The 253,455-nt window shown below is 35.0% G+C and overlaps 12 protein-coding genes across 13 annotated transcripts; 6 read left to right on the top strand and 6 right to left on the bottom strand.

Moving 5' to 3' along the window:
* Positions 1 to 432: 432 nt before the first annotated feature.
* Positions 433 to 25,698, bottom strand: LOC123307524 (exportin-2). The gene is made up of 19 exons (XM_044889868.1): positions 25,481 to 25,698; positions 25,276 to 25,421; positions 25,026 to 25,218; positions 24,811 to 24,956; positions 24,503 to 24,703; positions 24,273 to 24,440; positions 20,540 to 20,669; positions 20,317 to 20,480; positions 20,066 to 20,255; positions 15,010 to 15,205; positions 14,642 to 14,745; positions 12,304 to 12,460; positions 12,153 to 12,244; positions 11,889 to 12,094; positions 7,849 to 7,946; positions 5,697 to 5,864; positions 5,478 to 5,640; positions 4,987 to 5,131; positions 433 to 775 (listed from the first exon to the last, which is right to left on the bottom strand). The coding sequence occupies exons 1-19, from the start codon at positions 25,563 to 25,565 to the stop codon at positions 621 to 623; spliced, it is 2,907 nt and encodes a 968-aa protein (XP_044745803.1). The 5' UTR covers positions 25,566 to 25,698; the 3' UTR covers positions 433 to 620.
* Positions 25,699 to 25,948: 250 nt separating this feature from the next.
* On the top strand, positions 25,949 to 27,089 carry LOC123307525 (PSME3-interacting protein). The gene is made up of 3 exons (XM_044889869.1): positions 25,949 to 26,171; positions 26,228 to 26,326; positions 26,391 to 27,089. The coding sequence occupies exons 1-3, from the start codon at positions 26,075 to 26,077 to the stop codon at positions 26,915 to 26,917; spliced, it is 723 nt and encodes a 240-aa protein (XP_044745804.1). The 5' UTR covers positions 25,949 to 26,074; the 3' UTR covers positions 26,918 to 27,089.
* Positions 27,090 to 47,231: 20,142 nt separating this feature from the next.
* Positions 47,232 to 65,648, bottom strand: LOC123307615 (vesicular inhibitory amino acid transporter). The gene is made up of 3 exons (XM_044889998.1): positions 64,982 to 65,648; positions 55,478 to 55,844; positions 47,232 to 48,608 (listed from the first exon to the last, which is right to left on the bottom strand). The coding sequence occupies exons 1-3, from the start codon at positions 65,405 to 65,407 to the stop codon at positions 47,791 to 47,793; spliced, it is 1,611 nt and encodes a 536-aa protein (XP_044745933.1). The 5' UTR covers positions 65,408 to 65,648; the 3' UTR covers positions 47,232 to 47,790.
* Positions 65,649 to 69,397: 3,749 nt separating this feature from the next.
* Positions 69,398 to 70,211, bottom strand: LOC123308009 (peroxiredoxin 1-like). The gene has a single exon (XM_044890528.1). The coding sequence runs from the start codon at positions 70,113 to 70,115 to the stop codon at positions 69,528 to 69,530; it is 588 nt and encodes a 195-aa protein (XP_044746463.1). The 5' UTR covers positions 70,116 to 70,211; the 3' UTR covers positions 69,398 to 69,527.
* Positions 70,212 to 76,319: 6,108 nt separating this feature from the next.
* LOC123306362 (probable glucosamine 6-phosphate N-acetyltransferase) lies at positions 76,320 to 81,346 on the top strand. Its single transcript, XM_044888329.1, has 4 exons — positions 76,320 to 76,560; positions 76,843 to 77,059; positions 77,114 to 77,303; positions 80,948 to 81,346. The coding sequence occupies exons 1-4, from the start codon at positions 76,543 to 76,545 to the stop codon at positions 81,123 to 81,125; spliced, it is 603 nt and encodes a 200-aa protein (XP_044744264.1). The 5' UTR covers positions 76,320 to 76,542; the 3' UTR covers positions 81,126 to 81,346.
* A 38-nt stretch (positions 81,347 to 81,384) lies between these two features.
* LOC123306360 (anillin) lies at positions 81,385 to 122,716 on the bottom strand. The gene is made up of 17 exons (XM_044888327.1): positions 122,498 to 122,716; positions 122,069 to 122,444; positions 121,250 to 121,416; positions 115,710 to 115,769; positions 112,800 to 113,621; positions 104,666 to 104,888; positions 104,445 to 104,610; positions 99,692 to 99,779; positions 99,512 to 99,640; positions 95,721 to 95,903; positions 95,450 to 95,560; positions 95,002 to 95,122; positions 94,752 to 94,919; positions 89,773 to 90,173; positions 87,016 to 87,210; positions 86,631 to 86,803; positions 81,385 to 81,789 (listed from the first exon to the last, which is right to left on the bottom strand). Exons 1-17 carry the CDS (start codon positions 122,513 to 122,515, stop codon positions 81,690 to 81,692), a joined length of 3,501 nt encoding a protein of 1,166 aa, XP_044744262.1. The 5' UTR covers positions 122,516 to 122,716; the 3' UTR covers positions 81,385 to 81,689.
* A 9,123-nt stretch (positions 122,717 to 131,839) lies between these two features.
* Positions 131,840 to 149,332, bottom strand: LOC123306361 (activin receptor type-1). Its single transcript, XM_044888328.1, has 7 exons — positions 149,158 to 149,332; positions 148,857 to 149,099; positions 147,981 to 148,596; positions 143,758 to 143,980; positions 141,231 to 141,418; positions 140,871 to 141,096; positions 131,840 to 132,061 (listed from the first exon to the last, which is right to left on the bottom strand). Exons 1-7 carry the CDS (start codon positions 149,222 to 149,224, stop codon positions 131,912 to 131,914), a joined length of 1,713 nt encoding a protein of 570 aa, XP_044744263.1. The 5' UTR covers positions 149,225 to 149,332; the 3' UTR covers positions 131,840 to 131,911.
* A 275-nt stretch (positions 149,333 to 149,607) lies between these two features.
* Positions 149,608 to 153,197, top strand: LOC123308335. Of its 2 annotated transcripts, XR_006537092.1 has the most exons (10): positions 149,608 to 149,750; positions 149,821 to 149,905; positions 149,992 to 150,353; positions 150,412 to 150,513; positions 150,568 to 150,891; positions 150,952 to 151,513; positions 151,570 to 151,710; positions 151,773 to 152,304; positions 152,361 to 152,596; positions 152,653 to 153,197. XR_006537092.1 is itself a non-coding variant. In XM_044890950.1 (9 exons), exons 2-9 carry the CDS (start codon positions 149,883 to 149,885, stop codon positions 152,526 to 152,528), a joined length of 2,214 nt encoding a protein of 737 aa, XP_044746885.1. In that variant the 5' UTR covers positions 149,608 to 149,750; positions 149,821 to 149,882; the 3' UTR covers positions 152,529 to 153,197. The 2 variants fall into 2 exon arrangements, 1 of the variants encoding a protein (XP_044746885.1); XM_044890950.1 differs by having other exon boundaries at positions 152,361 to 153,197.
* A 4,615-nt stretch (positions 153,198 to 157,812) lies between these two features.
* On the bottom strand, positions 157,813 to 193,734 carry LOC123308008 (probable aminopeptidase NPEPL1). Its single transcript, XM_044890527.1, has 8 exons — positions 193,533 to 193,734; positions 185,548 to 185,894; positions 181,885 to 182,017; positions 175,631 to 175,986; positions 172,152 to 172,297; positions 171,931 to 172,087; positions 164,683 to 164,970; positions 157,813 to 158,105 (listed from the first exon to the last, which is right to left on the bottom strand). Exons 2-8 carry the CDS (start codon positions 185,884 to 185,886, stop codon positions 157,965 to 157,967), a joined length of 1,560 nt encoding a protein of 519 aa, XP_044746462.1. The 5' UTR covers positions 185,887 to 185,894; positions 193,533 to 193,734; the 3' UTR covers positions 157,813 to 157,964.
* Positions 193,735 to 194,858: 1,124 nt separating this feature from the next.
* On the top strand, positions 194,859 to 227,436 carry LOC123306791 (ornithine decarboxylase 1-like). The gene is made up of 8 exons (XM_044888938.1): positions 194,859 to 195,099; positions 207,290 to 207,467; positions 208,949 to 209,191; positions 210,645 to 210,891; positions 215,401 to 215,677; positions 220,038 to 220,274; positions 222,622 to 222,848; positions 226,637 to 227,436. Exons 3-8 carry the CDS (start codon positions 209,008 to 209,010, stop codon positions 226,809 to 226,811), a joined length of 1,347 nt encoding a protein of 448 aa, XP_044744873.1. The 5' UTR covers positions 194,859 to 195,099; positions 207,290 to 207,467; positions 208,949 to 209,007; the 3' UTR covers positions 226,812 to 227,436.
* Positions 196,563 to 197,692, top strand: LOC123306792 (thyroid transcription factor 1-associated protein 26 homolog). The gene is made up of 2 exons (XM_044888939.1): positions 196,563 to 196,727; positions 196,813 to 197,692. Exon 2 carries the CDS (start codon positions 196,841 to 196,843, stop codon positions 197,567 to 197,569), a length of 729 nt encoding a protein of 242 aa, XP_044744874.1. The 5' UTR covers positions 196,563 to 196,727; positions 196,813 to 196,840; the 3' UTR covers positions 197,570 to 197,692.
* A 7,099-nt stretch (positions 227,437 to 234,535) lies between the features above and the next one.
* Positions 234,536 to 253,227, top strand: LOC123308346 (collagen alpha-1(XXV) chain-like). The gene is made up of 7 exons (XM_044890961.1): positions 234,536 to 234,934; positions 236,933 to 237,011; positions 237,856 to 237,963; positions 243,399 to 243,557; positions 247,463 to 247,606; positions 251,339 to 251,455; positions 253,098 to 253,227. The coding sequence occupies exons 1-7, from the start codon at positions 234,608 to 234,610 to the stop codon at positions 253,136 to 253,138; spliced, it is 975 nt and encodes a 324-aa protein (XP_044746896.1). The 5' UTR covers positions 234,536 to 234,607; the 3' UTR covers positions 253,139 to 253,227.
* Positions 253,228 to 253,455: the final 228 nt, after the last annotated feature.

Raw genomic sequence — 253,455 nt, 5'->3', positions numbered from 1 at the left:
GCTTCTAGATGTCTGCCATCATTTTTATGTTGTCGAATTCTGTCTTTCAAGTATTGTCTTGTTCGGCCCATGTACACTTTGCCACAATCTTGGCAGTGAATTTTATACACCAAGGTGGATTGCATAGTTGGAGGGTCTTGTCTTTTATGTCGGTAATTAAATTACCCAATATATTTAAAGAGTTTGGCTGCCCAACATCATTCTAAAACATCCTTGATAACAACAAAAAAATGTTTACCAACATAAAAGACAAAACCCCTCCTCTGAAGAAGAGCTAGAAAATGTCATCCGTTTTCTTCTAGCTCTTATAGTTCTCCTCAGTAGACAACGAACGTTACCAAACCCGTACATTAACGTTATAAAATAAATAATATTTTACTTACCAGATGAAAAATCACAAATATTTGAGTAAGGACAAGAAAACGATCAAGCTAAAGACTCAACTTTTATTAAAAATATATCACTGGGAAATGAGAATCCATTTCAAAGAAAAAAAATTGGAGAACAATTTACGAATCTCACGGTTGTTAAAGTGAAACCCATTTCAGTTAACAGTATCATTAATTCTAATCATTAATATAAAACTTAATCTAGGTATACTGTTAAGCAATTCGAGAAAATTATACAATCTGCAAATTGAACTTCGATAAATAAGTTTGTAAAATGGTTTGACTTTGCTGGTTTATTTTTCCAATCATTTCTGGGATGCATCCAGGTTGCGAATTTCCGCAATTCACTAAACTTTGAACGAGAAATTGTCTAGGCTCGCTTATACCTGGAAAAAAATGTATACAATAATCATAAAAGAGTATCGACGTTGTCAGGTGAGTAATAAATGAGAAATTAATTCAGGTACAACATAACATCCGCTGATATAAAATCAACAAACGCTACCATCTACGCTCTTAGACCCGTTTGCACCAAACATACTTAGTGTTAAGTGTCCCTTAAAATGAACTCTTAACTCAAATTACGTTGCACCAAATGTTAAGTGACATTTAAATGGCTAAAGCTAACCTTAAATTTAAGCGCTCCTGTAATGACCACTTAGGTATTTAAGGGCGGGATTCTAACCTAAAATAATTTGTTGAACTGGCTGCAGAATTTCCCATTTTTCATGGATTTTTAAAATTGAATGCATTCATTATTGAATATCAAGCCTTTTCTTTTGCCTTTATTGTAATGCCATCAGTCTTTTTTAATTTTCAATTTGGTGTCACAAATCATACTATAGTTAGCAACAAACTCTTTTCTTCTGTTGAGAAGTTGAGTGCCCTTTGTAAATTACTACCACTTGCTTGGCAATCATTCATCGTATTCGTACTAACAAGGACAATAAGGACATTTTCTTCACGTTCCTCTTCAACATTAATTAAACAAATTCACACAAGCCTTACAAAGAAAGTGTTGTACTTATATAAACTTAGCTACCCTTAATTTGACAATCCTTATCATAATCAATAATAATGCTAATTCAACAACACTGACCGACAGGACAATAAAGTTAGATTAATGAAATGACAACGATCATCGGCAACCGGCCAACCAATGAAATTGCTTTATTGGACTAGGATGAAGTTGCACCAAAATAAAAAACTGAAATATCTCTAGATATAAAAACTTAAGAGACCCTTAATTAAGATTCTACATATCCGCTACTGACGTCGAATGAAGAGCTGTCAATTGGGAATTCAAATGAAGATTGCAGCGACATGGTGATGACAGTTCGAAGTAAAAAGTTATTGCAGTCATTGTCATTATTGAAGGGGATTTTGAGATTTTCCTCAAATAATCTTTTATTATCAGATTATAATTGTTTTTTCTCAATTTTGAATCCATCTCAATGGTAAAGCAATACCACAAGCTGAAACAGTCAAGTATCTGGGATTCCACTTAGATACCAGACTTACTTGGAAAGAGCAGATTAAAAAGAAGAGAAAACAAGTAGATTTTAAAATCAAGGAAATCTATTGGCTAATAGGAAGAAAGTCATTGGAAAATGAAATTCTTTTGTACAAAACAATTATATTATAATTCCGATTTGGGCGTATGGACTTGAAATTTGGGGATGCGCAAGCAAGTCAAATATAGCCATCACTCAAAGATGCCAGTCCAACATATTGCGAATGATAGCCAATGCACCATGGTATGTCACCAACCAAACACTCCATGATGATCTAAAAATATCCTTTGTCCAGGATGTCATAAAAACAAGAAGTAGAAACCACCACTCTAGATTGGAAGCACACACAAATATCCTTCTACAACCCTTAACACGAGACAACGAAGCGAGAAGACTGCAAAGGAAATGGACAACTGACCTAATGGAATATTAAGAGATTCTCCCAATGGGGAGAACCTCTTCATGTTATGTCCTCTATGTCTGTAGAATTGTGAAAAAATTAGCTCATAGAATTTGTTTTCTGATTGCTGATCAATAAATGCTTGAAAAAAAAAAAAGATTGGCTGTTGAAACTGTGAAAGTGAGTTGATTATTATCAATTCTAGGTCGATAAATGTCATGAAGTATTAGTATTTATGAAAAAAATTCCGTTCTGAATCAGCTGATAAAAGAGAGCAATATTTTTTTAATCCGAACGTCTTGGCCCTTTACACGATCAAAATATAAGGGAATTGAATATACAGGGTGACAATTTGAAAACTTGCCCATTATGTCACAAGGATGATTTCAGAAAGAATGCCGGAACAGGTCAATTCCTATTTGTAGAGGGACATATTTTGAGCAGAATTGTAAGCCGAAATCTCCTCAACTCTAGGTGAAGGAGATATCACTCCTAAATTCCCAATAGGTAATAGGGGTTGAGATATACCTCAATTGAAAGATCACTTGACCCTCTACATGAGTACTCTGGTTCTCAATTTTTTATTGAGCCCTTGAAGTAGGGGCTGACAATTTGAAAACCTGCAAAGCCAATTATGTCTCGACAAGGATGTTTTCAGAGAAAATGCCGGAACAGGTCAATTTATCTATTCGTAGGGGGACATGTTTCTAGCAGAATTGTAAGCTAAAATCTCCTCAATCTTAGGTGCATCTAAGTAATCTAAATTCTCAATAGGGACCCATTGTCTTCCAATTGAGGTTTAGCTCACCCTCTATTCCCTATGAAGAATTTAGGGGTGATAGCCCCTACACCTAGGTTTGAGGAGATTCGGGCTTACAATTTTGCTCAAAATATGTCCCCCTCCCTTTAAAAATTGATCTGTTTATTCATATAGAGGAACAAGTGCTCTTTCAATTGAGGTAAATCTCACCCGCTATTCCGTATTAAGAATTTATAGATGATAGCCCCTACACCTAGGGTTGAGGAGATTTCGGCTTACAATTCTGCTGAAAATATGTCCACCCCTCCGAATAAAAATTGACCTGTTCCGACATTTTCTCTGAAAACATCCTTGTCGCGACATAATTGGCCTGGCAAGTCTTTAAATTGTCACCCTGTATGGGGAGCCACAACTATATCTTCTCCATGCTATACAATGGCTAAAATTGCAACATTGATGCTAAGAAAACTTGTCCAACTTCAACTGGAAATCAGAAATGATTTTCTAAATGAATTTTGAGTGAATGTTTCCGAGATTCATATGTACAGGGTGGGCAAAATTCGTTGTCTACTGAGGGGATCTCGAGAACTACAGCAGCTAGAAGAAAACGGATGACACATTCTCGAGCTCTTTTTTCATGACTATTCCAAATCTGAAAACAAAATCGGCTTATCATTTTTAGATTTCGAGTTATAAACAAAAATTGAGATTTTGACTACTCCGAAAAGTTCTCATAATTTTTTTGTCTTTGAAGTTACAGATCTAAAACTTGAACCTTCTTAGGCACTTTCATACGTAGAATCTACTGAAAGAAGGTTTTTTTTCCAATTCAAAATTAACAAATTCAATAAAAATTTGCATTTAAAAATATGAAAGCTTAACTAATGTTCTAAGTAAAAAAGTGCCTGTAGAGTTTCAGATTTGTAACTTTGTAACAAAAACAAAAAAGTTATGAGAACGAAATTGTCAAACTCAAAAACGAAGTATCGTAGGATGCTGCGCGGTTTTCACCATTCTTTGTTTCTCCGAAAAAGAGCTCGGAAATATGCCATCCGTTTTCTACTAACTACTATAGTTGTCGAGATCCTCTCAGTAGACAACGAATTTTGCCCACTCTGTACGTCAACTTACTAGGTGGAAAAAGTCCTCTCCGGGGAAAACAGATTTGTTCTTAGGTTAGTTAATTCACCTTAACCAATTTGAAATGTACTTTACCGTACTATAAGGACGAGATACATATGCATGTCCTTAAACAGTGACTAAACGTTCATTTCATCGTGGAAAATAGCAAAAAAATAGTAAAATCTGACATCTTCACATGAAAGTCTCAGTTGAAGATTTGCTCGAAGGATGCAAATTATGACAACTCGACTAAGCTTTCCTCATTGTCACGAGATGGATGAAGATATTTTCAACAGATTGATATATTTTTTATGAAATCTCTCTTGAAACTAAAATATTCTTCGTTCCTCGATGTAAACGAACAAAAGTGCATTAACTTTCTATTTACAAAAATTTACACCAGGGGGCGTATCACTCCCAATTCATTCCATTTTCGTCGAGGTATGAGTTGTGTTGCTCTGACGAGGTCAAAGGAGATCGAAACACGGTCAGCTTCTTTTCTTTCTCGACGAAATAATATTGATGTTAATACTTTGACTGATGGTAGTTTGTTGGATTGTAAAATTTGTTGATTTTATGTCAGCAGGTGTTATGTGTCAGAATTGATTTCGGATATAATAATCTTTTCCAACAAAAATTTGCGGGATAAAATTGATATAAGATATAAGAGAGTTAAACATTTGATTTCTCCTGAATGGATATTTGGTGGACAAGAATCCTCAAGTGTCACAAAATTCCTGAACTTCCTTGCTTTCTATGGAGCAGTATATTATATCAAACAAGGAAAATTCTTCAACTTACCCTGGAGAGGATCTGCTTTGGCATTGGATGCAAAACTCAATTTAGCACTCGTAGTCTGGAATGAAGGGGTATCTTCGATTTCAATAAAATGATCATCGGGCAAGGTACTTTCATCGGTGGGCATTTCGAAGAATGATATCAGAGCCTGTAACAAATTTTTAGTACTATAAATATAAGAATACCACATCCTCTACGAGGAGTGGGGTAGGGTAATTTTTTCAAATGATTTGCTAATGGATATGTTTTTTTAATCAACCATTTTTCATCAAAGGGACCAAATGGTTAAACTTATTGAATTCGAATTTTTACTTTGAGTTAAATTAAAAAATGCAAAAAGAGATTAACTTTGTTTTTCAGGAGGACACTTTATACGGTTGGTCCCAGTCAATTTCTATCAACCAGTTGGGTCAGAATCCTTGAAATTATTTAATTATAATGCAGCAATTTATTACAGTGCACGTCTTTCAGAGGAAAATATTTTTCTCTCTCACCTGTAAAAGAGGGGCCCAATATTTCTTATAATGGCCATTCAGCATATCTTCACTCTCACATAGCAATTTAGTAACTCCACAAGCGACTATTTTCCTTTCTGTGGCACCTGACACTTTCTGCAATTCGGTTATGAACAGCTTCTCCAGCACCATCCCGAACATCCTTGAAAATAAGACATTTTAAATCTTTCATCCTTGCCAGACATAAAAAATACTTACAGCCGCTGTATCTCATCGATGGTCGTTATTAGCTGCTTTGGCGAGTACTGGATAGCGTACAAAGAGAAAAAGACGATGATGTTTATCACGAACTTGGTAGTTTTACTGCTCGACAGCCTTTGGAACAGCAAGAAAAAGATTTGTTTCTGGTAAGGTGCAAGCGCCTCCCTGAAAATTTAATACATTCTGAGCCTAAAACATGTCATCACAAAGGGTGTTTGAATATCGACGGAAGATATATTGAGACCTGATTATTCTGCAAGAATCAGTAGAGACCTTTTAGTTATAACAGCTAATGTGTAAACCTATAGAATGTGAGTTCCAGTTATAAATTATACGCTGCAGAAACTATCCAAATTTATTTTCCAAATATAGGTTTTCAAATTTTGAATGCATAGCTTCTTTTCAAATGCAAAAAGTGGCAACAGCGCCCCTAAATTGAGTTATCGTCATTGATGAAGTGGATTCAGGGTAAGTATGAAATGACGTCATAACGACAGATAGTCTTGCCAACTGTAGCCACCTTGGAATTCGCACAAACCCGAGCAATTTCTTACAGTTTGTGTTGTCAACACTATGCTACGTTGCCTGAGCAGTAGCGATTTATTTCAATCGTTCTGTTTTGGTTTGAGTAAGATAAATTTATGATAGCTTTCTTATTGAATTATTTCACTTCATAACCCACTATAAGTTTTAAATGTCTACTGAAGTTCCATTACTTATTTCTTAATGGTGACGAAAAACTTTTTCAGACCATATGAGGAAAACTTACAACACGAGTTGCTGATATCGATAACTTTGACCAAATAGCTATATGATTTCTCCTTCGATGGTTTTTATTTTATAAATTTGTATTTGTTTCAGACGACGATGTGGAATACTTTCTCAGGGTGATTCGAAAGGGAAATGAAGAATTGTGAATCTTCATTTTCTTCAACGAAACTTGGATTTTAAAAAATTGTTCCTACTCTTGGTCGATACAAGCAGGACTAAAGTGTGAAGAAACTAGAGACTTTTTCAGTTGATAAATATAGAATAATTAATTTATTGACTTTTGCTCGCAATTGTAGGAACTTTATGTAAAAATTCTGTTGTGTTGCACAACAAGTTGTGTTCGTCAAGGACTGTAGATTTTCATTTAGTCATGATATAATTAGAGGTACTTTGTTCTTGATATTGATGATGCTTAGCTTCTTCTATTCTACGTATAGAAAAGACATTGAGGTGAAAGTGGCAGTATAATTTCAAATGATAATAATTGTAGTTGTAGTTTATCAGAACCTAAGTGAAAACTAAGAAATTTGGTATTTGCAATTCTTTTTGTTGTTTCTCAGTTTGCATGCATGTAATTTCTATTTGAAAATCTCTGTTCTCTATATGCAATATGCATAATATATTTCCGCACAGAAAAGTGTTTAGTTTTCATTCTTTGTATATCTTCTCATTCCCTTATGATGAGGCTAAGAAAAATTCTCAGTTTATCAAAGGAATTTTAATGGAATGAATGTAAGCTGTGATAACGCAACTCGTTCAAGTTCATCCTCCTAAAAGTTGTAGAGCAGTTCATATCGAAATTTTGTCAGTCCATTTGTCAATAAAAGTCTTTCAACCTCAACTTTGACTTAGAATTTAAAAATAGATTAAGTTAGCTACTCAACTCATTCAGAAAAGAATGTAACTGTAATCAATAAAAGTTTATTGATTGGTTTATCACCATTTATACAGAACATTTATTTCATTAGAGTCTGAATGATTCACAATTAATTTTCCATTTCAAATGAAGATTCGCTATAACTAATGTCAGCAATAAAAGATAGGGTTATTTTGACAGTTTGGAAACGATGTTTTACTTCGGACTGCTGACGTCATTTCATACTTGAGATGGACCTGACATGAACTGGCCTGAGAGAGAGGATAGATGAGACAACTGTCAAAAAATGAGGTTATGTTCTGTTTATCGAGTAATAAGTGTTGTTGTAGACATCATCTTTGATCACCTAACCAACCTAATCTAACCTAATCAATATGTTCTCTATTATCTCTTTTAAAGAACTAATTTCTACTGAAATAATTTCACCAATCTAATTCTGTCAGACTAATTTATAAACATCATATGTATCGGAAATAAAATAAAGATCGAATAAAAACTCACATTGGAAAATGAAGAATCAAATTTTGAAGCAGATGGAAGCCTTCGTGGTCGTTCGTTTTCGATGCAATCAATTTTTGAAACACGCCCAAGAATCCAGCCTGTAATTTAAAATTCATGAGAAACATCGACACTGTGGTGCAACTACTACGAGATTTCAAGGTTCATTATTTCCAAATTATCACCGATCTAATCTATTCTTAACCCAAACTAATTGATATTCGGTAAATCATTTGGAAATACGCATACAGTAGGTCCTAGGGTAGGTGGGGAACACAGAGGTGCTTCGAAATAACCTATATTTTAGGAGTGTATCGTTCTTCATGATCAATATACTGGGCTATTAATTTTCCCTGTTTCTACAAATAATCTCATGAGCCTCGCTATACAAAGGTGAGGCTTTTTTTCTGACAGAAGGCAGAACTCATCAAAATTAGTCGTTTCACCAAGAATTGAATTCAATTTCAATGAATTTCAAGTACGGTACTGTGGAAGGTGACTCCGGCATCGTAAAAACGAAACAAAACATAAACATATGGCTGGACAATGAATGGTTCAGTACCAAGTTCATCGGATTAGATGCATCAGATCACTTTGGAGAGAGTCATAATTGTTGTATCGTGCAATTTAGGGTGACAAAAAATGTAGAAAATCGGGGCAGTTTCTTGAAAGTGCATATGTTAGTTATGTTGAAAAAGTGCTATGATGTTTCCCCATTTCATCCCATTTTTACGACGATTGTTGGAATGTTCGAACAAAAAGATTGTGATGCACATTGTGAAAGAATTCGTTAATTATTTGGACGAATTTTATTGATGAGATTTTGTAGTATTATTCTATTTTTTACACTTGTGTCCTAAGTCTCTTCTGTCAGTTGGTATCAAAATGAGCCATTTCATAAAATCGTGTAAGTTACTAAAAAATAATGAGAACAATTCGGCAATCCATTTTCATTACTACGTAAATATCGAATGAGCCAATATCCTAAACGCAACCACATGGTCGAATCAGGAGATAAGTTTTTTCCCACTGCTTTGAGATAATTCAATTAACAAACGGTCTAGGGTCGTATTAGAATCTATTTCAGTAATAATTTTCATTTTTTTTTCAACTTTGTCATTTTAAGAGTTTTCTATAGGTGATTTTAGGTGAAACGCTTCATTTTGACCAGTTCTACGTTCTGTTGAAAAACAGCTTCAAATACCCTGTATATTTTTTTAATATTTTTAGATCGTGATGATTGATATGGATTTGTTCAGCTAAAATACACCACTCAAAAATTTAAGTGGAAAATTCGCATACCTGCAATTTTTCACAGGGTGATAAACTGCGAAGGCATATTAGAAGTTTGTTGAAAAGTTATCATGATTTTGCCCTGAAAATCAGCATGAAACGGCCTACTACATTCTTATTTTAAACGACACACCCAGTATATCTTGCATCGTTACATAGTTGATCTGATGACAACAGTATGTCATACCTTGAGTAAAAACTCAACGGTTTAAGTGTTATTAAGATTCCTCCGAAAAAAGTTGTGGATACGGCAGGTCACACTTTTTTGAATGGGCAGTTTAAAAAAAAACTTAACCATTTCCATTTTTCCATTATGTATATTATGAAACTGTTTCCTTTTTAGGCTTAAATTGTACAGGTTATTTATGAGGAAATCATCAATTCATTTAAAAATTAAAACCTATATTTTTTATAGTTTCAGTCAATTCTACGTGAAAAAACAAGGTTCATATAACTAAAATGAAAACTTTCAAAGTTATCAAGGAAAAAATGGAATATGGAAAAGAATCCATTTTTTTCGATAAATTTCATGAATTGTTGATGGATTCTCAATAACCCCAGTGTACAGTAATTCTGAAAATTCGATTCAACTGCAAACAGTTATCTCTCGAATATCCAATATACAGGGTGGCCATTTGAAAACGAAACAGACGAGATTACAGACGAAATAAATTTTTTCGATAGAAATGCTCGGACAGGTCGATTTCTGTTTCGAGGGGGACAACTTAAGATGTAGGTTACGGACGCATAGCGCTTCAACCCTTGCTACTACAACCCTCATCCCCAATTTTTGAATAGGGAAGATGGGGTGAGTGATACCTCATTTGAAAGGTATTTTTATACTGATTTCAGCACAGTAATTGTTTTTTCATTGTATGTATTAGTTCTCGAAATATTCTCAACTAAGTATTTGAAAATGAAGTGGTGTTTTCATGGCACTTGTAGTGTTTTTTTGTGAAAAATCGACATTTTGAGCTTCTAAACATACTTCCTATTAACATGTTCATCTAAATGTCGTTGATTGAGGAATTCTGCGGTTCTATTCGCACATTGATTGTTTGCAAAAAAAAGTGAAATTATTTCCACCCGCTCTGCAATTGAATAAACCATGTCGAACAATGTATTAGAACACATACAAGTCTCGATTCAAAACTAAGAATAATTCACATGTCAAAGAACCAGTAAGCCAACTTAATGATCTGTTCGTAATAAATAAAAAATTATCGATTCCTATTTTTTTGAAAAAGATATGAATTCAATAATCAACAAAATGAAAACATTATTGAAGCCAACTGAGAAAACACTTCATAATTAAGTCGGAAATCGTTTCACGAATTGGGACTGGAATATTTCTGTGGCATCATTAATGATTTGATTTTCTTACCTGGTAATCTGATTAGAGATATGTACGTATTTGGACTTTTTGGAGATTTCTATCGATCAAGTGTTACCGCATGTTATTGAAAATACTGCAAATTATATCGAAGATAATTTAGATTGAGTTTCAGCAAGATTGAGCTCCTTCGCAATACGCTTTGTTTGTTCGACATCTTGATTAAAGATTTCTATCTCAGTGGATTGGAGGAAGGAAGCCACAGTCATGGTTGTTTTGAAGCTCAAAATGTCGATTTTTCACAAAAAAACACTACAAGTGCCATGAAACCCCACTTCATTTTCAAATACTTAGTTAAGAATATTTCGAGAACTACTGCATAAAATGGAAAAACAATTACTGTGCTGAAATCAGTATAAAAATACCTTTCAAATGAAGTATCACTCACCCATCTTCCCTATTCAAAAATTGGGGGTGAGGGTTGTAGTAGCAAGGGTTGAAGCGCTATGCGTCCGTAACCTACATCTTAAGTTGTCCCCCTCGAAACAGAAATCGACCTGTCCGAGCATTTCTATCGAAAAAATTTATTTCGTCTGTAATCTCGTCTGTTTCGTTTTCAAATGGCCACCCTGTATTTTGGAGCAATGTATTTCGTAGGGTAAACCAACACTTACTCTGGTAAAATCAGAATAGTTTTCATCGAAACAAAACTGTATAGAAATGAAATTTTTAGTCCAAAGGAACAAATAAAAACCAGTCAATCGCAAGGCGACGAGAAAATGAGCGGCATATATGTGAATCTGATTAATAAGTGTTGAAATTAATTTCGAACATATGAATTCAACTTCTCACATCTTTATTATAGATATCAGCAGGGTTTTAGTTTTAAACGAATTTATGGGGCGGAAATCACATCAAAAACGCAAAATTTAGCAAAATATATTTTGTATGCCATGTCACGGTTGGGTTTGAGTTTTGTAATGTTTCATTTTTATCACAAAAATGCACACTCATTTTAGAAAAATGAATTGCCCTCCTTTTTTTCCTAACTTGCTAGTGTCCACCTCCACTGTAGTTACGAATCTCTGCTGGTGTGAAAACCCAGGGGGAACAAAAAGCACTCGGAGGTGAACCGCCGTATTTCTGTGCCGTCTTGCTCAAGCCCTAACCCTGATGAGTTCCGACATCATCGAACGAAAGGAATTTTACAACCAAACTGTACACTTCATCCAGAAAGAAAGTTTGAAATGAATCAGCAGAGTCCAGAAGGTTTATAGAATCATAATTCTTTCTGCGGGTATTTTGGAAATAACGAACCATGAAAAACGAATTAATATTCTTGCAATTCTAATAATGGACGATAAATCATTATGGCTTTTATCGAATGAGTAAACTACGTGAATTATCAATACTTTACCAATTTGTCCTGTGCCACAACCGCCGGCGCCAACACTATGGAAAATGCACTGAGTAACCTTACTAAAGGACTTATGTTCGCAGGTCTCTCCCACAAGACCGGTACCAGTAAACAAGGAAGCAGTGACATGTACGCTTCCGAAACGTTACCCGGCGCCGAGTATTCCATCAACAGCGAAAGAATTTGAAAGACATACGGAAGAAATTCTGAAAAGAAAACAAAAAATTCTCATCTATGATATGATTAAATGACTCATTATATCACCTTGTATATCTTGCTGAAATATCCCTTGAAATATTGGAAAGAGGATATCTTCAAACGACTGAACTGCTGAGTTGTTTGTTTTACATACAATTCTGTAAAAGAAAGAAGACATGCATATACGTTTTAGTATAACGGGTATCTCTTCACTCACTTGATTGACAGAGATAGAGTCTCGAACAGGTAATGATTAAAATGAGGTCTGGATGGATTCTTCGCCACTTGCTCAACTTTTCCTGTTATTTTCGGCAGCGCTGCTGCCAGGAAAGGAATCACCTTATCCTGTAGGGTGGAGAAAGTTCTCATAATGGCTGAGGAAAGCGATTAATTAATGCAATTCTCGAAAAATATCGTTATACACTGCGCAAAAAAATTAACGTACATTCTGAAAATCTCAATTTTAATGAAAGTTAACTCTACATTGACTTTATAACTTATTTTTTATGTTCTCTCGGGAAGGTTTTGAACGAAACGAGACACATTAAATGGAAGAAAAATTCAGGATTTCACCGAATCTTATGTGAAAGAAGAAAAATAAACAATTTTCAAAATACTGAAATACTGATAAGTGATTAAATTCTTGGTATTTCCACCCCTTGCGTTTATTACAGCTCGGCAACGACGGTTCATACTCAAAATGAGTGATTTTAAAATGTTCTGATCTAATCCTTCCCAGATTTCTCCGAGTTGGATTCCTAAGTCATTAAGAGTAGCTGGATGATTTTCTGAACTTCTCAGCCTTCTATTGAGGTTGTCCCAAACCTGCTCAATCGGATTGAGATCTGGACTTCTTGCTGGCATTCCATTCCAGAGACTTTAACCTCTTCAAGGTACTCCCGAACGATGCGCGCACGATGGGGTCTGGCATTATCGTCCATAAAAATGAAATTTTCACCAATGTATGGGGCAAATGGCACTACATGATCTTCAAGAATGTTCCTTATATACTTATCAGCATTCATAGCTCCATTATCAACGACCACTAGGTCTGTGCGAGCAGTCAAAGATATTCCACCCCATACCATAATCGATCCTCCCCCGAAACCAGTAGTATTCAGGAAATTGCACTGAGCATATCTTTCATGTGGACGTCTGTATACAAGGGAACGTCGATCACAATGGTAGAGGCAGAATCTAGACTCATCTGTAAAGAGAACTCTTTCCCAATCGGCCTCTTCCCAATGGATATGCTCTCTCGCAAAATCCAAACGCGCCCTTCGATGGGCTGGGATAAGAGCTGGGCCTCTTGCCGCGACTCGAGGCCTTAAATCATATTCTCTGAGGCGATTTCTCATTGTCTGAGTGCTAATTTGCACCTCATGAGTTTGCTCAAGCTGAATTTGAAGGAGGCGAGCGGTTGCAAACCGTTGTCTCAACGAAGAAACTCTCAAGTAACGTTCTTGAATGGCAGTTGTTACCCGTGGTCTAGCCTGTCCTGGTCTTCGGACATTCATACCCGTCTCCCTGAATCGCTGCAACATTCTGGACACACTTGTATGGGAAACTCCAAACCTTTCTGCAATTCTTGTGTATGTCCACCCTTCTTCTCGAAAAACTACCGCTTGGGCACATTCCTCTTGGGTCAAATTGCGTGTTTCGCGTTGCATAGCGATCGAGTGTAGAAAATCAAACGAAAGAAAAACTATTGATCACTAGAATTAATCGAGAACAACTGATTTTAGAATGGAGCCAATACATTCAAAATCTGATATCATCTTTTTTTATTCCTGCTGGGAAAAAACATCTGTATTGAAGAAAACCGTTGAAAGTGGATAACATATGCATGCATAATTCTGATAAAAATAATTATCATTAAGAACACCTTCAGTTGTAGAATAAATTTGAGATTTCCATAATGTGCGTTAATTTTTTTGCGCAGTGTATTTCAATCTCGTGCGTTCAAAAACAGAAAAGGAATTATGCGTAAAGGTTAGATATTAATTCATCAGAAGAAATCATTTCACCGAAAATTGCCACCATAAAATATTCAAGATCCAATTAAGTATTAAAAATTGAGCTCCCTTCGACCATGTTCTTGTCCACGCTACGCGTAGAGTTAAACACTATGGTGCTTCAGACAACGTTACTTACAGTTGATCGATGCAACCCCCTCTCAACAAGATGTCAGAGTTTATTCTCATACTTATTTAAAGACCACATAAATACTCAACTTTCTCATTTCTCTTTTTTGTGAAAAATTCCGTCTAATAAATCATCCTACCGATTTACACATAAATTCACAGGGGGGCTATTATTCATCAGGATAAATCATGATGAAATCTTCAAAGTTTCAATTTCCTTTCTGATGTTTCTTTGTTTACAATATTTTTGAATCAAATAAAAATGCTACCAATAGGTTAAGTTTCTCTGATTATCTGATCATTCTCATTATAACATCATTTGACACCAATCTAATTGACTTTATCAACAATAATCCCTCTGTGAATAAGTCACCCCGTATGTACTGAATTCTGAAAACGAAAATATCTCACCTCTCATCACATATTCATTTTCTTCAGACACGGGTCTATCTAAAATACCGAATAAGTTGGTCAATAATTCTCCAGCAAGCGGTTCTAATTGAGCACTTGTAACCCTAAAAAAAATTATTTCATTTTGAATAGAACTCTATCGCAGATTTTTTTACCGTGTTGTATCATCATAAACAAATATATCTCATCAAAAACAAAAATTAGGGTAGCTTTCAACTCATTCTGTGTATAAAAACATTCGAAAAAAAATATACATATTAAAAATTTTAAAAAATTTCAGAACATAACTCCAGGATGATAGTTTTTCTGCGTTCAATAAATGTGTCAAAAAATTCGCTCTTGATATAAAAAACACGTGAAAAACTCACACTATAGTATTTGAATTCTTCAAAGCCAGAATCTTCTCCATTGTACATGCGGCATACGTATGAACCACTGCACTCTCACTAACCATATGTTTGATTAAACTTGGCAGAGTTGAAACCACCATTTCACTCGGTAAAATCGATCTAAAGGTCATTATATACTTTATTGCATCTGCTCGTATAACCGGTAAATCGTCCACTGAAAGAATATAAAAAAAGTTGTTTCAAGCAGAAAATACTTATACAAATTAATCTCTATACTCCTACTCCAAAAGAAGCGCAACAAAATACATATAAAAAAAACAACAAAAAATTAAAGTATCTAAAAAATGATACAACAAAAAATAAAATATCTTAAAAAAAAATACAAAAAAATAAAAATACCTAACAAATGATGCAATAAAATAAAATACAGAATGATTCACCGCGATGGCCTAGTTAAACTAAACATAACTTTGCGCTGAAAAAGTTCCTCCTTGAAATATTCTCAGACCTCTTCAACTTCCGGTTATACCGGAAATAACCTACTTTGTACTTTTCTTAGATCGAAAGGCATACCCAGTATATCTGGTATAGCTGATTTGATGGCAATATCAACAGTATACCACATCTTGGTAAAAACTCGAAGATTTCTGGGATTATTATGGAGAAATTTGTGAAAATGGAGGTCACATTTTTTCGAATATTTCTGCAGGGAAGATTTCTTCAAAATTTTTTTACCATTTTCAATTTTGCGATTCTGTTGCATTATAATGCTGTTTGCACCAGAAATGTACAGGGTGTTCATGAGAAAATCATCAAGATTTTCCAATAACAACCTATTCTTTTTATTGTTTCTGTCGATTCGTAAAAAAAGAAAGGATCATATATTTTTGGAAGTCCATGCCAAATGAATATAGAAAATAATATACATAATGTTCCACTCAAAAAACACATGTTTGCTTCATAACTACAACACAAAGAATGTAAGGAAAAAACTAGCCACTTAACTGCGTTTTACGATAAAAATTCTATCAGAAGTAGTTTGACTTTATCTAAAGTTTGAAAATAACTGCGAAACGAGAGGTGCTTGAACGGTGATACTTTTCAATTCGACTCCTTATCTTAGAAACCAAAAAGGCCATCGAAATTCTTGATGTGCCATTTTTAATTTCATAAAAAGTAGCACGCTGTCGGGAAAACCGCAATCTTCTACCTTCAAAAATAAGGGAGATACCCCACAAATTGGTCAAAAAAATGGGACTCACCGTACGTTTTCGGTGCAAAGAGCGGTGTTATAATACTGTAGTATTATAACACCGTATATTGGCAAAATTGAAAACGATATTTTTGGGAAAAAAATACTGATCAAAATTTCAAAGAGATAAGACTTGTTTTCGCCATGTTTCTCATAAAAATCCCTCATAAATCGTTGAGTTTTTATTCAAGTTACTTATGGCATATTGTTGAAATTTTCCTAAAACCTGCCATCTTACGATGCAACACTGGGTTTGCCGTTTAAATATATACTCCATTCACTTTTGTTTCAGCACTCGGTTGGCCATTCTCAAGTTTTTGTAACTTGAACGGAGTAAGGTTGGCACTAATATCAATTAATATTACAAAAATGCCGAAAGTGATTGAAAAAAGAGACAGGGTTTCAGGAAGTGTATTCAGAATGAAGAACCGCTCTTTCAAATAGTAGGTAACCCCATGGGCGCCCACAGGGGGGGGGCAGGGGGGGGCCATGGCTCCCCCTGAGATTCAGATCGCCTTATTTTTCTTCAGCACAACACCTTCAATATTATCCTTTGTTTCGTGCAACTCGTTGGTCAGCTAGATATAAACCTTCGCAAGTTTTCGTTGAAAACTTTGAAACTATATCCAAAAAGAAATTTCAATGAATTCTTCAACAACAAAAAAAGCTGCTCAGTTATGAGCTGCAATAAACTCTTTCACTTTTGTGGTTCGTTTAACGGTAGCAAATAAATATTCATTCAGATATATTGGAACCAATAGCAAATACACTACAAGATGTTTTTATCAATTTTGCAGATGTTCATCGTCACATAAATTTTATTATAGATATATGTGGAAAGTGTCGTTCCGATGATGCATGCTTCACAGAAATTTTTTCCAAAGCATCATCTATTGCTCAGAGTCTCAATATAGAGATTGGAAAACCACGAATTTGCGGTAGACAAATGTACATATGCTTGTTCGTAGAGTGGTTCCTAACGGTTGTGAACAGAGCAAGTGCAAATGGATTTTCGTCCCCCTAAAATGGAATTGCGCTTGCTCTGTACAGTTCACAACCGTTGTGAACCACTCTACGAACAAACCTCATATCTGATTAGGAAGCATCTTCAGCTGAAGATTACTTCAAAAAATCTATATTCATCCAATATTTAGATCATCTGATTTCAGCCCTTGAAACGAGATTCTCAGAAGAACATGAAATGCTTTTTTTTTTGTTCAATATTTTGCCCAAGAATTCAAAATTACTAGATATTGAATCTTTCGCATCTAAGGTCGGCCATATTTATAACATTGAAGATTTTATGGAGCTCGATGCAGCAGTTCGATCTTGACGATCATTTAATTGATTCCATCTTTTTGGAAATTTTTCGATAGTCACCGTTAGAGTAATTTTTCTGTCAATAAAACTAACCGTAGATGATGGAAATGTGATACATATTCTGAAAGAGCAACTCCTCTAGTTGAAAATCTGATGATTTTATGGAGCTCGATGCAGCCGTTCGCTCTTGACAATCATTTAATTGATTCCATCCAAATTTTTCGATAGTCACCGTTAGAGAAATTTTTCTCACAGTAAAACTAACCGTAGATGATATTTTGCCCCTCCTGAGAAAAATTTCTGCGGGCGCCCATGGGTAACCCTGATATTCTAATATCTACAAAATATATCAGACGGTAGTGAACATATTCAATGTAAGTGAATTTATACAGGGTGTCACGGAAAATGTGGGAAATCTCTCGGATTCAGATAGAACATAAAAAATGAAGATGACAAGTTCCCATAATTTTTTTTCCTAGGGGCCTTCCTTCGAAGATACGACTCCCTAAATGACGCAACTGGAAATCCATATTTTTTTGTTATTGTTGTATAACACAAAATGAAACTTTTTCGTTCCTTCGATAACTTTCGTATCACACTTTTTTGCAGACAAAAAACTAGACTTCGTGTTATTTTGAATAGAAATCAAAAAAAATACTTACTTCTTTCATTATTTTTTTTTTCGAAAACGGTTCATTTTATCGACACTGAACAAGAGTACATTTTCTTTATCTTAATGTTCAAGGTATCCAAATTTTTTTTTTAGCACCTTATCATACAGGGTGTTAAAAATGTAAGCATTTAAATGTACAACCCAGTCCGCCCCTGGTAAACGGAACAAGCTAATTGAAATTTGAGTGCGGTGATATAAGAGGTCCTTACTACTATTAATCATATTAAATTTTCATCAAATTATATCGAGTAGTTTGAAAATTATTCCACTAAAATAGATTTCCAGTGGCGTCATTTAGGAGGTCGTATCTTCGTAGGGAGGGCTGCTAGGAAAAAAAATTATGGGAACTTGTCATCTTCATTTTTTATGTTCTATCTTAATCCGAGGGATTTCCCAAGCTACTACATATACATACAGGGTGTCCGCGCCATGGGGCAGCGATCGATTACTCTAATTCTTTCAAATTTACAAAAAAGAGTTTCGAATGAAACTTTCCTTTTTTTGAGTAGAGCATGCCCTAAAATTATTTAGAACTATACAAACTGTTTCGTTTCTTCTGCACAGCTATCAACTTTGTTATTTTAAATGGAACATCCTATATATTTTTACATTTTTGAATTCCTTGTTAAATTTGAATATGAGTTTGATAACACAACTATTATATGTCTGAATTCTCAACGGTTTTCGAGAAATTTGACTTTTTATTAATATTTTGACAGTTTGAGGTACTTACCTAAAGGGCTATAACTCCGTCCCTATTCTATATATGTAATTGATTCAGATTTGGACTGTGTCTATTCAATAAATGAAACACTAAAAATTTTTATTGTAAATAACCATATTACATATATAAAGGGTACACGAAAACGTATATCCATTATCAAAACAGAAATTCATCAGTCTTCATTTATTTAAATGGCAACTTTTCTGTTCATTATTTGAAAGAACTAAAAGCGAACAAAAAATGTTTAAATAATGAACAGAAAAAAATATGGGTTGCCATTTAAAAAAATTAAATTAAATTAATATTTTGACAAACTGTCAAAATATTAATAAAAAGTCGAATTTCTTGAAAACCGTTGAGAATTCAGACATTGTTGTGTTATCAAACTCATATTCAAATTAACTAGGAATTCAAAAATGTTAAAATATATAGGGTGTTCCATTTAAAATAACGAAATTGAAAGCTGTGCAGAAGAAACGAAACCCTTTGTATAGTTCTAAATGATTTTAGGAGATGCTCTACTTAAAAGGAAGAAAGTTTTATTTGAAACACTTTTCTGTAAAGTTATTAGAATATAATATATTAGAATCGACCGCTGTCCCATGGCGTGGACACCCTGTATAATGTGTCAATAATTCAATCTTCTTCCATAGCAAAAATAAATATATTCAAAAACTGATCTCTTGTGTTTCCACGCAAATAACTGGATTTAGTATGCCTTCAATCAGTTTGTATAAACGTCAATTATTTTCGTCACATATTTTCGACATTTGCCGAAGTGATTCGACATTGTGATAAAATAATTACTAAGAACGGACAATATAGCGTTGATTTAAAACCAAAAAAGGTTTTCACAAGCGTCATAACCCCACATTTTCACTGACTAGAATGTGTCAAAATTCCATGGCCAACCGAGTGCCAAAATAAAAGTGAATGGAATATATGGTTTCCGGTAAAACCAAAAGTTGCAGAGATCTGAAAATATTTTAGGGCGAAAGTTCATTGTCGAATATGTCAACACGCAATTTTTCAGCACAGAATTATGATCAGGTGACTTTTGGTAAAAAAAAAAACAATTCACAGAAAGAAAAAACCAATAACTCACCATCTGGTTGTTGTAATTCCGGCACAATGTGCTGTTGGAAAAATTGCGGTATCGATACCAGCTGACTCGTTTGTGTGACTCCCTGTTTTTGTGTGGCGCCCCTGCTGACCAGCGAAGTGACCAAATAAAGAGCAGCATCCTTGCTCCTCCAATTCTCCTTGCGGTTCTCGTTATACTTTCCTATCATAACCTACACGGACATATTTCAACGTTACTCACGATGTAACTTTTTTTTCAACGCTTCGTCTTACCTGCAAGTATTGCCCGAAAATGTCCATGATTTGCTTTTCGAAATTTTGACTCAACGTGTTCACCAAATCGCAGGCGGCCCTTCTTCTGGTGTCAATGTCGGACCCTTCGATATCTCTCCTTATGTATTCTTCTGGGTTGTCTTCAAAGAGCTCCTCGTCTGATGCTGAAATGGTGTGATGGTTAGATGTGGTGGTACGATGGAATGAGGTCTATAATATCTACCTCTAAACTGAATGTTGGGGATTATGACTTTCTCACAAATACTGCTAAGAACGTTATGATCTTCGAACAAATTTTTATAATGGGGTCTCTCGGCTACTGTCGATAGGAACTGGAGAGCATTTGACACCAGCTGGAAAGTGGAAAAAAAAGCCAATTATGTATTTGGTAATGATCATCAGTGTTTACATAGTGTAGTTCACTGGGAAAGCTTTAAATATTATAAAGCTTGAACGAACGCAACAACGTCATCTAAGACAGATGATGCACATCAGATGGTTCCAAAAAGTTTCGAATGCAAAAGTCTTGCAATGCGCGAGTTGTATAACAATTGAGACTCAAGTAACGAGGGCCCGACTCAGATGGCCCGGCCACATTATGAGGATCCAAGACACAAGACTCCCCAAAATAGCTCTGTATAGCGAATTAACAGAGGGAGCTCTGAAACCAGGAGGCCAGTATAAGCGGTTTAAGGATACACTACATCAATCCCTAAAATCAAATGATGCCAATCATAACTGGGAACAACTAGCGTCAGACAGGTCACAGTGGATGTCTTTGGTACACAGTTATAATGGAGACTCGAGAAGAATACAGCGGCGGCAAGATCTGGTTGGTGACTATCCATGCCTGGAGTGTGGAAGGATCTGTAGGTCACGGTTGGGTCTCTTCAGTCACAGGAGGGCACACAGTCGCAAGTAGTCTGTTCGCACCGTTTTTTTTTTTCTTTTTGTAGATTTATTCACGGTAACGGGATGCAGCAATGAATGAATGAAATATTGGGTAAGAACCATCGAGAGTTTCACGACTCACTAGCATTTAGAACGTGCGCGCGCAGGAAATCTAATACGTTGTAAGTCTCCGGGGTTCAGTGTAATTAATATACACTAATCAAGATAGGGATCACTGATTTTTCTTCAATTTGTTTCAGGATGTTTATTTTGATCATATACCACAGTATGTCTAATTTATTGTCTTGTTTTGTTAAGAAATGAAAGAAGGGAGAGTTTCATTTCAGTGCGGGGAGGTAGAACTCATCAAAATAAGTCGTTTCACAAAAAATTTTCTATATAAAATATCCAAGATGGCTAAGATACAACCCCTAAAAGTTCGACAAAATTTCATTGAATTTCAAGTACGGGACTGTGGAAGGTGACTCCGGCATCGCAAAAACAAAACATAAACATATGGCTGGACAATGAATGGTTCAGTACCAAGTTCATCGGATTAGAGGCATCAGGTCACTTTTGAGAGAATCATAATTGTTGTATCGTGCAATTTAGGGTGGAAAAAAAGAAGAAAATCGATTCAGTTTCTTGAAAGTGCTTATGTTAGTTATGTTGAAAAAGTGCTATGATGTTTCCCCATTTTATCTCATTTTTACGACGATTGTTGGAATGTTCGAACAAGAAGATTGTGATGGCCATTGTGAAAAAATTAGTCTCAAACAATGAGTCTCGACAGTTGGTGATTATTTTAGGCCGATTTTGCATTGAGATGTAAATTATATATCGATGTTGAAAATTGAGCAAAGCCCCCCTGCGACCTTGCTCTTGTCTACGCTCCTGACTAGCTCCGGATGGTCACGTATAGTACCACGATAGGGAATACTCCTTCTGACGAAAATGATGTATTTTTTATGAAATATCTTTGTGACGTCACATTTTTAAATAACTATTTCAACCGTTTCCCAAAAAAAATTATTTTAAGCACTTAGAAATGAAAAATAAAAATGGGTATTTAAAGCTTAAAGAATTTTGTGAGAATTGCACAAGCTGGCAATATCGACTGAAATATGCCTTGATAATAAAGGGCAACAAATACATTATCTTGATGAGATAGACAAAGATGGCTGTCTATGAAGTCAGCGACGAACGAGGTCGTAAAATTTTATGGGATTTTTATGGCCTGATGCAGTTGAGGCTCGCCTGTAAGTACGCGCCTGTAGATCAACAGCAGTTATTTTATAAATAAGCTGATCGGACATTGTTCTTTTCATTGTCTTGTATGCGCTGTTGCCAAATCGTAAACTCCGCACAAAGCAATTTAAATTTTAAAACCCCATATTTGAAAGATGATTTTGAATAGTTTCAGCGGTAAATTTGAAAAAAATTATGAATGAAACTCATAATTATTCAGTTAAAACTTACATATGCAGTGATAACCCAAATTGAGGAGAATTCCCCATTCTGCGGTGCGCTAATTGACCGAAGCAGCAACCCCACTCTCAGTATTTTCTGAAGCGAAAAACTACTCATTCTCTTTGTTCAAGTTGATGAATTGACTTCTCATTAACCTCGATTATTGCAGTACCTACTTCAATATCAGTTCATCTCATTCAAGTAACTCTCTTTAAAATCTTCTCAGTCAGTTCTGTTGCTAACTTGTTCAACGCAAAAGATAATGTCGTTTTCATGATTTCATTAAGAAATGTGACCACGAGCGAGATTATGAAAAATCTACAAAAAATGTTGATGATTCTCTCATTTTACAGTTTTTCTCGAGTCACCTCAATCATGAATAAATATTTTATTATATTTTACAACTCAACTAGATTTTCCAACATGGAAATGGACCCTCCACGATAGATATACACAGTTTAAAATTCTTGCTGACTTGTGCCATTTGAAATTCCAGAAAATATCTCTCAACTCTTCTTTCAAATGGCGGAAATTGGAAAAATCAACAGATTGAAAATCAGTATACATGCGCTAGTGTTTCAGAACGTTGAGGATCGCAACACGTTGCATTTCTGAACTATCTCTCAAGTGTGTTTCGATAACAGTTTTCAACTTCCACAAGAGACTATCGACGGTAAAAAGATATAGCTATTTCAAGTTTTCATAATGAGCTATGACATACATCTCTGGGAACCCGACACCGAAGTTTTTCCGAGTATTAAATATACCATTTTAACCTTCCATGGATTCTACGTAAAAAAGTGCCTGTAGAAGTTCAAGTTTCAATTCTGTAACTTCAAAGACAAAAAAGTTATGAGAACTTTTCAAAATCGTCAAAATCTCATTTTTTGCTAATAACTCAAAGAAAAAACGATGAATCGTAGGAGGCTACGGTTTTCACCATTTTTTTGTTTCTCTGAAAAAGAGCTAAGAAAGTGTTATTGGTTTTGCTTTAGCCATTCTAGCTTCCGAGATCCCCTTACAGGACATCGAATTTGGGACACCCTGTACAAGTTGGACTCACCCTGAATATGTTATTGCGAAATTGTCCAAATAATCAATCTCAAAAACAAATTAATATATCGGAAAACAGTTTCTCCACTTATGGAGTTTTCAGGAAAATCAAGATCCAGAATCCATTATTGTGTATCTAGCCCAGAAGTACTAGCCAAAATGGATGGGGCACCCTGTATATTTATCTATGAACACCCTATATATTTTTGAAATTATTCATTTTTTTTTTAATTCGAAGATAACAAGTTCAACGATAGCTGTGATTCGAGAAACTACACTATATGCTATAATTTCTAACCTAAAAGAGGGAAAATACACCAAACCTAACCTAAAAGAGGAAAAATACACCTAACCTAACCTAAAAGAGGGAAAATACAGTTTCAACTATTCTGTTTCTTGGAAAAAAAACTCGGAAACATGTCATCTGTTCTGCACTAATTCTTCTAGTTTCTAAGATCCCCCCATCAGACATTGAATAAGTAGACAAGAAATCTGCATAGTCTATTTAAAGCCAATTCAAGGTAATCAAGGATAGAACTCACCAAATCGTACTTAGGCTCCAAACCAGTAGATATCAACAAATTCCAGACATCGGTAACAAACATCGGTAAATAAGGTTTGAATTCCTCATCATACTTTTGAGCATACAAAGCAATATTATCACAGACTTGGGACTTCAGCTGCTCCATCACACCAGCTTCTTCAGGATTCTTGAATAAATTTTCAAGAATTAACCAAATAAGGTCGAAATGCAGTCGAAGTTTAAACTTACATGACTTTCTAACCCTTGAACATTAGTTGTGAGTAATGTATGGAAATTTGTCATCCACGTTTCCATACTATCCTCGAAAAATTCAGGAAGATCTTGATAATTCAACGAGAAGAATACTTTACAGATCAAACCCAAGGAACTATAAATTATTCTGAGGGCATTAAGATCATTTGCATGTGTTTCTGCCAATTTTATGGTAGCCTAAAAAATACATTGGTAATCCTGAAGTTTAATTGAAAAATTCTTCAAAGTGGTCATAATGAAATAATCAAAATAAATAATTGCATTTAAAAGATGAGGCTACTGACCACCAATAAATTTGTGAGAGGTTGAGCTATTTTCTCCAAAACATATTTTATTTCTGTCCATAGCTCATTAGAAGCAAATTCATATCTATATTTTTTAAACAATGAATGTGCAGTTCTCAGTATACCATTGATGATGTTGAAGTCCCCTAGAAATAAGAAAAACAACCAACAACCATGAAAATCTTCATTTTCCATTTATTTCAATTTAATCTAACCTGTTGCAAAGTTTTCAACCATCTGGGTTATTAACTCTGGCCATTTGAGTGGGAAATCTGTACTTCCGATAACACTTATGGCTTCACTCAACTGTTTTTGAATTGCTTCAGGAGAGTTCAACATAAGTCCAACAACTAGGTTTTTAACAGCTAATCGATCGCTTTCATGAATTCGATCTGGTTGATCCTCATCCTGAAATTCCAAGTATAAGAAAGCAACTTCATACTGATGGTCGTAAATTCAACATACACATTTCCAATTCCGTTTCACATAGTTTTTGAATGCTATTGCACCAGCAATACGAATAGTCATTTCTATTTCATTTTTGTGGACAAGATCCAGGAGGAGAACTGCATAGTTTTGATTTATTTCTACTCCTTCCAAAAACTTCTCAGCTACATGAAAATTAAGATCAGTTATGAATAATGAAAAAATAATGGAAAAAATTATTTACCGGGCCTTCTAACATTAACATCGGGGCTGAGAGTTTGTTGTAAGTACTGTCGTAGTGTAAGTAAGTTTTCTTCATTTATTTCCATTTCTGATGATTGTTCTGCTCAGCCAGATAATAATGAAATCAGACGACACGACGAGAAATGGGAGATTTTCCAGTTTCTAGATTTTTTTATGGCGGTTATTTTTGTAACTCGCAAAAATACCATTAGGTTAATGCACAGAATTGAAATCATAATTAAAATTTTATTCTATGCTTGTTTTTTGATTTCAGTTTGAAAGCTACTTTTTATTTGTTTCTACTTCCTTATTATTTTTACGAGCTGTGTAATTAAAATCACACTCAGTCACTTTTGCTTTAGTTCGGCATTAAATTCAATAAATAAATATTTTCAAGAGAAGATAAAAGATAAGCAAGCGATTTAAAAAACAAGAATAGAATTTTTATGGCTTATAACCATTTAAACGTCAGTCGCCAAATATTAAAGCGAGGTTATGGAATAATTTGCACATCAAAACATTGGATATTGGAAAATTGTAATTTATTGAAAGTATTAGTTTTAAAGTTTCTCTTTATCTATAAAATATTTCCAAAATGAGTTCAGGTTTCGTAACAGAGTCAGAAATAGAAGAAGCTAGGAGAAAACGCCAAGAAGAATGGGAGAAAGTGAGGAAACCAACGGATCCACTAGGTAAATTTGTCATTTTCCAGAAGAAAATTCTTCTAAAATTTACATTATCGTTATAGAAATGCCGGAGGAACCTTATGACTCGAGAAGTTTATTCGACAGACTTCAGGAACAGAAGCAAAAAAAAGAATTGGAATATGAAGAAGCGCATAAACTTAGTAAGAATTTATGAAGAATCATATGAAGTAGAGGAAATTTTAACATCATGTTTATATTTTTCAGAAAATATGATTAAAGGCTTAGACGACGATGAAATCGAATTCCTAGATCTTGTTGATAGAACTAAAATAGCAGCAGATAGAAAAAAAGAATTAGAAGAAGAAAAAGAGCTTAGTGATTTTAGAAATCGAGTTGCAGTACTACAAGAAAAAACTTTGGATGAGAAAATTAGTGAAGAAAAAATTATTGGCAAAGCTAAAGCTCATCAAAAGACTATTGTATCTCAACAACAAAAATTACTGAAAGGTGCAATAGTAACAAAAAAAAGAAAGCTATCTGATAATGATCAGAATAATGATATATCAAGTAATGAAGACAGAGAAAAAGAAAAATTAAATAATGGCGAACCTATATCTAAAATCAAAATCATAGCACCTCCAAGTGGTTTGCAATGCATTGGGGTCTTGCCAGGAATGGGTTCATATTCTGAATCCTCTGATAGTTCAGGTTCGGACTCAGAAATTGAACCATTACCGCCACAGATTGACTTAGTTGGAAGGCAGATCAAAAAAGATGAGCCAGAATCATGATCAATATGATTGGTAAATTTGAACTGGCACAATTGACTTCCGAAATATGTGTATTAAATATTTCTGATTAGCTACGACTCCATAGGAATTTTTCTATAAGAGTTTTTAATTGACAAACAAATTTATTCAAATGTAAATATAAGTGAATTCAATTGAAAAATATGTATATAAACTCAAGTGTTTTTTTTTAGACCAACCAGATTAATCCGTTGTAGTGTTGGTTAAAAAAAATTTTTTCTTTTTTAAATCTTACAAAATATATTGTAGGGCTAAATACTTGAATATAGAGAGTGGATTATAAAATAAATGGTGTATTTGTTTGAAATTCTGCACAAAAGGGCAACGATAATTATAAAAATATTTTTAAGGATGTAGGAAATTAACATCAACTTGCTTATTTTAAATGGAACACCCTGTATTTTAATACATTGTTGAATGCGGAGGCAGGTTGTCTCTGGTCGAATGTATCCTCAAAATCATCATCATGTAAGCTTTTGACCATAGAGATGACACTTATTTTTTGACCTGAATCATAGATATCCATGATTTGTCGTCAGTAAATTTACTAATTTCGTGAACACCGAGTGGGAGAGGCTAGGCTAGAGGGTAAAATCTTTCTTTAAGTTCTTTATACCTGTACCCATTGTCTATGCTACGCCACTGAAGTCTGTTCTGTCAATTATTTGCTTGACCTTGCCACCTTCTACGTCATGACCTTTGCAATCAGCGCCACCTGCCTATTTTCTACAGGGTCCTGCAACAATTGGCGAATCCAAAAATCTAAACGCCGCCTAGCGGCCAAATCACTAACCACAGATTACAGAGTAATCTGTGTCACTAACCTAGAAAGTGAGTAATAACTTGAGTTTAACTTCTTTGGATTAGATATTTTCATTACATATTCGGTTACCAGTGAACTATATTCACAAAATTTTTTGGATGCCTGACTAGAAAAATAGGTATTAAAAAATTTAGTGAGTATTTATATCAGTGTCATTCAGTTGAGAAACTATTTACCAATTTTCGCTATAATTTTAGGTTAGTAGACACTTTGTTCTAGATGAATTTTCTAGTGTTGGATGATTAAGAAAGGCAATGCGAATTTTCATTTCCATGATTTTGATAGTGCCGAGAAACCTGGTCAAAAGAAAGTATATGAGATTAAATTTCTGACATAACTGAAGTTGTACATGCATTACTGGACTTGCAATCTTCAAGAGATGATATGTTGGGAACATTTCAAATGAAAAGTGGTGATTTGACATGGAATTTTGCAAGCAGTTGAATGTGATCAATAAATAATTAAACCGTTCGACAAGAATTTCAAATTTCGTTAATGAAATTACAACTGTAGAATTAAATTTCAGGTGGTCTTGTTGAGTTGGTTGTAAATGCTGGAAAATAATTTCTGTGTTGGCATTTTGAACTGCATAATATGTTTTCATCCAAATAAATTATCTCAAATATTTACATTAATTTATTTCCACAAATTACATAATTCATGTGAGTGTGATGATAGAATGAAATTTTCTGGATATAAGTTCTTGTAAAATCTTCATCAAACGACACCAACATGTTCAGGAAAGTTTTGGAATAACCCGAGCACAATGAATAATCCCATAATTATTCACTACTTTCACAAATATCTCTATAATAGAATAAAATCTACGATAACATTGTTTTCACAATAGAGTTTTCACGATGATTACTCATTTTCCGCCATGTTTGTTGACAAGTCGCAGCGCCCTCATCGGTAGTTGGATTCGCCAATGCGTGAGGCTTTCATAACTGCCAAACCAGAGGTTTTAAAAATTTAGTTGAAAAGCATTCCCTTTGTACTCTCAATTCTGCATTTCAGGAAATATACAGGGTGTTCCCAAATAAAATTATTTAACAAATGAGTGATTTTTTATATGGAACACCTCTTATATTTTTGCATATTTTCAATGTTCTCCAATACGTCTACCATGACGCAAAATATTATGGATATTTTTCGAACGGTACGGATCTTATTCAGAAAAAACTGCAAAATTTCGACGAAACAGTAGTTCGGTAAAATCCATTTACCGATTTCCAAAAGCGATAGAAACATGAATTTGATCAGGATTTCTTTTAACTTAAAAATTTGCCTAGTCATCGTTCCTAAATGATCAACCTCTCTTATACAGGGTGTCCGTTATCAATGTCCAAATGAAGAATTTCAAATTGTTTTTTCTCGATTTTTTCAAATGTAACACCCAGTATTTTTTCCATGATTATGTACACAGTTTAAAACTTTAAATTTTTTCAGAAGTAACCTTAGGATTATTTTCACTCCTGTGTCCAGCAGACACGAAGAATGACATTTCAACCAAAAATTTCAGGAATAATGAACATAATAACTAACGGATATTTTAAATGAGCCACACAATGAAACAAAACTGAATGACCAATTTTTGAAAAACTTTAAAACCCTTCCAACATCATAATCCTTGAAGTTCAACATGAAAATGTTAATGTTTGTCCGAATAAGTAACACATACATAGGTATTATTGGTAACTTCTGTATTCTAACGATTACCGAGTTTTATCGGCATCCAAAAAAAATTATGATTCATGAAATGGATTAACACAAAGTTTCTTTGTCTTTTTCAACGCCCGTTTGTTTTTATATCCAATATTTAAATAGAATTTTCCGCTCTGATTTCATTTTTCGTGCCTGCTGGACGCAGAAGTGAAAATAACCCTTTGGTTACTTCTGAAAAAAGGTTTTAAACTGTGTACATCATCATGGAAAAAATATAGGGTGTTACATTTGAAAAAATCGAGAAAAGAAAATTTGAAATTCTTCATATTTGGACATTGATAACGGACACCCTGTATAAAAGAGATCGATCATTTAGGAACGATGACACTAGGCAAATTCTTAAGTTAAAAGAAATCCTGATCAAATTCATGTTTCTATCGTTTCTGGAAATCGGTAAAGGGCTTTTACCGAACGTACTACTGTTTCGTCGAAATTTTGCTGTTTTTTCTAATAAGATCCATACCGTTGAAAAAATATCCCTAATATTTTGCATCATGGTAGAGGCATAGAAGAGCATTGAAAATATGCAAAAATATAAGGGTGTTCTATTTTAAGAATCACTCATTTGTTGAATAATTTTATTTGGGAACACCCTGTATATCAGAAAATAATTTCCTGAGATGCAGAATTGAAAGTACAAAGGGAATGCTTCTCAACTAAATTCCTAAAACCTCTTGTTTGGCAGCTACGGAAGCCTAACACACTATTGGAGGACCCTGTATATTTTCGAATTTTGTAATTTTTTTTCAATTCACAGATGACAAATTCAATTCGAAATCACAAAAAGAAAAGAATATCTACAGAAGACCTCTAGACTTTGTCCAAAAAAATGCCTGGAGAATTTTATTTAAATATTGCAATATTTAAATAAAATTTTTCGCTCTGATTTAATTTGTCGTGCCTGCTGGACGCAGAGGAGAAAATAGCCCTTTGGTTACTTCTGAAAAAAGGTTTTAAACTGTGTACATCATCATGGAAAAAAAAATAGGGTGTTAATTACATTTGAAAATATCGAGAAAAGACAATTTGAAATTCTTTATATTTGGACATTGATCACGGACACCCTGTATAAAAGAGATTGATCATTTAGGAACGATGACTAGGCAAATTCTTAAGTTAAAAGAAATCCTGATCAAATTCATGTTTCTATATCTTTTGGAAATCGGTAAAGGGCTTTTACCGAAATACTATTTCGTTGAAATCAAAGATTATAGAGATAGAGATATAATCTTTGGTTGAAATTGCAGTTTTTTCTGAATAAGATTCGTACCGTTGGAAAAATATCCATAATATTTTGCATCATGGTAGAGGCATAGAAGAGCATTGAAAATATGCAAAAATATAAGGGTGTTCTATTTTAAGAATCACTCATTTGTTGAATAATTTTATTTGGGAACACCCTGTATATCAGAAAATAATTTCCTGAGATGCAGAATTGAAAGTACAAAGGGAATGCTTCTCAACTAAATTCCTAAAACCTCTTGTTTGGCAGCTACGGAAGCCTAACTCACTATTGCAGGACCCTGTATATCTTCTTGGGTAGCATACATCATGCATATGGATGAATGTTGCAATCTCCACTTTTGGGGCATGATATAAGAATTGTTCTTATATCATGTCTTGGGGTAAAGAAGGATAATTGAGTTGGATCCCGTGTGCCCTGCCAGATGGCGCTAATTTTTATTGGTACATGACAGCGTTTGTTGTCTTCGAAGAGTAACCAACAAGAGGATGCACTCTGTCATTTTGGCCGGTTGGGTTTCAATGACCTTGAGGTTTTTCTAGATATTGGTGGGGGTCAACCAGAAAAAGACAAGTATAAACTTTGCTCTCTCTCTTTTAGAATTTTGAATTTGGCGGTATATCCGAAATCATCGCCATTCCTTTTATGAACGAACAAACGAATAAGACAAGCTTTTGATAAACTTCAATTTTATAAGTTTTACCAAAGTTTAACTAGTGACTAGTGATATTTTAAATCGTTTTTTTCAAGACGATCTATAAAAATTGATCCTGTTTGCATCCCTTTTTTGTTATATTTAGTTTAGTAGTCGTATTGCTCGTTGGAATACATCACATTTTGCATGATTGCATGATTCTTATTTGTTATTTTATTTAATTTATTTGTTGGTTTTATTTATTTGCTTCATATTGAACTGCATGTCATTATGGGTGACCATAGCAAGAAAAAGAAGTGTTCTGTTAAAAATTGTGCTTCGTTAGGTGAGAGACTTTTCAGATTTCCCAATCCAAAAGAACCACATCGGGTTTTGCAATGGCAATTGGCCTGTAGCGATGAAAATATTATGAAAAAAGAACCAGCCTTGTTGTATGCTACTAATAGAATATGTAGTGACCACTTCGAACCTCATTTTATGACTAGTCACAACTTGAGTAAAGCTGCTGCTCCTACACTAAATTTGTTTAAGAAACCAAAAACAGTGGATGTTGAAACGCAGACAGAGTTTTTAGGACAAACTAGGGATGTTGGAGTACAAGCAGTATGTATTATTAAAGAAACTGTACGAAGAGAAGAAACTAGAAAGTCTGAAAATACCCAGACACAAACATGCCAGGAAATATCATCTAGGACCCCAAGAAAAGAAAAATTAAGACATTTGTTGAAAGTAATTAAAGCAAAAGTAGGTATTTTCTTTTTTAATCACTGTAATTGTTCCAGACGAAGACAAACATGATTAGACGATTGAAAATGGACAATATAAACCTAGAGAAATCTTTTGAAAAATCAAGCTCTAGAGTCAGTTCGAAGGAAGTTTTTAAGAATTCTTGTGAAGTACATCTTCCAAAAGTTTTGGGCAATTTAGCAAAAATTGTCTGCGACTTGAAAGATAGAAAAGCACAAGGCAGAAGATATTCCAATGAGCTTAAGCAACATGCTCTTTCAATATATTATTCGAGCCCTAAAACATACAGGAAGATGGTACAAAATTATTGTTTCCCTTCAGTCTCAACGCTGAGAAGAATGACAGAAAATATTCAAAGAAAACCAGGATTGAGTGATTTTGTCTTCAGAAGCCTGAAATGGAGGTTGAAGAATAAAGCCAACGAAGATAGGATTTGTGTGCTTTCGATGGATGAAGTCTCTCTGAAAGCACATTTGCAATATGATCCGAAAAATGATGAGATTGTTGGATTTCATGATTTGGGTTAGTAGTTTGGCAAATATTATAAATTAATGTTTAAAAGAAATCGTTTCATTGCATTTCTTTCAGGTAATGGAAAGGAATTTGTACCGGCCAAAAATGCCCTAGTTTTGATGGCCAGAGGAGTGAAGGACAAGTGGAAACAGCCCTTAGGATATTTTTTCGTGAATTCAGTCTGTAGTGCTTCAGACTTGAAAACAATTGTCTTCAATTGTATAGAAAAAATGGTTGAAGCAGGGCTTGATGTTAGAGCTCTTATTTCTGATATGGGCTCTAACTTTGTTATGTTTTCTAAACAGTTGGGTATAAGCACTAATAATTCTCAGTTTCAGGTCAATGGTAAAACTTTATTATATATTTTTGATGCCCCACACTTGATGAAGTGTATGAGAAATTTATTAATGAATCATGAAGTGCACTTCGAAGGTCACACAGCAAACTGGAAGCATATCGAGGAACTTTATAATATTGAAAGAAATAAAAATTTGAAAATGGCTACTAAGTTGACTGAAGCACATATATATCCCACTTCATTTCAGAAAATGAAAGTGAAGTATGCTACTCAGATATTCAGTGCAACAGTAGTTTCTGGTAAGAAATTGTATCAAAATTGCACATTATATTATGAATTAAATCAATTGATTTTAATGAAGTATACTCATGTTTTAAAGCTTTGTCGACATATATTGCTTGTGGGGAAATGTCCGCTTCAGCTGCAGGCACAGCACATTTTTTGGAGCAGCTCGATCACCTGTTCGATCTGTTGAATTCATCAACGACAAAAACGACCAATCAATATAGGAGACCATATTCAGGATCGGAGGACCAGGAAAAATTTTTGATGTCAATGTTGGATGCTTTGAAAGGAATGAAAGTCTTTTCAAATACAAATACAGGTAAAAAAGATGTAACTGGAACTTTTAAATGCATAAATTGTTTCCAGATTACTATCAGTAGTATCATGAGATTGTGGCATTTTCTCAAAAATGATGGACTCCAAGAGATCAGGACTAGAAGATTGAATCAGGATTGTATTGAAAACTTCTTTGGTAAGATAAGGCAGCAAGGAGGTAATTCAGTGAATCCAACACCCATACAATTTATGCATGCTTTTAAAAAATTGTCTTGTATGGATTTGTTGGATTGTGTGGATACCTTCAATTGTGCTGCAGATGTAGATAAACTTTTAATGGCCACTGTAGATTTACCTGCAACTGTAGAAGAAAATCTAACAATGCAAATAAGGGAACCTTTCAAGGTAGAGTGAAAAAGTATTTTGGGCTATGGAACTAGTTTTTTCTTTTTATGGTTTGGTTATCAGAATTACTTTTTATTTTCAGCTTTTATTTTTTATCATAACAAAAAATCAATTTTGATCTATGAATAAGGGGTACTTATCGTGTATGCATTGAATTTTAATTTTTTCATAACGTGTACCTCTAATTAGATCAAAAATTTTTTTTGTTGCTTCGTTTTGAGCATGCCTGGTGAGTAACTTGTTGGTTATGAATGCACATGCTGAAAATCTACATCATTATTTCTTTAGATCACCAATGCGGATTTTAGAAGGAGTGATTTGCCTTCTAAAAATGTGGAGCAATATATTAGCGGATATCTGATAAGAAAATGTCTCAAAAAACATACTTGCACGGAATGCCAAACTTACGCATCTAAAGTTGAAGATATGGACTCTAATAAGCTTTTCTGCCACTTTAAGGGTATAGTTTAAATTTTTCCTTTTCCTTTTGTTATGGAAGGTATACTTGCAGCTTCTACTGATAAATATGGAAAGAAAACTGGAAATTTTGGAAAGTTGCTGATTCCAGATGAATCATTTGTAAAATATGTTTCATCAATGGAGGAATTACTGATTACAAATGTGAAATCAGTGGCAACCAGAACACCTAGACAGACTCTTTTTGAAAAATTGAGAGCTATTCCCTTTTATCACCCTTGCCCTCAATTTCCTTATGTGTATTTGATACATTTATTCATAAGAATGAGAATATTTTATATTGTGAAATATGCAAATCAAAATTTCAAATCGGATGAATATAATAAGAGGAAAAGCAACAAATTGAGAAAGCTACAAATATTGCAACATGAATAGTGAGTTGCTCTCAATTTTTCAAAAATCGAGGATTGTGGATAATATGTTTCTTAGGGATTCTATCCCACTGTAAGCATATCATTATGTGATCAGAAGTTTATTCCACTCAATATACTCTTTTCATAGTCGCAATGAAGCTATACAACTTGAAGGATTACAAAAAAATATTGGAAGCTATCAAGGAGGAAGTATAATGATTAAATGGATTCAACTTCGCAGGTGTTCCTACTGCTCTCTATTTTTCATGGATTATGAATATGCTCAGGGATCCTATCCCATTGTAAGAATCTTGCATTATGTGAACAGAAGTTTATTCCACTCAATATACTCTTTTTCATGGTTTCGAGGAAGCTGTACCATTTGAAGGACACACTGCAAAAAAATACTGGAAGGCTATCAGGCAAGAAGTACAATGATTCATCTTCACAGGATGTTTTTGCAATATATTTAAATTATATTGAATAAATGATTTGAAAAGATATGTGTTATTGATTTAGTGCTGCGAAAAAATATTTGGTACATAAAACTGAATCTTCCAATGTGTGTCATCTCTATCTTATATGAGCATGTAATGTATAATCTCTACATCTTCATGGGGATTCCTATCTTGCAGATCTTTTGAGAATTGATCGATTAATGAATTCATTTTATATGTGCAAATAAAGCCACTCTTCATAAAAAAGTATATTATGGTTCATGTCTTCTAAATCTACTCTTTCAATTTGTGTTGGGTTGGAAATACAGTAATTAAAAATAGATCGTAGATCGTATCAACACCCAACTCGCAAATATTCAGAGGAAAACTATCTTTATGGAATCTTTAATTAATATCCTTCGTATATACATACTCAATTCCATTCAAAAATATTAATATGTAGTAGTGGTGAAAAAACGAACCTTTCAATAATGAAAATTTTACATGTAGATGGAACTTATTCCATATGGATAGATAAATAAAACTTATCTCTTGAAAAAGAAGTACATATATTCTTCATTTCCCCTAAAAGTATTATTTCAATTTATTTATTGGCAATACTCATAATTCGATATTCGAACTATTTTGAAAGAAGTCGCATTATTTTCATAAACGGAAATTGATTCGTTTCCGACAGGATACGAAAACGAAAGCCGATGTCTGCCGATATTCGTTCGGTTCGCAACTCGCAATTTGATTGGACGCCCAGATTCTCCATTTGACTGCGGATGATTCTGTTCGCAGTATTCCTGGCGCGTATCGTGTCCCCACTCCAAGGCTAAAATTCCATGCGTCAGATTTCCCCTTGTAAATTGACAGAGTGAAACCTCTTGTTGGTTACTCTTTGGTCTTCGAAGAGTAACCACTTACTCTTTGATAAAATGATGTTACATCAATTCGATCCATTTTCGTCAAGGTGTTAGTTGTCTTAGCAGTGTTGCTCTGATGAGGTCGGATAAGAGCGAAACCATTCTCAGGCCTCAATCCGAAGGATGATTCATTTGATTTTTCCGATTTTTCATATTGAAAAACTTCCTCAGTCTACACTCAATGGATGCACGATACTTCCCGTACTTGTGATTTTGGAAAATCAGTTCGGACACCACTGCTTTTCCATCATATCCACACGATACTTGAATAATGAATAATAGGCAACAATCATTTCGGTATGGAATAATGCATTGAATCGAAATAATATACAATTGATGAGTTGTACTACGTCCTAATTAATTCAGCTTCATTCATTACCGAATATGGAGCAATAATGAGTAAGGGAAATTAGTTCATTGTCATGGTAATTTCCACGTGTACAATTAATGAACCGCCAAAGGACTCTGATACTTAGTGTAACAGTTTTAATGGAAAAAATTACTCAACATTGCGTGATGAATTTACTTATAAGAATTGTCTCTTGGCGTGTAATTTTATCCACCAAACATTTTTCTCAAATTGCACACTTGTTTTTCTCAATTTGATTAGGGGCGATAAACTATTTAAACTGTACTAAAATATCGAGTTACAATTTATACATGGTGTCCCAACAAAAATTTTATCAGAACAAGATTTCGAAAAAGTTGGTCAACTTCTAGTTTGAGGGGGAAGAATTTCCAATTTCCATTATGAGTTTGTTCCGGAAAAAACACCCCTATGAAGGTGGGATTAACCCCCAACATTATTAGAAAGGGGATGAAGAGATAAGTGTTAGTTTGAGAGTTATTTTTAAGTTCTGTACACGCATACCCAGTCACAATAATTTTCAAAATCGGTTCACTTTTCACGAAATAATGTAATAATTGAACTTACCGTCAAAAGATATGATGTTAAAATGACAGTTGAACCGCCAAAACTCAAGAACCTAAGTGTTATGTAGAATCTAAAAATAATTTTCAAGTTTCGTATTAGGGAGAAAGAATTCGTATGACGACAATATTGTTCCGAAAAAAACACCTGAGGGTGATAACAACTTCCAATTATTTATTCTTTTAATAAGCAAGAGAGTGCGGACGTGTTTTCGTTAAATAGCTTTTTTTCTTCTCTTAATATCCTACTTAAAATTTTCAAATCCAGTGATTTTTTCTAAGCAATTTGATATCGAACATATCAGAAGAGAAGCACAAATACGAGGATGTATTGATATCTAGTTATCCTAGACCAGTTCCATGCATAAAAAAAATATTGCGTTACCACAGCAACGAACAATAACTCATTTGAAGTGTCAGTGTGAAGTTTGAGGTCAAAAAAGTAAACCAGAGTTACGCAATAAATTAAAAGAAAGAAGATGTCCACCGAAATTGTGAAAATCGAAAAATTGGTGTATCGAGCAATCATCAAGTATCTGTATTGAAAAGGGTGAATAAATAAGCAGATTTAAGAAGATATACTTAATACCCTTGGTGAGCAATGTCCTTCGTATGCGACCGTGAAAAATTGGACTGCAAGCTTCAAAAGAGGTAAATTTTCCATTGAAGATGATGACCGATCGGGAAGGCCAGTTTCTGTGTCAGTCCCCGAAAATATCGATGCAGTTCATGACATGATTTTATCAGACCATCGAATTGGGCTGAAACGGATATCTGAAGCACTGAATATTTCATACGAATGCGTTCATCATATAGTTCACGTCAATTTAGACATGAGAAAAATTGCTGCAAAATGGATCCCCAAATGTTTAAATGTTGACCAAAAGCGTGCAAGGGTAGAAGCATCATCGCATTCGATCTGTGCTCGATTTGAATACGATATAGAATTCTTAATCCGAATTGTTACAATGGATGAGACTTTGGTACATTTCTACGATCCAGAAACAAAGCAACAATCGATGGAATGGCGACACTCTGGTTCTCCAAGACCTAAGAAGTTTCGTGTCTGAAAATCTGCTGGAAAAGTTCTTGCTTCAGTTTTTTTGGGATTGCCATGGAGTAATCATGATTGATTTTTTGGTAAGGGTAGAACAATAACCGGAGATTACTATTCGACATTACTGACCACTCTACGGGAAAAAATTAAAGAGAAAAGACGCGGAAAGCTATCTAAAGGTGTTTTGTTTTTGCAGGACAACGCCCCTGCTCACAAATCTCATGTTGCCATGCAAAAATTCGTGATTTAGGGTTTGAATTACTACTTGAATTACACCCCCCTAATTTACCAGATTTTACTCCATCCGACTATCATCACTTTCCTCAACTCAAAAAAAAGTTTAAAAGGTCGTAAATTTTCTTCCAACGAGGAGGTAATGAATGCTGTGGTGGTCTGGTTTGCAGAGCAAGAAGAAAATTTTTTTTTGAAACGTCTAGAGACGTTGCAGGTTCGCTGTAATAAATGTATCCTATTAAGAGGAGATATGTTGAGAAATAAAATATTTTGACATTGAAATTTTGTTTGGTTTTATAGTAGGCTGAGAATTTTTCAATATATCCTCGTACAAAACATTCAAATATACCAGATCTGTGTAAGTCATAGGAAACATCAAGAAAAAATGTAAATCAAGGACAACAAAAGTTTTGTTCCTGGCTAGATTTGCAGGGGGTGGTCCAACGAATCACCGTTCTTCAAAATTATTTATCGCAAAACTCCTCATCCCCATTCAAAATCAAGGGGTTGTGCTCACCTTCGTTAGGGGGTTGAAGTAACTGGGATGAAAAGAGCCGAAAAGACGTTTAGTAAGAGATCCCGCTGCAGAATTACTACGTTCATTACGTACAGAGACAATCACACATTTTCACATACGTTTATGGATAGGAGAATACACTGATAACACCGCAGCCTGTCAAAAGTGGCCGCAAGTAATTTTAATTAAATTAATGTTAATCAATATTCCAAGAGAAATTTCGTTCACTTCGTTTTGAAATAAAATATCATCCACATCATAGCAATAATGCATTAAAGAATACTAAAATCCATAGCTGCCGTTGCACACTCGGCCGCAACTACCTCGCAGCCAGGTGTAAGCAGGTAACATTTCGATGTATTTCTTCGTTCATGACGTACACGGATGTTTTTGATATCAAATTAAAGCTAATTTTTTTTCGAATAGGATGATGTATGGCTGCCTGTGAAAAAATGGCCGCAAGTTAGGTCTGCCATCTGTTAAAATAGCGAGATATCTGAAATAAAGTGAAAGAGATGGCGCGCAACGCCACTTGTTAGATGAGGATGGTAGATCCCAGCCGAATTAACATTTACAAAATTATAATTACGTAATGAATATTATGAAAAAAAATTAAAGTATTAAGAGATTTATTTTATAATAAAAAATAATTTATTCATCAAGTACAAATGTAATTAAATCTGTGTCCGGTATCTTTGGAATGAACTTTGATGAGACTTATCATCTTTTTAAAAAATTCTTCTTATGTTTCGATATTAATTTATTTGGACCTTATTCTTATTAATCTATTATATGCATTGCGCCTGAACTCTCAATATTCGTATAGTGCCCGACGAAGGGTGATTACATAAATAATATCAACAGCGTTGTGTACAACGAGCTCCAACACGTGGTGATAATATAAGAATAATTCAGCTGCACTGTTGAGAACCCAAAGATTCCTTTCACACCACGGGTTTTTACCGTCGGGTTTTTACCGGAAAACAACCGAATGAAAAATTATTCATCGGGTTTTATCCGTGCGGTGGGCACATCAAGCTCTCGAATCTCGTGGCGATAAGCGCCGCCGAAAGTGCAATCTGGTTGTTTTCCAGTGCGAAACTAAACCGGAACATGTGTGAAAGATCCCATAATATCAATAGATATAATTCGGAAAATCGGGTAAGAACCCGATGGTGCGAAATGAGTCTAACTCTCTCTTACTTTATTTCGGATATCTCGCTATTTAGGCAGACCTAACTTGCGGCTATTTTTTCACAGGCAGCCATACATCATCCTATTCGAAAAAAAATTAGCTTTAATTTGATATCAAAAACATCCGTGTACGTCATGAACGAAGAAATACATCGAAATGTTACCTGCTTACACCTGGCTGCGAGGTAGTTGCGGCCGAGTGTGCAACGGCAGCTATGGATTTTAGTATTCTTTACATGCATTGCTATGATGTGGATGATATTTTGTTTCAAAACGCAGTGAACGAAATTCCTCTTAGAATATTGATTAACATTAATTTAGTTAAAATTACTTGCGGCCACTTTTGACAGGCTGCGGTGTAATCAGTGTATTCTCCTATACATAAACGTATGTGAAAATGTGTGTTTGTCTCTGTACGTAATGAACGTAGTAATTCTGCAGTGGGATTCTAGACTAGTTGTCCTCCCTCGAATCAACAATTGACTGGTCCGAGCGATTTTCAGCATATTCATTTTAAAGTCGAAAAATCGAGGTGTTAAGTTTTCATTGAACCACACTGTATAGTATATTTCGCGTATGTTTTATACAGGCTGAGTCAACCAGTGCTCGATCGGTGGATAACTCTTGAAAAAAGAAATTTTGAGCTAGGAGAAAGGTTCGCATCATTTATCAAAATGTAAAAAAAACAAAATTTACTACATTGATATGTATTGTCGGAATTATTACACGTTTTCTACATGTTTCTGTATTTTATCTTCACAATGGTATGAGTCATTTTTTACTAGTTCGCTGATTTTTTTACAAACGAAGTATAACCAACATTTTCATGGGATCTTTACAAATGACATATTGTACATACTTTGACAAGTGTTAGTTTGTTAGAATTTAGAAATATACAAGGTGTTTCGGTGCTGTTATTTCCAACAATAAACAAAATCAAGACAGTAATTATTAATCACAACTTTATAATTGACTCATATTGTCTAAAAACCAATTAATAACCTTCAAGGGGAACGGACTTTTGCAAAATTCATGTAAGCTTTTCACATCTTTTTTCAACGATTTTTCTTTGTAAACACATCAAATCACCTTATATATTTATGTATGGCGGCACATATGAAACCGTCCATCCGGAATAAAGAGGCAAAAACTACTTCTAAAGCGGACTAGATATGTTTTATATGTGTCGCCCTGTATATGCTTCTCCTTTGAAACAAAAATCGACTTAGATAGGTCTACGACAGCTTTCAATGTGTTTCAAATCGGTGAGAAATATGTTCTGATTAATAATTTTAGAAAATAAATACAAAAGAGATTAGCCTTAATTTTTTTTTCAAATTTGTCGCCCCTTATTATTATATACATAAGTACATCAATTCGAGTTCATCAAGAAGATTGATGAATTATTATTCTCAACTAACATCCTTATATCTAAGATCATGTTAAGCTACACATCGATTTTTCAACAATTTAACAACGAAATTCTAATATTGATTTCAATAAATATGTCACAACAGGTAGGTATATATAGTAAACATTTTAAAATTGGTTATACAACATAAAAACAGAACGATCGGCTAATAAAGCCTTTGGAAGACATTCGATTATACTTTCGCTTATAGGTATGTATAGATAAATCTCAAAGCATATTGTCATCAATACATATTTACATCATTTGGAAGACATCGTTTCTTTGGTTCAAATTATACTGAGCAACTCTTAAATCAAGCAAATTCATGTATCTATAGTGATTCGTTAATAAAGATGGAATGATTACATTCTAATGTGAATAGTGACAATGAGCATGGGCGCCCGCAGGGGGGGGCCAGGGGGGGCCACGGCCCCCCCCTGAGATTATGATAGACACCGTTAGAGAAATTTTTCTTTCAGTAAAACTAATCGTAGATGATATTTTGCCCCCCCTGAGAAAAATTTCTGCGGGCGCCCATGACAATGAGTAAAAATTTCTAAATTCTGGAAGTAAGTCGAAAACATTTTTCATTTTGAAAATGCTTGCTATATACGAAGTATTTATATTATGTGTAAATAACAGAGTTTTTGTCCCTCGTTCATGTTTTAATTTTCATTTCACCTCCAATGGATTTCAAATGTTTTCGACGTACTTTTTCCAAACCAAAAAATTTTTATATCGTGAATCAATAAAAATTGATATTCAATAGAATATGGTTTAGAATTCTTCGATTCGTTAAATGGTGGGTGAGAATTGATTGATATTCCGGAAAATACCGGTTTTTTATTGTCGATTTGTCGAATATACCATTGAATCAATGAAAAATACTGATTTTTTACTCTCAAACAGGTAGGTATTCTAACCTAGATTTGCATCTATTGATAACAAGGCATTAATTATAATTGGAAGACTCGATTTGATGAATCTTTATCAACATGTATCACTGTTTAATAATATTCTATCAGCAAATATGAATAGGAAAGCAAGAAATTACAATGAATTGACTCATTTTCATTGTCCATAATAAAAAAAAAATCGGAAGTATAGATCTAATTAAAAATAAATGGAAAAAAACATCACATCAGAAGGAGTGACACAGGAATATTTGCTTGTCAGAGGATTATTTTACCTAATTTGGAGTTTATGGAAGTTGGGACTAAATGGTCCATTATGGTCCTTCGACTAGATTTTCATTCTGTTTCGAATTTTCAGTCCGGTACGCGAATGAGGAATAGAGAGATGCTCCTATTGTCCGCCTCATCATGTAGTTTTTCATTTGAAATTTTGATAATTTTGTAACTGGTAGATCTCCGCCAGTAAATAGTAGATTTTGATTATGGGGTACCAATCCTACCACCCAAGAAGATATAGCAAAGAAGGTGATGGTCATCGGAAATAGGAAGTACTCGGGTAACTTCGGTATTGCAGCACTCATCCACTTCATACACTAGTGCTCATTGATGAAGCTTTCATAAAATTAAGGAGTTGCCGTTTAATTAACTTAAATAATTTGCTTCTCATCTACTAACCCGTACTCTTCAGCTCTTCCAATGACATAGTCACAGTCATACGTCATACGATAAACAACGTTTTCGCACAAAAATTTACCCATTGTCTATGCTACGCCACTGCTAACGTGGTCAGTCAGTAAGCTTGACCTTGTCAGCTTTTATGTCTTCACCCTTCCAATCAACTTTAAACCGAATTGCAACTCCTTTTTATATCTTCTTGTTACCACCTGCAGATCGACAAAGACATTGTTTTAGGTTATGTCATTGTGAATCAACTGACGTGCTCACCTAACATATGTTAGGTAAGTAACTTTGCGTATGCAAAGATGCACAAAAAGGACTTTCATGGTTGGGAAGTGAGAATTCAACACCTGCATCGACATTAACACCGTAGGCTTTTCCTGCATTAGAGTGTGTTTACATTACTCTACACGTAAAATAGCTTATCAATAGGCCTTGTAAATTTTCCATTATTGGAACAAACCAATTTATCTGGTTTGCGCAACTGGTTTGAGCGTGTAAACATGCCTTAAGGATCGCATTTATCCTTAAATACACCAAAAAGAGAACGCTCTACGACAGTCCATTGTAAGCGAAGCTGTAATTGATATCGTGTGAATATAGTGGTAGGTAATACCTAATAATGGACTGTCATCAGGAAGTTCCTCACTATGAGATTGTTGCAATAGCTTGGCTTAGTGTAATAATGACTATGCAATTGCCTTCGAGTAAACAGGGGCAATTGATGATCCATTCTGTGAAGCCAATGTGAACCCTATTTGCGCTAAACCACTAATGGTTAAGCTGTTCGGTATGGCTATAATCAATTGGTAGTGTCTACACACCCTGTCTTCAGGCAGTTTCAGTTTCCAAAATTCAGTTAGATTGGTGTAATAACAAGGAAGTTGTTTTTAAGTACAACAGGGCCTATTGAACATCCTCAACAAAAAGCCAAACCATATTTATTACCTATTTAAACAACATCAGTGATGGTTTGGCTTTTCGGTATGGCTGAACATGGCCCTGTATACTCACAAAAGCAATTGCCCTGTCGTTACACTAATTCATACCATAAAATAAAGACATATACCGCATTTACTTATTTACGCAACACCAGTAATGGTTGTATGGCTCATAAATGATTGGTCCTGCATAGACTCTTATTTCTTCAGGCAGTTTCTCACTTTTAGTTAGATTAGTGTGAGCAGGTCTTGGCATAGTGTGGCATTTTTTTTTGGAGTGTGTATATTCAAACCGTATTCAATTGATGAAGCATTAGGAAAACTCAAACCATTACCCGATTTGCCAATACCAGTAATTGATAAGCCTTTTGGTATAGCTCAAAAATAATTGGTGTAGTGCATCCTGTCTTCAGGATGAGTTTATTCTCACTTTTAGAATTGAAATTGGGGCTTAGTGAAATGACAAGACAAGACAATTACCTTTGAGAATATAGGATATAGGGCAAATCGATGATCCATAATAAAAATTCGATCCATTTATCTATTTAGACAACATCAGTGATGGTTTGACTTTTCGATATGGTTCAATAATTGGTCCTGTATATATCATATCATCATATTATCCTGATTCTCCATAGGTACCGAAGTACCCCTCAGAAGCTCTGTAAGCTTGTGCGAGTTCGGAGAATCAGTTGTGTTCTGTGTAGGCTTTGTTACTACCTACTCACAAAAGCAATTGCCTATCATATAAAGCCAAAACATCAATCGATTTGCTAAAAACACCAGTATTGGTTGAGTGGTTAAACTTTTTGGTATGCCTCATTAATGTTTGCTCCTGTATTATTATCATATTATCCTGATTCCCCGTAGGTACCGAAGGACCCCTCAGAAGCTCTGTGAGCTTGCAGGAGTTCGGAGAACCAGTCGTGTTATGTGCATTGATTTCAAATAAGTCTTGAGTTCAATGGTCATAAATTATTTTAAAATCATTGTTGCCAGAATTCAACTTTCAGAAGGGAAATCTCTAGAATTGAGCTTAATGAACTCCAGCTTTCTTCTTCATTTTCGATTTTCCGGAAAATGTGAGTAAATCTCGAAAAATTCGAACGACACAACTCGGTACAGGGTGGGCAAAATTCGATGGGATCGAATAACAGCTCTGAAACCGTGAGAGCTAGGGAAAAACGGATAGCACGTTTCCGACCTAGATTTTCAAAAGATTATTATGGCCAAAACCATATACCTTTATCTTCTTTTGTTTTCAAGTTATAAGTGAAAACTCATTTTTCGGCTCTTCGTACTACTAGTTGAAAAGGTTTCTGAACATATTCAGTTGAATCCAGGTTTATAGAATTTCCTGAAAGTGATTCATTCCATATTGGAAAATTTTTCATCCTTTCGAATATCCGGAATGAAAGTGATCTTCAAAGTCTCTCATATTAGTAATAATAATGAGGTTTATTCTTTGAAATCTACAAGATTGTACAATTTTAATACCTGAATAAAAAACCTAGGAAATCCTCTGAAGGCAAACCCTCTGTGTCATTTAATAACCTGACACAATTCAGGAGCATAAAGTTCATTATCATATTATCAATGAAATGACCTGCCAACTAGACCGAACTAGTTATGGCTGTATTCGGGTTCGGCTTTCTGACAGTCCGAGACTTGTTCTAGGACTGCGCAAAACTGTTGCGCCCTAGTATTAAATCATCTGCGCAGTTCTAGAACCATTCTCGGACTGTCCGAAAGCCGAACCCGAATGCAGCTTATATATGCTGAATGTGAAAAAATATAGGACTGGAATATGTAAAAATAACAGGGGATTTATATTTAAAAAAATGAAAGTAATCACTATATCCCTGAAGTGGCGGACTGAAAAAAATCTTTGACTACGCCACTGCATTTTAGATGAAAAAGTGTCTGTAGAATATAACATTTGTTCTTGGAAATCACTGATACTTTACGAAAAAGAGGCACCAATAGGAAGGGCAGAAAAATGAGTTTTCACTCATTCATTCACAAATAACTTCCAAACAAAAGAGATAGAGGGATGCGGTTTTGGCCATTAACAATCTTTTGAAAATCGAGGTCGGAAACGTGCCATCCATTTTTCCCTAGCTCTTACCCTCACAGAGCAGCCATTCAATGCCATCGGATTTTGCCCACCCTGTACAGGTTGGGCAAATTTCGATGTTTTAGCACTACAGCTTTTAAACCAGAGGAGATAGACAAAATCTGATACCCCATTCTCGTTCTCTTTTTCTGAGAAACTTACAATAGTATTATAGTAGTGATTTTTGGCCACTTTCTTTTGTTTTCGAGTTATAAGCAAAAATTGGAAAAATAGCAATATCGAAATAAATTTATATCTTCGCTAATACTGATGATAGAGCTCTGAAATTGAAACATTATACAGACACTTTTTTACGTAGAATCCAGTGGCGTGCTCGCCTTTTTAGCAGGATTTTTAATTACGAAGCTATGTCCCAAAGTTATGTTTTTTTAAATGGGAACACTAGTTTTCTATGCAATTTTTACTGATTTCAAAAATATAAAACATCATATGGTTTGTATCAATATAAATAATGGAAAATGGTCAAAAACACTTTTTCCCAATATTTCTATGGTTTCAACTTTTGACGAGCACAGAAAAATAGAGTTTCCTATAACAAAAGCAGTCTCCTTCCGGCAATGTCATTCTTTCTATGCTTTTAACCAATTTTCACGAAATTTAAATCAAGATATATTTCATATATTTTCATAATAATGAAAGGACTTATAGAAAGAGACACTGGTAATCATACGATGCTATATTTTTCTATGCTCATCAAAAGTTGAAACCATAGAAATATTGAGATAAAAGGTTTTTGACCATTTTCTATTATTTATATTGATACAAACCATATGATGTTATATATTTTTGAAATCAGTAAAAGTTGAGCTTTCAAAAAATTGCACAGAAAACTAGCGTTCCCATTTAAAAAACATAACTTTGGGTCATAGCTTCGTAATTGAAAATCCTGCTGAAAAGGCGAGCACGCCACTGGATTCTACGTAAAAAAGTGCCTGTATAATGTTTCAATTTCAGAGCTCTATCATCAGTATTAGCGGAGATATCAATTTATTTCGATATCGCCATTTTTCCACTTTTTGCTTATAACTCGAAAACAAAAGAAAGTGGCCAAAAATGACTACTACTATTGTTAGTTTCTCAGAAAAAGAGAACGAGAATGGGGTATCAGATTTTGTGTATCTCCTCTGGTTTAAAAACTGTAGTGCTAAAACATCGAAATTTGCCCACCCTGTACATGTATAGCAAAATCTATTTCAGCCATAAAACCCCATTTTTTCTAAAAGTACTGGGCTGGCCGATGCCAATTTGTAGAATATCTTGAGAACCATATGGAATTTTTAATCTCCACTGCTAAAAGCATCACAAACCTAGCACAATTCAGCTCAAAAAAAAAAAAAATTTATCAAAAGGTGCCTGGTCAGCTTGACTCACATTCAATTCAAATTTAGGCAGGTTTTTTTTTAGTAGCATGGCTCATCAACTAGCATTCAGTGGTCCATAATGGATAAACGTATTCCTCTGGCGACCCAATTATATCGATCAATCGAAGCCCTCTTACGTTAATTTTCGAAAGTATACTCACAATTGGAAAATCCTGTCAAAAAATAAATACATATCCCTAAAGCCGTAAAAACGCCTCCTCCCAACATACAAAATAATGTTTCATATTCGCTGATAAAACCTCCATAATTGCTTCGATATTTGTATAACACGATCTTTCTTCTCTAACCTACAATCTAAAATGGAAGACCAATGGAAAACGCTTTCCTCAAAGCGCTACCCGAATCATAGATACCTATGACGCCGAAGAGAACACCCAGGGCTATGATAAAATAATCGAATACCATCGTTCTCGTGTCCATGAAACTCCTCTTGAGCTTGAGGTGAAAGTAACAGGGCCAAATGAAACTCAACATGGTCCCCGTGAAGCTCCCTATGAAACCCATGAGGATGGAAAAATGGGGTATGAAACAGGCCATCATTATCGTGAACGTCACGACGCCTACTCTCCAAGCAAGACCCCATACCTTGAGCTCGCCGTCCGTATCCCAAATGGTCGGGAAACGAGTTTTGGGCTTTCCCCGAAAAAAGGCCCGTTCTAAAAGCTCGCAGGCCGCGTAATACGGTAAAGGGTAGCTGAGGATGGCCTTGACCACGAGACAAATATTGACCAAACCTTTGAAACCGGCCGATGGTAGGTTGTTGGTGATGACCTGTTGCGTGTCGTTCTGGAAGGTGAGGAAGCAGACGTAGCCGAATAGGGCCTTGAAGACGGCAGCCCACACGTGGGACCAATCCAGCATCCATTGGAATTTGGACGGGTCGATCATGTTGCCCTCTAGGGTGGGTAAGAATATTTGCGATGTGTAGGAGAAGACGATCACTCCCAAACTGATGGGAAAATTCTCCATGTCCAGCGTCCATTTGACCTTGCCCCAGCCCCAGTCGCCGATGTAGAGCAGGCAGTATCCGATGATTATTGCATTGATGAAGATGTGCGACATGGTACACCAGAAGGATAGTAGGCTGACGCTGGTTAGGGATTTCAGGAAACCTGAAAAGTATTTCACGTATATTATTACCTTGTCCTTGATTGAAGTCTTCGATTTATTACATCCCAGCAAACACTAGAATCCAGCCACGGAAACTGTACAGGGTGGGCATAATTTGTTGTCTACTGAGGGGATCTCGAGAGCTATAAGAGCTAGAATAAGACGGATGAAATATGTCCGAGCTCCTATTCAGAGAAACAAAGAATGGTGAAAACCGTAGCCTCCTACGATTATTCGTTTTTGAGTTATTAGCAAAAAATTAGATTTTGACGATTTCGAAAAATTCTCATAACTTTTTGTCTTTGAAATAACAGATCTGAAACTTGAACCTTTTTAGGTACTTTTTAACGTAGAATCTACTGATAAAAGGTATTTTTCCAACTCAAAAATAACAAATTCAATAAAAGTTTGCATTAAAAAAAAAGTTCTCTTGATGATTCGAAAAGAGAATTTTTTTTGAGCTCGTTAGAAGATTCTACGTAAAAAAGTAAGTAAAGAAGGTTCAAAGTTTCAGATCTGTAACTTCAAAGACAAAAAAGTTATGGGTGGGCATAATTTGTTGTCTACTGAGGGGATCTCGAGAGCTATAAGAGCTAGAATAAGACGGATGAAATATGTCCGAGCTCCTTTTCAGAGAAACAAAGAATGGTGAAAACCGTAGCCTCCTACGATTATTCGTTTTTGAGTTATTAGCAAAAAATTAGATTTTGACGATTTCGAAAAATTCTCATAACTTTTTGTCTTTGAAATAACAGATCTGAAACTTGAACCTTCTTAGGTACTTTTAAACGTAGAATCTACTGATAAAAGGTATTTTTCCAACTCAAAAATAACAAATTCAATAAAAGTTTGCATTAAAAAAAAAGTTCTCTTGATGATTCGAAAAGAGAATTTTTATGAGCTCGTTAGAGGATTCTACGTAAAAAAGTAAGTAAAGAAGGTTCAAAGTTTCAGATCTGTAACTTCAAAGACAAAAAAGTTATGAGAACTTTCCGATATCGTCAAAATCTCATAATCGAATAATCGTAGGAGGCTACAGCTTTCACCATTCTTTGTTTCTCTGAAAAAACAGCAACCCTGTAGAGCGTTGGTGCACTTGTAATGCAGCGACGGTACATGGGCGCCCGCAGAAATTTTTCTCAGGGGGGGCAAAATATCATCCACGGTTAGTTTTACTGAAAGAAAAATTTCTCTAACGGTGAGTATCGAAAAATTTTCAAAAAGATGGAATCAATAAAATGATCGTCAAGACCGAACGGCTGCATCGAGCTCCATAAAATCTTCAATGTTAGAAATATGGCCGACCTTTTATGCGCAAGATGCAATATCTAGTAATTTTGAATTCTTGGGCAAAATATTGAGCAAAGAAAAAAGCATTTCATTTTTTTTTTGAGAATCCCGTTTCAAGGGCTGAAATCAGATGATCTAAATATTGGATGAATATAGATTTTTTCGAAGTAATTTTCAGCTGAAGATGCTTCATAATTAGGTATACATTTGTCTATCGATATTCATGGTTTTCCAATCTCTATATTTGAGACTCTGAGCAACAGATGATGCTTTGGAAAAAATTTCTATATATATATATATATATATATATATATATATATATATATAAATTTATGTGACGTTGAACATCTACAAAATTGATAAAAACATCTTGTAGTGTATTTGCTATTGGTTCCAATATATTTGAATATTTACTTGCTACCGTTAAACAAACCACAAAAGTGAAAGAGTGTATTGCAGCCCATAATTGAGCAGCTCTTTTTGTTGTTGAAGAATTCATTGAAATTTCTTTTTGAATATAGTTTCAAAGTTTTCAGCGAAAACTCGCAAAGATTTATATCTAGCTGACCAATGAATTTCACAAAACAAAGGATAATGTTGAAGGTGTTGTGCTGAAAAAAAATAAGGCGATCAGAATCTCAGGGGAGGCCATGGCCCCCCTGGCCCCCCCCTGCGGGCGCCCATGCGACGGTACCTATTTCATACTCGAATTTTCAAATTGTTTCAATATAAGTTTGAGCTTTGGAAATTTCAAAATATTTTCAATCTTGATTCTATTATTTTCGTTTACTCGGCATAGTACGATAAATATTGATGTAATCAAACAAAACTTTAATTCATCAAATATTATATGTAGGTATCTATGTAAACAATTTATATCAGATATGTAATAATAAACTATTAAAAATTCAAAAAAAAACCTAATTCTTAAAATAAAGTGGACGCTATCTAATTCATATTTTAACGTTTTGTAAAATAAAAGTATTCTTCATAATATCTCGTATAATGCGCCGTTTTCGAGTACCTAATTTAATTGAGAGGATAGTTTTAATGTCTGAAACTGGTACTTTTTTCAGAATTCAATTCTTGTCTGCATGCCGTCAAAACTTTCATAATACCTAATTTAATGTTCAAAAATTAAAAAGTATCTGTGAAATTTGAAAAATTGGGTACTTTGGCTGAATACAACTCTGTTTATAAGATCCACAGATAGTTATTTTAAAGATAATTTTGTTTCTCCAGAGCTGGCACAGCTCATTATGAAAACTTAAAATGGCTATATGTTTTTATCAGGGCCGAATCGGAAAAAAGTAGTAAAGAAAAAAAATGTTTCTTTTGAACTCAAGAATCCAATGTTGAAATATACAGGTCAATACAGAAACTGAGCAGTAGCTTTCAAATCTATATCTATATCAAATACTGCATTTTTCAGAGAAAACAAAGAATGGTGAAAACCGTAGCCTCCTCCGATTCTTCGTTTTTGAGTTATTAGCAAAAAATTAGATTTTGACGAATAACTTTTTTGTATTTGAAATTACAGATCTGGAACTTAAACCTTCTCAGGCACTTTTATAAGTAGAATTTACGCAATAAAGATTTTTTCCAATTCAAAAATAACAAATTCATTGAAAGTTTGCTTTCAAAAACCAAAGGTACGCCTAATGATTCGAAATGAAAACATATTTTGAGCTGGTCAGTGGATTCTACGTAAAAAAGTGCCTGCAAAAGGCTCAAAGTTTCAGATCTGTAACATAAAAAAATTATGAGAACCTTTCGAAATCGTCAAAATGTCAGTTTTTGCTAATAACTCAAAAACGAAGAATCGTAGAGGAGGCTACGGTTTTCACCATTGTTTGTTTTTCTGAAAAAGAGCTCGGAAATGTGTCATCCGTTTTTTTTAGCTCTTGTAATTCTCGAGATCTCCTCAGTAGACAACGAATTTTGCCCACCCTGTACAGTTGTTACATGTTGTGTTTGGTGGGATACTAATTGATTTATTACTATCCTTAACCGTTCAGAGTATACCACGGTGGGTGGCCTATTAGACGTTTACAAAGAACGGATCATGGATCATTGTTTTGAAAATTTGGGAACTAGAGTTTACAATTCTGATCTATCTGACTAAAATATTCTCAATATTGCGACGTTGCGCTTATAGGAAAAAAAAATTACGAACTTCGGTATTTCAAATGGGACACCCTATTTATTATGACTTTTTTCCTTTCTCTATGCCAATCTGAGAATTTTTGTCTAGTACTTCTCAATACCTATTTTTGATATTTAATACAGAAAATTGCCAAAAAAATGGACCCAATAAAATAGTCCACATAGAAAAGACATTTTAAATTTTAGGAAGCTGAAATTTTGAAAATAGGTCACTGAGATTTTGAGGATAAATTTCGTGTAGAAAAAACTTGGTATGTAATATACATTGTGTTAAAAATTCTTCGTCTTGTTACTCGATGCAAAAACAGAAAAAAATTCGGAACACCTTACTTTTCATCTGATATTTTCAGGAGAAATTAAAATACGCATCTTATGATGTATTGTTCCAATATGGAAAGCTCATGGTTTCGGAAATAAAGTCAAATTTCTATGAAAGTGAGGGTTTGTCTCATTCGTATAAAATAGGGAGTTACCTACTCGAGCGGGTCAGATTAATATAAGGGGAGATACCTTGGACCTGTAGAGTACCTCTACCAAAAATCAGATGACCTATATTTAGACCTGTATAATTGTCTAGGATAACCTATCAGAATAGTAAAAAAAAGCGATCATTGTACATACTCGAGCGTGTCAGATTGAGATAATTGTGGTTAATTACAAGTTGAAAAGTATACATTCTCTTAATCTAACAATTAAAGCGTGACGAAAATGTGTGGGAGGGCGCCAAACTTGCAAAAAAAAAGTCACGTGTACATTCCCAAGTGCGGTGCCTGTTTTTCTTATTTTGAAGCTAATGATTCAAGCATAACGGAAAAAATATAATCAGACAGTTTCAGCAAGTCGAAACAATAAAAATTGGCCACAAAGGTCACAAAAATCGGCTTTTGTGAATTATCTTCTCTCCTGGGCTTCAAATTGTTTTTGCATTCATCATAAAAGTTGTAGAGCATAACATTTTCTACCAATTTTGTCCGAAGCAATTTTTTCTACATTCGAAAGTTTCTGAGATATATGGCGATGAATGTACGTTAGACTGGGTTTCTACATTGACCTTGGCCTTTCGCACGTGTGGCTAAGCTTCTCGCTCTTATCGAACTTTAACTCGAAAATGGTTGAGAGTATGCAAAATTGCTTGAGACAAAAGTTGTGTAGAATTTTATTATCTACAACTTTTATAATGAATATAGAAACGATTAGAGGTACAGGAAGGGAGGTATCTGAAAAATGGCTTGTTGTCTTCTTCAAACTGTCAGATTAAGAACATCCCCGCTGATAAGTGTCAGATTAATGGGTCAATACGTCTGCAACACCGAGATTAACCATCTGTATGAAAATCTGAAACGCTCGAGTATGTAAAGTAACGATTTTTTTCCATTTTCAATTAACCGCTGTGTTCTTGCGTCACGTCCGAATTGTCAGTTTCTTGAAAAGTAGCTTCCTTTAGGTCCAACTAACATATCTTCTAAAAATCTGACACGCTCGAAAATTTTTTTTTAGCATTTTCAATTCTCGTACGTCCAGCCCCACCACGTGAACTGTCAGATTAACATGAAATTATTATCAGAGGCACGTAGGATATACAGGGTGTCCGGGGAGTAACTGAACATACTCATACCAGAGATAGAGTTGGACTAGCTGATTACGGATTGACTATAAAAAATTAATTTCTGGATTTCCCTAGAAAGCTACAGGGTGATTTTCTAACTTCATGGAAATACTTAGACCATCATAAAATCCAAAGGTATTGACGGATTTTATTGAAACTTAGGAGGTTATTGACACATGCTAAGGTGAAGTTAGAAAGATATCAATTATTTCATTATTCCAGGGCCGAGCTCATTTATCTTCATTTAAAGTGTTCAGGGTTAAAAAAACACTTTGTATTTCGAATTACAAAAAAATGATTCGATTTTTAGAAAGAAGCTAAATAATGCATCAATTTTTGGTATCGCTCAAAGTTGTCACATCAACAATTATTTTTTTATGAATTTATTAATTTGGATAAAGTTCGAAAATTGCAATTTATTTACCTGAACAGGACTTAGTCATCTTGTGTAGGTCGAAAATAAATAATAAATTTTCTTAAAAAAGTCACTGAAGGTGAAGAAGACTAATAATTTGTTGATATACTGGGTGGCCACCCCTGACACGGATTTCACTTTGAGGGAGTAAATGAAGGTATTAAAAAAAAAATTGGTGATGTGTATAGGGTATACAGAAGCATATTTCAAAATTATTCTTATGTATACCGGGTGTTCGACAACAATGAAATAGACCAAAGTTACACTTCTTCCAGTCAAGAGAACATCTGATAAACAGAATAATCAACTGTTGCGATATTTTAATAAATAATGGCGATATGATTCGGAAGGCTGTATCCAATTTGAAAATTCGGCAAGAGAAATGTATACAAGTTAATGGTTTTCATTTCGAACCACTTTTGAAATAATGTTGACTCAGCAATTTATTCGTTTCTATTTTCATTTTTATCAGGTACTCTTTAGTGTATTTTAGTTTTTTTCATTTGATATTGTTTCGTTATTGAAGTGCTTATTGAAGCTCTGAACTTTTTTATAAATTTTCTACTAATACTTCTTCTTCTTTATATTCAAACATGAGATTTTCAGTTCTCTCCATGGTGAAAAATTCAATTTTTCGTACTTTATCCAAATTCAAAAATTCATAAAAAAATAATTGTTGATGTGACAACTTTGAGTGATACCAAAAATTGAAGCATAATTTAGCTTCTTCCTAAAAAGCGAATCAATTATTTGTAATTCGAAATACAGAGTGTTTTTTTACCCTGAACACTTAAAATGAAGATTAATGAGTCCGGCCCTGGAATAATGAATTAATTGATATTTTTTTGACTTGACTCCAGCATGTGTCAATAACCTTCCAAGTTTCAATAATATCCGTCAATAAGTTTGGATTTTATGATGGTCTAAGTATTTCCATGAAGTTGGAAAATCACCCTGTAGCTTTCTAGGGAAATCCAGAAATTAATTTTTTATACTCAATCCGTAACCAGCTAGTCCAACTCTATCTCTGGTAAGGGTATGTACAGTTATTCCCCGGACACCCTGTATACAGTAGGTATCTTAATCTGACACGCTCGAGTATGAAAACCTGCAGACGCTTTCCCCACCGCTGAAAGTGCTTATTAAGTGCATATACATCATAGAACCTTTTTTCTTTTTACTATCTTATCTCTTATCTTCAAACTCCACTAGGTCTCCACGACGCTCGAGTAAATCCCGATTTAGTATCGTCGGCTCCCCAACTATAAACTGTCTAGTTTTTTCGTACGGGTTTTTTTTTTCAATTTAAGGTTTAAACTGAGATGAAGCAATTAACTTTCAATCACAGATTACAGAGTAAATCTGTGCTTTCAATTCCTTGCCCGTCTACTCACCTAAAGGTAACAGCAGTATTCCAATCAGCATCATCCACGACCTAGTACCGATGGACCCAGTTGGAAATGTCCCTTTCATCAAATCCCCGCATACCACAACATACAAGATGCATGTCATGAGCAGTTCTATAATTTGGGCGATGTTCACTATTCTACCGCCATATTTCCTTCCAAAACATTCCTTTGCTATGCCTACGTAAGAATCCCTCACTCTAACCATCTTTCCAGTTTGCATGTCCAACTCGTAGAGGCATTCCACGAGGATTTTGCCAGTGTAACAGCAAATGTATGCGATTCCAATCATGGCGGCTATAGCCCAATAACCTCCTCGAAGGACGGCGAAGGGCAATGACACTATGAACATTCCCTGAAAACGTAAATCGCTTCATTAGAGATGCCATATGAAATAGGAATTGAATGGTTTGAAAATTCGCATGATACAACCGGAAGTTCAAGGCAATATTTCCAGTCTTTAAAATTACTATATAGCGTTCGAAAAAATTTGTCGTCAAGTAGGCTAAGGAATGTTAAACATTGATATTCGATGTCTGAACGTAGGTCTTTTCTTGAATTACGAGGATGTATTGATCTCTAGTTACACTAGACCACTTCCATGCATAAAAAAAATATTGCGTTACCGTAGCAGAGAACAATAAGTCATTAGAAGTGTCAGTGTGAAGTTTGAGGTCAAAAAAGTAAACCAGAGTTACGCAATAAATTAAAAGAAAGAAGATGTCCACAGTGAAAATCGAAAAATTGGAGTATAGAGAAATCATCAAATGCCTATATTCAAAAGGGTTAAGAGGTAAGCAGATTTACGAAGATATGCTTAATACCCTGAGAAATTGGACTGCAAGCTTCGAAAGAAGTAAATTTTCCATTAAAGACGATGACCGATCGGGAAGGCCAGTTTCTGTGTCAGTCCCCGAAAATGTCGATGCAGTTCATGACATCATTTTATCAGACTGTCGAATTGGGCTAAAACGAGTATCTGAAGCACTGAATATTTTATACGAACGCGTTCATCATATAGTTCATGTCAATTTGGAACTGAGAAAAATTACTGCAAAATGGACCCCCTAATGTTTGAATGTTGACCAAAAGCGTGCAAGGGTAGCAGCATCGCGTTCGATCTGTGCTCGATTTGAAAACGATGGAGACTTCTTAAACAGACTTGTTGCTATAGATGAGACTTGGGTACATTTCTACGATCCAGAAACAAAGCAACAGTCGATGGAATGGCGACACTCTGGTTCTCCAAGACCTAAGAAGTTTTGTGTCCAAAAATCTGTTGGAAAAGTTCTTGCCTCAGTTTTTTGGGATTGCAATGATGTAATCATGATTGATTTTTTGGATAAGGGTAGAACAATAACCGGAGATTACTATTAACGGAAAAAAATTAAAGAGAAAAGACGCGGAAAACTATCCAAAGGTGTTTTGTTTTTGCAGGACAACGCCCCTGCCACAAATCTCATGTTGCCATTCAAAAAATTCGTGATTTAGGGTTTACTAGAACACCCCCTTTATTCACCAGATTAGGCTACATCCGAGTGTAATCTCTTTCCTCAACTGAAAAAAAGTTTATAAGGTCGTAAATTTTCTTCCAACGAGGAGGTAATAAAAGCTGTGGAGGACTGGTTTGCAGAGCAAGAAAAAACATTTTTTTTAAAAGGTCTAGAGACATTGCATGTTCGCTGTAATAAATGTATCCAATTAAGAGGAAAATATATTGAGTAGGTAATAAAATATTTTGACATTGAAATTTTGTTTGGTTCTAAAGTAGGAGGTAGAATTTTTCAATATATCCTTGTAATCAACTCATCTTCTGGAATTAAGATAATATCATACGAGAAGGAAGTGATACAAGAAACATTAATTTTGCAAAAACACCCTGTTACCCGTGAACGAAGCAAGATATCTATGATCTGATATGTATGATATCTAACTGATTCGAAAGAAAGATTGGAGGTTCTACAAGATTTTTCTCCAAGTCCTATAGTCGTTCAAATGGGCATCAAGTTTGGGACACCCTGTACATAATTGGAATCGAAATCAAGAGTTGCTCCGCCACTTCGATTTTTGATTCAAGGGGGACCACTTTCAAAATTAAATTCAAAACCGTATTGCTTCAACCCTAAGTGTTACAAACCCAATACCCATAAGGTATGTAATGCCTCATTTGAAAAGCCTTTGAACCATGAGTTCAGTATTTTTAATTTTTTGCATCGAATACTCAAAGGTTTTTGTCATTTAATCTATATTCGTTTTCGAAATACCTATTCACATTTAAATTTTAAACAACTTTGGTTTTTCACTTTAAGCATGCTGATAAATCTGCAGTACGCACTGGATATTTTTGATGAATAAAGAAATTACTTCAATTCTTTCTGACAACAGTTTTATTTTAATTTGGACATTTGAAAACGTCATTATTCAACCCATAGCAACAAAGGTGAGTTGACGTTTATCCATATCCAGTGGAATATTTTTTTTTCTGATTTTGATATACATGGTGGGCTTTTTAAAACGAAACAGGCGAGATAACGGGCGGAATAAATTCATTTCGAAAAAATGCTCGGACACGTCGATTTTTGTTTAGAGGGGGACAACTTTTGAGGTCAAATTCACAACTATATCGCTTCAACCCTTAGTGTTAGAACAACAACCCCTAAATTTTGAATAGGAAAGATAGGGCGAGTGATACCTCATTTGAAAGGCCTTTTTATTCTGAATTCAGCGTATTAATGTTTTTCTCATTCATTGCATTCGATTTCGAGTATTCAATTTTGAATTTCGTACAGTACCAGTCATTCCGCTAACCATGCTATGTGAAATCATCAATTATTTGACTAATTCATTCTGTGGTTACGATGGTAACCGTTAATTGTCAACATTAGACAACGAAATAATTATTATTGGTTATTACATACTTTCTTCAACAATTAAGGTGGTTGTCTCGTCTGTTTCGTTTTAAAAAGCCCACCCTGTATAAAGTAACACTTTTTAAAACTCATTGACGTTTTACTTCTCGTAACCAGTTACGAAAAGTAAAATATTTCGCAACTGATGATGGGAAGATACTTACTTCCATAGTAACGGTGTGAAAAATAGAATATTTCCGTCACTATAGACGATTTGAAATGAATCTGCGAAGGGCGCTTGCATAGATGGTTTTTTAATTCTAATTCATAGCTACATTCAATTGAAAATTAGAAGAAATATTGTGTGAAACACGTTGGGAATCACTATTTTTCGTATTTCGCGTTCTTTTCCGCAACGAGCTCATTACGAAAATAAAGCTTTTTCCAACTGGTTGCACAAATAACTATTCATTTCAAGTGAAATAAAAAATAACATGAACATGACTTGATAAACGTCATCTTGCTCTTGTTGCTATGGATTCAATAATGCCCTAGCAACAATCAATGAAAGTGACACGTTTTATGTTTTATTTGATAAATTAGATAATATTCGGGAAAGTGTTATCATTTGTCCAAAGATTAGAGAGATCTTTGATTTGAATCCTTATCAAAATGGAATACAATTTTTCATTTCCTTTCGACATTTAAAAACGACATTATTCAACCCACAACAAGGGTAAGTTGACGTTTATCAACTCAGTGAAATGAAATAAATTTAATTCACGAGTGAAATAAAATAACATGATCATGAGCGAATGAACGTCATCTTGCTCTTGTTGCTATGAATTGAATAATGCCCTAGAGACAATTATACAGGGTGTTTTCAAAGGTGAGACTTTTTTTGAGAGAAGGTGGAACTCATCAAAATAAGTCGTTTAACCAAAAATTGTCTATATAAAATATCCGAGATGGCGGAGATACAACCCCTGGAAGATCGACAAAATTTCATTGAATATCAAGTACAGGACTGTGGAAGGTGACTCCGGCATCGCAAAAACGAAACAAAACATAAACATATAGCTGGACAATGAATGGTTCAGTACAAAGTTCGTCGGATTAGATGCATCAGGTCACTTTTGAGAGAATCATAATAATTGTTGTGTCGTGCAATTTAGGGTGAAAAAAAATGTTGAAAATCGAGGCAGTTTCATGAAAGTGCTTATGTTAGTTATGTTGAAAAGGTGCTATGATGTTTCCCCATTTTATCCCATTTTTACGACGATTGTTGGAATGTTCGAACAAGAACATTGTGACGCCCAATGTGAAAAAGTTCGTGAATAATATAGACGAATTTTATTAGTGAGATTTTGAAATATTATTCTATTTTTAACACTTGTGTCCTAAGTCTCTTCTGTCAGTTGGTACCGAAATGAGCCATTTCATAAAATCGTGTAAGTAACTAAAAAATAATGAGAACAATTGTGTCGTCTGGTTGCAAAACCGGCCAACTCCTCAATTTTCGGAGGAAATTTCTGTTTATTTTACTAAGTCCTTTACTAACATTTCCACCCATTGGCAATGAGAAACCATAACAAAACCGGTCAACTCCGTGCGTTTTGGGGGTTAGAAAACTCCAATGTGCTGCAAAAGCGGCCACATCCACTCGTCAGTGTTTTTCAAAACAGTTTACTCAACCTAAAATAAAGTTCAGTTACACAGAAACATTGTGAATGATTTTTCTTGGCTAAAACCCCGCTATTTGATGTCAATTTTATAGATATTTTAAGCTTTAGTTTGTTGCAAAACCGGCCAACTCCAAAGTGGGTTGCAAAACCAGCCAAATCCTAACTATAATTTTGAATTTCCCCCTCCCAGAACCTTCCCCCAGATTCTCTTATGGTGCTCTAAAACCTACTATCCTAGTGACACATTAATAACAAGAGATTTGGATCCTATGTCCAATTCCCTAGTTTTGACAAAAAATCGTCTCTCCTGAAAAATTTTCTGTTATGGAGATGACCGGTTTTGCAACCAGACGACAGAATTTCTAAGTTTCCATTTTCATTATCACGTAAATATCGAACGAGCCAATATCCTAAACGAAAACACATGGTCGAATCAGGATCAGGAGATAAGATTTTCCCACTGCTTTGCGATAATTCTAACGGTCTAGGGTCTTATTAGGATCTATTTCAGTAATCATTTTTTCAACTTTGTCATTTTGAATAGGTGATATTCGGTGAAACGCTTCATTTTGACCAGTTACTGTTAAAAAAAAACGCCTCACCTTCAAATACAGCCCGTATAATTCTCTGAGAAGATAATTTGAATCCGAATCAAAATGGAATAATATTTTGTATACAACATATGTGAGTCACAAATTCTTGTTCATTCTAAGAAATAAACTATTGCTTCTCAAGAATAAACATGGTATTAACCTAATTATTGTTAATAAGGGAAACAAAATGTAATATTTTGATGGCATGGTCGAAACCATAGAATAAATTAGTGAAAATTTGATTGATTCATACAGCATATTTAACGAAAGGACCAATTCTGAATTCTGTACAAAATTTAAATTTGAATTACTCGAAAACGAAGAAATTAAATGAAATAAAAACAAAAATGCTTAACACTAATAGAGTAAGATCCCAGAGCAACCAGACATAACACATAACTTATTTTCACACAGATGAAACTCTAGGATCTCAGTAGAGTCTTATGTGCTTTGAATACCTTTGAACTTGTGGAGCTTGCCTAGTGACACCTGGGCAGTTACCAGGGAGTATGAGACTATGGTAACTCGGTTCCCTTTCACAATCTGTTTGGAATCCCTTTACTGTATACCACTTGGAGTTAGCTAACCTGCTAACTCCATAATCTTTGCTGTATACTATACATTGCTCGCACATGGCACATACACATACCTGAGAGAATCAACTCTTGCATATACAGGGTGTCCCGTAAAGACCACGTCGAACGAAAACGGAAAGTAGATCAGAATGTGCTCTACCTGATGTGAAAAAATCGTTTATATGAAAGTCTCACAGTTTTCGAGATATCTGATGTTTTATGAAAATGTTGAATTTTTTAACTTAAAATGCTCGTTCTCTCTTGGGGAAGCGCTACAATTAAATACTTTTCGAATCAGTTTTTTTTTCCGTAAATTTTGTTGAATGATTACTTCAATTCATGCAATGAAAAATACCACAAAATATTATACAGGGAATCTGAAAAAAAAAATTAAAATTCATGTTCTGAAGGAAGTGTATTTTTGTGCTGAATTCTATCTGACGTGGTATTAAAAATAAAACGCAAGACCTTTTCTGCATATTACGTTGAGAAGTTGCTCATTTTGTGAGGATTCCGAAAAGGTAAAATACAGGTGATAACCTTCTTCACGAAAAAAGATATTTGAATGTTTTTCGAGAATGGAGCATTTCTGTGAAAAACTGATTTTGTCACCTTTTCCACAAATTCTTTCATTTTGCAGATTCTGCTGTAACATATTGAATAATTCTCTTGAAAAATCTCAGTTAGTCCTTAAATTACTTATAAAATGAAATTATTCATTAATTGCAATGATATAATGTAATAACGCACAGGACCTTCAACATCAACAAATCTATTGTGAAGAAACTTTATGAAAATATCAATAATAAAAATTCAGGATTTTTATTAGAGCAAATGCTTAAAATGACCACCCCCTTCGCCAATACATGCCCTGCATCTATTGAGAAATGACCTTTTCAAACCATACAAACTTCTCCCCGCTATTTTGGCTGCTGAAATACGAATGCGGTCCCTAAGTTGTGCTTCATCTCTTATAGGATTCGAATAAATTTCATTTTTTAAAAAACCCCAGTAAAAAATCCAGAGAATTTGAGTCTGGTGAATCATTTTGAATCGCATCACATCATATCGATGTTCGAGAGTTCTTTAGGCAAAGAAAAAGAAATAAAAAAACTCAGTCAGTGAATTAGCATCTAAATAACATTTTATTGATTTGTTGATTGATTATTTTCAGCAGGAAGTGCAAAATGAAAGTATTTATGGAAAAGGTGACAAAAATCAGTTTTTCATAGAAATGCTCTATTTTCGATAAACATTCAAATATCTTTTTTCGTGAAGAAGGTTTTCACCTGTATTTTACCTGTTCGGAATCCTCACAAAATGGGCAACTTTTCAACGTAATATGCAGAAAAGGTCTAGTGTCGTTTTTTATACCACGTCAGATAGAATTCAGCACAAAAAAACACTTCCTTCAGAACATGAATTAAATTTTTTTTTTCAGAATCCCTGTATAATATTTTGTGGTATTTTTCATTGCATGAATTGGAAAAATTGCAAAATCTACGGAAAAAAACTGATTCGAAAAGTATTTAATTGTAGCTTCTGCAAGAGAGAAAGCATTTTAAGTGAAAAAATTCAACATTTTCATAAAACATCAAATATCTTTAAAACTGTGAGACTTTCATATGAACGATTTTTTCACATCAGGTAGAGCACATTCTGATCTACTTTCCGTTTTCGTTTGACGTGGTCTTCACGGGACACCCTGTATACAACACATACTTATAAACAATAAACTAACTGACTGCATTCATAGTCCCTTGTTAAATCAGATACAATAGGATAGTATTTTCTTTCGAATTCTTAAATAGTCTCTTATTGAAAGAATAATTTTGTTATATTTTCGTAGATGATGCCAGGTTTGCAGCAATCGATTGCAGTACAGTACAGTCTCGATTATCCGAAATAGTGTACCAAAGTGATTTCGGATAATCGAAAGTTTGGTTAATCCAAATTTTTTTTTGGAAAATAGGAGTTTAGGATGCCTGTATGTATCATATGATCGAGAAGAAAATAAGTAAAGTTCATTTATTTTTTGTGCAGCTTCAAAGCGTCTGTCAAGAGTTTTGTCCCATAGAAAGTGTCTGTCACTTATAATACCTATAACTTCACAAAAAAATATTCTTTAAAACATATATAAAAATCAGCCATGTGAAAATAAGTTAAGTAACACTTATTTTTAGTTACCTTTGCCACCTGGTATCTGTCCAGGTGTCACTAGGCAAAGTCCACAAGTTCGCAGGTATTCAAAGCACATGAGACTCTACTGAGATCCCAAAATTTCACCTCTGTGAAAATAAGTTGTGTCTGGTCGCCCTGGGATCTTGGACTATAAGGATTGCAGAAATATGGTAGTGAATTTAATCTTAAAAGTTATCCCTCTTGAATCGGAAATCGACTTGTGGGAACATCTTCTCCAAAAAAATTCATTCCGTCTGTTTCTTTTTCGAAAGCACAGCCTGTATGGCCATTGAAACAAAAAGAAAATACGTATACTCCATTCACATTTATTTTAGCAGTCGGTTGTCCATGGCCACTTTTTCAAGTTTTTATAACTGGAGTAAGGTTGGCACTCATGAAATGTCGTTAATGTCATAACGCCGTTGCCACAACTAATATCAATTTTTATTACGAAAATGCCGAAAGTGATTGAAAAAAGAGACAGGTTTTCAGGAAGTGCTGTTTAGAATTCAGGTCCGCTCATTCAAATAGTTATACCCTGATATTCTACAATCCACAATACGTCAGACGGTAGCGAACATATTCAATGTAAGAGAATTTATATAATGTTTCATCTGAATCTAAACGAATTATATTTCAGCTGAATATTTCCGCAATCAGAAAGATTGTGAATGAAAAGGATGACAAAGAATTTCCTTCTATTGGGAGACCCAAAAAAATGGTGGCATTTGAGAATTTTATGTTTAAGAATTAATGCGAAAAGTTTACTACAGGATTTTCGATGAATGTCATCGTAGAATAAGTTCCCGAAAATAGATTTTTCTATTTTTCATTTGACTTGTCCTATACATTGTAAATATCTTAAGGTACAAATAAATACCAATGTTTTAAGATAAACACCCACAAATACGCGCCAGTTGTCCTGTTAATTGTTTATTCATGTGAAATTTTTGTTCGAAGGTGAAGTTCATCTTGACTTGAAACTTCCTTTAATTCCTTTTACTTATATTGATGCAAGATGATTTTTGTTGAAGAATTTAACATTCTTGTAATTATCTGTTGATTCCTTCGGGACTTACCCATTCCCAACCACTGCATCATATGCATTTCGTCTTTGGGTTAATATTTTTCAAATCTACAACTGATTTAACGTATTCAAACTTTAGCTGAAGAAGATAACGAACATTAACTCTCCTCAAGCTAGTGCATATTATGGTATTATACTGATCTCTTATATTTTCCATGCAAATAACTGGATTTGGTATGCCTTCAATCAGTTTGTATAAACTTCCATTATGTTCGTCACATATTTTCCGAAGAGATTCGACATTGTGATAAAATACGTAATGACAGAAACTTTTACTTAGAACGGGCAACATAGCGTTGATTTAAAACCCAAAAATTTTTTGACAAGCTTCATCACCCCACATTTTCGTACTATACAGAGTGGAATATGTCAAATTTCCATGGCCAACCGAGTGCTAAAATAAAAGTGAATGGAGTATATTTGATTCTGCTGGCACTTTATAACCACAGAATGATAGAACATAAAATTAAAAAATTTCTCATCCTATCAAGTTCTATGAACACCCGTCATAAATTAAATTACCTGAATGGCATTCGTCACGTTCCAAGCCGCCTGATATTCGTTGATTTTCATCTCGCTCTTTCCCTCCACGAAGTCCGAACCTTCGGAAAAGTCCATGGAAGACATCCTGCTCTTCTCCTGCTGGTACGAGCCTTCGTTGAAGGTATCCTCGGCCACCTTCACGTTATTGGAGGCCTCCATGTTCAAGAAGGGGTTAGTGACGCCGGTTTTGTTGCCCGTCATGTTGGACATCTCGTGGTTCTCGTTGACACCGTGCGAGGAGTAGTTTTGCTCCAGGTTCTGGGCGAAATGTACCTTCTCGTGGGCCACCGGTTCCTGTTCCTGTTGCTTGGCGGTTTTCTCCGGCAGGACCTGCTTGACGACCTGGTGGGCCACGTCCATCGCCTCCCAGAAGGGCGGAAGACGAAAATTCGCGAAACGCTTCATTTGGACCTTTTTCTTAAACTATTTCGAACTACACTAATGGAAGACTTTTTATCACTTCGAATCACTACGAATAAACCGCCAAGATGGATGTTTCGGTGAACGAGACGTTTTTGAGTGTTTTCGGTGTTTATACAGGTGGAAGTTACCTTTTTTGAAGGATTCTTTCGGATTCGGGAATGTTATAAGGACTCCATCTTGGCGGTGTAAATCTATATCGGATTGATGCTGCAACAGCATCCCTCGAAAAACGAACGGGAGTTTGCGCGGATCGGAGGGGAATATTGGGGACGTATTGAGCGCCCTTGGTCGCGTTTTTAGGGGGACCAGAGATATAAACTGCTCATCAAAAATTGGGGAATTGGGGTTTTCCGAATTTGCATCTCGATATCTTCTTTTACAATCACATAAACGTAAACTTATAATGATTATAGTAACCTCCCCTGGTTCATCGTGAATTTTTTTACGATTTTTGTACAGGGTGTCCCAAATTCGATGTCCAGTGAGGGTATCCCTGATACTAGAGGGGTGTTAGAGCAAAACCGATGACAGTTTCGTTTTCCGGGTTTTTTCCAGACAAATGAGGAGTGGCGAAACCGTAGAGCAAAAATTGAGATTTTGACGGTAATAAGGGTTCATGTACAGGGTGGGCAAATTTCGATGTTTTAGCACTACAGCTTTTAAACCAGAGGAGATAGACAAAATCTGATACCCCATTCTCGTTCTCTTTTTCTGAGAAACTTACAATAGTAGTAGTGATTTTTGGCCACTTTCTTTTGTTTTCGAGTTATAAGCAAAAATTGGAAAAATGGCGATATCGAAATAAATTTATATCTCCGCGAATACTGATGATAGAGCTATGAAATTAAAACATTATACAGGCACTTTTTTTCCGTAGAATCCAGTGGCGTGCTCGCCTTTTTTGCAGGATTTTTAACTATGAAGCTATTACTCAAAGTTATGTTTTTTTAAATGGGAACACTAAATTTCTATGCAATTTTTTGAAAGCTTAATTTTTACTGATTTCAAAAATATATAACATCATATGGTTTGTATCAATATAAATAATATAAAATGGTCAAAAATCTTTTTTCTCAATATTTCTATGGTTTCAACTTTTGACAAGCACAGAAAAATAGAGTTTCCTATAACAAAGGCAGGCTTCTTCAGGCAATGTCATTCTTTCTATGCTTTTTACCAATTTTCACAAAATTTGAATCAAGATATATTTAATAAATTTTGATAATAATGAAAAGACTTATAGAAGGAGACAGTGGTAATCATACGATGATATATGTTTCTGTGCTCATCAAAAGTTGAAACCATAGAAATATTGAGAAAAAAGGTTTTTGACCATTTTCTATCATTTATATTGATACAAACAATATGATGTCATATATTTTTGAAATCAGAAAAAATTAAGCTTTCAAAAAATTGCATATAAAACTAGTGTTCCCATTTAAAAAAACATAACTTTGGGTAAAACCCGTAATTAAAAATCCTGCAAAAAAGGCGAGCACGCCAATGGATTCTACGGAAAAAAGTGCCTGTATAATGTTTCAATTTCAGAGCTATAGCATCAGTATTAGCGGAGATATAAATTTATTTCAATATCGCCATTTTTCCAATTTTTGCTTATAACTCAAAAACAAAAGAAAGTGGCCAAAAATGACTACTACAATTGTTAGTTTCTCAGAAAAAGAGGACGAGAATGGGGTATCAGATTTTGTGTATCTCCTCTGGTTCAAAAACTGTAGTGCTAAAACATCGAAATTTGCCCACCCTGTACAAGCTACGAGGATGAGAAAAGCGGAAAAGTTTTTCCCCCTTGAATCAGAAACTGATGACGGGTCCATTTTCCATACTTTCATTTTGTAGTCGGAAAATCCAGGTGTTAAGTTTTCGTTGGACCACCCTGTAGGTACACTGTTGTGTGTGTAAGTTTTTATGAAGGGAATGGTCAGGAATTGTCTCTATTTCATTCAAATATGAAAACTAGTCGAATCTCCAGAATTCATTTATTTTTTGAAAAACACTTTTTTATATAAGTAGCTCATGCTTATGTACAAGCTGGGCAAAATTGGTGATACCCTGGACTCTCACTTTTTCAACCAAACGAGGTAGAGGAAAATGCATGTGCCATTCATGTCGTCATTTTTAGAACTAGTAATGCCATCAACTGCATCCTCTTTTGTTTTCGAATTATAGGCCAAAATTTAAATTTCAACTTTGGTCATAATCTCCGTTTCTGTTTGAGCTAGGATGTTGAAATAAAAACATTATACAGACACTTTTTTGATAGCAATCCAGTGGAGTATTATGATTTGTTCTTACAGGTATATTTACTGAGCTATAACATAAAGTTGTGTTTTTTCTTATGAAAACAGTAGTTTAAAATGACTTAGAAAGAATCGCCATTTTTTTCACCGTTTCAAAAATATATCATACATCGCTCTCAGTCAACTACACTCTTTTCATATGAAAAAATACATCTTCATGTTATAGTTCAGCAAATATAGATACCTGTTAGAAGAAAATCATAGTACTCCACTGAATTGCTATCAAAAAAGTGCCTGTATAATGTTTTCATTTCAACATCCTAGCTTAAACAGAAACGGAGATAATGACCAAAGTTGAAATTTTAAGTTTGGCCTATAACTCGAAAACGAAAGAAGATAGGGGAATACAGTTGATGGCATTATTAGTTTCTAGAAAAAAGACGAACGTAATGTGCCATGTATTTTCCTCAATCACGTTGGGTTGAAAAAGTTCAGTAGTTCAGGTATCACCAATTTTGCCCACCCTGTACCATGGTTTTTCCGGTAGCATATTCTGATATGTATACGTAGTCGGTGAAAAATATGTACCTACTATCATTTTGATGCCCCCTTTTTTTAATCATAAAATTCATGGACAGCCAAAAACGTGAAACACGCTACCTGATATTCAACGAAAATAAAATGTATTCCCAGTAACTTCGAGCGATAAGGAGCTCTGTAGTCAGGGTCAAGAATTATTTGTAAAATCCCCCCCTAAGTTTTTGTTGGAGTATGAATTTCTGATATTTTTCCTATCAGAAACATGTACACAAGTACCTACTTAATTCACAAAGCAAAAGAAAATTGAGAATGAAAATATTGAAAATCAATCTTGACGACAGAAATGGAGAAATGTTGGCTGTACTTTTACATAATGAATTAAAATCATGTATTGATAATCACCCGCTTATATACCATTAACACCCTGTTTACATTTAATTTCAAACAAAGGGTTGACTTGTCACTTTCATGGAAGAGTGCTTATAACAGTTCAAGGATTCTGTAATTTTAAAGATTCGGAAATATCAAATGACTTGGCAGTTTCAATAATCTGTTCTATCGACGAATGCTGAATCAGTGAATCATCACAAATTAATCCTTTATCTCTGTATAGAGTAGGTACACGGGTTGACATTGACGAACTATAAATGAGAGAAATTTATTAGCAAAATCCTACTGAATTTGCAAACTAATTCAAAGAGAGAAGTTGAATATTTTATGCTGTTAAATTCTTCTATGCATACTAAATGTGCTGAATCATCCGAAGTGAATTTGCAATTTCTGAGATTTTCGTTCGGTAGTTACCCATACACCTCTTAGATATCATTCAACCCTTCCTTTTAGAGTTTAAACAAGAAGAAAGAACAAAGATCACCTCATCAATGAGCCAGAATTAAATTGCGCAATATTACTAGACATTGTAATAATTATCCAACAAGTTAACCTATAAACAATTTGAAATTTTAATTCCAAGTAATTGTTGATTCACATTATGCAGAATACCAACAAAGGATACTCATTATGAATGAAATGGAATAGCTTACTGAACATAAATTCAAATTTATTCAGTTCCTAATTCATCAAATCATTGTGACACATGTGCCAATAGAAAAAACCTAAATTTTTAACGAAATATGTAATGTGCCACTAGTAAGAAAGGAACGAAACACACGTGAAAAAATAAAGTGAATTTATTGATAATATTTTAACAACTAATAGGTGAAAAAAACTGTTTCCAATACATGGGCATTACAAATACATAATGTAAAGATAAAATATCAGACTTTGTGTAGGTAGCTACGAGTTTAACTGTCGGCGAAGTAGTTTTTGGATTCTTTGACATCGGGTTTCATGGTCTTTTTTCCTGGGGTCCAGCCAGCTGGGCACACTTCACCGTGTTCGTCGGTAAATTGGAAAGCCTGTACCAACCTCAATGCTTCGTCGACACTTCTTCCAACCGGCAAATCGTTGATGGTGATTTGTCTCAATATACCTTTTCCATCGATGATGAACAGACCTCTGAACGGGATTCCAGTTTCTTCGTCAAGGACACCGTAGTCTCGTGAGATTTTGAGGTTCTTGTCGGCCAACAAGGGAATGTTCATTGGGCCCAAACCTCCCTGTTTCCTCGGTGTATTAATCCATGCCAAATGAGAGAAATGACTGTCTGTTGAGCATCCCACAACGGCGGTCTTGATTTTCTTGAACTCCTCGATACGATCAGAGAATGCGACAATTTCGGTTGGGCAAACGAAGGTGAAGTCCAATGGGTAGAAAAATAGTACGACGTACTGACCTTTGTAGTCTTGCAGACTTATATCTTTGAATACTCCGTCGACAACTGCAGTTCCCTTGAATACTGGGGCAGGTTTTTGGAGACTTGGGACAGGCATCTTGAACTTGAGACTTACACGTTGACAGAAAAACAGGACTTCGCGCTTCTAGAACTTCTAGATGCAAAATAACCCGCTCTGCTCTTGATATAGTTTTGTCGATTGCCGGTCTCCTGCGGCTGCGATCAAATGATGACAACGTTGCCGGTTGTCATTTCGTCATATTACGTCAACCGTTACCTTTTAAAGGTATTTAATTTCTTCATTATTAAAATAAAGAGGAAGCCGAGAAATTAACAGAAGAAGTAGGCTTTGCTGAGATCGTAGAGCCTTTTTGAGTCTTCAGGTGTCATAAAAGGAAACAAGGGTTATAAAAATGACATTCAAACTGACAGCAATCTGATAAATCTTTCACAAGCAGGAATTTTTTGCAGTCAAGGTGGAAATACCCTTTCGAATCTCTTCGCTCAAGCTGGGACTTTGACTTTGACAAAAACATAAAAGATTCTGGATAAACTTGCTATATTCTCCTATATTTTTGTAAAACCAATTCAGGAACTCATGCAAAGCAGTAGATTATTTAGGATGTTTGTGGACTTTGGTTCTTTGGTATTGTCTTTTTGGAGTTTTTGGTGATGACAACTCCTATCTGTACTCTTATTGTCAGTAATTCAACAAATGAAATCAATCAGGATTATGAGGATCTACATAATAATTACTGAAAACATATAATAGATATTCTCGTCGTCTTATTTGAAGATAATTAGTTTAGGCGTGATTAAGAAAAATATGCAGTGTAACAGTCTTTGTAATAAATTTTGAAATGTATTTATATACATATAAGATTTCAATAGAAGCATGCTTATATTTATTTAATCTCAGTCACAAGGATTATTATCAAATGCGATCATAAGCGTCGTATTCGTTGAGAAGTTTTGGTAAGTGAAGCAAAATGGTGGATGCGCCGATTTGAAAATTCACACATTTTATCGACTGCTAAGTTATGGTCCTGAATAATTCTCGTTTTAACGAAAGCATTAGATTTCAAATCGTAAAATCACATTTCTAAGCTTAAAACTTCATAAACTTGAGATATATCATCCAGTTGAATTTCAAATTTCGTTGCTATAAATATAGCCCGTCTCTTGAAAAAAGTAAAATTGATTACTACGATCTACATAAGGCATATAATATAACATAGAAATCAAGACCCAGTTTAGTATATTTGAGTATATCGAAGGTGTAATAAAACCATCCATTTCTCATGGACACTCCCGAATTAAATCGAATAGTGGCAACGTTGAGTTATGCGCATTAACATATCGCGTACCCTACGATATCCTGACCCCGCCTTACCATCAAATCATCGAAGGTGTACATTCATACGTATGACTTCTGAGTTTTGATTACAGCGGCGTAGCAACTAAGTGGTAAGAGGAAAATTATTAATCAAGAAACTCAGATCAGATTGAAGTGAAACTGTAAAATTATACATGAAAAGTTGCGTATTTCATTAATTTACCTGTCCTTATGCCTGACTTTTTGTACACTCCAGAATTATGCTGATGAAATGTTCACAAGCTTACATATTTTCAAATATTATGCCACAAAACATCGAATATACAACAAGCGGACCGCTACGTTTAGTCACAAAATATCAAATCACGTGATAACGAGCTTTCAAAAAAATTCGTCTTCAAGTTGTAGGCTATGGAATTTTGATAATTTGATAATCTCAGGTGACCTTCTTCTTGTGTCACGTAGAGTCCACTGAAATATTAAACATATAGGTTGTAATTCGAAAATTTTGTGTTTCGATGAATAAGATTAGTCCAACTTGATGATCTTCTAAGGGCGGCTCATCTGTGATAGTCTATTGAAATAATAAAGGGAAGTATTAGAAAAAATCAACAGATTTTGATGAACATTTACTCTCGTTCAGAGCCCAGTTATAAACTTACCCGAAAATCATTCTGGTTAACTTAGAGAACAAATAGAATCTAGACAGTGTTATCTGGGGATATACCGGGTGGCCCACCCCAGACGCGGCGTTCATTTTGGGGGAGTAAATAAAGATATTTTGAAAATCTTTCCTTGTGGTGTGTGTACGATGTCCCAAATCACAATTTAAAATTATTGTCATATATACAGGGTGTTCTAAAACAAAGATATAGACCAAAGTTTTTCTAAATGTAACACCTTATATTTGACCTCAAAAATGGAATGCCAAGCTCAATTTATGATGAGTTTCTTCAGATTACTTTAAAGCTCAGAAGCACCCTTCAAGAGATAATGGCGAAAAATCGAAAAAATGGACATGACTGTGGCTTCCTTCCTCCAATCCACTGACATAGAAATCTTTAATCAAGATGTCGAACAAACAAAGCGTATTGCGAAGGAGCTCAATCTTGCTGGAACTCAATCTAAATTATCTTCGATATAATTTGCAGTATTTCCAATAACATGCGGTAACACTTGATCGATAGAAATCTCCAAAAAGTCCAAATACGTACATATCTCTAATCAGATTACAAGGTAAGAAAATCAAATCATTAAGGATGCCACAGAAATATTCCAGTCCCAATTCGTGAAACGATTTCCGACTTAATTATGAAGTGTTTTCTCAGTTGGCTTCAATAATGTTTTCATTTTGTTGATTATTGAATTCATATCTTTTTCAAAAAAATGAGAATCGATAATTTTTTATTTATTACGAACAGATCATTAAGGTAATCTGGTAATCTGATTAGAGATATGTACGTATTTGGACTTTTTGGAGATTTCTATCGATCAAGTGTTACCGCATGTTATTAGAAATACTGCAAATTATATCGAAGATAATTTAGATTGAGTTTCAGCAAGATTGAGCTCCTTCGCAATACGCTTTGTTTGTTCGACATCTTGATTAAAGATTTCTATAACAGTGGATTGGAGGAAGGAAGCCACAGTCATGGTTGTTTTGAAGCTCGAAATGTCGATTTTTCACAAAAAAACACTACAAGTGCCACGAAAACACCACTTCATTTTCAAATACTTAGTTAAGAATATTTCGAGAACTAATGCATAGAATGAAAAAACAATAACTGTGCTGAAATCAGTATAAAAATACCTTTCAAATGAGGTATCACTCACCCCAACTCCCCTATTCAAAAATTGGGGGTGAGGGTTGTAGTAGCAAGGGTTGAAGCGCTATGCGTCCGTAACCTACATCTTAAGTTGTCCCCCTCGAAACAGAAATCGACCTGTCCGAGCATTTCTATCGAAAAAATTTATTTCGTCTGTAATCTCGTCTGTTTCGTTTTCAAATGGCCACCCTGTATACAAGACTATTGCTTTACGTAAAATTCGAGACAAAGGAGGTACTTATCTCAAGAATCTTGAGGTTTGGTTATGTTGAAGTTCGAATAAACTAGAATAAGTTTTTGTTTGAAAATCTTCTTCGCTTAAAAACTAGGGAATCCCTGAAGATGACTGGCGAATCTTTGTCGAAACGTTGGACATAATGAACAATAAAAAATGATTAAAATATCCCAATATTCTCATTATCAATTATTTCACGTCAATAATCAAATGTCTGAACTAGATTGGAATGTTCGATAAAATTTATCGTAAATCTAACATCGCCTACTCGATTAACGAATAAACCCATAAAGGAATGAGAACACACCCCCTCATTATGTTGTTGAATAATCTGAAGTGAAATTATTTCGGGGATGTATTGATATCTAGTTAGCCTAGACCAGTTCCATGCATAAAAAAGATATTGCTTTACCACAGCAATGAACAACAACTCATTAGAAGTGTCAGTGTGAAGTTTGCATGAGGTCAAAAAAGTAAACCAGAAGCACGCAATAAATTAAAAAAAAGAAGATGTCCACCGAAATTGTGAAAATCGAAAAATTGTAGTATCGAGCCATCATCAAGTACCCGTATTTAAAGGGTTAAGAGGTAAGCAGATTTACGAAGATCTGTCCAATACCCTTGGTGATCAATGTCCTTCGTGTGCGACCGTGAAAATTTGGATTGCAAACTTCAAAAGAGGTAAATTTTCCATTGAAGATGATGACCGATCGGGAAGGCCAGTTTTTGTGTCAGTCCCCGAAAATATCGATGCAGTTCACGACATGATTTTATCAGACCATCGAATCGTCTAAAACGGATATCTGAAGCACTAAATATTGCATACGAACGCGTTCATCAGTTCAAGTCAATTTGGACATGAGAAAAATTGCTGCAAAATGGATCCCCAAATGATTGAATGTTGACCAAAAGCGTGCAAGGATAGAAGCATCGCGTTCGATCTATGCCCGATTTGAAAACGATGTAGACTTCTCAAACCGAATTGTTACTATGGATGAGACTTGGGTATATTTCTACGATGCAAAAACAAAACCACAATCGATGGAATGGCGACACTCTGGTTCTCCAAGACCTAAGAAGTTTTGTGTCCAAAAATCTGCTGGAAAAGTTCTTGCTTCAGTTTTTTGGGTATGCCATTGAGTAATCATGATTGATTTTCTGGATAAGGGTAGAACAATAACCGGAGATTACTATTTGACATTACTGACCACTTTACGGGAAAAAATTAAGGAAAAAAAAAGCGGAAAGCTATCGAAATGTGTTTTGTTTTTGCAGGACAACGCCCCTACACACAAATCTCATGTTGCCATGCAAAAAATTCGTGATTATAAGGGTTTGAATTATTAGAAAACCCCCCTTATTCACCAGAGATTTGGCTCCATCCGACTATCATCTCTTTTTCCTCAACTGAAAAAAAGTTTAAAAGGTCGTCGCTTCCAACGAGGAGGTAATGAAAGCTGTGGAGGTCTGGTTTGCAGAGCAAGAAGAAACATTTTTTTTGAAAGGTCTAGAGATGTTGCAGGTTCGCTGTAATAAATGTATCCAATTGAGAGGAGAATATGTTGAGAAATAAAATATTTTGACATTGAAATTTTGTTTGCTTCTATAGAAGGCTAAGAATTTTTCAATATATCCTCGTATTTATTGATTGAAATAAATTTTTTTTTTTATTGATATGAAGAGGTTTTATCCCAGGGAATCAACACTATCTCTGATGCAACCTTTTTTGTGGTTGTTGTGATGATCCTACTCGATTTGAATTTATTTAAGTAATGTCTATAATAGATAATATCGTATAAAAACCTTACAAATAAACCTCTACAGTCTAGACATTTTTGGAAATAGGTTTTATATAATAGCTAATTCACGAAGGGAATTGAGTATTTACTCAATGCTAAGGGTTATGATGGAGGGATCAAAAAATAATGTTTTTATTCAATCTCAGCTTATTGTAAAACGTGTACCTGAGAAATAAATTTCTTGCTGTTCCTTATACCCCTTACCATAATCCTGTTGTTCTCTTGTGGAGCATGTAACAAAATAACAATACGGACTGGGACATTCAATTGAATGTAGGTATATTGTAGTTGTTAGAGACTACAGGAAACAAAACAGAAATATATGTAGGTACGGTACTGAAATTTCCCACGGGAAAATTTCAAATGGAAAATATCAAATAAATGAGAAAACTTATCATACAGCGTTGTTTCTCCTGTCAGTATTTTGATGAATGTTTTTGTCTGTACATATACAATAAATGTGATAATTTAACGGAAACTGATATCTAATTACCTATTATATCTGTCTTATATCGAGAGAGTGAGAAATTTTGTTATTCTTCCATAATATTTCGAACGGCTAGGTACTTTCCTTTTTTTTATGTGTTATAGATAGTAAGCTATGAAAATTTTAAGGTTGAAGTTCATGTGCTAGATCAGCATGTGTGCCTTATTGTACCCATGGAGGGCAAAGATATTACATATAGAGTTATCTAACACTTTTATCTTTGATGGAGGGTATAACGTGTACCTACCAAGGAGTCAGTTGAATGGTGCATGGATTAACGCCGTAGATAGAGGATTCTTTGTTCCTTTCTCATCTATCTACGGTTAACGCAGAGTTCCTAAGAACTAGAGACATTAAATGAACGTATTCTACTTGGGGTGACTCCTTTTCGTTGGGACACCTTGTAATCTGTTTCTGGGAGCCAATAAGCATCGTTGGGTGAGTTCAGTACCTGGATGGGCGACCGATCTATATACGAATTTCGAAAAGCGCGCCAAAGCTGTTTATTTCATGCCAGCATTTTCCTCGTTTTTCTTTAATACTTATTTGATATCACAAGTTTTCGAACTATAAACGTGGCTATATACCTATAATGAAATAATCACCGGTATAGATCCAAAAATATATTTTAAATCACCGTCCGCGTTCCAAGATAACGTTAAGTTTTAGATTATAGAGTACTGAACTAAACGAGGGCAATTTTTTCGGATCAGGAAGGTACTGTCAAGGTGAAGGTGTTGAAAATCAACTTTCACAACTTCGAAAAATAACCCAATAAGATAAGATAGACATCGGTGATTAGTGGGAGTTCTAACAAAATAACAATTCCACCTAAATCACAATGGGTGGCATTAAAATGGTGAGTACTTTATTGTTGAATACCCTTTTTGACAAATTCTAGCGTAAAGCATCAATACTTTCATAGGTACTTTGGGGCGTTTTGGAAATGACATTCAAATTCTTTCCCCAATCCATATGTTATTTTTAGGTTATGTATTTGTTTTGTCAGCAGGAAATGCACTAGCTGCAAGATTAGAAAAATTAAATTATTACATTTACACATCAGAATGAAAATAGTTAATAATAGTTCTAATTCTGTATATCAAATCTCGATACAGCATTTTGATAATCAAATATTCAGATATCTCCTGGCACCAACCTTTATGATCCAGATTTACTGAAAAATTTGGATTGGGACTCCGTCAAAGGATGTCTTTCACCACCCATCACCAACGAAAACACCGGAGAGAATTGGCTCCTTGTACGTCCCCTTCAACTTGAAGATTTCGACAATGGTTACCTACAGCTCCTTTCTCAGTTAACGACTGTTGGTAATGTGGATCAAGAGAAATTCAGAAGTAAGAAGCTAAAGGCATCAAAATTTGAAGTTTAATTTCGTTTCTGGTTTCCAGATCAGTTTCATGCTATGCAGAAAGCTGGGGGTTATTATGTGACCGTTGTTGAAGATCTACGAAACAGCCAAATCATTGGTGCTGCGACATTGGTAACGGAGTTCAAATTCATCCATGAATGTGCTCTGAGAGCGAGATTAGAAGATGTAGTTGTGAACAGTACCTACAGGGGCAAACAACTGGGAAAATTGTAAGATTTTGTATTCTCTTTCTATCAGCTTTTTTTTATCATTGAAACAACATATTGTGGGGGTAGTATTTAATCTGAAATGTCTATTCTCCTTCCATACTCATGTATATAGTTATTATGTGTTGCCACAAACAGTCCGTCATATTGAACTAATGTCCAGAAATTGAGACCAGTTTGAATATCTTTACTGCTGAAGATTACTGATGTGTGATAATTTCAGATATACGTAACATATTTTTAGGAATTGATACAGGATTCAAGAATGTAGGTGAAACGCCAGATCATGAAAATCTGATATTCTGCATGTTTATGTTGGTCAATCAAAGTTTTATTATTGTACAAGGTTTATCGGACACCCTGTATTTATTTAGTAACAAACCAAGCAATACGATAACGAAATTTACCAGATAAATAGGATAGGCGCATCCACCAGTTTGAATATGAACGAGTTATTCGAACTGGGGTATTTTTCGTTTCTCAATGTAAAAACTATTTTTTGAGGTGCAAGAAAAACATCAATATTATCATTGAACAATGTATACAGTGATCAAAATCATCGAGCATTGCGCAATTCATTTATCACTTGTGATTAATGAGTCATTATTCATGTATTAGCTAGCAAACATTCATTAACCAATTGTAATTTATAATTCATTATTCACCTGTGAATCGAACTTCATAGTCCAAACTAAAGACAGAGGCTCTTAACATAGGGATATTGCTATGCAGGGTGGTGGTGGTGATAAATTCTAAGCTCACCACTATTATCATCAAAACTGCAGTTTGAGTCTTCGACTCGTACAAATATTTTAACAGTAGAACCTTATGAGGTCAAAAGAAACACTTTTTTCCTTTATCATTTTATCCGAATCAACTCAGTTTAAAAGATACAGGTTATTGAAAACCCATACAAAAAATGTTATTTTTATTAAATGAAATAAATTACAAGGGAATCGTCCGTAAAAGAAACAAGATATGAGCAATTTTCGAATATCATATACAGGGTGATTCATAACTGTTGGGACATAGGCTAAGGGCAAATTGTTTGGACCAAAATATGGCGATAGGACCAAATATACCTCAATAAAATGGAAAAAGATAGAGGGCGTTAAAGTTGAATTTTGTTTTGTTTTTTTGCTAATAATTTCACTGTATATTTTTCCATCCGTTTTTGAGAAAAACACAATTGAACAGTTCAGAGCATCGGAAGGGGATTTGAAGTAACTACTTATTTATTTTATTTATTTATTTCGACGATAAAGCATAATTAAAAACAATGTAACATAAAAAGAATAAACTTCAATTAAATGTTCTATGTGGCCTTTTCTAATTCTTTTAATAAGGGACTTTCGAACTTCGAAGAAAATATTATTCTGTCCCCTTATAAAAAATTCAACTTTAACGCCCTCTATCTTTTTCCTACAGCAATATTTTATTGAGGTATATTTGGCCCTGTCGCCATATTTTGGTCCAAACAAACTCCCCTGCCCTTAGCCTATGTCCCAATAATTATGAATCACCCTGTATTTCCGATATTTGTGTCTTCAGCAAAATTTGCGAATTTTGATTTTTTATTAGATTTGAACTGAGCAATTACCAAATATTGTTCAAATTGTTGCAAATTTTTTCTCTATCGTCCTCTGAATTTCTGACCCCTCATGCTGGACCATCCTGTATAATGCTGCCTTATGATTCGAGCTCACCAAAATAAAGATATTATTGGTCTCACAGAATGTTGAATTTTCATTTGGTGTTCTTATATTTTCAACACTTTTTCTGTTTCCAAAAGTAAAGATACTTCTCACTATCTTTACAAGAGAATATTGACCATTTTCGAGATATTCAGCATAACGTTTTTTCTCCAATATTTGAAATTATGCCTAAAGTTGTGCCAAGTCCCAGTAAAATTTATTTTTGGCTACTCTCTCAAACTCTACAGTGTGCTTTCAAAGGTGTGGCTTTTTTTTTAAAGAAAGTAGAACTCATGAAAATAAGTCGTTTAACTAGTAATTGTCTAACAGCGGGTTTCATAAAACTCTTACTGCCCGATCAACGATTTGACAGTCACTGGATTTCAAAAACGAAATCACTAAAACATTTTCATTCCTACATATATTGAACAAGAAGCAATTTAGAATCATTGAATAGATGTATATAGATCATAATTTGATTCGAGAATTGAATTCCGAATTCTTATGGCTGAATTATTGATTGAAAACAAATTGACGTTTATCTGTCAATCAAGCGTTGATTCCCCGATCGAGCTTTATGAAACCGGGGGTATATAAAATAAAGTTCGACAAAATTTAATTGAATTTCAAGTACGGGACTGTGGAAGGTGACTCCGGCATCGCAAAAACGAAACAAAACATAAACATATGGCTGGACAATGAATGGTTCAGTACCAAGTTTATCGGATTAGATGCATCAGTTCACTTTTGAGAGAATCATAATTGTTGTATCGTGCAATTTAGGGTGAAAAAAATTTTAGAAAATCTTGGCAGTTTCTTGAAAGTGGTTATGTTAGTTATGTTGAAAATGTGCTATGATGTTTCCCCATTTCATCCCATTTTCACGACGATTGCTGGAATCTTCGAACAAGAAGATTGTGATGGACATTGTGAAAAAATTCGTGAATAATTTAGACGAATTTTTTTTAGTAAGATTTTGAAATATTATTCAATTTTTCACACTTGTGTCCTAAGTTTTTTCTGTCAGTTGGTATCGAAATGAGCCATTTCATAAAATCGTGTCAGTGTTCATTTTGATCACCACTTAAATATCGAACGAGCCAATATCCACAATATAACCGAAAGGAGATAAGTTTTTTCTCACTTCGTTGCGATAATTCAGCTAACAAACGGTCTAGGCTCGTATTAGATCTGTTTCAGTAATCATTTTTATTTTATTCCTTCAACTTTGCTATTTTGAAGGTTTTGTATAGGTGATTTTTGGTGAAACGATTCATTTTGACCAGTTTTACCTTCTGTTGAAAAATCTCACCTTGAAATACACCCTGTATATCTGAAATCGAGTATACTGACTATAAAAAACAGCTTTTGTACAACACCTCGTATAATTAGTGATCCATAAGAGACGCCTATAGAGGCTCTACAAAGTTCTTTAGGTGTTCTTGTACGGTTGAGTTTACAAGTTTTCCTTAAAACAGGTATTTTTTCAAAGATTGCAAAGTATTCATATTTGTTCCATATAATTTAAAAATGACGACTTTTTTAGAAGGTATGATTCCTATATCAAAACAAGGTCCATGAGACACTCCACAATATCTGGTGTTTTTTCGGTGAAAATTTACTACACGTTTTAAATCGTTTTCACGCACCTAAAAAATTAAACACCCTGTTTGATCGACAATACTTTTACTTTGTCGTGTTTATGGAAAAATCTTCTCTACACCATAGTCAAGCTAAAGCAATCAGTTAACATTGTAGAAAAATAGATCCCAATTTGTTTCCTGCATGGAGATATACAGGGTGATTGGCATAAACCGTCCACTAGGAGTTTTAGGGAGAACTTGAGTTTGAACTGAGGGTTTGGTATTTCATGGAAGTCCTGTTCTTGCCCGATTTATTTCGTTGTTTATGTTAGTTAATTTACGAAAACTTTGATAAACTTATCCATTTCAGAATTGTGTTGACGGTGACACTGCTATCGAAAAAACTTGGATGTTATAAAATGTCCTTGGACTGCAAGGATAAGCTCATACCGTTCTACAAATCTATTGGGTACAAACTAGAACCAGGCAACGCCAATTCCATGATAATCCGTTACGATCAGCCGTCAGATGGACAAAAGATCTTTTGACAATTAGCCGCTAATGCATCGAACAACAAGTCTAAACTTTGAATTCTCGCCAGAATTCGAAATTTCCGATCTAAATATTTCGAACGTCTTCTCTTCATCAACATGATTTCAGAGTTTGATTTTTTGTTTATGCATTAGCACATAATTTTTTCTTTACATTGTATGAATATAAAGTATTATATATCTGTGGTATTGTCAATAAATTTTGGTATTTGAGTAGATTTCTTGAACATCAGTATTAAAAATAAATCAATATCAGTGAATATTAAATATTTTTATTTAATTCTCTTATGCAGTCAGTAACAAAATGAATATAAACAGATAATAATATTGATAATGGAAAATCATTACCTCATTTCCGTGAAGAATTGGTACAGAATAAAAGGTAATTTTTATTATTATTATTTCATCATATATAAAAAAGTATCAAATCATGTCATAAAAAATATAATTAATTTTTAATTATAAAATGTTTAAAATCTTAAAGTATAATATTATCTTAACTATACACATATTTATCATTATATCATACTGTATATATTTGATATATTAATAACATATCATTTATGCATTATTTCCACATATTTTTGTCGCTAATAGTATCGTATTGAATTGTGAGCACCATTTTATTCTTTCTTCTTTTGTGTCTGCAGACAGAAGGTGCCTGAAAAGGAATGGATTTATATAATATCAAAAAAATTGGAACGCGCACCAGCTATTCTTTCAGAAAAAGGAAAACAGCAAACCCACCAAAGTACCCTCAAGTCAGAGTTTGGGGATTATCTGAGGATAACGAGGAATTAAAACTGAGTTTTCATTAATTTAACCATACAAGAATTTTTAATCAATGTGGCTGATATTTTGATGTCATAATTTTACCTTCACCCTCTAGATGATGTTCTATGATAGCGAAAAACTTGAAAAATCATAGAGTGTGGCAAATCGAAAAAATGCCACCCTTAATATCTCAGCCCCATACTAAATTAGAAAAAATGCAAAAAATTTTGGTTCGTAGATTTTATATTGTTGGTTCCAATCAATTTGTATCTACCCTGTGGGCCTGATAACAACAACCCTTAAAATGGGAAAGGGGTTGAGTGATACCTGATTTTAAAGGTTATTCTATTGCTTATCCAAAAATGCCATACACTTGATCTTTTTTGTAAGTATAGGGTCATAGGGTGGGTAAAATTGGTGATACCTGAATTACAACTTTTTAACCCAACGAGATAGAGGAAATGCATGGCACATCACGTTTGTGTTTTTCGAGAGACTAATAATGCCATCAACTGCATTCCGCTATCTTCTTTTGTTTTTGAGTTATGAGCCAAAATTTAAATTTGGGTGGTTTCAACTTTGGTCATTATCTCCGTTTCTGTTTGTGCAGAATGTTGAAATTTAAACATTATACAGACACTTTTTTGATAGAAATCCAGTGGCTTACTATGATTTTTTTCCAACAGGTATATTTGCTGAGCTGTAACATAAAGATGTGTAAGTAGTTTAAAATGACTTAGAAAGAATCGCCATTTTTACATCGCCTTTAGTCTTCCTAAGTCATTTTAAACTAAAGTTTTCATAAGAAAAAACACATTTTTATGTTATGGCTCAGCAAATATACCTGTTAGAAAAAATCATAGTAAGCCACTGGATTTCTATCAAAAAAGTGTCTGTATAATGTTTAAATTTCAACATCCTAGCTCAAACGGAAACGGAGATAATGACCAAAGTTGAAATTTTAATTTTGACCTATAACTCGAAAACAAAAGAAGATAGAGGAATGCAGTTGATGGCATTATTAGTTTCTCGAAAAAATGTGTAATTTTCCTCCATCTAGTTGGGTTGAGAAAGTTGTAGTTTAGGTATCATCAATTTTAGCGACCCTTTACTTCCAAAATAGAAGGAGAACAGTTACGATAGCTAGAATTGCAATAAAAATGAAAATAATCTTTTACTATAAAAGATTTTCAAAAAGTTGTCCATTATTTTGTAGACAAAAATAGAGGGTGAGTTGTAACGGGTTTTCCTCGGTGTACTCGAGCGCCAGCTATTCTTTAAGGGAGAATAGCAAACCTACCCTGGCAGCTACTAGTCGGAGACAAGGTTCCCTGGTGTCTAGGGTGTTAGCGACGCCCAATGATAGTCAAAATCAACGTACACAACTTTTATTTGTCGACTCGTAAAAGGGGAACACAAATGGCACTATTACAAAATTCTTACAATGACTCGAAATCAGTGAGATTTACATGGCAAAACGGACGGAATGACACGGGATCCGATCTCCAACGTTATACGGGGGTTAACGGACTTGTTCGCCAGCCAGAACCTGAGACGTACACTTAACGGACAGATATCGGACTTCAGCCAGGTTAGGGGATGAAAGACGGCACAGACCTACGACAGCTCACACCTAGGTGCGTTCTTCGCCCCCTGAGTATCCACGCCAGCGGGGTTCTTTGATAACAGCTGAGGTGAGCGTCGAAACAACGGGGGAGGAAAAAGGGTTAGCCACTCCAAAGTGCCTCCGCACCCCCTGAGTATCCACGCCAGCGGGGTGCTTTAGCAGTAGGGTGGAACTTAACCCGGGGTAGGAAGGGATGAAGGAAGGTTTTCTGCCACTCCAAAGTGCCTCAGCACCTCCTGAGTATCCACGCCAGCGGGGTGCTTTAGCAGTAGGGGTGGAACTTAACCCGGGGTAGGAAGGGATGAAGGAAGGTTTTCTGCCACTCCAAAGTGCTTTCCGCGCCCCCTGAGTATGCACGCCAGCGGGGTGCTTCTGCAGTAGGAGTGGAACTTAACCTAGGGGTAGGAAGGGATGAGGGGAGGCTGAAGTTCCAACTAGACGAAAGAGAAAATAAAATGGCGGAGTGTCGTCTTACCTGTGTTTGGCCACTTGCACTCGCGAACCTCAAAATCATCCAATATGGTGCACAATAATTACAGAGAGAAAAAAAACTAAAAATTTATATTCTGAACGGTGAAACCAAAACTCAAAAGAAATCTTCTAATAAAATTCAACGGCGGAAGGTAAGGCGATTAATGAAACAGCAAATCAAGCGTAAGTCGAATGTAAGTGAAAATCGTAAGTGAAGTGGCCTGCGGGGGAACATCTGATTTTATACCCACAGGGGGGGTGCGGAAATCAGATGTGCGTCTTAATTTCGACTTATCTGTGCTAGCGAACAAAAAACACGGTTATCTTCCAATTCAGGATGTTTTATACGGTGCGACATCGTTTTTAGGAAATGCAAACGAAATAGAAACGGTACGGTATGTTTACGATTCCGAACGATGTCGGAATCCTGAATTGGAAATTGAAAATATTTTTCTCCAAAATTAATTCGAGAATAAAATTACTTGACCGTGAAAACTAGAAGATTCTTCTAAAATGAGGGAATAGGTTTGAAAAACCATTTTCTCATTACAGAGTCTTTGACTGGTACAAATATTTGAACAGTAGATTCTTGAGGTCAAAAGTAACACTTTTTACTTTTACAATTTTTTCCGAATCAGCTCGGTTTAAAAGATACAGGCTGTTGAAAAACAATAAGAAATATTATTTTTATTTCTATCTCACAAAAGGTGTCATCCAAAAAAAAGAATTAATTTCGAAATATAGTTTTCATTTATTTGATGAATATTTTCGAACAAACGATATAACCCAGTTTTCTCATTATGACCATAACGTACCATAAAAATAACAAAAATTTAAAGAACCCAAGTCTTGAAACTAAGTTGGACGCTATCTGATACATATTTCAATGTTTTGTAAAATGAAAGTACCTACTTTTTCTTTATATTCTCTCGTGAAATGCGCCGTTTTCGAGTGATTTGATGTTCAAAAATGAAAAATATCTGTGAAATGCGAAATTGCGTATTTTGACCGAATACAACACTGTTTAAAAGATCCACAGATGTGTAGTGTCATAGATTTAGCTAGTTATTCTGAAATTAATTTTGTTTCTCCAGGGGTGGCATAGTTCATTATGATGAATTAAAATGGCTTTTTATCAGGGCCGAATCGAAAAAAATGGTATAGGAAAAAAGTGTTTCCTATGACCTCAAGAATCTACTGTTAATATATTTGTATGGGTCAAAGACTCACCATGTATAGGTAAACGTTTTGGAAAACTTCGACTTCTTTTATATCTTGGGACTATGATTTTAGACACAACCGAATGTAATGTAATGCAACCAGACGAAAAAATCTAAAGGTGTAAGGCTGGGGAGTGTGGTGGCCATTCCATTCAATCGACCCTCTGCTACCAATCCATTCTTCTTGAAAATGATCTGCGAGCCATTGCGTCACTAAATTTATTATCTCATTTCTATACTTATGCTTCTACAGAAAGACCTCATTCTCTTCTCATTACTTTCATACACTTCCAAGAGGAGTATTGGTAGAAGAGGACAAATTGAATGGCCACCACGCTCCCCAGACTTGACATCTAGATTTTGTCGTCTGAGGACATTCAACATCTTTTATATATAATAGATAAAAGACATCTCGGAGATGTAGAAGAATTGAAAGTAAGAATACGCACAGCCTGCCGAGAAATTCAAGTTGAAGTTTTCCAAAACGTAAGGGCCAAATTTGAAAATAGATTATATTTTTGTCTACAAATAATGGACAACATTTTGAGTTTTTCATAGTAAAAATTTTTCATGTTTCATTGCAACTTCTATTGTCACTATTCTACTCTTTTTTTTTGTCGGAAGTTCAATTTACCTTCCTGTATTGAAAGTAGGTTTTAAGCGCCATCTCATTGTCAAATGTGGCACACAGGCCAAAATGTAGCGGGTTTTTAGTACTAGAGTTATGAGGGCGTTTCCTATCTTTCTGCTCAATAATCTTTGGCTTCTCAAGGCTCGTCGAGAGTGTAGTTGTAGATTAACATCTCGAAGTCTTTGACGAACCGTCTCCGGCGAAACCAAAATACCTTCAGAAGAGTTCGAAACCTTTGCATGGAGTACCCAAAGGCACTCTACGCAGTTAGAAACCGATCTTGTGCATGTCTGGTAGATCTTGGGCGCCCACTTCTCGGTCTTTCGGTCATTTTTCCAGTTTCTCGACATGGATAGACGAGTCGGGAAACTATGCTCTCACTAACTTGAAAGAAATTCGCAACATATATCTGATTTGCCTATTGGCTTCATCCGCACTAAATTTACGTCTAGGGGTAATTGCAAAACAAATCTTCAGATTTTGAATTAAGTTAAGGTTGATTGTAAGAAAACAATAACCAAAACTCTTATAAACCCAAATGACAAAAACTTGCATGAATGTGACAATATTATCAAACGAGGAGCAAAAAACCATTCAGATATACGAGATTTAACACTTGTTTTCTCATAAATGAACATTCAGTGAACAAGATTCGACTATGTACTTTTGAAGCAGCCCTAAATCTACCTTCATTTTTCCGGAGCAGTATATTAACAAAGCTAACTGTAATTTTGAGACGTGCAATCATCCAAATGTGAATTACTCAAATTCAATCTTACCTGATTATTGTTTTGTCCTTTTTACATATTGTGGTCAGTGTTTCTTTGTCTTGAGGAAGGGGTTCTCTTTCAGTTTCTATCAAAAACGTGTGAAGCCTAGCACAGATGTCCCTGCTCACTGGGCCGACTTCTTTGGTGACGCAACTTTTCAAATCGATTGAATTTATGGGGGGCTGAAAACACATAATAACACCATCTTTGCAAAATGTCCATGATCAATTTCATATTTATAAGTTAATGATTCCAAATGAACCAACTACAAACTATGAGAAAAGTAAAACGTAAAAATGATTAATTTTTATTTCATTATGTCAGAAAAAATTCTGCGATGATAAAAAAAATCCACGGTTTCGGCATTCGCGATATGTTGAACATGCAAACTCACCATTTTTTTCTCGTCGTCTGGATACTTCCAGTAACTCAAGGAATCTCCCTTAAGAAGGCACCACCTTCTGTGCCAAGCGCCGAAACCGGAAATGTCTTCGAACATAGTCAGGAACCCGCGGTATTCGACGCTTGCTGTCAATTCGCAAGAAACTACCATTTCGACGGATCCTTCCAGGGGACTCATCGAGGGTGTCTGCAAATGAAAAATGAGAGATTGGTGCGAATATAACCCCAGCTGACAGGATGCCACTCATTCAATATAAAAGTGCATACAGTGCCAGCGTCTAACTCTGAAGAAATATCATTATATCAAAGATAAAAGACAATTTTTGTTGTGGTAAATAAGCTCGGACGAGTCTATTAGTGAAGTTAATTCAAGATAAGTCATGCCAACTGTAACTACCTTGGAATTCGTATAAAACAAAACAATTTCTTACAGTTTGTATTGTCAACATAATGCCGCGTTGCCGATGCCGATTTATTTTAATAGTTTTCTTTTGGTCAAGGAGTAAGGTTAACTTCATAAACTTTGGTTTCGGAAGTTTTCGATAAATACTCTTCTTTTATACTCATATTTTATTCGGTTTTTTCAATCACTCCTTTTCAGAACTACCAATTTTCATATTTAAAAGTTACAAGTATATCGTTTTTAGATATTTTCGAAAATAAAAAAGTTATGGCACATTTTCTCCAAATATTTCCAGTTAAAAAGTGCCTGTGGAAGGTTTTTATCGTTTTTAGATATTTTTGAAAATAAGTATTACCAGTTTAAAAGTGCCTGTATAAGGTTTTTATCGGTTTTAGATATTTTTGAAAATAAAAAGGTTATGGCACACTTTCTCATTGACAAAATATCAAAATTTGGTTATATCTTAAAGTATTACCAGTTAAAAAGTGCCTGTAGAAGGTTTTTATCGGTTTAAGATATTTTTGAAAAAAAAAATTTATGGCACACTTTCTCATTGACAAAATATCAAAATTTGGTTATATCTTAAAGTATTACCAGTTAAAAAGTGCCTGTAAAAGGTTTTCATCGGTTTTAGGTATTTTCGAAAATAAAAAGTTATGGCATATTTTCTCATTGACAAAATATCAAAATTTGGTTATATCTTCGAGACAAATGAGGATATCGTAAAACGGGTTCTACTAATGGACTTTCCACGAAAATCAAGCCCAGGATTGCTCTCAACGACTTTATCTATCTAGTCTAGAAGTACCAGTAATAGCCAAAATCAAGCAATTGGCCATTTTTGAACGCCTTTTTCTCGGTATACTCGAGTGCCAGCTATTCTTAAAGGGAAAATAGCAAACCTACCCTGGTAGCTACTAGCCGAAGACAAGTTTCCTCGGTGTCTGGGGTGTTAGCGACAACTAGTGAAAGTCAAAATCAAAATTTTATTTATCAACTCGTACAAGGAAACACAAATGGCACTATCACAAAATTCGCACAGTGAAAGACTGTCGAGATCAGTGAATTTACAGGGCAAAACGGACGGAATGAAACAGGATCCGATCTCAAACGTTATACGAGAGTTTACGGACGTGTTCGACAGCCAGAACCTAAGACGCACACTTAACGGACAGGTATCGGACTTCAGCTAGGTTAGGGGATGAAACAAGACGGCACAGATTCCCGACAGCCCACCCCTAGATGCGTTCTTCGCCCCCTGAGTATCCACGCCAGCGGGGTTCTTTGATAACAGCAGTGGTGAGCGTCGGACAAACGAGGGAGGAAAGAGGTTTGCCCACTCCAAAGTGCTTCCAGCACCCCCTGAGTATCCACGCCAGCGGGGTGCTTCAGTAGTAGGGGTGGAACTTAACCCGGGGTGGTAAGGGATGGAGGAAGTTTTTCGCCACTCCTAAGTGCTTTCTGCACCCCCTGAGTATCCACGCCAGGGGGTTGCTTCGGCAGTAGGAGTGGAACTTAAACTAGGGAGTAAGGGATGAAGGAAGTTTTTCGCCACTCCAAAGTGCTTTCTGCGCCCCCTGAGTATCCACGCCAGCGGGCTGCTTCGGCAGTAGGAGTGGAACTTAAACTAGGGAGTACTGGATGAAGGAGGTTTTTCGCCACTCCAAAGTGCGTTCACCACCCTCTGAGTATCCACGCCAGCGGGGTGCTTTGGCAGTAGGATTGGAAGTGGAACCTAAACCGGGGAGTAAGGGATGAAGGGAGGCTGAAGTTCCAATGATACAAAAGAGAAAAAAATGGCGGAGTGTCGTCTTACCTATGGTTTCGGTTGGCCACTTGCACTCGCAAACTCCCAGAAAACAGAAAAATATCACCCAATACCGTGAAGAGAAAAAAATAAATAAATTATACTCTGAATCGTAACAAAGAAAAAGGAAAGCAACTCTAAAGAAATCTCGCAACAAGTTTTTACGGCGGACGGCACTAATTAATCGCAAATAGTAAAGTACGTGAACTGCCGGTGAATAATCGCGGAAATCAGATGTGCCCCGACTGTCGAAATTCGGTAAAATTTGCGTCGATGAAGACGTCAAAATTTCGACTTATCTGTGCTGACTAACAAAAAACACGGTTATCTTCCAATTCAGGATGTTTTATACGGTGCGACATCGTATTTCAGAAATGAAAACGGAATAAAAAATGCAAAATTGATTTCATTAGATTCTGAATGAATCCTAAAGGAAGCTTTGAAATTAAAGGGACCTTAGGTTTGATTATGAAACCGGCCGTAAGACGTAAGAAGTCGCCGTTTAAGAAAAAAAAAATAAGAAATATAAAAAAACTCACGTTATTCAAACTCCACGACTTCCTGTTCATCTTATGCACGGAGAACACGACGTAACCCATCAGCGCGAAGGAAGGAGACCTCACTGCCTGAGGACCGCCGGGAGATTCCTTGATGGGCCTGGACAACAACGATTCGTGCTTGGACTTTTTCGGCGTCGCCTTGTTCTTCTTGATGTGATACTTGACCTCGTGCGGGAGGAGTTCCTCCTGGGCCTGCAGACAGTACACCTCCAGGGTGACGGTGGAATCGTTGTAGATGTTTTTCAGCGTGATGGAACCGGGGATGGTCAATTCGTAGCAGGGATTCTTGATGTTCGTCGCCACGGTCGAGACGAGTTTCGAGGAAACCACTTCTTCCCCGCATTTCACCAGGCATATTACATGATGCCCTTTGCCGCCAGCTAGAAGAAAAAAAACAGGATTTTAGAATATATATGATTTTTTTGAAATTTTGGTTATCTGCTAGTTATTTATACTGCGCAAAAAAATTAACGCACATTCTGAAAATCTCAATTTTAATGAAAGTTAACTCTACATTGACTTTATAACTTATTTTTTATGTTCTCTCGGGAAGGTTTTGAACGAAACAAGACACATTATATGGAAGAAAAATTCAGGATTTCACCGAATTTTAAGTGAAAGAAGAGAAATGAACAATCTTCAAAATACTGAAATGCTGATAAGTGATTTAATACTTGGTATTTCCACCCCTTGCGTTGATTACAGCTCGGAAACGACGGTTCATACTCAAAATGAGGGATCTTAAAATGTTCTGATCTAATCCTTCCCAGATTTCTCCGAGTTGGACTCCTAAGTCATTGAGAGTAGCTGGATGATTTTCTGAACTTCTCAGCCTTCTATTGAGGTTGTCCCAAAACTGCTCAATCGGATTGAGATCTGGACTTCTTGCTGGCCATTCCATTCAAGAGACTTCAACCTCTTCAAGGTACTCCTGAACGATGCGCGCACGATGGGGTCTGGCATTATCGTCCATAAAATTGAAATTTTCACCAATGTATGGGGCAAATGGCACTACATGCTCTTCAAGAATGTTCCTTACATAGTTATCAGCATTCATAGCTCCATTATCAACGACCACTAGGTCTGTGCGAGCAGTCAAAGATATTCCACCCCATTCCATAATCGATCCTTCCCCGAAACCAGTAGTATTCAGGAAATTGCACTGAGCATATCTTTCATGTGGACGTCTGTATACGAGGGAACGTCGATCACAATGGTAGAGGCAGAATCTAGACTCATCTGTGAAGAGAACTCTTTCCTAATCGGCCTCTTCCCAATAGATATGCTCTCTCGCAAAATCCAAACGCGCCCTTCGATGGGCTGGGTAAGAGCTGGGCCTCTTGCCGCGACACGAGGCCTTAAATCATATTCTCTAAGGCGATTTCTTATTGTCTGAGTGCTAATTTGCACCTAATGAGTTTGCTCAAGCTGAATTTGAAGGAGGCGAGCGGTTGCAAACCGTTGTCTCAACGAAGTAACGTTCTTGAATGGCAGTTGTTACCCGTGGTCTACCCTGTCCTGGTCTTCGGACATACATACCTGTCTCCCTGAATCGCTGCAACATTCTGGACACACTTGTATGGGAAACTCCAAACCTTTCTGCAATTCTTGTGTATGTCCACCCTTCTTCTCGCAAAACTACCGCTTGGGCACATTCCTCTTGGGTCAAATTGCGTGTTTCGCGTTGCATAGCGATCGAGTGTAGAAAATCAAACGAAAGAAAAACTATTGATCACTAGAATTGATCGAGAACAACTGATTTTAGAATGGAGAATACATTCAAAATTTGATAATATCATCTTTTTTTATTCCTGCTGGGAAAAAACATCTGTATTGAAGAAAACCGTTGAAAGTGGATAACATATGCATGCATAATTCTGATAAAAATAATTATCATTGAGAACACCTTCAGTTGTAGAATAAATTTGAGATTTCCATAATGTGCGTTAATTTTTTTGCGCAGTGTTAATCTCGAAATTTCATCGTATTCGGTGTAACCTTTGGATCTTGACGAATTTTTAACTGACCCCATCTTTTAGGGAATTTTTCGAAGGTCACCTTTCGAGTCGCGTATCTTCCAGAAATCATCATAGATCTTAATGTGATACATATTTTGAAAGAGCTATTCTTCTAGTGATAAATCAAGAAATTTCATGAACCTCGGTGCAACATTTCGATCTTGACGATTTTTATGTTATCTTCGTCAATTTTTGAAAAATATAGATTTTTTATTCTAAATTTGAGGCAGCAGTAGAATACAACCGAGTCGAGATTAAATTGTTTTGTTTGACATTGACATTATTATTATTGATGCAAATTCAATTTGAATGTTCTCGAGGTTGAAACTCGTGGTCGGTTTATTTTCTACCAGGTGACACCTCGTACGAATGGGCAAGTTTCCTAAAACTCCAAAACCGAATTTGAGATTATTTATGGAAAGCCTTTTCTACTAGTTATCTAACACTTTAAAGATTCGCTTCAAAATTCAGACATTTCAGAAATACACCCTTCGAAACTTCGACTATGTGAAAGCTTGTGACGTAGAATGCCTTTATTAAAGTATAGTAATTTTTGTTAATTCGACAACACTGGAACCGATCAAGAAGATATCCACAGATTACAAAAAATTGTTTCTGTGATCTGTGTCTTTACCTTCTTAAAACCGATGACATTTTGTGTCATTGTGTGTTTTTCTTGTCAAATGTGATCATCAAACTTGATATTTATTACATCTATGGTGATAAGAAAACTTTCATGACCATTACTGACACAAATGGGCGTTGCCGGATTGTGAAAATGACGTAGAATATTCACAAGAGCACTTCTGAAATCAGAATTCTCGTAATCGAATACAGACAAAATGCAATATGTTAAAATTCGAAAAAAATATATTTCGAGATATTTGAGTTATAAGCATTTTTATGACATATATTTTGAAATTTAGGAAAATACCCCATTACAAATTACCTCAATCATTTTTATCTTCATCGAGATACGTCTCTTTTCAACGAATAGGGAATACTTCTTGTGTCGAAAATGATGTATTTTTTATGAAATACCTTTGAAACGTCACATTTTGAAATAACCATTTCAACCCAAAGATTATAGAGTAGAAAGATGGGAAACGAGGCGACTAAAGCGATTTGAGCGCCATCTGTGTGTCACGCGTGTTTTTAAGACGCTAGGACTGTTTAAAATATTAATTTGAGTGCCATTGGCAGAAATATATGAAGTTTTTTAAGATTTCAGACGTCAATTTTGATCGAAGAGGTTTTGAATGTTTTGATTCTCATTCCGCTTTTTGTTTATCTGGCTCGTTTTAGTTGCTGATTTTTGAATTTTTTTGTCTTATTTCTTTGTGAAAACATCAAAATATTGTTCAAAAATTATTGAATGGTGAAGAACGGTGAATCAAATAATGAAAAGTATTTTACGTGATTGAGTTTTTCACTCAACTAAGGAAAATGAAAGTGTAAGTATCAAAAGTCGTAACATGTGAATCAGTCATTTATTGATTCTAATTTTCAGTGCTCCTAAGTGGATAAAATTCTCAGAGCTTGAAGACAATTAATTCAGCACACACTATTAACTACACCATGTGCAATGCACATGGTGTGCACTGCAGGTCAATTGAGAACTGTTCATCAACGTAAATTGTTGTATGCTGTAAGCATCCCTTTCATGAACGGCCTCTTAAGGGGAAAAGATGATCTTTATAGGTCCATTCAATGATTCTCAATTGCTACTCTTTCAATATATTCAGAAATGCAGAGGTTTTATTGATTTCCATTTGGGAACCAAGTGACTGTCAAATTGTTGTTTAGAAAGTCAAAGTTTTATGAAACCTGCTGTGAGTGTTTTGTTCATCCATTAATCGATTTGTATAATGTGTCATGAAGAGACCATATCATAAGGAAATCATACAAAAAGCACCAAGAAACTATACTGACATACAGGTCTTGCATATGTCAGTACGGTTTTTTTTTAAGTGTGGTTCTGAACATTCTTTAAATAATACCTACATATGTAAGTAACTGGAATATGTATGCTATGATGGTATGTTGAATATTGGTTCATATTAATTTCTGATATATGTATATTTTACAAATTCAACTAAGTTCATTATTTCAGAACAACCTATTGTACAGAAACAACACCTTCGACGTATAGCAGATCACCATATACTTTAGTGTCCTAGGAAAAGCTTCATTTATTGCCCACTATTTCAATTTTTGTAATTTTTTTATGAATTGCAAATAAACATATAGCACATCCAACAGCATTTTTCGTTGTTATCAATTGATCCCAAAATGTTTAGATGAAAACTAACACCCTGATCACAAAGCAAAACCATACTTTTGTTTTGTCGCTCAGGATTTTTGTTTTCTGATAGAAACAAAATCAATATTGGAATGGATGATTTTGAATAGTTTCCGCGGTGAATTTGAAAAAATCATGAATGACTCATAATTATTCAGTTTAAACTTGCATATGCAGTGATAGCCCAAATTGAGTAGAATTCCCCATTGTCCCCTGCCTTGGACTTATTTGGAGTATCAATTAATTGCTTTAGGGGCGTATAGTTGTGGATTGATTCTTATAATTCTTTGTTTGTTTTATTCTAGTTTTTCATAGTAATTTGTAATTACTTTTTTCAAATGGATTGTTCCGTAAATTGTATTGAGCAATGCTTATGTCAATAAATAAATTTATTATCCATGGTAGCGAGGAAAGCAAAGTGAGCAGATCAGAGTGGGTTGAGTGTGTGGAGCAGAGTAGTGGGGAGAGTAGAGTGGAGAGAAGTAGAATGGAATAGAGAAGACTCGGAGTAAAACAGAGCACAATAGAGTAGAATCGAATGATGTAGAAGATAGCAGAGTAGAAGAGTGCAATAAGTAGAGTAAATAAAATTCGTCCTGCCACTATTAACACCTAGTTCATAATAAAAAATAACTTACCAGCCGCGAGAGCCCTCACGTAATCTTTTTTGAGGGGCAATATGATCTTCGAAATCGTCAAAACGCCCCTCTCGATGGGTATCTCCTGCTCGTTGTGGTGTTGCGGCCTGAGCGTCTCCTCAACTTTGAGCCTTTGAATTTCGTTCAATATCGCCTGCCTGCGATGAGCTGAAATAAAAACAATCATACTGATAAGAATTCCCATTCCGCGTTATTATAACAGAATCCATTCGCTATCGAAGATACTCACTAGAGACCAGCAGAACCTTTTCTGCTTCTACTTGTTCGGTAGATCCCATGAACTCTAAGGTGTTGTTGCAGAGATTCAGAGCCTGACTCGTCTGCGAAATGATCAGCTGCAACTTTTGCACCTGAAAAAACAGCTTCGTCAGTATGAATCAGAAACTTAAGCCATATTTTCGCGATTAAGACGCGTGAAACTTCAAAATTTCCATTTGTAGTTGTAGAATAATTTCAGATCGAGATTTTGATCGGTCAATACAATTCTTTCAACCTCAACTTTGTCGTAGTGAAAACAATTGACGAAAATAAAATGCTTATAATGTTATTTCACTGAAATCTGAATGAATAAAAATTAATATTCCATTTCACACGAAAATTCGTTATAACTAATGTAAGCAGTAAAAGCTAGGATTACTTTGACTATCCGGCAAACTACCAATATAAATTGCACCTACCTCAGCCTGTAAAAATTTGATCTTCGCCAGAATGTCCAGCTGTTTATCCGGCTCGGGAACTGAATCTTTTTCTTGCCTCGATACAACTTTTGTGGATGATGGTGACGAGGTCTAAAGTGAAGAAAAAAAAAAACAATAAACAAAAATGCTAATCAATAAAACTTGTAACAAAAGTATTCCATTTCTTTAATCAGGAGAAGAAACTTAAAATCAGCAAGTACAAACGGACAAATAACCATTCAAGCATCGATCGGTTCAGATTACTACTTACATTACTGGTTTGTCTTCTGTAGAAACTAACAGTATAGGTCAGAGGAACCACTTCATCACCGTCTACCAATTTAACCGGCTTCTCTTCGGGTCTTTCGAAAATAGGTTTTTGTTTCATCGGTGATTTGAAACTGTTTGCGGAACAATCTTTGTAATTGAAAGAATGAGAAGCGAAGGAACTGTCCTGAAACGCAACAACTTGGTCAAAAATGGAATTCTCGCTACAGATACTCCACTCACTTATATAAATGCAGTCGGTTGGCCATGAAATAATTTTTGTGAGTTTTCGTAAACGTCAGAACGATGTTGCCACAACCATTTAGAAAATAGAAAGTTCATCTTTAACGAGACAGAGTACAGAGTGTGCTACTTAGTATAAAAATCCAATCATTCTAAATAGTAACCCCGAAATTTTGAAATCAACAATAGGGTAGGATGTATTTAAAGGTGAGGGTTTTTTTTAACAGAAGGTAGAACTGGTCAAAATGAAGCGTTTCACCAAAAATCACCTATACAAAACTTGACAAAATTGAAAGAGAACAATAGGCTGACGATGGTCAGGGATTTCAGGAAACATGAGAATGAATTCACGCATATCAACCTTGTCCTTGCATGAAGTCTTCAATGAGGGCTACCGCGCCGCTAGACGTGCTAGTGTAGCGTGAGGTCCAAATCATAGACTCAACTATATGATTAATATTAAGTTTATGGCCCCCATATATCTATAATACTTTTATTGATATTACGTGTTTAATGCTATAAATGAAGTGAAGCCAAATCATTGTCAGAAAGGGACTTACACACATGACGAACAAGATATTGATTAGTAACCAAATATTTATATATTCAATTTCTCCAATATTTTGATCTGTGCAATGACAAGTCCCCGTCATCGTAGATAAACAAATCTTGCATTAGTTTGTCTATGTTCAGGACCTCACTCTACAAAGGCGCCAACTGGTGAGCAAAAAAACGGTAGCCCCCATTTCTTACATCCCAGCAAACACTAGAATCCAGCCACGAAGACTGTACAGGGTGAGCAAAATTCGTTGTCTACTAAGGGGATCTCGAAAATTATAAGAGCTGGAAGAAAACGGATGACACATTTTCTAGCTATTTTTCAGAGGAACAGAGAATGGTGAAAACCTTAGCCTCCTCTGATTCTTCGTTTTCCGAAGTGAGGGTGCATGAAAGAGACGAAACGAGGGACGTGGCTGTCTTTGAGATCATGTAGCAATGGATTTGACCTTTAGTACTAGGAAATTGTCCGATGTATCTGGTGTTTCACTCTTAACGATCATGAGAATCCTTAAACAACATGAATTCGATCCTTATAAGATACGATTGGTTCAGGAACTGAATGAGGATGATCCCAATCGCCGACTCCAGTCCCCCAAGGGGGTTGCGGTTACAGGGATGCAAAGAGCGGAAGAGTTTACAGCAAAAATAAATACAGGGTGTATTTGAAGGTGAGGCTTTTTTCAGCAGAAGGTAGAACTGGTCAAAATGAAGCGTTTCACCAGAAATCACCTTTACACAATTTTCAAAATGACAAAGTTGAAAAAAAAATTGAAAATGATTACTGAAAGAAATCCTAATACGACCCTAGACCGTTTTTTAGCTGAATTATAGCAAAGCACTGGGATAAACTTATCTCCTGCTTCGACCATGCGGTTTCGTTTAGGATATTGGCACGTTCGATATTTACGTGGTAATGAAAATGGAAACTTAGGATTGCCGAATTGTTCTCATTATTTTTTAGTAGCTCACAGGATTTTAAGAAATGGCTTATTTCGATACCAACTGACAGAAGAGACACAAGTGTAAAAAATAATACAAAATCTCCCCAATAAATCTATAAACTTTCAAAATACAAAAAAAAACGAAAAAATAGTGTGATGAAAAAACGAAAGACACATGAACAAGGATACCAAAAAATTAAAAATAAAAAAAATAAAAACAAATCAGATCCTCAACAAAGTTCATGGGAGGCCAAATCCAAAAAATGAAGCGTTTCACCAAAAATCCCTCATACAAAACTTTCAAAATGACAAATTTGAAAAAAAAAATTGAAAATGATTACTGAAATAGATCCTAATAGCTGAATTATCGCAAAGCAATGAAAAAAACTCATCGATTCGACCATATGGTTTCGTTTAGGATATTGGCACGTTCGATATTCCAATTTTTCTCATTATTTTTCAATAACATGGCTCATCTCGATACCAACTGATAGAAGAGACTTGGACACATGTATAAAAAATAGAATAATACTTCAAAATCTCACCCATAAAAATCGTCTTAATTATTCACGAATTTTTTCACAATGGGCATCACAATCTTCTTTTTCCGAAAAATTGAATTAGGGAAACATCACAGCACTTTTTCAACGTAACAAACATAAGCACTTTCAAGAAACTTCCTCGATTTTCTACATTTTTTTTCACCCTAAATAGCACGATACAACAATTATGATTCTCTCAAAAGTGACCTGATGCATCTAATCCGATGAACTTGGTAATGAACCATTCATTGTCCAACCATATGTTTATGTTTTGTTTCGTTTTTGCGATGGTCACCTTCCACAGTACCGTAGTTGAAATTCAATGAAATTTTGTCGAACTTCTAAGAGTGGTATCTTAGCCATCTTGGATATTTTATATAGATAATTTTTGATTAAACGACTTATTTTGATGAGTTCTACCTTCTGTCAAAAATAAAAGCCTCACCTTTGAAGACACCCTGTACATTTAAACACCGATCTCAAATAACTAAATAATGAATCTCTTCAAACGGTTTGTATAAACGCTATGTTCATCACATATTACCGAATTCAATAATTTTCCGATTCACATTGTGAGAAGTACGTTATTACTAAGACTTTTATGTAGAACGCACAACATAGCGCTGATTTATAAAACCAAAAATATTTGAACAGCGTTACCTTTTCGTCCTATGCAGTAAAAAAATGTGTTAAAATTCCGTGGCCAGCCGACTGCTTTTATGATAGTGAATAGACAGTAAAGACAATAATGGCAAAGAATTAGTGGTTTGTAGGGCTGGTTGGGAATAAAACGACAACCCTTTTCAATTGGCAGACGTTTCGAGTAACTTTCACTCTTTTTCGAGGCTAAAATACAAATCTCAGTTACATAATATCACATGGAAATTACAATAATGGCTGACAAACCACAATGCAAGGACGGTTGGGGGCGAACACATCAAAGTTAAAAAAATTAAAAAATAAACTACACCCTTCACAGGGAGGTTGGTATGTCATAAAAATTCTTTTCATTTACTATCATCCCGAAATAAAACTTTATGCACAGGAAAACTATTCTGAAATAGTTTTCTCGCAATCCTAATCATTATTAGGATGACTATGATGATGATTGCGAGATAACTATTTCAGAAGAGTTTTCCTGTGCAAAAATTTTTATTTCGGGATGATAGATAGTGACTGAAAATTTTTTTTATGACATACCAACCTCCCTGTGAAGGGTGTATTACAATCTTATCTATTTGGTGAGTTTTAATTTTTTTAACTTTGATGTGTTTTCCCCCAACCGTCCTTGCATTGTGGTTTGTCAGCCATTATAGTAGTTTCCATGTGATATTATGTAACTGAGATTTGTATTTTAGCCTCGAAAAAGAGTGAAAGTTACTCGAACCGTCGGCCAATTGAAAAGAATTGTCGTTTTATTCCCACCCAGCCCTACAAACCACTAATTCTTTGCCATTATTAGAATAAAGAGGGTACGAAAGAATATGTCGAGTATAGACAATAGTTACTTTGGATTTCGTCTGTTTGGGCGGGGTGGGTCCCATACTCTCCTCGTTCTCCAGAGCCTCGTCCAAATATTCGTCCATGTCCCCGAGTACGTCGGACACGTCGCTCGCCGTGCTGTCATCGTAGATGGGCTGGAAAATCACTCGTTAAATCGGGGCAAAATAGAAAGCTCAGAAACTTACCCTTTTGACGGGGGTCTGATTTTTACAGACCGCTTCCAATATTTCTTTCCCGAAACTCGTTTCTAGTGTCCCAGAATAACTTGCAATACTGCATAATACAGAAGCATTTAAAGAAAAAAATGTTAAGAATGAGGAATGAGTTGTATGATGATCGATGGAAACATGTGTGAAGATGATGATGAATGAAAAACGAATCATGAATTGCCAGTTTTATTTCGCTTATGGAAATCTAATTTGTCAGATATGGAAGATGGAGTAGTAGTTGGGGAGCCGATGGGGGATTTGGGATTTAATCGAGCGTGTCAGATTGATATAAGGAAGATACCTTGCACCCTGTAGAGTACCTCTAGCAAAAATTGGACCTTCGTATAGGGGGAATTGTTTAGGACAGCCTGTCAAAATAGTTAAGAAAAAACGATCATTGTACATACTCGAGCGTGTAAGATTAAGATATGTGGTTGGTTACATGTTGAAAAGTATATGTATATTCTCTTAATCTAACAATTTAAGCGGGTCGCAAATGTGTGTGAGGGCGCTAAAGTTGCAAAAAAAAACGTCACGTGTACATTCTCGAGCGCGGTGGCGTTTTTTCTTATTTTGAAGCTAATGATTCAAGAATAACGGAAAAAATATAATCTGACAGTTTTAGCGAGCCGAAACAATAAAAATTGGCCATAAAGGTCACAAAAATCAGTTTTTTTTTAATTATCTCCTCCCCTTGGCTTCAAATCTTTTTCTCATTCATTATAAAAGTTGTAGAGCATAACATTTTGTACAAATTTTGTCCTTGGCAATTTTTTCAAACGTTTTTGAGATATATGGCGATTAATGCGAGGTGTTTAGCGATACATGCTGAAGCAAAAATTCACTCGTTGGACAATAGTACATTCTAAAGGTTCAGTCAAATACAACACTTAAATTTTCGTGACTAATTTGGAAATTGTCATCATAGAAATACCTTGTTATTTTGACAATTGAATGAATGTAGATTAGACTAGGATTCTACATTGAACTTGCACTTTCACATGTGTGGCTAAGCTCCTCGCCCTTATCGCCCAACTCGAAAACGTTTGAGAGTATGTAAAATTACTTCAAACAAAAGATGTATAAAATTTTAGAATCTACAACTTTCATAATGAATACAAAAACGATTAGAGCTACATGCAGGGGAATATTCGAAAAAAGGCATTTTTATCATCTTTAAAGTGTCCGATTAAGAAAACCCGCCCGATTAGTGTCAGATTAATGGGTCAACACGTCTTCAACACCCAGATTAACCATCTGTATGAAAATCTGACACGCTCGAGTATGTACAAGTAACGATTTTTTTTTACATTTTCAAAGGACCGCTGTGACCTTGCGTCTCGTCCAAATAGTAAGTCCCCTGAGAAGTAGCTTCCTTTGGGTTCAATTAACATATCCTCCAAAAATCTGACACGCTGGAATTTTTTTTTTCACCATTTTCAACTCTTCGGTACGGCCAGTCCCACCGCGCAAACTGTCAGATAAGCATGAATTCATTATCAAAGACATGTAGAGCATATACAGTATCTTAATCTGACACGCTCGAGTATGTACACCTGATCATATTTTTTTACATCTTTGAGACCCTGCAGACGCTTTCCCCACTGCTGAAAGTGCATACATCATAGAATCTTTTTTCCATTTTACCATCTAATCTTCAAAATCCACTAGTTCTCCACGACGCTCGAGTAAATCCCGATTGTGCATCGTCGGCTCCCCAACTATAGTGACATACAATCAAGATACAATAAATTTATAGGTGAGACAGTACAGCATGTCAGAAGAAGAGGTGTCGCGCAAGTTTCTGTATTTTTTCTTGGCCTTCCTATCGTAACTCTTCATCTTTACCTTGAAAGTAAATTCAAGGTCAAATGGTATCACACCCTGTTATGGCCAGGAAAGCAAAGAAATTATAAATTTAGGTCAAATGGGATTATACCTCTTCCTCTAAACCTTGAGACCACCTTAGATTAATAATAAATCTATGCGGGCCACGTCAAAGTCAAACTGGCGAGTACCAGATTGAGGGAAAATACGATTGAAAAGTATTCTAAAGAAAAATACAACAGTTTCTGTATTTTTTCTGGCCATCCTATTCGACCTCGAAATGTCCTTCGAGATCAAATGATCATCCAGGTTCGAAATCGGGAAAGGAAATAACGCAAAGTTCAATGTTTGAAATTTAAGAGAAATTGTTTCTCACAAAAGATTCTGTATTTTCTCTCGGCTATCCGATTGTGACTTGTAATATTTCATATTCAAAGTCATTTTGAGGTCGAATGTGACTTTTCTCTAAGAAATGGTAACAGGACAATTTTAATTTCTGACTTGGCCTTGGAGTCAACGGAAAATTATACTACAAGATATGAAAAAATAATGTTGATCAATTTATAGCTCTTAGCAACTCAAGCTAGGGCTCGTTGAAGAATCATCTCTAGTTGTCCAATGATTCGTTTGGATCCTGCCAATTTCCTGTAGTTCCTGTGCTTTGAAGGGGCTCCAAGGTTAAAAGCAAGCGTTTAAGAACTTAAAATTTCCCCCAACCCCTCTTTTCATAGGGTCCCTTCTGAAAACTACCATTTGACCCTGAAGGAACAAGGCCGAGAACAAAATACTGAATATTCTGTATGGAACATGAAGGCCCTAAAATTGAAAGGAGGACCCACTCAAGTCCAAGTTCAAATGTGGAATTTTCCATTTCTGGTACCAGAAATACAGGATGTATTTGAAGGTGAGGCTTTTTATCAACAGAAGGTAGAACGGTCAAAATGGAGCATTTCACCAAAAATCACCTATACAAAACTTTCAAAATGACAAAGTTGAATTGAAAATTATTACGACCCTAGACTGTTTGTTAGCTGAATTGAGATATTGGCTCGTTCGATATTCACGTGGTAATGAAAATGGAAACTTAGGATTGCCGAATTTTTCTCATTATTTTTTAGATACTTACACGATTTTATGAAATGGCCAATTTTGATACCAAGTGATAGGAGAAACTAAGGAAACAAGTGTGAAAAAAAGAATATTACTTCAAAATATCCCCAATAAAATTCGTCTAAAATATTCACGAATTTTTTCAAAATGGGCATAACAATCTTCTTGTTCGAACATTCCAACAATCGTCGTAAAAATGGGATGAAATGCGGAAACATCATAGCACTTTTTAAACATAACTAACATAAGCACTTTCAAGAAACTTTTTCACCCTAAATTGCACGATACAACAATTATGATTCTCTCAAAAGTGATCTGATGCATCTAATCCGATGAACTTGGTACTGAACCATTCATTGTCCATATACCGGACCTCATTTTGAGGGAGTGAATAAAGATATTTTGAAAATTTTCTTGTGGTGTGTGTAGGGTGTTCAAAAGCAAAATTTGAAATTATTGTCATATATACAGGGTTAAGATATGGACCAAAGTCACACTTTTTCAAATGTAACACTCTATATTTGACCTCAAAAATGGAATGGCAAGCTCAAATTATGATGATTTTCTTTAGATCACTTTATACCTTAGTGGGACCATTTACGAGATAATGGCGAAAATGGTTTACTAGTTTTGAATCAAAAATCGAAAATTGCTCAGAAACTATCAGGTTTAAATGTAGGAAAATTTTATGAAGATAGTTTCGAAATTAATTTTTAAGTTCAACGAGATATAGAAATACCGGGTGTGCCATTTGAAATAAGATAGTTTTCGACGATTATTTGTAGCTGATGTTTGAGATTTAATTATGATCACTATGTATATTCCAGAGTTGAATTTTTTTTTATATGTAGGAGTAGCCAACTGGTCTACTCGAAAAAATTCTGTCTGTATCGCTTTTGAGGTCAACTATAGGGTATTACATTTAAAAAAGTGTAACTTTGGTCTATATCTTTGTTTTAGAACACCCTGTATATATGACAATAATTTTAAATTGTGCTTTGCGACATCCTACACACACCACAAGAAAATATTTTCAAAATATCAATATTTACTCCCTCAAAATGGGCGCCGCGCCGCGTCTGGCATGGGCCACCCGGTATAGTTGATAGTTATGTTTATGTTTTGTTTCGTTTTTCCGATGCCGGATTCACCTTCCACAGTCCCGTACTTGAAATTCAATGAAATTTTGTCGAACTTCTAGGGGTTGCATCTTGGATATTTTATATGGATAATTTTTGGTTAAACGACTTATTTTGATTAGTTCTACTTTGTCAAAAAAAGCCTCACCTTTGAAAACACCATGTATATTGAAAAAAAACATTTCACCTTGAAACGACCTTCGAGGCCAAGGTGAAAGTAAGAGTCAACTTCAAACAACATCAAACTTAAACAATATACGGGGTATCCCGTTTGAACCGGATCGTAGTTATAATAAATGCGCCGTCGATACCAACAATTCAGAAAATTCAACCGAAAAACATGTTCGGTGAGGATTCTGAGGATTCCTTTGAATTAAGGTACCCTTTTAGGGAAGGAACGTCATTATATAGAATCTTGGTTAACTCTTAGTTATATCCCTGAGGCTCGGTTATTCAATTCTGGTTTAAACCGAGATTAAATCTAATCCTGGATTGACGTGACAGATTTTAACGGAAATGTCAAAATTAATCCAGGATTAATTGAACAACCGGGCCTAAATATCGTTGTAAGGATCCAACCATCTGAATGAAGTGAACATGATGATCATATGAGGCAAAGAACGAACAGAATCCAATCAATCATGATATCGCACCTGCTATTTTCCGCAGAAGAATCCTCGAAACCATCCTCAGTTTCAGTCTCTTTCGCCGCCTCTATATCCGACAAGCTCGGGTAGATTCTGCCGGGTTTGACAGGGGAAACCTTGATCCTCTTAACATCCTCCAAGACAGCAGCCACTCTCGGACTCACCGAAGCACCTTCAATGGATTTAGCAATAATTTCTCAGGCTTACCGAGGGGTTAATCTACTTACGCTTGCCTCCACTTCTTCTAGGGCTCGGAGAAACATCACAAGATTTCCCTGCACTAGCTCTCTTCGCGGCGGGAGATTCAACATCTTCGTTACCGTCACTATCTTGGCTTACACGTGAATGGGAATACGTATTTTTACCATTTTCATCGCGTAACAAGGGATCCTCCTCGGAACTGTATTCTTCATCACTTTCGTCTTCTTCTTCTATCACCTCTTCTTGAATCTGTTAGATGGAATGATAGACAATGCATAAGAAAGAGAGCGCAAATCGATTATTTCAAAATAGTACGATGGTAACCTCTCCCCATAATTTCAACGCCACTTCTAGTCGTTCAGTTAACAGTCGACCTAGAGGGACCTCCCTTTTTTTGACCTTGCATCATTCGCAAGGTCAAACTACAATAAATTGGCAGTGACCAAATGAATAATATAATTCTATGAATTTATGTGACTTATGGTGAGTCTTTGACTCATAGAAATATTTTAAATTTTAACAATAGATTCTTGAGGTCAATTTTTTTTTTCGATTTTACCGATTCGGCCCGGATAAAAAGATTTTAAGTTTTCATAATGAGCTGGGCCACCCCTGGAGAAACAACAATACCTTCAGCATAACTTTAATTAATCTTTTATTTAGCCAAAGTACCCAATTTTTCAAATTTCTCAGATACTCGCATTATACGAGAAAATATGAGGAATACTTTCACTTTACAAAACGTTCAAATATTCATTAGATAGCGTGAATTTTGTGTATTTTTATGGTACTTAAAGGTTATAATGAGTGGGTGATATCTTCGATATGTTCGAAAAAAAAATGATAAAGGAAAAAAGTGCTATTTAATGAATATTGAAACGTTTTGTAGAATTAAAGTATTATTAATATTTTCTCGTATAATGCGCCGTTTTCGAGTAATTTGATGTTCAAAGATTAAAGAATGGTATAGGAAAAAAGTTTTACTTTTGACCCCAAGAATCTTTTGTTGAAATATTTGTCAGAGTTGGCCGATATATTTCTAGTGATATACAGGGTGTATTTAAAGATGAGGCTTTTTTTCAACAGAAGGTAGAACTGGTCAAAATTATTATTGTTTATTTGATTGAGAAAGGAGGCATATAGCCTATAAACTTTCAAAGTACAAAAAAAGAGCGAAAAAATAGTGCAATAAAAAAAAAGAAAGACATATGAACAAGGATACCAAAAAATGAAAAAGAAAAAAAAAAAAAACAAATCAGAACCTCAACAAAGTTCATGGGACGCCAAATCCAAAAAATGAAGCGTTTCACCAAAAATCCCTTATACAAAACTTTCAAAATGAAAAAATTGAAAATGATAATTGAAATAGATCCTAATACGACCCTAGACCGTTTGTTAGCTGAATTATCGCAAAGCAATTGGAAAAACTTATCGATTCGACCATATGGTTTCGTTCAGGATATTGGCACGTTCGATATTCTAATTTTTCTCATTGGCTCATTTCGATACCAACTGACAGAAGAGACTTGGACACAAGTGTAAAAAATAGAATAATACTTCAAACTCTCACCCATAAAAATCGTCTTAATTATTCACGAATTTTTTCACGACGGGCATCACAAACTTCTTGTTCGAACATTCCAACAATCGTTGTAAAAATGGGATGAACATAACTAACATAAGCACTTTCATGAAACTACCTCGATTTTCTACATTTTTTTTTTCACTCTAAATTGCACGTAACAACAATTATTATAATTGTTGTAACGTGCAATTTAGGATCTCTTTCAAGTGACCTGATGCCTTTAATCCGATGAACTTGGTACTGAACCATTCAATGTCCAGCCATATGTTTATGTTTTCGTTTTTGCGATGCACCTTGCACAGTCCCGTACTTGAAATTCAATGAAATTTTGTCGAACCATGTTGGATATTTTATAGAGACAATTTGTGATGAAATTACTTATTTTGATGAGTTCTACCTTCTGTCAAAAAAAAGTTTTGGGCTAACTCAATCTCAATTAAGAAATCGTCTGGGCAACGATAAGGCGATTAAACTAGTATTTATTTTCAGATATTCGAAGCAATATACCAATATAAAGCCGAAAACTTGATCTGGATCTCCTCAACAAGTGATGAAGTTATCACAAGTGACGATGATGATGATGAAGATTCCTCTGGCCTGATTTTGCCCTACGTAAAAATATTTACACTGCGCAAAAAAATCAACGCACATTATGGAAATCTCAAATTTATTCTACAACTGAAGGTGTTCTCAATGATAATTATTTTTATCAGAATTATGCATGCATATTGTAACCAGTCCGGCCCTTGCGGTCGGACCTTTCGAGAACCAGGGCGGTCGCTTCCTTCTGGAAGAATCGCGAAAGGTTCGCGAAGGTACCTGAATGTTTCCGGCGCCTATATAAGCCCAGCGGAGGAACAGGTAGGCAAGCACAAGTACAAGTACAGTTACAGTGCAAGCGACTAGTGGAAATAAACGAAAGTGGAAATAAATAGTAGTGACATAGTTAGTTTGTGAGTTATAAATGTATTAAGTGTAAATAAATAATTTTAATAAGTTGGACGTTTTAATCAAGCGAAGAAAACGTTACATTGGTGTCACGTGTGAGGTGAAACATCGCTCGAATTAAATAAATATTTTCGGTTATTTGTTCATGCCAGTGACCACAAGATTACAGAACGCAATGGAGACTCAAGCGGTAATGGACTTTTTGAGTAAGATGAACGAAAGAATGGAAGAAAATTTTCGAAAACTGAATGAGAAAATGGACGAGAACTCTTGTAAGTTGAATGAGAAAATGGACGAGAACTCATGTAAGTTGAATGAACAAATGGAAGAAAATTCTCGAAAATTGAATGAGAAAATGGACGAGAACTCATGTAAGTTGAATGAACAAATGGAAGAAAATTCCAGAAGATTAAATGAGAAAATTGATGAGAAATTAAATGAGAAAATGGACCAGATTAGGGAGAATTGTAATGATGTGGTGAGTCAACTTACAGACAAATTGGATGAGAAACTGGAAACCATAAATGAAAAATTCGATAAAGTGGACGAGAGATTCGATATAGTGAGTGGAAAATTTGACGAAGTTGATGAAAAGTTTGACAAGGTTAACGGAAAGTTTGAAGAAATGGCAGGAATAATTGAACATCATTCCAAGTTCATAGATTCCTTGAAAAGAATGTCAAACAGAACAGATATTCTGGCTTCAACACCCTACAGCACAGCGAAAGCGGAAAATGACGGCGAAGGTAGTAGAATGAAGATCAAGCCTCCAACTTTTGATGGAAAAATACCCTGGTCGACATACCAAAAACAGTTTGAAGCTGCTGCGCTGGCGAACAATTGGAACGACAACGAAAAAGCCACGGCATTAATTATAGCTCTACGAGGAGAGGCACTCAACATTCTACAGACGATCTCGGAGAGTCAACAAGCCTGTTACGAAGTTCTTACATCGAAACTTCAGATGAGATATGGTGATGCTCATTTACAACAAGTATACCATGCACAAATAAAGAACCGAGTGCAGAAAACAGGGGAAAATCTCCAGGAGTTTGAAGCTGATGTGGCGAGATTAGTCAGGCTGGCTTATCCATCTGCTCCAGATAGCTTCCTGGAACAGCTATCAATCCAGACATTCGTGGATGGGATAAAGGATAGTGAAATACAACAAGCCCTGAGACTAGCACGCCCTAGAACCATTGATGATGCCTTAGCCCAGGCTTTGGAAATTGAGGCAGCGAAGCAAGCGTCGCATAGAGGACACCTTCGTGTTAGACAAGTCCAAGAAACAGATCGATCTGTTGAGGAGATTGTCAGAGAAAAAGTCCGCAGAATATTGCTTGCTGGGAAAAAGGATGCTGTGTGCTGGAACTGCAACAAAAGGAGGCATTTCAAGCAAAATCGTCCAGAATTTGAAAGGGCTACAGCTGGGAAAATAAAAGGAGTCGCTGTGGTAGACAATGGCTCGACCAAAACCATTGAGTGTCCCCAGAATTCCAGTCATTGTTCGCGCCTGGAAGAAAAGATCGATATAAGGCGGACCACCATAATCGAAGACGACTGGCTACCTGAAGAAATTCAAAGAGCACAAGAGGAAGATAACGACTTGAAAGTAATCCTGAGTTGGAAGAAGAGCGGTAGACGACCTACTTGGGAAGAAGTATCCAGACTGAGCCAGAATGTAAAGTCGTATTGGGCACAATGGGAAACATTGAAGATTGATGGAGGTCTTCTGAAACGTTGTTGGGAAAATGAAGATGGAACTGAGCAGAGACTTCAGTTGATTGTGCCAAAGAGCCGTGTGACAGACATTCTGACCAGACTACATAATGGAACTTCAGGTGGACATTTCGGGATAACCAAGACGTTGGAAAAAGTCAGGCAGCGATTTTATTGGCTAAATTGTAAGAGGGACGTTAAAGATTGGTGTAGAAGATGCAAGGTTTGTGCTGCTGCTAACGGACCTTATGGTAAAGGAAAAGTACCAATGAGGCAATATAACGTCGGATCCCCCATAGAACGAGTAGCTATCGACATCGCTGGCCCCTTTCCCGAAACAGACCATGGAAACAAGTACATTTTGGTAGCGATGGACTATTTCACGAAATGGGTGGAAGCCTACGGTATTCCTAATCAAGAGGCAAGTACGGTAGCTGATAAATTTGTCAGAGAATTCTTCTGCAGATTTGGAATACCTCTGGAGCTGCATTGTGATCAAGGCCGAAATTTTGAATCTAAGCTATTCCAAGAAGTATGCAGCAAATTGGGGATTCACAAAACAAGGACTACACCTCTTCATCCACAATCAGACGGCATGGTCGAACGAATGAATCGGACCATGGGAAAACATCTGGCCAAAGTAGTTTCTGATCACCAGCGGGATTGGGATGAATATTTACATCTATTCACCATGGCATATAGATCTTCGGTTCAAGAATCTACCAAGGAAACTCCATCCAGTATAATGTTCGGCCGAGAAATAAGACTGCCTTGCGACTTAGAGTTTGGATGTAAGCCTGGAGAAGACGTAGCTGGGGAGGACTACGTTAGTAAATTAAGGAACAAGCTGGATTACATTCATGGCAAGGTGTGCAATCAAATGCAGCAAGCAAGTGACCGAATGAAAATGCGCTACGACATCAAGGCTATTGAAGGTGGATTCACCACTGGGGATCTGGTGTGGCTACATAATCCACAAAGGAAGAAAGGTTTTTCACCAAAGCTGCAGAGACAGTGGGAGGGACCGTATGAAATAATCAAGAGGATAAATGATGTAGTTTACCGGATAAGGAAGCTCCCCAGAGGAAAACCAAAGGTTGTCCATTTCAACCGATTAGCCCCGTACGCGCAGGACGAAGAAGAAGTACGTCTTGTGGAAGCCCCGATGCAAGGTAGCAGCGATTACCAGAAGTTTATGGATTGTTATGGTGAGACACGCGTTGCACGGTTCGGCGTTACACAGGAAGTTCATCAAGATCTCTTTACCGTGTCTAAGGAATACTCTCTCGCTCATTGCGTAGCGGAGGACCTTCGTATGAGCAAAGGAATAGCCAGAGTATTCAGAAATAAATTTGGACGCCAGGAACAACTATTGCGACAGCAGCCAAGAATCGGAAAAGTTTTGAAATTGAAGGCTGAAGGTCGGTTCATTTATTACCTAGTCACCAAGCGACATTCCTATCAGAAGCCAACCTATCAGAATCTATGGACGGCACTGCATAGCTTGAAAGAAGACCTTCAACGCTTTGGAGTTAGGAAATTAGCTGTTCCCAAGCTCGGTTGTGGATTGGACCAGCTGAATTGGCGAGTTGTGCGAAGCATGCTGGAGGTGGTATTTCAGGGAACTGGTATACGGATCCTGGTGTGCAGTTTCAACCCAAAGCAGGCCAGGGAGCCTGGAAAAACTGTGGAGTGCTACTTCCATCAGAATGGCTACTGTAGGAATGGTGATGACTACAAGTTTCGCCACGGTCCTCGGAGAAATTCACTAAATCTGTTCTGGGACAGAACAGGCTTAAGGAGGGGACAGTGTAACCAGTCCGGCCCTTGCGGTCGGACCTTTCGAGAACCAGGGCGGTCGCTTCCTTCTGGAAGAATCGCGAAAGGTTCGCGAAGGTACCTGAATGTTTCCGGCGCCTATATAAGCCCAGCGGAGGAACAGGTAGGCAAGCACAAGTACAAGTACAGTTACAGTGCAAGCGACTAGTGGAAATAAACGAGAGTGGAAATAAATAGTAGTGACATAGTTAGTTTGTGAGTTATAAATGTATTAAGTGTAAATAAATAATTTTAATAAGTTGGACGTTTTAATCAAGCGAAGAAAACGTTACAATATGTTATTCACTTTCAACGGTTTTCTTCAATACATATGTTTTTTCCCAGTAGGAATAAAAAAAGATGATATTATCAGATTTTGAATGTATTGGCTCCATTCTAAAATCAGTTGTTCTCGATCAATTCTAGTGATCAATAGTTTTTCTTTCGTTTGATTTTCTACACTCGATCGATATGCAACGCGAAACACGCAATTTGACCCAAGAGGAATGTGCCCAAGCGGTAGTTCTGCGAGAAGAAGGGTGGACATACACAAGAATTGCAGAAAGGTTTGGAGTTTCCCATACAAGTGTGTCCAGAATGTTGCAGTGATTCAGGGAGACGGGCATGAATGTCCGAAGACCAGGACAGGGTAGACCACGGGTAACAACTGCCATTCAAGAACGTTACTTGAGAGTTTCTTCGTTGAGACAACGGTTTGCAATCGCTCGCCTCCTTCAAATTCAGCTTGAGCAAACTCATGAGGTGCAAATTAGCACTCAGACAATGAGAAATCGCCTCAGAGAATATGTTTTAAGGCCTCGTCACGCGGCAAGAGGTCCAGCTCTTACCCCAGCCCATAGAAGGGCTCGTTTGGATTTTGCGAGAGAGCATATCCATTGGGAAGAGGCCGATTGGGAAAGAGTTCTCTTCACAGATGAGTCTAGATTTTGCCTCTACCATTGTGATCGACGTTCCCCTGTATACAGACGTCCACATGAAAGATATGCTCAGTGCAATTTCCTGAATACCACTGGTTTCAGGGGAGGATCGATTATGGTATGGGGTGGAATATCTTTGACTGCTCGCACAGACCTAGTGGTCGTTAATAATGGAGCTATGAATGCTGATAAGTATATAAGGAACATTCTTGAAGAGCATGTAGTGCCATTTTCCCCATACATTGGTGAAAATTTCATTTTTATGGACGATAATGCCAGATCCCATCGTGCGCGCATCGTTCAGGAGTACCTTGAAGAGGTTGAAGTCTCTCGAATGGAATGGCCAGCAAGAAGTCCAGATCTCAATCCGATTGAGCAGGTTTGGGACAACCTCAATAGAAGGCTGAGAAGTTCAGAAAATCATCCAGCTACTCTTAATGACTTAGGAATCCAACTCAGAGAAATCTGGGAAGGATTAGATCAGAACATTTTAAGATCACTCATTTTGAGTATGAATCGTCATTGCCGAGCTGTAATTAACGCAAGGGGTGGAAATACCAAGTAATAAAGGACTTATCAGCATTTCAGTATTTTGAAAATTGTTCATTTCTCTTCCTTCACATAAGATTCGGTGACATCCTGAATTTTTCTTCCATTTAATGTGTCTTGTTTCGTTCAAAACCTTCCCGAGAGAACATAAAAAATAAGTTATAAAGTCAATGTAGAGTTAACTTTCATTAAAATTGAGATTTTCAGAATGTGCGTTAATTTTTTTGCGCAGTGTATATGTCGAACGACAAGTTTTATATGTATAATATATTTAGGAAAAGTGTAATTTTTCAATTCGTCTTGTTTCTCCTTTTTGTTATTTCGAATTCAAGTTTGATTTTAGGTTCTACCATAATAAGGGTCTATTATTTTGTGTGTTTATTGAATGATTTTTTCTGTATTATAGCTAAAGAACAAAATTTCTGATATATATCGGATATACCATATATCCGATATTATGATATTTATATAAATATCATTATTGCGAACCCTGATATTTGTACGAGTCAAAGAATCACTCTATATATGATAAGATTTGAACCTGAAAAAATTTGGGAACCTATGATACCAATAAATTTTCATACTAGAAACAGCAACACTCACCTCTTTACGCTTGAATCTGTTCATCAACACCTCCATCTCCCTCATCCTCTGCTCCTTGACCTGACTCTGGATCTGTTGCTCGGATATCGTGTTCTTGTTCTTGAACAGCGCTTCCACGGTACTAGCGATACCCATCGACTTGGAAACCGTCGCTTTTGCCGGACTTCCGTGCGGGCTCTTCGTGCAGCCGTTCTTCTCGGCCGTTTTAACCACCTTGGGCGGATTCGCGAAGGTCCTGGACGAAGTTAAGGCCTGCGTCGGTCCTTTGGCACCTTCAGATGTAGACGATGAAGAATCGAACTTCTTCGTGACCGATTTAACGGAAGGTTTCCAAGAATCCTCGGGTTTAGGTTTTTGATCGTCGTTCGATCCCACCTTCCTCAGTTTGACGTTCTCGAAAGTGACCAATTTTTTACCATCGTCGTTTTTTCTGGGCGACCCGGTCGCGGGACTGTTCACGGTCGTTTTATTATTCGCATTCGCCGCCTTGTTATTGCCCTTTTTATCGTTCAGAGGCACGGACATGGCGAAGGGTGCCTTGGGTAACAAAACGTCTCCGCGATTTTTTTCGAAAAGTGCTTTTCTCTCCGAAATGGATAGGCAGGAAGGATCTTGGGTCGGCATTCTCCTGGGCGACCTAGGTTCCTCCGCGGTTCTTGCAACTGCGTTTCTCTGGAAACGCCCGGAAGTTTCAGCGTCGGTCTTTTTGTTCTCCGCGGGTTTATTAGGGGGTTTTTTCTCTTCCTCGTTCTTGTTTACGTTCTTGGTGTAATTGTACACCAATTTTGAATCTTTAGTTTTCCTTTGGAATCCCTGAGACTCCTGCGAAAAGAAATGAGGATTTTTCTTGTGAACTTATGCTCGATGCGCCAACTTCATGCAAAAAACTGTTACATGGAGGGAAAATTTACTAAGGCCGTTTGCACCAATCCCCCTTAAAATGAGTACTTAACTAAGCGTAGCTTAAAGTTAATGGACACTTAATTTTATTTCCAGTTGCACGACTGCGGCTCAACAGAATCTTAAGTAAGGGGCCCTTAAGTTTTCATATCTAGTGATATTTCAGTTTTTCATTTTGGTGCAACTTCATTCTAGTCTAATAAAGCCTTTTCATTGGTTGGCTGGTTGCCGATGATCGTTGTCATTTCATTAACCTAACTTTATTGTCCTGTCAGTCAGTGTCAAGTAAACTATACTGCATTCATATGTTATTTAGCAGTCGGTTGGCCATGAAATAATTTTCTCAAGTTTTTGTAACTAGAACGGAGTAAGGTTGGCACTCATTAAATGTCGGTTATGTCATAACGCCGTTGCCACAACTAAGATGTCTAAAAATATGGTGTATGCACTGATTAGATTTTGTTTTTCCCGTTTAGAAAATAAAAGATAAGTTTCGTTTTTTCGATTTGGTCTAATGTCATTCCATTCAAAAATTGACGAGTGCATACACCATGTTTTTAGACATCTTAGCCACAACTAATATCAATTTTTATTACGAAAATGCCGAAAGTGATTGAAAAAAGAGACAGGGTTTCAGAAAGTGCTTTTTAGAATTCAGGTCCGCTCATCCAAATTGTTACACCCCGATATTCTAAAATCCACAATACGTCAGACGGTAGCGAAAATATTCAATATAAGAGAATTTATAAAATGTTTCACCTGAATCTAAACGACTTATATTTCAGCTGAATATTTCTACAATCAGAAAGATTGTGAATGAAGAGGATAACAAAGAATTTCCTTCCATCGGGAAACTCAAAAAAGTGATGGCGTTTGAGAATTTTATGTTTGAGTGAATTGATGCGAAAAGTTTACTACAGGATTTTCGATTAATGTCATCGTAGAATAAGTTCCCGAAAATTGATTTTTCATTTGACTTGTCCTTCACATTGTGAATGTCTTAAGGTACCAATTAATACCTAATTATTATTATTATATCAATGATGAACAACCACAAATACGCGCCAGTTGTCCTGTTGATTGTTTATTCATGTGAAATTTTTGTTCAAAGGTGAAGTTGATCTTGATCTGAAACTTATATTGAAGAAAGATGATTTTTGTTGAAGAATTTAACATTTTTGTAATTATCTGTTAATTCCTTCGGGAGACACCCATTCCCAACCACAGTATCATATGCATTTCATCTTAGAGTTGATATTTTTGAAATCTACAACTGATGTAACGTACTCAAACTTTAGCCAAAGAAGATAACCAACATTAACTCTCCTCAAGCTAGTGCATATTATGATATTATACTGATCTCTTGTATTTTCCATGCAAATAACTGGATTTGGTATGCCTTCAATCAGTTTGTATAAATTTCATTTATGTTCGTCACATATTTTCCGAAGAGATTCGACATTGTAATAAAATACATAATAACAGAAACTTTTACGTAGAACGGGCAACATAGCGTTGATTTAAAACCCAAAAATGTTTTGACAAGCGCCATAACCCCACATTTTCGTACTATACAGAGTGAAATGTGTCAAATTTCCATAGCCAACCGAGTGCTAAAATAAAAGTGAATGGAGTATATTATATTATTATCAGAGACGAGTCTCTATGATTATTATCAAAGAGTGACAACTTTTTATTGCTGAATTAGCATTATTATTGATAATGAAATGGATTGTCAAATAAAAGGTACTTGACGATATTAGAAAAATCACAGCAGTTCTGAAGCCAGTTTATGAGTTCAACAAATCATTTTAGGTTAGAATACCGCCCTTAATAAATACCTAAATGGTCATTACAGGAGCGCTTAAATTTAAGGCTAGCTTTAGCCATTTGAATGACACTTAACAGTTGGTGCAACGTAATTTAAGTTAAGGGTTCATTTTAAGGGACACTTAACACTAAGTGCGTTTGGTGCAAACGGGTCTTATTATCGTAAGAGAAATAACTCACCAAGGAATCCAAAACTGACTTGTCCCACTTGAGCGTTGTTTTGTCAGGCTTGGCAGATGTCTGAAATAAATTTTGGGACATATCTCAATGATAATGTATTGATCAAATATTTTAGAGTAGAAAAATGGGAAACGAAGCGACTGAAGTGATGGGAGCGCCATCTATGTTTCAAATATGTTTTTAGACAGGTCAAAATATTAATTTGAGGGCCACTTGCAGACGCATTTTGATCAAAGATGATTCTCTTAACGCCTTTTGTTTATCAAGCTCGTTCTAGTTGTTGATTATTGAATTTTTTTTCTCTAATTTTTTGATGAAACCCTCTAAATCTAGTTAGAAAATTATTACGTAGATCATATAAAATGGATTTCTAAGGAAAATGGAAATATAAATATTAAAACTGGTAACATGTGACTCGGTCATTCATTGATTTTAATTTTCAGTGCTCCGAAGTGGACTCAATTTTCAGGGCGTAAAGACAATGACTTAAGCAAACACTACTGACTACACCATGTGCAGTGAACATTTTACTGCAAGTCGATTGAGAACTGTTCATCCACGTAAATTGTTGTATGCAGGAAGCATCCCTTTAATGAAGGGACTATTTAGGCGAAATTATGACTTTTATACGTCCATTCAAAGATTCCCAATTGCTACTCTTTCAATTTACTCAGAAATGCAAAGGTTTCATTGATTTCGATTTGGGAATCGAGTGACCGTCACATTTTCATTTGGAAAGTTAAAGTTTTATGGAACCTGCTGTGAGTGTTTTGTTCATTCATTAATCAATTTGTATATTGTGTCATGAAGAGACCGTATCGCAAAAAAATCATGAAAAAAGCATTGAGAATCTATACTGACGGGCTCACATACTGGTGTTGTATAGCCCTGTAAGGTTTTTTTATTGTGGTTCTGAAAATTCTGTAAATAATGTGTGATTAACTGATATGTACAGAGTGACAGTGATATGTACTGGATGGGCAAATTTCGATGTTTTAGCACTACAGCTTTTAAACCAATGGAGACAGACAAAATCTGATACCCCATTCTCGTTCTCTTTTTCTGAGAAACTAACAAGAGTAGTAGTCATTTTTGGTCACCTTCTTTTGTTTTCGAGTTATAAGCGAAAATTGGAAAAATGGCGATTTCAAAATAAATTAAATCTCCGCTAATACTGATGATAGAGCTCTGAAATTAAAACATTATACAGGCACTTTTTAAGTAGAATCCAGTGGCGTGCTTGCCTTTCCAGCAGGATTATTAATTACGAAGCTATGACTCAAAGTTATGTTTTTTTTTAAATGGAAACACTAGATTTCTGTGCAATTTTTTGAAAGCTTAATTTTTACTGATTTCAAAAATATATAACATCATAAGGTTTGTATCAATTTAAATGATAGAAAATGGTCAAAACCTTTTATCTCAATATTTCTATGGTTTCAACTTTTGACGAGCACAGAAGAATAGAGCTTCCTATAACAAGAGCAGTTTCCTTCCGGCAATGTCATTCTTTCTATGCTTCTTACCAATTTTCACAAAATTTGAATCTTGGAGAAATTGAGTAAGAAGCATAGAAATGAAAGGACTAATAGAAGGAGACTATGGTAATCATAAGATGCTACATTTTTCTATTCTCATCAAAAGTAGAAACCATAGAAATATTGAGAGAAAAGGTTTTTGACCATTTTCTACTATTTATATTGATACAAACCATATGATATTATATTTTTTTGAAATCAGTAAAAATTAAGCTTTAAAAAAATTGCACAGAAATCTAGTGTTCCCATTTAAAAAAACATAACTTTGGGTCATAGCGTCGTAATTAAAGATCCTGCTAAAAAGGCAAGCACGCCACTGGATTCTACTTAAAAAAGTGCCTTTATAATGTTTGAATTTCAGTATTAGCGGAAATATATTTATTTCGAAATCGTCATTTTTCAAATATTCACTTATAACTCGAAAACAAAGGAAGGTGGCCAAAAATGACTACAACTATTGTAAGTTTCTCAGAAAAAGAGAACGAGAATAGGGTATCAGATTTTGTCTATCTCCACTGTTTTAAGAGCTGTAGTGCTAAAACATCGAAATTTGCCCACCCTGTACAGGGTCCAGTCCAATTATGTCACGACAAGGATGATTTCAAAGAAAATGCCGAAACAGGTCAATTTTTATTCGTGGGATGACATATTTTGAGCAAAATTGTAAACCGAAATCTCCTCAACGCTAGGTGTAGAAGCTATCACCCCTAAATTCTCAATAGGGAATAGGAGGTGAGATATACTTGAATTGAAAGATCACTTGTCCCTCTACATGAATACTATGGTTTGAAAATTTTTATTGATTCCTTGAAGTAGTTACAGTGAGGTGACACTTTGAAAACTTGCAGGCCAATTATGTCTCGACAAGGATGTTTCCAAAAAAAAAAAAAGCCGGGACAGGTCAATTTTTAATAAGGAAGGGGGACATACTTTGAGCAAAATTGTAAGCCGAAATCTCCTCAATCTTGGGTGCAGGGGTTGTCACCCCTAAATTCTTCATAGGGAATAGAGGGTGAGCTAAACCTCAATTGGAAGACAATATGTCTTTCTACATAATACTATTGTCTTCCAATTGAGGTATAGCTCGCCCTCTTTTCCCTATGAAGAATTTAGGGTTGATAGCCCCTACACCTAGGTTTGAGGAGATTTCGGCATACAATTTTGCTCAAAGTATGTCCCCCTCCTTTTAAAAATAGACCTGTTCCAGATTTTTCTTTGAAAACATCCTTGTCGAGACATAAAAATGGATTTCTCCTCAATTTGGGTTATCACTGCATATGCAAGTTTAAACTGAATAATTATGAGTTTCATTCATGATTTTTTCAAATTCACCGCGGAAACTATTCGAAATCATCCTTCAAATATGGGGTTTTAAAATTTAAATCGCTTTGTGCGAAGTTTACGATTTGGCAACAGCGCCTACTAGAAAATAAAAAGAACAATGTCCGATCAGCTTGTTTATAAAATAACAGCTGTTGATCTACAGGCGCGTACTCACTGGCGAGCCTCAACAGCAACCGGCCATAAAAATCCCATAAAATTTTACGACCTTCCTCGTTCGTCGCAGACTTCATAGACAGCCATCTTTGTCTATCTCATCAAGATAATGCATTTGTTGTCCTTTATTATCAAGGCATATTTTAGTCGATGTTGCCAGCTTGAGCAATTCTCATAAAACGCTTTAAACTTTAAATACCCATTTTTATTTTTCATTTTTGAGTGCTTAAAATATTTTTTTTTGGGAAACGGTTGAAATGGTTATTTCAAAATGTGACGTTTCAAAGATATTTCCTAAAAAATACATCATTTTCGTCAGATGGAGTATTCCCTATTGGCCTGGCAAGTTTTCAAAATGTCACCTCCTGTAACTACTTCGAGGAATCAATAAAAATTTGCAAACCATAGTATTCATGTAGAGGGACAAGTGATCTTTCAATTGAGGGAAATCTCACCCGCTATTCTTATTAAGTATTTAGGGGTGATAGCCCCTACACCTAGGATTGGGGACATTTCGGCTTACAATTCTGCTTAAAATAAGTCTCCATCTCTTAAAAACTTTACCTGTTCCGGCATTTTCTCTGAAAACATCCTTGTCGCGACATAATTGACCTGGCAAGTTTTTAAATTGTCACCCTGTATATGCTATGATTGTATTTTGAATATTGGTTCATATTAATTTCCGATATGAATTGTACAAATTCAACTGGGTTTAAATTCAAAACAACCTATTGCACAGAAATAACACCTTTGACGTATAGCAGCTCAGCATATACTTTTATGTCCTAGTCAAAGCTCTACACAATTTCAAATTTTCGTAAATTTTCGATAAATTGCGAATAAAAATATAGCACATCCGACAGCGTATTTCATTCATTAATATTAATCGATTCCAAACAATGTTCAGATGAAAACTAACATCCTGGTTACAAAACAAAACCATACTTTTAATTTGTCACTCAGGATGTTTGTTTTCTGGACTCAACAAAGACGATATTGAAATTCAATACAAGGAATAGAATTTGAATTTCGCGTCCTTCAACAGAAAACTGTTATTTAACATCGATTGAAATTCAATCTGGGACGACTCTGCATCTTATGAAACTCAATTGAGAAACTACAATTCAGAAAATTTTTCAAGAATTCGTCTGATGAAGGAGTCTGATATAAACTCCGAAAGTTACGAAGTAATCATTTTCCATTTTTCCAGTTCCATTTTTCGTTGATTGTCAGGCAACAATTTTCATCTGATTAGTATAAGAATTTATGCAGCAGCAAATCCATTATTTCTATATTTTTTAATTGATTTTGTTTCAGAGACTGGGAGTGAAAACCCTTAAGAGTTCCAGAAGATTATATTAAACAGTTTTTCTGTATTGACAGTACGTTTTCAGCGCCATCTCATTGTCGAATATGGCAAACGGTGACCAAAATATAATCGGTTTTTAGTACTAGAGATATGAGGGAGTTTCCTATCTCTTTACTATACAATCTTAGGTATTGATAAGGGCAAAACATATTCACGGTGCGACAAAGCCAATTGACGATTTTCGAAGGTCCATAAAAAAATGGTAAAGCCAAGAAAAACGGTTTTATTCATTTGAATCCAACTTCTAAGATAAAAAAAGGTTCCCTATTACAATTACCATCCAGAAGCTGTATTGAAAAATGATCATCACAAGCTCTACTGGGATGGCACGGTTCTCACAGATCGGAAAATAACTCACAATAGACCTGACCTCATATTGCTCAAAAAGGATGAGGACAGAGCACTATTCATCGACGTGGCGATACCAAATAATAACAATCTTCTAGATAGGCACACCGAAAAAATTTTAAAATACAGAGATCTCAAGGTACAAAGCAGGAGACAGTGGAAGTTGAAAGATATCAAGACCATCCGGGAAAGGGCTCCAACAGAGCTTAATCCCTTTGGTATCTGAGATATCTGGGATAAGTGAATGTTCCTCTGGAGAGGAGTGTGAAAGCCACAATGCTAAAGTCATAATGGTGAAAACAAAATCGTGGTTAAGTATCAGACAAATGGTCCAGTCCCTTTAAATTCGGGGATCGTTGTTGAAAACAGGTACAAAATTACGCGTTCATCCATTATTTTTATGATTTCAACATTCACCTCAACAATCGTCTAAACTGCCGAGTTGGAGGGAGGAATTTCAAAAAAGTGTACTAAATAAATACTTTCTTCATGAAAATACAATATATGTCACTTAAATTCATTATAGTATTAATAATAACTTAAAGATCACCATGAAATCTATCGTATTCCATTTGGAATTCCGTAAAAAACCTCTCTTCAGAACAAATCATCGAATTCATCACTCAGACATTTTTTTAAACAGAATCTGAACAGAAATGAAGGAAAAGACTTGGCATGTTTGAAAATTCTAACAAAGAAATTATCAAAACGTTATTACACAAATAAAATCAGGAGAAATACTAAATGTTACATTTAAATTCAGACAAAGAAGTGATTTGCTTATTTACCTTAATTTCATCCTCCCAGCGATTCATCTCTTCTGCCAAATTCGCCAAACCCCTGAGAAGTTTACCCCCGTGTTTATTTGTCACTGGCGTTTCGTCAGATTTATCTTCAGACATGAATTTTTCTTCTGTTCTGTGTATTGGCGATGACAACTCAGCATCCTCACCACCTTCAAAATTTAATTATACAAGTTCTTGTACTGTACTGACTAAAATCCAATGAAGTAAAATCCGCATATCTTGGAGACTATGCAGGATCTTCTATTTGTAGTACAGGAAAATATTGATCAAAATGTCCAAAACATAGTGGTCTTCCACGCTATGCAGCCCTTGGAACATGTAGCAAAATTTGCCCAGGAAATTGATTGAAAAGCCTCCAAGATCTCCGGATTTAAATCCATTAGACTCTCACTAGAGCGGTCATTCCATAAGTATAAAACTGAAACTACTAAAAAAAGCCTTGCCAACAAATATTGATATAATCAACTGAATGACATGTAAGAATGCTCAGGTATTTATTCCTTTAAATTCAATTATTGAAGCTTCTAAAATAGCTGATTTTATTTATAAAATCTAACCAACCGTTTACGGTTGGACATAAATGCCATGTGATTTCAACATATTGAAACTAGTTTCATAATTTACTTCTGATATAACTTGTTGATTTGATACAAGTAACAAATTGAACAAGTCAGTAAAGCCTATAGATCATGAACAAACTGAAAACATATTCAATTCACTTAACACCCATTATGGTAGAAAAATTCAAGTGTCGTTCACTTTCAACTAATTTGGATACTGAAACCACCAACTAAACCCTACCTGCATAAAGTTTGCCAAGTCTATTCAATCTGTCTTTGACATCTTTTCGAAGACCAGCACCATTAGTTTTCTGTTCTTCGGTATCTGAAGGATCTTCAAATTCTACTTCTACCCTAACATCATCAGAAGAAGTAACTTTAATTTCCATATTTAGATTTTCCTTTTGGAAACAGAGGGTTTTAGTTTTTTGAGGACTATTCCTCTGAACACTTCGCCTACATTTTTCAGCAGTGGGGGATTTCTCTATCTTGAGTTCAGGGATAACGTTCTTCTCACTTAATACCCTGGATTGTGGCACTTCTGTTTCAATTTCTTTATTATTTTCATTCTCGGTGGCTAGTAGATTAGCGCGATGCCTTGCTCGCGACAAAATATTCTTAAAAACAAATAGTAAGTAATGTGAGAATAACAATGTAAATAGTGGCTCACCTCTGTGAATGAATCCATGTGAAGGATTATTATATATTATATATAAATATAAATTTTTGTTCGTTATGAAACTTTAAAACACTTCTTGAAAGCCAATTGTAGATAAATACCGTCTTTGTATTAAAATACAACGTTTTCTTTTTTCACTGGCCGTTTCAACTTACATCAAATTTGAAATGACGGTTACAAGATATTTGTGTATGTGATGGCGCTGCAGGCGCTGCGTCCACAATGCTTGTTTTCTTCCATTAATCTATCTGTGGATACATCATCTTCAAATTCTAATTTGCTCAAAATTAATATATTTCAATGATTAAAATACATGTAGGATCCGGTGCAAATCAAAACAATATTGGTAATTTCATGTCATTAAACACTTGTGCAGAGGTAATTATAATGTAATGATACTTACCTCTCTGGTAATGACTTTCGGAGTTGTTGACAATAAAGAGGTGTTAATTTCTGTGCACCTTTCACAGTTGAATTTTGAATTTGAATCATGCTGTCTTGAAATTCTAGATTTAACCACGTTTTCTTGGAATTTATAGTAATTTCTAGGACTAGAATCTCAAAATTGTAGAAAATAATTGAATTCATGGCGAAGTGTTTGCATACAGATTATTATTATTTATCGAATAATTGTATAAATTTTCATATGAATAAAACATGGGGGGTTTTAGTTTTTGGGGACTATTACTCTGAATACCTTGCCTTTATTTTTCAACAGTGAGGTTTTTTCTGTCCTGCGCTTTGGTTCAGGGATAAGTTATAAATAATCGCATATCTTATACGCTTGTATAATATTATATATTATGAGGTTTTTAAGTATTTATTCAGTTGATAACCAACATTTTCGAATTATATAAGGTTGATATCGTTGACTGAAGTATCAACGGTATTTTGAAGTATTCTTATTGATCATGTCGGGCTGCAAGTTGTTTCTTGGAAAAATCAGGAGAGGAAGTTATGCTCTTATCGGAAATTCTTAATTGATGCAAATAAAAATGAGCTAGTTAAATTCGAAGAAATTATTTAGTCATCCAAGAGAAAACAGCCCTCTATCTAATCTGCAAATGATGTTATCGTTAATTGTTCAATTATACCATATATAATAAGTACATACCTACCTACAGGTATAGTTTCAGGAATTTTTTTACATATGACTTTTAATAATAAAATTTATCGAAGATTTCAATTGATTTATTCCCTATATAGTATATTTATTTTAGTTTGCGCCATAAGGTCAGGAGTCATTTGGAAAACATTGTTGTTATGCAGATTGTTGAATTTGTCGATTACATTTTAATTTTCACGAAAATTCGTGTGCGACATCTCTGATGGAGAAAATGCAGATATGCAGGATTCTACACCTTTTTAAGAATGTAAAAATATGAGATATGGGTGAGGCATTTTGAAACATGACTTTGAAATGTTTCAAATGTTTGAATGGGACATCGCTTCGCATCGGTGGAATTTCAAGGGACTGACAATTCGGACGTGACACAAAGTCACCGCGCGGTCCTTTGAAAATGTAAAAAAAGTCCTACTGACACGAGTGTGTCAGATTTTCATACGGGTAGTTAATCTCGGTGTTGCAGACGTGTTGACCCATTAACCTGACACTTAACAGGGGGGGTTTTCTTTATCTGGCAGTTTCAAGAATTTTCTTGAAACATCCCCGTTCCTGTAACTCTAATCGTTACTGTATTCATAATGAAAGTTGTAGATAATAAAATCCTTCACAACTTTTGCCTGAAGCAATTTTACATACTCTCAACCGTTTCCGAGTTAGAGGGCGATAAGGGCGAGGAGCTTAGCCACACATGCGAAAGCTCAAGGTCAATGTAGAAACCTAGTCTAATGTACATTCATCGCCATTTATCTCGAAAACGTTCAAGCGTAGAAAAATTGCTTCGGACGAAATTTGTAGACAATGTTATGCTCTACAAATTTTATAATAAATGCGAAAAGAATTTGAAGCCCAGGAGAGGAGATAATTAAAAAAAAAAACATTTTTTGTGACTCTTATGGCGAATTTTAATTGTTTCGGCTTGCTGAAACTGTCAGATTATATTTTTTCCGCTATTCTTGAGTCCTTAGCTTCAAAATAAGAAGAAATTCCACGTCCCACACATTTTCGTCAAGCTTAAATTGTCAGATTAAGAGACTATATACAGCTCCAAGCTCCAATATTTGGTACAGATACTCTACAGGGTCCAAGGTATCTCCCCTGATCTGACACGCTCGAGTAAATCTCGAATTTCCCTCTTGGGCTCACCAACTATTACAAAACATTCTATAGTGATGTAACGGAAATTTTATATTTGAAATTCTGTTCTGAAGGTGTTTGATGATATGAACTAAATATATAATTATTTATAATAGGGAATACTCCTTTTGTGACGAAAATGATGTATTTTTTATCAAATATCTTTGAAACGTCACATTTTGAAATAACCATTTCAACCGTTCCCCAAAAAAAAAATTATTTCAAGTACTTAAAAATGAAAAAAAAAAAAAGTATTTAAAATGTAAAGCGTTTCGTTTCTATTGCACAAGTTGGCAACATCGACTGAAATATGCGCAGATAATAAAGGACAACAAATACACGTATATCCAGGTGAGATAGACAAAGATGGCTGTCCATGAAGTCTGCGACGAACGAAGAAGGTCGTAAATTTTTATGGGATTTTTATGGCCGGTTGCTGTTGAGGCCCGCCATTGAGTACGCGCCTTATGATGGCTGTAAATAAACAGCCCTTATTTTAGAAACAATCCATTTTCTAGTAGGCGCTGTTGCCAAATCGTAAACTAGAAACGAAGCGATTTAAATTTTAAAGCCCCATACATATTTGAAGAATGATTTTGAACAGTTTGCGCAAATTCATGAATGGAACTCATAATTATTCAGTTTCAACTTGCATATGCTGTGATAACCCAAATTGGGGAAAATTCTCCATTCTAATATAAGATGTTTTGTTGAAAGGAAACTTCTTTGAAACTTATAAATCTCGAATTCGATGCAATCATTCCTTGTTGAAGAATTTTTGAGTGAACCTATATTTTTCGAAAACTCTCGAAAGCCAACTTGCTCCAATCAACATGGGGTGTTCAGCAATACCAACAATAAATCTGATATCTGCGGTAATTGACTGTGAAGTTCCATGTAGTCAGGTGAATCACATAACCTACAAAAAGATGACTGAAAGCAGTCAGGTCAGTAAAAATAACAGAAACAAGCATTCTTTAGTTTCTTCTTTATCAAAAACTTATACATATATTGTCCAAGGACTTTCTCACATAATTATATATACAAAAAATCATAATGACATAGAAGCTGGAAACAAATGAGTATTATTGAATATAAATATCTATTCTATAAATAAATTGATATGAACAGTTACTTGAATCATATTTTTGAAGATATGTACAAGAAAATAAGACAAATTTTCTGCAACTGTCGAAAATAACTAATACTGGGATATAACTTGATATATCCATAAAAATTTCAATAATATGAGCAAAAATTTTATCTCCTACGGGCAGACAAGAAAATTGTGTTACGATACAATTATAATTGATAAGATGCCATGATCTGTGAAGAAATGCCTGTTCAGAAATATCAATATTAAAACAGATAAAAATAGAAACGACTATTGTTATCAAATTAAAGTAGAGAGCTAAATCACATTATATGGAAATACAGTGTGTTCTACTATACACTGAACAAACTTATATATCGTGTAGATGAGCTCCAGAGAAACGTTTTTGCCCTTTTGATACGCCGATTTTGATTTTTTTTCTGAATTGCATACCAAATTTAGCACAAAAGTACCAAGATGGGACCAGAAACTATTATTTCAAAATTCAAACACACTCGACAAAACATTGCTGAAAAATGACTTCAAACACCCTGTATCTCGTTTATGCTCGAAAACTATATCAGTTTGTGCAGTTTGAAGTGAAACACCCTGTATATCGAATAACTTTCAACCCATCGGAGGTTATAAATTAATATTAGTTACCAGCTTTTGATCGTTGTTAACAGAAAGATATTTTTAGTTTTAACTATTACTGGTTTTCGTACATGGAAAAATGTTTCACGTAATTTTTTGTTGAAGGGGTTTGTACCAGTCCTAGATAGAATTCCGTTGGAGTTCAATAGTGGAATAACTTCACAATATCAACAAGTTCAACAAAAAATTCAATTATTCCAATAATTGAATCTAAAAATTCATTGAAAACCCTAATGAATTATAACGAAGACCTTACAATTTATCTTCATTGAAGATTGCATCAGTATTGAAACAAAATAATCAATTAATTAATCCTTCTATCGAGTGCGATGACTTCAAATTACGAGTCATAAACAATTCGTACCAATTGAAAATTCGCGATAATCTTTTTTGTTTAATATCTCATTTGTTTTTCGATAGGTGAAATTATAAAACTTAAATCTATAACTAAATTCTGTTTTTAGTAACAATTTTAACCTAATTGTACTTTTATTGCACTTATGGCATTCTAGAATGAAAAAAAAATCATACATTTGGCACAAAGTCGATCAAAGTTCACTTTCAAGTAGTTTCTTTCCTATTTTAACAGCTGTACAGGGTGGGCAAGATTCGATGGGATTGAATGGCAGCTCTGTAACTGTGAGGGCTAGGGAAAAATGGATGGCACGTTTCCGAACTCGATTTTCAAAAGATTCTTATTGGCCAAAACCGCATCTTCGTTTGTTTTCAAGTTATAAGTGAAATCTTACTTTTCGGCTCTCCGTACTGGGTCCCGATTCTCGAATGTGTAGGAATTAGATCCTATAGGAACATGATCCCATGCTTTCAGTTCCCATGGGAAATCATAATTTGACGTGATACCTATTCTCGAATTCGATGGAATAGTTTTTCCTATAGGATTGACAGAGTGAGGTTTGTCGATGATAGTGTCTTGTCCTTTAACGAATACTAGTGTATTCGTTAAAGTATTCTCATTAGTATGAGAAAGATGTAAATTATGTTGGTAATATGTAACATATTCTGTGGTATGTAGTTCTGAGGTTATATTATTTTGACATTGAACTCAATGAATGAAAACTTCATGACTTCAATATTGTGTTCGAAGTGTTTTGATATATTTTTATTACTACCTGTTCATAATACATAAGACAGCGAAGAAAGATGGATAGAAACGGAAATAAAAGAGATCGAAGAGGGGCCAATATCAGTAAGGAGTAGAAAAAACTTCTTATTGAAATAATGGAGGGGTCTGAGGACTTGAGAGACTTAGGTCATTGGCGAAGAAAAGGCATATACCAAATAATTATATATGTACATATATTATTAAGTCAGCATTAAGTTTTCAGATTAGTTTGTTGAAAAGTTTCTTGTTGAGTTTAATTATTTATTATTCAGATTCTTGTTTTATTGTCACATAGCCTGTTCGTTAATTGTTGTATAATAATTTCGTTTACAATGATAATATACGCTGAATTTTCTCTACTGTTTGTTTTGTTCTCAAACATATAAAAGAATATTTCATGATAAGGGGTAAATAATCATAAAATGTGATAAAAAGAATATGTTCGATATAAAACTGTAACATCCAAATTCAGGGGAAATATTTCCGAAATGGTCGTTACAGTGGGATGATTACTTTTCCTCACGTCACATTTTGGAGTAGAAAGTGTCTCTGAATATTTTCTGTTGTCGACGTTTGTGAAGAAAATATTTCGAAAATGTTTGGTGATTGTTATGATAATCAGTTATTGTGACGGAGTTTGCAACGCAGCTCGTTCCATGTGTAGATGGCGACCAGCCAGGCACATTTCAAAAAATTCAATGAATGAATATGTTCCTAATCTTGAATTCCGAAAAATATTGATTCGCGAAACTGTCGAAATGAGAACATAAACGTCAAACGACCCTGTAACGTCAAATTTTCCCACTGGAAACAGCTCATTCCCATAGAAAAAACCATAGGAAGCAATTCCTCTGAAATGTAGAGGAATATGATCCCATACTTCAGTTCGAGAATACAGAATTTGAAAATTCCATGGGAAATGTCATTTTTTTCCTATAGGATTGCATTCCTACACATTCGAGAATCGGGCCCCTGGTGCCTTTATTTCGTAAAGTATCAGTGATATCGAAAAAACAAATATTACATATTACAGACACTTTTCATGTAGAATGCAGTGGCGTAGTCAAAGATTTTTTCAGTACGCCACTTCAGTGATATAGTGGTAACTTTCATTTTTTTTAAGATAATGGGCGTAGTCAAAGATTTTTTCAGTACGCCACTTCAGTGATATAGTGGTAACTTTCATTTTTTTTAAGATAAACACTATGTTATTTTTACATGTTCCAGTCCCATATGTTAATAATATAAAATATTATTAATTAATATTATTATAATATAAGACGTATCTCTAATTGTTCATCTAATAAAAAACTCAAAAACTAGTTCGGTCTAGTTGGCAGGTCATTTTATTGATAATATGATAATGAACTTTATGCTCCTAAATTGTGTCAGGTTATTAAATGACACAGGCTTTGCCTTCAGTGGATTTCCTTAGGTTTATTATTCAGATGTTAAAATTGTAACAACCTTGTAGATTTCAAAGAATAAACCACTTTATCATTACTAATATGAGAGATTTTGAAGATAACTTTCATTCCGGATATTTCAAAGGATGAAAAATTTTCCAATATGGAATGAACCACTTTCAGGAAATTGTGTAAACCTGGATTCGACTGAATATGAAACCTTTTCAAATACCTTCACAGATAAGGCTGTGTCACTACTAGTAGACGTAAATTGGTAAATATGAAATAGTCAACGAAATTCTCATAATTTCCTCGATTCCTGAGCATCTACTAGAATATCCAGAATGAATGATCTCCAAAATCTCTCATAACCAGATACAACATTAGAGCATAAAGTTCTGATCATATCAAATCAATTTTCATGACTACCCGACATAGGACAAAAAAGTTTGAGTCGTCTATGTCATATCAGGGCCTCGCCTTGTACAACCACGTGCCTAGTAAATACAGGGTGTCCCAAAACTAGTGAATCAAACGTCACACCATGATAGAGTAGACCAAATATTATCGAATGACACCAACATTAGTTCAACGAAAATGTACCGTTTCCAAAAGAATCAGAATTTTAATAAAATACTTAAAGTTGCCGATTTTTGAACTATTTTTCTTAATCACAGGGCCAGTTTGTGAAAAAGGATATCGATTTTAAATTATATTGAACAAAGATTATCATTTTATCTCCCCTAATTGAAATTATTTTAAGTAGTTAATCGATAACCTAAGTAAATGTAAATTAGAACAATTATTATTTCTACATGATTTTTATTACTCAGAATAAACCCCCTCTATAGGGTTGATAATATGGGAGAAAAACGCTATACTTTATCACAAATTGGCCTTGTGATTGAAAAGATAGTTGGAAAATCGGCAACTTTAGGTTAGGTTTTTTCAGAAACGGTACATTTTCGCTCAACTAATGTTGGTGTCATTCGATAGTATTTGATCCTCTCTATAGTGGTGTGACGTTTGATTCAATAGTTTTGGGACACCCTGTATAAAGTTCTGATCCTCAGAGTTTTTAAAGACCGAATAAAAGAACTTCTCCTAAGAAAAGCTTACTATAGTGATGCGGAGTATTTGAGTGACAGCAATCTTTGATTGTATCATCTTTTTTTTGTTGTATGATGGATCTATTGTCTATTTTTATATTAATGTTTACAAGTCATTTTATGATTGCTGATGCGATGTTTGTTATTGTGTCTTTTATATGCGTGTACGTCAATATTGTTATATTGACTTTTTATCAAATTTTTTGACCTGTCCTATACTTCCCATGTCTTCTGAATGGACCAATGAAGATTTATTTATTTATTTATATTTATTATCAATGAAAATGACCTGTCAACGAGACCAATCTAGTTTTTGAGTTTTTTATTGGAAGAACAATCAGAGACACGACGTATGTTATATATTCTGAATCAGAAAAAAATATGGAACTGGAATATGTAAAAATAACACAGGGTTTAAATTTAAAAAAATAAAAGTTACCACTATATTACTGAAGTGGCGGAGTGAAAAAAATCTTTGACTATGCCACTGCATTTCTACATGAAAAAGTGTCTGTAGAATGTAACATTTGCTTTTCGATATCACTGACACTTGACGAAATAGAGGCACCAATACGAAGAGCCGTAAAATGAGTTTTCACTTATAACTTGAAAACAAAAGAAGATAAAGCGATGCGGTTTTGGCCATTAAGAATCTATTGAAAATCGAGGTCGGAAACGTGCCATCCATTTTTCCCTAGCTCTCACGGTAACAGAGCTATACCATTCAATCCCATCGAATTTTGCCCACCCTGTACATACATTCCGGCCATCCATTATGATGCAAAAATTTACAGGAAAAATCTCACTCGATTCCCCAGTCTAATGGAAATTGAGTTAAAGACCCTGTATGTCGAATGAAAATCATCAATTTTCAACACCTACACAAATATCATTTATCCGCTTGCAATCTTCAGTTAAAGTTCCAATCGATCTGTAAATTTAACTTTTCTCTCATAAAGCCCTCAACCTTGATCAGAAAATCCTTCGAAACCTTTCGTTTTAAATATCTCGCGAAAAAAAAAGGAAAACCTTGATCTGAACCCAAGAGTGAATCGATAATGAAAAAATTTCCTTTGAGATATGTACAAAGAGGTAAACGAAAAAATTAAATACGAAATCAATCAATATCTAGGAGATATGTTTGAAAATATGACGTATTGATATGACTGAAAATTTGAGCTTATTGATTGATAAGAATGTCGATGAATTGGAAAAGAGAAATTTTTAAATGAAATAAAAAAAAAGAAATATTATGAAATAAATACCTACTCATAAATATTTGTTGAGGATCCAACGTCTTTCTTCATCCAAAATTCTGATGGAAAACTACTTGAAAACGAACAATGCCAGCGAATTTCACATTGAACCATGTCATAACGTTCTTCCTCCAGGATAAAGCTCAAAAGAACCGCCATAAAATGACATGAATCAATCTTAAATTAAAATTTCCCATACTTAACACTGAAATTGCAGGAAATTAAAAAAATGATGAAGGGACATCGATTATGTTACCAACATAAAATAAATCCAACTGAATTACATTAAATTAAGTTAGATAAATGATAAGTCTGCTTGCGAAATATAGTAAAAGTCGATTCATTCACGTACTCATAATCTTCAATGAGTAAAATACTCCCCGAATGTTCCTCCAGGCGATTACTGAACTCGAATGACAAATAAAAGTATAATTTCGCTCGGAAATCTTCTATCCGTCTATTATTATTGTCTCTTAAAACTCGAGATCGAGTTAGTCGACAGCATCAAACACATATCTCCACGTCGTCTAAATTGATCAGGTTCTCGCCGCTGCCTAATTTCAACAACGTCTTTTTGATGCGTAGAGCTGGAAGTCTCACGTTTGGATTCTGGTGCCAGCATTCTCTCATCACTTTCACCATGCCGTTCAAGATCTGAAAAATAAAATATGGCGGATTTAAACGCGCGAATATTACAGGTATTCTGTCCTCGTCCCAATACACACGGTCTTTATACAGGGTTGGGCATAAATCTGGAATGAAATTAATATTTCTTCAATCAATATCTCAAACTGAATACGCTGAAACCCGTTAATTAGCCCTATTTATTATGGTTATTTTACATATTGCCATAGGAAAAAATCCAAACGATTGAGGTCTGGTGATCTTGCTGGCCAGGCAATATAGGACTCAACAGTTAGTGATTATTTCACTTTTATGATGATTTTGCCTTGAGGATGTAAGGTAACATATCTACATACATTTATTTTGACTTACTTGAAATAACGAAGTTGTTTTTTTCCACCCTTAGTACAACAGATATGAAAAAAAATTAATATAGAGCCGTGTTCCAAGTGGAAAACTGCCTGTAGAAAGTTTTTATCGTTTTTAGATATTTTCGAAAATAATGAAGTTATGGCGCATTTTCGAAATCGACAAAATATCAAACAAAAATATCCACAAGGATCAGTTTTAACACCTCTTCTTTTCAATTTATATCTGTGTGAAATCCCTACTACTTCTTCTGAAAAATTTATATACATGGTGATTCATAACCATTGGGACATAAGCTAAGGGCAGATTGTTTGGACCAAAATATGGCGATAGGACCAAATATACCTCAATAAAATATTGCTGTGGTAAAAGATAGAGGGCGTTAAAGTTGATTTTTTTTTCGTTTTTTTTGCTAATAATTTCACTGTATATTTTTTCATCCGTTTTTAAGAAGAACATAATTTAACAGTTCAGAGCATCGGAAGGGGATTTGAAGTAATGATTTATTTATTTTATTTATTTATTTCGACGATAAGGCATAATTAAAAACAATGTAACATAAAAAGAATAAACTTGAATTAAATGTTCTACGTGGCCTCCTCCTATGCGTTTTCTAATTCTTTTGATAAAGCACTTTCGAACTTCGAAGAAAATATTATTCTGTGCCCTTATAAAAAATTCAAATTTAACGCTCTCTATCTTTTTCCACAGCAATATTTTATTGAGGTATATGGTCCTATCGCCATATTTTGGTCCAAACAATCTGCCCTTTGCCTATGTCCCAATAGTTATGAATCAACCTGTCTATGCTAATGATATCGCCCTCGCATTCCGTCATTCTGATTTCAAATGAATAGAGAATAATCTATGATAATCTATACTTCATTCAACTTTATTTTAGCAGTCGGTTGGCCATGGAAATTTGACACATTTCACTCTGTATAGTATGAAAATGTGGGGTTATGACGCTTGTCAAAACATTTTTGGGTTTTAAATCAACGCTATGTTGCCCGTTCTACGTAAAAGTTTCTGTTATTACGTATTTTATCACAATGTCGAATCTCTTCGGAAAATATGTGACATAATTGAAGTTTATACAAACTGATTGAAGGCATACCAAATCCAGTTATTTGCATGGAAAATATAAGAGATCAGTATTATATCATAATATGCACTAGCTTGAGGAGGGTTAATGTTCGTTATCTTCTTTGGCTTACATCATTTGTAGATTTCAAAAATATTAACTCGTAGATGAAATGCATATGATGCAGTGGTTGGGAATGGGCATCTCTCGAAGGAATTAACAGATAATTACAAGAATGTTAAATTCTTCAACAAAAATCTTGCATCAATATGAGTACAAGGAATTAAAGGAAGTTTCAAGTCAAGATGAATTTCACCTTTGAACAGAAATTTCACATGAATAAACAATTAACAGGACAACAGACGCGTATTTGTGGCTGTTCATCTTAATACATTGATATAATAATGATAATTAGGTATTTATTGGTACCTTAAGACATTTACAATGTATAGGACAAGTCAAACGAAAAATAGAAAAATCCATTTTAGGAAACTTATTCTCCGCTGACATTTATCGAAAATCCTGTAGTAAACTTTTCGCATTAATTCACTCAAACATAAAATTCTCAAATGCCACCACTTTTTTGGGTCCCCCAATAGAAGGAAATTCATTGTCATCCTCTTCATTCACAATCTTTCTGATTGTGGAAATATCCAGCTGAAATATAAGTCGTTTAGATTCAGATGAAACGTTATATAAATTCTCTTCCATAGAATATGTCCGCTACCGTCTGACGTATTGTGGATTTTAGAATATCAGGGTAAAACTATTTGAATGAGCGGACCTGATGAATTCTAAATAGCATTTCCTGAAACCCTGTCTCTTTTTTCAGTCATTTTCGGCATTTTCGTAATAAAAATTGATATTAGTTGTGGCAACGGCGTTATGACCAACCCCTTCCAACTTCTATAGGCAGAAATGCAACCGCTTTAGTTCGCCCTTCAACCGGTGCGATTACTTTGGGGCGCTAGCGTCGAGTCGTGTTACTATAGAAATCAAAAATAATATCTTTGATAGAAATCCTACATAGATTTTCAATCTATGAAATACTGTTCTGATGACAGATTTATTTTGGCGAAGTTTTTCCAAGAAATGTTCTTATTTTTTCAATAATTTGTTTGACTAGTGGGAATCATATACGTTCTTCTAGTTCCGTTTCTTGCTTTACTGGTAAGTGATTGGTTTTTTGATAATTATGTTTGTGTAATCATGAAGCTTGGAATTTGTCTGCTCACCGTTGGCTTGAGAAAGTATAAGTTCTTCAAAGAAAAATTGTATTTTAACACGTTTAAAGTTGACTTGGTTTAAGGCCAGCTGTTCGATGAGACCGCTGTCGCCAAAATCACTCCAACTCAATTGTGGCTATTCTTTAGATCTCATAACAGGCCGCTTGGCCACAAGGAGTGCTTTTTGTGTTGTCCAAAAAGGTGGAAAATATGATTCTATATCATATTGGTTCAAAAAATAATACCATTGAGTTTGAATACGACCGAGTTGAATACCCAAAGTTCATACAAAACCCTTTTAAAATCCTACTAATTTGAGATGAAGTACAATTTTGCAACTGAGTACCTACTTATTTATGGATGTATTTTCAGTATTTGAAAACTCAACATTCCTTCAACAAATTTTTCTCGAAAATGGTTTACCAGAAGAAACAGAGAGTTTACCGAAGAGAAGACTTCGAATATCCAGTCAACAGAAGCAATTACAAGATTACCTATAATTCATTGCTGGTTTACTGTAATAGTTATGTCGTTATATTCCTAACCAATATCATTTTCTGCAGAACAACTTCTTAGAGATATGGTTTAAGGGTTAATAAAAATTCCGCTCTTTCCTAAACTGCTCTTATTTTATTTTCCAATAATTTGTACTTGAATACTTTTACAACACCCCCTGCAATGCAGTCGTTTTATTAGATGGTACCTTTTTAGTTCCATGGTGGGTAATTTCAGTCTTCAATTTTAATTGTTTCTGTACCTACAATTCAATAGTTGAAAAAAAAAACACGATTCATTTTTCAATCAACAAATTTGTCATCGATTTATCTGTACCTAATGTAGTATCTTTAGTTTTGTTGCAAATGAATGAAATAGTTTAATTTGTGAATTACAAGTAAGACGACGCAAAGTCTACTGGGGTTCAAAATTTCAAATCGAATGAATAGGTTTTGGCCCGCCACCTACGACCGATGCCGCAGAGCATTAGTTCCGATTTCCGTCGGTGCGATTTTGGAGCAGCGCTGTTGTAGTGCCTAGAAATCATAGATTACAAACAGTGTCAATAAATTTAGTACGGGAGTCGGACTTCTTTTCTTTTGGTATTTCTATGGTTATGACATTAACGACATTTCATGAGTGCCAACCTAACTTCGTTCTAGTTACAAAAACTTGAGAAAATTATTTCATGGCCAACCGGCTGCTAAAATAAATTTGAATGAAGTAGGTATATCTACAGATTCAGAACATTTGAGAAACTACTTTATCGAGTGGCGTTTGCGTCCTAACCCAAATAACACCGAGGTTTCGTGTTTCCATTGGAATAATCATCAAAAATATAGAAAGTTGAGCGTAGTTTTCGGTAATTCTTTTTTGGAACATAACTTCAATACGAAATATCTAGGAGTTAAGCTGGATTCCTCGCTAAATTTCGAAGCGCATTTGGAAAATTTGCGCCTGAAGTTAAAAACTAGGAATAATATCCTGCATAAACTCGCTGGTCCTTCATGGGGTGCTGATGCAGCTACTCTTCGAACGACAGCCCTAGCTTTGGTTTTTTCGGCTGCAGAATATTGTTGCCCCGTTTGGATTAATACTGCTCATGTGCAAAAAATTGATGCATAGATGAATCTTGCTATGAGAATTATTACTGGAACTATCTGAACTACACCTATTCAATGGTTAACAGCTCTTTCAAATATTGCACAGCCCCATATTCGTACACAGACTGCGTTTATAAATTCTTGGAATAAATTCCACTCCTTTTCCGACTCATTTCCAATTCTGTCCTATATTCCATAAAATACGATTCCTAGATTGAAATAGCGTAAACCCTAAATGGTTCAACTCCTTCCTCAATTAGAATATAAGGGACAAAGACCTTTGGCAGTCTGAATGGAATAGGTGCATTATTTTCAACAAAGAATTAGTAACTGATCCCTCGAATAGAGTTCCTGGTTTTGATCTTCCCAGGAAAATGTGGTGTATTCCAAATCGTATAAGAACAGGTCACGGACGTTGCAATAGTATGCTTTTCCGGTGGAATTCAGAGTTGAAAGCCCTAGTTGTGAATGCGGGGAACCAGAAGAAACCATAAATCATCTTGTTAATCCTTGTTCCATATATAAATTTCAGAATGGTTTTAGGGCTTTTCATGCAGTTTCCGAACCTTTTTTGGAATTGGATTGTGAATTTCAGGTCATTCTGTCATATAGAATATAATTCATTATGTTATGTATTGAATGTATGTATTCGTTATCCGAGAAACACCACATGTTCCAATGATGGTAATGTTCAATGAGACGGAGTCAGGCCCATCAGTTGTATGCCAAAGATTATAGAGTAGAAAGATGGGAAACGAGGCGACTAAAGCGATTTGAGCGCCATCTGTGTGTCACGCGTGTTTTTTGAGCCATATTTTCGCGATTAAGACGCGTGAAGCGTCTTTAAGCGGTGCTATTCGAGCGAATAAGTCATGACGTCAGTCTTTAAGACGCTTTAAGCGGAACCTGGCGGTCTGTGGAGAGCGCCTGTGTCATAGAGTCATCTTGTCTCTGGCCTGTGTCGTCTTAAGCACAGAACTTCTTAAGCGGAAAGAGGTAATATAAAGAAGAAGGGAGAATATGTTGTTTATATCGAATTTGATTTGAATTCCTACTAGGGAAGAGTGCTTTTATTGCCAATAATGCAGTTTCTGCATTATCATTTAGAATAAATAAATATTTTTCAAATAATAGCCAAAGAACAGAAATTGAAAAATTCACAATTCGATTTGCTGTCTAATGACAACGACAGATGACTCAACCATCAGCGATATTCTGTTTTTGCGACAACAAAATTAATGACGTCACGCTTAAAGACGCTTTAAGACATCGATTAAGACGCTTAATCGTGTTACTAAGACTGGTTAAAATATTAATTTGAGTGCCATTTGCAGAAATAAATGACATTTTTTCAAAATTTCAGATGTCAATTTTGATCAAAGAGGTTTTGAATGTTTTGATTCTCATTCCGCTTTTTGTTTATCTGGCTCGTTCTAGTTGCTGATTTTTGAAGTTTTTTGTCTTATTTCTTGGTGAAAACATCAAAATATTGTTCGAAAATTATTGAATGGTGAAGAACGGTGGATCAAATAATAAAATGTATTTTACGTGATTAAGTTTTTCACTCAACTAAGGAAAATGGAAGCGTAAGTATTGAAAGTCGGAACATGTGAATCGGTCATTCATTGATTCTAATTATCAGTGCTCCGAAGTGGATAAAATTCTCAGGGCTTGAAAACAATTACTTCAGCAAACACTACTAACTACACCATGTGCAATGAACATTTTACTGCAGGTCAATTGAGAACTGTTCATCGACGTAAATTGTTGTATGCAGAAAGCATCCCTTGCATGAACGGCCTATTAAGGGGAAATTATGACCTTTATGATACGTCCATTCAATGATTCTCAATTGCTACTCTTTCAATATATTCAGATATGCAGAGGTTTTATTGATTTCCATTTGGGAACCGAGTGACTGTCAAATTGTTGTTTGGAAAGTCAAAATTTTATGAAACCTGCTGTGAGTGTTTTGTTCATTCATTAATCAATTTGTATATTGTGTCATGAAGATACCATATCATAAGGAAATCATAAAAAAACCACCAAGAAACTATACTGACATACAGGTCTTGCATATGTCTGTAAGTTTTTTTTTTTAAGTGTGGTTCTGAAAATTCTTTAAATAATACCTGAATGTGTAAGTAACTGGAAGTATGCTATGATGGTATATTGAATATTGGTTCATATTAATTTCTGATATATTTATATTTTACAAATTCAACTAAGTTCATGAATTCAGAACAACCTATTGTACAGAAACAACACCTTCAACGTATAGCAGATCACCATATACTTTAGTGTCCTAGTTAAAGCTTCATTTATTGCCCACTATTTCAATTTTTGTAAATTTTTTATGAATTGCAAATAAACATATAGCACATCCAACAGCGTTTTTCGTTGATATCAATTGATTCCAAACAATGTTTAGATGAAAACTAACATCCTGATCACAAAGCAAAACCATACTTTTGTTTTGTCGCTCAGGATGTTTGTATTCTGTTAGAAACAAAGTCAATATTGGAATGCAATACGAGAAAGAGAATTCGAATTTCGCGCTCCTCAATCAAAAAACAGAAAACTGTTATCAAAAAGTTTTCCTGTATTGACAGTGCGTTTTTAGCGCCATCTCATTGTCACGCGTGTTTTCACTGGCCAAAATGTAGTCGGTTGTTAGTACTAGCGATATGAGGGCGTTTCCAATCTTTCTACTCTATAATCTTTGTTGTATGCTAGATATCGAATGAGAATTATATCGATGCCTAAATAAAATTCTAAAAATCCAACGTAGTAATTATTCTGGAAGATATTACACATTATATCACATTTTCCTGCCTTTTTTTTGGTTCAGATAAAATTTTCTGGTAACTTGGAGAAGACTCCCTGGATTTTTTTTTTCGAACGAAGGATCAATTTTTGCAGTGCGAGATGCCCTTCAATGTAAAATATTTCAGCATATTTTGTAAACAGTTTCATCATATATAGAAATAAAGACCTTTATGACTTTAGCCGCGGCTTTAAAACTCCTCTCCAGAGGAAAATTCACTTATCCCAAATATCTCAGATATCAAAAGGATTAAGCTCTGTTGGAGCCCTTTCCAGGTTTTCGGGCTCATGGTGGTGGTCGGGTCCGGGACGCTCCTCGACTCCCTGTCGCCGGTTGGATTCCTGCTCCACCCGCACTTCCTGTCGGAGCAGACGGTGTTCCTCTGAATTTCCCATGTAGGTACTTGCGTACAGTTCTCGCCGTTCCCAGCAGTACCGCTATCCCCTATAGATATTTTGTCCAACTGAAGTTACCTCAAGTTCTCTGGTAGTTTCTTCGGTATTAGGCCTGTAGATGATATGACAATAGGGATGGTCTTTATATCTTTCAGCTTCCACTGTCTCCTGGTTTGTTCCTCGAGTTCTCTGTATTTTGAAATTTTTTCAGTGTGCCTATCTAGAAGATTGTTATTATTTGGAATCGTCACATCGATGAATAGTGCTCTGTCCTCATCCTTATTGAGCAATATGAGGTCTGGTCTATTGTGGGTTATTTTTCGGTCTGTGAGAACCGTGCGATCCCAGTAGAGCTTGTGATGTTCGTTTTCCAGCACAGCATCCGGATGGTAATTGTAATAAGGAACCTTTTTCGAAGTTAGAAGTTGGTGTTTTAGTGCCAATTCTTGGTGAAGAATCTTGGCAACAGCATCATGTCTATTTTTGTACTCCGTGCCCGCGAACTTCTGACATCCCCCGGTGATGTACTGGATAGTTTTATGTGTCGCACAGCTATAACGACAGCTATCGTCCGCCACTGATGCATCCTTGGCGATATATTTCATGTAGTTCCTTCTTGGAATCACCTGATCCTGGATGGCGAGCATGAAGCCCTCTGTCTCAGGAAACAACCTTCCGGAAGTCAACCAGTAGTTCGACGCAGATATGTCGACGTAATCAAGGTTGACCTCGTTCTGGTGCCTTCCATGCCAAGGTTTGCCAATCAGTTTCTGCAGAGTGAGGGATTGCAGGGAGAAAGGTTCTTTTACTAGGGTTTTTTCCTAAGCTCGTACCCCCTTAACCTCTGCTGAAACTGTATATTTTACACCTGCTATAATTATTGTTTGATGTTAAAAATTGTAATACTCTTTATCAAAAGAATATATATACCCACTCAGTAGGTTCAGGGGTCAAAGGATGTGCAAAACTAAGATTTATAGGAGCCTAAGATCAAAATAGCCCAGAATAATTAGATTCTGTGAGGAGCAATTTTTTCACTTCTACTTTGCACTTACAGAAAAGAACTTTTCTAGCTGTTTTGCTTACTTCAAAAAGTTCGATTATATGAATATCTGGTATTTTTATGGTATGTTATGGTCAAAATCGAGAAACAATCTTCCGAATATCTTTCCAATGGATAAAATCGTTTGTGAGATATAACTCAATAGAATGTAACTTTTTAACCGAGCAGAATTGGAAAAAAATTTCTTTTTAACTCAGGAATCCCCTGATGAAATACATGTACAGGTCGAAGACTTATATGTTCATGAATAATAATATAAAAAATATAGAATGCTCACCACGTCACTAGACCACCTATTAGGCACGCACGGTCGTTGCTGATCGGTACAAACAACTTTTTTCATCTCCTCGAAGCTTGGATCGCTCGGTACCACATCTGAGAAGGGCGGCTTATATTCTTCCGCAATGCCGTTGCTCACCGTCCTACGACACACCTCCCATATCACCAAACCGAAGGCGTAAATATCGGCACGACGAAACGAGTCGAAATAGTCCATTTGAATCCTGAAATAATCGGAAAAATGTTGAAATGTTTTCCTAGTTTCGGACATTCCCTCACGGGATATCGAATTTGGGACACCCTGTACAAGTCAGAGACAAACAACGTATACTAAAAATAAAATCGGGATCTAACTTACGTTTCATCAAGTACTTCGGGTGCCATGTACCTTTTGGTGCCCACTTTCGGATTGTCACCTATGTCTAGCTTGTCATTGGTCTGGGAATGCATGACAGCTAGACCGAAATCCGCTATGCAACACGTGCCATTCGCTTTGACGAGGATATTTTTACTTTTTATATCCCTATGGGCGATGGCAGGTTTGCCCTAAAATGAAATAAGATTCATAGTAAAAATATGTGGATATGGTAGGTATATTCATTAAAGCAAGGTCAAAGATTATAGAGTAGAAAGATGGGGAACCGAGCGACTAAGCGATGTGAGCGCCATCTGTATTTCAAATGTGTTACTAAGACCCTAAGACTGAATGAAATATTAATTCGATGGCCATTTGCAGAAACATTTTTTGTAAGATTTCAGATGGCCATTTTGATCAAAGAGGTTGTGAATGTTTTGATTCTCGTACCGTTTTTTTTTATCTAGCTCGTTCTAGTTGCTGATTATTATTTTTTTTGTCTAATTCAAGATATCGTTCGAAAATTATTGCATGTTGAAGAACTGTGCATCAAATGAAATGGATTGATGAACTTTACGTTTTCAGCGCCATCTCATTGTCAAATGTGGCAAACATAAGCCAAAATGTAGTCGGTTTTTAGTACTTGAGATGTAAGGGCGTTTCCTATCTTTCTAAGCTATAATCTTTGGCTATGGTGGTTCTTCAAGCTCAAGTAAGCGGAGATTAAGAAAAAAATTATCAAGAAATCCCTTCAGAGGACGTGAATTCAGAATCTCAAAAAAAATTCTGGACACTCTACAAGTCGAAAATTTGAAGCTATAGAGCTAAATTTTGGAAATTTCTTCTTTCAGAAAATGCTCGAATATACTCCATTCACTATTATTTCAGCACTTGGTTGGCCATGAAATAATTTTCTCATGTTTTTGTAATTAGAACGAAGTTAGATTGGCACTCATGAAATGTCGTTAATGTCATAACGCCGTTGTAAGAACTAATATCAATTAATATTACAAAATGCCGAAATTGATTTAAAAAAGAGAGAAGACAGAGTTTCCGTAAGTGCTATTTAGAATTCTCATTCAAATAGTAGGTAGCTAGGTTGCCTATTATTTGAATGAGAATTCTTACTTATACTTATATTTCAGCTGAATATTTCCACAATCAGAAAGATTGTGAATGAAGAGGATGACAAAGAATTTTCTTCTATTGGGAAACCCAAAAAAGTGACGCCATTTAAGAAATTTATTTTAGGGTAAACGAATGCGAAAAGCTACTACAGGATTTTCGACGAATATCATCGTAGAAAAAGTTAGAGAAAATTAATTTTTCTATTTTTCATTTGACTTGTCCTATACATAGTAAATGTCTTAAGGGATCAATAAATATATCAGAGTATTAAAAATAAACAGCCATAAATACGAGCCAGTTGTCCAGTTAATGGTTAATTCATGTGAAATTTTTGTTTAAAGGTGAAGTTCCTCTTGCCTTGAAATTTCCTTTAATTCTTTTGACTTCCATTGATGCAAGATGATTTTTTTGAGGAATTTGACATTCTTGTAATTATCCGTTAATTCCCAACAGAGATACCCATTCCCTATTTGTATTGTATTTTCCATGCAAATAACTAGATTTGGTATGCCTTAAATCAATCAATTTAAGAGTAGCTTTTTGATAGGAAAACAAACTACCGAAAAACTCCTGAATTGATTTCTTTGTATTCAAAGGTTGTGGAAAAAGGATCTGTGTCCACACACGATAAATAAATTTTTGTGCCGAATTGTGCTAAGTTTGTGTTGCAAATACTGCTAACTATTTTCAATGGGGAATTCTCCTCAATTTGGGTTATCACTGCATATTAAAGTTTAAACTGAATAATTATGAGTTTCATTCAAGAATTTTCCAAATTCACCACGGAAGCTGTTCAAAATCAATCTTCAAATATGGGATTTTAAAATTTAAATCGCTTCGTTTCAAATTTACGATTTGGCAACAGCGCTTACTAGAAAATAAAAAGAACAATGTCCGATCAGCTTGTTTATAAAATAAGAGCTGTTTATTCACAGTCATCATAAGGCGCGTACTTACTGGCGAGCCTCAACAGCAACCGGCCATAAAATTTTACGACCTTCCTCGTTCGTCGCAGACTTCATAGACAGCCATCTTTGTCTATCTCATCAAGATAATGTATTTGTTGTCCTTAATGATCAACGCATATTTCAGTCGACGTTGCCAGCTTGTGCAATCGACACAAAACGCTCTAAATTTTAAATACCCATTTTTATTTTTCATTTTTAAGTACTTGAAATAATTTTTTTTTGGGAAACGGTTGTTTCAAAATGTGACGTTTCAAAGATATTTCATAAAAATACATCATTTTTGTCGCAAGGAGTATTCCCTATTTGACACGAATTTTCGTTGCCAACTTCTCATACATGGAAAAAAGAACATTTTCGTTCTACGACATCGAAAAAACCCCAAAAAAAAAACGAAGAGTAGACCTGCAAATTCCACTAAATGATTTCTTCCTTACCTGGGTACCGAATATTTCGGTATGTAGATGAACCAGACCGTTCGCAATCGACAAACATATCTTCATAAGTTGGTGATGACTCAACGAGGTACGATTCAAATGATCGTACAGGCTGCCCAGAGAGTGATAATGAGTTATTAGCCAAAGTTGGGTGCAGGAGCTTCGAGAAGTCATATCTGAACCAATGTATCCGAGTATATTTTCGTGACGCAGTAACACCGTGCTGAAAAAAAATAAGCAAATTAAGATTTTCTACGATATAACTATCAAAATAAAGTGCATGAAGATCAAAATACAGCAAGGGATAGGTTATGAATTGGTCATTGGACACTTATCTAAAGAGTCAAATTAATTATTAACTTTTTTTTTAAATGAATCACATGAATGTGATTTTTTCTATTACTGAACCATCAATGTCATGCACAAAACACACAACAAATCCCAAATTATGTAAAAAAATTTAATTTGAAACACATTTAAATATTTGAATGATCAAAGGTAACACAATAGCACAAATAGAATCTAAAAATTTCCATTGTGAGTATTTTGTCGAGGTTGACAAGTACAAGGTGCGGCACGCAGGGCGGACGTTTTTCAGATGGGCATAACTTTCCCCCACTGAGGACGAGAGAAGTGGGGAAGGTGCCGTTAGACTCGTGTGTTCCTAGCATTTATTATTATATTATAATTTATACTGATCGATCAAAATGAGAACCTCATTTTGTTCATGAGTGACGAAGCCCACTGTCACCTCAACGGCATGGTTAACCGGCAGAATTGCCGTTATTGGGCTAATGAAAATCCACAACACTTACACGAAAGATGCTGCACAGCCCAAAAGTTACGGTTTGGTGCGCTGTATCGCAAATTCGCATCATTGGCCCTTACTTCTTCGAAGACGTTAATGGTCGTGCTGTTACCGTGAACTCAGGGCGGTACGTCGAAATGATCAACAACTTCTTTATCCCCGAATTACGACGGCAACGTGTTCCAATCCGACGTGTGTGGTTCCAACAGGATGGGGCGACCGCCCACACAGCCAGAGCATCAATGGACGTTATTCGCCCTCTCTTCCCTGGTCGCCTTATTTCCAGGTTTGGCGATGTTCATTGGCCTCCCCGGTCCCCAGATTTATCCATATGCGATTTTTTCTTATGGGGACACCTCAAGTCTAGAGTATACGAGACCAAGCCCCGAACTCTGGACGAATTGAAAAGGGCTATTCGCGTGGAAGTTGCCCAAGTTGAGAGAGCGATGTTGGAGAGAGTCTACGCGAACTTCCAAGAGCGCCTCCAGCACTGCATCACCGATTTCGGCCACCACAGGCCTGATGTGATTTTCCACACTTGACTGTCTCAAATGCTATTTCCTTGAGAATCTGATTCCGTCAATAAATGTGTTTTTGAGTAATAATTAACGCTTTTATTATTTTTTTAAAACCATCCATCCTCCGTGCCGCACCCTGTATTTCTGAACTCCTCCAATGAAAAAATCATTTAAAGGAACATCGAATTTTCCTTCTGCGTTTTCCGAAAGTCACAGACGAATTTAGGTGTTCAAAATTGCCGTTTTCCCTTATTTCAAGTTTTTCCTTTATAAATCTAAAAGTTTTGAACGAAAAATCGATCGTAATAATAAAAAATACCGGGTGTTCCATCTCAGACGAGCCACCCCCGTATATTTCTTACCCCATAGTGAATGGAAAAATTTCCCGAAACACGTCGAATTATTCTGTTTGGGGAGCTTCAACCCCTCAAAATTGAATAGGGGGGAGGGGTTGAGGGATACTTCGTTTGAAAGCTATTGAAAGTCTCTTTACAGCGAGGAGGATCGCTTTCTAATTTTTCTGTTATTGAAGGATCAATCGCATTTTCCAACATTTCAAGATAAATTTCGCCATTTAAATTACCAGGAATAAACAGAGGTCCAATTAGGTGGTCTCCCAAAATTACATCATTGTAAAAATAACCAAAATATTCGAGGTGGCTCATTTGAGCTAAAAAATTGTTTGTGTTTCTATAAGGAGCAACCTCCTAAGAAGGGGCGCTTCAACCCCTCAAATTTATAGGGTAGAACCAATTTTTTAGCTCAAATGAGCCACCTCGAATATTTTGGTTATTTTTACAATGATGTAATTTTGGAGACCACCTAATTGAACCTCTGTTTATTCCTGGTAATTTAAATGGCGAAATTTATCTTGAAATGTTGGAAAATACGATTTATCCGTCAATCCTGCCAAATAAAAAAAAGTGATAGGCTTGTTCCAGTAAAACAGGAAGTTGCAACATGAAAATTTTTAACACAAAATTATGATTAGTCCTCCATAAACGTCCAACAGGCTATCGTTGTGAACAACCTAGTATACAGCATAGCTGCCAAACCAGACGTTTTAGAAATTTAGTTGAAGAGCATTCACTTTGTACTTTCAATTCCGCATCTCAGGAAATTATTTTCTGATATACAGGGTGTTCCCAAATAAAATTATTCAATAAATGAGTGATTTTTTGAATGGAACACCACCTATATTTTTGCATATTTTCAATGCTCTTCAATACCTCTACGCATGATGAATAATATTAGGGATATTTTTCCAACGGTACGGATCATATTCAGAAAAGAACTGCAAAATTTCGACGAAACATTAGTTCGGTAAAAGTCCTTTACCGATTTCCATAAGCGATAGAAACATGAATTTGATCAGGATTTCTTTTAACTTTGTCTACTAATCGTTCCTAAATGATCAACCTCTCTTATACAGGGTGTCCGTTATCAATGTCAAAATATGAAGAATTTCAAATTGTTTTTTCTCGATTTTCCGAAATGTAACACCCTGTATTTTTTCCATGATAATGTACACAGTTTAGAACCTAACATTTTATCAGGAGTAACCTTAGGATTATTTTCACTCCTGAGTACAACAGACACGAAGAATGACATTTCAACCAAAAATTTCAGGAATAATGTACATAATAACTAACGGATATTTTAAATGAGCCACACAATGGAGCCAAACTGAATGACCAATTTTTGAAAAACTTAAAAACCCTTCCAAAATCATAATCCTTGAAGTTCAACATGAAAATGTTAATGTTTGTCCAAATAAGTAACACATAAATAGGTATTTATTGGTAACTTGTGTATTCTAACAATTACAGAGTTTTTCCGGCATCCAAAAAAATTATTATTCATGAAATGGATAAAGAAAATTTTTCTTTCTTTTTTTCAACGCCCGTTTGTTTTTATATCCAATATTCAAATAGAATTTTCCGCTCTGATTTCATTTTTCGTTCCTGCTGGACGCAGGAGTGAAAATAGCCCTTTGGTTACTTTTGAAAAAATGTAAGGTTTTGAACTGTGTACAACATCATGGAAAAAATACTGGGTGTTACATTTGAAAAAATGGAGAAAAGACAATTTGAAATTCTTCATATTTGGACATTGATAACGGACACCCTGTATAAGAGAGGTTGATCATTTAGGAACGATGACTAGGCAAATTCTTAAGTTAAAAGAAATCCTGATCAAATTCATGTTTCTATCGCTTTTGGAAATCGGTAAAGGGCTTTTACCGAACTACTGTTTTGTCCAAATTTTGCTGTTTTTTCTGAATAAGATCTGTACCGTTGAAAACATATCCCTAATATTTTGCATCATGGTAGAGGCTTTGAAGAGCATTGAAAATATGCATAAATATAAGGAGTGTTCCATTTAAAAAATCACTCATTTGTTGTATAATTTAATTTGGGAACACCCTGTATATCAGAAAATAATTTCCCGAGATGCAGAATTGAAAGTACAAAGGGAATGCTTTCCAACTAAATTCCTAAAATGTTTGGTTTGGCAGCTATGGAAGCCTAACGCACTATTGCAGGACCCTGTATATTTTCGAATTTTGTAATTTTTTTCCAATTCAAAGATGACGAATTCAACTCAAAATCACAAAAAGAAAAGAATATCTACAGAAGGCCTCTAGACTTTGTCCAAAAAAGTGCCTGGAGAAGGTTTAACTTTCAGATCTGAAGCTTCGAAAACAGGGAAGTTGTGAAAAGTTTCTGAAATTGACAAAACCTCAACTTTCATTTAACTCTAAAACAAAAAATAGAAGGAGGCTACAGTTTTCACCATTCTTTATCAGAAAAAAAACCAAATATCTGTTGTAATTTCCAAAATCCCCTTACTGGATATGGAATTCGGAACAGCCTATAATAATTTTCTTAACTCACCTATAGATCTCGGTCTCCCTCGCCCAACTGGCCTCATCTCTGGAGAAAAATATTTTAACCGCTATATTTTCACCGTACCAGATTCCTCTCCAAACTTCACCGTAACGACCTTTACCGATGCATTCCGCCAACGAGATCTGTTTCGCCAACGTTCTCTGTATCAGAAGGGGCAGTCCGGATCCACTTCCCGAAGTCATGGAATGCTCCAGGTACTCCCTGAGGGTACTGTCTCCGGCAGCGGTGGCCCTCAAAAGATCATCTGACGCATAATATGATTCCGGATCGTATCGGCTCTCGTTACACAATTCTCTTCTGTGTTTTCGCTTCATGATAAAGAGCACGAACATGATGCACAATATCAGAATGGCAATCGGCAGGAGAACTGCCCCTATCAGTTTTAAAATATAGTGGAAGGGGTCGGCATTATTGACGTTTTCCACATACATGGCAGGAAGGACGGGAAAGTCCCCATCGTTGCAGAGGTCGCTTGTGCAACAATCTACCAGATACTGGCCGCGTGCTTGACGTTTTTCCTTGACAGAGTATGAGGGAGGGTGGCAAAAGAATGCTAGCTGGTCAGATTCTTTTGTGCAGCCTCTGGATATAGTTTCCAAACCTAAAATGAATTCGAGATCATTACCACAGGTCAAACAATAAATATCTAGTGAGATTCACACAGATATTGATACAATAAATAATTCTTTGTAACCTTCTAAAGGGCACTCCTGTTATACAAACTGTAAGATTTTCATGAAAGATTTCTGAGTGCTCAAAGGATAGAAGTTGAAATTTGGTCAATAATTAAACAGTTCTGAAGTCGATTGAAGAATGAGAATCCTAGTGATATGCTGAAAATTTTGAAGTGTTCTCACTAACCATTTAGATCTCTGACCCTAGATTTCCAACACTGAATGGCATCCAGACACACTGACGGATTGTTACAGTTAGGTGCCTCGCAAGTGTGACAACGGAATCTCTTTCCACCTGGAATATTTTTATCGATAATACGTTTCTGCAATTCTTCTAGATCATTAGGTGGTGGCTCCCCAGGATCACTATCTTCTGTTATGTCTTCATCAGAATCTTCTTGTAAAGATATCCCAACATCAGATATCTTGCCTGAAATCAAATCGGTTATTTCGAGGTAATATGATTATAAATTGATCCCTTCATTTACCGAAGGATGAAGTCCATAAAACAGTTGAAAATAGATAAAAATAAATATAAAATAGAAACGAAGCCATTTGACGCTTCTAATGTTTATATTTTCTAATATTTTGTTCTTCAACTTTCTGTGATAATAACCTCACATTTTTCTGTCAACATCGACTGTTCTATCAAGTGATTATTTTTATTATATGGACTCAGTCCTATAATTAAGTTGATAAAGTTATTTTATTTATATAAGATATCAACGAAATGTTTACATAACGCATACATATTAACATATCGATAAAATTTAAATATGTAGAATAATCGAGAATGAGAGCATACATTAATTGTCTCCAGATGCCAAATCATATCGACCAATCAGAGTGCAGCGCATCTCCCGCCAAAACATTTCTCTGGTCTGGCCAACTTTTCCCCCGACCGGGTTATTCTCGATCTCGAACGAACTTCTTCATGTAATCGTACCATTAGATCCTCTTAATTTTGATGATACTCTGTTATCTGTGAATGTAATAAGTTCAAAATTTCGCATTTCAGTTTGTTCTTTCATTAAATTTCGAAAACAGCGATTATTATCGCTTATACAGATTGCGAAAGAAGGTAATTAATTAATAATTGCTTTTTGACTATATTAAAATATTTGAACGAGTTTCTGATATTTGCCTTTCAGCCGGTGGTAATATCTATATCAGTTTATCAGCTCTAAAAAGCAGTTTTTATTGCTACGTTTGAATGATCGATATGGATCAAGAAAGGTAAAGTTTATTCATATGGTTCATTCCGATCTGAGTTACAGAATAGGGGTGATTTGATTGTTGTCATCAGCTTGCTATTTTTGTAGTAAACAGCTTCTTTGTCACATATGTGGCAAAAGGTTATCCAGTGTGTCTACATTCAACCGCCATATAAAACAGGTGCACCTGCAAGAGCCACTTACAGGAAAGGACACGAAGAATATTAAATGTCCACTTTGTGAGGATAAACTTAAATTATCATTTGGAAGCCATGACCAGTTAGTGGATCATATAGAAAAAATTCATTTTTTGACTATTATACGATCAACTCTTTATTTTGGAAACAAAGAGGAATTTGAAGCTTGGAGAGCAGTTGACAATAGAAATATAGATTATGCCTTTCAAAGAGGTCAAAAGATCAAAGATGATGAGTACATATACTATAATTGCAATAGGAGTAATACAAGAGGTGAGTATATTTAAGCTGTCTATCTAAGTAACTCAATTATTCAATTACTTCTATTCAGGATATGACAGTAAAAGTAACCAAAGATGTTCAAAAGCAGGAGGAAGCATTAAAATATCAGGATTATGTCCATCTAGAATTTGTGCTAAAATAACTAATTCTGGTAACACTTTTAATAATATAGTTATTGTACTAGTGTTGATTCATTCTATTTAAGGAGTAACAGTGAACTATATTGAAACACATGCTGGCCATGATGATGAACTCCGAGCCAAACATTTATCGAAGGATCAACAGGAAATGCTCGCTGAAAAATTATGTGCTGGTGTTACAAAAGAGAGAATACTTGAGGATGCGAGAATATTAGAGGAAGGGAAGCTCACCAGAATGAATATTTTAACAAGAGGAGATCTCTCATATATCATTCGAAAATTCAATATAAACAAACAACGACATGCAGATGATATGACAGCAACAGCCTTAAAAGTGGAAGAATTGAACTGTCAAGATGAAAACACTGTTTTCTTATTCAAGCAGATAGGTATGTTTTTATACACTAATTTGATTCTGATTTAATACCTGCTTATCATATTTTTATCAGGAGAAAGTCACCCTCAGCTGCAAATTGAAGATTTTGCTATAGCTTTCATGAACAGGACTATGGAAAGAAAGCTGAGGGAATTCCCAAAAATTATTTGTATTGATGGCACTCATGGAACCAACATGAGGAATTTTGAATTGACTATTGTTTTAGTCAAAGATGAGAACAATGTTGGGTTCCCTGTATCCTTTTTGATTTCCAATCGTTTGGATCAGACGATCCAAAACATTTTTTTTAGGTCATTAAGGGAAAGACTTGGAGACTATATAAAATGTGAGTATATTATGACAGACGATGATGCCAAATATTTCAATGCATGGTGCCAAGAAATGGTGAAGGATGAGAAGCCAAGGCGTTTGCTTTGCACGTGGCATGTCATAAAAAACTGGAACATCCAAGGGAGAAATAAAATAAAGAAAATAGAAATCAGAAAAGGAATGAAATACAGAATGAGGCATATATTGAAAGAAACTGACCAAACCAAATTTCTAGAATTGAAAGAAGAGTACTTCAAATATTTGGAAGAAGAATGTGAATATGATTTTTTGAAATATTTACAGAAGTGAGTTGTGATATAAGCAATTTAGGCAACTTTATTCTAATTTCATATTCTTTCAGACACTATTTTCAGAGTATTGAAAGAATAATGATGTGGTCCCATTGCTACAGGATAAATGTTGGTATTAATACTAACATGGCTATTGAGAGCCTAAATAAAGTGATAAAATACAATAAAATGAAGGGAAAGCAGAACCTACGGTAAATATTTGTATATTGATACACTATAATTATGTATATTATTTGGAATATGTGGATTTCAGAATAGAAAAATTATTAGATTTATTAGAAGATCTAGTACAAGATAAAATGTGGAAAAAAATTATTGATTTGGAGAGACCTAACGCCAATTCCTACCAAAGCAGAGTAGGTAGAGAAGCTCATATAAAGGCTGAAAATGAAGTAAAGGACAAAGTGATAGTATTAGATTCTGGTGAGTTTAAAGTTTTCTCGACTTCGGTAAGTGGAAAATTTTATATAGTTAAATATAACGAGATGTGTGACGATGAATGCAGAACCTTGTATTGTGACCAATGCAAAGTATGCATTCATAAGTATCAATGTCAGTGTCCAGAATACACTATCAAAACTGCATTGTGTAAACATATTCATGCAGTTGCTTTGGCCGAAAAGAGGAGCGATTTTGTTGTAGGTCCAGAGAGTGATGAATCTCCATTATGTATAGATGAGCCTTCGACTAGCAGAGTTCGAAATCAAAATGAAGTTGACAATTTTATTGAAGAAATAACAGAATCTCAAAATACTGTTTCCATTGATCCTAGTACCAAGCGTGAGGTAAGTTGGGTAGAAAATTGGTGATGGGAATATCCTGTGCATTAAAATTTTTGTAGACTGTATTGAAAGATACATTCCTGAAATTAAAATCATTGGATGATGAAGAATTTTATAAGATGGTAGAGATTATCAATAAAACTTATAATAGTTCTCAAGCCAAAAAAACCCAAAGAGTAGAAAAAAGGAAAATAGAAAAGCAATTATATTATCCTAACAAAAAGTAGAATATTATGAATGTTGGTGATGGAATATTATTCACATTTATAACTTGCTTTTCGTTTGAATTTAGAAGGTTAATATTAATCCACTGCTGCTTTGTGTTGGTTTTCATTTTCGATTACTTTGTAGATATCACTTAGAGGGTGTGAAGGTGGGGAGGTGGTGGGTCAATATCTACATCTATCATGGATGTCTGATTTGTAGAATATGTGTGCTTCACTTTAGAAATGATAATGCATGAATTTGTCTTTTTAGTGATTGTGAAATATAATTTCATTCATGTAGGTAAATGTGGTTTTATTTTGATTTTGGATTATCTAATTATACTAAAGAAATGTATAAGATTGCTTAATTTATATCCATTCTGAATACATTTTGTTTGTTTGTAGTGTTCACTTGTGTTGCGCACTCAAACTTACTCCGAGTAAGCTCTGATTACTCAAATTTACAAATGTATGTATGTCTTCCTCAGAGTATGCTCTCTGAGCATGGTCATACTCTACTCTTGTAGTAAGTTTGTGAATGCAACCTTGGAGTATAATGCTATTGTACATGCACTGTTGCTTCCCATGAGTTATGCAGATTTCTTTTGTGAAACAAGTAAATGTAATTGACTCGTACTTCTTGGATATTCTATTGTTCATTGTAGAAAATAAAGAATGATAACTTTTTAACCTGGATGTTTCTGTTATTCCCTATGTCCTGCCAATTTCATTTTCAAGAGCATCTTTGAAAAGATTTGAGTGAGAAAATTTGTGTATCTCTTTTTGTAGGCCAATTCTTCAAAGTTTCTGATCAAAAAAATTTAAGAAGCAATTATGAAGTTATATTGCCTACGAGTTCTGTAGAAAAATATCCCTAGAAAGTTAATCCTTATTTTGAATAGACATCAAATTGTCTGATAACATTAGTGATTTTTTTCTAATCTATTTTGAATATGACTTAGATTTATAGTTACGTTTTAGTATTCAAAGCAAACCTTCCTTGAAGTGGATACAATTTTCAATATCTTTTTAATATTAACTAAAATGGCATAATAAATTTAGGTAATTATGAAGTTCCGTATTTTTATTACATTAACCAAATTTTATATCATATTCATCCACATGAGGAACTAACGGAGAAATTTGTACAATACTATACTTTCAATATTATTATTTTCAATCCATGTTTGAATAATATACTTCATATTAATCAGTGGATTACAAAACAGAACACTAATATCAGAGACTCTGACTATGACTTATCACAAGTTGAGCTTTGTAGCAAAGATCTTTCTTTGTAGGTTAAGCTATCAGCTGAAAGCTGTCAATTCATAACACAACATTCGTTTTTCGATTAACACACGTCAATATCGGGTGCATTGCGTAGGGAAAACGACAAACGAGATAGCTTTGCCCTGATTGGCTAGGATTTTGGGATTCTTTGAGAGAATTAACGTATGCTCAGAGAGCGAAGATAAAGTTTTGGCGGGAGATGCGCTGCACTCTGATTGGTCGATATGATTTGGCATCCTGGAGACAATTAATGTATGCTGAGAATGAGAGATCATGTGGCACGTATCTACGATGTGGCAGCACTATAGAGGGCAACACTTACTGTATTTTTATTCCACTTTGGATTTGGGTACTTTGGTGTTCCACTTTTTAGATTATTTAGTCTGTAGATTTTCCTGAGAATTCAAATAAATCGAATATAGGATATTATTATTATTATTAGGAATCATTTTAACTCATCTCAGTGTATTTTAATGCTATGTCTACGTGATTCGAAATGAAACAGGCACAAGAAAAACGTTTAGTATGAAAACAAACCCCCTTTTTAAATAAATTAAAATTAATTAAGCATGCCATTTAAAAAAAAAGGTTGATAGCTCACTACCGTTACCACCGGAAAAGACAAAAATTCGAAAATAGGTCAAATTTTCTCCCCCTTCCGGATTAAACACTTGGTTGGCACGTTACCCTAGATGATGAAGACCGAAAGACCGAAGACCGAAACAAAGCGTTCCACCGAATATCACCTATATAAAATTTTCAACATGTCAAAGTTGAAAAATCCTAATATGATCATTTGTAATCTGAATGATGGCAAATCGATGGAGAAAACTTATCTCGTGATGACTGAGTCAACCATATGGTTCCGTTTAGGATATTGGCCCGTTCGATTTTACCTGGAAATTAAAATGGAAACTTAGGATTGCTGATTCTTTTTTATTATTTAGTAACTTTAAACGTTTTAATCGAGCAAATTTCTGCGTTTAGTTTAAACAACGTTTAAGGGCCTTATAATCAACTTTTAGTAACGGTGCAACCCGGTTAAGGAATTAAACGTTGTTTAAGAATTTAATCGTTGTTTAGACAAACGGTGCAAACGGCCATTAGGGCCTTATAATCAACGTTTAGTAACGGTGCAACCCGGTTAAGGAATTAAACGTTGTTTAAGAATATAATCGTTGTTTAGACAAACGGTGCAAACGGCCATAACGATTTCATGAAATGGCTTCTTTCGATACCAACTGACAGAAACATACTTAGGATCAAGTTTAAAAAATTGAATATTCGTTCAGAATCTCACCCATAAAATTCATCCAAATTATTCACAAATTTTTTTAAAATGTTCATCACAATCTTCTTCTTGTTCGAACCCTCCAACAAACGCCTTAAAATTTGGTTGAAATAGGGTACCAATAATAGCGTTTTGTCAACATAAGCACTTTCAATAATCTGTCTCTCATTTTCTTTACTATTTTTACTCCAAATTGCACGATAGAAACAATTTTTTAAGTGATCTGATGCAACTAATCGGATAGACTTGGATGTACTAAATTATTCATTGCCAAGTCATATGTTTTGTTTGTCCGATGCCGTTTAAACGGCTATCCTAATTAGGATATTGGCTCGTTCGATATTTACGTGTTGATGAAAATGGAAACATAGGAATTATTCTCATTAGTTTTTGGTAACTTACACGATTTTATGAAATGGCTCATTTCGATACCAACTAACGAGACAGGACACAAGTGTAAAAAATCGTATAATACTATAAAATCTCACCAATAAAATTCGTCTAAATTATTTTCATTCTCCCTATAAAGTACTTCAGCATCTTGAAATCATATCTCACCGATCGAGAATTCAGAACAAAAGTAGGGGAGGAAACATCTAAAAATTATCCAATTGAAGCAGGGGTTCCTCAAGGAAGTGTATTGGGTCCGATCCTATATGTGCTGTACACTTCTGATCTGCCAACATGTAATAACACAACAACTGGAACTTTTGCAGACGATACAACCATAATAGCAAGCCACGAAGATCCCATAATAGCAACCAAACTTGTACAAGAACATCTGAAACTAGTAGAATCTTGGGTCAACAAATGGAAAATAAAAATAAATGAAACAAAATCAAAAAAAGTAGATTTCACCCTGAGGAGAGAACGATGTCCTCCAATCCATCTCAATGGTAAAGCAATACCACAAGCTGAAACAGTAAAGTATCTGGGATTCCACTTAGATACCAGACTTACTTGGAAAGAACATATTAAAAAGAAGAGAAAACAAGTAGATTTTAAAACCAAGGAAATCTATTGGCTAATTGGAAGAAAGTCAAAACTATCATTAGAAAATAAAATTCTTTTGTACAAAACAATTATAATTCCAATTTGGGCGTATGGACTTGAAATTTGGGGATGCGCAAGCAAGTCAAATATAGCCATCATTCAAAGATGCCAGTCCAAGATATTGCGCATGATAGCCAATGCACCATGGTATGTCACCAATCAAACACTCCATGATGATCTGAAAATACCCTTTGTCCAGGATGTCATAAAAACAAGAAGTAGAAACCACCACTCTAGATTGGAAGCACACACAAATATCCTTCTACAACCCTTAACACGTGACAACGAAGTGAGAAGACTGCAAAGGAAATGGCCAACTGACCTAATGGAATATTAAGAGATTCTCCCAATGGGGAGAACCTCTTCATGTTATGTTTTCGATGTCTATAATTGTTAAAAAATTAGCTCATAGAATTGTATTCTGATTGCTGATCAATAAATGCTTGAAAAAAAAAAAAAAAAAATTATTTTCACAATGGGCATCACAATCTTTCTGTTCGAACATTCCAACAACCCAACAACCGTCGTAAAATGGGATGAAATGGGGAAATATAGCACTTTTTCAACATAACTAACATAAGCACTTTCAAGAAACTGCCTAGATTTTCTACATTTTTTTTCACCCTAAATTGTACTATACAACAATTATGATCCTCTCAAAAGTGACCTGATGCATCTAATCCGATGAACTTTGTACTGAATTATTCATTGTCCAGCAATATGTTTGTTTTGTTTCTTTTTTGCGATGCCAGAGTCAGCTTCCAGTCCCGTACTAGAAATTTTGTCGAAATTCCAGGGGTTGTAGTTCAGCCATCTTTGAATATTTTATATATGTAGAACATTTCTGATGAAATTTTGAGCTGTCAAAAAGCCTCACCTTTGAAAACACCCTGTATACAAAGGCTGAGTTGACTCGTACATAACACTTTTTTCCCTTGCCATTTTTCGAATAGACTCGGTTTAAAAGATACAGGCTGTTGAAAACCATAAAAAATGTCATTTTAAATGAAACGTTTTTATCGAAAAAAATGAATTCCGGACTACAGTTTTTCATTTATTCGATTAATCTTTTTGGAACACAAGATATCATCCACGTTTCCCAGTTTTCTCATTACCATAAAAATACCAAAAATTTAAAGAAGCCAACTCTTGATAACACATTATGAATGTGTATTTTGTCATAGATTTTGCATGTTATTCCTATTAAGGGAATTTTGTTGTGTTCTTGTTTTGGCACAGTTTGAACGTTCAGAGAAAATATCGCTTATATAAAATGGGTTATGTTTGAAACTGTTGACTCTAGTACGAAATTAATAAACAACGATAATAAATTATTACATATTGGAGATGAATATCAGAGCTAATATGGGTGGTCGCAAGCTGCATTCGTTATCATTATCGGAAACTAGGAGAAAAATATTCAATATTTATCGCCAACGAAATTGCGGTAACCCATTAAATCATTGTTTTTTAAAAACTAGGACTTCGTTCACCAAATTCAATGGAAAAAGTGAGCTTATGCTTGTTTTTTAGTATAGTAGCTTATATTCTGGCAACACACTGTTATTGTTATAATATATACTCTTCACATAATTTTTGTGATCATACGATCATAATGTGAGGAAAAATAAACATAAACAGTAAATTAGGGATTTTCAGAGAAAAGTGTAGGATTTAATTTTTATTGAATTTGAAAAATTTTAATCATGGTTGACATATAATTAAAAAAAAAAACAAGTTCGAAGTTTAATAAAAGAAAATCGAATTACAAATTGGTAATTGTGATCAATTGATAAATTTATTACTAAGTTCAATTAATATCAATCAATTTTATGTCTTTTTGCTCCATTTGTTTGTTCTACCTCCATGTCAGGACTAATATTTTTCAGAACACGTTGGTTGGTATATTTTCCGAATAAAGTTGGTAAGAGAGTAACACCAAAACCTGTCGCTTTCTCCAGCTGAAAAAAAATTATAAAATAATTCAGAACTGATTTTGAACATCCATGATTGAAATTAATTCAGATGCATAACAACCATTGATATAAAACGAAAAAAAGAGAAGGACCGAAACAAAATCCAAATTTTAAGCGATTTTCAACTTGAAGAAAAATGAGTTGATCCCTGAATGATGGTGTGTTGGCTAGTTCGATTTTGCACGAAACTGTTAAAATTTCATCGAAGCCCCCTCCGACCTTGTTCTTGTCTACGCTAATCACTGATTCCAAATGTGAACTTATCACTTCCGTTTCCGCTGAAGCGAGTAACATTATTTATCAAAGATTATAGAGTAGAAAGATAGTAAACGCCCTCATATCTCTAGTACTAAAAACCGACTACATTTTGGGGGGTGAAAACACATTTGACAATGAGATGGCGCTGAAAACGTATTATCAATACAGAAAAACTGTTTAATAACAGTTTTCTGTTTTATAATTGAGGGGCGCGAAATTCGAATTCTATTCCTTGTATTGAATTTCAATATTGACCTTGTTGAGATCGGAAAACAAACATCCTGAGCGATAAAACAAGAGGATGGTTTTGTTTTGTAACCAGGATGTTAGTTTTCATCTGAACATTGTTTGGAATCGATTGGTATCAATGGAATACTCTGTTGGATGTGATAAATCTGTATTTGCAATCTATAAAAAATTTACAAATTGAATTTGTACAATTTATATTAGAAATTGATATGAACGAATATTCAATTTACCGTCATAGGATACACATTTCCGTTACTTACATATTATTTACAAAATTTTCAGAACCACAATTGAAAAAACCTTACAGAGGTATACAAGACCTGTATTCAAGCCCGGCAGTATAATTTCTTCATGCTTTTTTATGATTTCTTCATGGTATGGTCTCTTTATGGCACAATATACAGATTGACGAATGAATAAAACACTAACAGAAGGTTTCATAAAACTTTGACTTTCCAAATGACAATTTGACAGTCACCCGATTCCCAAATCGAAATCCATAAAACGTTTGCATTTCTGAATATATTGAAGGCAATTGAGAATCTCTGGATGGATGTATAAAAGTCATAATTTCCCCTAAATGAGCCCTTCATTTAAGGTATGCTTCCTGCATACAACAATTTACGTGTATGAACAGTTCTCAATCGACTTGTAGTAAAGTGTTCATTGCACATGGTGTAGTCAGTAGTGTTTGCAGGCCTTTATGCCCTGAAAATTTTATCCAGTTCGTAGCACTGAAAATAAAAATCAATGAATGACCGAGTCACATGTAACCAGTTTCAATACTTACATTCCCATTTTCCTTAGTAAAATTCGTTTTATTTGATCCACAGTTCTTCACCATACAATAATTTTCGAACGATATTCTGAGGTTTTCGCCAAGAAGTTAGACACAAATTTCAATAATCAGCAACTAGAACGGGCTTGAAAAACAAAAGGCGATACGAGGTTGTCTATGGATACGAGAATCAAAACATTCAAAACCTGTTTGATCAAAACGGCCATATGACTCTGACATCTCGCAAAATTTTATATGTCCCTCGAATTAAAATTTTAACCAGTCTCAGGGCCTTAAAAACACATTTGAAACACAGATGGCGCTCACATCACTTTAGTCGCTTCGTTTCCTATCTTTCTACTCTATAATTTTTGATTATTTATCTTTGTTCACGTTGCTGAAATTACTTCTCATTGTCTTAACCTCGATTTTTGTAAAACCTTCTCCAAATGTTCATCTCATCAAAGTAATTCTCTTTCAGTCTTCTCAAAATTATCAATTAACCCATTTTTATGTTTCTTACATGATTTCGTTATGCATGAAATGCGAATTACCAAGAGTCTTGAAAGAGATTTGCAATCCTTAATAGTACTGCTCTATTGATATGTTCACTTGAGTTAACTCATGTATTTGCCTCCTCAGGAATATATATTTTATTACATTTTACAACTCAACTAGATTTCAGGCCTCTCTCAGTTTCTCACATGGAAATGGATATGTTACACCAGAATTGAACTTTCTCATGTCTTTCTCATTTATATTGAATGATGATGTATTCATTCTTCTTGTGCTCATCTTATTAATTTGCACAAGTTTATTTCATTCTTCAAGTCAACTCTGTTGTTAACCTCTCACTTACATATGGCTAATAACTGTTGTCGAGTTTCAGATGAATTGAATTCTCACGTTCTCCAGGGTGGACCCTGGATTTATTTGATTTCCTTCAGAAACGGTCAGTAGTAAGCCATGATACTGGTTGACAGTCTCTCGTCCTGGTTCCACCGTGGAAGGACTGCTCTGGTAATCGTGTACTCTCTCAATTGGTATGATCTACTCATTGTAATTTGTATTCCCACATTCATTCATCTTGCTCGATATGCAGATTAGATCTCAAGCCTTCCGCTCTTCTCGAAACCAACGATTAGTGGTTTCTCTCATTTAGTAACTCCCATAATTTATCATTTGTGTCTCCTATTTTTCTGATGAACGTTCTAATCATGCTTACTTGTAAGCAGTCCGTCTCTGTAAATGTTGTATTCATTGATAAATTTTTGCACTATTCTATACCAATGTTGTTTATATTCATTATAATATTATTGCTCTACTCATATTTAATGTATTGATCTCTAGATGACCAAACTTAGACAATTTAGCTTTCACCTCTAGGTCTGCATCATTATCCTGTTTTTCTGGCGCGATAAGAAGGTTTTCTTAATCAATTTTCATTGATTGCTCTGTCACTGTGCTAAGCGTTATATTAATTGGGAATTCAAATGTAGATTGCCGCGATATGTTGATGACAGTTCGAAGTAGAAAGTTAATGCAGTCATTGTCATTTTTCAACGGGATTTTGAGATTTTCTTCAAATGAATCCTTTTTCCCAGTTAATAGTTGTTTCTTCTCAATTCTGAAGATTGGTTGTTGAAACTGGATTCAAGTGTGTTAATTACTATCAATTTTAGATCAAGAAGTGTCATGAAGTATTAGTATTTATGAAAAAAAAATTCGACTTTGTTCTGAATAAGCTGGCTCTCTTTACACGATTCTAATAGAAGGGAATTGATTATATAGAGAGCCACATATATGATATCTTGCCTTCTCCCTTATATACAAGGCTAAAATTGCAAAATTGATGGTAAGAAAACTTGTCCAAGTTGAACTGGAAATCTGAAATGATTTTTTAAATGAATTTCGTTTGAATGTTATCGAAATTCATATGTATATTAACTTACTGGGTGGAAAAAGTCCTCTCTAGGTGAAACAGTTTTTTGTTTATTCTTTCGTAACCAATTTGGAATGTACAAAAACTTTACCGTGCTATAAGGACGAGATACGAGGATATATTGAAAAATTCTTAGCCTACTATAGAACCAAATAAAATTTCAATGTCAAAATATTTAATTTCTCAACATATTCTCCTCTTAATTGGATACATTTTTTACAGCGGACCTGCAACGTCTCTAGACCTTTCAAAAAAATGTTTCTTCTTGCTCTGAAAACCAGAGACCTCCACAGCTTTTATTACCTCCTGGTTGAAAAAAAATTACGACCATTTAAATTTTTTTTCAGTTGAGGAAAGAGATGATAGTCGGATGGTGCCAAATCTGGTGAATAAGGGGGGTAATTCAAACCCTACATCACGAATTTTTTGCATGGCAGTATGAGATTTGTGTGCAGAGGCTTTGTCCTGCAAAAACAAAACACCTTTGGATAGCTTTCAGCGTATTTTCTCTTCAATTTTTTTCCGTAGAATGGTCAGTAATGTCGAATAGTAATTTCCGGTTATTGTTCTACCCAATCCTAGAAAACTAAAGCAAAAACTTTTCCAGCAGATTTTTGGACACGAAACTTCTTAGGTCTTGGAGAACCAGAGTGTCGCCATTCTATCGTTTGTTGCTTTCTTTCTGGATCGTAGAAATGTACCCAAGTCTCATCCATAGTAACAATTCGGTTTAAGAAGTCTACATCGTTTTCAAATCGAGCACAGATCGAACGCGGTGCTTCTACCCTTGCACGTTTTGGGTCAACATACCTTCGTGAATCTGCTTATCTCTTAACCCTTTTAAATACAGGTACTTGATGGCTCGATACTCCAATTTTTCCAATTTCGGGGACATCTTACTTCTTTTAATTCATTTTGCGTAACTCTGGTTTACTTTTTTGACCTCAAACTTTACACTGACACTTCTAACGAGTTATTGTTCGTTGCTATGGTAACGCAAAATTTTTTTGATGCATGGAACTGGTCTAGGCTAAGTAGATATCAATACATCCTCGTATATATGTCCTTAAACATTGACTAAACGTCCATTTCATCGTGGAAAATAGTAAAAACTGACATATTCATAAAAAAGTTGTAATCGAAGATTTGGTCAAAGGATGCAAATTATGAAATGTTCACTAAGCTTTCTCTATTGTCACGAGTTAGATTGAGAGATTTTCAACAGATTAAGATAATTTTTTCTGAAAATTCTTATCGAAACACCCAAAAATTCTCCGTTCCTCGATGTAAAGAAACAAAAGTGTATTAACTTTTTATTCACATAATTGACACGAGGGGGCGTGTTTGGAATAGGGAATACTCCTTCTGACGAAAATGATGTTTTTTTTATGAAATATCTTTGAAACGTCACTTTTTGAAATAACTATTTCAACCCTTTCCCAAAAAAATTATTTTAAGTACTTAAAAATGAAAAATAAAAATGGGTATTTAAAATTCAAAGCGTTTCGTTTCTATTGCATGAGTTGACAACATCGACTGAAGTATGCGTTGATAATAAAGGACAACAAATACACTATCTGATGAGATAGACAAAGATGTCCATGAAGTCTGCGACGAACGAGGAAGGTGTAAAGTTTTATGGGATTTTTATGGCCGGTTGCTGTTGAGGCTCGCCAGTGAGTACGCAACTTATGATGGCTGAATCAACTACTGTTATTTTATAAACAAGGCATTGTTCTTTTTATTTTCTAGTAGGCGCTGTTGCCAAATCGTAAACTAGAGACGAAGCGATTTAAATTTTAAAACCTAATATTTGAAGAATGATTTTGAATAGTTCCCGCGGTGCATTTGAAAAATTCATGAATGAAACTCATGATTATTCAGTTTAAACTTGCATATACTGTGATAACCCAAATTGAGAAGAATGCCCCATTCCCAATAGTGAATTTGTTTAATTTTCTGTTCTTCTGATGGAATAAATAGGCTCTCGCAATCAATTATTATCATTGATTGCTCTGTCACTGTAAACGTTGTGTTGATATTAAATTTGTTGAACTCTCTCAGTGTTTGACTTCAAGTGACTTCTCGTTTGAACTACTCATAATTATCTCTCTTTTTAGCTGAATAATGTCTCCCGATTTTAAATAGAAACATTTGTTGATTTTTTATCTAGGGATGTTATACATCTGTATTAATTTCGCCTTGATAGTAAGGTATGGAGAGTAGAGAGAAGGAGAACGATCGACGTACTAAAAATGTGTCCCCGAAAACGGGAAACGTAGGACAGGTGTCGCTGCGATTGCAACGGGTATCGATAAGGGGTGGGGATTCAAGCGTCAATTTGAAATGAACAGCCTTCATTTTATTTTAGGTTATGTGTCATCGTGGTTTTTCTGATGATTTTTCAAATACCTTTCTTCAAATCTATATTAAATATGAGTTCTCTGAATTATATGCAATAAAATGCAAGTCGAAATCAATGAAATTCGAAAGAAATCACTGATCAAAAAAATTGCACCTACTTCTGTTTATCATTGTTTATTGAAACTATGTTAGTTGGTTTACCGTAATCTTCAAAATTATATAAATCCGTAGTGAGGAGTAGTACACATCAAGACAACAAAAGGTAGCAGTCCCAGATTTATCACTTAGGTATTAGAGTAGATTCTGTTGCCAATACTCAGCTGAGAACCGATATAAACCATGTATTATGTTATGCCAACAAAATTCTTCAAGAATATTCACTTCTGAACCATGTAGTTTTATTGGTTAGATATTCTTATTCAGAAGATTCAACTTCTCACGAGGGATGACAATTTCGATTTCGTTTATAATGAATCCATCATCTTTTTGATATCTTCATCGCAAAAGTGCTCTTGACACACAAATTGATTCGGAGTCGATTCTTGAGGTAAATTTTTTTTCAATTTTCTCTCAAAAATGCTCTCGGAAATTTCATCTCTTCTCCTTTTCTTTCCGATGCCAAAACACTCTTACACTAGCGCACGCTTCAACATTTCACCATGGTCATATGTTGTTCTCTTATCAAAAATCGACAATAATAATATTCCTATCATCTGTCACCAGGGAAACAGTTCACTCAGCCAACGAGCCAACTACAATTTGATTTGTGTAAATCAAAATTTCGCACTCTCGTGATGGCCAGCGCGCCTGTTGGCAAAAGCATGAACTACTCTATTGGTACATAATTTAGAGGACAAAAAATCTGTGGTCTCAAAGCAGCGATCGTTCTCCTTCTCTCTACTCTCCATATAGTAAGGCATCGCCCTTCCGTTCACTGAAAAAAAAATAAAGAACCAAAAGTTTCAACTTACGCTGGCTACGGTATAAGCCATATCAATGTGAATCCACTTCCCTGGGTACTCAAAGCCAAGATGCGATAATATGAAGAGACCGGCGCAGCTCACCTGAGCGTTGCACCTATCCTTGACGGAATTTTTCATATCAGCCATAGTGGAATTGAATTCCGCAAAGTGAAGTTCCGGAGTGAACGGTACCGGATGGACCAAATCTCCACAAGCCTGTCCTGCTTGCCTCACATTGTTCTCCCAAACCTCGTCGTTCGTCAGGATGGACGCGTGATATTTACCGGTGGCGATACCCTGCAATGAAACGATGGGGATTAATGTATTTACTACTGGCTTGAAACCCGCGGCTTCGCTCGTGCATTATTTCATCGCAGAATGCCAGTTAACCTCATAGTTGGGGAGCCGACGATGTTAAATCGGTATTTACTCGAGCGTCGTGGAGACCTAGTGGATTTCGAAGACTAGATAGTAGAAAGAAAAAAAGGTATGATGTAAGCACTTTCAGCGGTGGGGAAAGCTTCTGCAAGTTCTCAAAAATATAAATAAAATCGTCAGGTGTACATACTAGAGCGTGTTAGATCAAGATACTGTATATACCCTACGTGTCTCTGATAATAAATTAATGTTATTCTGACAGTTTGCGTGGTGGGGTTGGCCTTACGGAAGAGTTGAAAATGGCAAAAAAAAATTTTTTTTAGGGCGTCAGATTTTTACAGGATATGTTAACTGGACCCAAAGCAAGCTACTTTTCAAGATACTGACAATTCGGACGTGATGCAAGGTCACTGCGGTCCCTTGAAAATGCAAAAAAAATCGTTACTTGTACAGGGTGGGCAAATTTTGATGTTTTAGCACTGCAGCTTTTAAACCAGAGGAGACAGACAAAATCTGATGTCCCATTCTCGTTCTCTATTTCTGAGAAACTAACAAGAGTAGTAGTCGTTTTTGGCCACTTTCTTTTGTTCTCGAGTCATAAGCAAAAATTGGAAAAATGGCGATATCGAAATAAATTTATATCTCCGCTAATACTGATGATAGAGCTCTGAAATTAAAACATTATGCAGGCAGTTTTTTACGTAGAATCCAGTGGCGTGCTCGCTTTTTCAGCAGGATTTTTAATTACGAAGCTATTACCCAAAGTTATGTTTTTTTGAATGGGAACACTAGTTATCTGTGCGATTTTTTGAAAGCTTAATTTTTACTGATTTCAAAAATATATAACATCATATGGTTTGTATCAATATAAATGATAGAAAATGGTCAAAAACCTTTTTTCTCAATATTTCTATGGTTTCAACTTTTGATGAGCACAGAAACATATAGCATCGTATGATTACCACTGTCTCCTTCTATAAGTCTTTTCATTATTATGAAAATTTATTAAATATATCTTGATTCAAATTTTGTGAAAATTGGTAAAATGCATAGAAAGAATGACATTGCCGGAAGGAGACTGCTTTTGTTATAGGAAACTCTATTTTTCTATGCTCATCAAAAGTTGAAACCATAGAAATATTGAGAAAAAAGGTTTTTGACCATTTTCTATTATTTATATTGATACAAACCATATGATGTTATATATTTTTGAAATCAGTAAAAATTAAGCTTTTAAAAATTGCACAGAAATATAGTGTTCCTATTTAAAAAAACATAACTTTGGGTAATAGCTTCGTAATTAAAAATCCTGCTAAAAAGGCGAGCACGCCACTGAATTCTACGTAAAAAAATGCCTGTATAATGTTTCAATTTCAGAGCTCTATCATCAGTATTAGCAGAACAATAAATTTATTTCGATATCGCCATTTTTCCAATTTTTGCTTATTAACTCGAAAACAAAAGAAGGTGGCCAAAATGGCTACTACTCTTGTTAGTTTCTCAGAAATAGAGAACGAGAATGGGGTATCAGATTTTGTCTATCTCCTCTGGTTTAAAAACTGTAGTGCTAAAACATCGAAATTTGCCCACCCTGTACATACTCGAGTGCCAGATTTTCATACAGCCCCGAATTTTGATCTTTGGAATGGAATAACGAAAAACGCTCGGTCAGGTCAAATTTTGTTGAAAGGGAGACAAAGAACTTTCGCACGGCGAATTTGGATCTTTGGGATGGAAAAAACGCTCGGACGGGTTAAAAAATGAATTCGATATCACTACCCCTCTAGCCGCTACCACTTAGAGCAATTATTTTTGAATAGAGATAATGGGTCGAGCAGTTTTGTTGAAAAAGTAATTCAATTACCTGAATGAGCCTTTTATTTTTTTTTCGATCGCTTAACTATTAAACAGAATGAATTCAGTTTTCGACCCGTCCGAGCGTTTTTTTTCAGCTCCAAGATCCAAATTCGGCGTGTGAAATTTACTGATGGAATACTGAGTCACTCTGTATTATTATATATAAAGCGATAAAAAAAATCCACTCGTGTAGGAAATTGAATTGCCTTTCCAACAAGGTGCTACTCGACCCCTTTTCCCTATTCAAAAATGAGTGCAGTTAGGGGTTGCGGTTAGAGGGGTAGTAATATCAAACTCATTTGAACACCCTTATTTGACCCCCTTTCAACAAAATTCAACCTGTCTGAGCGTTTTTTCGTTATTCCATCCTAAAGCTCAAAATTCGGCGTGGAAAGTTATGGATGGCCCAGCCTGTATAACAAAATTCTGTACAACTTTTGTCTGAAGCAATTTTACATAATCCTAACCGTTTTCGAGTTAGAGGGCGATAAGGGCGAGGAGCTTTGTTACAAATGCAAATGGCCGAGGTCAATATAGAAACCCATTTTAATGTTCATTCATCTCTATATATTTCAAAAACGTTCAAACGTAGAAAAAATTGCTTCGAACAAAATTTGTAGAAAATGTTATGCTTTACAACCAATTCGTTGCTTCATCTGGTGTTCCGCAGGGCTCAAATTTGGGACCTCTGTTGTTCCTGCTGTTTGTCAACGACCTTATGGATAAAGTCAGTACACCCATCTTGATGTTTGCAGATGACTTAAAATTATATCTGGAGATCTTTAGTGAATTGGATTGCATCATTCTACAGAGGGCCATAGATCTTATAAGTGCATGGTGTTGTCGCAACCGTTTGGCTTTGAATGGCAAGAAATGTTACATTGTATCTTATACTCGAAGGAAGGCAATAATCAGATATGATTACAGTATGAACAGTAAAGTGTTGAATGGTCTAACACAGATAAGAGACTTGGGTGTGATATTTGATGAGAGGTGCACATTCTTACCTCACATGGATCATGTGGTATCATCAGCGTGCAGATTGTATGGTTTTTTAGTTCGCAACGGTAAATGCTTTACATGCGTTGACACTTATCTGTCGTTATTTAATTCATTAATAAGGAGCAAACTGGAGTACGCGAGTATGATTTGGAGACCTATTTATCAATGCCATATACATCGACTGGAGGCGGTACAGCGGAAATTTTTTAAGTTTTTGGCATGGAAACAGGATGGTGAATATCCTCCTATTGGATATGATCATAAATTACTACTCAGCAGATTTAAGGGCAGAAGTTTGGAAACTAGAAGGGGTATGCTAGCATTGAGTTTTATTTATAAACTTTTAAATAACAGGGTGGATTGTCCACCATTATTGGAGAAGTTATTATTATTTTATTATAATTATTGTTCCACGCTTAGAGGGCAGAACTAATTTCTTGTTTTATATGAGAGCGGGAAAAACCAATTTGAATTTAAAGTCACCAATTCACTACATGTGTAGTATTTATAATAAGATAGCTAATAGGTGTGACATTAATGATGACCCTCTGTATAAATTGCTCCAAGTTTATGTAGAATTGGATATTTGCTAAATTCAATTTTGTAATATTTGATTTTTTCGATTAATAGCTGTGTCAAGCATGACTAAGTGCTGTTGTGTTTCTTATAGTATTTTTCATTTTGTTTTTCCTGTAATTGGGTTGAAAACCTGTTGGAGAATAAAGGCTTATTATTATATATTATTATAATGGAAGCGATAACAATTTGAAGCCCAGGAGAGGAGATAATTCAAAAAAACCGAATTTTGTTAACTTCATGCTCAATTTTTACTGTTTCGGCTTTCTGAAAGTGCCAGATTATATATTTTTTCCATTATTCTTGAATCATTAGCTTCAAAATAATAAAAAAAGCAACCGCGCTCGTAATCTACACGCGACGTTTTTTTTTCTGATAGTTTGACGTCCTCCCACACATTTTCGTCAACCTCAAATTGTCATATTAAGAGAATATATACTTTTGAACATGTAATTAACCACATATATCTTAAACTGACACGCTCGAGTATGTACAATGATCGTGTTTTTTTACTATTCTGACAGGCTGTCCTAGATAATTCCCTCTATATACAGGTCTTATTTTTGGTAGAGGTACTCTACAGGGTCCAAGGTATGTCCCCTCATATCAATCCGACAATCTCTAGTAAATCCCGAATTTCCTTCTTGGGCTCCCCAACTATTGATAAGTTTATTCTTTAGGAGATTGTATAATATTGATAATCACAAAAATTCATTAATGTAGCCTTTTTAGAAGGTTCCGGTTGAGGTTCGTACTTATCTGGATTGATGTATTGGGATGGCATATAACCATCCAGGGATGGTGATGAATCTTGAAGTTCTCAGGGAACAGAAACAAAAAAATTTCATATAGTATCGTATTCCCAGCGAGAAATGCTTGTAGAAAAATTCAATCGTTTTTAGATATTTCCGGAAATAAAGAAGTTATGGCATACTTTCGAAATCGACAAAATATCAAAATTTGGTTATATCTTCAAGAAGAATGAAGACATCATGAACAATCATGAAATGATTCCCAGTAATGGACAAAAATCGAGCCCAGGACTCCTTTCAACGTTTTTCCTCTCCAGTCTACACCATCTCCAGTTGTAATTCAGAAATAATCAATTCAATTTCAGTCATTAGAAATTCCGTTTAGTCACATTTATTTCAGAAACCGTCAATTGTAATTCAGAAAGGAATTTATTGAATTTATGAACTCTTATTATCTTGAAAAACACTAAACTCTATGTATGTAAACAAGAAAATGCAACAATTTATGGCACTGCATGGAAGGTGGTGCTATGCTGCGCTGCTCTTGTAGCACAATCAACCCCAAAGATTGTGTCCTTATATTAGCCAATAACATTCTCCAGATATGCAGATTCAGAATTTTCAGAAGGATAGAAAGATTAGGTACCTAGATAAAAAAATAAGGAAGTAGGATCACGCCAAGATTCTGCAGCACCTTAAATATTTATGAAAAGAAGTTTTTTCAAAAATTCATTTTTTACAGTGTAGGACGGGCATCACCTACTGAGATTTCAAATAAATCCTGGAGACAAGTAACACAGTTAGAAGAATACCTAAAACTGAATTAATTTAATAATTCATTTTATGTATGTATCATCCTGATATCATGTAAATGCGTATTAGATAATAATGTGACAGATTTATCTGACATAGCCTTGAATAATATTCTTACTCTTTTTTACTTTCTTACAAATCACGGTTTCTAAAATACAAATGATTGATTCTGATTTTTAATTGATAGTTTCTGAAATCAAATTGACTAATCTGAATTACATTTGATGTTTTCGGAAATAAAAGTGACTACTCTGAATTTCAAATGATCATTCCTGAAATTAAACTGACTAATCTGAAATACAATTGACGGGTTCTGAAATAAACTTGACTAATCTGTACCAGAAACAGCCAAAATCAAGCGATTTGGGATACCCTGTACAGGCGTGTTTTCTTATATTGTAGCTAATTAAGAAGAATAATGGAAAAAATATGATCTGACAGTTTCAGCAAGCCTAAACAATACAAATTGACCATAAAGGTTACAAAAATCAGTTTTTTTGAATTATCTCCTCTCCTGGGCTTCAAATTGTTTTCGCATTGATTATAACATTGGTGGGGCATACCATTTTCTACAAATTTTGTCCAAAGCAATTTTTTCTACGTTTAAACGTTTTCAAGATATATGGCGATGAATGTAGATTAGACTGGGTTTCTACATTGACATTGCCCTTTCGCATGTGTGGCTGAGCTCCTCGCCCTTATCGTCCTTACACAGTTATAATGGAGAATCGAGAAGGATACAGCGGCGGCCAGATCTGGTTGGTGACTATCCATGTCCGGAGTGTGGTAGGATATGTGGGTCACGGTTGGGTCTCTACAGTCACAGGAGGGCACACAGTCGCAACTAGCACTAAGAAATTACAAGTCTGTTCGAATTTATTTTTTTTTCTTCTTCTTTTTGTAGATTTATTCCCGGTAACGGGATACAGCAATGAATGAATGAATGAATGAGTATCGTCCTCTAACTCGAAAAACAGTAAAAAGTATTATATTTAAAATTGCTTCAAACAAAAGTTGTATAGAATTTTATTATATACAACTTTCACAATGAATACAGAAACGATTAAAGGTACAGGAAGGGAAATATCTTAAAAACATGCCTTGTAATCATCTTCAAACTGTCAGATTCAGAACCCCCCCTTGATTAGTGTCAAATTTATATGTCAACACGTTAACAAGATCTTAAAAACATGCCTTGTAATCATCTTCTAACTGTCAGATTCAGAACCCCCCCTTGATTAATGTCAAATTTATATGTCAACACGTTTACAACATCGAGATTAACCATCTGTATGAAAATCTGACACGCTCGAGTATGTCCAAGTAAAGATTTTTTTTTGCATTTTCAAAGGACCGCTGTGACCTTGCGTCACGTCCAAATTGTCAGTGGCTTGAAAAGGTTCAATTAACATATCCTCTAAAAATCTGACACCCTCGAAAAAAAATTTCAATCATTTTCAACTCTTCCGTACGGCCAGCCCCACCAAGCAAACTGTTAGATTAACATGAATTTATCATCAGAGACACGTAGGGCATGTACAGTATCTTAATCTGACACGCTCGAGTATGTACACCTGACGATATTTTTTTTTACATTTTTGAAAACCTGCAGACGCTTTCCCCACCACTGAAAGTGCATACATCATGAAACCTTTTTTTCTTTCTACCATCTTATCTTAAAAATCCACTATATTTCCACGACGCTCGAGTAAATCTTGATTTATCATAGTCGGCTCCCCAACTATAGGGTTAGATTAGATGGGTGGCGTAAGGTTTAAAATATCCAAATTCCATCTACTCAAACAGAAAACACCTTATAATCAACTTTCATCGATCAGGAATCCAATAGGAAAATAAATAAGAAAACAGATCCACATACCTGCGCCCCAGTCAATGTAGCAACGTCTACAATTATGTCAGCCTTCAAGTCTTTGTTAGCGTATGCAACTCCATCGGCGAGTACTAGTCTACCTTCGGCGTCCGTATTATTGATCTCCACTGTCTTGCCCGAATATAAAGTGATAATATCATCGGGCCTGAAATGCGCACGAAGGCTTAGTAAAATTGATCTCATTTCGTAAATGATAATACTGAACTAACTTGACTGCTTCCGGTCCAATTGCGTTCTCCGCGAGGCAGAACACCGCATACAAATTCTCGCTGAATTCGGACTTCACTGCAATATAGAAGGCACCCAATATGGCCGCGGCTCCACCGCAGTCTCTCTTCATTCCAAGCATGTCAAACTGAATAAAAAAATATATCAGTTAAACAAAGCAGGATTATCACTGAAGCATTTTGGTTTTTCCATTGATAAATGTACAGGAAGAAAAAGACCCTATACGCTATACAATACAAGGTGTTTCCAAAGCTGAGGCTTTTTTTTGACAGAAGACTAATCAAAATAAGTCGTTTAACTAAAAATTGTCTACATAAAATATCCAAGAGGGCTGAGATCTGAGAGACAACCTCGAGAAGATTGACAAAATTTCATTGAATTTCAAGTGGAAGGTGACTCCGGCATCGCAAAAACGAAACAAAACATAAACATATGGCTGGACAATGAATAGCTCAGTATCAAGTTCATCGGATTAGATGCATCAGTTCACTTTTGAGAGAATAATAAGTGTTGTGTCGTGCAATTTAGGGTAAAAAAAAATGTAGAAAATCGAGGCAGTTTCTTGAAAGTGCTTAGGTTAGTTATGTTGAAAAAGTGCTATGATGTTTCCCCCATTTCGTCCCATTCTAACGACGATTGTTGGGTTGTTCGAACAAGAAGATTTTGATGCCCATTGTGAAAAAATTCAAGAATAATTTAGACGAATTTTATTGGTGAGATTTTGAAACATTATTTTTTTTACACTTGTGTTCTAAGTCTCTTCTGTGAGTTGGTATCGAAATGAGCAATAATATAAAATAATGAAAACAATTCGGCAATCGTAAGTTTCCATTTTCATTACCACGTAAATATCGAACGAGCCAATATACTAAACGAAACCACATGGTTGAATCGGGATATAGGTTTTTTCCCACTGCTTTGCGGTAATTCAGCTAACAAACGGTCTAAGGTCGTATCAGGATCTATTCCACTAATCATTTTCAATTTTTTTTTTAACTTTGTCATTTTGAAAGTTTCGCGTAAGAGATTTTTAGTGAAACGCTTATTTTTACCAGTTCTACCTTCTGTTAATAAAAACCCTCATCTTCAAATACACCCTATATATGTATATAAATAGGGAAGGTGAGATTCTGACTTGTACAAATATTTTAACACTACATTATTGAGTTCATAGGGAACACTTTTTTCCTACACCATTTTTTCCGATTCGGTCCTGATAAAAAGATACATCCATTTTAAGAATTCATAATAAGCTGAGGCCACCCCTGGAAAAACAAAATTACTCAAGATAACACATCTGTGGGTCTTTTAAACAGAGTTGTATTCAGCCAAAATACCCAGTTCTTCAAATTTCACAGATACTTTTTGAATATCGAAAACTTAGTTTCTTTGAATTTTTTATATTTTTATGGTACGTAATGGTCATAATGTAAAAACTGCAAGACGTGGGTCATATCTTGTGTTCGAAAAAGATTAATCAAATTAATGAAAAACTATATTCCAAAATTCCTTTCATTCGATAAAACCGTTTGTAAAGTAGAACTATAAATTTTTTTTATGGGTTTTCAACAGCCTGTATCATTCAAACCGAGCCGATTCGGAGAAAAATGGTAAAGGAAAAAAGTGTTTCTTTTGAACTAAAGAATCTAATGTTAAAATATTTGTACTAGTCAAAGACTCTGGACTCCCCTGTTTAAATCAGTCTCCATTAATTCGCCAATACAATACAATTTTCTTTCCAATTCACCCTTGCAAGTTATACAAATTAAAAAGCTCTCGGAATATTGTTTTATAGGGCCTTATGAATATGAATGTTTGATTTATCCTGTGGACTCCGAGAAGAGGGGTGAAATTCACCCTTTCAAGTCCTGCAAATGGAAATATTCTCGGAATATCGTTTCTGAAGGGTTTATAAATATGTACATCGAATTTTAAACCCTTTATTAATTTTTTAGACCTATTTTAGATGTATTCTGTGGACTCTGAGAAGAGGGGTTGAAATTCACCCTTCTGCAAATAAAAAATCTCTCGGACTAAAGTTTTTTAGGGCTCTATGAATAGGTGCACCAAATTTCAAATCCTTTATTCATTTTGGGACCAATTTTCTATTATATTTCGAATACTCACATTAGTAGGAGCGCCCACCAAGGTAGCGTGGCACTGACACGGCACATACATGACGAAGGCAATGCATAATTTTCAGAGTTGAACTGAGAACGACACATTTAACTCAGATATGCGATATCTGAAAATTATGCATTGCCTTTGTCATATATAAGGTGGGCAAAATTCGTTGTCTACTGAGAGGATCTCGAGAACTATAGCAGCTAGAAGAAAACGGATGACACATTTCAGAGCTCTTTTTCGGAGAAACAAAGAATGGTGAAAACCACAGCCTCCTACGATACTTCGTTTTTAAGTTCTCATAACTTTTTTGTCTTTGAAGTTACAAATCTGAAACTTGAACCTTCTACAGGCACTTTTTTTACGTAGAATTCACTGACGACCTCAAAATAAATATTTTTTCATATCGAATCATTAGGTGAACTTTAATTTTTTTGAAAGCAAACTTTCATTGAATTTGTTATTTTTGAATTGGGAAAAAAACTCTTTGTCAGTAGATTCTAGGTATAAAAGTGCCTAAGAAGGTTCAAGTTTCAGATCTGTAACATAGTTATGAGAACTTCTAGGAATCGTCAAAATCTCAATTTTGTTTATAACTCGAAATCTAAAAATGATAGGCCGATTTTGTTGTCAGATTTGGATTAGCCATGAAAAGAGCTAGAGAATGTGCCATCTGTTTTCTTCTAGCTGCTATAGTTCTCGAGATCCCCTCAGTAGATAACGAATTTTGCCCACCCTGTATGTGTCATGTCAGTGCTACGCTACTTTGGAGGGCGCTTCCCCTTACGGATGAAACCCACACTCCCACATTATACGTATAACTTTGAAATAGTATTCATCAACTTCTAATGAATGAATAAACACTCCGGGTTTGGAAGAATGCATTCATTTCCGAGACCTAATATCGATTTCAGTATGCATGGTCCACGAAAAAAAAGTACCCGATGCCACTGGTTAAACGTCAGCTAGATCTGGAGTGGCTTTTAGCAGAGACAGGCCTTTCTCTATGGCTTTTAGCAAATGGCTGCTAACTTCACACCCGATGCCTCTTTCTATGACCCTGACCATGAAGTTTGAAAAGACACCAGTGAATAATGGCTAATGAGTGATTAATAAATTATAAATGTCATGATGTTCAAGGGAAAGAATGGTCACTTGATGCATCGATAGAGGATAAAATGATCAAAACATAATAACCACTCGCTTCAGGATGAATTTTTTAATCGTAATAATAAGTGTTATTGTAATTAAAAAAAATATCAATATGATACGAAAAATAGAAACAAAACAGAATTGAAATATTTTCACTCATCCCTATTCGGATCAATAAACTTACCCTTCCTTTCAAACTGAGACCGCCAGTGTCGTACACAATACCCTTCCCGACCCACGCAATCGTTTTGGTGGCAGTGGCGGGCGTGTTTTTGAGGATAACGAGGGCTGGAGGACAGGAAGCCCCTTTGCCCACACCGTATATCCCGCCGAACCCTCTCTGATTCAATTCTTCGCCTCTGATCACTTCGATACCCGTTTTTAAAGAGTACGCCACTGTTTGGGCCTCTGATATGAAATGGTCTATGTTCATGTAACAACACGGCGTGTCCACTATTCTCTGGCACATTTTCAACGCGTAACACGTGTCCGACAATAATTGTATGGTGGGTTCATCTAAGTATCCCTCCGCGGCACCAGCTGCAAAAAAGGAAGATTATTTTGTGATGCAGTTTTTACAGATCCCCCAAAAAGGCGGGAAAAATGAACGAGTGTTCAAATTGCAACCAAAGATTACAGAGAAGATAGAAAACGAAGCGACTTAATACAGTGAATCTATCAAACACAGTGGCGACAATTGGAAATTTAGCAAGAATATGGCGGCTTAGAAGCACAGATTTCAATGCTATGATATCTAATTCGGAATGCGGATTGGCTCATGTCACGTCACGTGACCAAATCCGCCATATTCTTGCTAAAACGATGAAAAACGAGACCACAATTGTCGCCACTGTCTCGTTAGAGTCACTGTACGACCAAAGTGATGTGAGTGCCATCTGTGTTTCAAATGTGTTACTAAGACTTAATTTTAAGGCCAATTGCAGAAACATATGTAATTTTTTAAGATTTCAGATGACCCTTTTCTTTTGATCAATGTTTTGATTCTCGCACCGCCTTTTGTTTACCTAGCTCCTTCTAGTTGCTGATTATTAAATTTTTTTGTCTTGGTGAAAACCTCTAAACATCGTTTCAAAATAACTAGATGGTGAAAATCCTTCAATTAAAGTTTTTACTTTACTAAAGAAAATGTAAAAGTAAGTATTAATACACTTAACATGTGACTCGGTCATTCATTGATTTTTATTTTCAGTGCTCCGAACTGGGTAAAATTTTCAGGGCGTAAAGGCCTGCAAACATTACTGACTACATCATGTGCATTGAACATTTTACTGGAAGTCGATTGAGAACTGTTCATCCACGCGAATTGTTATATGCAGAAAGCATCCCTTGCATGAAGGGCCCATTTAGGGGAATTTATGACCTTTATACGTCCATTCAATGATTCTAAATTGCTACTCCTTAAATATTCAGAAATGCAAAGGTTTTATTGATTTCGTTTTGGGAATCGAGTGACTGTCGAATTGTTGATTGGACAGTCAAAGTTTTATGAAACTAGCAGTGAGTGTTTTGTTCATTCATTAATCAATTTGTATATTCTGTCATAAAGAGATCATATCACAAAAGAATCATAAAAAAGCATAAAGAAACTATATACTTACGAGGTCTTGTATACCTCTGAAGTTTTTTTTTATTGTGATTCTGAAAATTCTGTAAATAATATGTAAAGAACTGAAATGTTTATGCTATGATGGTATATTGAATATCGGTTCATATTAATTTCTGATATAAATTGTATAAATTCTACTAAGTTTATCAATTCAAAAAACCTACTGCACATCAGCAGATCAGCATATACTTTTGTGTCATATTCAAAGCTCTATTTTTTGCCTTTAAAAAGAGTCCACGAAAAAAATTATAATATATAGGTTGCCCCATTTGAAATGACGAAGTTTGTATTTTTCGTATAAGCGGCAACGTCGTAACATTGAAAATATTTTAATCAGAGAGATCAGAGGCGTAAACCGTGGTACCCAAATTTTCAATCTTATGATTCATCCTTGGTCAACGTCTAATAGGCCACCCACCGTGGGCAAACCCTGTTTATTCCAGTTCTGTGATTGAAGACTATAGAAATTATTGGACATCCTTCGTGGCCATATTTTAAGCTGTCTAGACGGACTACTGGACTCTTAAGGCCTTCTGTTTATTCATTTATTAAGGTTATGCCTTTTGTGACAAAATCAAAACATTTTTTTTCTAATGTTGACATATAAAGTGACAACTAACTGAAGTTTTGAAACGAAAATGAGCGACTCATATGAAGAAATATTTATTTCATTCACTAGTACAAAAAATGTCTTTATTTTGGCGAATAAAACACCCAAAAAGATATTGTCATTCGTATAAGTACCAAAATTGGGCAATCATGAGGTTTTATTAGCCAAAACAAAGAAATTTTTTGTACTAGTGAATGAAATAAATATAGACCATATTAGTGAGGTTAGGCGGGAATTTTGAATCGCGATCCATCCGTGGATCTGGTCCCTGAATTCCCTATGCATTTCTTATGGGACTAAAAATGCCGCGTACTTCTCGCCTGTTTTTGGATATTTTAGCGAATTTCTTAAGATTTATTTCTGTTGGAATGTGTTCTATGATCCTTTCTTAACAAGTTGAAAACAAAATTTCGTAATAAAATGGTATATTTTATTAATAATGGAGCAATATAAAATTGGTCGGCAAGATCCATGGAAGTTTGTCGTAGCTTCATTTCGTTTCTAACCTCTGAAGCTGACATCATTCTAACGCGCAAGCGTAGCATGTCAATTTTCCTTGTTACGGTTCATGATTGACGTATTGCAGAAATGATCTACGACATACGGATATATTCTGTATAATAATGTGTTCAATTTTGATTTTAGGACATATAAAAGTATTTTGTGATGTAAAATGTACTTGGAAACAACCTCTAATAATTGCGGAACCCAATTTTGCATGTCTTTATATTAACATTTACTTCTAGCTAGCGATATTCCATCTTAAAGTCGATTCCTATGTAAAAAAATTTGAATATGGATCTCCCGCCAATTGAGTGATTCTAACCTCACTAATATGGTCTATTTCGCTCATTTTCAACTTTATGATATGATCTCTGTTGTTGAGAATGTTATAACGAATCGAAATGCATGATAAAATATAGGGTGTACCATTCAAAAAAAATATATATATATGAAATGCATATTATGAAAACGCGACTGTCAATTTTCTTTTTGTGTTCGTCATCGAGAAAGCCATTTAAAATGCTACTATACTTCATTCAAATTTATTTTAGCAGTCGGTTGGCCATGAAATAATTTTCTCAAGTTTTTGTAACTAGAACGAAGTTAGGTTGGCACTCATGAAATGTCGTTAATGTCATAACGCCGTTGCCACAACTAATATCAATTTTTATTACGAAAATGCCGAAAGTGATTGAAAAAAGAGATAGGGTTTCAGGAAGTGCTATTTAAAATTCAGGTCCGCTCATTCAAATATTTATACCCTGATATTCTAAAATACACAATACGTCAGACGATAGCGAACATATTCCATGTAAGAGAATTTATATAATGTTTCATCTGAATCTAAAGGACTTATTTTTCAGCTGGATATTTCCACAATCAGAAAGATTGTGAATGAAGAGGATGACAAAGAATTCCCTTCTATTGGGAGACCCAAAAAAGTGGTGGCATTTCAGAATTTTATGTTTGAGTGAATTAATGCGAAAAGTTAAGTACAGGATTTTCGATGAATGTCATCGTAGAATAAGTTCCCGAAAATTGATTTTTCTATATGACCTTTGAGGCTCGACTACACTTTAGCGGAAGTCGATTTTTTGTACAGGACGGGTCCTATCTTATGTATTTTGACGAGGCGAGTTCAATAAAAGTTGTTTCAACCATTGGTTCAAAAGTTACGCCATTTTGAAGTTTCAATGTTAAATGTATCCTTGTTGCCGCTTTGACTTCAGGAGGAGTCCTATCATATGTAATTTGACGAGGCGAGTTCAATAAATGCGGTTTCAACATTAGGAGGCCATTGGTTCGAAAGTTACGCCACCTTTAAGTTTCAATCTTAAGAGTATTTTATGTTTTTTATACTCTAATTTTATGATTGTCAGTTGTAAGCATAGAATGACAAATATTAGATGACTGAATTATTTTTCAGGGAAAATAACGTCAGATTTCTTTGGCACCATCATATTTACACGATGGAAGATTCAAATGAAATTAGATACTTTTATTCATTTTAATTCAATTCTTCATTCTCATAATTGTATGTTTATTTTAGGTTAGTTAAGGTTAGGTTACGTTAGGCTAGCTTAGGTTAGATACTTTTATTCATTTTAATTCAATTCTTCATTCTCTTAATTGTTTGTTTATTTTAGGTTAGTTTAGGTTAGGTTACGTTAGGCTAGCCTGGGTTAGCCATAATATGTAAGAGCAAAAAAATAATTACATATTTTATTATGATTGGGTAAAGTTGTCGTTTTTTTAGGATTTAGTTTATAGCAATTTATACGAGTGCGGAGGCTCGTGCCGTAAATTGCATTTTGAAACCACCATTCTTAAGCTATCACATCTTAGCGTCATAGATTGTATATTTATATAGATTATATTTATGTGAAAACATTATACAGTAAACGTTCATTATCAAATGATCCGCATTCCAATCTCAATTCTCGGGGAATTTACTAGGTACCTTAGAACTCTTATACAAGGTAAAATTGAGGAATAAACCCAATGAATAGAAAGATAGGGAAAGATAGAATAGGTATTACGATTGTGTTATAGAGTCAAGTTGTCAAGTATCTCAAATCCTAATATTTTACATGAAAATTCAACTTGCATGAACTATATCAACCAATATATTTTTTTCGTTCGAAATCTGTCAAAAAATTTATCTACGGATAACATGAATTCGAGTTAGCCTAAGTCACTTTGATTCATGTCAAAACTCATTCAGAAGTTTGAACACAATTTGGAAAGAATAGAGCAAATTTACTTCAATTATTTAAGAATTCATGATTATTTTCGTTCATGAAAAAGTGAAAAGAATTATACTGTAGTGTTGCATGGAAAAAGTGAATGCAATGATAGGAATTGGTTAATCATTGAGCTTCGGATTCGTCGTCTACTAAGTGAGTGAAGAATTTTCAACTGTATGTCCAGTTGTGAAATATTATAGACCTTAATTACACCAAATAACTCAATTGTAAGTTTCTAAATTCATTCGATCATTATTTTGTCAAATGTCATTCAGATCAGTCATAACATTGGACCTTCAAAGTGGCGTAACTTTTGAGCCACTGGTTTCCTGAAGTTTAAACCGCTTTTTTTGAACTCAGCTCGTCATAATGTACACAATAAAATCAAAAAATTACAAAAAATCGACTTCCGCTAAAGTGTAGGCGGACCTTCAATTATGTTCGTCACATATTTTCCGAAGAGATTCGACATTGTGATGAAATACGTAATAACAGAAACTTTTACGTAGAACGGGCAACATAGCGTTGATTTAAAACCCAAAAATGTTTTGACAAGCTTCATAACCCCACATTTTCGTACTATACAGAGTGAAATGTGTCAAATTTCCATGGCCAACCGACTGCTAAAATAAAAGTGAATGAAGTATAGTTACCCATTTAACCGAATTCGTAGCATTAATAATAATAACGGAGTTGGCAATGATGCCACCTTAATTTGGAACACCCTGAGCCTGTATAGCAAAGATGGCGCAATAGGAGATCGGAAGTACTCGGGCCTCTTCGGTATCGCCACACGCCACGTCATACTAGCGCGCATTGACGGAGCTACCATAAAATCAATGCGATAAATAAAAACATTTCATTCTTATTCACTTATGGCCGTATGCACCGTTTGATTAAACGAAGTTTAATCTCTCAAATGATTTTTAAGCGTAGAATCTCTATGGAAAAAAAGGAATTAATCTTGTTTAATGAAACGGTGCATATTATGGCCATTAGTCGTAAAAGTATATGCAGAAATTCCTGAGACTTATTCATTAGATCAACAACAAATATTGAAGTGATTTCAGATTATCTTTTTCATAATTTCACCCATTGTCTGTACTGAGCCACTGCAAAGGAACGGTGTCAATGAGCTTGACCTTGCCACCTTCTACGCCATAACCCTTCCAATCGGCTTCTTGGTGTTAACCCCACTTTCATCAAACTGACTCATTTCATCACATTCACCTTGGATGATTCAGTTTGTTGTGGTTGAAAAATAAATATGACTTTGACAAATTGATCGCAGTAGAATATGAAAAATTCGTAAAAACGCGATTTTCTCTAGCCTTCTTTTCCCTAGTTCAAAGTCGCAATGACCTGGGGAATCACGTTCTTATGATTTTTTTTTTGTATTTCCCGTAAAAAATATAGAGGCAGTTAAATGCTAGTTGATTATTTATACTCACCCTTTTCGGAAACAATCATAAACTCTACGTAGACAGTTATGTTTTTCGCTGTGTTGGATTTCTTATTGTAAGAAGGGTATGCCCGAGCTACAGCCACAGCACTTGCATAAAAATCACGACCTTCGCATACAATCTGAAAAAAAAAAAGTACAATGAAAGGAACTATTTGGGCTTTTCTACCGAACTAGTTTTTGAGTTATTTTATTGCGAGAGCAATTCAAGATGCGAATTCTGAATTAGAAAAAAATATGGGACTGGAATATGTAAAAATAAATGAAAGTTACCTCTATATCACTGAATTGGCGTATTGAAAAAAATCTTTGACTACGCCACTGCATTCTATATGAAAAAGTGTCTGTATAAAGTACCATTTGTTTTTCGATATCACTGATACTTTACGAAATAAAGGCGAAAAATGTGTTTCCACTTATAACTTGAAAACAGAAGAAGATAGAGGGATGCGGTTTTGGCCACTAACAATCTTTTGAAAATCGAGGTAGGAAATGTACCATCCATTTTTTCTCTAGCTCTTACAGTTACAGAGCTGTCATTCAATCCCATCGAATTTTGCCCACCCTGTAGAGATGAGAATGTTTGATCCGGGATCAAAATGCAGTGCATAATATACAGGGTGTCCCAAAACAAGTGAATCAAACGTCACACCACGATAGAGTAGATCAAATACTATCGAATGACACCAACATTAAAGCGAAAATGTACCGTTTCCAAAAAATCCTAACCTGAAATTGCCGATTTTCGGTCTATTTTTCTAATCACAGGGCCAATTTGTGATTAAGGACAGCGTTTTTCGCCCATATTATCATCCCTATAGAGAGATTTAGGAAATTGAATTGGGTTGGTTCCCGTTTCTCTGTCAGATGTCGGTACGATGTATTCATACACCATACCCGCTACTGATATGGAATAAAAGGAGCCGGCAATTCATAGCATTTCGTTGACGAATGAGTTTTGTTGCTCTGACGAGGTCAAATAAGACCGAAACCATGGTCAGCACCTACTGTTTGTCGACGAAATGAAATTTCTGGTGATACTTCGAGCGATGGTAGTTTGTTAGTTCGATTTAGATCGTAACATTCGTTGATTTCATTATCTGCGGATGTTATGCATCTGAAATAATCTGATTCCTATAGAGGGGGTTTATTCTGAGTATTAAACATTATGTAGAAAAAACAATTGTTTTAATTTGCATTTACTCGGGTTGTCGATTAACTACTAGGAATAATTTTAATTAGGTGTGATAAAACAATAATCTAGGATTAATATGATTTAAAATCGCTATCCTTTGTCATAGTCTAAGATCCCACTGCAGAATTACTACGTTCATTACGTACAGAGACAAACACACATTTTCACATACGTTTATGGATAGAAGAATAGAGAGATAACACCGCAGCCTGTCAAAAGTGGCCGCAAGTAATTTTAATTAAATTAATGTTAATCAATATTCCAAGAGAAATTTCGTTCACTCCGTTTTGAAATAAAATATCATCCACATCATAACAATGCATGTAAAGAATACTAAAATCCATAGCTGCCGTTGCACACTCGGCCGCAACTACCTCGCAGCCATGTGTAAGCAGGTAACATTTCGATGTATTTCTACGTTCATGACGTACACGGATGTTTTTGATATCAAATTAAAGCTAATTTTTTTTCGAATTGGATGATGTATGGCTGCCTGTGAAAAAATGGCCGCAAGTTAGGTCTGCCATCTGTTAAAATAGCGAGATATCCGAAATAAAGTAAGAGAGAGTTAGACTCATTTCGCACCATCGGGTTCTTACCCGATGTTCCGAATTATATCTACTGATATTATGGGATCTTTCACACATGTTCCGGTTTAGTTTCGCACTGGAAAACAACCAGATTGCACTTTCGGCGGCGCTTATCGCCACGAGATTCGAGAGCTTGATGTGCCCACCGTACGGATAAAACCCGATGAATATTTTTTCATTCGGTTGTTTTCCGGTAAAAACCCGACGGTAAAAACCCGTGGTGTGAAAGGAATCTTTGGGTACTCAACAGTGCATCTGAATTATTCGTATATTATAACCACGTGTTGGAGCTCGTTGTACACAACGCTGTTAATATTATTTATGTAATCACCCTTCGTCGGGCGCTATACGAATATTGAAAGTTCGGGCGCAATGCATATAATAGATTCTAATAAGAATAAGGTCCAAATAAATTAATATCGAAACATAAGAAGAATTTTTTAAAAGATGATAGGTCTCGCCAAAGTTCATTCCAAAGACACTGGACGATTTTTCATGTTCAACAAGATGTATGCGGCAAAAGAGAATGATGAAAAATTCATTAAAAAAATCAAAGGGTTTGTTTCAACCCACATTTTATAGTTTTGGAAGTCATTAAAACAAAAGGTGCTACGGACGATTTTCGTCAATTCGATATTGCTCAATGCTACTAAGTACCACGGTTTAAAATTTAGTGCGGAGAATAAATGGTTGGCTTCTTCTGGATGGTGTCCTGAAACCAACATGATTTCTGGGAAGTTCAACTCCGATACAAGTAGAAAATGTATTATGTAATTGAGCTAACACATTTTCAGATGATGAAAAAAAAACTCTGATTGCGACGACGATAGTGACAACTGCTATTGTGAAAGCAGCGAGGAATCGGACTTGGACTAGAAAATGTAATACACTGATATAAAATATAACTCGATTCAAAAAACTGATTTTGAAGAAACACGACAAAAAATTCTTCAGATTTAATTACATTTGTACTTGATGAATAAATTATTTTTTATTATAAAATAAATCTCTTAATACTTTAAGTTTTTTTCATTATATTCATTACGTAATTATAATTTTGTAAATGTTAAGTCGGCTGGCATCCACCATCCTCATCTAACAAGTGGCATTGCGCGCCATCTCTTTCACTTTATTTCATATATCTCGCTATTTTAACAGATGGCAGACCTAACTTGCGGCCATTTTTTCACAGGCAGCCATACATCATCCTATTCGAAAAGAAATTATCTGTAATTTGATATCAAAAACATCCGTGTACGTCATGAACGTAGAAATTCATCGCAATGTTACCTGCTTACACCTGGCTGCGAGGCAGTTGCGGCCGAGTGTGCAACGGCAGCTATGGATTTTAGTATTCTTTACATGCATTGTTATGATGTGGATGATATTTTATTTCAAAACGGAGTGAACAAAATTTCTCTTGGAATATTGATTAACATTAATTTAATTAAAATTACTTGCGGCCACTTTTGACAGGCTGCCGTGTTATCAGTGTATTCTCCTATCCATAAACGTATGTGAAAATGTGTGTTTGTCTCTGTACGCAATGAACGTAGTAATTCTGCAGCGGGATCTCGTACTATCACAAACTGGACCCGTGATTGAAAAAAATAGTTCGAAAATCGGCAACTTTAGGTATTTTCATAAAATTCTGATTATTTTGGAAACGGTACATTTTCGCTGAATTAATATTGGTGTCATTCAATAGTATTTGGTCTACTCTATCATGGTTTGACGTTTGATTCACTAGTTTTGGGACAGCCTGTATAAGAAAAATAATAATCATGAGTTGAATTGTTCGGTGCACACGGCTTAAGTACAAAAATATAAAAAGCCGTGACTTAAATTAAGGCAGTAGATAACTTACAACAACATACTCGTCCAAGCCCAGGTCTGTCCCAGAGGCCAAACTCTGCACCATGCGGGTCACCGCATGCGATCTCGCTGTCGTATTGTGACGGCTGCATTTCGATGGTAGAGAAGCTATCGAGGCGTAATTCAAGTACAAAGACACGCTATCGGATAGGGACGAATGCAATCCGGATAACGCCGTTTTGTACACCTCTTCGGATACGCGAGGCTCCAGTTTATACTTTATATCGTCAAATTTGAGCAGTTTGAGGTGCTTCAGTTGGCCAATAATCAAGACTGGGTTCTTCCTTGGGTCCGATTTGGAAATGGTCGGTTTGAAAACTACTTTCACCATGGTGTATGCTGTAAGGAAATTGGAATTAGGGACAATCATACTATGTTATCAAAATCCTACATACTGAATACCAATTATGTATTTTTCTTTGGGCAAAAGGTGAAACTCATCGAAATTACCCGTTTCATAAAAAATCGCCTATAGTTTGATAGTTTGGTAAGGGAGGTTACAGCAGACTGCGCCCTTAATAGTTGGGAGTCAGATTAATATAAGGGGACATACCTTGTACCCTGTAGAGTACCTCTACCAAAAATTAGACCTGTATATAGGGGGAATGGGAAATTCTCCTCAATTTGGGTTATCACTGCATATGCAAGTTTAAACTGAATAATTATGAGTTTAATTCATGATTTTTTCAAATTCACCGCGGAAACTATTCAAAATCATCCTTCAAATATGGGGTTTTGAAATTTAAATAGCTTTGTGCGGAGTTTAAGATTTGGCAACAGCGCTTACTAGGAAATAAAAAGAACAATGTTCGATCAGCTTGTTTATAAAATAACAGCTGTTGATCTACAGGCGCGTACTTACTGGCGAGCTTCAACTGCAACCGGCCATAAAAATCCCATAAAATTTTACGATCTTCCTCGTTCGTCGCAGACAACCATCTTTGTCTATCTCATCAAGATAGTGTATTTGTTGTCCTTTATTATCAAGGCATATTACAGTCGATGTTGCCAGCTTATATAATTCTCAGAAAACGCTTTAAACTTTAAATACCCATTTTTATTTTTCATTTTTAAGTGCTTAAAATAATTTTTTTTGGGAAACGGTTGAAATGGTTATTTCAAAAGGTGACGTTTCAAAGATATTTAATAAAAAATACATCATTTTCTTCAGGAGTATTCCCTATTGTCTAGGACCGCCTGTCAGAATAGTAAAAAAAAAGATCATTGTACACACTCGAGCGTGTCAGATTAAGATATATGTGGTTAATTACATGTTGAAGAGTATATATTCTCTTAATCTGACAATTTAAGCGTGTCGAAAATGTGTGGGAGGGCGCCAAAGTTGCAAAAATAAACCTCATGTGTACAGGGTGGGCAAATTTCGATGTTTTAGCACTACAGTTTTTAAACCAGAGGAGATAGACAAAATCTGATACCGCATTCTCGTTCTCTTTTTCTGAGAAACTTACAATAGTAGTAGTGATTTTTGGCCACTTTTTTTGTTTTCGAGTTATAAGCAAAAATTGGAAAAATGGCGATATCGAAATAAATTTATATCTCCGCTAATACTGATGATAGAGCTCTGAAATTGAAACATTATACAGGCACTTTTTTACGTAGAATCCAGTGGCATGCTCGCCTTTTTAGCAGGATTTTTAATTACGGAGCTATTACCCAAAGTTATGTTTTTTTAAATGGGAACACTAATTTTCTGAAAGCTTAATTTTTACTAATTTCAAAAATTTATAACATCATATGGATTGTATCATTATAAATGATAGAAAATGGTCAAAAACCTTTTTTCTCGATATTTCTATGGTTACAACTTTTGACGAGCACAGAAAAATAAAGTTTTTTTTTTCTATGCTTTTTACCAATTTTCACAAAATTTGAATTAAGATATATTTAATAAATTTTCATAATAATGAAAAAACTTATAAAAGGAGACAGTGGTAATCATACGATGCTATATGTTTCTGTGCTCATCAAAAGTTGAAACCATAGAAATATTGAGAAAAATGGTTTTTGACCATTTTCTATCATTTATATTGATACAAACCATATGATGTTATATATTTTTGAAATCAGAAAAAATTAAGCTTTCAAAAAATTGCACAGAAAACTAGTGTTCTCATTTAAAAAAACATAACTTTGGGTAATAGCTTCGTAATGGAAAATCCTGCTGGAAATGCGAGCACGTCACTGGATTCTACGTAAAAAAGTGCCTGCATAATGTTTCAATTTCAAAGCTCTATCATCAGTATTAGCGGAGATATAAATTTATTTCAATATCGCCATTTTTCAAATTTTTGCTTATAACTGGAAAACAAAAGAAAGTGGCCAACAATGACTACTACAATTGTTAGTTTCTCCGAAAAAGAGAACGGGAATGGGGTATCAGATTTTGTGTATCTCTTCTGGTTTAAAAACTGTAGTGCTAAAACATCGAAATTTGCCCACCCTGTACATTTTCGAGCGCGGTGGCGTTTTTTTCTTATTTTGAAGCTAATGATTCAAGAATAACGGAAAAAATATAATCTGACAGTTTTAGCAAGCCGAAACAATAACAATTGGATGATAAAGGTTTTAACGGCATGCAGACAGGAATTGAATTCTGAAAAATTTCTGTCTGTATGCCGCTAAAACCTATATTATATTTCAGACACTAAAACTATCATCACAATAAAAATTGGCCATAAAGGTCACAAAAATCAGTTTTTTTTAATTATCTCCTCCCCTGGGCTTCAAATCTTTTTCGCATTCATTATAAAAGTTGTATAGCATAACATTTTCTACAAATTTCGTTTCAAGCAATTTTTTCTACGTTCAAACGTTTTTGAGATATATGGCGATAAATGCGAGGGAAATTGTAGTTCAGTCAGAGACAACTCTAAAATTTTCGTGACTAATTTCGAAATTGTCATCATAGAAATACCTTTTCATTTTGACAATTGTAGATTAGACTGGGATTCTACATTGACCTTGGCCTTTCGCATGTGTGGCTAAGCTCCTCGCCCTTATCGCCCTCTAACTCAAGAACGGTTGAGAGTATGTTAAATTGCTTCAGGTAAAAGTTGTTAAGAATTTTATTATCTACAACATTCATTATGAATACAAAAGATTAGAAGTAAAAGATTGGGTATCTCCCGAAGGAATTAACAGATAATTACAAGAATGTTGAATTCTTCAACAAAAATCATCTTGCATCAATATAAGTAAAAGGAATTGAAGGAAGTTTCAAGTTAAGATGAACTTCACCTTTGAACAAAAATTTCACATGAATAAACACTTAACAGGGCAACTTGCGCGTATTTGTGGCTATTCATCTTAATACATTGATGTAATGATATTAATTAGGCATTTATTAGTACCTTAAGACATTTACATTGTATAGGACAAGTCAAATGAAAAATAGAAAAATCCATTTTAGGGAACTTATTCTCCGATGACATTTATCGAAAATCCTGTAGTAAACTTTTCGCATTAATTCACTCAAACATAAAATTCTCAAATGCCACCACTTTTTTGGGTCTCCCAATAGAAGGAAATTCTTTGCCATCCTCTTCATTCACAATCTTTTTGATTGTGGAAATATTCAGCTGAAATATAAGTCGTTTAGATTAGGATGAAACATTTTATAAATTCTCTTACATTGAATATGTTCGCTACCGTCTGACGTATTGTGGATTTTAGAATATTAGGGTATAACCAAAGATTATAGAGTAGAAAGATAGGAAACGAAGCGACTAGAGTGATGTGAGCGCCATCTGTGTTTCAAATGTGTTTTTAAGGCCCTAAGACTGGTTAAAATTTTAATTCGAGGGACATATGAAATTTTGCGAGATGTCAGAGTCAAATGGCCATTTTGATCAAACCGGTTTTGAATGTTTTGATTCTCGTATCCATAGACAACCTCGTATCGCCTTTTGTTTTCCGAGCCCGTTCTAGTTGCTGATTATTGAAATTTTTGTCTAATTTCTTGGCGAAAACCTCAGAATATCGTTCGAAAATTATTGTATGGTGAAGAACTGTGGATCAAATAAAACGAATTTTAATAAGGAAAATGGGAATGTAAGTATTAACTGGTAACATGTGACTCGGTCATTCATTGATTTTTGTTTTCAGTGCTACGAAGTGGATAAAATTTTCAGGGCGTAAAGGCCTGCAAACACTACTGACTACACCATGTGCAATGAACATTTTACTGCAAGTCGATTGAGAACTGTTTATCCACGTGAATTGTTGTATGCAGGAAGCATCCCTTACATGAAGGGCTCATTTAGGGGAAATTATGACTTTTACACCAATTAACCTTACCTTCCATTCAAAGATTCTCAATATTGCCTTCAATATATTCAGAAATGCAAAATTTTATGGATTTCGATTTGGGAATCGGGTGACTGTCAAATTGTTGTTTGGAAAGTCAAAGTTTTATGAAACCTTCTGTGAGTGTTCATTCGTCAATCAATTTGTATATTGTGTCGTGACCATACTATGAAGAAATCATAAAAAAGCATGAAGAAATTATACTGACGGACTTGAATACAAGGCTTGTATACCTCTGTAAGGTTTTTTTCAATTGTGGTTCTGAAAATTTTGTAAATAATATGTAAGTAACGGAAATATGTATCCTCTGACGGTAAATTGAATATTGGTTCATATCAATTTCTGATATGAATTGTAAAAATTCAACTGAGTTTATTAATTCGAAACTTTTTCACAGAAAAACACCTTTCACGTAACTATAGCAGATAACCATGTACTCTTGTCTCCTAGTCAAAGCTCTATTCGTTGTCCATAATTTCAAATTTTTGTAAATTTTTTATAGATTGCAAATAAAAATTTATCACATCCAACAGCGTATTTCATTGATACCAATCGATTCCAAACAATGTTCAGATGAAAACTAACATCCTGGTCACAAAACAAAACCATCCTTTTGTTTTGTCGCTCAGGATGTTTGTTTTCTGGTCTCAACAACGTCAATATTGAAATTGAATACAAGGAATAGAATTCGAATTTCGCGCCCCTCAATTATAAAAGAGAAAACTGTTATTAAACAGTTTTTCTGTATTGATAATACGTTTTCAGCGCCATCTCATTGTCAAATGTGTTTTCACTGGCCAAAATGTAGTCGGTTTTTAGTACTAGCGATATGAGGGCGTTTCCTATCTTTCTACTCTATAATCTTTGGGTATAACTATTTGAATGAGCGGACCTGAATTCTAAATTCGCGAATCCAATTACCGTTGAGGGCGCTGCGAAATGAAAACAAACTTTGACGTTTGTCAGTACTCTTTTCAAGATTTGTACGGCCTACCAGAGTTTTTCTAGTAAATCAAGATATTTATCGGAAGTGAATTGATTGATTTAGTTTCGTAAAGAAAGATCAACGTTCTTTGGAAATACTTCATTTGAAAGGGATGAATTGTGGAATAAAATCGAGCGATGATATTGGTGATCCACTGTACCTAGACACAAAATCCTATTATTTCATAGATTCTTTCTTGAATTAAACCTAGCCAATAATGTCGAGGTAGCATATACTGAGTTTGTGAAGTTTCTATTTAAAGTATTTCAATACCATGTTATGATATAGGTATTCCTCATACTGAAATCTCAAGAGACATAAATATGATTCAGCTCATGGAACAAGTTCTACAGATGAGAAAAAGCATTATTTGGGAGTATGAAAATTATAAAATTGTTTTTCTAAATCGTCCATTGAATTTAGCAGAAAACTATCGCAAAGAAAAATCGTTCAACCTAACTCCTGCCAGTTGAAAGCACTGGTATAAATACCTTTTCCAATATTTTTTCGGAATCAATATTTCTATTCAGAAATCCAGATAATAATCTCAATATAACTTCTCCAAATAATGATTATAATACTTTGTTGGACAACGTGAGATAAGAGAAAACATAAGACTTGTTTTGACTTTGCAGTACTGAAAAAGTAGTTTCGTAATTCACTCGGCAGAGGGCGTTTAGATTTTTGGATTCGCCAATAATGTAGAAAACACGAAAAAACGCCTGAATAATGTCAAAGCTTACCTTGAAAATACAATATAAATTTTATTCCATATCACTTGGAATTGAAAGCCGGCGATCTTCTAAGGATTTTAAAATGCTCAAAACAACCAAAAGGCACAAATATAATTTGAAAAGAATACGTTTCCATTGTGAGCGTTTAGTCGAATAATAACAAGGTTGGCAAACGTTTCTGAAGTCATTGAAAAAAATTTTGTCTATTTCATTTTTTATTATTTATGGAAGCGAGTGGTTTTGCCAGTACAGAGAACTGTACGGTGATTACGGTCAATAATAATAATGAAGGTCCTTTATTATTATTATTAGTAGCAGTAAGTAAATGATTAGGTACTTAGGTAGCATAAAGGAATTAGGTAAAAGGTAAAACCTCTACACCTGTATTGTTATCACAAATGCACCTGTAGGTGCCTGAGAGTTAAATCAAATCTAACTTTTTAGCTTCACCTACTCGAAAATATGCAATCAAAATCATATGGAGGAATGGAAATCGATTATAAATCACTTAAAATATGTTCTTGCCATAGATATATTTTCTATAATTCCTTTCATTCATTTCATATCAACATATTCATAATGTCAATGGTAGTTTTAAATTTAGTAAATTTTCGAATCATCCCTGTACATATGCATAGATTCTTTGATTTATCAATTAAGTAATTACCATAGACTTATAATACATGGACTCACTGTCACGTGACTTTTCAGTAGATCGAGGGGTTGTATGCATTAGAGAGAGAAGGGCTTATGCGTTTTGATCGAACAAGAAAGAGATTAACTGATTCCGTGTGGGCAATGTCAAAATCATATGATGGATATTAACGCAGACGTTGCCCACAAGGTGTTCATACGTTGAGTATTATTCACATTATATTTATTCTTGAATGAAACTCACATAATTTTTATATTTTCCATTTCGAAGGAATGTTAAGGAATTCCTGTTTGCCTTCTCGGAAGCTTGTTGAACATTTATTATGGAAAATTTTTACAATTTTCGCAGACTTTGCCCACAAGGTGTTGATAAGTTGATTATTATTCTCATTACATCTATTTTTGACTAAAACTCACATATTTTTTGACATAATTGATTTCGAAGGAATGCTATGGAATTTCTGTGTGTCTTCTCGGAAGCTTGTTTAAAATTTATTGAAGAAAATTTTCGCATAAACTTGTGTTCTATAACCTTTTGACAGCTTGCCCACAAACTTTCCATCTTATTCAACCAACCGACTTCTCTCTCACATGCGGAGTCCATGTTATTTATAAGTCTATGGTAATTACACAACCTTTAACGCCATCCTTTTTCGAATAATTATGTTCGCCAAAGACGAATTATTTCAATTTTTCAAAGAGACCGTGCCAAATACCTCTTATTCATATTCATCTCGAACTCTTATTTATCCACATTTCAGAAGAAAGCTCCAAAGCATGTGATGCAGGATGCAGCAGTTCAAGGGCAAACATAACCTAACTCAACTTATCGATAACAACACAACACAAATGTAACTGAACTGAAATTAAATCACACAAGATTTTCTTATAAATGACAAATAATTTAGAGGAAAATTAACGTTTATTAAAGCACGTAGTGTTCGATATATCAAGAAATATCTTCGCAATCCCTGTATTTAAAATATTTTTAATATAATAGAAAGACTCATTCTTCTATTATTCTAGAATGATTCAGCATTAATTCCATGATAATAAATTAACGATTTGTTTTTTCTATTCATAGCATTGTCCCTGAATATCTGAACAACGCAAAAATTAAATGTCCTATAGGAAGAAATTTCGAAAATCCTGCATATGCATATTGATTTGGCTTCCTACGTAATATTTAATTAATCTGTACAATCAAAACACATTAATCTGATTCCAAAGGGCTGTCTAGATTCAAAGGACTTCGGTTAAATTGAACTTGTAACTTACCGTGAAAAAAAAACTCTTTCAAAGCACAACAACTAAACTTTTGATTATATATTCAGGGAGTATATAAATTTCTCAAAGAATCATATTCAATGATTCAAATATAACAGAAGGAAAGTAAAAATAGTTTGGCTTTGTTTAAGGGTATTTTCTACTTAAGGCATAGAAAACGCCCTTGAGCTTCCTGCCTGACTTATGTCAACTCGAGCGATATGTGTTGCATAGTTTTCTGTTGCAGAAAAATTGAAAAGAGAAACTCAGTTTCTCCACAGCCGTCTATAGACGGCTGTGGTTTCTCCATCATTGAACTCCATTCATTGAACTCTATGGGTTCCCATAGAGTTCAATGACTCCATTCGATAAATTCAAAAGAAATTCAGATAATTTGCAATTATCATAATACAATTTCATGATTGTGGACACATTAATAAATTTCGTCCAGATATTAAAATATGGAAAAACCAGATATTTCAACATTTTCCTAATGTAATTTAAAATAATTTTTTGGTCCTTTGTATGGAAGGTCCTCTACCCTCCATAGTCCTTCGCATGGAGGTACCTCCATGGTCCTTTGATATTTGATGGATGGGAATGTTCCTGCTGGTTATTTCTTGAATGAGTTCAGATTTTAGGTCTTTATTATGTGATTATGTGACAAATGCGACTTCAAGAATTTGGTATGCCACGGAACTTTTAATTTTTTGCAATATATGGAGAATAAAATAAATATATTTTTAAAAATAGAAATGAAAATTAATTCATAAAAAACAGTTATCAAAGCTATGAGCTGAGGTTAAAAAATAACGTATTTTTATCAGATTTGAATTCTCCACCAACGAAACGTACTATTTTTTAAACCTTTAGATTATGTATGAATTTCAATCCTGAAACCAGTCAGAATAGAACTTTTCGCATTGGGATTACATTAAACTGGCGATAAGATCAAATATTGACTTCCATTAATATTGATTAGCAATGAATAAGACGCCTTCTTAACATAACAAACAAAGTGTTCTTAGTAAATGTTAGCTTGACTGTTTTGATGCAGTTTCTCAGCCATCAACGTTTCGACGTTTCGTTCGTCGTTTCTAGTAGGCTATGCTATAAGTAACGAAAAAGAGTTTGTTTTCCGTGGCACTTGGAAGCTTTAATTTCAATATTTTTTAACTCGTTATCGCCCAGTTCGTCCGTTGATTTATCAAATTGTTCAATCAACGGTTCGTATCTGTTTTCTGATACTCTCTGGTTGTGATGCAGAAAGTGGGAGTTTCTGTGACAGTGACAGTGAGTGGGAGGTTGACATTAAACATATGTTACGTTTGACGGTTGACTGTCAAATGCTGAGATCGTTCCTTTGCTTCTCTGATATTTGCAGAGATTAGAGGTGGACGTTTTTGTAGTGCTTTTTGTGTGAAACGTTCACTCGCGAGGAATGAAAATTGATAAATACGTCGAAGAAGTGATAAAAGATATTGAATGACAACACCGAGTGATTTTTACACCAAAGTATTTTTACAAAACCAAGATTCCACCTAAAAGTCTAATCCGGCCCAAAGGGTGGCTACCGAAGGTAAATGTTTTTTTCTTCCTCTTTCATTGAATATTGAGTAAAATGGTTCTATTAGACATCGAGAAAATTTAATATTTGTCGCTAACAATTGATCCATATTGTGAAATGAAAATCTATTCTCGAATTAATGCATGATCGAATTGACGAAAATTTCTTGTCAATTGTTATGAACTCTTATTGTCCACATAATAATATAATTGGTAACCTTTCAATAGGATTGATCAAAGTAGATTTAATGTATTTCGATCATGTGAGTGTCATGTTGAATAGGTTATCTGAATTATCTTTCTTTCTCGTTTGGTTTGTTAATACAAGACGAAAAATCTTATGGGATCCTTATTTGTTAACATCAATTTTCCGTGTTATGCTATTATATGAACTGTCACATGAATTCTGAAAATTCAAGGTGAAATTTTGTCGAATTGTTTATGGTTCATTTACATTAGAATTTCATTCAACACCTCTCTGAAATCGCACTTTCAGGAATAGAAATATCATAAAACTTCTTTCAAATATCAATTGAACATTAACCTGATGAAGTTATTCCCATTACTTAATCAAAAAACAAAAACCCTTTGTAAATTTTCGCAATGATTATTTTTCTCATTGTGATTTTCTTTATTTGATTAATAAACAATTCTCAGTACCTACATCTTCTAATTGAAGCATTCGAATGACTCATTTTTACTTAGTCTGTGCGCTTTCTTTCTTCAAAAGAAAAAGTATAAACTAATTAAACATGTAATTCGATCTCGATAATTTGTGATAACAGAACCTCAAGTGTATTAATTTGTATAATTTGCTTATCATAACTTTAGATGAACAAAGAGGGTTTAGTATCTTCATATTTCATCAATTTGTCGAACTTGTCTAGACTTTACAATAGTCCTAATTACTGTGTGCATTACATTTAGCTGTGTGAATTATTTCATACAAGCATTTGAAATGGGGAAATCATTTTCCTATCATACCTTTATCTTATCTAAATCTTTCTCATTCAGGCTCCTGAAATTCGCATATGGATTTAGAAATGAATATGAAACTTCTGGGTTATGTAATAAACCATTTTTCACCTAAACTGTTTCAAAAATTTCGAAACTGGAGAAAAATTTTGGATTAGGGATTACCTTTTATTTTACGAAATTGTTTCTCTACAAAATTTGATTGCAGTAATTTAAATCGATGTCAGAAAACAAAATTTGATATCTGTGGTTGGCATACTCAACTCGATAATATCAAATATAAAGTTCTCTATTGTCTGATTTTGGAACGATAAAATACTTATTTAGTGATAAATTATCTAAAATCGGAAATCGTTTAAAGTTATATCAAAGAGGAAGGTTCCTCTTTGGTTATATTACGTATTACATGTGTACCAATTTTTAAATTGAAACAAGAAGTTGGAATTTCTATGATTATTGATCATTCCTATTCTGTGACTTCTATGACACATAACCTCTCTCTCTACATGCGTGATATTTTCAAAAGTTGTAAATAAATCTGGACGGAGCCTTTGTTATTCGGATAACAAATATTTGATGGTGCCTGAATGTGCGATTGTGGGTCACTTTGTTTATTTATATTGAAAGTGCTTTCACGATAGAAGTATACCAGGGAAAACGAATGAGGTAAATGTCTCTTGAATATCAATAACATGTTTAGTTAATCGAGACCATAAAATTGATTGTGTTTCAAGTACATTTCTTTTTGCAGTTAATATATACTCAGTTGCAACGATACAATGGGAAAATTCAAACGACCAAACATGCCAGAGGGAGATTCAAATGAATCTAATGGGAATCGAAAGGATAGTTTCTTCGTGAAACCTAAAATAACCGGGGAGAATAAGTCTCGTGTGGTTATGCAGAAGAACAAGAGTGAGGGAACTAATTCTACAAATAGAAAGCAATTTTTTGAAGATTCTCAAGAGGAAACAAGCAAAAGACCATTTGATAAAAAGCAATGGAGACTTAAGAAATATAGCAATAAGTACAAGGTGGATAAATGGAAAGAAACAAGGAAAAAGGAAATATTAAATCAGTACCATAAGGTTGCAAAAAAAATTGATAATAAAGGATTGGACATACAGAAAATTTATGAACGTTATGACAAAGAAGATTCTGATTTAGATGAGATGAACCCTGTGAATAGTTTCACAGTAAAAACATCGCAACCAGAAACTGCTCCACATGATGAAGGAATTTCTGAGAAACCTAAGTCCCCTAAAAAACTTGGAAAAACAAGTAGAAAGACTAAATTGCAAGAAATTGAAGAAGAAAAAGAGAGGAGAAGACAGGAGTATCTTAAAAAACAAGCAGAAAGGGAAGAAGCTTTGAAACTAATGAGGAAGAAGAAAGCGGAGAGATATAGGAGGTTGAATAAAAGAACTAAGAAAGGACAGCCAATAATGAAGGACCGAATGGAAATGTTATATGAACAGGTCCAAAGAGTTTGTCAAGAAACTGAATAGAGTATAACTCCATCATACATATTCTGTCAGATCTACCTAGTTTTTTGCATTCGATTAAAAACCCTGGTGGCTCAATACTTAATTAAATAAATACTCGAGTAGAAAAAAAGCAGGAAGAGAAGCTTTGAAACAAAGCAAAACCAAGAAATGTAGAATGAAAAACTAGGAAATAGGCATTGTGTAAATTATCCATTTTGAATTTTATAATTTATGATGTGTGGATTTCTTAGCGGAATGTCCAAATAAGAAAATGTTTTCTCGAAATCAGTTATTATGGTTTTATAATATATGTTGTTGGAAATTGAGTTTTGTAATATACTGAAGTTGAAAATGTGTTTTTTTCTGTCCTCAATTTCCATAGTATTTTTCTATCGAAATGATTGGCAAATAAATTATGCAAGGCATTATACAGAGTGTTCCTAAATTGGAGGTACAAATGAAGTGGGGAAATTCCTCAAGTAATCTTAAGAAAAAAAGTTCTATACACATGGGATCGCAAACGTTTCGTTTTCGAGATACAGGGTGTTAAAGTTTGAATTTTTTTCAAGTTTATTCTCATAGTATCTACACTTCATAAGATATTCAACTAAAATTTGGCATAAATATTACAATTGGGAGTTCACATCATGTGACAAGATGCAAAGTGCAGCTATTGATTCTGTATTTTTAACAGTTTAATTGACAAAATGCCTGTGTTGTTTGAATGCGACTGCTGGATGATTGAATAATGTCACAGCTAATTCATTATAATTTTTGATTTGTTTTGTATATATGTACAGGGTATATTTAAAGGTGAGGCTCTTTCAAAATGACAAATTTAAAAAAAAATTGAAAATGTTTATTCAATTTGATCCTGATACGACCCTAGATCAATTTGTTATGTGAATTATTGCAAATTATCTCCTGATGTCTGACTCAACCATGTGGTTTCGTTTAGGATATTGACCTGTTCGATTTTTACGTTGAAATGAAAATGGAAACTTAGGTTGGCTGAATTTTTCACATTATTCAGTAACTTAAACGATTATATGAAATGGCTCATTTCGGTACCAACTGTCAAAAAAAGGCTTAGGACACAAGTATAAAAAAATAAAATCTTAGTTCAAAATCTCACAAAAGGGAATACTGCTTCTGACGAAAATGATGTATTTTTTATGAATCATCTTTCAAACGTCACATTTTGAAATAACAATTTCAACCGTTTCCCAAAAAAAAATTATTTCAAGCACTAACGGCCGGTTTAATAATCAAATATGAAACTGGACGTTAAAAATGAAAAATAAAAATGGGTATTTAAAATTTAAAGCGTTTCACTTCGATTGCACAAGTTGGCAACATCGACTGAAATATGCCTTGATAATAGAGGACAACAAATACATTATCTTGATGAGAAAGACAAAGATGGCTGTCTATGAAGTCTGCGACGAACGAGGAATGTCTTGAAATTTTATGGGATTTTTATGGCCGATTGCAGTTGAAGCTCGCCAGTAAGTAGGCGCCTGTAAATCAACAGCTGTTATTTTACAAACAAGCTGATCGGACATTGTTCTTTTCATTATCTTGTAGGCGCTGTTGCCAAATCGTAAACTCGGAACCAAGCGATTTAAATTTTAAAACCCCATATTTGAAGAATGATTTTGAATTGATTTGATGATTTTGAAACTCCTAATTATTCAGTTTAAACTTGCATATGCAGTGATAACCCAAATTGAGGAGAATTCCCCAATAACATTCGTCTGAATTATTCACAAATTTTTTCACAATGGGCATCACAATCTTCTTCTTGATCGAAACAATCGTCGTAAAAATGGATTGAAATAGGGTAACAAGTAACAATAATAGCACTTTGTCAACATCAGCAATATTGGCTTAGGAAACTTAGGATTGCCGAATTGTTCTCATTATTTTTTAGTAACTTACACGATTTTATGAAATATTGAAATGGCTCATTTCGATACCAACTGACAGAAGACACTTAGAACACAAGTGTAAAAAAAGAACAATACTTCGAAATCTTACCAATAAAATTCGTCTAAATTATTCACGAATGTTTTCACAATGGGCATCACAATATTCTTGTTCGAACATTCCAACAATCGTCGTAAAAATGGGATGAGATGGGGAAACATCATAACACTATTTAAACATAACTAACATAAAGCACTTTCTAGAAACTGCCTCGATTTTCTACATTTTTTTTTCACCCTAAATTTCACGATACAACAATTATGATTCTCCCAAAAATGACCTGCTGCATATAATCCGATGAACTTGGTACTGAACCATTCATTTTCTAGCCATATGTTTATGTTTTGTTTCGTTTTTGCGATGCCGGAGTCACCTTCCACAGTCCCGTACCTGAAATTCAATGAAATTTTGTCGAACTTGTAGCTCAGCTATCTCGAATATTTTATATAGACAATTTTTGGTGAAATGACTTGATCTGATGATTTCAACCTTTCTCAAAAGAAGCCTCACCTCTGAAAACACCTTGTATATACAGGGTGAATCTTTGACTCGTACAAATATTTAAATAGTCGAAAGGAACACTTCTTCCAATTACCGGAAAAAATCCGAATCGACTCGGTTTGAAAGATACAGGCTGTTGAAAAACAATAAAAAAATGTTATTTTCAGTTCTAACTCACAAATGGTTTTATCGAATGAAATGAATTTCGGAATATGAATGCACAGAAATTTGCAATGCCTCGATTTTCATTCTAAAATGTTTGATCTATACCAAAGAAAACGAAAATAAGTTCACCAAACTTTCTAGCTTTCATAGCTACAGTACAAGAAACGAAGGATTGTTGTGTGTACCAAAACATAATTCCTCTAGATTCGAATGTTCACCAATGTATCACTGTATCAAACTTTTTAATCACTTACCTAAATCATTGCGAAGTCTTAAGTTGAATGAATTCAAAAAAGCAGTTAAAGTTATTTTAGTTAGTAGATGTTATTATTCTGTTGCTGAATATTTTTCTGATTCTTGTGAGTAGTTTTCTATTTCGATTTTGTTTTTTTCTCTGACTTGTCCTATACATGTATTTGTCTGACAGGATTAATAAAGTATTATTAATAATCGCAATGTATATAGTACTCAAAATCAATTGAGTGATCAGAATCAGTATTCGCTCAAACTCACAATAATCAATTAACTGATCATAAAAATGCTGATCTTTGAGAACGTTAAATCAATATCAAGATCGTGTTGTTCATTCAGTTCATAGACTACCGAACTGAAATTAACACTATCACTAGTCGAATAATGTGGCTGTACAAGCTATGCTCCACGTTAATATACTGAGCGTTTCTGGATGAAACAACAGACTGAACTGAAAAAGAAAGGGCGCAATATACGAGAAAATATTACAGTCCCTGGCCAGTTTATTAGACGCACTGAGGATTTTTTTTATATTTACTGGTATTGCTCGAGGAAAAAGCAGAATATTTGAATTTCATTTCCACAGAATGTTAGTTTCATCTACGACTCTCATTAAATTGTTCTATTTGGCATTTATTTTTGATGTTGTAGTATTAGTACTTAAGTATGAATCAGTACTATGCATTCCAGTGGACGTCTTGCATTCTGCAGGTTCGGACGTTATTTCGATAATCCACATGTGAAATCATTATCTTCGAATGCAGCAAACCGAACAATTCTGCATTGATAGTATGAAGCTCTCATAGCTACACAGGGTGGCTCAGCAAAATATTAGAATTTCATGTTTAACCATCAACAAATCAATATTTTTTATTGAATATGATATATTATATGTGAAAACCATTTACAGATGAAGTATATGTAACATATACATTCAATTTAATAATTCAATATTGAGATTTTGCATCGAATCAATGCGTCTAATAATATGGCCAGGGACTGTAAGAATACTTTTATTTTACAAAACGTTCAAATATTCATCAGATAGCGTGCAACTTATTTTCAAGAGTTGGGTTCCTTGAATTTTTGGTATTTTTATGGTACGCAATGGTCATAATGAGAAAACTGGAAGTCGTGGGTGATAACTCGTGTTCGAAAAAGATTAATCGAATAAATGAAAAATTATATTCCGAAATCCATTTCATTCGATTTAGCCGTTTGTGAGATAGAATTGAAAATAACATTTTGTTATGGTTTTTCAACAGCCTGTAGCTTTTTAACCGAGACCTTTCGGAAAAAATGGTAAAGGTAAAAAGTGTCTCTTTTGACCTCAATTTTTTTCACAAAAAAATTGCCATAAACATTGACCCAATGAAATAGGCATAAAATAGACATTTCATATTGCAGGAAAATGAAATTTTGAACATGGATCACTGGGACCCTGAGGATTACTTTCGTGTAGAATGAACTTGCTTTGTGATATACAGAGTGTTCCAAAATTTTTCGTCTTGTCACTCGATACAAAACCGGCAAAAGTTGATTTTTTCAAATGAACACCCTACTTTTCATTCCATATTTCCAGAGGAAATCAAAACACAAATTTAATGATGTATCATGTTCCTATAAGAATACCTCAAAGTTTTGGAAATGAAGTCAAATTTCTATGAATGAGAGTGAGGGTTTTCAGAATGCTTTGCTAATTTTAACTTACAAACACAATTCCTTGTATAAGTGAGACAAACACCTTCTGTGGAGTTTTCAGTGATTTTATGTGGCAGTAATAGGGAATTCCCCTCAATTTGGGTTATCACTGCATATGCAAGTTTAAACTGAATAATTTTCAGTTTCATTCATGATTTTTTCAAATTCACCGCGGAAACTATTCAAAATCATCCTTCAAATATGGGGTTTGAAAATTTGAATCGCTTGGTTCCGAGTTTACGATTTGGCAACAGCGCCTACCAGACAATGAAAAGAACAATGTCCTATCAGCTTGTTTATAAAATAACATCTGTTGATCTACCGGCGCGTACTTACTCCCGAGCTTCAACAGCAACCGGCCATAAAAATCCCATAAAATTTTACGACCTTCCTCGTTCGTCGCTGACTTCATAGACAGCCATCTTTGTCTATCTCATCAAGATAATGCATTTGTTGTCCTTTATTATCAAGGCATATTTCAGTCGATGTTGCCAGCTTGTACAATTCTCACAAAACGCTTTAAACTTTAAACCTCCTTTTTAATTTTTCATTTTTAAGTGCTTAAAATAATTTTTTTTTGGGAAACGGTTGAAATGGTTATTTCAAAATGTGACGTTTCAAAGATATTTCATAAAAAAATACATAATTTTCGTCAGAAGGAGTATTCCCTATTCTACGCAATTGTACAAGACGACGAATATTGAAACACTCTGTATATCACTAACCAATTTTTTTACATGCAACTTATTCTCAAGATCTCAGTGAACTATTTTGAAGATTTCAGCTCACTTAAGTATGAAATGTTTTTTTATGCCTACTTCATTGGATACATGTTTTTGGCAATTTTTTATGAAAAACCATTAATATTACCGAAAATATCAGTTTTAGTGATAGGTAAATCCTAGACAACATACTCAGATAGAGATGCCTTAAAAGTTTTAATAAATATTGTGTCCCATTTGAAATCATGAAGTTTGAAATAATTTTTCGTATAAGCGACAACGTCGCAACATTAAAAATATTTTAGTCAGATATATCAGAAGCGTAAACCCTAGTAACCAAATTTTTATAGCAAATTTATTATCCGTTCTTCGTAAACGTCTCAATGATACTGTTGAAATTAGCATAAAATCAGCTATCCAACGATGCAAAGAGTTACTGATATACCGAGTGTCCTATTTGAAAAATTTTAATAATAGACTGTTACCGGTATATCCGGAAGTGCATAGGTCTGAAAATATTTTAGAAAAAATATTCATTATCGAAAACCCCAATATCCATATTTTCATCCCAAAATTATGATTATAATTTTGCATAAATGTCTAATGGGGCATCGAGGTTAATGACCCTGTATACCTGCAAATAGTTTCTCCTTTAGGCTCACATAACAAATAAACCTACAAGAATTTCAGAAAACATCCCTTTTCGTTCAGACACCAAAACAACTCTCTCGAAAAGATCCAGATGTACAGAAAATGTGACTTACAGAATTTGAATAGCATAGATTCAAAGGTAGTTTAGTTTATGGCACCCTTGCAGGTTCGCAAATTGGTTTCTAGGTACGACTCGAAAAGAGTCAAACTTTCATTTACAGATAAGTCATCGTTTTCTTTCAAGATCCCTTTGTTACAAGCTGTTATTTATTTATTTATAATTCTCTTATTTACTCATTAGTCGATTAGTCTATTACGAAGAAAAGAACTTGTATTTGTAAAGGCGATGTCAATTAACGAAGTAGCCGAAGAAAAGGGTCACAAATTACGTTATTTTCGAGCCGATAAGCAGGGCTGGTGAAAAAATGTCTGAATTTTGGCATTTATGCATGGTATAAGAGGCTTCGGCTAGTAGGTACACAGACAGTTGGTGGAACCTGGTGCAAGACGGAGGACGTGCTTGGTTTAAGTAGTGTACATGTAAATTTGAGTTTTCTATGGGTTAGCACTAAAAAGCAAGTAAGTCGACTGAATACTTTGGTGAAAATTTGTATTAGTTGCTCGCTTTTTTATTCAAGTAATAATTCAGTGATATGAGTGATGTCAAAGAGTTTTTAGATTACTATCACTTTATCTGAAATAGTCATTATAGCAGGCTGAACAACCCGAGCTTTTTTGCGAAAGAATATGTTAGTTATACGATTTTTTGGTAATGATTGGAGACAATATCCATCATAATTCTAGGACCTTCAAAGAATCATTTTTATCGTATAATTTTTAGAGAAAATAAAAACTCTTGGAGAGCTATCGACCATATTCAAAAGTATTGTTGATATTCAAAAGAATATACATATTTGTGAATACAGGGTGATTCTTTGAGTTGTACCTACATATATTTTAACAGTAGAATCTTGACGTCAAATCTTATAATTTTTATCTTTACTGTTTTTTTCTTGAGGTCAAAAGACACACGTTTTTTCCTTTACCATTTTTTCCGAATCGGCTCTGTTTAAAAGATAGAGGCTATTGAAAAACCATAAAAAAAATTTAGTTTTAGTTTTATCTCACAAACGGTTTTATCGAATGAATTGAATTTCGGATTATAGTTTTCATTTATTTGATTAATCTTTTTGGAACACTAGATATCACCCACGTCTTCCAGTTTTCTCATTATGAGAACTACGTACCATAAAAATACCAAAAATTCAAAGAACCCAACTTTTTTAACCAAGTTGGACGCTACCTAATGAATATTTGAATGTTCTGTAAAATAAAAGTATTCTTTATATTTTGTCGTATAATGGCCGTTTTCGAGTAATTTGATTTTCAGAAATTAGAAAGTATCTGTGAAATTTGAATATTTGGATAAATTGACTGAATCTTTGTGGAAGATATTACAGACCACGTTGATTTCAAATTTTCTAAAGACGGAGTAGGAAGGAGTTAAATCAAAATGCCATCTCCGAAAAGGTGGAAAATAACTGTGAAATTCGAAACTTGGGCATTTTGGCTGAATACAACTCTGTTTTGAAGACATAGGTTATTGTGAGAAATTTCAAACGGCACATGCATAGCTTGTTTTTTCAGTTGTTGAAATATGAATTTTCGAAAAGTTCTACTCCATTTCATACATTTTGTGAAATATCTTGAGAACCGTTCGGAATGAAAAAAAATTTTCAGCGACACAAATTCACCACAGAATAATAGGGAATACTCCTTCTGACGAAAATGATGTATTTTTTATGAAATATCTTCGAAACGTCACATTTTGAAATAATAATTTCAACCGTGTCCCAAAAAAAATTATTTTAAGCCCTTAAAAATGAAAATTAACAATGGGTATTCAAAGTTTGAAGCGTTTTGTGAGAATTGTACAAGCCGGCAACATCGACTGAAATATGCCTTGATAATAAAGGACAACAAATGCATTATCTTGATGAGATAGACAAAGATGGCTGTCTATGAAGTCTGCGACGAACGAGGAAGGTCGTAAAATTTTATGGGATTTTTATGGCCGGTTGCTGTTGAGGTTCGCCAGTGATGGCTGTAAATCAATAGCTGTTATTTTATAAACAAGCTGATCAGACATTGTTCTTTTTATTGTCTTGTATGCGCTGTTGCCAAATCTTAAACTCCGCACAAAGCGATTTAAATTTTAAAACCCCATATTTGAAGGATGATTTTGAATAGTTTCCGCGGTGAATTTGAAAAAATCATGAATGTGACTCATAATCATTCATTTTAAACTTGCATATGCAGTGATAACCCAAATTGAGGAGAATTCCCCATTGTTTTCGAAAATCAAAAAGCTCTGGGCTAACCTCACACACATGAAACTGAAACTCTCAAAAGCTCGTAAAATTACAAAAAAAAAACTCACTGGACAACAGGTTTTTGTTAGTTACTATCTCGTTCTAGATTGAATTCAAGCAATGGGGAATTCTCCTCAATTTGGGTTATCACTGCATATGCAAGTTCAAACTGAATGATTATGAGTTTCATTCATGATTTTTTCAAATTCACCGCGGAAACTATTCAAACTCATCCTTCAAATATGGGGTTTTAAAATTTAAATCGCTTTGTGCGGAGTTTACGATTTGGCAACAGCGCATACAAGACAATGAAAAGAACAATGTCCGATCAGCTTGTTTATAAAATAACGGCTGTTGATCTACAGGCGCGTACTTACTGGTGAGCTTCAACTGCAACCGGCCATAAAAATCCTATAAAATTTTACGACCTTCCTCGTTCGTCGCGGACTTCATAGACAGCCATCTTTGTCTATCTTATCAAGATGATGCATTTGTTGTCCTTTATTATCAAGGCATATTTCAGTCGATGTTGCCAGCTTGTGCAATTCTCACAAAACTCTTTAAACTTTAAATACCCATTTTTATTTTTCATTTTTAAGTGCTTAAAATAATTTTTTTTTGGAAACGGTTGAAATGGTTATTTCAAAATGTGATGTTTCAAAGATATTTCATAAAAAGTATCATTTTCGTCAGAAGGAGTATTCCCTATTGTCATTTTTATTCGAGTATTTTTCTTGACACTTTCAATAACTTTCAAAGTCAGTGAATTGAAATAAGACTAATAAATGTACATTTATATTACATATTTTTAAGGTTTCAATTTAATGTCATATTACAATACTGGAGAATTCCGGAAATCTGTAATTTTTCGTGAAATTATCACGTGTTCTTAGAAGACCGGGAAAGGAGTATCAGTTACCCAATTTGACGGTTTCAATAAGGATTCAGTTAACAGCTGATTCTAGCAGTTTGTTTTTTATTTTTTGTGTGCATTTTTCGTGAAACTATCACTAACTCCTCGAAACAAGGCAAAAAAGAAAAAAAAACCGAAAATATATTATAAATATAAATATGTTGGTTTCAAGTTCATGAAGGTTCAATTTGAATCATAATCTATTATAATATGTATAGCAAATTCATTTTTGAATAGCCAGCAAATCACCAAAAAATATAATACAGAAAAGAACTTTTAGTTACTCAATAATATCTATGGAGTCATAATTCTAATATGTGCTAATGGAATAGATTTGATTTTCACACTAGGCATTCTTCGTGAAATTATCACTAGCTTATAAGTAAAGCGCCAAAATACTTTATTGGACAACAGTGGTATTTTCCGAAAAACCTCATCATGTATTGAAGATATTGATTAGCAATTTTTTTTTCAGGGTTATAAAGAGAACGAAGCTCGCATTCTTCCATTGGACAACAGTTTCATACCGTACAACTGGAGAATATTCTTGAACGGTGAACCACCCTGGCACTGCTAGCTCCCTGCTAAGCAGTGATTAAAATTTAAACTATAAAACACATTAATCCTGAGTGACTCTGAGCAAGGGTTGCCTCGTAAGTACAAGCCTCGTTAAGATTATTATAAATATACCTAAGTATAGTGAAAAATGTATGGCATGGACAAAATATGTAATTTCGCTATACAGGGCAAAAGAAATGTGTACCAGCAAATGGTTTCATTTTCAACAACCCTTGAAATAACGTTGACGAATTCTAATATGAGGAATTCATTCAATCTTTTATAAGCTGATAAGAGTATGTACAGGCTGGACAAATTTCGTTGTTTTAGCACTACAGCTTTTAAACCAAAGGAGATAGACAAAATCTGATACCCCATTCTCGTTCTCTTTTTCTGAGAAACTAACAAGAGTAGTAGTCATTTTTGGCCACCTTCTTTTATTTTCGAGTTATAAGCGAAAATTGGAACAATGGCGATTTCGAAATAAATTTATATCTCCGCTAATACTGATGATAGAGCTCTGAAATTAAAACATTATGCAGGCACTTTTTTAGGAAGAATCCAGTGGCGTGCTCGTCTTTTTAGCAGGATTTTTAATTCCGACGCTATAACCCAAAGTTATGTTTTTTTAAATGGGAACACTAGATTTCTGTGCAATTTTTTGAAAGCTTGATTCTTACTGATTTCAAAAATATATAACATCATATGATTTGTATCAATATAAATAATACAAAATGGTCAATTCTTTTCTCAATATTTCTATGGTTTCTACTTTTGATGAGAATAGAAAAATGTGGCATCTTACGATTACCACAGTCTGCTTCTATTAGTCCTTTAATTTCTATGCTTCTTACTCAATTTCTCCAATATTCAAATTTTGTGGAAATTGGTAAAAAGCATAGAAATAATGACGTTGCCGGAAAGAGACTGCTCTTGTTATAGGAACCTCTATTTTTCTGTGCTCGTCAAATGTTGGAACCATAGAAATATTGAGAAAAAAGGTTTTTGACCATTTTCTATTATTTATATTGATGCAAACCATATGATGTTATATATTTTTGAAATCAGTAAAAATTGAGCTTTCAAAAAATTGCACAGAATGTTCCTATTTAAAAAAACATAACTTTGGGTCATAGCTTCGTAATTAAAAATGCTGCTAAAGTGGCAAGCACGCCACTGGATTCTACGTAAAAAAAAAGTGCCTGTGTAATGTTTTAATTTCAGAGCTCCTATCATCAGTATTAGCGAAGATATAAATTTATTTCGAAATCGCCATTTTTCCAATTTTCGCTTATAACTCGAAAACAAAAGAAGGTGGCCAAAATGGCTACTACTCTTGTTAGTTTCTCAGAAAAAGAGAACTAGAATGGGGTATCCGATTTTGTCTATCTCCACTGGTTTTAAAGCTGTTGTGCTAAAACTTCGAAATTTGCCCACTCTGTACAGTCACTCCAGGGACATCCTGTATAGTTCTATTATTTGCTTCCAGCCCTCTGTTGCGTAGAAAATGATGCATTTGTATGTTGATACGATCTGGAATCGGACTGGATATTAAAAAACACTAATTTTTTTTCAGCTTGCTTATCACTAGTAATTATATTTGATAAGAAAAATCCCTAATTGAAAACTAAAATCATGAAACTCATATCGAACACCTTTGTCCAATCCCTGGACTCAGGCGCTGATATTTTGACCATTTTGGATAATCTGAGAGGTCGCCTTGATGATAATGATTCATTTTTCGTCTGCAAACTTCCTGAAATCATCGATAAATGCCTTTTGTGGAGGTCGATGTTTCCACGCGTGAAACCATATTATGGTGAGTATTTTGCATCTTTTATTGAACATCTACTGTTGAACTGTGACTTGCAATCTAGAATATGTATTACTTATTCTCATATGGATGCCAAAATATTGATCGACTTTTTTTCAACAGAAGGTATACTCCATTCACTTTTATTTTAGCACTCGGTTGGCTATGGAAATTTGAAACATTTCACTCTCTACAGTACGAAAATGTGGGGTTATGAAGCTTGTCAAAACATTTTTGGGTTTAAAATCAACGCTATGTTGCCCGTTCTACGTAAAAGTTTCTGTTATTGCGTATTTTATCACAATGTCGAATTTCTTCGGAAAATATGTGACGAACATAATTGAAGTTTATACAAACTGATTGGGGGCCTACCAAATCCAGTTATTTGCATGGAAAATACAAGAGATCAGTATAATATCGTAATATGCACTAGCTTGAGGAGAGTTAATGTTCGTTATCTTCTTTGGCTCAAGTTTGAATACGTTACATCAGTTGTAGATTTCAAAAATATTAACCCGAAGATGAAATGCATATTATGAAGTGGTTGGGAATGGGTATCTCCCGAAGGAATTAACAGATAATTACAAGGATGTTAAATTCTTCAACAAAAATCATCTTGCTTGAAACTTAAAGGAAGTTTCAAGTCAAGATGAACTTCACCTTTGAACAAAAATTTCACATGAATAAACAATTAACAGGACAACTGGCGCGTATTTGTAGCTGTTCATCTTAATACATTGATATAATAATAATAATTAGGTATGTATTGGTATCTAAAGACATTTACAATGTTTAGGACAAGACAAATGAAAAATAGAAAAATCAATTTTCGGGAACTTATTCTACGATGACATTCATCGAAAATCCTGTAGTAAACTTTTCACATTAATTCACTCAAACATAAAATTCTCAAATGCCACCACTTTTTTGGGTCTCCCAATAGAAGTAGGAAATTCTTTGTCATCCTCTTCATTCACAATCTTTCTGATTGTGGATATATTCAGCTGAAGTATAAGTCGTTTAGATTCAGATGAAACATTATATAAATTCTCTTACATTGAATATGCGGACCTGAATTCTAAATAGCACTTCTCTCTTTTTCAATCACTTTCGGCATTTTCGTAATAAACATTGATATTAGTTGTGGCAACGGCGTTATGACATTAACGACATTTCATGAGTGCCAACCTTACTCCGTTCTAGTTACAAAAACTTGAGAAAATTATTTCATGGCCAACCGACTGCTAAAATAAATGTGAATGGAGTATAGAACTGTCAGAATGAAGCGTTTTACCAAAAATCACCTCTACACACATTCAAAACGACAAAGTTGAAAAAATAAAATGAAAATAATTACTGAAATAGATCCTAATACGAGCCTAGACCTTTTGTTAGCTTCATCATTACGTGTAGAAGAATATTCAATGGAAGAACTATTGTAATTGTAAATGTCTTCCAGGTGTAAACGCAAACAGTAGCTGCATTGTTATGGAGACTCTCGCGGCTTTGGGCGTTGGATTCGACTGTACCACCAAGAAGAATCTCGTTCAAGCTTTGGGTGCAGTGCCTGCAAACTCCATCTATCTGTCCAGTAGGCTACAAACTGAGGGCTTGCTTAAGTATGCTGCAGGAGCGGAAATTGCCTTGCTTTGCTTCGATAACAAGTCTGAACTGGAGAAGTTGAAGAAATGTTATCCGGACGCCAAGTAAGTGTTCGTTTTATTTCACTCGATGTGCACAGCAACCCTGTACAAATAACCACTTTGTTTCTATTTCCACATGATAATTTCAAGAAAATTTACAGAGTAGAAAGATAGGAAACGCCTTCATATATCTTATACTAAAAACATATTACATTTTGGTCTGTGTTTGCTACATTTGACAATGAGATGGCGCTGAAAACGTACTGCCAATACAAAAAAAACTGTTTGACAACAGTTTTCTGTTTATTTATTGAATACAAAATTCGAATTCTATTCCTTCTTTTGAATTTCAATATCGACTCTGTTGACGCCAGAAAAAGAATAAAACATCCTGAACGAAAAAACAAAAATATGACTTTGTTTCGTGATCAGGATGTTGATTTTCATCTGAACATTGTTTGGAATCAATTGATATCAATGTAATACGCTGTCGGATATGCTATATTTTTATTTGCAATTTAAAAAAATTCACAGAAATTTTAAATTATGGATAACGAATAGAGCTTTGACTAGGACACAAAAGTATATGGTGATCTGCTATGATATTTCTGTGCAATGCGTTGTTTTGAATTGATAAACTTAGTGTAATTTGTACAATTTTTTTCAGAAATTGATATGAAACAATATTCAATATACAATCATAGCATACACATTTCAGTTACTTACATAATATTCATTCACAGAATTTTCAGAACCACAATTAAAAAAATCCTTACAGAGGTATACAAGACCTTTATGTTAGCCCGTCAATATAGTTTCTTTTTGATTTTTTTTTCTATGATATGGCATGATATGACGCAATATACAAATTGATTAATGAATGAACAAATCACTCACCGCAGATTTCATTACAACAATTTGGTAGTCACTCGATTTCCAAAAGGAAATCAATAAAACCTCTGCATTTATGAATATACTGAAGGAATAGCAATTGAGAATCTTTGAATGGACCTACAAAGGTCCTAAATTCCTCTAAGTAGGCTCTTCATCCAAGGGATGCTTACTGCATACAACAATTTACGTAGATTACCAGTTCTCCATTGACTCGCACTAAAATGTTCATTGCACATGGTATAGTCATTGGTGTTTGCTGAAGTCATTGTCTAGACGCCCTGAAAAATTTATCCACTTCGGAGTACTGAAAATAAAAATCAGTGAATTACCGAGTCACATGTTACGAGTTTTAATTCTTACATTTCCATTTGCCTTAGTAAAGTAGAAAACTTAATTTCGGAAAATCTATTTCATTTGATCCACAGTTCTTCAACATGCAATAATTTTTGAACGATATTTTAAGGTTTTCGACAAGAAATCAGACAAAAAAAATCAATAATCAGCATGTAGAAGGGTACGATAATCAAAGGGTGGTACGAGAATCAGAACATTCAAAACCTCTTCGATCAAAATGTCCATCGGAAATCTTACAAAATTTCATATGTTTCTGCAAATGGTCACCGAATTGATATTTTAACCTTTCTTTGCGTCTCAAAAACACATTTGAAATGAAGATGGCGCTAACATCACTTTATTCGCTTCGTTTCCCATCTTTCTACTCTATAATCTTTGGTACATATCATTTGTATTCAACGATACATACTTTTTTCTACTCATTAAACGATCCAAGGAGCATGTTCAGTTCAATAAAGCAGAAATCACACATACTCTCTAATCGATTTTATGAAAATAAAGAAAACCTTGATCACATTAAAATATATACATATAATGATATAAACATAAGCAGAGGGGTCAGATATGCAGGGACATCTTTATTTTGTCGATCGCCTCGTCAGATTTGTATATCAATGAAGATTTGGTAGTTGCGAAACTAATGAAATATGAGTGTAACAGACGAAAATTAATAGAAAACAGCCAAAATCAAAGTTTATAGTGTCAACATACCTCTTAGTTGGGGAGCCCAAGAGGAAAATTCGGGATTTACTCGAGCGTGTCAGATTAATGTAAGGGGGGGAGATACCTTGGACCCTGTAGAGTACCTCTACCAAAAATAAGACTTTATATAAATAGGTTTATAGGGGGAATTGTCTAGGATATAGTAAAATAAAAATATATATGTGGTTAATTACATATACTTATTACAAAGTATATATTCTCTTAATCTGACAATTTGAGCTTGACGAAAAAATGTGGGAGGGCGCCAAACTTGCAAAAACAGCACGTCACGTTTACATTCTCGAGCACGGTGGCTTTTTTCTTATATTGAAGCTAATTATTGAAGAATAACGTAAAAAATATGATTTGACAGTTTCAGCAAGCCGAAACAATAAAAGTTGGCCATAGAGGTCACAAAAATAAGTTTTTTTTTTAATTATATCCTCTCCTGGGCTTCAAATTGCTTTCGCATTGATTATAAAAGTTGTAGAGTATAACATTTTATACAAATTTCGTCCGAAGCAATTTTTTCTACGTTTGAACGTTTTTGAGATATGTGGCGATAAATGTACAGGGTGGGCAAATTTCGATGTTTTAGCACTACAGCTTTTAAACCAGTGGAGATAGGCAAAATCTGATACCCCATTCTCGGTCTCTTTTTCTGAGAAACTAATAAGAGTAGTAGTCATTTTTGGCCACCTTCTCTTGTTTTCGAGTTATAAGCGAAAATTGGAAAAATGGCGATTTCGAAATAAATTTATATCTCCGCTAATACTGATGATAGAGCTCTGAAATTGAAACATTATACAGGCACTTTTTTAAGTAGAATCCAGTGGCGTGCTTGCCTTTTTAGTAGGACGTTTAATTACGGAGCTATGACCCAAAGTTATGTTTTTTTGAATGGGAACACTAGATTTCTGTGCAATTTTTTGAATGCTTAATTTTTCACTGATTTCAAAAATATATTATATAACATCATATGGTTTGTATCAATATAAATAATAAAAAATGGTCAAAAACTTTCTTTCTTAATATTTCTATGGTTTCAACTTTTGATGAGAATAGAAAAATGTAGCATCTTATCATTACCACAGTCTCCTTCTATTAGTCCTTTCATTTCTATGCTTCTTACTCAATTTCTCCAAGATTCAAATTTTGTGAAAATTGCTAAAAAGTATAGAAAGAATGACATTGCTGGAAGGAGGCTGCTCTTGTTACAGAAAGCTCTATTTTTTGTGCTCGTCAAAAGTTATAACCATAGAAATATTGAGAAAAAAGTTTTTGACCATTTTCTATTGTTTATATTGATAAAAATAATATGATGTTATATATTTTTGAAATCAGTAAGAATTAAGCTTTCAAAAGATTGCACAGAAATCTGGTGTTCCCATTTAAAAAAACATAACTTTGGGTCATAGCTTCGTAATTAAAAATCCTGCTAAGAAGGCAAGCACGCCACTGGATTCTACTTAAAAAAGTGCCTGTATAATGTTTCAATTCCAGAGCTCTATCATCAGTATTAGCGGAGATATAAATTTATTTCGAAATCGCCATTTTTCCAATTTTCGCTTATAACTCGAAAACAAAAGAAGGTGGACAAAAATGACAACTACTCTTGTTAGTTGCTCTGAAAAAGAGACCGAGAATGGGGTATCAGATTTTGTCTATCTCCACTGGTTTAAAAGCTGTAGTGCTAAAACATCGAAATTTGCCCACCCTGTACATTAGACTGGGTTTCTACAATGACCTTGGAGTTGTTTCGCATGTGTGGCTAAGCTCCTCGCCCTCTAACTCAAAAACGGTCAGGAGTATGTAAAATTGCTTCAGACAAAAGTTGTATAGAATTTTATTATCTACAACTTTCATAATGAATACAGAAACGATTAGAGGTACAGGAAGGGAGATATTTCAAGAAAATACCTTTTTACCATCTTCAAACTGTCAGATTAAGAAAACCCCCCTGATTAGTGTCAGATTAATGGGTCCACGCATCTGCAACACCGAGATTAACCATTTGTATTAAAATCTGACACCCCCTTGTATGTACAAGTAACGATTTTTTTTTGCGTCCAAATTGTCAGTCTCTTGAAAAGTAGCTGCCTTTGGTCCAATTAACATATCCCCTAAAAATCTGACAAGCTCTAAAAAAATTTTTTTTCGCCATTTCCAACTCTTCCGTACGGCAAGCCCCACCACGCAAACCGTCAGATTAACATGAAATTATTACATGAAATTATACGTTCGGGTATGTACACCTGACGATTCTTTTTCGACATCTTTGAAAACCTGCAGACGTTTTCCCCACCGCTGAAAGTGTATACATAAATCCACTAGGTCTCCACGACGCTCGAGTAAATCCCAATTTAGCATCGTCTGCTCCCCAACTATCTTTGAACAAAACAAAACTGTTGAAATAAATCGCTAGTGTACCTGCAAAACATAGCATAGTGTTGACAACACAACATGTGAGAAATTGCTCGTTTTTATGCTTATTCCAAGGTACTCTGAATTCAGCTTAGCTCTGCATTTTAAACTTCCGAATGATCTTGTTGCTCTCTTATTCTATCTTATATTGTATCCATTCTGCACATCATGAGAAGTAAAAAAAATTTTTTTTTTCAGTTTGCTCATCGTCGTGAAAACTTCATCGGATGAGAAATACAGTTTCGACTTCGGCTGCGATGCGAACGCCGGTTATTACGACCTGCTGAAAATGGCCCGTTCCCTGAACATGAACGTGGTCGGGATCCAGTTCGACATCGAGCCGAAGGGCCATCATCAGCCCTACTCCAAGGCCATTCAGCTGGCCAAGGAACTGTTTGACGTCGGCTCCAAGCTCGGCTTCAATCTCAATCTGCTGAGTTTGGGTTCCGGATTCCCAATCGATGCATTAAACGAGGTGAGTTATATATTTGGATTTTAAAAACCCGAATTGAAGAATTCTTAGCCGAATGTGGTTGGTCGGAAAGTTTAGTATGAGTTTTAAGTGAATTTATATTAATGAAGCGAACTCGGCAGGTGGTTGTTTTTAGGGGTGAAGAATAATTTTTACGATTTCCGCAAGTTCTGTAGATAATCGCCATATTTATAACTTTTTACTCACCAATTTTCGACCTTACCTCAAATTCATGATGTAAAATGCATAAAATCGTTTTTCCGTTTTTGATTTTTTTTCGCAACAAAAATGTATCGATATGGATCAAAATTAATAACGTTATAGATTTCCATGTACTTAATGAGCAGTATTTTTTTGTTCAGCCCAATATGCGTGTCAGATTAATATAAGGGGATTAACCTTGGACCTTGTACAGGGTGGGCAAATTTCGATGTTTTAGCACTACAACTTTTAAACCAGAGGAGATGGACAAAATCTGATACCCCATTCTCGTTCTCTTTTTCTGAGAAACTAACAAGAGTAGTAGTCATTTTTGGCCGCCTTCTTTTGTTTTCGAGTTATAAGCGAAAATTGGAAAAATGGCGATTTCGAAATAAATTTATATCTCCGCTAATACTGATGATAGAGCTCCGAAATTAAAACATTATGCAGGCACTTTTTTAAGTAGAATCCAGTGGCGTGCTTGCCTTTTTAGCAGGATTTTTAATTACGAAGCTATCACCCAAAGTTATGTTTTTTTAAATGGGAACACTAGTTTTCTGTGCAATTTTTTGAAAGTTTAATTTTTACTGATTTCAAAAATATATAACATAATATGGTTTGTATCAATATAAATAATAGAAAATGGTCAAAAACCTTTTTTTCTCGATATTTCTATGGTTTCAACTTTTGACGAGCACAGAAAAATAGAGTTTCCGTTAAAAAAAGCAGTCTCCTTCCGGCAATGTCATTCTGTCTATGCTTTTTACCAATTTTCATAAAATTTGAATCAAGATATATTTCATTAATTTTCATAATAATGAAAGGACTTATAGAAAGAGACACTGGTAATCATACGATGCTATATTTTTCTACGCTCATCAAAAGTTGAAACCATAGAAATATTGAGAAAATAGGTTTTTGACCTTTTTCTATTATTTATATTGATACAAACCATATGATGTTATATATTTTTGAAATCAGTAAAAATAAAGCTTTCAAAAATTTGCACAGAAATCTAGTGTTCCCATTTAAAAAACATAACTTTGGGTCATAGCTTCGTAATTGAGAATCCTGCTATAAAGGCGAGCACGCCACTGGATTCTACTTAAAAAAGTGCCTGTATAATGTTTCAATTTCGGAGCTCTATCATCAGTATTAGCGAAGATATAAATTTATTTCGATATCGCCATTTTTCCAATTTTTGCTTATAATTCGAAAACAAAAGAAAGTGGCCAAAAATCACTACTACTATTGTAAGTTTCTCAGAAAAAGAGAACGAGAATGGGGTATCAGATTCAGTCTATCTCCTCTGGTTTAAAAGCTGTAGTGCTAAAACATCGAAATTTGCCCACCCTGTACAGTACCTCTACCAAAAATTAGACCTTTATAGAGGGGGAATTGTCTAGGACGACCTGTCAGAATAGTAAAAAATAACGATCATTGTACATACTCGAGCGTGTCAGATTATGATATATGTGGTTAATTACATGTTGAAGAGTATATATTCTCTTAATCTGACAATTTAAGCGTATCGAAAATGTGTGGGAGGGCGCCAAAGTTCTAAAAAAAAAAGTCACGTGTACATTCTCGAGCGCGGTGGCGTTTTTTCTTATTTTGAAGCTAATGATTCAAGAATAACGGAAAAAATATAATCTGACAGTTTTAGCAAGCCGAAACAATAGGTTTGTTCGTAGAGTGGTTCAAAACGGTTGTGAACTGTACAGAGCAAGCGCAATTCCATTTCAGGGTAGCGAAAATCCATTTGCGCTCGCTCTGTACACAACCGTTGTGAACATCACTACGAATAGCCTAATAAAAATTGGCCATAAAGGTCACAAAAATAAGTTTTTTTGAATTATCTCCTTCCCTTAGCTTCAAATATTTTTCGCATTCATTATAAAACTTGTACAGCATAACATTTTCTACAAATTTTGTCCGAAGCAATTTTTTTCTACGTTCAAACGTTTTTGAGATATATGGCGATTAATGCGAGGTGTTTAACGATACATGCTGAAGCGAAAATTCACTCGTTGGAAAAAAGTACATTCTAAGGTTCAGTCAGAGACAACACTTAAATTTTCGTGACGAATTTCGAAATTGTCATCATAGAAATGCCCTGTCATTTTGACAATTGTAGATTAGACTGGGATTCTACATTGACCTTGCCCTTTCGCATATGTGGCTAAGGCTCCTCGCCCTTATCGTCCTCTAACTCGAGAACGGTTAAGAGTATGTAAAATAGCTTCAGTCAAGTTATGTAGAATTTTATTATCTACAATTTGTTCTATCAGAAAAACAGAAGGTTAGAATAATGAATTCGAGAAGACCGAGTTGTAACAGTGAAATAGGCCAAGAGGTACATTGTCTAAGTCAGATAATAAATGAGAGATCAATACATCAAATGTGAGTTGACCAATATTATGATTCAACTATGAGCAGAGCTTGAATCTTATAAGTTAAATGATAAGAGCAAAATTAATCAATCTGAGAAGTGCTAGAATATTATAATTAACATGAGAAGAAAAATAATAATTAATCTGAGAAAAGCAAGAATAAAATAAAAATAAAATTCAATTAATATACATAACGTTGGTCTTGAAGAGACAGAGACGGACTCCTTACAAGTAAGCACGATAGGAACATCCATCAGAAAAATAGAAGATACAATTGATAAATTATGAGAGGTGCAAATCGAGTGTACTAATGAGGGAAACCACTAATCGTTGGTTTCGAGAAGTGCGGGAGGCTGAAAACTAACGTGTATATCGAGCACGATGAATGAATATGAGAATGTACCAATGAGAGTTCAAATTACAATGAGTAGATCATACCAATTGAGAGTATATACGATTACCAGAGCAGAACTTCCAGGGTGGAGCCAAGGATGAGAGAGTATCAACCAGTATCATGGTTTACCATTGATCGTTGAACCATATTTGAAAAGTTAAAATCGTGTTCTGAAGTAAAACAACTATTTATTTATTTATTTATTTAAACAATGAGAAGGGTTGAGGTGAAACCTATAAACCCATTAAAACAAAATCAATAGTAATGTGAATAACGAAACAAACTTCAGACTCTAGACAAAAATATACAGGTGACAAAATCGAAAAACTATCTAGGTTGAGCACTCCACTGATCGTATCTGTTTTTGAAACTATTGACCGAAGGGGCTTCTACAACAGAGGGTGGTAACTTATTCCAGCGATTGCACCAACCTTAGAATTCATGCACGATCTCACGTACTTGTACAGCCTCTTCCCGCTTTTGGACGCAACCAATCTTTTCTCTTCACTAGTTCCAGGGTCCACCCTGGAGAACAAAAGGAGTCACTCATCTGAAACTCGACAACAGTAATTAGTTATATGTAATTGAGCAGGTAACAGAGTTGGCTGGGAAATGAAATTAACTGATTCGAATAAAAGAAATCAACATGAGAAGACAGTAAATCAGTATTCATCATCAATGAGATAGACTTGAGAAGATTCAATTCTGGTGCTACTTACCATTTTCATATGAGAAGATCTAGACAGGTCTGAAAATCTACGTAAATTATAAAATATATGATGCATTTAATGCCTTGTCAATGTTCCGTGTGAACGGTTCAATTGAGCGGTACTAGCAAGGATTATAAATCTGTTGGAAGATTTTGAAATATATGGACGTGGACTCATTTTATTAGAATGAAAAGATCATGCAAATTGTTAAATCAATAATTTTGAGAAGACTGTCCGTACATTACCGTGTGAGATGAACAAACTGGCACCAGAATTGACTGAGAAGACTTGAAATAACATTAATTTGATGAGATGAACAATAAAAGTGGTGTTACAAATCTAAATGTGAACAATGAGAAGTGAATTCCACAGAGCGAACAAAGATAATAATAAGAAAAATGTGTTAATGTGTAGATTTTCGCTTCTGAAAAACACTGAGAGTGGGGCTGCTGCTTCGGTCAATCAGCGCATCGCAAAATCGGGGTACTATACGTGGCCACCGGAGCTGATCAGGAGCGTCGACTAGAGAAAGATCGGAGGGGGACTTCGCTCAATTTTTAATATTCACCCATGATTCAACCACCTTCTGCTAAGAATTTTCTGCAATTCGAGATAGTTTTGACCCTGATCTATGTTCGATTCGATCTAATCCTTACCCGTTTCAGACTGCAGAGGAAATAAATACCGCTCTGGACGATCATTTTCCCGGTGACGCCCTGACCGTAATCGCCAATCCGGCGCAATTTTTCGTCGAATCTGCGTACACTCTAACGTGTCAGGTCGAGTACGTTCGTGAAGTTGAACGAGAAGACGCCGAGACTGGAACCACCTACACACACTACGAGTATTACATCAACGATGGCGTTTTTGGTAGTTTCAACAGCGTTCTATGTGACAAGCAGGTAATTTATTACGTTTATTTTATTCTAGTTATTGTATTCTACAAACTTGTAAATACAGGGTATATTTTAAGGTGAGGCTTTCTTTCAACAGAAGGTAGAATTGGTCAAAATTAAGCGTTTCACCAAAAATCTTCTTGTTCGAACATTCCAACAATCGTCGTAAAAATGGGATTAAATGGGGAAACATTATAGAACTTTTTCAACATAACTAACATAAGCACTTTCGAGAAACTGCCTTGATTTTCTACATTTTTTTTCACCCTAAATTTCACTATGCAACAATTATGATTCTCTCAAAAGTGACCTGATGCATCTAATCCGATGAACTTGGTACTGAACCGTTCATTGTTCAGCCATATGTTTATGTTTTGTTTCGTTTTTGCGATGCCGGAGTCACCTTCCACAGTCCCCTACTTGAAATTCAGTGAAATTTGTTGAATTTCTAGGGGTTTTATCTCGGCCATCTTGGATATTTTATATGGACAACTTTTGGTTAAACGATTTATTTTGACGAGTTCCACCTTCTGTCAAAAAAAAAGCCTCACCTTTGAAAACACCCTGTATGTTTCCACAGTAGATTCTTGAAGTCGAAAGGAACACTTTCTTCCTTTGCCATTTTTTTTCGATTCGGCCTAGGTAATAAATATGGAGACGAAGTGAAATAGTCTCAAAACGAAGGAAATATATACAATCATAATTTTCAACTCAGGCTCTCACTCTGAGGGAAATTTATGTAGTTTACCCTCGGAACATTTTTTGTTACTAAAAGATTCGATGTTACCTGGTAGGGAATTATACATTTTGAGACATCTATACTCCATTCACTTTTATTTTAGCACTCGGTTGGCCATGGAAATTTGACACATTCCACTCCGTATAGTACGAAAATGTGGGGTTATGACGCTTGTCAAAACATTTTTAAGTTTTAAATCAGTGTTATGATGTCCGTTCTAAGTAAAAGTCTCAGTAATTACGTATTTTATCACTATGTCGAATCATTTCGGAAAATATTATGTCGGAAATATGTGACGAACTTAATTGACGTTTAAACAAAGTGATTGAAGGCATACCAAATCTAGTTATTTGCATGGAAAATACAAGAGATCAGTTTTTAAATATATTTATTTCTGCTATCGAAGAAAATTTAATTACTGACATATGACACATAATATGCAGTAGCTTGAGGAGAGTTAATGTTGGTTATCTTCTTTGACTAAAGGTAGGAGACGTTACATCAGTTATGATTAATTAATTAACAGATAATTACAAAAATGTTAAAATCTTCAACAAAAATCATCTTGCCTCAATGGAAGTCAAAAGAATTAGGAAGTTTGAAGGCAAGAGGAACTCTACCTTTAAACACAAATTTCACATGAATCAACAATAAACAGGACAACTGGCTCGTAGTTATGGCTGTTAATTTTCAATAATTTGATAATTATAATTATATATTTATTGATTCCTTAAGACATTCATTACAATGTATAGAACAAGTCGACTGAAAAATAGGAAATTAATTAATCGAAAATCCTGTAGGTAGTAACTTTTCGCATTCGTTCACCCTAAAATCAAATTCTCAAATGTCTTCACTTTTTTTGGGTCTCCCAATAGAATTCTTTGTCATCCCCTTCATTCACAATATATTTCTGATTGTGTAAACATTCAGCTTAAATATAAGTCGTTTAGATTAATATGAAACATTATATAAATTCACTTACACTACTTACATGATGGCAATCATCTGATATAGTGTAGATATTAGAATATCAGGGTTACCTTCTATTTGTGAATGAGCTGGACCTGAATTCTATAGCACTTCCTGAAACACTGTCTTCTCTCTTTTTCAATCACTTTCGGCATTTTTGTAATATTATTAATAATTGATATTAGTTGTGGCAACGGCGTTATGACATTAACGACATCCTATTAGTGACAACCTTACTTCGTTCTAGTAACAAAAACTTGAGAAAATTATTTCATGGCCAACTGAGTGCTAAAATAAAAGTGAATGGAGTATATACTCAACTTGTATCTGGGATTTGTTAAATTAAATTTGGGATAGAGATAGTTAACATTTCTTGTTTCGTAAAATTTTTTCTTTTCATATTTTTCGATAGATCCTGTTGTTCTTGATGAATATAATGTATTCCTATATTCTTATATCTATTTTCCCTTATTTCAAGTTTTCCTTTGATAACTCTGAAAGTTTCTATTTCACATATGTTAACCCTTCCTATTTTTTTATGTAGAATCGACGGAAATAAAAAATATATGTTATAAATACTAGAATCACAAAAAGGTTCTGAATTTAGTTGTTCAATTCCTAATATTTTGCTTTTTTTTGTAGAATTTCAACCTGCAACCTCTAAATAAGTATCCGAAGTCCAAAACCTTCTCAAGCAGCATCTGGGGCCCGACTTGTACCAACTTGGATCAGATCGTCGAGGAGGTTTCGTTGCCCGCGATGAATGTCGGGGACGCCATCATCTTCAACAACATGGGCTTCTACACGGCCAGCGCTCATAGTGGTTTCCCGCTCAAGAAGGTCTACATCGTTTCTGACGATGAAGTCTGGTGAGTTCTTATTGACACTTTGATTTGTTGGTCCGCAAAGTAGTTAGAATGTTGGATTCGTGACTCGCTCACGTAATAATTTTTTCTTTACGTCTTTCACAATCAGCTGTACACAGGGTGGGTGGCCTATCTGATCTATCGGGATAATTCAATGTTGCGACGTTGACGCTTATTAGGAAAATTACTACAAACCTCTTTATTTCAAATGTGGGATCCTATTCATTCTTACTCTATCTATTTCTCTATCCCCATCCGAGTATTTTTGTCTTTTACTTCCCTATCCCTATTCCTGATACTTTCGTAGATATTAACGTTTGTTCACAAAAAAATGTCAAAAATATGGATCCAATGAAGTAGCCATAGAAAGGACAGTTCATATTTCACGAAGCTGAAATTTTAAAAGTAGGTCACTGTTCAAAATCTGGATTTCGTAAAAATTTAAGTAGTGAACTGTTACCAGATAATTGAGTTGGAGATGGTCGTGTAAAAATATTTATTATACATCGTTCACAATTATGAAGCTAATACAGTAATAAATACACATATTGATAACAATTATAAATTCAAAGTGAAATTATTCAACGGAAAACAGAGCTAATCTAGAGTAGTTCAATTGAAAAGCCTCTTTACAGAAAAACAGAAGGTTAAAAAAATGAATTTTAATGAGAAGGCTGAATTGTAATAATGATGCAGACCAGGAGGTGAAATCTAAATTGTCTGAGTCCTGGACATCATTGAGATCAATACATTGAGTATGAGTGGAGAAATAATCTTATAATTTATATAAACAACTTTGGTCTTGAAGAGTGCAAAATTCATGAATGCATACAACATAAACAGAGACCCACTGCTTACAAGTAAGCACGATTAGAACGTCCGTCAGAAAAATAGAAGATACAATTGATAAATTATGAGAGGTGCAAATCGAGAGTACTAATGAGGGAAACCACTAATCGTTGGTTTCGAGAAGTGCAGAAGGGTGAAAACTATCATGTATATCGAGCACGATGAATGAATATGAGAATGTATCAATGACAGTTCAAATAAGAGATACAAATGGGGTTACAAAATGAGAGCACTCATGAGGGAAACCATTAATCGTTGGTTTCGAGAAGTGCAAAAGGGTGAAAACTATCATGTATATCGAGCACGATGAATGAATATGAGAATGTATCAATGAGAGTTCAAATAAGAGATACAAATGAAGTTACAGAATGAGATCCCTCATGAGGGAAACCACTAATCGTTGGTTTCGAAAAGAACAGAAGGCTTGAGATCTAATCTGCATATCCAGCAAAATGGATGAAAATGAGAATATATTTCTAAGTATAATTGGGAGATCATACCGAATGAGAAAGTACAGGGTGGACAAAATTCGTTGCCTACTGAGGGGATCTCGAGAACTATAAGAGCTAGAAGAAAATGGATGACACATTTCCGAGCTCTCCTTTTCAGAGAAACAGAGAATGGTGAAAACCGTGGCCTGCTACGATCCTTCGCGTTTTTGAGTTATCAGCTTAAATTGAGATTTTGACGATTCGGAAAGTTCTCATAATTTTTCTGTCTTCGAAGTTATAGAACTGAAACTTGGACCTTCTCAGACAGTTTTATACGTAAAATCTACTGACAAAAGATTTTTTTCAATTAAAAAATAAAAAAATTCCAAAAAAGTTTGCATTTAAAAAAACGAAAGTCCGCCTAATGCTTCGAAATGAGAAAATATTTCGAGCTTGTCAGTAAAAAAGTGACTGTAGTTCAAGTTTCAGATCTGTAACTTCAAAGACAAAAAAGTTGTGAGAACTTTTCGAAATCGTCAACTCCAAAACGAAGAATCGTAAGAGGCTACATTTTACACCATTCTTTGTTTCTCTGAAAAAGAGCTAGGAAATATGCGATCCGTTTTTTTCTAGCTCTTATAGTTCTCGAGATCCATCCCCTCGGTAGACAACTAATTTTGCCCAACCTGTAGACGATTACCAGAGTAAGACTGTCAACCAGTGTCATGGTTCACTACTGACCGTTGAACCATATTAGAGAAATTCATTCCATGTTCTGAAGGAAATTCGTTCATCTGAAACTCGATAACAGTAATTAGTCATGTGAATTGAGAGGTTAACAACATAATTGACTTGATAAATTGAATAAACTGATTCAAATAAATGAGATGATCATGATAAGACAATAAATCAGTATTCATGATCAAAGAGAAAGATATGAGAAAGTTCAATTCTGGTGCAATATACCCATTTCCATGTGAGAAACCGAGAGGTTTGAAAATCTATTTGAGTTGTGAAATAAACAATAAAATTATTCATGACAAAGTACATAAATGAGTAGTCTCAAATGAACAGTTGAGCAGTACTCGTAAGTATTATAAATCTGTTTGAAGATTCTCAATAATCTTGCATGTGGACTCATTTCTTAAAGAATAAAAGCATGAAATGAACATGAAAATGGAATAATTATTAATTTTTAGAAGACTGAGAGTACATAACCTTTTGCGTAGAACTCGTTAGCTCCAGAATTCTACGAGAAGACTTTAAAGAGAATCACTCAAATGTAATGAACTGGTAGAGAAGTATTACAATAATCGAGATTAACACAATGAGACGTTAAATCAAGAACATGAACAAAGCAAGTGATTCACTTTGGCGGGAACGGAAAGTTCTGATACCTCCAGAGTGGGGTTTCTGAGTCGGTCAATTAACGTTGTCCGGCATTGGTTCGACAAAGTTTCAAATGTGAAGTCTTGCAGCGCGCCAGATCTGGCTGGTGATTATTCATGCCCGGAATGTGGAAGGATCTTAGGTCACGGTTGAGTCTCTTCAGTCACAGAAGGGCACACAGTCGCAAGTAGCCCTAAGAAATTATAAGTTTGATCGCACCGATAGCTTTGTTTTTATGTCTTTTTGTAGATTTATTCTCGGTAACGGGACACAGCATTGAATGATTAGAATTAGCTGCACTATATGAGTGGCCTGGAGAACTAGTCAAGAAAGTAGACAAGAGCAAGGTGGAAGGGGACATAGCCTTAAGCAGTCGCTGAGATCCTGAGAATGTGTTTATTATCGAAAGAACTTGATTTGTGATAAACAGACTGTTCCAAGATTCATGGTCTTGCCACTCGATACAGTAACTTGATTTTTTCAAATGAACATCCTACCTTTTATCTGATATTTTCAAGGAAAATCAAAATACGCGTCCAACGATGTATCAGGTTCATACAAAAACCTCATGGTTTCGGAAATAATATCAATTGGCAATATCTTTTTATCCAGGTCCAATCGGAAAAAATGGTAAAGGAAAAAAGTGTTTTTTTTACCTCAAGAAGCTACTGATTTAAGTCAAAGATGACAGACGAAAATTATTCTGAAACTGCCAAAACCAAAAATTATTGAATTGACTGAACTCTTCGACCAAAACAAAGCGGTTGAAATAAAATGCTAGTGCACCGGCAACGTAGCATAGTGTTTACAATATGAACTGTAAGAAATTGCACGGTTTGGTGCGCATTTCAAGGTGGATAGAGTTGGCATGACCGATCCCACTGTTTGTGAAGTCATTCCATACTCCCGCAAATGAAGCATACTCTTGTTTCATTGATTCGGTCTCTACTTGAAGAAAGTTCATTTTGAAATGAATGAAAACTAAATTAACAACTTAAACAAAATTTTTTAATAATTTAACAATTGTTTCGCTAACACTGTAGCTTCATCAGATTATCAGGAAAATAACGAAAGCCTACTGTTGTATTTTAACAGTGTTAGTAATGTTATTTTTCCTTATAGGTTGAGAGAAAGCGGAGAACAACATGACACGAAAGAGGTGTACTTTGTCATGGGGAACCAAACAGAGCTGATGAAAGCCCAGAAGAGGAAACAAGATCCGACAGAACGCCCAGATACGGAAGCTACAGTTGATGGTTCAGAAATTATCCAGGTTGAATATGACGGAATACAATGACATATTTTTTTTGCAATTTTATCTAATTTCTTACTTTCTTTCATCAAATACGCGTTTTTGAACCATAATATGACGAAAATTATATTTGTGTAAAGGGAAATTTCCATGTGGAAGAAAAAAGTACCAAATGAACGTTATCAGGAATGGAAATTTCTCATAAACTAAATGTTATAGTTATTAACTACAATTCTCTCCATATAATGTGTCCATTAGTTATAGTATCTGGTTATAGAAAAATTAAGTTTGATAATTGACTTCATTAATTCCAACTTTTCAGAAATTAGTTTTTTTAATATCATCATTGCTTTCTGCAAAGCATCGTTTTTAATTTTCTCATTTTATTCATGATCGATTAGGATTTTAGGGATTTTCTCGATAATATAATTAAGATAGGTATTTGAACTGTATAACGTTAAGAGATTTGAGTTTGTTCAGATGAATTCACACTCAAATTTTCGATGTTTAACTTTTTTGAATATTTGTGTAAGCAAGGGGGCAGCTTTATGCTTATCCTCAAAATAAAATTAACGTTGAAATTAATATATTTGTAATTTAGATTGAAAAAAAAAATATATGTATTATGCTTAAAATTGTATAGGAAAGAGTAATACATGTATTGTGGTTATTTTTTTGTTTTGTTTTTTTCATCCTGCGATTCTTCCTATATTTAAACACCTGAGGTGATACAAATCAATTATTCCTTGTATTAAGTATGTTTTTTTACATCAAAGCATTGATGATGTAGGCCAATGTTTAGTGAACTTGGTTAAACACACACTATTTGAAGCCACCCAGTTATTATAGGTACACTTTAATCTTTTTCGACAAATAGATGATCAGTTTTTGTGTCATATACAGGGTATTCAATGGGTGCCTTTGTTTGAATGGAATGCGGAATTCATCAACATAAAAAAATTCACGAAAAATCACGTAAGCGGAACTTTCAAGAAAAAAATACACTGCTCAAAAATTGAAGTGGGTAGTACTCGAAAGAAAACTTACTTTTTGCACTTGAATCGAATTTTCAGTATTTCTGTACGTACCACTTGGGGGGGCGTATATTTGGGTATTAAACACAACACAAAATATGGTCGTTATGACATTCGAAGGCTTAATAAAAAAAAATGTCTCTTTTTTTTGTACATAATGAATAGTGTCCGTGGCAACCTCCGCAACCCTTCAAAAATTTAAAATTTGTCTTGGGGTTCGAAAAATATAATGGTGAGCCATAAGAAACGGGGAAAACCACAAGAAGGGACACCACAAATAAATTAATTTCTAATGAGGCCTGTTAAAGAAACAACCTAACATTCTTAAACTTGGACTTCAAGTCCAAATTCCCGATAATTGGTTTTTATTATAAAAAATAATATCCAGAGTACTAATGAGGTTTCGAGGAGTGCAGAAGGCTGAAAACTGGCATGTATATCGAGCACGATGAATGAATATGAGAATGTATCAATGAGAGTTCAAATAAGAGATACAAATGAAGTTACAAAATGAGATCCCTAATGAGGGAAACCACTAATCGTTGATTTCGAAAAGAACAGAAGGCTTGAGATCTAATCTGTATATCCAGCAAAATGGATGAAAATGTGAATATATCTCTAAGTATAATGGGGAGAGCTTACCAAGCATACCAGGCTTTTGAATGTTTTTTTATATTGAATATTTTATATGAGCAACTGCCGGCGAAATGATCTCTTTTAATGAGTTCTAACACCTGTCAAAAAAATCCTCACCTTAAAAAATTCATTGGATATACTGGACACCCTGAATATGCAGTATATACAGGATTCGGATAAAACATAAAAAATAATATGACAAATTCCCAGCATTTTTTTCCAAGCGGCTCTCCCTATAGAGAGGTACGGCCTCCTAAATGACGCCACTGGAATTAGCTTGTTTAGTTTACCAGGGGCGGACTAGGTTGTCGAGGCCAAAACTGCATTGTTAAATCTTTGTAATTCTATCGGATTCAATAACACAAATCAAAACTTTTTCTGTCCTTGAGTTACTTTCGTATCATATTTTGTTGCAGACAAAAAAAATTAGAATTCATGGTTTTTTTTAATAGAAATAAGAGATTACTTCTTTTATTATCATTTTTGTTTTTATTATTTTTATTTTTTTATTTTTTTTTATTATTTCTATTTGTTTTTCGAAAACGGTCCATTTTTCGACAATGAACAAGAGAACCTTTTCTTTAGCTTCATGTTCAAGGTATTGAAATTTGTTTTTTTAACTCTTTATCATATAGGCTCTTGAAAATGTAAGCATTAAAATGTACAACCTAATCCGCCCCTGGTAAATTAAACAAGCTAATTTAAATTCAAGAGTAGTATTTTAAGGGGTCCTTACTACTGTTCATCATATCAAATTTTCTTTTGATCAAGTAGTTTGAAATTGATTCCAGTGGCGTCATTTAGCAGCAGGCCGTATCTTTGTAGCGAGGGCCGCTAGGAAAAAAATTATCACCTTTTTTTCTGTTTCATCTGAATCTGAGAAATTTCCCACAATTTCCCGGATATCCTGTATGTACAGGCGGGGCAAAATTCGTTGTCTACTGAGAGGATCTCGAGAACTATAGCAGCTAGAAGAAAACGGATGACACATTCTCGAGCTCTTTTTTCGTGACTAATGCAAATCTGGAAACAGAATCGACCTATCATTTTTAGATTTCGAGTTATAAACAAAAATTGAAATTTTGACGATTCCGAAAACATCTCATAACTTTTCCGTCTTTGAAGTTACAGATCTGAAACTTGAACCTTCTCAGACACTTTCATGTTTAGAATCTACTGACGAAAGATTTTTTTCCAATTCAAAAATATTCAAATTCAATAAAAGTTTGCATTTAAAAAAAATAAAAGTTCACCTAATGATTCGAAATGAAAAAATATTTTGAGCTCATCAGTGGATTCTACGTAAAAAAGTGTCTGTAGAAGGTTCAAGTTTCAGATTTGTAACTTCAAAGACAAAAAAGTTATGAGAATTTTACGAGATAATTGTCAAACTCAAAAATCGTAGGAGGCTGCGGTTTTCACCATTCTTTGTTTCTCCGAATAAATGAGCTCGGAAATGTGTCATCCGTTTTCTTCTAGCTGCCAGAGTTCTTGAGGTCCTCTCAGTAGACAACGAATTTTGCCCACCCTGTACAGGGTGGGCAAATTTCAATGTATTAGCACTACAGCTTTCAAACCAGAGAAGATATAGACTAAACCTGATACCCCATTCTCGTTCTCTTTTTCTGAGAAACTAAAAATTAGTAGAGTCATTTTTGGCCACCTTCTATTATTTATATTGATAAAAACCATATGATGTTATATATTTTTGAAATCAGTAAAAATGAAGCTTGCAAAAAATTGCACAGAAATCTTAGTGTTCCCATTAAAAAAAAAACATAACTTTGGGTCATAGCTTCGGAATTAAAAATCCTGCTAAAAAGGCGAGCACGCCACTGGATTCTACCTAAAAAAGTTACCTCGGAGAAACTTATCTCGAGCGCCAGCTATTCTTTTCACTAGGAAGAATAGCAAACCTACCAGAGTAGCTGCCAGTCGGAGACAGAGTTCGCTGTTATCTAGGGTGGTAGCGACAACGAAGTAGTCAAAATCAAATTATGTACCAGTTTATTCACACCTTCGGAAACTGATTATATATACAACGGAAATATGTGTAGGTATAAAATATGAGCGAATCTATCAGCAAACATACATTCTGGAAATTCTATCCGATCACGAGCACTTTATAAAGTTTATACCGGGTACAGTGAAAAAATCAAAGGTTGTTCAATAAAATGCGCCAACCAGAACTGACGAAATGGATACTAAGGATGACCTCGTGAAGTGAAATGACTTGTTATACGGTATCGGGATGTAATTAATTGTATTTCTCCAGAAATGAAAGAAACACAACTAGGGCGGATCTACTCGAGACTTTTATTCGCTACTCCAAGGGCTAACGCTCCATGACTGATAGCGAAGAAAAGGTCTATTTTGAGCGCAACTACGGGATTTCACTGACGACGAGCGGTATCTCTTATCCTCTAACCCCAAGGGCTTACGCACCAGGACTGATAGAAAAGAAGAGATTTCGGTTTCAACACTTATGACGCGGAACGCGAACAGGTGGGTTGACAGGACTTTCCCTTCAGTACCCCAAGGGCTTACGCACCGTGACTGATAGCGAAGGGAAAAGTCAGACTCGCGAAACAGGGTAAAGTACGATAAAATATAACAGAAAGCGATACAGTACAGCAGTGTCAGAGAAGTAACCGGTGTAGGTCTAATTAAAAAACTGAACGGTAAAGACGGGGACCTACCTCCTTTATTTTGGACACTCGCGGAAAACAAACGAAAACTAAAAATTAATTCCTAATCCTCGCCACACAAAATTATTTCTAAATTTGTTGAACGGCTTGTCGTGCACACAATAAAAGTCGAATCGCAGAGAAAAGAGAGTACGGAGCGTAAAAGTGCTAAAGAGTAAAAGAGTCAAAGTAAAAGACAGACCGTCCCGGGGGAAAATCTGCTTTTATAGGCAAATCCCCCCACACGTTAAAAATCTGAAAATTCCAGAATGCGACAAGAGTGAAAAACGTCGTCAGCTCCGGTTTATCGCATATCAACATCAGAAAAACGTCAAAATCTTCAACGGCATGCAAGAAAAACAACGTTAAATACAGATAAACGGTTTTTACATTTACTCTGCCTATCGGAATGAATGCACTGAATATTTGAAAATTAAATATTTTCAAAGGCGGAAATGTGGAATGAAAGGAATGCACTGAAATGAACTCCAATTTTTCTAAGAAAACTGGAGATCATTACAATGTTTTAATTTCAGAGCTCTATCATCAGTATTAGCGGAGATATAAATTTATTTTGAAATCGCCATTTTTCAAATATTCGCTTATAAATCGAAAACAAAAGAAGGTGGCCAAAAATGACTACTACTCTTGTTAGTTTCTCAGAAAAAGAGAACGAGAATGGGGTATCAGATTTTGTTTATCTCCACTGGTTTAAAAGCTGTAGTGCTAAAACATCGAAATTTTCCCAGCCTGTACATACAGGGTATCCGGGAAATTGTGGGAAATCTCTCAGATTCAGATGAAACAGAAAAAAAAAGGTGATAATTGATATTTTACGCTACGCCACTGTATGTGAGTTTTGATATAGTTCTAAATATCACAGCTGCATTTTTCATGTATGTTGGAGAACGACACAACTTCGAAATTAAATTATTATTATGACTTTAGCCTTGCGGCTTTCACACTCCTCTCCAGAGGAAAATTCACTTATCCCAGATATCTCAGATATCAAAAGGATTAAGCTCTGTTGGAGCCCTTTCCAGGTTTTCGGGCTCGTGGTGGTGGTCGGGACCGGGTCGCTCCTCGCCTCCCTGCTGTAGGTTGGATTCCTGCTCCACCCGCACTTCCTGTCGGCGCAGACGGTGTTCCTCTGCATTCCCCATGTACTTTCGTACAGTTCTCGCCGTTCCGAGCAGTACCGCCTTCTGCATGACTCTATAGATATTTTCGTCCAACTGAAGTCTCCTCAAGTTCTCCAGTAGTTTCTTCGGTATCAGGCCTGTAGATGAAATTACAATAGGGATGGTCTTGATATCTTTCAGCTTCCACTGTCTTCTGGTTTGTTCCTCGAGATCTCTGTATTTTGAAATTTTTTCAGTGTGCCTATCTAGAAGATTGTTATTATTTGGAATCGCCACATCGATGAATAGTGCTCTGTCCTCATCCTTATTGAGCAATATGAGGTCTGGTCTATTGTGGGTTATTTTTCGGTCTGTGAGAACCGTGCGATCCCAGTAGAGCTTGTGATGTTCATTTTCCAACACAGCATCCGGATGGTAATTGTAATAAGGAACCTTTTTCGAACTTAGAAGTTGGTGTTTTAGTGCCAATTCTTGGTGAAGAATCTTGGCAACAGCATCATGTCTATTCTTGTACTCCGTGCCCGCGAACTTCTGACATCCCCCGGTGATGTGCTGGATAGTTTCATGTGTCGCATAGCCATAACGACAGCTATCGTCCGCCACTGAGGCATCCTTGGCGATATATTTCATGTAGGTCCTTGTTGGAATCACCTGATCCTGGATGGCAAGCATGAAGCCCTCTGTCTCAGGAAACAACCTTCCGGAAGTCAACCAGTAGTTCGACGCAGAAATGTCGACGTAATCATTGTTGACCTCGTTCTGATGCCTCCCATGCAAAGGTTTGCCAATAAGTTTCTGCATTTTACTTTCTGCGGAGTGTTCGACGGTTTCCAAGTGGTCCTGCTGTAGCTTTAACGGTGTAGAACTATCAGCAACACAAACTACTCGATGGAGTTCTGACGAAGCAGCCTTGGTCAGGAAATATTCTGGAAGTCCTTCAATTTCCTGGGACATACGGTTGGACAAATCAACAATTCCTCTACCCCCAAGATGTCGTGGCAGCTCTGTCCGTTCTATTGAGCTTTTGGGGTGATGTTTATTGTGTTTAGTCAGCATCGTCCTTATTTTTCTCTGTAAGGCTGCTAAATCGGTGGTCGTCCAAGAGATGATACCGAATGAATAGCTCAGCGCCGAGCAAGCGTAGGTGTTAATCGCTTTTATGAGATTCTTGCTGTTAAGACCAGTTCTCATTATCCTTCTCAATCTTCGGGTGAACTCCTCCGTTAATTCTTTCTTCATCTGGGTCTGATTGATTTTTCTTGCCTGTTTTATGCCTAGATACTTGTATGTGTCTCCTTCCTTCAATGCTTCAATTTCTGCACCATCTTCTATTTTTCCTCTCTTCTATCTATTATTCTATCTTATTATTATTTTTATTATTATTATTAAACCAGGTTACAGAGTTGAGGTACATTTATAACCTATAAACTCTAACTTAAAAGTAATGAAAAAAAATCACAACTGTAAAAAAAATAGAAACAAGTGAAGTAAAATGAAAATCAAAACGGAAGGTCATTCAAAAATCAAATAATAGGAACACGGAATCAACATATCGTTTTGAAATGGGTGGTAAAAAATGCTGTTCGTGCCATTCGACGCAGAATTTATTGCTCAATCACTTTGACAAAAATCACTTTTACCATGAATAGGTTATTTTAGATTACTTTAGAAGATATTCTCAGGAAAATTGTGTTTAAACGAATATTTTTCATTGATATGAAAAATTGGTAAACTTCGAACCTGTATAACGGAAACAGTAAGTCCGAAATAAATGCATCTGGTCTCATTTTACGCAAAATTCAATGCTCTAAAATATTCATATCGAACATTTCCCGAAATTTTCAGTCCTTCAGGATATATGATCGAAAAAATCCTCCCTACTCGCAACTCCGCCGAGGGGGAAAACCTAGGATAGTCATATTGGGACATATCTGAAGACATTCTAGCAATTTGGTTGCAATTTTTTCTAATTGGTCGATTTAAGAGTCTCAAGCTACTTCGGACGTTAGGTATATTTAGTCGGGGAAATGAAATTCTCATCAAAACATTACGTCTTCTCCAAAGCAGATCTTTTCCATCAAGCAGACCTCTTAATTCAAAGGGTAAATGGTATATCGCACCCGAAGAATTTCCATCCAAGACTATTGATGCCTAGAGGAACCTTGATGATGATAAAAATATCTTGTGAAATGAACTTTCAAGAGTTCGAATCAGAATCAATCATTATTGATAACATCATGGACAGAGCTAGCAGGAAATCCCCATGTTTATAAGCAACTTCACGAATCCGCACTTGATAAATCGCTCCTAAATAGTGCACTCGTATAATTCAAAGTTTCATCATGTACCCTGGTCAAAATATGGAAGAAAAGTACATCGAAAATGAAAATTTCAATCATCCGTCTTATACGCGAAGAAAAAACATCTTTGATTTGTCCACTCTATGCTGCCTCCTAATTTTATTCGTGATTCAAATCTGCTGGTTCTATCATATTTACGCGCTGAAGAATGAAATGGCTGAAATTTCGAGAAACAATGAGAAACTCACGAAAGTTTTAGCCGCCATTTGGAACAGAAGAAGCAAGAGGTCAGCCAGTATTGGAATTGAGTTTCCCAGTGCAGATTTCGCCGATTTTGCGATCTTCGATGATTTAGGAGCCACGTACGTCGTAAGTTGAACGAAATAAATAATAAATACATGTATTGCTTCCAATATTCGTCTTCACGATAAAATGTATGTATTCCAAAATTAGACTCAGATGAAACTCGATTGAATCACTTATTCGCGCTTTCTATAGATAACAATTATCGTTTTTATTTATTACAGTCAGTAGGATAATCTTGTACTTTCTGCTCAATAACACATCATTCCTTTGGATGATTCTGAATTCTTTTTCAGTATCAAATGAATATACAGATATACAAATGTTTCAACAGTAAATTATGGAGGTCAAAAGAAATGCTTTTTTCCTTCAGAATTTTTTACGAACTGGCTCGGTTTGAAAGACACAGGGCATTGAAAAACCATAAAAACATGTTATTTTTAATTCTATCTCACGAACGGTTTTATCGAATGAAATGAATTTCCGAATGTAGTTTTTCATTTATTTGATGAATATTTTTCGAACATAAGATATCACCCACGTCTTGCAGTTTTCTCATTATGACCATTAACGAACCATAAAAATACCAAAAATTCAAAGAACCCAACTCTTGAAATTCAGTTGGACGCTATCTCATGAATATTCGAACGTTTTTTAAAATAAAACTAAATATTCTGCAGGTACAATCAAAGAGGGTGTATTTCTGCAAGTATATACAGGGTGGTCCAGATCGTAACCAAGAAATTTTAACCACGTATTCTACATCAAAAATAAACCCTAGTTTGTCATATAACCATATGTCGAGGAATGTTTCCTCTCCCAGATACGGGGTATTAAAATTATAAAAAAAATGTTCTTTACTAATTACTCTCACACTGCTTGAAATATTTTTATGAAATTTGAGAAATAAGGTTTGAGCGTCAAGGAGCACTTTTTGCCATATATCATTTCTTTTCTATTCTACCAGTGGCGTCCGTACTGCAGTGAGACTGAATATTTTCAGATAAAGAAATAATACGCCACTGGTTTTTCCGACAATGAAAATTACTATTCAAATCCTTATTTAATTTGGAGCAAATTCGGTCTCTTGACTTTTTGCTGTAAAAGGCACCGTTTCCGTTGAAAAAAATAAAACACATTCTCATGCATGAAGAAATCGCCAAAAATTGATATAGCAAAAATGGTCTCATTATTATTATGTACCCACCATATCAAATTTTGGCGATTTCTTCATGCATGAGAATGTGTTTTATTTTTTTCAACGGAAACGGTGCCTCGTACAGCAAAAAGTCAAGAGACCGAATTTGCTCCAAATTAAATAAGGATTGAAATAGTAATTTTCATCGTCGGAAAAACCAGTGGCGTATCATTTTTTTATCTGAAAATATTCAGTCTCACTGCAGTACGGACGCCACTGGTAGAATAGAAAAGAAATGATATTATGCAAAAGGTGCTCCTTGGCGCTCAAAACCTATATGTCTCAATTTCATAAAAATATTTCAAGCAGTGTGAAAGTTATTAATAAAAAACATTTTTTTCTCTATAATTTTAACACCCCGCATCTCGGAGAGGAAACATTTCTCGACATATGTTTATATGACAAACTAAGGCTTATTATTATTATTATATGTAGAATATGTGGTTAAAATTTTTTGGTTACGATCTGGACTACCCTGTATACTGGCAGAAATACACCCTCCTTGAATATTAGCATTTCTTCAAGGAACAGCCTTTATACTGCTCCGCAAAGAAGGATAAGTTCAGCAATTTTGAGAATATCTCAAAAGTTTCCATTTTTTTACCATTTTTGAATGAATATGAGGAATCTAAATGTTGGGGTTTGATGCCACCTTTATGGGGGTGGTTTTTTCGGAACAAACCCATGATAGAAGTTTGTCCCCCTAAAAAAACAGAAGTTTTTACCTGTTTTTTTAAATCTTCCAAAATTTATCGTTTCTGCGTTCTGGGGATGGGAGTCAAATTGTAATTGGGACCCTCTGTACAAAATACTGCTTAACTACTTATAATTGAAAGTCTTTCACAAAAATTATAAAATTGTTTCAGATTGGGAATCCATTTTGCAATGACGTTAAAAAGTGCGTGAAAACAGAATTGTTGGATCTCGGAAAACGTACAAAAGAAGGTAGGTTTAAGAATTTTATCTATGAGCAATCTATTAGCTAGGATAAATAAAGAAGATTATAAGTATGTAGGTACGCTGTATTCATTAGAAAGAATATCTAGGAATATTTTTTTTTAAGTGAGGATCTCAATGATATAGTTTTCATGGGCGCCCGCAGAAATTTTTCTCGGGGGGGCAAAATATCATCTACGATTAGTTTTACTGAAAGAAAAATTTCTCTAACGGTGTCTATCAGAATCTCAGGGGGGGCCCCCTGGCCCCCCCCTGCGGGCGCCCATGATAGTTTTTCAACCATATTTACAGGGTGGTTTTTGTGTTATCGTCTGATCTCACAAAAAATTAAGTACGTGATAATTATGTTTTCTATTATACTCCATTCACATCCAAGAAAACAGTCGGTTGGCCATAAAATGATTTTTTCGCACACTAAGTTGTAGTAATGAAACCTCACCTTCTTGGTTTATTTAGTTGTGTTTACTTTTTCTTTATTATCTTGATTATGTTGTATGATTGTTGTATTGTTCGAACTAAATTAACCTCATTAATTTGTTCTTGAACAGAGGTAGTTGAAAAGGGTATAATACAACAGCAAAATTCCAAATCAGTCCGTTGATTAGTCAAAGATTTATTGGATCATGTACACACGTTATGAATATTTTTTTTTATTCAATGTTAATAAAATTATTTGAAAATGTTATCATTTGACAGTATCGCTGAAAAATATGAACGATTTCCTGTGGGTTTAACATTTTCGATGTCAATGGAAATGATTATATACTGCATACAGCGTATTCATTTTTTCGGAATAAATAACCTATTCCTCAACAATGTATTTTTTCTGCAGGAAAAATATGCACCAAAGGTGAGCCTGGACCGATTGGCCCTATAGGACATCCTGGAATAAAGGGAGCTAAAGGCGACCGAGGACAGGAAGGATCTGTAGGTCCGAAAGGTGAGAGATTTTCACGTTGTGCTTATACCTAGTGCTCGTGAAAGCACTCGATGTCTTTTTGTGCTCCCTAGAGTGTTCCTCAAAAACATGATAATATGTAAGGGATGATTTTGTCTAATTTTAGTATGTATGTCCTAAAAGTCTTAACTTTTATGAAACAGGTTGATGATATTTTGTAAAGTGGTTTCCTCGGAGAAGACTTATCTCGAGCGCCAGCTATTCTTTTCACTAGGAAGAAATAGCAAACGTACCAGAGTAGCTGCTAGTCGGAGACAGAGTTCGCTGTTATCTAGGGTGGTAGCGATAACGAAGTAGTCAAAATCAAATGATCCGATCACGAGCGCTTTATCAAGTTTATACCGGGTACAGTGAAAAATCAAAGGTTGTTCAATAAAATGCGCCAACAAGAACTGACGAAATGGATACCAAGGATGACCTCGCGAAGTAAAATGACTTGCTATACGGTATCGGGATGTAATTAATTGTATTTCTCCAGAAATGAAAGAAACACAACCAGGGCGGATCTATTCGAGACCTTTACTCGCTACCCCAAGGGCTACGCTCCATGACTGATAGCGAAGAAAAGGTCTATTTTTAGCGCAACTACGTGATTTTACGGACGACGAGCGGTATCTCTTATTCTCTATCCCAAGGGCTTACGCACCATGACTGATAGAAAAGAAGAGATTTCGATTTCAACACTTATGACGCGGGAACGTGAACAGGGGGTTGAGGGGACTTCCTCTTCACTACCCCAAGGGCTTACGCACCATGACTGATAGCGAAGGGAAAAGTCATACTCGAGAAACAGGGTAGAGTACGGCAAAAGATAACAGAGAGCGATACAGTACAGCAGTGTCAAAGAAGTAACCGGAGTAGGTCTAATAAAGAAACTGAACGGTATAGACGGGGACCTATCTCCTATATTCAAGGCACTCGCGGAAAAACGAGAAATAAAATTTAATTTCCAAGAGCACTACCCTCGCAACACAAAATTCACTCTAAATTCGTTGAACGGCTCGTTGTGCACACAAAGCAGAATCGCAGAGAAAAAAAGGACTAAGAGAGTAAAGAGACAAAAAAGAGTCATGTGACAAAAGAGTAAAAAAGAGGCCATCGCGGGGGAAAATCTGCTTTTATAGGCAAATCCCGCCACACGTTAAAAATCTGAAAATTTCAGAATGCGACAAGAATGAAAAACGTCGTCAGCTCCGGTTTATCGCATATCAACATCAGAATGACGTCAAAATCTTCAACGGCATGCAAGAAAAACAACGTTAAACACAGATAAACGGTTCTTTTACATTTACTCTGCCTATCGGAATGAATGTACTGAATATTTGAGAATTAAATATTTTCAAAGGCGGAAATGTGAAATGAAAGGAATGCACTAAAATGAACTCCAATTTTCTCAGAAAACTGGGATTCATTACAATTTCGGAAAAAAAAAACTGGTTGTTTGATAATAACTGAGATAATATTGCAGACATACCTTCATATAAAATTTGGTACAATCTTCTCTTTTATGAAGATTTCTTAAATATTATCTCAGTTTTCACTAAAAACTGTTTTTTTTTCAAAATTTCATCACCCTCTCTCAAAAGTTGAGACTTTCATAGGACATACAATGATAGGAGGTTTCTTTTTTAAAATGAGTCAAAGAATCACAGACCCTTGAATATAAGCGTTTTTTCAATGAACATTCTTTATACTGCTCCGCAAAAGTTAAGGAAGTTCAGAAATTTTGGGATCATCTAATTTTTCACTAGTTTTTCAAATATAAGAAATCTGACTTACTTATCTCAATCATTCTTTTGTCCATTTCTTCATAAGTTTCGCAGTTTCAAGTGCATATTTATTTTCAATATTTGTAGTTCAGGATGCCCGAGTTAAAGTGTCCCTATACCTTATTGTGGAAACTAAAGGAGCTAGAAGAAAAAGTTGAAAACAAAACTTGTCTGTAATCGATTGAACTTTTATTTTTTGTAACCCACCTTAATACAGGGTGCTCCGTTTTTTCCCCTTTGGTATCAACTTTCTTATTTGAAATGGAACACCCTGTATATTATTGCATTTTTGAATTCCTTGTCAGATTTTATGTAACTTTGGTATGACAACCATGGTCCTATATAGCACCGATTCTGAGATATTCGACTTTTTCCTAAAATTTTGACAGCGGTAGGTTCTCACTAAAATAGCTGATACTAGTTTTCTAATGAATGTATCAAAACAAAATTTTGCCCAGCTATTTTCAACGTATTGGATCATACGTTACATCTCTATTTTTATCAATCTGATATACAGGGTCTTCAAAAATTGAAGTTGAAAATTCAAATAGAAATTTAATCAAAACTTAATTTTTTCAGATGGCAACCCAGGTGACCATATCTCATAACAGTTACGAAGCAGAAATGTATCCCGCGCTCCTTGTTTTATAACAGATATATCACACTAAGGCCCGGTACTTTCACGTGCGAATAAATAAATTTATTCTCATTTATTGAGTCTTATTCGTAAGATTAGCAAAAATGCAGTCTTTTCACTTTCAGATAGTGTTATTCATCGAATAAATCTGTCATTGAAACTTAATTAGAAGAGTTTATTTGTCATAGATCGAATGTCGATACGTCATTATTCGTTGAATAAAATTTATTCGAAGGTGAAAGTACCGGGCCTAAGAGTACAAATACAGAGCGCTTATGTAGCAGCTATGCTCCTATGTCCGCCTCAAACAAGGAACACATCTCCTTTCTGAAAGGAGCATAAATAGTTCAAACATGGATATTGCAAATATTTGTTTCATGGGAGATCTATATATATTACGTTCATGTGCTCTGTTTATTATATTTCATTTGTTATTGAAAACGCTTTCAACAAAAAGATGAAAAATTATGGAAATTAATGTAAACTACTGCAATAATATTGAACTCGTATTTTGATTGTTCAAATAGAGTGTGTTTATCAATCATTTCTGAAAATAAAATTCAAAAACATCTCACATCAGTTCGGCGAGCTATGTGAACGAATGAACTAATGTTCAAAAACAATATATTTTCATAAATTTCAGATTACAAAATTAGTGCACACGTTAATAGAACTAGAAAGAATAAATTACATCATTCAAACTGCAGGGTTCATGATTATTGTTCTCCAAGAAAGATTAGGGCATGTCTTTCTGGTCTTTGCACCTGCATTCCATAAAAAGAATAATCAACAGTTCATTAATCTTTTGGCTTAGGTCAATAAGTTTTTAGAAGAATTGTGTCCATGTTATGCGTTGTGAGAATGAAAAGAATACTTTATGCATATTTCATATCTTTCTGAAGGAATGACCATAAGTATATGATTTATTCATTTATTTCTACATATGAGGTACATGCAACACGTGAGGAAATAACCAATATCGAAATTAAGGTACACCAAATAGGATATTATTTATTCAAATATAATTTTTATATGCTGGATATAATAAAAACATAGCCTATTATGTTTTATAGGACTGCTATGAAAATACGAGAAATGATTTATTGACCTACAGTTCGATATCCATAGCACTTTCTTTTCAGTAATTCACCATTTCACTGGAAAATCACTATGACACACAAATAACTTATCAAACGTTCAATATCTTCACTTCACTTACTTTCAGTTATCCACTATTCAACTGACAAAACGTCTAAATGATACTAAAAACATATCGAAACGACAGCTGTATCAATAGCAGATTTGTTTACGTTTTACAGCACCCTCGACGGTAGTTAAAACGCTTATGGTGTCATGCTCTGTTCATGGTCTCAAAATGATACATGGCAAATAAAGAACAATGTTACAAATATGTTACGTGGATATCATGGAGCGGGAACATGAAATTTACAAAATGTGGATATAATTTCGATACAGCACAGGCACATCCCAAATATCGTATCAGACACGTAATGGTTACAGAAAAATATCACATAACAAAGTTCCCCATTCGATCTCCCAAGAAAACATAACAGATATGTAACTGGTCACCTGGGAACTTATATTTTTTTCTTGTTCATCATGTAGAGGAGGTTAAAATGAGCAAGACATGTATTCAAACTTGTTCTGTAATGTAAATAGTTTCAGAAATATGGACGAAGAAGTGCATTTTCCCGTAAGAACCAACGATATAATTATTAATTAGTGTTGCTGCTTTGATTCTTTTGATTAATTTTATTAACTAGAATGACTAATGAAAGACAAAAACTCTTTAACTCATAATCAGTACTCACTCCCAATAAAATTAAATTAAAGGGACTAACAGACTAACAGATACATTTTTCAAAAATAATTGAGTAGTTGTCTGACAACACAAAAGAAAACTCAAAAATACACAATTGGATAAGTGGTAGTTTCCATAGTTACCATATTCTATCAGCAATTGATTATCGTTGGTTCTTACGGAAAAAAGCACTTTTTCGTCCATATTTCTGAAACACTTTAGAGAAAAAGTTTAAGGAAATTTTTTGCTCATTTTAACCTGCTCTACATGATGAACAAGAAAACAATATAGGTTGCTTATTGAAAAAATTAAGTTTTGATTGAACTTCTATTTGAATTTTCAACTTAAATTTTTAAAGACCCTGTATATAAGATTGCTGAAAATAGGGAAGTAACGTATGATCCAATATGTTGACCATAGCTGGGCAAAATTTGGTTTTGATACATTCATTAGAAAACTAGTTTGAGCTATTTTAGTGAATACTTACAGCTGTCAAAATTTTAGGAAAAAGTCGAATATCTCAGAATCGGTGCTATATGTTTGCTATATGGTTGTCATACCAAAGTTACCTTAAAATTTGACAAGGAATTCAAAAATGCAATAATATACAGGGTGTTTCATTCAAAATACGAAAGTTGATACCAACAGGGAAAAAACCAAGCACCCTGTATTAAGGTGGCTTATAAAATATAAAAGTTCAATCGCCTACAGACAAGTTTTGTATTCAACTTTTTCTTCTAGCTCTTTTAGTTTCCACAAGGTATATAAGGTATAGGGACACTTTAACTCGGACACCCTCTAAAAAATCAAAAAATGGTTCAGTAAAGAGTCTGGCCTCCTTGAACATCAACCTCACATCCTAACAACGTCTTTGCGTCAGATCGTTGAAGTAGCCCATATCAATTATTTCTCTCCAGTGTTGGGGCAAAAATCATCTTCTCGAAGTGTATAGGTTCCTTTTGTAGCTGTATCTGATCAATCGTGTGTTCTTCAATGGCATTGGGGTCTGGAGAACAAGGGGGCAGGGTCAAAGGGTGATCGCAGATATATTATACACTCCTGAAGATGCAATATTCTTATAGCGAAACATGTGTAGTGGTTGAATATATTGCCTTGGTGAAAATCATGTAAATTCTTATCATAGTTTCTCCTTCAATTCCACACAATATAAGTAATTTCAATTTCGCAGGTTCTAAAGGCCTATCAGGGTATCCGGGGATCCCAGGTCTGAGTGGCAGAAACGGAATTGATGGTCCACCAGGAAAAGATGGTGCGAAGGGTGAGGCCGGTAAAATGGGACCTAAAGGAGATAAAGGAGATAGAGGCCCAGTAGGTGAAAGTCTGATTGGTAGGTGTCTTGGCGAAGACTCAATGAAAAAATATCAGGAAGTGATTTCTCTTTGAATTTGAATTGTTGAAATGAAGTTCATTTTAATTAGATCCGGTATATGCATTCTCTGTATGAAGTGTCGTTTATCACAGGGGTTCTCAACCTTTTCTTGGCCAGGGACCCGTTTTTATTATTCTTGTTAGCATTGACGATTATTTGATTGATTCCATCTTTTTGGAAATGCTTCGATAGCCACCTTTCGAATGGATTATCTCTCAATAAAAATAACCGTAGATGAAAATGTGAAACATATTCTGAAATAGCAACTGTTCTAGTAATTAATCTGAAAATTTTATGGAGCTCGATGCAGCCGTTCGGTCTTGACGATTATCTAATTTATTCCATCTTTTTGGAAATTTTTTCGTATGATCACAATTGAAGTTTGCAAATGAAAGCTCGAAGGTTATCTTCAAAAATGAATATATTTGCGACGTTCTCAAATTTTTCAGCAAGTTTGTATTGACTGTACTACTGATTCCATTCACTAACGCCATGTATTAAATAGTTTGGTCTGAGGGCAGCGGTTAAATATTAAATGGAAAACTGTAAATCATTCGCGGACTTCGAATGAAGTTCCATGTTCTAAGTTCGCGGACCATATTTTGGCTTCTGCGGGCTACACAGGTGGTCCACGGACCCTATTTTTTGACGTATATTCCAGCTGAGCAATGAAAAAATCCAAAGTCTATGGAGATGCTATTAGACCTTCCTCCCCTTCATATTTTTGTCCACGGAGAGGCAAGACTAGCAACCCACAGTCTCCACCACCTTACCGAAAATGAGCCTGACAAACTCATTTTCGTGTCCAATCTTCTTTCAGTCCAACTGGGGACAGACGAGGTGATGGGAATGAGAACTGATCAGATAATCACAAGAACCAGCACGGATGGAACCTTCGGTTCTCTGATTCCAAGCAGAGACGAATGGCTCCGTCACAAGGAATTCTATCTACAAGGACCTTGCTGGTTTACTGATGGCTCCAGAACAAGTCAGGGATCTGGAGCCGGAGTCTACAGTCGTAGACCGCTGACTGAACTCAGTGCCAGTCTGGGAAAGTCGGCGATAGCATTTCAGGCAGAAATCTTCGCCATTGATCTATGCGCCGGGCATTTGCTTAACATTGGTTGGGCGGGCAGATCAATAAAAATCCTAACGGATAGTCAAGCTGCGATTAAATCTCTCGCAGCAGACAAATGCAACTCGGCACAAGTATTTGAATGCAGATCTAAACTCTCCAAATTGGGAAGTTTAAACAGACTGCAACTGATTTGGGTACCTGGACACTCTGGCTTCGGTGGCAACGATGCATCGGATGCTCTAGCCAGAGAAGACGCAACATCAGAGCTTATTGGCCTACAACCAAGTAAAGGAATTTCCAATTTCTCACTCAGGGATCGGAACAACAGCAGGATAAGGCAAAAGGTCCTGGAGTACTGGCGCAACCGTCCTGGACTGCGTCACTCGCATAGGGCTATTTCAGTGCCTCCCAGCCCATACACCAATCGTTGGCTAGGATTTTCTAGAACCAATCTGAGATCTATCATGGCGGTTTTCACAGAACATTTTAGACTCAGAGCCCATCTTAAAAAACTCAGCATCGTGAATGACCCGCTCTGCAGACTCTGCTTAGAGGAGGACGAAACGATTGAGCACATCCTCTGTGACTGCCCGGCTGCAGACAGGGTCAGACTTGGAGTATTTGGTTCTTCGAAGATGACCCTAGAGGAACTCTAGAATCACTCCCCCTCCGACATCATCTCCTTCTTGAGTAGGATAAGACTGGAGGGAGTGATCTAGCTCTACGAGCTTGCCTGTGTGCTACAATAGACCGCTTGGTCGCAGTGGTAGGTTTGGTTAATCCGTCCAACATACCCAGCTATCAGTAATCAGTAATGTAACGTGGTTACCTCGGAGAAAACTTATCTCGAGCGCCAGCTATTCTTTTCATTAGGAAGAATAGCAAACCTACCAGAGTAGCTGCCAGTCGGAGACAGAGTTCGCTGTTATCTAGGGTGGTAGCGATAACGAAGTAGTCAAAATCAAATTATGTACCAATTTATTCACATCTTCGGAAACTGATTATATAAACAACGGAAATATGTGTAGGTATGAAATACGAGCGAATCGATCAGCAAACATACATTCTGGAAATTCTATTCGATCACGAGCACTTTACAGTGAAAATCAAAAGTTGTTCAATAAAATGCGCCAACCAGAACTGACGAAATGGATACTAAGGATGACCTCGCGAAGTGAAATGACTTGCTTTACGGTATCGGGATGTAAGTAATTGTATTTCTCCAGAAATGAAAGGAACACAACCAGGGCGGATCTATTCGAGACTTTTACTCGCTACCCCAAGGGCTACGCTCCATGACTGATAGCGAAGAAAAGGTCTATTTTGAGCGCAACTACGGGATTTTACTGACGACGAGCGGTATCTCTTATTCTCTACCCCAAGGGCTTACGCACCATGACTGATAGAAAAGAAGAGATTTCGATTTCAACACTTATGACGCGGAACGCGCACAGGGGGTTGAAGGGACTTTCTCTTCACCACCCCAAGGGCTTACACACCATGACTGATAGCGAAGGGAAAAGTCAGACTCGCGAAACAGGGTAAAAGATAACAGAAAGAGATACAGTACAGCAGTGTCAAAGAAGTAACCGGTGTAGGTCTAATAAAGAAACTGAACGGTATAGACGGGGACCTATCTCCTTTTATTTCAGGCACTCGCGGAAAACGAACGGAAACTAAAAACTAATTCCTAGGAGCACTAACTTCGTAATACAAAATTATTTCTAAATTCGTTGAACGGCTTGGCGTGCACAAAATCAAAATCGAATCGCAGAGAAAGGGGAGTAAAGAGCGTAAAAGTGACAAAAGAGACTAAAGAGTAAAAAGAGTCAAAAGTAAAAGAGTAAAAGAGGTCGTCAGCTCCCGTTTATCGCATATCAACATCAGAAAAACGTCAAAATCTTCAACGGCATGCAAGAAAAACAACGTTAAACACAGATAAACGTTTTTTTTTTTACATTTACTCTGCCTATCGGAATGAATGTACTGAATATTTGAGAATTAAATATTTTCAAAGGCGGAAATGTGAAATGAAAGGAAAGCACTAAAATGAACTCCAATTTTTCTCAGAAAACTGGAGATCATTACAGTAATAAAAAAATGGGTTCTTCTTGGAAGAAAAATGAGATTTGAGGTTTTATGTCGTGACTAACCTTGACATTGAAATAGAAAAACCCTGTATGCTCAATGGAATATTTAATTGCTGAAGGAGAAGCATTGGAATGTTTTCGGATAGAAGCTAGAAAATAAGGAATAGTCATGCAAAAATCTACAAGTTATTAACATTGAGACATAACATTTGAGAAAAAAGAGTTTTTTCAGATTTAAAATGAATTTTCTGAGAGTAATATTCAAGTTACACATTAAAATAATGTACAATTCAATGGGTTATTGGGTAATCTGATTATCAATGAAAATGTTTGGTTTTACATTTGAAAAACGAAAGTTGGTATCATTTCCTGTGAAACCGGAAGTCGAACGAATCTGAATTTTTTTCCAAGAATTCATCCCTCCTAACAAAGTACAACAAATTACAATTGTTTATGCCGAGTCTTTCTTTGAAATATCCTAACGAACGGTCTTCGTGAATTACCCTGTGTAATCCCTGTTAGTTTATCTACGGTTGGAAGCATTATATAGTAGTGTTCTGTGGTGAGAAGATTGGCTCTACATGAGATCTCCAGTGTTTTAATTATGCATTTCTATAATATAAAACTTAAAATCAATTTAAATTTCAAAAATTTGCGAAATACGCAATTTTTGATGAAACCTCTGCCTATTTCAGGACCTGTTGGGCCTCCTGGATTACCTGGAGTTAAGGGAGACAAAGGAACCACCGGTGCTACAGGGAAAGACGGAAGTAAAGGAGAGGCAGGTTTGCCGGGAAGCCAGGGAGAAAAGGGCGAGAAAGGTAGTCGAGGAATCGTTGGTGAGTATATAAAACTGATCAAATGAAGCGATCATGCTCTTAAGAGGAGTTTATAGCACGGGACTTTCTCGCCATCCGTATAATAGTTGGAAAGCCGACGATGCTATATCGGGATTTACTCGTGCGTCGTGGAGACCTAGTGGATTTTGAAGATGAGATGGTAGAAAGAAAAAAAGGTTCTATGATGTATGCACTTTCAGCGGTGGGGAAAGCGTCTGCAGGGTCTCAAAGATGTAAAAAAAAATCGTCAGGTGTACATACTCGAGCGTGTCAGATTAAGAGACTGTATATGCTCTACGTGTCTCTGACAATGAATTCATGCTTATCTGACAGTTTGCGCGGTGGGACTGGCTGTACGGAAGAGTTGAAAATGGTAAAAAAAAATTTTTTCCAAAGTATCAGATTTTTGGAGGATATGTTAATCGGAACCAAAGGAAGCTACTTTTCAAGGGACTGACAATTTTGACGTGACGCATGGTCGCAGTGGTCCTTTGGAACTGTAAAAAAAAATCATTACTTGTACATACTTGTATATACTTGTACATACTCGAGCGTGTCAGATTTTCATAGAGATGGTTAATCTGGGTGTTTTAGACGTGTTGACCCATTAATCTGACACTAATCAGGGGGGGTTTTCTTAATCTGACACTTTGAAGATGATAAAAATCCCTTTTTTTCGAATATTTCCCTCCCTGTACCTCTAATCGTTTTTGTATTCATTATGAAAGTTGTAGATAATAAAATTTTACACAACTTTTGTCTCAAGCAATTTTACATACTCTTAACCATTCTCGAGTTACAGGGCGATAAGGGCGAGAAGCTCAGCCACACGTGCGAAAGGGCAAGGTCAATGTAGAATCCCAGTCTAATCTACAATTGTCAAAATGACAAGATATTTCTATGATGACTATTTAGAAATTAGTCACGAAAATTTTAGTGTTGTCTCTAACTGAATCTTAGAATGTACTATTTTCCAACGAGTGAATTTTCACTTCAGCATGTATTGCTAAACACCTCGCATTAAACGCCATATATCTCAAAAACGTTTGAACGTAGAAAAAATTGCTTAGGATTTGTAGAAAATGTTATGCTCTATTAGTCCGAGAGCTGGCAGCAAAAACAACTACCTCATAAGTTACCAAAGGTTTGGTTTGGCACTTTGGTTCAACTTTAATACCAAAACTTGAAACCGCCCGTCTGCCGGGCGTGAGTGGTCGCCTTATGGGATAAAAAAAATTGAAAAGATGAGAAAAAATCGATTGGAATTTCCTAATAGTTACCAAGATGAATGTTGTGTCAAAATGGTCTAGGATCTTAACTGAATTGAAATCGTAAGCGTCTGCCAACAGGGGTGGTCGCTATTTCGAAACAGACGCTGTCAAATACAGGGTGGTTCAGATAATAACCAAGAAATTTTAACCACGTATTCTACATCAAAAATAAGCCCTAGTTTGTCATATAAACATATGTCGAGAAATGTTTCCTCTCCGAGATACGGGGTGTTAAAATTATAGAAAAAAAATGTTTTTTATTAATAACATTCACACTGCTTGAAATATTTTTATGAAATTTCAGACATAGGTTTTGAGCGTCAAGGAGCACTTTTTGCATAATATCATTTCTTTTCTATTCTACCAGTGGCCTCCGTACTGCAGCGAGACTGAATATTTTCAGATAAAAAAATGATACGCCACTGGTTTTTCCGACAATAAAAATTACTTTTCAAATCCTTATTCAATTTGGAGCAAATTCGGCCTCCTGACTTTTTTCTGTACGAGGCACCGTTTCCGGTTAAAAAAATAAAACACACTCTCATGCATGAAGAAATCGCCAAACTTAAAGATGTTCGAAGTATGACCCATTCTGCTGAACACATAATTCACATCGACGTCTAATAGATCCGACAGCAGCAGTTAAATTTCGATTTCTTAATTCGTCGCAAGCATTTTAAATACGGCCAATAAGTTTTTCCCTTGAGTTCACAGAAGTCATATATACGATTTAAAAGAATAATACGAAGTAGTCCAAAGGGGTAATATCGGGGCTCCGTGGAGGCCAACTGACTGGCCCATTACGTCCGATCCATCTTTCTGGAAAATTATTATCCAACCAGTTCCTCGCATTTCTATGAAAGTGGGCTGGACAACCGTCAAGTTGAAACCAAGCCGCTAACCTTGATTCTACTGGAATATTTTCCCACATATTTGCAAGCTCTGCCATTAGAGATTGTAAAAAATTTTCACCACTAACTCGTTCTGGTAAGAAATAGGGTCCAAATAGGTGATTATAATAAACTCCAAGCCAAACATTAACACTAAATTCTATTTGGAAATTTCTTGATCGAATGGGATGTGGATTTTCGTGGGCCCTTACATGCTGGTTATGAAAGTTTACCAAGCCCCGACGACTGAAACACGATTCATCAGTCCATTATATGGTATTTAAAAAGTCTCTATTCTGCTCAATTGAACAAAGAATCCATTGGCAAAAAAATAACCTTCGCTGTTCATCACCTTCTCGTAAACCTTGGACGGGTTGCAAGAATTTTTGACATAGAAAATCGAAGTGTGCTATTCGACTGCTTGTTGTTGAATTCCCATCAAATTCACGAAGTATCCTCCATGGCACACTTTGCTTTCCACAATAAAGAAATTACAGTCTTTTATGGTTATGCTTGTATTGAAACGAGTCATTTAAGTTTTTTAATCAAATTAATCTACCCTAAAAATAGGAGTTGGGTGTATGTTGAATTCATCTAAACTTGGAAAATTGCTACGAAACAAAACAAAACAAATTAAATAAGGATTTGAAAAGTAATTTTTATTGTCGGAAAAACCAGTGGCGTATCATTTTTTTATCTGAAAATATTCAGTCTCGCTGCAGTACGGAGGCCACTGGTAGAATAGAAAAGAAATGATATTATGCAAAAAGTGCTCTTTGACGCTCAAAACCTATGTCTGAAATTTCATAAAAATATTTCAAGCAGTGTGAAAGTTATTAATAAAAAACATTTTTTTTTCTATAATTTTAACACCCCGTATCTCGGAGAGGAAACATTTCTCGACATATGTTTATATGACAAACTAGGGCTTATTTTTGATGTAGAATACGTGGTTAAAATTTCTTGGTTATGATCTGAACCACCCTGTATTTGACAGCGTCTGTTTCGAAATAGCGACCACCCCTGTTGGCAGACGCTTACGATTTCAATTCAGTTAAGATCCTAGGCCATTTTGACACATTCATCTTGGTAACTATTAGGAAGTTTCAATCGATTTTTTCTCATCTTTTCAATTTTTTTTATCCCATAAGGCGACCACTCACGCCCGGAAGACGGGCGGTTTCAAGTTTTGGTATTAAAGTTGAACCAAAGTGCCAAACCAAACCTTTGGTAACTTATGAGGTAGTTGTTTTTGCTGCCAGCTCTCGGACTAATAATTTTTATAATTTTATAATGAAAGCGAAAAAGATTTGAGGCCCAGCAGACAGCAATCTGCCTACCCTACGATGCCTCGATTCGCTTATTACCGTTTATGCTCGTGATGATGTTTGTTTCTCGCCACACACTGTATATAATTCGAGAATTTACCTCATTCAGTGTAACCGAAAAGTTTCAACTCTTGTTGATACTCTTTGGAGAAACACCTCATCCGGCTGAAACATCTTGAACATATAATGAAAAAAATAGGTACATTTTCTTTTTACAAATTCACTTGCATAATCTCTTTCCAGGTATCCCGGGAATGATAGGAGATATTGGTCAAAAAGGCGATGTAGGTCCAGCAGGTTCCAAAGGAGATAGAGGAGAAAGAGGAGATATTGGACCGAAAGGAGTCAAAGGAGATAAAGGTAACTTTGCTTTTTTTTTCGATCGATTAATCTAACTTTGAACTTAACTTAGATCGTTTCTAGTCCAATTTTTATTATTGATCAGAGTCAAACTGGTTTTAACTTCCTGTTCAATCAAAGTAACACGTTTATCATCATTTATTCAAGAAGCACATACGAGGATGCATTGATATCTAGTTAGCCTAGACCAGTTTCATGCATAAAAAAATATTGCGTTACCATAGCAACGAACAATAACTCATTAGAAGTGTCAGTGCGAAGTTTGAGGACAAAAAAGTACCAGAGTTACGCAATAAATTGAAGGAAAGAAGATGTTCACCGAAATTGTGAAAATCGAGAAATTGGAGTATCTAGCCATCATCAAGTACCTGTATTTAAAAGGGTTAAGAGGTAAGCAGACTTACGAAGATATGCTTAATACCCTTGGTGATCAATGTCCTTCGTATGCGACCGTGAAAAATTGGACTGCAAGCTTCAAAAGAGGTAAATTTTTCATTGAAGATGATGACCGATCGGGAAGGCCAGTTTCTGTATCAGTCCCCGAAAATATCGATGCAGTTCATGACATGATTTTATCAGACCGTCGAATTGGGCTAAAACGGATATCTGAAGCACTGAATATTTCATACAAACGCGTTCACGTTAATTTGAACATGAGGAAAATTGCTGCAAAATGGAGACCCAAATGTTTGAACGTTGACCAAAAGCGTGCAAGGGTAGAATCATCGCGTTCGATCTGTGCTCGATTTGAAAACGATGTAGACTTCTTAAACCGAATTGTTACTATGGATGAGACTTGGGTACCTTTCTAGGATCCAAAAACAAAGCAACAACAACAATCGATGTAATGGCGACACTCTAGTTCTCCAAGACCTAAGAAGTTTCGTGTCCAAAAATCTGCTGGAAAAATTCTTCCTTCAGTTTTTTAGGATTGCCATGAAGTAATCATGATTGATTTTTTGGACAAGGGTAGAACAATAACCGGAGATTACTATTCGACATTACTGACCACTTTACGGAAAAAAATTAAAGAGAAAAGACGCGGAAAGCTATCCAAAGGTGTTTTGTTTTTACAAGCCCTTGCACACAAATCTCATATTGCCATGCAAAAAATTAGTGATTTAGGGTTTGAATTACAGGAACAACCGAACAACACCCTTATTTACCAGATTTATTTCCATCCGACTATCATGTCTTTCCTCAACTGAAAAAAAGTTTAAAAGGTCGTAAATTTTCTTCCAACGAGGAGGTTATTAAAGCTATGGAGGTGGGTAATAAAATATTTTGACATTGAAATTTTGTTTAGTTTTATAGTAGGCTAAGAATTTTTCAATATATCCTCGTATTCAATAGAAATGAATATTTAGCTCAATTTTACACGAAAATTCGTTATAACTAATGTCAGTAGTAAAATCTTGAATTATTTTACCTACAGTTTATCAACGATGTTTTCTATCTGTTTGCTGACGTCATAATCACAATGAATGCAGTTTAGGTCGATCTTATGCCTCTTCTTGTATTTTTGTCACATGGATTGAACAAGGAGGGAGTTATTGTGTTGTTCTCGTTTATTATCAAAGTTGCTTATTTTCTTTCGTCAAAAATAGCAGCTTTTTATTTATTCTGTTTTCTTTTATTACAGGTGAACCTGGAGAATATCAAGCCGAAGCAGATATAGTGTGAATTCGATTATGATTGTTTTTATTGATTTTACCTTTTGTTAAAAGTATTGGCTATAAGTTTCTTACTATCAATAAACATCATTCTTAATATCTGTTTTGACATGATAGCTAGTGAGTTGTACTAATAATTCAAGCTTTAATATCTTTGTAGACGTTTCAGAACCGATGGATCCTTTTTCGAGACTCGTTATAAAAGTAGGTCAGATTAATATAAGGGGAGGTACCTTGGACCCTGTAGAGTACCTCAGCCAAAAATTAGACCTATATATAGGGGGGAACTCTCTAGGACATAGTGAAATAAAAATATATATGTGGTTA

This window comes from Coccinella septempunctata, chromosome 2 (genome assembly GCF_907165205.1).
Source record: "Coccinella septempunctata chromosome 2, icCocSept1.1, whole genome shotgun sequence".
In the NCBI taxonomy this organism is placed as follows: domain Eukaryota; kingdom Metazoa; phylum Arthropoda; class Insecta; order Coleoptera; family Coccinellidae; genus Coccinella; species Coccinella septempunctata.
Note: the sequence above shows the minus strand (reverse complement) of the source record. Positions and strands in the feature narration are given on the sequence as shown.

Coding starts and splice junctions, on each gene's coding strand:
- LOC123307524 (XM_044889868.1), bottom strand. CDS start 25,565: ATGGAAATAAATGAAGAAAACTTACTTACACTACGACAGTACTTACAA. Junction 24,441..24,502: donor TTCAAGGGTTAGAAAGTCAT/GTAAGTTTAAAC, acceptor AATTTATTCAAG/AATCCTGAAGAAGCTGGTGT. Junction 12,245..12,303: donor ACTCTATCTCTGTCAATCAA/GTGAGTGAAGAG, acceptor TTTCTTTTACAG/AATTGTATGTAAAACAAACA.
- LOC123307525 (XM_044889869.1), top strand. CDS start 26,075: ATGAGTTCAGGTTTCGTAACAGAGTCAGAAATAGAAGAAGCTAGGAGA. Junction 26,172..26,227: donor GAAACCAACGGATCCACTAG/GTAAATTTGTCA, acceptor TTATCGTTATAG/AAATGCCGGAGGAACCTTAT. Junction 26,327..26,390: donor TGAAGAAGCGCATAAACTTA/GTAAGAATTTAT, acceptor TATATTTTTCAG/AAAATATGATTAAAGGCTTA.
- LOC123307615 (XM_044889998.1), bottom strand. CDS start 65,407: ATGAAGCGTTTCGCGAATTTTCGTCTTCCGCCCTTCTGGGAGGCGATG. Junction 55,845..64,981: donor ACGTGACGAATGCCATTCAG/GTAATTTAATTT, acceptor TTACGTTTTCAG/GGAATGTTCATAGTGTCATT. Junction 48,609..55,477: donor AATACTGCTGTTACCTTTAG/GTGAGTAGACGG, acceptor AATACTTTTCAG/GTTTCCTGAAATCCCTAACC.
- LOC123308009 (XM_044890528.1), bottom strand. CDS start 70,115: ATGCCTGTCCCAAGTCTCCAAAAACCTGCCCCAGTATTCAAGGGAACT.
- LOC123306362 (XM_044888329.1), top strand. Junction 77,060..77,113: donor GGATCAAGAGAAATTCAGAA/GTAAGAAGCTAA, acceptor TCTGGTTTCCAG/ATCAGTTTCATGCTATGCAG. Junction 77,304..80,947: donor GGCAAACAACTGGGAAAATT/GTAAGATTTTGT, acceptor TATCCATTTCAG/AATTGTGTTGACGGTGACAC.
- LOC123306360 (XM_044888327.1), bottom strand. Junction 99,780..104,444: donor TCTTCTGCGGAAAATAGCAG/GTGCGATATCAT, acceptor TGTATTATGCAG/TATTGCAAGTTATTCTGGGA. Junction 95,904..99,511: donor CCAAACAGACGAAATCCAAA/GTAACTATTGTC, acceptor GTTGCGTTTCAG/GACAGTTCCTTCGCTTCTCA.
- LOC123306361 (XM_044888328.1), bottom strand. CDS start 149,224: ATGGCTTCGTTTCTATTTTATATTTATTTTTATCTATTTTCAACTGTT. Junction 141,419..143,757: donor CCGAAATATTCGGTACCCAG/GTAAGGAAGAAA, acceptor ATTTCATTTTAG/GGCAAACCTGCCATCGCCCA. Junction 141,097..141,230: donor CCCGAAGTACTTGATGAAAC/GTAAGTTAGATC, acceptor CGATTATTTCAG/GATTCAAATGGACTATTTCG.
- LOC123308335 (XM_044890950.1), top strand. CDS start 149,883: ATGATCGATATGGATCAAGAAAG. Junction 151,514..151,569: donor TTTTTGAAATATTTACAGAA/GTGAGTTGTGAT, acceptor ATATTCTTTCAG/ACACTATTTTCAGAGTATTG. Junction 152,305..152,360: donor ATCCTAGTACCAAGCGTGAG/GTAAGTTGGGTA, acceptor AAATTTTTGTAG/ACTGTATTGAAAGATACATT.
- LOC123308008 (XM_044890527.1), bottom strand. CDS start 185,886: ATGGTGAAAGTAGTTTTCAAACCGACCATTTCCAAATCGGACCCAAGG. Junction 172,088..172,151: donor ATTGGACCGGAAGCAGTCAA/GTTAGTTCAGTA, acceptor TGCGCATTTCAG/GCCCGATGATATTATCACTT. Junction 164,971..171,930: donor CTACATTGACTGGGGCGCAG/GTATGTGGATCT, acceptor GTTTCATTGCAG/GGTATCGCCACCGGTAAATA.
- LOC123306792 (XM_044888939.1), top strand. CDS start 196,841: ATGGGAAAATTCAAACGACCAAACATGCCAGAGGGAGATTCAAATGAA.
- LOC123306791 (XM_044888938.1), top strand. CDS start 209,008: ATGAAACTCATATCGAACACCTTTGTCCAATCCCTGGACTCAGGCGCT. Junction 210,892..215,400: donor AAATGTTATCCGGACGCCAA/GTAAGTGTTCGT, acceptor TTTTTTTTTCAG/TTTGCTCATCGTCGTGAAAA. Junction 220,275..222,621: donor GCGTTCTATGTGACAAGCAG/GTAATTTATTAC, acceptor TTTTTTTTGTAG/AATTTCAACCTGCAACCTCT.
- LOC123308346 (XM_044890961.1), top strand. CDS start 234,608: ATGTACCCTGGTCAAAATATGGAAGAAAAGTACATCGAAAATGAAAAT. Junction 234,935..236,932: donor ATTTAGGAGCCACGTACGTC/GTAAGTTGAACG, acceptor AAATTGTTTCAG/ATTGGGAATCCATTTTGCAA. Junction 237,964..243,398: donor AGGATCTGTAGGTCCGAAAG/GTGAGAGATTTT, acceptor TCAATTTCGCAG/GTTCTAAAGGCCTATCAGGG.